This window comes from Ovis canadensis, chromosome 7 (genome assembly GCF_042477335.2).
Source record: "Ovis canadensis isolate MfBH-ARS-UI-01 breed Bighorn chromosome 7, ARS-UI_OviCan_v2, whole genome shotgun sequence".
Taxonomy (NCBI): Eukaryota; Metazoa; Chordata; class Mammalia; order Artiodactyla; family Bovidae; genus Ovis; species Ovis canadensis.
This window is the reverse complement of record NC_091251.1, coordinates 54,309,446-54,597,803: the sequence shown is the minus strand read 5'-3', so window position 1 is coordinate 54,597,803 and position 288,358 is coordinate 54,309,446. Positions and strand designations below refer to the sequence as shown.

Here is a 288,358-nt window from a genome sequence, read left to right as displayed (position 1 = left end):
CCTGCAGGATCTTACCCTGCTTCCCCCTAACCTCATCGTGACCCTAGCCCTCGTGTTACATCAGCTTCAGCCCCTTTGGCCAGGCCCCAGCATACCCCCCAATCTGTTTCATTTCATACCTCTTATTTCTGGTCTCAGGTTAAAAGTTACCTGTTGAAGAATTCTTTACCTTGAGTCCTATCCCAGATTTGGGATTCCTTTAAGAACTCCCACAATGCTGGATACTTCTTAGCACTTACAACTGTCATTAACTAACCAAGTGATTGATTGAATGAATGATTAAATCAATTAGATAACCTCTGATGCTGGCTCAGTGTTCTGTTGGGGGAGGGGGCCACTTGGCAGACCCCACCAGCTTTTTCCTCTCCACCTGCCCCAAATAAACAGACAACGTGAGAGGAGACCAGTCATTTTGCAACACAAAATCATCTTCAAGATATATCTCTACAGCACTCCTTTTCTCTCTTAAAATCAGGTTGAAGCCCCTGCCCCTGGAGAAACTTCAGAGTTGTCTTTCAGTGTCTTTCACACTGTTAGGGTAAACACTCCACGGAGGCATGGACAATGTTATGTTCACCCTTGAATCTCAGAATCTAACACAGTGCTTAGCACATGGTAAGCAATTAAGTATTTGTTCAGTGAATGAACGAAAACAGTACTCTGCGACGGGTGCTTTTTCTCAGACGGGTGCTGACTAGGCCATTCTCTTCTTCAGTCTTCAGTGCACAGCCTTGGTGGGGTCCAGGGATGGGAAAAAGGCAGCCCCCATCAGACAAATCCTGGTTATGGATTTAGCCACGATGTTTCGCGTCATACTCAGTGCCCTTCCTGGAGAGGCATTCTCTCTGTGGCAAGAAGACCTGAAATCTTGGAGGTGGCAGGGCCAAGCAGGAGCTCCCCAGCTGCAGAGCCTGCGGGAGCCATGGCCCCACGACCTATGTCATCCTGGCTTTCTCATCAGATCTGGGAGGAGGCAGAAATAGGCCCTGGGCGCCCTTCTCTGAAGACAAGCAGGAGAGCTCCCAGACCCAACAGAATCAAAGAAGGACCGAATGCTTGAGGGCCCAGATAGCCTTCTCTTCATTCTAGCTCGCAGCATTTTGAAGAATAAAACCCTTCAGTGTCCCTTTCTCAAACTCCCTTGGAGATACTAATTTTAGAAACAAACATAAGGACTCTCCTGGTGGTCCAGGGGTTCAGAACCCACCTGTCAATGCAGGGGACACAGGTTCAATCCCTGGTCCGGGAAGATCTCACACCAGGCAACAACTAAGACATGTACCACAACTGCTAAGCCTGTGCTCTACAGCCTGAGAGCTGTAGCTTCTAAAGCCCACAATCCCTAAAGCCCATGCTCCACAACAAGAGAAGCCACCACAGTGAGATGCCCACAACCAAAGAGTAGCCCCTACTTGCCACAAACTGCAGAGTGCCTACATGCAGCAACAAAAGACCCAGCACAGACAAAAACGAATAAACTTTTAAAAACATATACATATATATATATATATATATATAATAAATGAAACAATTCCAGGACACCCTACTAAAGCAGAATCTCTAGGGGTGATTCAAGAAATCTGTATTTTAAACCAGCTCTTCAATAATTTCTGATGTTGGGTTAAGTGTGGGTCAGTCTTAGCTCTCAAGTCCCCTCTTAACCTGGAGCTTTCAGAAGCTGAGCATCAGTGTAAGCCAGACCAGGCCCAGGAGACAGAGGAATTCCATGGAACTCAATGAGAGTCCATCCAAACTAACCTTTTTACATTTTCAAATTGGAGCATAAAAGTCACCACCCCTGGCAAGTGGCCTGGATCTCTGCCCCTTCAGCACCCACAAGCTTCTCCTTATCACGGTCAGGGTATCTCTGACCTGCCAGAGGGAAAATAAAGGATTAGGACCTGGTTTTTGTCACTTAAAATAGCTCAAAGTACCAGATTAGACCTGGATGGCACAGGAATGCAGTGGTTTGTCTTTGTTTATTTTGAGGAAGAGCTGGGACATCTGAGCAGCCAAATTCCCCAAATCAAGACAGAATCACAAAGCTCGTCTTCCAGGTGTCTTGTGTCTCAACAGGCACCCTCAGATGCTGTTGGGTCTCACCCAGCCTCCTGCTGAGCCAAAACTCCTGCTAAAGTGCCCCTAGTCAAGAAGGGCCCAGGGCCAGGTCACAACTGACCCACAATGCTGACCAGTTCATAGATTCTTTTATTCTTTTTAAAAAAATGGACACTTTTGAGAAATTGATGACAACCAGAATCCCTCTACTCAATACCAACAAAATGCACATAATACTCAGGATTTTTCATATAACTTCAGAGGTACACAGGCTCACTGGAGCCCATTCATGGACCTCTGCTCTTGAGATAGCTTAAGAACTATCATAAACATGATGGAGGATTAAGAACCAGAATTGTTGAGGCTTTCTCATCCACACGTGAGGAAAGTCAAGGTGGGGATGGGATTTTTGATGGATAAGGACACAAGTTGTCTCCATTCTTTTTGTTCATGTTCCGTTTGCTAATACACATTTAGCAGAAATATAGATATGTGCAATAATTGATTTTCTTGTGCTTTTATTAATCTGAAGTGATTTTGTTATTTTGGGGATATTAATCATGGACTAACAAATTTAACCTGCTTATACATAATCATGGGCTTCCCAGGTGGCACTCATGGTAAAGAACCCACCTGCCAATGCAGGTAAGACATAAGAAACAGGTCCAATCCCTGGGTTGGAAAGATCCCTTGGAGGAGGGCATGGCAACCCAGTCCAGTATTCTTGCCTGGAGAATCCCTTGGACAGAGGAGTCTGGTGGGTAGCAGTCCGTAGTTTAAACAGAGTTGGACACAACTGAAGCAACTTAGCATGCACACACATACATAATTGTGCTTGGCAAATTTAAAAGCATAATCTTCAAAACAATATTTACTAGTTGAATTGACTTAAAAATATTTTATATTTGTGGTGGGGTATGAAACTACTATACTGTTTTAAGTGTTTAGGTTTAATTTTTACTCTAAGTACCCCCAGACCTGTCAACATTTTCTTAGAATAAAAATCCATGCCTTTTTTTTTAATCCCTCATCTGTCTCAAGGTCACATGTCTAAGAGGAGGACTGGTTCTTTGCCCTCCATGCTTGAGACCCATGCTATCTCCTGTTCATTAGCCACCTGGACTGTCACCCACATACAGACGCCCTGACTCTCCAGGCATGGCCAAGAGTCTCCCAGCTCTGTGTCAGATCTCCTAAGAGCGAGCCCGCCAGCAAAGGAGGCACTGGGGCTCTGTCTTCCTTTTCTGTAAAATGATAGTGACTCCCTGAACATCCTAAGCCTGCACTTGTACCATTTACCACTGATTCTAAGACACACTTTTCCTTATGTACCACGAAGGAAAAAACACTGTCCATTCAACTATGGCTTGACGATAGACTCCACAGTCTCTTTGCTTTGACATTTTTTTTCCTTCAAGAAGGGTTGACATTCTCTCCTGCTGCTCAGCTGAGCTTGTGATGGCACCCTATCATGGATTTCAGCCCCAGTGCCTTCTACTTCAGGGATGGCTCTTCCTCTCCTAGCATCCAGAAAGTGCTCAGTGGGTGCTTTGCAAAAACCATGAGTTTGTGTTCATTGCTCCAACCATGCATATCTGCTTCACGCATATCAAAGACCTGTTGCTCTGTTTCCACAAATTTTTGCACACGTGGTAATTTTTCATTTCAATGCCAAGTGTAATCTTTTTAAGGACCTTTTAAATGGCAACTCAACACCTTCAGTAACAATGTAATGTAAACGTGTCGTCACTCAGTCGTGTCCGACTCTTTGTGACCGCATGGACTGTAGCCTACCAGGCTCCTCCATCCATGGGATTTTCCAGGCAAGTGTACTGGAGTGGGTTGCCATTTCCTTCTCCAGGGTATCTTCCCGACCCAGGGATCGAACCCAGGTCTCCTGCATTGCAAGCAGATGCTTTACCCTGAACTCAATTAATTAGGCTGAATGAATGGCAACATGAGCGACTATGTCCAAGTTGGAGCACTATTTACAACTGCGTCTCCACTGAGCCCAGCTGACACCATCAACTGATCCCCAGAGATGCTAGAAGGTGGAAAATGTGCCTTTTAGAATCACTGAAATATGGTGCCCACCTCCTATCCCATCCCATCATCTGAACTTCTCACTTATACCAGGAGTCATAAATAAAATGAGGAAGAAAATAACTCCAGTCAAGAAGACTATAATTGTTAAAATATATATAGTCTTTTCACTATTCTGACTCATTTCTACTGTTTTATCTTAAAGTGAGGGACTCAAAGCTACCTTTCTTCCCTACTCACCTACACTATGTCATGTTACCTTATAATTGTCTTAGTGACAGCATCTCACTACATCTCTTTTTCCTCCCTCAATTTGTCTTTTTTTCTTCCTCTCTGATAACCCGGAAGTGAAAGCAAGTACCCGACTTCTATTTCATCTATTTGGGCTAGTACCATGACTTTGAATATAAAATAAAATTCCTTTCTCTCATTTTTATCATGATTCTGCATAAAACTTGATTGAGTAGTAAGAGAAATAGGAAGAGACTATGATTTTTCAGATGACAAAAGTAGGAGAAACTAAAAGCAGAGAGTACTGGTGGAGAAGCCAGTACTAGCACTCAGCCTCTCACACTAGGATTTATCTCCTCTGATGCTGACTCATGTTGGATCAGTCACTCCCCGGACAGAAGAACCCGTTACTGTGACCCTGGAAAGGGTCTCCCGTCACAAGTCCACCCTCAAGATGAAAAGCATTTATTGTGAATTCCTTAGAAGTTGAAGTTTGCTAAAATACGCTCAATTCTTCATGGCATGTCAGTTTTGCCGTATTTCAAGGAGAGCTAGTCTGTGTATAACAGCTCAGAGTTGCAAGTACCACATGTGAACAATATGGTAACTTTAAAAAATGTTTGTGTTGTATTTGAAGACTGTTTGCCATAAATCTAAAGTTTGATCTTAATGTATTTCAATTTGGTATGCTAAAAAAAGTACTGAATTAATGTAACAGTCTTTTTTTAAAAAATCAATATTGTAAGTTCAGAATTTAACTGAAAATATAAAACCCAAATGATTTCTATATAGTAAATTGAACTGTAAAGGTAATTTGTGTGTGATTCTGAATACACAGATAAAATGTTTTTAATTCCTCCTTTAAAAAAAATAAAAAATAAAAAATAAAATACGCTCAATTTAGCAAATACTCACTAAAAGACTGCACAAATTAAGGACCTGAAAAAACTGAGTCACCTTGCAATACACCTGAAACTATCACAACATTGTAAACCAAGTATACTTCAATAAAAAAAATTAAAATAAATTTTAAATGATAAACAAAAGTGCTTGCAATTGCCCATAAGATTTTCCATAAAAATAACATTTTTCAATTTTATATATAGCTAACAATTCCAGGGAAAAAAGAAATACAAAAATACTAAGATTTCCAGAGGCAAATAAAATCTATATTTTATTTTTAAAACAAAAACACAAAAAGACTATGCACAGATCATACCACGCAGGGTGCTGTTTGAGATTCAAGGGTGAACGTCATGGTCCTGCCCTCCAGGGACTCATAATCTAGGGCTGTTCTCAACCTGGGGTTGGGGAAAGAGGCAGAGAGGCAACACTGACCCTTTTGTGAATCAGATGACATTTACAGGCCCCAGAAAATTGTTCCAAATCCTCATGTGTGCACACACACACACAATTTTGCAAATAATTTTGGGCGTTTATAGAGCCCTGGGGGCTTCCCAGTGGTTCAGTGGTAAGGAACATGCCTGCCAATGCAGGAGACGCCGGAGATGCGGACTTGATCCCTGGGTCAGGAAGAACCCTGGAGAAAGAAAGGCAGCCCACTCTGGTATTCTTGCTTGGAAAATTCCATGGACAGAGGAGCCTGGCGGGCTACAGTCCAGGGGGTTGCAAACGGTAGGACACAACTGAGCGACTAAGCACAACAACAGAGTCCTGGACTTTGGAGGAGCAGCTCGTGTGGGTGTCCTGTAACATCCGGCCACAAAACTCACACATATGAGCTTTTTCTCACGGTTACCCCATCCAAGTACAGAGACCAATCAAGCCAGTCAAACAGTTCCAGAAGAAAGCAAGAGCCTGCCCTTGCTGCCCAGGTTTTCTTGGTTAACTGCTGTTCCAGAAACGCCTCACTCTTCTCCCTCCGGTGTTTTGAGGCCCTCTTTCCTGGCAGGGGATGACTGTATTCCAGCCAGCCAGGGCACTCTAGTCTAGGAAGCCAAGGCTCTCCTCACTGGACTGGCCCACAATACCTCGTGGCCCAGCCTCCTCGTCCCTTTACAGCCCCTGGGAGACACTGAAGCCTCATTGTAGCAGCTGACCCAGGCAGAAAGGAGGGTTCCTCTTAAAGAGGCTGGGGGACTTCTCCCTGCAGGGAAATCTCTGGCCAGGGATATGGCTACAAGGATTTTCTGGCCTTTGTGAGTTGGCTGGTGTTTGGGGATTTTCCAGTCATTTATTACCCTGGAAAAGCAACCAGACTTTTCATTTTAAGTCAGGATGTTGAAGTGTCACTGAATCGCTGGGGACCAACATCTGGGACCAGAGCCTTGCCTTGATTGAAGCCAGAGCCTCAATATCACTTAAGGACACAGACGCTCCAGCTTCTTCCTCACATTAATTTGTGAGTATAAATATGAAATTTCTGTTATGTTCCCCACACCCTCTGCGGAAAGGGGACAGAGTTCCTATCTTGGCTTTTCATTCTGACCTTCAGGCCTAGAGCCATGAAGTGTCTGTCGAAACTCTGAGACTGCAGTCATGTTCTAATGTCTGTCACCATCCTTCCCTGGATGCGGGTGCTTCAAGGGACCCTGCAGAAGCCTCTTTTGAAATATTACCCCTGCTAATACCAGTAATAATACACAGAGTTTGGGGAGCTTCCCAGGTGACGCTAGAGGCAAAGAACCTGCCTGCCAATGCAGGAGACCTAAGAGACACAGGTTTGATCCCTGGGTGGAGAAGATCCCCTGGAGGAGGGCATGGCAACCCACTCCAGTATTCTTGCCTGGAGAATCCCATGGATAGAGGAGCCTGGAGGGCTATAGTTCATAGGATTGCAGAGTCTGGCACAATTGAAGCAACTTAGCACACATAGTATTTTTTACTTTTAAAAGTGCTTTCACCTTTACTATTATTTTAACAACTGTTATCTAACCATGAAAATATATCAGTCAGGATCCCAGGAGGAATCAGCGGGCTCATTTAAGGAGTCTGTGCATGTGTGCTCAGTCATATACGACTCTTTGCAGCCCCATACACTGTAGCACACCAGGCTCCCCTACCCATGGAGTTTTCCAGGCAAGAATACTGGAGTGGATTGCCATTTCCTTCTCCTGGGGATATTCCCAACCCAGGGATAGAATCTGCGTTTTCTGCATTGGCAATGGATTCTTTACTGCTGTGCCATCTGGGAAACCCTTAACAAGTTTAATAGAAAATTATTTAAAGAAGGAACTGTTTACCGAGATATGTCCAAGTCCAATCAGGAAAACAGAAGCAAGGCCAAATATTTTAATAAGAGAATATTTAAAGAGTCAGAAATCTTTACATGAAGTATCTACAGTAGTCAAATTCATCCAGACAGAAAGTAGAGGGGTAGTTGCAGGGTTGGGGGAGTAGGGTAGAGGAGTTATTGGTTAATGGACACAGAGCTTTCAGTTTTCAAAGATCAAGAGGTTCTGGAGATGTGTTTTCCAACAATGGGAAACAGATCACTTCATGCCACTGAACTGGACACTTAAAAATGTTTAAGATGAAAAAAAAATGTTTAAGACGATAGATTTTCTGTGTTTTATGAATGAATGAATGAATGAATGTGAAGTCGCTTAGTCATCTGCGACTCTTTGCGACCCCGTGGACTGTAGCCCACCAGGCTCCTCCATCCATGGGATTCTCCAGGCAAGAGTACTGGAGTGGGTTGCCATTTCCTTCTCACGATAAAAAGAAAAAAGACTAGAGATCTGAATATGTGAAAGGACTCTGAGGTAACACTGAAAAGTAACTCTAAAAAAGCAGCTGACACTCCTGGGGCCAGGGAATGGAGGGAAAAGCCTGGGGTTGTTATAACCCAGCACTCGAAGCACTGAGGACAGTCCCGGGAGTGTCAGAAAAAGACAGAGGGCTGGACCCCGCTGCGGGGCGACAGGCTGTCGTGAGGCCCCTGGAACAGGAGGAATAAGCTATGGGAGGACCAGGTCCCTCGGCCCCTGAAGGCTCCCTGTTGCACCCCACAGGTACAGAACTGGTGGGGAGCGGTCCCAAATAAGGGTGTAATTTGCAAAGTCACAGCCCAGCACCAAAAAGCAGGGTATAGGGTGATTACTGGTTGAGCATTATTAGCTTACCAATGGTGTGGTTTCACAAAAGGTGTGGGCAGGGTTAAGGGAATGGTAAGACAACCAGCAGCTGGAAATAGCAGGAGACATTTACCACCCTGAAGCCTAAGGGGCAAGAGGAAGGAATGACGTTACCTTAACAAAACCTTATCAGGCTCATGGCTGAGAGAGAGAGGCTGCCTCATGGGAGCTGTGACCAGCTGCCCAAATCAGGGCCAAGCAAGGAGGGGATGGGCAGGGGTATGGGAGTAACCCCCTGACCTCCCGCTCCTCCCACCTGCTGATCTCCTGAAACTGCTGCAGTTTGTCCAGACCAAACTGGAAGTCAGAGGGCAGTATGTTTAACATTCCTTTAATGAAAATGGAATCTACCATAGATATTTATCTGCATCTTCATCTCCCCAAGTAAGGACAATAAAAACAATAACAGCAACAAAATATTAAGAAGAATCTCTCCAAGTTTATATAGATCAACTCATACTTTCAACATGGATGGACTTAGAGGTTATCATACTAAGTGAAGTGAGTCAGACAGAAAAAGACAAGTAATATATGATATTGCTTATATGCAGAATCTAAAAAAAAATGGTACAAATGAACTTATTTACAAAACAGAAATAGAGTCACAGATGTAGAAAACAAACTTATGGTTACCAAGCGGGTAGAGGGTAGAAGGATAAACTGGGAGACTGGGATTGCTATAGATACACTACTATATATAAAATAGATAACTGATAAGAACCTACTGTATAGCATAAGGAACTATACTCAACACTCCGTAATGACATATGGAAACAGAATCTAAAAAAAGAGTGGATATCTGTGTATGAATAACTGGTCCATTTTGCTGCACTGCAGAAACTAACACAATATTGTAAATCAGCTGTACTCCAATTTAAAAAAAAAATTAGAAGCTAGGATAAAAAACACAATTAGCTCCTTGAATTTATGGAACTAAGTTGGTGGCTCAGATGGTAAAGACTGCCAGCAATGCAGGAGACCCAGGTTGGATCCCTGGGTTAGGAAAATCCCCTAGAGAAAGAAATGGCAGCCCACCCCAGTATTCTTGCCTGGAGAATTCCACGTACAGAGGAGCCAGGAGGGCTACAGTCCATGGGGTCACATAGAGTCGGACACAACTGAGCGACTAACATGGCGTAAAGAGCTCATCCTCTTTGCACCCGTCCAGGGGCTCTCACTTGGCTTTGTCCCACAACTATCTATGGAACTTAAAAGGTACAGATTCCTGAACCCAGCTCTTGGAATGTGTGACTCAACGGGCCTGGGAAGCAACCCAAGAGCCACGTTAAGTTCCACAAGTGATTCAGACCATCAGCTGATGGTGAGAAATACACTGCCTAGCACTCATCTTAGTATTTTTATGCAGCCTGAGCATTCCAACATAGCCCTCTCAGAGCCCACTCTCCATTTTCTGGCATGAAAGAAGCTTTTTTTTATATTCTTTCGGCACCACCCCCAGTTTCATGGGCTCAGGATTTAAAAGAAATACAAACCAGCTTTCCTTATTCAGCTGAGATTGAATACACCTCATCTAGGCTAAAGGCAACTGAGGGAGAGGATGCATTTCCATGTTTCCATGAAAAGAGCTTAATCTGAAACACAATTATTATCTTTTCTACTTCCTGTATTGGTGGTTGAGCTAGTTAACAAATAGTACCTCAGAAATATTCTTGGCACCTGATGTAATGAAGGTTTAAGGAAAGGAGGCAACTTCCTGATTTGCTGGTGGCACCTCCACACACATCACCCTGAGATCCAGGCTTCTCAGGAGCCAGAAAAATCAGTTCATTCATTTCTCAAAAAATATTTATTGTCTGCCTACTACATAAAAGCCCTGTTCTGGGTGCTAGGGACACAGTGAGGCATAAAACAGACAAGATTCCTTCTGCTCTTGGCTTAAAACCTAGTTAGAAGAGACAAACATGAAACAACAAAAGGCTGTCAGATTATGGTCACTCTTAATGCAAGAGTTAAAAATATGTTGTGATAAAGAGTGAAAGGTGGGCTTCCCAGGTGGCTCAGTGGTAAAGAATCTGCCTGCAGTGCAAGAGACGCGGGTTTGATCCCTGGGTGGGAAGATCCCCCTAGAGAAGGAAATGGCAACCCACTCCAGTATTCTCGTCTGGGAAATCTCATGGACAGAGGAGACTGGAAGGCTACAGTCCATGAGGCTGCAAAGAACCAGACACAACTTCGTGACTAAACAAAAACAACAAAGAGTGAAAGGTAGGAGGCAGGATGCAGGCGTGGGCAGTGCAATGGTAGGCAGTCAAGGAAGGCCTCCCTGAAGAGGTGACGTCTTAGCTGAGACTCAAGGGAATGCACTGAGCCCATCATTACATTCCATTGTTAAGCAGCTCTCTTAACAGTCTAGCTGAGAGGTAAATACAGCTTGCTACCTAGTGGAAGTGGAGGAGAGAGCAGGAAAGGGGGAGAAAAGTAGGCAGGTGTGCAAAATATTTCAGAAGGAGAACCAATAGAATCGGCTGATGGATTAGAAGGTAAGGGGTGAAGAAAATGGGAAACCAAGAATGACTCCTATGTGAGTAACAGACAGACGGTGGTCCACTTTTCTGGAATGGAGAATGCTGGGGAAGAAACAGGTTCAGGGTGGGATAAGTCAAAGATGTTGTTTTGCATCTAGTTAATTTGAAATTTCAGTTAGATATCCAAGGGATAACGTAAAACAGGCCACTCAGAATGGGGGGTCAGAAGTGATAATAATTCGGAAATCACCAACATACAGATGGCACATAAAGCCCAACCATGGGATGAAAAAAGGCTCGGTCCATGCACGACTGTACCAGGGCTGGAAGCTTCTGTAGGCCAAGCCATGTCAGGACAGGGAGGAGAAATCCTGACCCAATCCAAACCTCTCTAAAGGCAAGCTCTCAGAGGCAGCATAACATTTAAGGTGCAGATGCAGGCAACACAAACCCACTTGATTTTAGTGATAACCACAGAGGAGAGCAAGCATGTGTATGTTGGAACTAGGCCATGCATTCTGTAGACTTATATACCAGAGAGAGCAACAAATACATTTGGGACCTATCATCATGGAGCAAATGCTCCGCACAAGCAGGAGACCGACAAGCAACAAAGCACCCCCTCCCTTTATTCCCAAAAAGGAGCTGGTTACAGACCAACCTCTCAACCAGAAGCTACCTGGAGGCTGGTTGTCTAACTGTTGAAAAAGACCTAAGCTCTGGCTCTGGTTTTTCACATTACACTCAGATGTTTTTGTTGCAGGGTAGGAACAAGGGGAGAAGAATGCATAGGCCTCCTCTCACTAAATCAGGGGAGGGTGGCAGAGTGGAGGGATGGGGGTGCAAGGATGAATATAATATTTCCAAAGAAATAACCCCACCTACGGAAACTCATTTCCATCTAGATTCCTTTAGAATCACTCTCCTGAAACAGTAAGAGATCTCCACCATCAGGAAGTGGATATCTGACAACCTGGAGACAGACAGGCTTAATAAAGATTTAGGGAAACCTATGTGAATGTCACGTAAAAGCACCAGGAAAACAGAAAACGGTGAAGAGGACATCATTCTTCAAAATGCAGGGTGGAAGGGAAAGACAAAGGGAAGAGAAAAAAGAAAAAGAGAGGAGGGAGAGGATGGGAGGCAAGGAAAAAGAGGAACTCCTTTTTTTCAGGAATTAGTATTACTTAACTGTAACCCTCTTGCTCCCTCTTGAGGTCAAGATCATGAATAAAATGCCTGTAAAAGAAAATTCACTGTACTAGAAGCTTCATTTTTCACTGCGCCTTTCTTCTTTGCTGTAAGTCAATATTGGGACTTCCCTGGTGGTCCAGTGGTTAAGACTCAGCGTTTCCACTGCAGGGGGAACAGGTTCCATCCCTGGTTGAGGAACTAAGGTCCTGCATGCTGTCTGGCCAAAACACAGAAGGAAGGAAAAAAATAAAGAAGTCAGTATCAAAAGAACAAAACAAAGACAAGAAATTAAGGCTCCTCTGGCTTTCCAGCACCTTCTTCATACTCTGAAATTTGAAGACCAAGAATTCAGGGTGCTTTGTAAGCAAAGCCAGATTTACAGTACTAATCAAATACCTTATAAAATGGGGAAAGGTTATGTTGCAACAGCCTTCACTTATCTATTTCTCCAAACTGTTCATTGTTTATTTTGAAAACAGGAGGAGTTATCAGATGGCATTCTTCCTTACTTCAATGTTAAAGTCATTCTGGAAGGACAATGTCTGGATTTTGTTCCAGGTTTTCTGTATTTTAACAAGGATATCATTGTTGCCAGGCAACTTTGGATTCCAGATGCAGGTGTACACAAAAGCTAAATGACCTCATAATTCTAATGACTCTAGTCTGGCCGTAATCACAGTATTACAGTTTGTCTACCTAGATCCAGCAGCTGAATTAAGAAAACAAGTCAAGGAGCCAAAGACAACGAACCCTAAGAAAGCTGGTGCTCCTGAGGTCATTCTTCAAGGTTTCAAGACAGCGGTTCCAAAGTAGCACTGAGAGTAATTTTAGAAAGCTTCATTTCAGCCTCATGATTTTATATTATAACAGATACTGATAACATATGGACAGAAGGAACAACATCTCATAGCTCTGGGTTCAATTTGGGTAACAGTGTTTTATAAATACATAGCCAGAGGGTACATCTCTCTAGCTTTCAAGATTACTGGTGCAATAATTAACAATTAACTATACTTTCAGAAGAACAAACACCAATCTGGGATGCTATTTGTGGCCACAGGCAATGAACAGACAGCATAAGACAAGCCACACCATGACAAAGAACAAAAAGAACAAAAACGAATTTTTTAAAGGAGACACTGAGCAATTTATTAGGCAGAAATGGACTTTTTAATTAATGGTGTCAGGATAAATGGGTAACCATTTAGAAAAAAATGGTTCCGTTAGATCTATCTCATGTCATACAAAAGAATAAACTCTAAATGTATCAGATTTATATAAATGTAAAATGTAAAAAATAAAACTATACAAGTACTAGAAATAAATAAGTAAATTCCTCTTCAATCCCAGTGTTGAGACAAAGACCTAAAATACAGAGGCAGTAAAAGAAAAGGTGGATAATCTGACCACATAAAAATAAATATAAAGCATGTTGGAAAAATACCACCCCATAAATACAGGTGAAAGACAACTAAAAAAATGGGAGAAAATCCTTGCAACAGACATACCCCTAATATGCAAAGAGCTCTTTAAAAATCAAGGAAGAAAGGACAATTTGCCCCCCAAAATATAAAATAGTCCTTATATATATGAAAAAAATTATAGTTAAAGAAATTAAAACAATACTGAAATTCTTATCTATAAGTCTGGAAAAAAGTAGAAAATATGGTAATACATTAGGTTGGCAAGACTCATTGCTGGTGAATGAATGAAGATTGGTACAACTCTTCTAGAAGGAAATTGGACAATACTTAACAAAGTCTATAGATGTACTTAATGGAATCTACTGATAGATAAATCTTCTGAAGAAGATAACTCTCCAAGAATGCAAAATGGATGTTTACAAGGTTATTCACTGCAACACTATTGCAAAATATTAGAAGCAACCGAGCTCAATGCCGTACATCAGAGAGTGGCTAAAATCTCCTATGGATAAACTATGATATATCCATACAATGAAGTACTAAGCAGCTATAAAAAAGAATAAAGACCAATTTATATGGAGTGATTTCTTTCCAGGACACACAGAAAAAAAAACAAATTTAAAAAGAAAAATGCAAGAATATCTATAGTATGCTATCTTTCATATAAGACAGATGGGAATGTGTGTGTGTGTGTATATATATATAGGCTCTGTGTGTGTGGTGTACATATATATATATATATATATATATATATATATATATATATATATATAATGCTTCCCAGGTGATGCAGTGGTAAAGAATCCACCTGTCAAGAGACATGGGTTCAATCCCTTGGTTGGAAGATCCCCCAGAGTAGGAAATGGCAACCCATTCCAGTATTCTTGCTTGGAAAATTCCATGGATAGGGAAGCCTGGTGGAATACAATCCATGGGGTTGCAAAGACTCCGACACAACTGAGCAAACATGAGCACTCTCTTTGAAAAATTCACCCAAATTGAATAACTGACTTTTAGGGCTTCCGGTGGCTCAGTGGTAAAGAATACCCCTGCCAATGCAGGAGCTGCCGGAGCTGCAGGTTCGATCCCTGGGTTGTGCAGATCCCCTGGAGAGGAAGAAATGGCAAACCACTCTGGTATTCTTACCTGGAGAATCAAAGAGTCAGACATGACTGAGCATGCACACACATTAACACCTTTATCTCATCTCATGAAAGAAAAGAAGATATATATATATATATATATAAAATACTCATAGAATTCAGTATATATTCATTTGTACAAAGAAAATGTAAAAAAAAAAAACTCTAAATTAGTGATATTGGTTACCTACAGTGATTGGGAACAAGCAGAAACAAATGGGGAAAGAGAAATAGGGTAGTGATGGAAGGAGTGGAGTATTCTGAGTACACTTTGATTTAAATAACTCTGATATTTAAAACAATGTAATGTTTCACATACCCAAAAATAAATAAATGATTAAACTAGGAGGTGGGGAGAACCCAAATGGAATGAGCAATAGCAAATGAACTTAATGGGATTACAGATGGATAATGTGCCCATTTGAAGGAGGTGGGAAAAGGAAGAACTATCCTCAGATGCAGTATTTTGACTACTACAAACAGAAGTAAAAAGAAATGTGCACAAATATTGTACTCTACTTAGTCAAGTTGTGAATACTGGTTGTGAACAAACAAGTAAATATACTATGAAGAGGAGCCAGGTTTCTTGTTATCAAAGAAAGACATTGCAGATAAGGAAATGGAGGTAAAGTGCTACCTCGTATGGTACTGGACTGGAATTGGAGGTGTCAATATGAACTCACACTTTTTAATATGTGTACAGATGGATAGCTATGAAAATATTAATACTTGAAAATGTGCGTGTGCATGGGTTAACATACACACACATATTTTCTAGCTCTATTCTCTGAGAGGGCCTGGAAGCAATGAATGAGCACACCTCACTCCACGATTTTGGTTTCCAAATTCCACTCTCCAATCAATGGAACCAAAGCTCCTTGGAGAAATGGCAGGATCCAAGCCCGGGACAGGAAAAATAGAGATGCACTTCAAACATTTCCTGGTGCCAAAAAGTAAGGAGTGCTCAAAGAATGATAGGGGTGTGCTGAAAGGATACAGGAGCCAACTGGAAGGAGCTTAAGACAGGAACAACATACATTTTGATATTTGAGCAACAATCCATATGATAGTGATTGGTTATACTCCAATCGATGAAAATCAGCCTTGCAATTAATAAATGTAGAAGAAATGATGGAAATAGAGAATAGGGTTAGGCAAACACCATACCTAATAACTGTTACATAGAAGAATCATCAATAGATGATAAAATTAGTAGGCAAAAAGTATTATGAGAAACATGGTTTTTGAGCATCTTTTCATGTGTTGTTAGCCATCCGTATGTCTTCTTTGGAGAAATGTCTATTCAGTTCTTTGGCCCATTTTTTGATTGGGTCATTTATTTTTCTGGACTTGAGCTGCATAAGTTGCTTGTATATTTTTGAGATTAGTTGTTTGTCAGTTGCTTCATTTGCTATTATTTTCTCCCATTCTGAAGGCTGTCTTTTCACCTTGCTTATAGTTTCCTTTGTTGTGCAGAAGCTTCTAATTTTAATTAGATCCCATTTGTTTATTTTGGCTTTTATTTCCAGTATTCTGGGAGGTGAATCATAGAGGATCCTGCTGTGATTTATGTCGGAGAGTGTTTTGCCTATGTTCTCCTCTAGGAGTTTTAATAGTTTCTGGTCTTACGTTTAGATCTTTAATCCATTTTGAGTTTATTTTTTGTATGGTGTTAGAAAGTGATCTAGTTTCATTTTTTTACAAGTGGTTGACCAGTTTTCCCAGCACCACTTGTTAAAGAGATTGTCTTTACTCCATTGTATATTCTTGCCTCCTTTGTCAAAGATAAGGTGTCCATAGGTGTGTGGATTTATCTCTGGGCTTTCTATTTTGTTCCATTGATCTCAAAACCACAATGAGGTACCATTTCACACCAGTCAGAATGGCAGCAATCCAAAAGTCTACAAGCAATAAATGCTGGAGAGGGTGTGGAGAAAAGGGAACCCTCTTACACTGTTGGTGGGGATGCAAACTAGTACAGCCACCATGGAGAACAGTGTGGAGATTCCTTAAGAAATTGCAAATAGAACTGCCTTATGACCCAGCAATCCTACTGCTGGGCATACACACCGAGGAAACCAGAATTGAAAGAGACACGTGTACCCCAATGTTCATCGCAGCACTGTTTATAATAGCCAGGACATGGAAGCAACCTAGATGTCCATCAGCAGATGAATGGATAAGAAAGCTGTGGTACATATACACAATGGAGTATTACTCAGCCATTAAAAAGAATACATTTGAATCAGTTCTAATGAGGTGGATGAAACTGGAGCCGATTATACAGAGTGAAGTAAGCCAGAAAGAAAAACACCAATACAGTATACTAACGCATATATATGGAATTTAGAAAGATGGTAATGATAACCCTCTATGCGAGACAGCAAAAGAGACACAGAACGGACTTTTAGACTCTGTGGGAAAGGGAGAGGGTGGGATGATTTGGGAGAATGGCATTGAAACATGTATACTATCAGGTAAGAAACGAATCGCCAGTCTATGTTCAATACAGGATACAGGATGCTTGGGGCTGGTGCACGGGGATGATCCAGAGAGATGATATGGGGTAGGAGGTGGGAAGGGGGTTCAGGATTGGGAACTCATGTACACCCGTGGCTGATTCATGTCAATGTATGGTAAAACCAATACAGTATTGTAAAGCAAAATAAAGTAAAAATAAAAATTTAATTAAAAAAAAAAGATTTTATGGAGGGAAAAAAAAAAGAAACATGGTTTTTCCATAGTCAAAGTATCTCCCTACAATGTACTTAAGGGTTACAAAGGAAGAGACAGTCACCTCACAGTGCAGAGACCTGGCATACAACATCCTAGTCAGGGGATCAACGTGAACATCACCAGTAACAAGACATGGTGACACCATGCACCCCTGATGGAATGCAATTAGAAGGGCACAGCACAACTTCCCAATATTCTTACCAAAAACGCAAAATCTCGGTCCAAATGTGAGAGATCATCAGACAAACCCAAACGCGGGACATTCTACAAAATACCTGATCAGTACTCCCAGAAGTGTCAAGGTCATGAAAGACTATTAGAGAGATAATAGGAACATGGCAACTAAATACAACGCAGGAGCCTGGGCTAGATCCAGGACCAGAAGAACAATTTCTTCACATTAGCGGGAACATTCTTGAATGTGAGTAAGGTTTCTAGATTAGCTGATAGCAGAGTGTCAATGTTAACTTCCTAATTTTTCTGTTTAAGTATAAACCTGAGAGAAAGCTGAATGAAGGGTATATGGGAACATTCTGTATTATTTTTACAGGTCTTTTTGGTGGCTCCCATCTGCCTACAGTTTGGGAGACCTGGGTTTGATCCCTGGGTCAGGAAGATCCTCTGGAGAAGGAAATGGCAACCCACTCCAGTACTCTTGCCTGGAAAATCCTATGGACAGAGGAGTGTAGTAGGCTACAGTCCATGGGGTCGCAAAGAGTTGGACACGACTGAGCAACTTCACTTCGTACTTTCTTCAAAAATAAAAATCTTTTTAAAGGATTAAGAAGTGATGCTGTAAAGTGAAAACATGTCCGTGTGGCACATTTCTGAAGAGTATTACATGTGTAACACATTTTCATAATTACTGACCTTAAATTGCTCTGTAGATAATAATATGTAAATTCTGGAGGAAGAATGTTGGACACCAGAGAAAACATCAGCAGAACAATACTTTGTTTAAAACATCATAAAATAAAATAGAGCCTATTTGTTTATTTAGCAGATTTGGGGAACTAGGGATAATAATGAGTTATTTGTGCTATTACCATGTTTTTGGAAATATAACCCAGTTGTCAGTAGCGCATGCTATGCACTCAAAACTGAGTTGGGGCCTATTAGGTTTGCCAAATTTTAATGAACACTTCTTCTGCACTGATGTAAATCCTTTTGGTCCCACCTTATGGAGTTAACACTTGCATGGGTCAGCCTCAAACCAACAGGAGGCAGAAACCAGTGAACAAATGCTCCCCCCTTTTGCTTCCCAGGCAAATAGTTCAGAGACACGTTTAAAAGAATCTCCCATCAATACCGAGCACCACTGACCCACAGGAATGGAAAACTTGATGTTTCACTGTATTAGTTTTCCCTCCCTTCCAGTTCAATTCCTGATTCCTCATCCTTGCTCAGTGGGATCACTTCCAAACAAATTGCTTACTCACCAATTTTTGTCCTGAGCTCTGCTTTTGGCCGTCAGAGAGAACAGGGTGAAAGGGAGGCGTGGAGGAACAGATGGTAAAGACACAAGCTAAGAAAGTCATGGGCTTACCTTTAAGTATAAACTGCAGACACAAGTATGAAACGGACACCAATCAGTGGGAGTATATTACCAAGTACATAAAACAGTCATAAAGATGTCCACAATGAGAATTCTACCCAGTGAACAATCTGTTCCAGAGGGAGGGAAGCTGTGAACTGATCCCTGAAGGAGTAGTAACTTTTTGAGACAGTGATAGAATAAGCAGAGGGCATTCCTCATTCATGGAGAGACAACTCAGGAATCGGTTTTCTTTTTGCCACATGGAAAACAAGACTGTCAAAAGGCTTCATCACCACTGCTCAAGGACTTTTTATGTACATGAGCTCTGAAAGAAGTCCACTATTACCCAGCAAAGACGAAAAATGAGAACATTTTGACCTGGGTAGGAAAAAGATGTTATTTCCGACTTGCAAAGGGAGGGGTTTCTTTTGTGAAATACCAGATAAGAAATACTTGGTTTTTTAATGCAGGAACAAAAAAATTAGAGGATCCAAAAAGAAATACAGTTTAGCAAAATTCCCATCCAACCTGTTAAAAAAAAAAATTCAGCCGCATTGATACTAAAACAGTTTTTTACACAAAACAGCTAGCTATCAATTTATGCCAATCACAGTCACATTATTCTGTATTTGGAACACAAAACTTTTACTGCTCTTCTCTCCCTGAATTTCCTTTCTTTTTGGTAATACATTAGCTTGCTTTCTTTAAAAGATGTATTAGCTACTCCCCTTGAGAAGAAACAATAGGAATTGTGAAGTAAGACTGTGGTTAGCCAGTAACCACATTCTTGGCCAGTCTGAAACTTCAGCTGGAAAAATAGTCAGCTACTCAACACAGTGTATCTTAAACCCGGTCAAGAAATCCAGCAAGGCTGGAAAGATTTGTAAGACAGCTACTTCTCCTGGGATGAACAGCTCCTCCCAAGTGTGGTAAACACATGCACAAAGGAGTTTAGTATAAACAAATAAAAAATAATGTGTATTATACATTATTTATACATCATAATGAAACAGGAGTTTGGGATTAACATATACATACTACTATATATAAATAGATAAACACAAGGACCTACTATATAGCATAGGGAGCTTTGTTGTACACTTGAAACTAACACAACATCGTAAATTAACTGTAATTTTTTTAAAAAACGATGTTTTACTATGCGAGTTTACTCTTATCATCTCCATATTTAACACATCTGATGAAGATAACTTGTAAGTTTGATTTAAAACCTTAAACTTTAGATGTGATTTATCATCCCCATGAGACAAACTTTCCTCAACACGTCAAATCATGTTGCTTTCATTTATCTATTTCAGTTTCTCAAACTACAGGATGCAAGCTTTTAGGAAATCTAACCACCCCATACAGTTATACAGCTTGCACTGCACAAATGTACCAAGGGGATGTGCGGGCCAACGAAGGGGTTGGCTGGCCCCAAGAAATTGTAGGAATATATATGTATAAACTGTGTAATTTCAGGGGATCTCGAACTTTCTGAGGCCTAAATCACAAGTTTAGAATCCCTGCTTTATTCATTTCTATCCGAATAAATGAGATTGGCATCAAACAATGGGGATTAACAATTTGTTGCTGAGTCAATCCAACCTGAGGCACAAAATTAATTACAAATGTGCGTTCTTCAAGGGAAAACAAAATTTATCTTTACCAAGTTAATTAATTATTTCATCCTCTGCTGCAAAACATAGATTTTTATCTAAATACGATTTTAACACAATAACTTCCAAGTATTCTCTCTATAATTTCTCTTCTGTCCCATGAAAGATCACTCTGTGATCTTTATAAATTTAATAAAGAGCTAATATAATAGAAAGCATTTGTTGTTGTTCAGTTGCTAAGTCGTGCCTGACTCTTTGGGAGCCCATGGTCTAATACCTACTTTGTATGATTTTAAAGTTTCACTAAAATGAGTAGAATTTATCATTTGAAACTATCAGTTATCACAGCTTAACTGAGTGAAATGGTGCAGCAACAAATCTGTCAAACCCAACTGATTTAATAATAATATTTAACAATGAAAGGGAAGAACAAAAGCATCATACAAACTAATGCATCACACAGTTATAGATGCATCTATAAATTTAAACTATTCAGTTCTGTTGTTTGTGACATCACCCTTATGCTTCAGCATAAAGATGGCCCCAAATATTATAAGTAAATGATCTTCCACAATAAAACATTTTTGTTCATCTTTAATTTTCTCAAAACACGGCTAATGGTGACTAAGAGAGATTTTTAAAGTGTAAATCTACAAAATATCAAAAATAATAGGAGAATATTCTGTTTTACACAGTTCAGTGGAGTGGATAACTCGAGAAAAACTCTCAAGACAGTTATCCAAAAGATCCAGACAAAATGTTTTTTTATTTCTTTAAATTTATGGCTGGGCATTTAAGGAGAAATGCTCCGCAGGCCAAACATAAAGCAAAGACTTGAATCCATGAGACAGCTAGGTGCTACAGCTAACAACTACCACTGAAGACTCTGCCCACCTTTGGGAGGTCTGATTTCCAGTATTTTGGTCTTTATAAAAACAGGAGCACCAGAGAAAAACCCTAAGATGGCAGGTCAGATGAGATGAGACTTGCCAACAACTCCCTCAGAGATAAGATGAACACAGACATCATGAGAAAATGTGTCTATTTTACCTTCACTCTGGAGGAAAGGAAAAGTCTTCTCTGGAACTTTCCATCCACATGTTGGCCCTGCACACAAAGACAAAAATCTGTACTACCCTTACATGGGAAAAAAATCCATGGTAAGAATTTAGCTTAAACACTCCAACTGACTGGCAGGAATAAAGGCAAATCCTAGAGGAGCATATCTTAAAGCCAGGCCTCCAAACATTTACAGATAAATAAGACCTTCAGATCAAAAATTCTTAGGCACAGAAGGAAACAAATTAGCATGCAAGACTGACACTCAACAGATTACAAGCACATCTGACTCACACTGACTAGAAATAATTACACTGAATATATTTAAAAGGTAGTACTTAAAGTATGAACAGGCAGATTTTGTAAGTGTATAGAAATTAAAACATAACTGAATTTAGAAACTCAATGAAGAGATGAAATAGAAGATTAGACATGATTGAAGAAAGGATTACTACTGGAGATAGGTCTGAATAAGGAAAGAATAAAGAGACAAAAAATTAAGAGGGAATTTAATAGATATTGAGAACAAAGGGAGAATGCTTAACATACCTCTAATAAGAGTGTAAGAATGAGCTAATAGATAATATCGGGATGAAATAATATTCAAAGATATAACACCTGAAAAATTTCCAAAAATGATAAAATGCACAAATCCTCAGATTTAAGAATCTGGATGAATTCTAAAAAGCTTAAATATAGAGATTCACACCTAAACACCACAGAACAACAAAAGGCAGGTCATATATGCAGTTAGAGGAAAAAAGACAAGTTACCTTTAAAAAATTAGGCTAATAACTGGCTTCTAAAATTCAGGAAGAAGTAAAATAGGCCCAAAATCATGGTAAATAATGCAAAACCCAACGGTGGGCAAAATAAATGGAACCTATATGGAAAAATCTAAGTTAACACTGACTGTATAAGAGAGCAAAAACAGTAATATCTAAATTGTGGGGTTAAATATAGAGAACTAAAAATTTTTAATTATATAATTTGGGAGAGAGGCAAAAATAGTGATTTTGAATTTGTTAAGTTAAACATGCTTGTTAGGACCACAAAAAATTAAAATAGCTTCAAATTCAACAGAGGAGAAAGATGGAATTTCTTTTTAATTCTTAAATCTCTATCAATCCAAAAGAAAAGAGAAAATATGTATATAAAAGGCAGGACATTTACAAAGCACAAAATAAAATGGTAGAAAGAAATCCAAATATATCAGTAACAACAATAAATATTAAAGGACTATATTCTCCAATAAAAGGTCCTTATCTAGCCATCTGTTTTATAAATACTGCATTACTGGAATGCAGTTACACAACTTGCTTTATACATTGTCCAAGGCTGTCTTTATGCTACAACAGCAAAGTCGAACTCTTCGACAGTGTCTCACTCTAGGTTTTCCTAGTTACTATAAATCTCTCTGCCTATTTGTACAATAGCAATGTGTACAAACTTTTAATGTTCTTGACTTAATTTCATGGGAATCAAAAGGTCAAAGGTTCACCACAATCTTCTTTTTGACCTAGTGGCAAAACCTACTGCTCCGATAGTTACAGCATTTAACCCAGTGAAGGCTTCTGTGAATTTTGTTTCAGTCTCCTTTAAACTTGATGTGTCTTCAGTTCAGTTCAGTCGCTCAGTCGTGTCCAACTCTTTGTGACCCCATGGACTGCAGCATGCCAGGCTTCCCTGTCCATCACCAACTCCCGAAGCTTGCTCAAACTCATGTCCATCGAGTCAGTGATGCCATCCAACCATCTCATCCTTTGTTGTCCCCTTCTCCTCCTGCCTTCAATCTTTCCAAACATCAGGGTCTTTTCAAATAAGTCAGTTCTTCCCATCAGGTGGCCACAAGTATTGGAGCTTCAGCAACAGTCCTTCCAATGAATATTCAGGACTGACTTCCTTTAGGATTGACTGATTTGACCTTCTTGCAGTCCAAGGGACTCTCAAGAGTCTTCTCCAACACCACAGTTCAAAAGCATCAATTCTTCAGTGCTCAGCTTTCTTTATAGTCCAACTCTCACATTCATACATGACCACTGGAAAAACCAGAGCTTTGACTAGATGCATCTTTGTCAGTAAAGTAGTCTCTGCTTTTTAATACACTGTCTAGGATGGTCATAGCTTTTCTTCCAAGGAGCAAGGGTCTTTCAGTTTCATGGCTGCAGTCATCATCTGCAGTGATTTTTCAGTTCAGTTTAGTTGCTCAGTCATGTCCAACTCTTTGCGACCCCATGAATTGCAGCACGCCAGGCCTCCCTGTCCATCACCAACTCCCGGAGTTCACCCACACTCACATCCATTGAGTCGGTCATGCCATCCAGCCATCTCATCCTCTGTCGTCCCCTTCTCCTCCTGCCCCCAATCCCTCCCAGCATCAGAGTCTTTTCCAATGAGTCAACTCTTTGCATGAGGTGGCCAAAGTACTGGAGTTTCAGCTTTAGCATCAGTCCTTCTAAAGAACACCCAGGACTAATCTCCTTTAGAATAGACTGGCTGGATCTCCTTGCAGTCCAAGGGACTCTCAAGAGTCTTCTCCAACACCACACTTCAAAAGCATTAATTCTTCAGCACTCAGCTTTCTTCACAGTCCAACTCTCACATCCATACACGACCACTGAAAAAACCATAGCCTTGACTAGACGGAACTTTGCTGGCAAAGTAATGTCTCTGCTTTTGAATATGCTATCTAGGTTGGTCATACATAACTTTCCTTCCAAGGAGTAAGCGTCTTTTAATTTCATGGCTGCAGTCACCATCTGCAGTGATTTTGGAGCCCCCAAAAATAAAGTCTGACCCTGTTTCCACTGTTTCCCCATCTATTTCCCATGAAGTGATGGGACCAGATGCCATAATCTTAGTTTTCTGAATGTTGAGCTTTAAGCCAGCTTTTTCACTCTCCTCTTTCACTTTCATCAAGAGGCTCTTCAGTTCCTCTACACTTTCTGCCATAAAGGTGGTGTCATCCACATATCTGAGGTTATTGATATTTCTCCCAGCAATCTTGATTCCAACTTGTGCTTCTTCCAGCCCAGCATTTTGTATGATGTACTCTGCACATAAGTTAAATAATTATGGTGACAATACATAGCCTTGACATACTCCTTTCCCAATTTGGAGCCAGTCTTTTGTTCCATGTCTGGTTCTAATTATTACTTCTTGACCTGCATACAGATTTCTCAGGAGGCAGGTAAGGTGGTCTGGTATTCCCATCTCTTGAAGAATTTTCCACAGTTTGCTGTGATCCACACAGTCAAAGGCTTTGGCATAGTCAATAAAGCAGAAGTAGATGTTTTTCTGTAATTCTTCTTGCTTTTTCAATGATCCAACGGATGTTGGCAATTTGATCTCTGGTTCCTCTGCCTTTTCTAAATCCAGCTCGAACATCTGGAAGTTCTCAGTTCATGTACTGTTGAAGCCTCGTGATGTGTCTTATGCTGCATAATCTTTGTTGCTTGCTGAAAACACACATTTCTGAGCAAGCAAAATCCTATTATTTTCTCTTCCACAAGTTCCATTCATTGTTACAATATTTTAAATGATGCTGCTCTTATTTTCTTGGACTGCAAGGAGATTAAACCAGTTAATCCCAAAGGAATCAACCCCAAATATTCATTGGAAGGACTGGAGCTAAAGCTGAAGCTCCAATACTTTGATGTGAAGAGCCAACTCATTGGAAAAGATCCCAATGCTAGATCCTGATGCCTTTTACTTTCATAAAAGGAGAAGGGGATGGCAGAGGATGAGATGGTTAGATAGCATCACCTACTCAATGGACATGAATCTGTGCAAATTCTGGGAGATAATGAAGGACAGTGGAGCCTGGCATGTTACAGTTTATGAGGCTGCAACTTAGCAACTGAAAAACAACACAACTCTTCTATTACCTGGAGAAGGAGACATTCATGACTATTTAATCTCTATGTGTGAATGATCTATTCTCCAAATTAATTCATTAGAAAATCCAAACTTAAACTTTCTCTGTTGATGGATCATGTCTTAAGACTTACATTAAAAAAAAAAAACAAACCAACAGAGATACACCATAACAGGTCTCACTTCATCTCTAGAATATGACCTCCTGCAAGTGGCAAAATTTGCCTAGATGGCAGAACTCATTACACTCGCCAGAGCTTGTTGGTTATTTAAAGATAAGAGCATTGATATATAAACTGACAGCGGATATGCTTTGAGGATTGCAGAGTCAGACACGACCGAACACACGCACATGCTTTGAGGGTAGACCATGTTTCAGAATGCTTTGGATACAATAAGGGTTCTTGGCCTCAGACCAAAATCCAATTGAGATCAGTTAGCAAAATAAGTAGCTTTTTAAGTGGTCTAAAACTTCTTAAGGTGCTGGTTATTAAAAAGGGTGGGACCCATCTCCAAAATAACTAACCCTCAACAAAACGCCCTGGCTGGCCAGTATGTGACACAGGCATCTCCTGCTAAGATCCTAGCATCCATGAAATCCCCAAAGACACAATTTTTGAAGCAGCTCAAAGAAGCTATTACAGAAGGCCAGCAATTAGATCCAGAGTCGAAAAGAGGTTCTGGGAGAAATCTGGACACAAATCAGGTAAGGTTGAGCACAAACTGGAATCAAGATTGCCAGGAGAAATGTCAATAACCTCAGATATGCAAATGACACCACACTTAGAGCAGAAAGTGAAGAACTAGAGAGTCTCTTGATGACAGTAAAAGTGGAGAGTGAAAAAGGTGACTTAAAACTCAACATTCAGAAAACTGAGATCATGGCATCTGGTCCCATCACTTCATGGCAAATAAATGGAGAAACAGTGACAGACTTTATTTTCTTGGGCTCCAAAATCACTGCAGATTTTGTGGCTACAGCCATGAAACTAAAAGACACTTGCTCTTTGGAAGAAAAGTTATGACCACCATAGACAGCATATTAAAAAGCAGAAACATTACCGATAAAGGTGTGTCTAGTCAAAGCTATGGTTCTTCCAGGAGTCATGTATGGATGTGAAAGTTGGACTATAAAGAAAGCTGTGAGCCAAAGAATTGATGCTTTTGAGCTGTGGTGTTGGAGAAGACTCTTGAGAGTTCCTTGGACCGCAAGGAGATCAAATCAGTCAATCCTAAAGGAAATCAGTCCTAAATAGTCATTGGAAGGACTGATGCTGAAGCTTCAATATTTTGGCCACCTGATGGGAAGAACTGATTCATTTGAAAAGACTGATGCTGGGAAAGATTGAAGGTGGGAGGAGAAGGGGACAACAGAGGATGAGATGGTTGGATGGCATCACTGACTCAACAGACATGAGTTTGAGTAGGCTCTGGGAGTTGGTGATGGACAGGGAAGCCTGGTGTGCTGCAGTCCGTGGGGTCACAAAGAGTCAGACACAACTGAGTGACTGAACTGAACTGAACTAAGGATCATCTCCAGTATCCCCAGCATGCTGCTGCTGCTAAATCACTTCAGTTGTGTCTGACTCTGTGCAACTCCAGAGACAGCAGCCCACTCCCCATGGAATATTTTCAAGTTTACATGAAATTACTCACCAAAGTAAGGAAATATTGGCCACCGTGGCCACTGGACTGAATCAACATTGGTTCCTATATTAGTCAGAGTCCTCCAAAGAAACAGAACCAGTAGAACACGTATAGTTATAGGAGAGATCAAGATGGTGGAGTAGGAAGACACTGGGCTCACATCCTCTCACAAACACCTCAAAACTACAACTATATATAGAGGGGCTCTCACTGAAATCTACCTGGGGATCAGCAGGACAGCTTTTCTACAATCAAGGCTGGAAAGAAAGATCTACACAGAGTCTCATAGGAAGGGCAAGGGGTCTGGTTGAGACCCACACCCTTAGTACAGGACATAGAAAAGGAGAGAGATATCACAGGCTCAAGGATCCTCCCTGGTGGGGTGGGAGATGGTGAGAAGTTTGATCCACATGTTAGGCGTCCCAGCCACAAGGTCCAAAACCAGGAAGACAAGCCCCTTATTTGGTTTGAAAATGAGTGGGACTTACTGGAGGACAGTAAAAAACCAAGACTCCACAAGGGCATGTGCACAGACTTGGTTATTCACAGTCACAGTGTGGATTCGAGAAACTAAAAACTGCCTGGGGCTCTCTCGCCTGCTTCCCAGGACCGCCCTATCATACACCCCGCTCACACCAGGCTGCTACTCCAGCCCCTCCTGCTTCCCGCTAAGGTGGAGGCTGCCAGGGAGAGCGTGCACAGTCGAAGAAAATGAAGCTTGCTTGGAGCCCAGCCCTGCCTCCGACCAGGATGGAAGCAGCCATTGCCTGTGTGTGCATCAGTGAATATACTTGGGAGGGAGTGAAACCAGCTCAGTAATGTAGTACCAACCCCTCCAGCCCCAATCTGGCTTCTAACCAAGGCACGTCCACTGAGGGGTAAAGGAAACCAGCACAGAAATGCAGACCCAAGCCCTCAGTGCCCATCACTCCCCTAACCACAGCAGACGCTGCCATCACAACTGAGAGAAACCCAACTCCCTCAGGGCTCCTGCTCCAGAACCTCAGGCCCTGATCAGTCCCCCTTCCTCCATAGGATGGTGATGGCCTAGGAGAAAACCCAGCTTGCACCTGGCTCTAGTTCCAGCTGCTCCAACACTAGCCCTACCTCCCATCAAGACTGTGGCTGCCACCACACCCTAGGGGGAGATGCAGTCAGTGTTCACTCCAGGTTCAGCTCTCACTAAAGCCACTGGGCACGTGAAGACTACATAGGGAGTTTCCACACAAGGACATGCCATCAAGACCGGGGCATGCAACTGTTTTAACTAATTTTACAAAGACAGAAAAGTTCAAATGAGAAAACAGAGGACTATGTTTCAAGCAAAACAACAAGGAAAAAAACCCAGGGGGAAAAAATTTAATGAAGCAGAGATAATTTCCGTAATAAAATGTCCAAAGCAACTGTAATAAGAATGATAATTTTACTTCAGTAGATGAACACAGTGAGAATTTTACAAAGAACTAGAAAACAAATGAACTGGTCAGAACTAAAGAGTACAATAGCTGAAATGAAAAATACACTAGAGGGAATTAATAGCAAATTAGGTGATACAGAAGGCATAAGCAATCCAGAAGACAGAGTGGAAATCATTCAATCAGAACAGCAAAGAGAAAAACAAACTTTAAGGGACCTCTGTGACAACACCAAGCATACTAACAACTGAATTATATAGGGGTCGAAAAGGAGAAAAGGGTCAAAAATGTATTTGATTAAATTATAGCTGAAAATGTCTCAAACCTGAAGGAAACAGATACCCAGGCACAGGAAGCACATACATCATAATTAAAACAGCAAAAGTTAAAGAGAGCTCTAAAGGCAGCAAGAGGAAAACAAAGAGTCACATATAAGGGACCCCCTCATAAGTCTATCAGCTGATTTTTCTGCAGAAACTTCGCAGGCCAAAAGGGAGTGGCATGATATATTTAAAGTGCTAAAGGAATAACACCTATAACTAGAGATACTCTACCCAGCAAGGTTATCATTCAGAATTGAAGGAAAGATAAAGAGCTTCTCAAACAAGAGTTTATTGATACTGACCTTACTTGAAGTGTTATTTTGGGTCCCCAAAATCACTGCAGATGGTGACTGCAGCCATGAAATTAAAAGATGCTTACTCCTTGGAAGAAAAGTTATGACCAACCTAGACAGCATATTCAAAAGCAGAGACATTACTTTGCCAACAAAGGTCCGTCTAGTCTAGGCTATGGTTTTTCCAGTGGTCGTGTATGGATGCGAGTTGGACTGTGAAGAAAGCTGAGTGCTGAAGAATTGATGCTTTTGAACTGTGGTGTTGGAGAAGACTCTTGAGAGCCCCTTGGACTGCAAGGAGATCCAACCAGTCCATTCTGAAGATCAGCCCTGGGATTTCTTTGGAAGAAATGATGCTAAGGCTGAAACTCCAGTACTTTGGCCACCTCATGCAAAGAGTTGACTCATTGGAAAAGACTCTGATGCTGGGAGGGATTGAGGGCAGGAGGAGAAGGGGACAACCGAGGATGAGATGGCTGGATGGCATCACTGACTCGATGGACTTGAGTCTGAGTGAACTCTGGGAGTTGGTGATGGACAGGGAGGCTTGGCATACTGCGATTCATGGGGTTGCAAAGAGTCGGACACGACTGAGTGACTGAACTGAAATGAACTGAAAGGATCTTCTTTAAGTGAAAAAGAAAACGTTATTGACCCTTATATCCCCTGGAGCCAGACTAGTCTTCTTAGGTGGCCTCCAAACCATAAAAAATTATTTGACAACTCATAGGGGTATTTTGACCGAAAACAGATGACTGGGTAGCCACTAATGACTAGATTTTTAACACAAAATTAAATTTGTAACACAATTACTTCTTAAACACACAAAAAAAGCCTATTGGCTACAACCTGCATTCTATGGATGGGGATAGGTACCTTGGTAAATGGAAGCCTGCCCTAAGGATAGAGTGACATCTTCCAGGGTTCATTGACTCATCAATTTCCCTCTTAGAGATTAGATAACTTAATAAAGAGGAGAATCAGGCCTTGACTGGAGAACTGAAACCCTAACAACTCCTGGGGAATTCTGGGTTGCTTTTTTTCTCCTCTAGACTCTTTACCTCATCTTCTAAAAGGCCTAGAAAGGGAGACACTTTACATGCTATGGTTCAGAGAAAAGCAGACACAGGTGAGCTAAACAAAGCCACCAAGGCTATAAAGTTCCACCAAGGAACTCACCATCCAAAAGGTTCAGGAAATTGAATGGAATGAGCCCATCAGATATATATAACTGGTGTCTTGAGGAGGAGCATGTCCTATTTGGCGCAGGCAGGGCACAACAGCCAGCTTATATCCACGTAAAACTTTCTAGCATCACTATTACTACTTAAGAGATCTGGTAAACTAATGAAAAAAATACAAAATTGGGTAATTTGGCTAATAATCCCGTATCTGGTACTGCAGGCTCATTACATCAGAAATGACATCTGTTCTTCCAGCTTAATTTGGGGCACTCTTGGCTCACGCATTGGGATATATGCTGCTGAAGCAAGCATGTGGCTCATGCATTAGAACTACAAATTCTGGTCATTAACCCTTCCCTTGGTTTTCGTTATATAGTGGCTCAGATGGGGGACTACAAGTTTTACAGACTACAAGTTTTATCTATGAAACAGATGACATGCAGCTGTCATCCACCACATGATTTAAAAAATGATCAAGTAAAAGAACAAAAAAATCTAACACTTATGGATGTTGAGACAACCGTGTGGGTAACTTGACACGTGACCATGATGCTGCAGATAGTTTCGAAGTTCTGCCGTTAAGATCATGAGATCACATTCCCAGTTGCGAACCCTTCAATTCAGGCCAAAGAACGGCAATAAGGGGGCCATACTGAGAACTGAAACCAACAACTAACTTACTGTTAACCATCAACAGCTTTATTATTCGACTGTCTTCATTCACATAGTATTACTATTCTAGGAAACTTGCCCAGGAAGCTAAAGTTGCAAATAGCTTTATTGTTCAAGAACTTCCTCAATGTCATTTATCTGAATGTTAGACTACTCAACTTACCCTCAGCACAGTATATACTTCCTTCTCAGAACAATAAATGGCACTGAATGACTGTTTACTTTGTAAGATTCACTTTGAAAATCATCCCTAATATGTCCAATCATAAACAAGCCCTCAAATAAAACATAAACACCTTAAAGAGAATCCCAAAAGAACGCCATAACCCGACTCTGAGACACTACTAAGACTTATCAATGTAATGACTGTCTTTACCAAATGCAATAAGCTCAGCTTTGGTTTATCAATAGGATGATTCTGGTGTATTTTCAGGGAGCAAGCATAGGACAATAGAGTAGGAAGCTTAAATTATAAGGTATCATACAAAAAAAAATCCCATACTAGAGTAGCATGATAAAGGAAAAGGTATTATACTAACAACAGACTGGTTATTAATAACAATATTTTAACAACATACTAATAAGAACAAGACTGGTTCCAAATCGGGAAAGGAGTACGTCAAGGCTGTGTGTTGCCTCCTGCATGGCAGGTGGATTCCCTATTGTCTGAGCCACCAGGGAAACCCAAGTAATTCTTTTTCATCACTTTCAAACTTACACTGCTCCCATTCTCAGTAGAAGACTCAGTTCAGTTCACTCAGTCGTGTCCGACTCTTTGCGACCCCATGAATCGTAGCACGCCAGGCCTCCCTGTCCATCACCAACTCCCGCAGTTCACTCAGACTCACGTCCATCGAGTCAGTGATGCCATCCAGCCATCTTATCCTCTGTCGTCCCCTTCTCCTCCTGCCCTCAATCCCTCCCAGCATCAGTCTTTTCCAATGAGTCAACTCTTCATATGAGGTGGCCAAAGTACTGAAGCTTCAGCTTTAGCATCGTTCCTTCCGAAGAAATCCCAGGGCTGATCTCCTTGCAGTCCAAGAGACTCTCAAGAGTCTTCTCCAACACCACAGTTCAAAAGCATCTATTCTTCAGCACTCAGCCTTTGTCACAGTCCAACTCTCACATCCATACATGACCACAGGAAAAATCATAGCCTTGACTAGACGGACCTTAGTCGGCAAAGCAATGTCTCTGCTTTTGAATATGCTATCTAGGTTGGTCATAACTTTTCTTCCAAGGAGTAGGTCATAACTTTTCTTCCAAGGAGTAAGCGTCTTTTAATTTCATGGCTGCAGTCACCATCTGCAGTGATTTTGGAGCCCCCAAAAATAAAGTCTGACACTGTTTCCAAGTTGCTGTCAAAAATGACATGTAAGAATTTGCTCACTAAACATAAAACCCAAATAAAATAGAATTTAAACTTGCCCATCCTGAGGCTGGACTTGCTTCCTCTAAAGAAAAGGGAGGCAAAGAAATGGAGAATTTAAAATCTGGGCTCTGGTGTGAAGGATGACATCAGTGTTAACCGTGAGAGTAAAAAGGCAGGAGAGTGTTTCTCTTTTCCTACTCCCCCATCTCAGTAGACTAAGGGCCCAAGTTAGCTCCTAGTGACACTCACATAGCTTACAGTCAACAGTAACAGCTTTACTACTTGACTGGCTTCATTCAAATGGCATTAATATTCTAGGAAACTTGCCCAGGAAGCTAAAGTTACAAATAACGTCAATGTTCAAGAATTTCCCCAAGTCATTTATGGGAATACTAGACTACTCGACTCACCCTCATTTCACAAACACGAAAATCAATGTTCAGAGAGGCAGCAGTCACATCCCTTGATGATGTGGAGCAGAGACAAGATCTGGAGCCAAGTCCCTTGACCTCTGCCCCGAAGTCTCCCCACAACACTATATTTTGTCTCAAACTAAGTGTCAGGCCTCAAAGAGGTAACAATCAGGTTTTTGAGACAACAAAGTGATTTAACACACACACATGCTTTTAGGGTGGACCATGATTTTAGTGCTTTGGATACAGTAAGGATTCTAACTCTCAGCCCAAAACCCAATTAAGATGAGTTAGCAAAATAAATAACTTTTTAAACAGTCTAATACTTCTTAAGGTGCTGTTTATTAAAAAGAGACTCACCCCCAATGACAGTAATGTTTATCTTGTTGAAGGTAGAGAACCTCAGAAATCACTTTACTCATAAACTGAGGCCTAGAGATGTATTATGATTTACTCAATGTCAGTTAATTGCTATAAATAAATCCAAGAGAAGAAATACTAGAAAGTAGGATGGCATTTAAAATGGTAAAAACCGCAAAATTGCTTCTTTATGAAAGAAATGACCGTGGGCCAGAAAGGTTTCACAGGATTTGAGCTGACTCTTGAACTAACATGTAATGAGATAACCTCATAGAACAGCTTCACTTGTTCAAGCAGTTTCAGGAACATTAGTTGGGTTGGGGCAGCAGAGACAGAGATAAGAGCATTTAAAATTTCCAACCAAGTATATACTTGATTCTGGTGACACAGAAAGACTAAATTTAATGAAAGCTTCTTAGGAATGCCTTGGTAGCAGTATGTTGACAGTTTCTAAGTACTTACTTCAGCTGATATAGTCTAATCCACTAACAACCTTATTTCTACTATATGCTTTATTAAAACACTGAAGCTTAGACAGTTTAAAAAAAAACAAGTTATTCTTCAAAGTGAAGTGTACTTTCAATGAATTTAAAACAGGACTTTCTCAGTTACGCTTTAAAAGAAGTTTTGGATATATCAAATCTTGGTCAACCCATTTCATTTTCGAGATTCAACCAGTCTGAGCTGTGATATGATGATGAAAACAAGCTTATAACTAATGTCACACATAGTCAAATGGGTACAAAGGAAGGACAGCTGATTCCATTAATGGCCACAATCCAGTACTGATATTATCACCATCTGTAATGAAGGAATCAACATTAAACAAAAAAAATCATTAAAGGAGAAGGAACAGTTTAGATGTTAGTTCAAGTGTGTAACTCACTCTTACTACCTACAGATTATCAAAGTTCCAATTTAAACTTAATGTTTTTCTAGTTTCAGTAGTTTTAAACAGGTACAAAAGTTGGTGGGTGTGCAATACCAACATATCTAAAACTGCAGTAGGATAGTCAATTTAAAATTTACTTTTAGGATTATACAATGATACTCAATATGACCATTCATTTAAATTCCAAACCCTAACAATTATGAATAAAAGATTCATATCAAAAGTAACTTGTCAATCATACCTCAATAAAGCTGGGGGAAAAACTTACTGAAAGAATTCTAACTACCACGATAAATCAAAATATCCTAGGTAACTCTAAAATGAGTTAAAATGTTCATTCAAAAATGCCTCTCTCATCACAAGTCCAGAACTATGCATTTTTATGCACTGGGTTCAATAAAGACACAACTGCCTTGAGAGAAAATTTCTTTCAAGAGCATCATTTACTGTAATAACCTTCTTTATATATTACCCAATAACACAGGACTGCAAGTACTCAGTTCTGGTTATTTCTTAATAGCATTTGTTGCAATATTCTGATAGAAGTAAAATTCTAAATTGTGTTTTCATATGTAAATTGCTAGACATGCAGTACTCACACTGAAGAAAAGCACAACACTTGAAATCTTGTAGATTCGTATTTTACCTATTTCTGCCAGTTCTCTGAGCCTTCAACTGGATGACATATAAGGCTCAACTATCACATACCGCAGTAGACTAAATAATCACAGAAAAACTGCACCTCTCCAATACTCAATGAATGGAAAATGTTACCTATGGAGTCATTAAACTCTTGTCCATCTCACTCATTGAAGTATTTAGGCAGTACATAGTAAATGCTGTATTTTCTAGTGATCAGATTTCAATACTTCAATGATGGAGCTGAATGCCTGGGGCAGGGAGGGGAGCAGGGTTCCCCAGGATGCTGCTCCTGCCTCTTATTCACTCGTGAGATGATCTGGAGCTAAGCTGCCCTGTGGAGTCCCTTTAAACCAATGCAGAAACAAAAGGGGTCTGTTACATGTAAAATGATCCCCATAGTTTCTGTAAGTAAGCCTCTGGTGTGAGAGAAAATGGACTATTCAGGTATCTACAGTGACAATCCTGAAGAAATACAAGATACACATCTTTTCTGAAATACCAAGTTTACATGTTCAGTCTACCTGTAACTTTCTGCACATATTACATTTTTTAATCACTTAAATACTTAAAAATATATGATGTGTAAGACTAGAATAGAATGCTTAATTAATGAGCAGCATTTCTCGATCATCTCAGATAACAGAGATATATATGACTCTAGCCTTTTGATTACATGTATCAAGTACATATACAGTGACACCACTTTCACTTGAACAGTTAAATACATATTAAGCATCAATTAAATATTTAAATATTAAGTAGTAATTAAGATCAATTAGAAATCACACTTGCCTTCAGCTTCAGTGAAGCACTTAGAAAAGTTTATTTTGTGCTTAGATTTTTCTAAAGCATCACAAACTTATTACATATCCAAACTCTTCAGTGGTAGAATATTTAATATTCTAAAGGAGAGGCCTTTAAAGGGGACATTATAGAAACTGTCTATGACCATAACAGAGAAGTGATCCATTCAGAGTATCTATGGTTTTTCCTTTTACTGCAGCTAATACATTTCTTTACTGCTGCCCCACAGCTCCACCCACTTCCTCTTTTGCTGTTAAGGTGAAAACTATTCTCTTGAAGGAGTAAAAATATATTAAATGTCCCATCTTGCTGATACCCATCTGTGAAATATCACAATAGAAAGTAGAGAATAGTTTGTCTTTTCAAAAACATAAAACTTTATGAGTTTAAATCATCAAACATGTGTTGACTTGGTACAATCCACTAAGAACTTTTTGGATGAGGACAAATATATATTGAAAACACACACTATAAGATGCTTTTTCCTGAGTAGAATACTAACTTTATATCATATTAAGCTTCTGTGAATTTTCAAAACAGAAAATACCAAGGCTTTTCCACAAAATCAAATAAAAATCAGGAATGTTCACCTTCACATCCAAAAAAAGAAGTTCAAGTATAGATTCAACAAAAATGATGTAAAATCTGAAACAAGTAGCCAAAATTTTAAGTTATCAGATGGCTCTTCACTTTAAGTATTCTTCAGTAAACTTCAGTTTGAAACAATGTATTAAAACATGAAAGACATTTCCAGGAAATTGTCCAATTTGGAAAATAAAAATCATGGTGAGATCATGGTGGTGAGAAAAATACAAATCATACGCTGAACACAGGAGAACAAAAAAGGCAACCAACCTTTATAAACTTTCTAAACATATCCTGTACTATCATGGGTAGAAATCTGTAATTCAAGTAAGGCAGCTTTTATTAGTTGCATAATCTAAAACTATGAATAAATTTTGGACTTTAACTTTAAAGGAGATAAAGGGTTTCAGAGTTGTTACTGAAATACACATTTCTTGAGACAACGGGCAAAGTTCCCATTAATGGGAAATATGTTCTCTTCACACAGTGAAACTGACAAAAATTATATCAAATGAGAAATCTTCTTCTCTAAAGTAATCTCCTAAATACCTCAATAATGCAATACTTGGGAAATGTAATTTTTCAACTCAGACTTGAAAGTTATTATGAAACAAACATACAGAAATCTTATTGCTTGGCACCAGATTTTCCAAATATGAAAGAACTGCTTGAACCACCATACTGTTTTCAAATCCTCTTTTTTCCAGTGCTACTTTTATTTTCCGAAGGTAGACTGTTCAACCTAATGACAATCCAGGCTGAACCTTGCAATGTACAAGCAAGTCACAGTTCACATCAAACCAAAACAAATGCTCGATCTTCTGTTTCTGCCAAAATCATATGAAAATATTTGTAAAAATTAACTAGGATTTATCTGTGGCCAGTGAAGGACCCACAGAACGCTGTCTTACAGCATTCTGTGCAAAGTCTTTGTTTGTCCCTTCTTTGCTTTCAGATTCCTCTTCTGAAACATCTTCTACATCAGCCTCTTGTTCTTCCTCCACTTTTTTCAAAGGTTGGGAAGATTCTGGTAGTAATTTTCCTTAAAGATAAAAACCAGAAGTGTTTTGTTGTTGATGTATTAGAGTTGTGTTAGAGTACAATCAAGACACAATTCATATGCCCATAAACTGCTTTGGCAATGATTTATCAATCATGTTTGGATTTCCAAAAGGAAAAAGCTATATTTAAGAACAAATGACCCTATAAAAATAACTGGTTTGGAAGGTCCACTTTACTTACCGAATTCATTCTTATTACCCACCTATTCATAAACTGAACTGAAATTAATGAATCAGAATTAATGCTGTGAATATGGATGTCTATAAGAAAATAGACTGCATTAAATAAAACTATATTAATTTACTATTAAATCTTCTAGCTAATAAAGATAATAAGACAAATTTCAATAGTACCCTTGTTTCAGCTCCCAGGCGAACAAGAATCAGATGAAAGCTATTTTCCTAGACATGATTTTTATTAAGTAGATTCATAAATGTGCCTCCTCCTCTCCACATATATAATTTTACTGAGGCATAATTACAAACAACATAATATACCTATCTTAAGTATACAGCTCAATTACTTTTTTACATGTACACACGCACAATATCCCCCCACCCCAGTTGTTAATAGGAACTGCTGCAAGTTAACGTAAACTTAGAACACTTAGAACATACCATGTTACTGAGATACAGAACACAGAATCTGGCTAACGAGCTTTTCTCTGTTCAGTGGTCCAAGACCATCCCTAATCCTAGGCAATGCAGAATGGAGCAGGAAGAAAAGGGGGTATAAGGTAGAAGAGACCACAGGAAGAATTCCCATACAGTGGACAATCTGTTGTTTGATCTGTCTGGCATATCTCTTTCTATTGGGTTAACTCCTTCCCTATGCCCCATCCCATGCAGCTGTAGTTGAGTATAAACAACGTTGAGAGCAGCGCTTCTCCACCAGGGGCGATTCTGTTGGAACACTTGGCAATGTCTGGAGATATTTCTGATTGCTACAACTGAGAGGGGCAGTGCTGCTGGCAACCAGGGGGATGATGCTAAAGATTCAATAATGTACAAAAGACAGCTTGTCACAGGTAAGAATTACCCAGCTCAAAAGACCAACAGAGCCAATGCTGAGAAATTCTGATTTACAGTTTAAAAAAAAAAAAAAAAAAGTGAGCCCTCTACGCAAGCAGAGTACACCAGAACTTTTTCAAAAGATAGGTGAGTATAGGGAGAAGTATATTTCCTTCTTACTCTAGAATTATGAGCTACAGCTTTCTGTAGTTATTCTATGCTTGGACTAAAAAGAGCCCCAAATGGAACCAGCACAAAGTCATAGGGAACTGAGCAATTCAGAAACATTTGAGCCCTAGGATTTAGTCAACTCTGTCCTCTGGCTTCCTCACTACATGAACCAATAAATTCCTATTTCGCTTAAAATTAGACTTAGTTGGCTCTTTTCCCAGCAACTTAAAATCTAAGCCAAAAACAAAATGGAAAACAACTCAAATCCAGAAGCCTAGTATAGAAGGGGCAATATCACATTAAAGTATGGATTAACATCAGCAGTGTAACAGATTACCTAAGACAAATCTGTTGTTAGGTTTAAGGTTTTCTAAGCAAAAAATATAAATAAAATGTACATTTACCGACTCAACTGTCCAATAAATAATCTGCACTTATTATACTTTTCCTACAGATCAGCGGCCCTTGGTGAATAAAATTATTCCCTCCCCTCCGTGCATGCAACTTTTGATATCGATGCAACTATCTAAGAAATTTTTTAAAAACCCTATCAGCTCTTCAACAATGAATACTTAACTGCCATCTTCACTGAAATGTTTCTAAATTGCTCAGTTCTCTATGACTTTGCACTTGCTCTATTTCATTTCAGAAGTTTTGACCTCAGTAAGTCCTAAGCCACGAAGGCAGCAGAATAGAAATGTCGGGCTAAGAGTTCAACTTAGGTTCTACTCTCAGCTCTCATTTCTGCGTGAACCTGGAAACACAGTTCATCTCTCGGAGCTTTAGTTTACTCACTAAATGGGAATCACAAAATGGAAAGAGTATCACTTATGCAGCCTACTTTAAAGAGCTGCTGAAAAGCAAATGGGATGACAGAAAGTGAAAGTTCTTTAGAAATAAAGGCCTTCATAACAGCATAATTTTCAAATTTAAAAATAAATGATAGGTAGGTAAAATTATATTAAGACAAATAGCAATGAATATTCTAATTCCCATCTTGTAGTAAAATACACAGCTAATGGGACTTCCCTGGTGGCTCAGATGGTAAAGTGCCTGTCTACAGAGCGGGAGACCCAGGTTCAATCCCTGGGTTGGGAAGATCCCTGGAGAAGGAAATGGCAATCCACTCCAGTACTATTGCCTCAAAAATCCCATGGACAGAGGAGCCTGGTAGGCTATAGATCACAGGGTCGCAAAGTCGGACACGACTGAGTGACTTCACTTTCACTTTTCAATGAGACTCCTAAAGCAATGACAGGAATTGCTTTCCCCAATATCCTAAAAGAAAAACTTAGACTTGACCAACATACAAAGAAAAAGCCTCAAATGTGGTCACTATACCAATGAGATGACTTCAAGACTGGAATATACTCAACTTTTTTTGACCCAAATATACTCAAATGGATCCCCGAATATTATGGAATTTTCAAACAAATTGACATCAGGTCAATGGTTATCAAATATCTGTTAAGGTACATGCAGTGTTAAAATTCTCCACAATATAAAAGCCAAAATAATGACTATTATGTTCCTAAATGCACTGGGCTGTCATGTCATTCTTACATGAAATATGTATCTCTCTTCTGCCACTACGCCAAATTTAGAAACCCTAGCTAGAAAGGCAACCTGTTATGTGTGTGAGTGTGTTTATTACAGAAATGAATGGGATTACAGTAAACAAAAACATTTAAAAATATACTTACTGGAAGGGTAAGGCTGGGGTCTGCGCCTTTTTGAAGGACACAGGCAATCTGCCACAAATATCATGAACTGCAAAAATAAACATAAGAATCTGAATGTATAATAAAAAGTTAGAGTAACTATATTAAATTGCAAAACTCTAAAATATTTTTCTTCCTAGTACTCCAAAAATGAGGAACTTACAAGTCCTAATACCAGTCCTGAAAGCAGAGTCGCTACAGCAAACACTGTATATGATCCCCAAATCGGTAATCCAAGGTCTTCAATAAAGTAGTTATGGCAAGTCTAAAATCAAAAGACGAAAAATAAAAATCACAGCCATTTCTTTAAAAAGTGAGTGCCAAAATGTTTAAAATAGAAGTAAATCTGAGCCCTTACCCTGATCCACATAGAGAGCTGAAAGAGTCCTGACATACTACTCATCCTAAAATAAAAAGAAAAAACCAACTTGTATACGCAGCTCTGAATTAGAAGACGTGTATATTATCTATATTTTCTATTTTTTACTCTATAATTTCCAACACAACAGATTTAATTGGTGATATTACTCAAGATTAGTGATACATCACTGATTTCAGGCCCATAAGAAGGCTTATTAGCAAAAATCAACAGTTTCAGAATTTTTGCCACTACATAATATCCTCAAACAAAACACTTGATCTTTTTTCCTTTTCTCCTGTTGTTTTGCCTTTAACCTTTCACTTGTTGGTTTCTCCAATGTACTGTGAATATGGGTTGACCTCTATGGAACCAGCTAGTTTGATGTTAGACACACTATAAGCAAATGGAAACTCTTCATTCACCCTTAAAATCCTCCAAAGAACACATAAGGAAGGGAGCCTGAAGGAAGACTGGGAGCACTTGCTGAGTCAATCCTTCTCACCTAAGAATTACCCTCCTTTCATATTAAAATTAAGTAGAACTTACAACAGTATTAGTTTGATACAGTTTAATAACAAAATAATTACCTAAGAAATAAGTCACCACAGAAGTAAAAATAACTATTTTCACATAATTAAACTCAATTAAACAGGCAGTCAGAAAAAAGGTATGTTCCAAAAATTAGGTTTGTGGGTTCTCTCTAGCATAAGCGGCACCCACCAATACATACTAATTCACAGATAAGCCAGAGCACCTGTACTCAGAATGGCCAAATCCAATCACCAGTCTTGGGGTGGGGCAGGGGGGGATGTGCCCCTGCCAAGCCGACCCTAGGAGTACCCTTTATTCGTCTAACAAGAAAGGTATGAAATGCTGCCCTGAAGAGTCAACAGAGACTTCCAAGCAACCCCCCCACTCTTCCATCAGAAAGAGCAAGAATCATTTACTGACAGGAGATTTTAAACAGAATCAGTTACATTTCCACTCCAACAGAGAAATGTACTTTAATCATGTTGCTTCTGCGGTTTAAAACACAAAATGGGAACAGGAACAAGGAACAAAAACATAAATCACTGTGCAGCTCACTGCAGCCTGTGCTAATTAGATTCTATCAGGAACATTAGGTACCTTACTTGGGTTTAGTGAGCATGGTGGTTCAATGGGGGAATTCTAAAAGTTCAATTCAGAGGTATAAGGAAAAGGTCCTACAGATAAACTTCTATTTTAAAACACTGTTTAGGGATAAACTTTCCTGCACTCCCAGAATCCAGAACATTCTCTTATATACTAGTATTTCCAATTCTCCATCCTCCAAAGACACAATTGGTAAGAGGACAGGAAGAAATAACTTAGCTGGACTAGGATGAGTCCATGATGGCCTCAGAAAAACTCAATATTCCCAGAGGTCTCTCAAATGACTTGTGAGGCTCTGCTCCCCAAGAAAATAACAAAAGACCTTCTTGCTACGCCCAATCCTTACTGCCCCATAGACATTGCTCATCCATACTATTCACAAAAAAAGTTATCAGACAGGTGGAATAATTCAATCACATTAAAACAAGTAAAATCTAAAAGTAGCACAAGTAAGTATATGGTTGAGGCTTCTCATTCAAATATTAAGCTCCAATGATAGCTTTACCCATTATGTCACTTCTAGAGGAATTATTTTGATGATACAAATGACCATATTTACAGAGCCAAAATATTCTAACAAGACTTTTAGCTTAATTCTATAGAATGCCTCTCTCTACCTTAAAAAAGGACCACACTATCATTTGGAAGATAAAAGTCTAAACTAAAAATATCACAGAGTAAATCTGAACATATTTTAACAGTCCTAGAATTAAAATGAAATATAAATGCTTATTTACATGAAATACATGATCCAATTAATTCTGAAATAAATAAGAGAAAAACCCTTTATACTTACAAAATAGAACCTGGACCAAACCATGATGAAACGGGTTCAATGCTTTTCCACTCTTTGTCACTTATAAAGTTTATGAAGTCCTTCTTAGTTCTTGGACCCTGATATCGCCTAAATGCACCATCTTTACAACTAATGAAGATCAGAAGCAAATATTAGCACTGAATAAATAAACTTGTTTTGCTATTTCTATAATCTCATTTTACAATCAATCCTGTACTCAAAATCAGCAATGAGCAATACACAACTAGCAAATTACACTAATTACCTACCCTTAACATCTTAGCGCCATATTTCATTAACCACTGAGGTTATATTTTTGAACAGTCATAAGCTTTCAGACTTTATTACACTCTTCCAAATAATAAAACTATAGAATAAGTATTAATAGTTATATGTCAATTTGTTGTTTTCTAGTCACTAGGTTGTATCCAACTTTTGCAACCCCATGGACTGCAGTCCGCCAGCCTCCTTCATCCATGGGATTTCCCAGGCAAGAACACTGGAGTGGACTGCCATTTCCTCCTCCAGGGGATCTTCCCAAACCAGGGAACAAACCCTCATCTCCTCTATTGGCAGGCAGATTCTCTACCGCTGAGCCACCAGAGAAAACCCTACCGGTCAATTATATCTCAGTAAAAAACTGAGGAGAAAAAGAAATTCGGTATGTAGATACAGCTCAGAAAATTACTTTTAAGCCACAATACACACATTAAAAAGATGACTTCACGAAAAAGTGGTTAGAATAGTATCTAACATTTATTATTTATTAGCTACTACTGAACTAGAGGTGAACAATTTGAGGCATTTTGCTGGTCTTTTCAACCATAAGCACATCGCCTCAGCCATCAAGCTTTAAGCCACTGGAGGCATCTGGTGCAGCCCAGTGATTCTGCTTTACAGTCCGCTTTGCGTTCTTCCCGACACCCACCTCCTCCTCCTCCTCCTTTCCAACGTATGGAGCTCTGCCATAGGATCCTAAGTGCTCTCCCTGTTCCCGTATCTTCATCAGTTCCAATCGCCAGTCTAGGCCTGCTTACTTAATACTTCTATTTTGATCACTTATGGGCAAAAACTCCCCACTACTTATAGTAAGATTACAGGACCCTTTATCCATCCAAAAAACTACAGGTTAGCTCCCACTCAACCAAAGATTTCTGGAGAAACAGGCATCCTACATTTTTGAAGGATAAGTACGATTTCAACAGGCAAAACTTAGGGGAATGGGCATGATAAATAATATGATTAAAAGAAAAGGGCAGGAAATTCTAGAAAATTTCAGGGAGTGTTGAGAAAGCTGGGAGACTAATAAGGGGCATGTGGAGAAAAGGACTGCGTGAAAAGGATGAGAAGCACTTATAGAGAACAGGTATTTAAACAGATACAAAGGGGAAATAAAAAGGGAAAACAGTTATGAATATGGAAAAAAAGACAGGAAAACCAAGATACATACAGAATCACTGACTTCTTGTTTCAGGAGACAAGTGCCTCCTGGCAGTCAACTTAAGGTTGACTTAAGGTTCAGGGCAGATACAGAGATTTAAGATTTCTTATGGCTAATTTAGAAGATAAAGACAAACTAAAGAGCCTACACTGAAGACTACATAATGGTATTTATTCTAACTTAACTGTTTCACCCACCACGGTTCCCAAGGCTGAGCTAGAGCACTTTCTGAGCTAATGTGTAGACATTCCATGCTCCTATTTATGACTGTTTATGAGACAATCCTCAGATGGAACACTTAACTCTGCACTCAAAAATTCTACTTCCAAGGTTGAGTTTAACCTCCATATTCTCCAGGAACCAGTCCGGCGCACTGATTTTCCCCCTTAGCAAATTTCCTATAGTACTTAACCACAACCCTGAGCTCATAATCACTTATGCCACTATTTCTTGTGCACGTCATTTTCTAAGACAATTAGAAATCTCTGAGATCTCGGATTATTTCATACCTCATTCATTCACCTAAAGGCACCTAAGATAGCACTAAGCAAAACAAACCTTCTAATAAACTTACTGAATATAATGCTCTTTACACATGATCAAGGCTGGAGGCTACTATTCTGATTATGTTATGATGCATCCCTCGTAACTACAGAATCTTCAAATACTTACTGATAAATAGTAGGAAGAGCAGTTATGATAAATCGTCCACTTAGTCCTACAAATGAGAAAGATTAGAACTAAATACAGGAAAGAACATACAGGTTTTACATAAGCCAATCTTTTACTACTTAAAAGTTGACGTGATCATTTAAATACTAATAGGCAAAGAATATGAAATTAGACCTAAAAATAGTTTAGCTGTACAACATAAACAATGAAAGAAATTTCATTTACATACTTAAAGCAACTTAAAAAAATACCATATATTATCTTAATTTAAAAGTACATAAAATCTGAATATTGAAGACATTTGTGAACATATATACATATAAATATTTGGTCAATTATTACTACTATAAGATTACTAGCAATGAGTCATGGGGCAGCACAATATAACTGCAGTCTTATGTCTAAAACCCAATGAAATTGCATTTAATAATCAAAAAACAAGCACAGAGTTTCTAAAGTATTGTTAAAAACGGAATTGACTCTTTCAAAAGGTGGGCAGTAACAATATCAGCTAACATTAACCATGTGTTAAACATGAAAATGATGAAGGATCAATCTATGGCTCAGCTTTCACATCTGTAAAACTGGGATATTATCTATCCCACAATGTTGTGTAAGGGCAACAAAATAAATGCAAAACACTTGGAGCAGTACCTATAAGAGTAGTGAGTCCTCACCAAATACTAGAGATTATTCCCATTTGGGACAGGGGCAGTCAAGAATCCAAGTTTACCGTGGCCAAGAACAGGTAAGAAGCATCACATAAGGGCAGGGCTTGATACCTGTCCAGGGAGCCAAGTCAGGAGGCCACAACCATAAGGGCTTTGTAATTAAGAGCCCATATCCTCAAATCATTATTAACAGATTAAATTTCGAACCCAACTGCAGAGACTTAGATAATTTGTCGGGGAACGTGACCTGGACTCTACAAAGAACTTCAACCACATGCTCTTTATTCTAAGCTCGGTACAGATGTAAATGCTGGGGTGACCAATGTCCACCTGAGTCAAAAGGTTCTAGGGCTTCTCACAGATGTCTTCCGTACTTGTCTGGGGCCTGGGATGCTAAGGAAAAAAGATCAGAGGAAGTTACGTGGGGAAGAGTGAGCGAAGGGAGATGCCTCCAAGTTCCCTTACAGAAATACAGAAAAGAATTAAGCTGCCGTACACAACCAGGGAACACACTTCACATTGAACCCTCATTAAGGAGGTGGGTAAATCAGCTTAACCAGCTGTTCATAAAACCCAGTCAAAGGCAGAATTAAGACCATGTAATGTGGAAAACAGGGTCAACACACATCCCAACCTGCAAAGAAACAAAATGAACCAGAGACTTACAGTACCTGGCTGCTCTGTGACATCAACTTTTGCAACATTAACCTCAAGATCTTCTCCCCATTCAGCAAAACTTTCCCATTCTGGTTGAAGATTCTGACAAGCAGGACACCATGGAGCATAACTAAGAAATACAGTTTAAAAAGAAAAGTTAAAACACTCTAATATGAACATTAGGGGATAAAAATTCTAAAGTGTATTATTTGTAAAGAACATCTTTTAAAAACAAGATAGCAAAGTGGTTTAACTTTGTGAAGAGGAAAAGGTTTTAAGTATGAATCTAACACTCTGGAAATCAAGAACTATGAACTGATAATGCTAATTACAGAAAAGCAATTCTGAGAATAAGTTCTTAAGACACAAGGGGACTTTTTTATGTGCAAAACAGCTCTTTAAAAACCTTTGGATTTCTCTACATAATGGGGCCAGAAAGCTCAAAGCCGAACTTGGGGTTCATCAGTTTTAATGATTTTATGTGCAAGAGTCACAAATGCAAAGTGCTAGTATGAAAAAAAGGAAGCACCCAGTGCTGTGGTGGATAGGAAACATGTGCCTCATTTTAAAGAGGGAAACACTACCCGGCTTGACTGTCAGGGGAACAGCTGGCCCCAGGGAAGCCGGCCCAGGACTGCAGGCTATTCTAATTTAAAAGGAGCTGAAAATCCTCATTTTTATGTAAAAATGCTACCCCAAAACTTAACCCAGACACAAACACTAGGCAGGCCAAATGAAATTCTTTGGCCAGACCTTGGTCAACCTTGGGTTTTCAAATCTGTGGCCAAGCATACTAAGCATTTTAATTACTCTTCTGGTATTCCCTTGAAAGGCCCTGAATCTTTCAACTTTTCTCATATTGTACATTATCTCATAATTTACCGGGTTTTTTTTTAATGGAACCAGTTAGAATAAAACCTATACCTGTTAAACATAATACAGTTTCTGTACTTCATTTTCTATTTTCTTGACTTATTTTATGAAAATAAAACTTCTTAAAGTATACGGCATTGTGGAAAGAGACTAGTACCACAAACAAAAGCCAAAGTCCACAACAATAACTTGAATTGCAAAGTATCTCTGCAACATAATTCCTGATTAAAATAAGTTTAACGTAGATAACTAACTTGTAATAGAAGCAGCCTATTGTTAGAAATACTAGACCCTTTTTCAAGTTCCTTTTGTTTCTTAGGTGCTTTTTATAAGGTTTAACTTCATATTCAGTAAGCTAAGGGAAAAAATACTATGGTATATGTATTCTTAATTTCATACTGCTGCTGCTGCTGCTAAGTCACTTCAGTCATGTCCGACTCTGTGTGACCCCATAGACTGCAGCCCACCAGGCTCCACCATCCCTGGGATTCTCCAGGCAAGAACACTGGAGTGGGTTGCCATTTCCTTCTCCAATGCATTAAAGTGAAAAGTGAAAGTGAAGTCACTCAGTCGTGTCCCAACTCTTCGCGACCCCATGGTCTGCACCCTACCAGGCTCCTCCGTCCATGGGATTTTCCAGGCAAAAGTACTGGAGAGGGGTGCCATCACCTCCGCAGATGCTCTAACTCAAATCCCCTAATACTTCACTTTTGACTGCTATATTGATATAGTTTGATCAATTAAGTTGATTTAAAAAATCTCGAGTAATATGGGATAGTAATTTACATATGAATTCATAATAGCGATTGCTCAACACATTATTTATGAAATTGTTGAGTATTTTATGGGCACAATCTAAAACAAGTTACTAAGGACAATGAAAACCAAATGCTGTCCCTGGTTGTATTTCCTCACTCCTGCATCTTCAACAGTTTCTGAAAATTGTTTCGTTGAGTTACAAACTATATGCATACTAGATAAACATTTCCCCTAATGTTCTATGCCTTGTTTGATTTTACGACTGGAGTTATTGATCTGGCCTTCTGGGTTCTCCCTTGGGAGAACCTTGTCCACCTCCACCTTCCTCCTTAACTGGCAACCCAACCATACAGGAAAACACCCACTTGAATCTTGTTAAGGAAGGGGGTTGTTCTAATAACCTTTGCATATCTACACTGCGGTAGTTTCTGGAGACAAAAAGAAAGCCACTATGGCAATACCTGAACATATTAATTAAAGCTCTGTCTCTCTTCTGTAAAATCCAGGAAATAAGACCTATCTTACAGAATTTGTAAAGAATTTAATATGATAATGTATGTAAAGTGCTTAGAAGTGTTTCAGTTTGGTTCAGTGGCTGGGTCATGTCCCACTCTTTGCGGCCCCATGGACTGCAGCAGGCCACGCTTCCCTGTCCATCACCAGTGAACACTCAAAATGGGTGTTTTCTACTAATATCACTAATACCACTGATATCAGTAATACTGCCACCACCAATTTAGCGACAAAAACAAAGGCAAATAGTTTATTATCTACCGATACAAAAGGGACATTATTATAACAGAATTAGCACAGACATGACTTTATTCGAACAGCATGTTTAATGCAATAACACTTAGGAAACGTAAGATTAACAACCCATAACATTCAGTACGTTGCAAAAACACACACCCAAGGCTAAGATGTTGGCAGAGAAAAGCAAAAAAAAAAAAAAACCGATAAAGGAAATGAGGATTTTTTAATAAAAATAACCCAAGTTGAACTTATTTGACATTTAAAATATGCCTAATTCATAAAATAAAATTTAAAATAAAAGTTTCCAACTGTAACATTCTAAGTGGACTACTTTTTAAGGGTAATTAGAGAAAAGGAGAGGAGACTTCCATTCCCTCTTTTGTAGAGTTTGGTGAAATAAGCCTGTGAGTCTCTGAAGACTCATTCTCAAATAAATAATTATATAGGAAGTAGAGAGACCCACCTCCCCCAACCCCAAGGCCAGGAAGAAAAGTTGAGAGAATTCAAAGCTGAACGTAACCTCACAGGCGAACCTCAGCCCTAGCAACCACACTAAGACGCACGCTTTAGGGGAAATTTAAGAGCATTCCCCCGGTAAGAAACGAGGAGAGGGTGAGACCAAGACAGTGGAGGATCCCAACAGGAGTCAGGAAATCTCGAGGAGTCGGGGGGCTCCCGCCCCACAGCTCAGAGTCGCAGTCCCGGGCAGCCTGGGATCCGCATGCGAGGAATGAAGATACTGAGCGGTCCAAACTTGGTCCTAGGACCCCAGCCCACCGAGGGGCCCCGAGACCACAGCCCTGCACTCACAATTCTATCATCCACTCTCCTTCCAGCAACTCTCTCCAGTTCTCGTCCGTGATGATGCGCACGTCGCTCCGCCTCCCGTGGGCCCAGGGAGCTCCCCAAAGCAACAGTAGTAGCACTGCCACCGGGATCCGGAGACTCCCGGAGGGCGCCATGTCGGCCGTTTCGCCCACCCACAACAAGCGAGGCGGCCCCCACCTCCGCGCAGCAGCTCCTCACTTCCGCCCGCGCCCGCTGATCAGTTTGTGCGCATGAGCGCGGCAGGGCTCGCGCGCGCGCGCCTTGAGGACGCGCAATGCGCACGACGAAGCCGGGTCCTAGTGGATTGGTTGAGGAAAAAGGGAGCGCCCCTAGTGCGCATGACAGAGACGCTTCTCTTCCTTCTTTCTGCTTTGCCCCAGAGCCGTTTTGCTAGAAGAATGAACCGAGAGCGGTGAACAAAATGGGGCGGGACTTTGGAGAGGAAAGGCTTAAAAATTTGCATCAGAATTTTGGCGCCAAATGTTTGACATTTATACTTACTGAATACAGTTGGTAAGTTTACACTGAAGCAGTTTCCAATTAAATGCTCATCAGAGTTTTCTTTTGTTTCATTTGAAAATTTTCGTAAGAAAGCTAATGGATATTTATATGAGTCAGAATATCGGTTTACTTCTGGAGGATTAGAGAGCCTGGAGGGGCATAAGAGAGACTTCATGGGTTCCCTTTATATTGTATATCTTGGTCTGAAAAGTAGTTACACGGGTTTACACATATGTTAAAAACCATCGACCTGTACATGTTTCATCCACTTGTATGGACTTTAGGATGCATGTTATCCCTCAGTTTTTTGTAAATCATTAGTTACAGAAATAACTAGATCAGAAATTTAAAATGGGACAAGATATACAGGTTTGTAACAAATACTTAAGATTTTTTTCCAAGCACTTACAAATGCAAATCAAAATAAGCGCTGTCTTTAAAAAGTATTAATCAGTCAAATGACAATAATTGAATAATTGCCGTTACATCTCCTGGCCTCACATTCTCTCCTAAACTCAATTCATTTGGCTGATTTCCCCACCCCTTCGGTGCAAGGCCCTTCATAGGACACTGGTAATTTACTTGACTGCCAGCAGCATTCTGTCACATACTTTTCTTGAAAGGTGCAACGTGGTGCCTCATTTGCTTTTTTTTCTTACCCCCTCTTTTTCTCATAGGTGCTTCTTCTGAAACTTCTTGGCGGTCCTTCTGTACCTGACTTCCAGACATTGGCTTGCTCTGGGATACTGTATGGGCCCCCTCACTTTTATATCCACACACTCTTCCAGATAACCTTAATTCTGGCTTTAAAAGCCATCAATATGCCTGTCGTTGCAGCTCTCACCTTTCTTGGAACTTCAGACATGTATATTGTTAAAAGACAAAATTCAACCAAATAAATTTAAAGATCCACCTGTCTTTATTAGGTGATTTTTGAATCAGACAGCATCCCATCCAGCAGCTGGAAGAGCTCTCCTTCAGGTTGTACAAAATGGAAGGCTTTCCTAGGAAGAAGGGGGAGAGGAGGGAGGTATTAGCAAAAGTAAAGAAAGTATTATTTTTCAGGTCTTTTTGAGGGGAAAAGAACTGGCAAGGTTTTTATCATGAGATTGCCTCTTTAAGTCTGGTTTGCTGTCATGGGGGACAAATAACTCCATTTTGAGACATTTCTTTTTCAGTTGTATTCAATTCTTTGCTGGACATCTTTTGGATATCTAATATGTAGCTTAAATATAACAGTTTCAAAAAGTAAAATTCTAGATTCTCCTCCTAGTTTTACATTTCAGTTAAGAGCCCCAAGGTCCACCTGGTTGTGCAAGACAAAAATTTACATTTTAATTCTTTATTATTGTTCTCTCTTTTCACATATTCACATATTTCACAAGTCTGATAAACTCTACCTTCTCTACTTTACATCTCCGCAGCCTGGTTCAAGTTTCTATCATCTCTTGCCTCAATAGTAGATTTCTAACTGATCACCCTGTGAATCACATTATCCATCATATTTGTCCATGCTAATTCTGTATGTAGTATTAAACTGATTTGCATCTGTGTTTATTCTCTAGTTTCTTTTCTCACCCAATAAGATGTGAAACTTCTGTTTTGTTCGTTACTGTAATCTACAAGGTTTAATGCCAAGCCACATTAGAACCTGGCACATAATAAATGTCCAGTAAATGTTTGTTGAATGAATGAATTAATGAGGAAAATTATAATTATAGATATGCTGTGCTTTTACTGTAATATATGGGCTGCATTAGTAAAAAGTACATAAATATATTCTTATATGTAATATGGAGCAATACCTGCCATTTATACCTCATGGAGTTGGTAAAATGATAAAATGAGTTATGTTCCTGAATATTCTTTTTACACTAAATCATTCATGAAAATTTATTATGACAATTTTATTTTAATATTTCATTTATATTACAAAAGAAATGCAGACTTATGACTAAAAAGTGCAAAGTACAAAAGGTTGGAAAGTGAAAAGAAATTCTAGATTCTGTTTAGATCTCCTGCCAGATTCTGTACCTCTTAAGCAATTGCTGTTAACATTTTCTTTTGTATAATTTCAGAACTTTCTATGCACATGAGCTACTCTTTAAAAATCACACACTAATGAGCTCATATTTCATAGGAGCTGAGGTGTGGAGGGAGGAAGTAGGTGGCTCCAAGTAGCAGCTATTCACCAACCATCATGGAAGTATTTCAGTATTTTAGCAACTGGTGTAACTTTATTATCACAATATAACTGAATAACTATCTCTGCCAACTAGTTTTTCATTGTTCTATTTCATTAGGTTTAGGGGGAGGAGCCATTGATAATCTACCTTCTTTGCTTCATCTTACCATGAAAGCCCTCAAGGAAATATTATCAAATTTGAGTCACTAAAATCAGATTAACCCTCCTAACTAATCAACTAAGTCATCAAGTCCTGTGCATGCTAACTCCTAAATTGATCTCAACTCTGTTATCACAGCTTGGATATATGTCATCATCTTTTTTTTCCTGGAGTCTGTAGAGTTTCTTTATTTTTTTTTTTGTAACATCATTATTGGTATACAACTCATATACCGTACAGGACACCTACTTAAAGAGTGCAGTTCAACAGTTTTTAGTATGTTCATAGAGTTGTGCAACCAAATCAAATTTAGAACATATTCATCACCTAAACAGAAACCCATATTCATTAGCAGTCACTCCCCATTTCTACCCAACCACCAGTTTCCCCAGGTCTAAGCAACCACACAGCTACTTTCTACCTCTGGTTTTGTGTACTCTAGATATTTCACATCATATGAATAGAATATTTTAATATGTGATTCTTTGTGACTAACTTCTTTTATTTAGCGTAATGTATTCAAAGATCGTCCATGTTGTAGTATGTATCAGTACTTTATTTCAGTTGATTGCTGAGTCACATTCCATTTTATGAATATATCTGTTTATCAGTTCATTCACTGGTAGACATTTGATTTGTTCTACTCTTTGGCTATAATGAGTAATGCTACTGTCAACATTCATATACAATTCTTGTTGGGACATAATGTTCTCATAGGCTCACACCTTGAAGTGGAAATGCTTGTGGTGCAATAGCTAAGAAACTATTGCCTAATCCAGGGTAACCTATGTTTTCATTTAAGGGTTTTATAGTTTTAGCTCATACATTTGTGCTTTGACTCATTTTGAGTTACTTTTTATATATGGCATGGGATGGGGGTCCAGCTTTGTTCCATAACATGTGAATAACTGGTTGTCCCAATATCGTTTGTTGAAAAGACTATGATTTTACCATTGAATGGTCTTGACACCCTTGTCAAAAATTGACGACAGATGTCCGAGGAGGTTTAACTTTCCCCTGAATTTTCAGTTCTATTCCATTGATCTGTGTGTCTCTCAATGCCAATAGCACGCTGTCTTCATTACTTTAGTTTTGAAATTAGGAAGTATGAGTCTTCCAACTATGTTCTTTTTCAAGATTTTTTTTTTTTACTATTCTGGGATCCCTGACTGTCCATATAAATTTTTTAATCAGCATGTCAGTTTCTATTAAAAAGCATGCTGGGGCTTTGCAGTCTGTAGAACAGATTAGGGTATACTGCCCTCAAAAGTATTAAGCCTTCCAGCCCATGAACATGGGAAGTAGTATCATTTATTTAGGTCTTCTTAATTTTTTTCAGCAATATTTTATAGTTTTCAAGTTCTAAGTTTTACACCTCTTTTATTAAATTTATTCTTAAGTATTCTTTTTGATGCTAATGTGAGTAAAATTGTTTTCTTTGTTTTGTTCATTGCTGCTGTATAGAATTACAATAGAATTTGGTATTTGTTTGTATCCTGAAACTTTACTGAATGTGTTTATTTATTAGTTCTAATAAATTATTAGATAATTTTTAGTGGGTTCCTTAGGATTTTTTATATATGAGATTATGTGATCTACAAATAGAGTTAGTTTTACTTCTTTTTTTCCAATCTGGATGCCTTCTATTTAATTTCCTTACTTAATTTCCCTGTGGTTCAGACAGTAAAGAATTCACCTGCAATGCAGGAGACTTTGGTTTGATTCCTGGGTGAAGAAGGAAATGGCTACGCACTCCAGTACTCTTGCCTGGAAAACTCCATGAACAGAGGAACCTGATGGGCCACAGTTCATTGGGTCCCAAAGAGTTTCATTTGCGCTATTTCAAACCCTAAAAGATGATGCTGTGAAAGTGCTGCACTCAATATGCCAGCAAATTTGGAAAACTCAGCAGTGGCCACGGGACTGGAAAAGGTCAGTTTTCATTCCAGTCCCAAAGAAAGGCAATGCTAAGGAATGTTCAGACTACTGCACAATTGCACTCATCTCACACGCTAGCAAAGTAATGCTCAAAGTTCTCCAACTCAGGCTTCAACAGTACGTGAACTGTGAACTTCCAGATATTCAAGCTGTATTTAGAAAAGGCAGAAGAACCAGAGATCAAATTGCCAACATCCGTTGGATCATAGAAAAAGAGAGAGTTTGTTCCAGAAAAACATCTACTTCTGCTTTATTGACTATGCCAAAGACTTTGACTGTGTGGATCACAACAAACTGTGGGAAATTCTTAAAGAGATGGGAAAACCAGACCGCCTGACTGCCTCCTGAGAAATCTGTATGCAGGTCAAGATGCAACATTTAGAACCAGACATAGAACAATGGACGGGTTCCAAATTGGGAAAGGAGTATGTCAAGGGTAGATATTGTCACCTGCTTATTTAACTTATGTGCAGAGTACATCATGCAAAATGCCAGGCTGGATGAAGCACAAGTTGGAATTAAGATTGCTGGGAGAGATATCAATAACCTCAGATATGCAGGTGACACCACCCTTATGGCAGAACATATAGAGGAACTGAAGAGCCTCTTGATGAAAGTGAAAGAGGAGAGTGAAAAAACTGGCTTAAAACTCAACTTTCAAAAAACTAAGATCATGGCATCCGGTCCCATTTCTTCATAGCAAATAAATGGGGAAACAGTAGAAACAGCAACAGACTTTATTTTGGGGGGCTCCAAAATCACTGCAGATGGTGACTGCAGCCATGAAATTAACAGATGCTTGCTCCTTGGAAGAAAAACTATGACCAACCTAGACAGCATATTAAGAAGCAGAGATATTACTTTGCCAACAAAGGTCCGTCTAGTCAAGGCTATGGTTTTTCCAGTATGTGAGAATTGGACTATAAAGAAAGCTAGGCACCAAAGAATTGATCCTTTTGAACTGTGGTGTTGGAGAAGACTCTTGAGAGTCCCTTGGACAGCAAGGAGATCCAACCAGTCAATTCTAAAGGAAATCAGTCCTGAATATTCATTGGAAGGACTGATGCTGCAGCTGAAGCTCCAATACTTTGGCCACCTGATGCAAAGAGCTGACTCATTTGAAAAACCCTGATGCTGGGAAAGATTGAGGGCAGGAGGAGAAGGGGACATCAGAGGATGAAATGGTTGGATGGCATCACCAACTCAATGGACATGAGTTTGACCAAGCTCCGGGAGTTGGTGATGGACAGGGAAACCTGGCATGCTGCAGTCCATGGGGTCAGAAAGAGTTGGACACAACTGAGTGACTGAACTGAACTTCCTACAGTCATTCACAGTTGGGTCTGGTTAGCATGTTTACCGCGTGCTTAAACAAAGGAATTTTAGCTTGACCTTCAGGCATGGGAGGTTCAGTCCCTGAAGATGGGCCATTATGTATACTTTAAGCTATCAGCAAAATCCCTGTAGTGATTAACTTTGTAGCAAAAGCGATAGAATACAAAGATTAAAGAGGCAGAACCAATATGGAGTCAGATTTCTTCATCTCTGTTATAGGTATGGCATTTAGGGGTTTGGGGATATGTGTGTATATGTGTTGCTAGATCCAGTTTGCTAGCATTTTGTTGAAAATCATTATATCTGTATTCACAAAAGATACTGATCTGTAGTTTTCTTATGATGTCTTAATTTCATTTTGTTATCAGGCTAATACTAGCTTCATAGAATGAGGTGAGAAATGTTCCCTCCTTTTTTGTTCTTTGAAAGTATTCATAAAGAATTTCTGTTGTCTTCCTCTTTAAATGTTGGGTGCAGTGAAGTCATCTAGAGCTGGGTTTTTCATTGTGGATTATCTGTTACAGATTTATTCAGATATTCTATTTATTCTTGAGTCAGTTTTGGTAGTTTGTGTCTCTCTAGGACTATATCTAGTTCATCTGAATTTCCTAATCTGTTGGCCTACAAGTGGTCATAGTATTCCTTTATAATCCTTGTAATATCTGCAAGGTCAATATTAATGTCTTTTCTTTCATTCCTAATTTTAGTAATGTGAGCTTTTTCTCTTTTTTCTTGGTCAGTTTAGCTAAAAGTTTGTCAATTTTATTGATGTTTTCAAAGAACCAACTTTTAGTTTTGTTGGTTTTCTCTATTTTTTAAAATTCTCTTTTTCATTATTTTCTTCTTTTTGCATGCTTTCAATTTTTTTTGCTTTTATTCTTTCCCTAAAGTATTTTAAAGTAGAAGACTAAGTTATTGATTTTCAACATTTCTTCTTTTTTTAATGTAGGCTTTGAACCTCTGAGTTCCTCTCAACACTTCTTTAACTGCATCCCATAACTTTTGTTATGTTTGTTATATTATGTCCCTCATGTCATTCATGTCAAACTATTTATGATTTTTCCTTTTGATATCTCTTTGTTGTTTATGTAAAAGTTTGTTGTTCTTTTCCATATATTTTTGAATTTCCCAAAATTTTTTGTTATTAGAGTTTCACTCCATTGTGATCAAAAAGCATACTTGTGTAATTTCACTTCTTTCTAATTTATTGACACTTGGTTTATGGCCTAGTATATGATCTATCCCAGAGAATGTTCTAGCCCTTGAAAAGAATTTGCATTTTTCTGTGATTGGGTAGAGTGCTCCACAGATGTCTGTTAGGTCAAGGTGGTGTATAATGTTGTTCAAGTCTTTTAATTCTTTGCTGACCTTCTGCCTAATAGTGTTCTTTCTGTTACTGAAAGTGGGGTATTAAAGTCTCCAGCTATTGTCTCCTCGATTCTGAGAGTTGTATTTCATGTGTTTGTGGGCCTGTTTTCTATATCTTAATAATTGTTATGTATTTCTGATGGATTGACTCCTCTTTTATAAAACTTTCCTCTTTATATCTACCAAAATTCTTATATAGTCTGTTTTGTCTAATATTAGTAGAGCCACTTGCTGTGATTTTGTTATTAGAGTTCTGGGGTGTTGGGTGGATAGCTGCTGTGCAACCAAAGACCACTAAGGAAATGGAAATAGAGAAGTTTATTACTCACAAGTCCTGAAAGAAGTATGCAACATGCCTTGAGGGCCCGCACAGGAAGGGTGAGGCAGGGTGTAGGCAGAGAGAAGCAGGACTTGGGGCACATGCTTTTAGTAGGGTCAGCGGGTAGAGTGCTTTGGAATTCCTGGGCAATTTGAACTAGGAAGAGCAGGGTTTGGGTAACCTTCACAAGGGTCTTATCTAAGAGGTACACAGTGAAGCCCCTGAGAGGATGAGGGGGACTATTTATCACAAGGGCCACCGGGAGGGGGGGTCATATCAGTAACTTACATTCACTTGTGACCCTCAGGGTTGTTATCTATGGCATACATTCATAGGAGGGGCTGGTGTTAGTTCGAGGCCCCTGCAGGCTGCTGGGTCACGCAAAATGGATGCCAAGGCAGCAATATTATAGAGTGGCTTAGCCAAACTCTCCAACAACTACTGATACATTAACAGTGAGCTAACATCCTCAGATGATCTGACAGCTCTTTAAGTCAAGATTAAGAAAATTGATTATTCTCCTCTCCCATCTGGATACAGAAACGCAAAAGTAAGGATCATTCTAAATTTATGAGGTTGGCCTTAAAATTTTACTTTAAAGAAGCTTATTAAATATTTTATAATGTCCATGCATAAAATGTTTCAATTGAGCTAGAGAAAATCCTAGCTTTTCAAAGGGGTGCTATCATGTGAAACCCTGAATTAGAGTTAACAAATGAAGATCTGCCCACCTAAGGAGTTACTATTCACTGACATAATTACTTGGCAAGTTGCAGAGTATTTGTAGCTCAAGGTTAGCTAATATACGTTATTGCAGTTGTCCAGAAGCACAAGGAAAGCTAAAGCTATAGGTAACCAGAGTTAAACTCTGAAGTCTGGCTAATTTGCGTAAGAAAAAAAGAAGTATGTTCACTTAATATGAAAATCTCTGACACAAGTAGCAGCTTTTCCCACACAGATGGTTCATGGTATAGAAAGGATCATAAATAATGCAGTTCTGGACAACAAGAAAAGCTTGAACTGAACCAGGAAAGAAATGGTTATTTGAGCATACTGTGGATCTCACAGTTGCCCTGCCCGTGAGAGTTGGCAGTTAATATAGAGCAACGTTACTTCTTAACTTATTTTTACCTATTATATTAATTATAGTAAGTATCAAATTTCATATGTGTACACAGAAATATCATACTTACATGTAAATCTCACTTTGAAATTCGGTAACTATGGGAAATGGCCACTGGTTGTTGTTATGGACTGAGTGTGTCTCCCCAAAGTTCATATGTTGAAGCACTAACCCACCCAACTCTGCCCCACCCGCCAGTGGAGCCTTTGTGAAATAAGTGGTTTAAGTCAGATCATGGAGATGGAACCCCCGCCCTTGATGGAATTAGTGCCCTTATAAGAAGAAGAAGAGAGACTGAAATTTGTTTTCTCTGTCATGTGAGGATAACAGCAAGAAGGCAACCATCTGCAAACCAGGAAAAGGGTCCTTACCAAGAACTCAAACTGTTGTCATCTTAATCTTAGACTTCCTCATCTCAAGAGCTGTGAGAAAGTAGTGCCTAATATTTAAATCAAGTCTGTGTTCTTCTGTTACAGCAGCCTGAATAGACTAGGACTGTCATTTTTTTGAAAAATTTAAGACAAGTCAACATGCCAATATGGTTTTCTTTTGCCATTCTAGATAATATTTGGACCCAGTAGCACAGGAGTATCTCTTTTGTTTTGCTTTATTTTAATTTTATTTTTGGCTGTGCCCTGGCTTTCTCTAATATATTAGTTATCTATTGCTGCCTCAGATTACCTAAGGTTTAACAAGACCAGGAGCTAACTGTGGCTCAGATCATGAACTCCTTATTGCCAAATTCAGACTTAAATTGAAGAAAGTGGGGAAAACCACTAGACCATTCAGGTATGACCTAAATCAAATCCCTTATGATTATACTGTGGAAGTGAGAAATGGATTTTAGGGACTAGATCTGATAGAGTACCTGATGAACTATGGACAGAGGTTTGTGACATTGTACAGGAGACAGGGATCAAGACCATCCCCAAGAAAAAGAAATGCAAAAAAAGCAAAATGGCTGTATGAGGAGGCCTTACAAATAGCTGTGAAAAGAAGACAAGTGAAAAGCAAAGGAGAAAAGGAAAGATATACCCATTTGAATGCAGAGTTCCAAAGAATAGCAAAGAGAGATAAGAAAGCCTTCCTCAGTGATCAATGCAAAGAAATAGAGGAAAACAATAGAATGGGAAAGACTAGAGATCTCTTCAAGAAAATTAGAGATACCAAGGGAACATTTCATGCAAAAATGGGCTCGATAAAGGACAGAAATGGTATGGACCTAACAGAAGCAGAAGATATTAAGAAGAGGTGGCAAGAATACACAGAAGAACTGTACAAAAAAGATCTTCATGACCCAGATAATCACAATGGTGTGATCACTCACCTAGAGCCAGACATCCTGGAATGTGAAGTCAAGTGGGCCTTAGAAAGCATCAATATGAACAAAGCTAGTGGAAGTGATGGAATTCCAGTTGAGCTATTTCAAATCCTGAAAGATGATGCTGTGAAAGTGCTGCATTCAATATGTCAACAATTTGGAAAACTCAGCAGTGGCCACAGGACTGGAAAAGGCCAGTTTTCATTCCAGTCCCAAAGAAAGGCAAAGCCAAAGAATGCTCAAACTACCGCACAATTGCACTCATCTCACACACCAGTAGAGTAATGCTCAAAATTCTCCAAGCCAGGCTTCAGCAATAAGTGAACCGTGAACTTCCAGATGTTCAAGCTGGTTTTAGAAAAGGCAGAGGAACCAGAGGTCAAATTGCCAACATCCGCTGGATCATCGAAAAAGCAAGAGAGTTCCAGAAAGACATCTATTTCTGCTTTATTGACTATGCCAAAGCCTTTGACTGTGTGGATCACAATAAACTGTGGAAAATTCTGAAAGAGATAGAAATACCAGACCACCTCACCTGCCTCCTGAGAAACCTGTATGCAGGTCAGGAAGCAACAGTTAGAACTGGATAAGAAACAACAGACTGGTTCCAAATAGGAAAAGGAGTATGTCAAGGCTGTATATTGTCACCCTGCTTATTTAACTTCTATGCAGAGTACATCATGAGAAACGCTGGGCTGGATGAAGCACAAGCTGGAATCAAGATTGCCAGGAGAAATATCAATAACCTCAGATATGCAGATGACACCACCATTACGGCAGAAAGTGAAGAACTACAGAGCCTCTTGGTGAAAGAGGAGAATGAAAAAATTGGCTTAAAGCTCAACATTCAGAAAACGAAGATTATGGCATCTGGTCCCATCACTTCATGGCAAATAGATGGGGAAACAGTGGAAACAGCAGCTCACCTTATTTTGGGAGGCTCCAAAATTACTGCAGATGTTGACTGCAGCCATGAAATTAAAAGATGCTAATCTTTGACAGAAAAGTTATGACCAACCTAGGCATCATATTAAAAAACAGAGACATTACTTTGCCAACAAAGGTCTGTCTAGTCAAGGCTGTAGTTTTTCCAGTAGTCATGTATGGATGTGAGAGTTGGACTATAAAGAAAGCTGAGCACTGAAGTATTGATGCTTTTGAACTGTGGTGTTGGAGAAGACTCTTGAGAGTCCCTTGGCCTGCAAGAATATCCAACCAGTCCATCCTAAAGGAGATCAGTCCTAGGTGTTCATTGGAAGAACTTATGTTGAAGCTGAAACTCCAACACTTTGGCCATCTGATGCAAAGAACTCACTCATTGGAAAAGACCCTGATGCTGGGAAAGATTGAGGGCAGGAAGAGAAGGGGACGACAGAAAATGAGATGGTTGGATGGCATCACCAACTCAATAGACATGAGTTTGAGTAAACTCTGGAAGTTGGTGATGAACAGGAAGATCTGGCGTGCTGCAGTTCATGGGGTCTCAAAGAGTCGAACATGACTGAGCTACTGAACTGAACTAGTAACTTAAAAACAGTAAACATGCTCTCTTACAGTTTCTGTATATGTCTCACAGTTTCAGAATTCATAAGTGGCTTAATTCCTGGTAGTTCTGGCTCAGTCTTTCATGAGTTGTTGACAACCTGTTGAGCATGGTAGTCATCTGAAAGTTTTAAGTGGTGCTGAAATAGCCACTTCTCAAGTGGCTCTCATATACTGGCAAGTTGGTGCTGACTGGTGAGGGGCTTTACCATCTTTCTGCATAAGTCTGTCCATAAACTCATGACTCCAGAGCAAGCCATCCAAGAAAGCAAGCCAGAACCAGTGATGCCTTTTATGACCTAGCCTTAGAGACCACTAGCCATCAGGTGCTTCTGCAATATACCACTGGTCTTAAAGGACAGACCTATTCGTAGTGAGAGAGAATCATACAAGACAGTGATACACGTAGACAAGGATCACTGGGGGCCATTGTGGAGGCTGGCTACCATACCTAATAGCTCCATTTCATGGTCGTAATGGCTTAAATCTCATAGCTAAGAACCTGGTTCTGGGGTTGGATAGATAAGCACTCTCTTTTTAATTGCACTGCCTACCTACTTACTCTTTCAAATCCTCTGTTTCCTCCTCTGTTATATGGAAATGGTAGATCCATCCCATAGGTTTGTTATGAGCATTAAATGAGTTAATGACCATAGAATAGTCCTTTCTGTCAGATCATGTCATTTTATAACTTAGTCTTCCAGTGGCTTCCCATAAACTTGGAATTTAGTCTATCAGATCTAGACCTACCTACTAACTGACTTAGCCACTACTGCTGCCACCACCACCACTACCTAATCTAGCTCTGATCTGGTTTCTTTGTCTCCCTTCCTCACTCCGCTCTATCCACTGGCCTCCTTTCTGCTCACCCGTGTTAGGTTCTCCCCTATCTCAGAGCCTTTGCACTTGCTGTTACCTCTACGTGGAGCATCTTTTCCCTCTATGTTTTCATGGATCATTTATTCACTTCATTGAGATTCCCTACCTGAATATTACCTCCCCAGAGACCTTCCTGGCCATTCCTTTCATTCCTTTGTCCTTCTTCATTTTTCTGTTTATAGCACTTATCCCTATTTGACATTTTATTATATATATTTGTTTGCCTATTTTGATTTATGTGGCTCTCCTTCATTAGTATGTGAGTCCATAAATACTATATTTCATTCACTACCTTATCCTTAGTGCTTAGAAGTATGCCTGGCTTAGAGTACATGTTTCATAAATGTTTGTTTAAAAAGTAAAGAATACATGCAAGTTACTCAGCACATTGCTTGACCCACCACATCATGAGTTCAGTAAATCTTAGCTGATGTCAATCTCATCATCATCTACACCCTTCCCATCATCCCTGACCACCTTAATATCTCACATGTATATGGGACTTTGTGTGTGTGTGCTCAGCCCCACAGTCATGTCTGACTCTTTGTGACCTCCTGGACTATAGCCTGCTAGGCACCTCTGTCCATGGAATTTTCCAGGCAAGAGTCCTGGAGCAGGTTGCCATTTCCTACTCCAGGGGATCTTCCTGACCCAAGTCTCTCGCATCATGTGCATCAGCGGGCAGATTCTTCACTGCAGCACCACCTGGAATATGATACTTGACTGTTCTCAAATTCTTTTGTCATTTATAGGAAATAGGCAGTAATACTTTATTTTTATTTTTTTGGCAGTAATACTTTAAAGCAAAGTTGTAATTGTGGAGCTATAATTGAAATGTTCTGACAAGTAATGAAACTGGGAAGTGCAAGGGGAGGATTTGTCACCTATAAATGACTATTTTTTTTTTTTTCCAAAGGGCCCTACCTGAAAATTGGTCTTTCCTCACCAAATGAGTAGGCTTTCTTCAGGAAAGATGAATGTATTATAAACTGGTCATTTTAAGGTCATTCAAGATTTGACTTTTAAAGAGACTTTAATGGTTGAGCAGTGCCCTGGATCTTTCTAGGCCAAATTTGAAGCAGAGGATCAGGTTTTATGACTTTTCAACTTTTGGAATTCTTCTGGAAGGTTAGTCATTTCTTCCACACATTCACCCCACCTCTGTCCATACCCACTGTTCCCTGGCAGGTCAGATCCTCATACTGGCCTGCTGGCCTGTCTGGTGCTTTCTTGTAAATTAGGAAAAGAAAACCTTTCCTCCTGGGAGAAGAAGCCCTTGGGTCTTGACTTGGCAGAGACGGCGGGTTCTTGTGTTCTGCAGGACGCAAGGTGAATTTGAGCCTCACTCAGCCTTTGGCTGGAAACCCTGGAGCACAGTGGTGAGCAGTGGAAGTCTTTGCTTCCTTTGTGCTGCCCACAGGCCACCCATGTTTCTGCTGCCCTTCTGGGGGATGACTCTCCTGCTGAATCCTATTGAGTAGAACAAGTCTTAACTAAGAGGCAGTCTAGCACAGTGGGGACTGCATAGCAAGGTGTTTAAGAGTCAGGGTTTGAAAGACAGGATCCCTGACCTTGAATCCTATCTCTACCAGTCAGTGACCTGAGACCGTAGGCAAGTTATACAATCTCTCGGTGCTTCAGTCTTGGACTATTGTGAGGTTTATATGAATTAATATATGCAATACATACTCAAAACACATGATTTATTATATGAGAGGGGCAGAAAGCCTAGGAAGTTTGTTCAAACAATGCCTCCTTGTGCATTTATGAGCAACTGGATGAAAATATAGTAACATCTGAGAATGCTTCACTCTGATGCCTTCCACTTGCCCTTTCTAGAGTTAGAGACTAGTATTGAGTAATCCAGCAAGCGTTTGAACAGTTACTGTGTTCAGTGGTGGACAAACACATTGAAAGACACTACCCTCACCTTAAAAGTGTATCCCCCAATTCTCAAGAAGTCAATCAAACTAAGAGAACACTAATTACCGTCCTAAAACAAATGTGACCATATTCAGGGTGCATGGCATATTCTGGTTTACTAGAATGGACTCATTCTTTAGAGATAGATTATCTTTCAGTTCAAACTTCCTCTTATTGACTATGTGGTCTCAAACTTCCATGAGTCTCAGTTTTCCACAAAGCAAAATGAGTGGAGAGGGAGAGTTTCAAGGGTTATTTTAAGGATTGAGACAACATTTAGAATAAAAGGGGTCTGGTATACAGGAGGTAGTTATTCTCTGGTAGTTTTTGTCTTTATCAATATTTTCTATTAGCTTCATCTAATTTCTGTTGTGGGGCTTCCCAGCTGGCTCAGTGGTAAAGAATCTACCTGCCAAGCAGGAAACGTGGATTCAGTCCCTGGTTCTGGAAGAGCCCCTGCAGACGGAAATGGCAATCCACTCTGCCCAGAAAGTTCCATGGACAGAGGAACCTGGAGTGCTGCAGTCCATGGAGTCACAAAAAGTCAGGCACAACTTAGCAACTAAACAACAAGAACAATTTCTATTGTAAAGATCTGTGGTGGCATCTTAATATCCCACAGAGGTAAATCCAGATACATCACATGCCAGGCTTTTGAGAATCTGGCTTCACCTACCTTTCAACCCACTGCTTTCACCACGAACCTTACAGCCCAAACATAGAACTACTTGCAGTTCCAGAACTTACTGTGACACATATACTGCCTTTGCTTCCAGCGTCCCCTCTCCCTGGATGACTCTTCTTGTTTCCTTTGCCAGTGAACTATCATTCTTATGTAAAACAGATACATTTAGTTAAAGAATAATAATTTAAAAAAACATGTTCTTACAGGTTAAGAAATAGAAGGCCCCTGAGATCTCCACATTTTAAGAAAAAATCAGCATTTGTGATATTTGTATTTTAAAAGCATTGAAGATGAAATCCTTATGTTTATGTACCACCTCTATCATGAAGAAACCAGGGAATTTACTTGTGCCCCTAAAAACCATAAAGGCTCCCAGTCATTCTGCAGGGATGCTGTTAGTAATTAAATAATGAAACACAATTTGATCAATAGAAAATTATTAAGAAAAAATAATATATTAAATAAATTCAACTTAATATATTAAATTTTTTCTACTATGTTTTGCTTCTTTTGAAAATCTACAGCACGATTCCTTTGTTAAAATAAATATGGTGGCTCTTGTGGGGATTGGAGGGTGTCTTTTTATGTTTTTTTCTTGACTGATCATAAGGAGCCACTAGGTGGCAGAGGATGCTTCTTTATATCACAATGAGAAAGCCTGAAAAATATTTTCAGTTGGAAACAGGTTTTAGAAGACATAAAAAGCTTCACTTCATAGGTTAATATGTTACACTAGTATCCAATGGCCCTGCAGGTAGCAATTTTGGCCTATTGCCTATATTATAGTAACAATAACAACAACAATAATAATATCAAAACCACAGCTATTTATTGTATGGTAACTGTGTACCAGATATTGTGCTGTTTAATTTTCACAGCAGCCAGAGGAAGCAAACACTGCTAATCTTTTTGCAGAAGAAAAATCTGAGTCTTGAAAAGAGAAGAAACAAAATGCCCAAGACACAGATAAGCAGCAGAAACCAGATTCAAACCAGGTCTGTTGGATTTTAGCACCTGGGGATTAACAACTTCATTCCACAGACTGTCAGAACTGGGAAAATATTTAATTTTTTTAGAAGAATTAACCACTCTATGATATCATGGTTTAGATGTTATAATATCTATGAGCTTAGTCCTTATAGGCCTTATGAAATAGTTTATTAAGGACTTAACAGATGTGTTGGCCCAACCTCTTATCACTTTCCCCATTTAGTCACCATTTGAACCTAATTCCAAATTATCATGTTTAATCTATTCTCTCAAAACCTTCTTTCCATTGTGCCTGTATGTCAAGAAAAGATAATTTATGAATGAAAGCCAAATTTTCACCAGTGTTTTATACACTTTTCTCTATTCAAAAGAAAATTAAGTCCCCTGCCGCTGTGTAATTGACAAGAATAATATTATAATGGTGTCAAAGTACATGTGTGGAAAATAAAGTGAAATCAAATGTCATTAAAAAATCAGTTTTTGCAATCCAAAGTGCTCATCTTCAGAAAATGATGCCATTATCTAAAGCCTCAAAATAGCAGAAGACATCCATCCTAACAAAGAAACATTTTTCTTTATTTCAAAAAAAAAAACAAAAGAAACTTAAAAACAGTCTGAAAGATATAATGGGAAAAGTGAGAGATTATGGAGGCAATATTGGTTAATGTTAAGCTCTGTGGCAGTGTGTGACTTTTATATATATCTGAAATGGAGCAGTGATCATGTGGAAATATCACAGGGCTACATGATTCATAGAAAATCTCATAGGGCTGGACCTCCTAACTGATAAAGTTTTCCTAAGTATCTTTTTACTTGTGTTTCCTTTCTATGTTCTGTTGTTGTCCAGTTGCTAAGTCTTGTCTGACTCTTTGCAACCCCATGGACTGCAGTATGCCAGGCTTCCCTGTCCTTCACTATCAGAAAATGATGCCATTTTGCTCAAACTCAAACTCATGTCCATTGAGTCGGTGATGCCATCCAACCATCTCATCCTCTGTCGTCCCCTTCTTCTCCTGCCTTCAGTCTTTCCCAGCATCAGTGTCTTTTCAAATGAGTCAGTTCTTCACATCAGGTGGCCAAAGTATTGGAGCTTCAGGTTCATCATCAGTCCATCCAATGAATATTCAGTCTTGATTTCCTTTTAGGATTGATTGGTTTGATCTCCTTGCAGTCTGAGGGACTCTCAAGAATCTTGTGAGTTAGATGGTATATTCAGCCCTGGAAAGGAGTGTGAACTCTTCGCAGCAGCTTCTCTGTGGAAATTTCACCAGTTAAATGTTGGATTCTATTTATCTGTTCATTATTTAAAAAGAGATGACTGCCTGTATTTTTATGTTTTTCATGATTTGTATATGTATTATTATGCAATGCAATCACAAAAGTCAGATGTTTTGTATTTTTATCTGTACTTTTTTTCCAATTCACTGGGCCTTTGTAATACTTTTTGTTTTCCTACTAAAAATAGCTATTGGTTAGCTAAGTGTCATGGGTCGTCACTCCACTGAAAACAATAATGTAGCTTTAACAAAAAAGGGGCAGCCTTGCCAAAGGCATCAAGAATAAAAAATTTCGTATTGTATAAAACTACTTCCCCTTCCCCATTGCTGCTGCTGCTGCTTAAGTCACTTCAGTCGTGTCCAACTCTGTGAGACCCCATAGACGGCAGCCCACCAGGCTCCCCCGTCCCTGGGATTCTCCAGGCAAGAACACTGGAGTGGGTTGCCATTTCCTTCTCCAGTGCATGAAAGTAAAAAGTGAAAGTAAAGTCGCTCAGTCGTGTCCGACTCTTTGCGACCCCATGGACTGCTGCCTACCAGGCTCCTCTGTCCATGGATTTTCCAGGCAAGAGTACTGGAGTGGGGTGCCATAGCCTTCTCCGTTGCACTAGAGTAAATAAGGCTAACTACTATGACAGTCAAATTTCAAAATGTCAATGGCTTAACACAAGAAAAGTTTATTTTTGCTCTCTTTTAAAATTTAATGAGGGCATTCTGGATTGGAAGATGGCATTCAGTGTGGTCATTCAGGGTCTGCCTCCCCCATGTGGCTATGACTCACTAGGATCTGATTTCTCTGTGCACATAGAAATGTGTACGGATGATCACTTAGAAAGTTTGCAGGTCAGGCCCAGAAATGGTCAGCATGGTTTTGCCCTCTTTTGGCTATAGCTCAGTCATGTGCAAGGGAGACAGGGAACTGTGGTTTAGCCATGTGACCAGGAGGTAAAGGAAAAGGTTTTATTGATCATGAAACAGTCCTTGCCTGGCTAGTGAATTCTGTTACTGAGACGTCTAAAATGTTTCGTGGCTCTGTAAGGCTTTAGAGCAGACCCCTGGCTGTGGATGGGCATGAAAGAGGAAAAATGGATATATTGTAGCTGAAGCAGGGGCTAAGATTTACCTAAGTCTGCTGATGGCACTGCCTAGATACCACAATGAGAGCTCTTCTCTCATCTTTACAACTCTCCTTTGAGTTCACTTGCCATTGCCTTTAGCATGACCTGGCCTCCACCTCTGGCAGCCAGAGAACTCATGATCAATCAATGTGGCCAATATTCATTAGTAGAATGAAAACTGACAACCTGAATAAGAAAATTAATGAGGCTATAGGCTCATTAAGCAAACGTATTAGTGAATAGTTTAGTGATATTTGAAATAGATTACAACATTGTTTTTATCCTTATACTATGAAGGACACATGCCTAGCACTGAATTTGATAATTGTGTTGTTTGGTTATTGAAAATCACATTCAAGTGTATTGATCACCTTTTTAATCTTTGAAGCTGACTGAATGTAAATTTGATTTGATGGCTTCAAACCTGAATATGTTATAAAAGGACCTTAACCCCTTTTATGGAAATTAAGAGAAACCTTTTTCAGTTAACTTGTTTTATTATTGTTACCATGGAAACCACAGGAGGCACAGTCTTCATAAATTCATAATGCAAATGAATTATCCTTCAAGCAATGAATGCTTTTATGTATGTATTCACTTCAAATAATTTTTGAAGTGATTATATTTTTGTCAAAAAATGAATATGGATTTTTTAACTTGCTTAAGTTTCATAAATGTTCAGCCTAGGATCATAGGTTATAAATATAAAATTAATTCACTGACATATTCACTTCATGAGTCTAAAGTTATTAATTAGTTCATCACAAAATGTCATAGCAAAAAAGCAGTTTAATAATATAAATTGCTTTTATGAGCTACAAATCATTAAAATGTGCAGTTATAATGAAAAGAAAATCTTATACATAATATCAAGCTTAATATTAGAGCTTTATTCTAAAGTATTTGATTTATTCTATAAGGTATATATTATTCTGTTCTAAATTTTGAAATAATAATTATAATTTCAAAATATATACACAAAATGAGAATCATCAAAAGTCATGAATGAAAGTAATTTACTGTTGTCAGTTTAGTGTTGGTAGTAGTGATGACTATCTATGTTTACTTAATTCTCATAACAAACTGTTCGAATGGTAACATTTCCTCACTCACCCCTGAATATTGTGTCTTTCTCATTGAGAATTATGACCTTCTCAGAAATCTCTGTGAGGATTCTGGAGAAAATGTGGCTTTAGCCCAAAAGACTGTTATAATTCTATAAATTCATTCATCTTAGCCAGAAATGACATCTCATGTTTACGTTAATTTAAAAAGAAAAGTAAGTTTACTTTGCTACTCTCCTCAAAGAATATTCAACAATATTCTGCATCATAGCTTGGGTTCAGATGCAGCCTGCTCCTGGAGGCAGAGGAAAGAAGCAGTCCTTTTTAGCTAGTTGGGGATTCCCTCTCACCAACCTTCTAATCATCTAGGGTGGAGAGTCATCCAACCATTCTTAAAATTACCCTCCCCACTAGAGAGCTACAAAAAATTTTTCCCACAACCAGTAATTAGCATGTACATAGAGATTAATTTGGGGTCACTGGGGACTGTTTTGTCTACATTTTCCCCAGCAGAGAAGCAGAAAAGCATTGGAGCCAGTTTGTTACCTCTCAGCTCACTCATTCACAAATTATGGAAACTTGGACAAATTGCTAAACTTCTCTCTGCCTCATTTTCCTATTAACATAGAACAGAGATAATAAAAGTACTTATTTCATAAGCAATGGCATGAAAAAGCCAACTGTTACATTTTCAGAAATTTTGCAAGTCATTGTTAAAGACAGCCTGTATTAAAATTTTTTATATAGTGTAATAAATAATATATTAAATCAATGGTAGCAAATACTCAAAACTTACTTTTTAATTATTTTACTAAGTTTTACATTTATCTATATTTCTAAGATTATTTACAGTTATTTAATCTATATGGTACAAATAGCATATAAGGGTGGGCTTCTGTGAATTTCTGACCAAGTCTCATATTCAGTGATATCAGATTGGTAGCTTGAAATTGGCTATGGTGGAGTGTATGTACACGTGGAAATAGGCAAACACTACAACTCAGGCCTTTTTTTCTTGAGTGTTGGTTGTTAAACATTAATTAGTACACGAGTACATCACCAGTTCATATTGTTTTTATGATTTGTCATCCTAAAGAATAAGTTCAATTTATAATATATATTAATGTGTGTTAAATACGTGTGTACCTATTTAAAACCAAAAGAGCATTTTTTGGCACTATAAGTTCTCAAAATGTGTTAGCCATTAGTATTTCTGAGGTACGTTTATTTCATTTTTCACAGTTCTATTCTTCCCTTTCTGCTTGCGTTCTATTTCTTTTTCTCCTCCCTCTTTCCCTTCCCCCACTCCCACACCCAAAGTAGGGTTTATGGGGAATATGACAATAACTTTCTGCTGTAAGAGTGGTGTCATCTGCATATCTGAGGTTATTGATATTTCTCCTGGCAATCTTGATTCCAGCTTGTGCTTCCTCCAGCCCAGCATTTCTCATGATGTACTCTGCATGTAAGTTAAATAAGCAGGACAGTATACAGCCTTGACCTACTCCTTTTCCTGTTTGGAACCAGTCTGTCGTTTCATGTCCAGTTCTAACTGTTGCTTCCTGACCTGCATATAGGTTTCTCAAGAGGCAGGTTAGGTGGTCTGGTATTCCCACCTCTTTCTAAAAAGCCTCTTGATGAAAGTGAAAGTGAAGAGTGAAAAAGTTGGCTTAAAGCTCAACATTCAAAAAAGATCATGGCATCTGGTCCCATCACTTCATGGGAAATAGATGGGAAAACAGTGGAAACAGTGTCAGACTTTATTTTTTTGAGCTCCAAAATCACTGCTGATGGTGATTGCAGCCATGAAATTAAAAGATGCTTACTCCTTGGAAGAAAAGTTATGACCAACCTAGATAGCATATTCAAAAGCAGAGACATTACTTTGCCAACAGAGATCCGTCTAGTCAAGGCTATGGTTTTTCCAGTGGTCATGTATGGATGTGAGAGTTGGACTGTGACGAAGGCTGAGCACTGAAGAATTGATGCTTTTGAACTGGGGTGTTGGAGAAGACTCTTGAGAGTCCCTTGGACTGCAAGGAGATCCAACCAGTCCATTCTAAAGGAGATCAGCCCTGGGATTTCTTTGGAAGAAATGATGCTAAAGCTAAAACTCTAGTACTTTGGCCACCTCATAAGAAGAGTTGACTCATTGGAAAAGAGTCTGATGCTAGGAGGGATTGAGGGCAGGAGGAAAAGGGGATGACAGAGGATGAGATGGCTGGATGGCATCACGGACTCGATGGACGTGGGTCTGAGTGAACTCCAGGAGATGGTGATAGACAGGGAGGCCTGGCGTGCTGCGATTCATGGGGTTGCAAAGAGTCAGACATGACTGAGCGACTGAACTGAACTGAACTGATGACAATAACTGGAAACCATTCTAGCTTCTTTTTCTTTTCCTTTCATCTCTATTGACTTTACTTTAGGCCCCACCCCCACCAGGTCACTGACTGGATACATCTGACTTAACTCTGGTTCCCCAGAACCCCATATATTTGCAGTCTTCCTTCCATTCACTCTGACTCTCTCATGACCCATTTGGTTCTAGAAAGCCAAAGCTACAGCTACAAACTGCTGCCCTTCAACACTGTTGCCCTTCTCAGACCACTCCTACAATCCACTACAAGGGTTTAGAACATTTTCTAGAGAATATATTTGATTAAATGAGCTCAAGCAGCTGTAAACAGCAGTAGACTATTCTGTGAAGAAGTATGCAGATAATAATGTTACTAAGATTTTAATTTGTTCCCAGTTCTGGAAGCTTCATCTTTGCCCTTTGTCCTCTGTTTTTATATGCCTAGTCAAGAGCTTTCCTATGTAGCGATTGTTGTCAAATGGCCTCTGGTTTTGAGAACCAGATATTCATCCTGTTTGTCAATTTAATGACCTGCTTTGGTTCATTTTGCAATTAGATATCCCTCTGTCTCATGGCCTAATTCTGTTTTCATTAATTTGCCTTTCAATGACGAACTTTGAGATTTAATTTTACCATATCTTGGCTGCATTCTATTTTAAAGTATAGGTTACCATTTTGCCCTAATTCAAACTACCAGTAACATCTGAATTTTGAGTTGCAGTTGAACATGTTAAAATACTGATTTGCTACACCAATGAAATAATTACTGCCTATGATTATACTTCTGGTAAACAGTCAGTTATAGAATCTAAATTTTAGAGAACCATCCAAGGGATTACTTTTTCCTCCAAGGGATTTTTATGCCTGACTTTTGCCACAACCCCCAGGGATCTTCCTAGTGCTCCTCATGATCAAAATAATTTAAGGTTCTATAACTGGCTCTTTTATCTATGCCACTGGGAATACTTTATCTAAATATGTACAGCTGTATCTTCAAATAATTGTAGATTAAAAATGAAACTTAAAGTAAGACCTTTAATGACTAGTCCCTTAAAAGTTGTTTTTTTGTTGTTGTTGTTGTTCCAAAAAATCAATTAAACACTTTATCTCAAGATTTTGCTGCCCATATCATCTTAAATAGGCCATGAACTGGCATTTATCCACCATCTGGGGCAATTTAGTAGTTGCTTTTTAGGTTAAAGGTGGCCTTCGGCAGGGTAAGTTAATTGTCTAACCCGCCCTGATATTGTCCCAGCTTCAGAGCAGATGGTACAGTGAGCAGAAGGTAGCTATTGGGGTCCCACCCCATGGTTTCATCTGCTTACAGGCCACAACACAACTCTCTGAAGCTTTCAGAATCAGAAACAAATGAAAACCTCTCTACTGGGGGCTCAAGAATATACTCTTCCAGCTCTGCCTCCCCAAACCAACAGAGATCTGAAATATAAACTATCTTTTTGTATAATAAAAGATAATGGAATGACTTCTACAAGTGTTGAAAGAAGTTTTCTTTGAGTTTAGGGAGAACGCCTGGGTGAGAAGTCCTCTAAAGAACAGGTGTTGCAATGTGTTTGAATAGTGGGCCATCTGCTAGGCTGTAGGAACCTGCTGGGTGTAACTGGAAGCCTGACGCATCAGGGTGTCATTGATTAATACCTCACATAAAATACATTAACACCATGCTTGTAGGGAATAGTAGCCAGTGTGGTATGAAGCTGAAATTAAAATCGAAGATCTATAACTTGTTTATTCTGCTTGGTGTGGTCTAATGTGAGATTTAAGTATATTATATTTAGGAGTATGATAAGCTTTTCATTCACTTACTTAGTAAAACTATAAAATCTGCTACTTCTTCTTTTATACCAATAAGATCCAATGGAATGAATCTTTCAAAATGTAGAATATCTTGTCTACGAAATATAATGCAGTCAGACAATATTCTACTCAAAATCACATCTCCCAAAGATCAGCTTATCTCATTAGTAAAAGATTCTTCCATCCTAATCCAGAATATTTTAAGAGTATTATTACCAGAGTTTAATATTCTTTCATGAATGTAGTATATATCTAAAGTGTATTACTTTGTCTTGACTTCCTTTGAATGACATTTCTGTTTCATAGAAGCTCTTGTTCATATTTTTGAAGGGAGTAGGTGTAGAACCATTTGCAGCCTTTATATAGCTTTTGAAGTATGTTGTGTGTTATCTGAGTGATCTGTCTGCTACTCTTACGTCTTTCAAACAGGCTGGAAAATTACTAGTAGCTCTCTCCATCTTGAAATACAGGTGACAGAAACTGAAGGAAACACCTTACAAATATCAGAGAAAATCTTATAGTTGGATTATAATTTTTCTTTCTGAAGGGAAAATACCATTTAGACATAGGAAGTAGGCTGGGAAATATAAATTGAGCTTAGGAGCAACTGGATCTTTAATACATTGACAGCTTTTGGTAATCCTCTGTGTGATTAGATAATTTCTTTGTGATAGAAGTCTTCCATGAAAATAGAGCACAGTTTTCTGTGTTTTCCATTGTCGGATCTCTCCAGTTGTCATAGGAATTACGCAGGTAACTTGTAATAATGTGCTCATAGTCCTGGACACCAGAAACATCATTGGTTATATTGCTGGTTTGTGAACATCTATTGCAAGCTCCATCTCAAAATTCAAGTCATAGTCTGGGGCTCTCCTCCCCCTAGCAAAGGGCTTGGAAACTGGGGTTAGACCCCTGGGGTTCTGGCAAACTGAGAAGAGTATTTTGTCCTTCTATTTAAATGCGTTGTGGGCTCCAATCTGATTAGTATGGGCCTCAAGACACAGTTGGGCTTCCCTCATAACTCAGTCGATGAAGAATCTGCCTGCAATGCAGGAGACCTGGGTTCAATTCCTGGGTCAGGAAGATCCCCTGGAGAAGGAAATGGCAATCCACTCCAGTATTCTTGCCTGGAAAATCCCATGGACAGAGGAGCCTGGCAGGCTACAGTCCATAGGGTCACAAGAGTTGGACACAACTTGGCAACTAAACCGCCACGATCACAAAACACAGCTGGTCTGGGCCTTCAGGGAGCAGCAGCTGAGGTGTAGAGAGAGGAGGATAAGGAGGAGGCAGGTGGCATGGGCCAAGCAGCCACCATCCATGGCAAGAGTCCATCCTGATCCCACACAGAAGTGAAGGGCAGTTCTTACAGTCAGGCCAGGTGTATAGAATGGATGTTGGCACATTAGCCACTCCTTGCATAAATTAAAGCCCAAACTCCCAAACTCAAGACCTGCTCATCTTTATAAAGTGCGACAGTCTGCCAGTGCATCAGTGGCCTTCCTCTTGCGGCATCAGCCTATGCTGACCATCAACGTTGAAGATAATTATCATTCCATAAGAAGTAAAATAACATTTTAAGGGTTTGTTAGCTACTCCTTTGTTGTGATGTGATTCTGCAGAACTTCTGGTTCACCCTGATGAAATGCAAGGATTATGAAAATTAGATAAACTAAAAATACTTCCAACAACAACAGAAAAATTAAGCTTAAGATGTTGCATGTATCTAACTAAGAACAGAAATCTGAGCTGTGTTCAAAGGAAGTATCTTTTACAAAAAGCAGGGGCAGATACAAAAATAGAAATTTTAGCCGTGGCTTAGAGCCTATTTTATATCATTTGGATTCAGAACAAATGGTACCACAATATCTATGGGTAGAAAAGATCATACCCTGCTTGAAAGGAGAATGGGAAAAAGTGATTTATGAGGTGCTTTTGAAGAAAACATGGCTTCTGAAAAACAAATGAGAGACAATCAATGAAACAGCTGAAAATGGTGACTATTAAAATTCAGGAACCAGACCAATTCAAACTGAAACATTAGTGAAAGATGAATGGGTAAGATACCTTAAAGTCCTCGATACTCATCTCAGGCTCTTTGTATTCAGATGACCATAACTAATTCTCTACCCTTTTGTTTTCCCAACATACATAAATTCCACCAATGACCTAAACTTAAAGTTATATTGTCTTTGTATGTTTTCAATAGATTTAAGAAAAACAATAAAAAAAAAATTCACTCACTCAAAGGAGGTCTCTGAGCCACCCGGAACTTTCAAGTTTGCAGACATGTAAATTGAGTCATGTGAATTGATTCAAGGACATGGTAATTTTTCTTAATCTGGAATTTGGATTCTGAGATCAAGGAGATACCATCCCTTGGCACTCAGTTCTGGGGCAGCACAGAGTTCTGTCTCTGATCTTGCATCAGCAGCTTAGCAGGAAATGCAGAGCCTATCCCTGTTTTTTGAGTAGGGCACTGGAGACACTTTTCCTGGACAGAGTGGACATGTAATCCTTCATCATCACTTCACTCATCCTCCCTTGTCTCAGCCTTCTCCTCTGCTACCACCAGCCCATATAGCCCCTGGTGTAGCATATGTTAACTTGTTTAAAAAACAGCAAAGACTCTGTGGGAGAGGGAGAGGGTGGGATGATTTGGGAGAATGGCATTGAATCATGTATAATATCATATAAGAAATGAATCACCAGTCTAGGTTTGATGCAGGGTGCAGGATGCTTGGGGCTGGTGCACTGGGATGACCCAGAGGGATGGTGTAGGGGGGGGAGGTGGGAGGGGGGTTCAGGATTGGGAACATGTGTACACCCATGGCGGATTCATGTTGATGTGTGGCAAAACCAATACAATATTGTAAAGTTAAAAAAAAAAAAAAAACAGCAAAGAATAAGAAGGAACTAGCTCCAGCAGAGAATGGAACAAAGCTGCTTTTGCCATAGGATCTGCCCCTACTTTTGAGCTGCCTTTGGCAAAGCTCCTTCTGAGGGAGACTGGCTGGATCAAGGCAGCAGGTGACTCTGGGCCTCCCAGCCTTCTGTCATGTGTGCTGGATGCGTGGAGGTTTTCATCCCAGGAGAGATGCTCATTTTTCCCTCCATGGCTTTAAGAAGTCTTCACTTTTCCATATTTCCACTGAGAGGGGACTGCTGAGGTCAAATGCCATTGAAACTAGGGAACACATACAGGTAGCTATAAGCTGACCACCCAGAGGCTTGGCATGCCCATGAAGCCAGCCTTTCTGGTTTTTTTTTTTTTTTTAAAGGAGTACTGTATGCAAAATTGTTTAGCCAAGAAAAATAAGTACTATTTCTTTCTTATTATGGAAAAAAGCACCAGACTTCAAATGTGATAAATACATGGACTTATTTTTCTTAAAGGAAATTTATCCAGATTAAACTTAGTTTTCATTGATACTTCTTTCTGTTTGGAATTTTCATAGAGAAGTGAAATTTATTTTGTATTTTATAAATTCATTTCATTAAAATTTTCAGAAGTTTCTAATACAAATGGTACCATTTTCTATAAATACAACAAATGTAATAAAATAATATCTCTATACCTAAGTATTATAAAATACCAATAGTGACAGACAGCAGTTAAATTTATCAAAAGAAATATAGATATGGTAATCATCCTTTAGTGAGATACCACTAAAGATACTGTATCTTTAGTAAAATATAATATTTATATATTGTTTTAATCCAAGTACACAGGGGACTTAAAGGTTGAATTTTCAAGAACAAAAATAGAGGTAACAAAAAAGTAATAACACAAAGATTAAATAAGATTTTACATGTCAAAATTGAGTGCAGTTATTTAGGAATTCTGGTTCCTAGGTGGCTTAGTGGTAAAGAATCCACCTGCCAATGCAGGAGTTAGGTCCATGGGTCTGGAAGATCCCCTGGAGAAGGCAGTGGCACCCCACTTCAGTACTCTTGCCTGGAAAATCCCATGGACGGAGGAGCCTGGTAGGCTGCAATTCATGGGGTCGCTAAGAGTCGGACACGACTGATCAACTTCACTTTGACTTTTCACTTTCATGCATTGGAGAAGGAAATGGCAACCCACTCCAGTATTCTTGCCTGGAGAATCCCAGAGACAGAGGAGCCTAGTGGGCTGCCATCTATGGGGTCGCACAGAGTCAGACACGACTGAAGTGACTTAGCAACAGTAGCAGCAACAAGGAGAGAAATCTCACAAAAATTGTTTTGTAGAGCCTCAAACCAACAGTTCACTGGTGACAACTATCAATAATATTGGTATAACTTAACATTCAATGTCTTTTGGGGAGAGAAGGAAAATTGTATAATAGCTTATTGTTCCATTTAATGCCACAAAATTAGAATACTTTATTAAGGCTATGTGCATAAAAGAGCTCTAACTTAGTTCACGGGAAGAAAGGAGGCTGTGTTTTATGTTCAGTGGATTGCGCTGCATGCTTTTCAAAGTTGAGCTCCATGAGTTATGATCAGTGAAAATACTATGTGCATTTGTGTTCACAGAGCCTGTGGAAGTCTATCAGCCATTTGAAATGTGGTGTTGCAAGACTTCATTAAGCTCACCTACAGTTCACCTCACCAGGAGTAATTAGTAAGTTCTGCATTCATACCCACTTGCCATTTTTGCTGGGTCTTTCTTTTAATAAATTTTGGAATTTATTTAGAGCAATGTTCCCTCTGGAAATAATATGTGATAAATAAGCAGAAGTGATTAGCTCCAGGCGAGTATGGGGATTATGCATAGGAAACCTTGGAGATGTAAAACCTTCCATGCAGACTAAGCTCCAGGAGGCACAGCCGCCTCCACCATCTTTATTTTCTTCTGTCTCTTCCCTATGGTTCTGCTTTGCTGCCATCAAGAAAGTCCTGCTTTGCCTCCTGTGTCATACAAATGGGTAAGAAAAGTCCAAATTTCAAGTTCAATCAAAAAACTATCAAATGGTTGTGAGTGTGGGTCCCACGTGCTGTCCTACAGCCGTGTTTTACCAAAGTAATTCTTGAAAGAAGCTAAAGAGGGATTTGATAATTACTGGAAAAATTCAAGCTAGACATGGAAAGAATTTCATGGAGGCAAGATTAACTATACACTGGATCTGGATGTTGAACAAGGTCATGAGATAGCTACCTAATAAAAAGATCTTTCTTAATATTACTTATTTAAAATATTGCAGTCTGCTTTATGACAGAGTAGCAATTTGACTAAGGCAGAATGTTTTATAATGGATTATCAGTTCAAAATGTTTTCTACAGTGCTTATGATTATGTAAGAAATATCTCTGATTTGTCTTTTTCAAAAAGCCAGTTAAACATGCCTGTGTTCATAAGAAACATTGTAAGCATAAAGCATTTGGACCCCACAATACCTACATTTTTTAGCCCATTGACTGCTGGAATATCCAGAAAAATAGATTTCTCAGGTGAAACAATGGATGTTTCCAAGCGTAATAAATTCAAGGAGGAGGGAAAAAAATCCCCCCTTTCCTACAGGCAAGAACATCTTGCATTCCTCAGAATTAAATATATACCAATCTACTTTCTATCCATCTAGTCCATTCATTTGCCAAAGGATTATTTCCTAATACACCATAAAGTATAAAGTGAATGGGTGAATAATAAAGATAATAATTATAACTCATGATATCTACATTTGAAATGATAAAAGTCACAGGTTTAAAATCTCCTGAGATAAATATTTTTTCTTTCTACTCAGTGTTCTAACATAGAGAAAGTTAGCATTTTGGAGTTAAGCTGCTTCTTGAATGATGACTGGTGGCATTTTTGAAAAGGAAATGCCAAACCATTTTAAGATTTCAAAAACAGAAGAATTGAGGGAGAATCAGAACCAGAACTGGGGCAGAAAGAAATCCCTGCTACTTAGAGACTGATGCTTTCATTCATCTTCTAATTCAGTCAAAAATGCATTCAATTATACACTGCCTAAGAGTTGGACTGTGAAGAAAGCTGAGCGCTGAAGAATTGATGCTTTTGAACTGTGGTGTTGGAGAAGACTCTTGAGAGTCCCTTGGACTGCAAGGAGATCCAACCAGTCCATTCTAAAGGAGATCAGTCCTGGGTGTTCTTTGGATGGAATGATGCTAAAGCTGAAACTCCAGTACTTTGGCCACCTCATGTGAAGAGTTGACTCATTGGAAAAAAGTCTGATGCTGGGAGGGACTGGGGGCAGGAGGAGAAGGGGATGACAGAGGATGAGATGGCTGGATGGCATCACTGACTCGATGGACATGAGTCTGAGTGAACTCTGGGATTTGGTGATAGACAGGGAGGCCTGGTGTGCTGCGATTCATGGGGTTGCAAAGAGTCGGACACGACTGAGCGACTGAACTGAACTGAACTGAACTGAAGTCACCCCAGTTACCACTGCTCTGGGATTGATCCCTGAGTCCCTCCTACTCTTTTCTGCACACAGCCATCCATATAGTACTAATTTTATTCCTGATAGCTTTCCAATTAATTATATTCTGTGCCATAAAAGGAATATAAGGTGAGCCCTGTTCCCAAGGGGTGATCTGGTTCTAATCTGTTACCTTCAGTTCAGTTCAGTCGTTCAGTTATGTCCGACTCTTTGTGACCCCATGAATCGCAGCACGCCAGGCCTCTCTGTCCATCACCAACTCCCGGAGTCCACCCAAACACATGTTCATTGAGTCGGTGATGATGCCATCCAACCATCTCATCCTCTGTCATCCCCTTCTCCTCCTGCCCTCAATCTTTCCCAGCATCAGCGTCTTTACCAATGAGTCAGCTCTTAGCATGAGGTGGCCAAAGTACTGGAGTTTCAGCTTCAACATCAGTCCGTCCAATGAGAACCCAGGATTGGTCTCCTTTAGGATGGACTGGTTGGATCTCCTTGCAGTCCAAGGGACTCTCAAGAGTCTTCTCCAACACCACAGTTCAAAAGTATCAATTCTTTGGCATTCAGCTTTCTTTATAGTCCAACTCTCACATCCATACATGACCACTGGAAAAACCATAGCTTTGACTAGACAGACCTTTGTTGACAAAGTAAAGTCTCCGCTTTTGAATATGCTATCTAGGTTGGTCATAACTTTTCTTCCAAGGAGTAAGCGTCTTAAGTTGCTATAAAAAAAAAAATCTAAGGCTTGGCTCAATTTCTGTACTTGTCACAAATCAGTCCCAGTACATAGCCCATGCCTACCTTGCACAGCACTGTTCTCAAATATTCTTGTTACCGTACCTGAAAGTTTTGCCCTGTGTGTGCATCACTGACCTTCTAAGAAGAGAGAGATGGGAACATACCACCTGGGCGCACGCAATAGAAAGTTATGCTTTCTGTAGACATTTTCTAAACAATCATAAAACTGAATAAAAATCTGTCTACTTTTTCTAAATAGTAAAATCTGTCTACAATTCTAAACAATGTCAAAGAATCTCCTCCCTGAAAAAAATACTCCTTTCCCCTCAAGAAATCTTTCCCCCACACACAGATCCTCCTGTTTGCACTACAGTCAATTTTGTTGCTGTGCCCTACATGGTTTCTAGATTCTCCACACTCTGTGTGATCAAATGGGACACACTATTAAGAGTCTGACCAATTCAGAAAATAATCATGATGAGAGGCGTATCAGATAGAGAAGCTAGTCAGTTTAACGTCCCAGAGGTTGACAGTGGGGACATTGGCTCAGGGAGTGAGATAGTATTGCCTTGCTGTTTGTTCATTGTTTTTTCTCTTTGTGTAAGTCCCTGTCTAGAATCACCCATGAGAGGGACAAGGCCAGAGGACAGGATGGTTAGCAGGGGAGCACTGGAGAATTCCAGCACCCTCAACTATTAAGTTTCTAAATTAGGCCCCCAAAGTGATAAAGATATCAAGATAAAAATGGAAAAATATAGATGTATCGTTGTTGTATGCCAGTGTATGAGACATATCAATTCTCTTTATTGCAACAGACACTGTACAGAACTCCCTGAATGCATGTCAAAATATTCACATTAACAAATTACCAGGTAATCACGAAGGCCATATGCAGTAGATGAGAATTGCCTTGAGTAACAGCTTTTTAATTTCTGTCTACCACTTAACAACTTAATAATTGTACTCTTAATTTTATTATTCCATGTAATCCTGGAAATGCTTCAGTTTCAAAAGACAAAGACAGAGGGAAACTTTCTCAAATGAAGTACTTCTTGTAATAATTGTGTTGTCACCATAAATGATGAAATCACACCTGTATCTCCTTGGCCTTCAAAGCTGGAAATGAACATTGAACTGCAATTATCGCTGCTAGGTCAGTCATGGAATAAAAGCAAGAGCAAATTTTGACGTGAGTTAAGACTAGGTCACCAAATAAAATACAGGCTGTCCAGTTACATTTGCATTTCAGATAAGCAGTGGATACTTTCAGCACAAGTATGTCCCAGATATTAAATGGGATATATATTTATACTAAAATCGTATTTGCTGTTTATCTGATATTTAAATTTAACAAAAACCAATACAGTATTGTAAATTAAAATAAAGTAAAAAATAAAATAAAATACATTAAAGTTAAAAAAAAAAGAAAAGAATATGAGTTGTTCAGTTGTTGGGAAAACAGAGATATATGAATGTTCCTTAGATAAAGCTTGTTTATTGTATTAAAAAAATAAATAAATAAATTTAACAGCATGTTCTGTATGTTTGTCTGCTATATCTAGCAACCCAAGATGAGAAGAGAAGCCCCCAAATTTGAATCTATTTGTTTTTCTAAAGCCATGGAACAATCTCAACAGCTTTACTCAATAAAGAGAATATAACCCAGATAAAACAACTGGCACTAAGCTGGGAGTTCTCCCAGGTGTTTACCAGGATTGAAATTAACTGGAAAAAATTAAACAGATTAGAGAACTATCCCAACCATCAAAGAGATAGAATGATTGAAACTAAGGCAGAGGGAAATATAAGAAAGAGAAAAGGGAGTAAGAAAGGACGGAAACAGAAGAGGAGGGAAAGAAACTACTAGGAGAAGGAAGATGGAGCCACAGAGGAGGGGGCACCATTTACATGAGAGCTGGCCGGATAGCACCTTTTATTGGCTACTTTTCCTTCTTTGTTGCATTTCTTTACTCTTTTATCAGTGCCTGTCTTTTCACCTCCCAAATCAACTATCTTCATTTGATTCATCATTTGCTATGCAGTTCAGTTCAGTTCAGTTGCTCAGTTGTGTCCGACTCTTTGCGACCCCATGAATCGCAGCACACCAGGCCTCCCTGTCCATCACCAACTCCCAGAGTTCACTCAAACTCACGTCCACCAAGTCGGTGATGCCATCCAGCCATCTCATCCTCTGTCATCCCCTTTTCCTCCTGCCCTCAGTCCCTCCCAGCATCAGAGTCTTTTCCAGTGAGTCAACTCTTCGCATGAGGTGGCCAAAGTACTGGAGTTTCAGCTTCAGCATCATTCCTTCCAAAGAAATCCCAGGGCTATCTCCTTCAGAATGGACTGGTTGATCTCCTTGCAGTCCAAGGGACTCTCAAGAGTCTTCTCCAACACCACAGTTCAAAAGCTTCAATTCTTTGGCACTCAGCCTCCTTCACAGTCCAACTCTCACATCCATACATGACCACTGGGAAAACCATAGCCTTGACTAGACGGACCTTAGTCGGCAAAGTAATGTCTCTGCTTTTGAATATGCTATCTAGGTTGGTCATAACTTTCCTTCCAAGGAGTAAGCATCTTTTAATTTCATGGCTGCAGTCACCATCTGCAGTGATTTTGGAGCCCAAAAAAATAAAGTCTGACACTGTTTCTACTGTTTCCCCATCTATTTCCTGTGAAGTGATGGGACCAGATGCCATGATCTTTGCTATTAGGGAACTCAAACTAAGGCAGTCAGATTTCTAGAAGTCTGTTGTATCTCCAAATTTCTGATCAATGTGATAGACTATTAGAGTACATTTGGTTAATAAATAGCATTTTATTATACTTTGATTATATACTACTGTATATAGTAACAGTAATTGCTATTTGCATCACAGTGTTTTCAAATAATGTATATATTAGCATATGTATGTATTGCCAATTCAATATTCTTTCATTCATTCATATTTTCTCTTTTAGATGAATTTGTGAATTAGTAAAATAATCTAGAAAAATGGTACAGATGAACCTATCTCCAGGGCAGAAATAAAGACACAAATGTAGAGAACAGACTGTGGACACAGTGGGAGAAGGGGAGGGTGGGACAAATGGTGAGATTAGGATTGACATATATACACTTGGAGAATCCTATGGACAGAGGAGCCTGGCGGGCTATAGTTCATAGGGTTGCAAAGAGGCAGACACAACTGAAGTGACTTAGTATGCATGCACATATACACTGCTGCTGCTGCTGCTGCTGCTAAGTCGCTTCAGTCGTGTCCGACTTTGTGCGACCCCAGAGACGGCAGCCCACCAGGCTCCCCCGTCCCTGGGATTCTCTAGGCAAGAACACTGGAGTGGGTTGCCATTTCCTTCTCCAATGCATGAAAGTGAAAAGTGAAAGTGAATTCGCTCAGTCGTGTCCGCCTCTTCACGACCCCATGGACTGCAGCCTACCAGGCTCCTCCGTCTGTGGGATTTTCCAGGCAAGAGTACTGGAGTGGGGTGCCATCGCCTTCTCTGCACATATACACTACCATGTGTAAAATAGATAGCTGGTGGGAAACATGGGAAGTTCAGCTTGATGCTCTCTGATGACCTAAACAGGTGGGATTGGAGGGTGAAAGGGAGGAGAGAGGGGATATATGTATACATATAGCTGATTCCTTCATTGTATGGCAGACAAACACACAGCATTGTAAAGTGATTATCTTCCAATTTTTTTTAAAAAAAGTGAAACTTTACTATCAGTAGATAGTGATCACTAGGACTTTAAAATGAAACAAGAAGAAAAACATAAGTGCTTAAAAAAATGGTGAGATGAGGCAGACATAGAAGAGAATGAAGTCCATTTAAACACACTGGTATCATTTAAGTTGCTCATTACTTCCTATAGCAGCTAAATGGACTACGAGACCTACTAAATCAATGTCTGGAAACTAGATTTAAAAAGTTCAGAGGTTTCTTTGAACTCTAAACATTTCTTCTTAAGAAGCCTCAGGAAAGCCATCTCAGTGTTTCAGGCACTCTACTTCTCAGGCAAGAAAGGATTTAAGAAACTTAGAAGGAAAGAGACACTTTATTCAAGCCTCCATGGCGTAGACAGTTGATATATTTTGGGATACCTATTTCTGGATCACCCTTCCTATGTTGGGAAATTCTTCATCTTTTGAGTCCTGTCCTTTTCATGACAGAAGCCAGAAACTCTTTCCCACCTCCCATGTACCTAGGCACCAGCATGTGATAGAGGCCACCCCAACCAGACACATTCATGCAACACCTCAGTTCAGAAACTGGTGACCACCTGAGCTAGTGCTACACAGATTCATTCCAAGGAAAGTAAATTACACTGGATGGACTTCCAGTGGGAGCCAGAACTGAGGATCAGCTGCAAGCTACAGCTTGTTTTCCAGGGTCTGTGGTCTTGCCTCCACCTGGTGACTCCACAGGACCATCCTGTGTTAGGATTACATGTTGCTCCTGAGACCACAACTTGGTCACCTGATGCCAAGGTGGCAATACTTTGGTCACCTAATGCAAAGAGCTGACTTACTGGAAAAGACCCCAATGCTAGGAAAGATTGAGGGCAAGAGGAAAAGGGGCCAACAGAGGATGAGATGGTTGGATGGCATCACTGACTCAATGGACATGAGTTTGAACAAACTCAGGGAGATAGTGAAGGACAGGGAAGCCTGGTGTGCTGCAGTCCATGGGGTTGCAAAGTTAGACATGACTGAATGACTGAACAACAACAACCGGAGACCACAGGGGCTTTCCAGGTGGCACAGTGGTAAAAACTTGCCTGCCAGTGCAGGAGATGGGGAGACACAGGTGCAGTTCCTGGGTTGGGAAGAACCATGGAGTAGGGAATGGTAACCCGCTCCAGTATTCTTGCCTAGGAAATCCCATGGAGAGAGGAGCCTGGTTGGCTACAGTCCATGGGTCACAAAGAGTAGGACACAACCGGCAACTGAGCACACACACACACACCTGAGACTGCACACCTCAGATGGGTCTTGAACCCAGCCAAAACTCGGTTTGGAACTTGAACCACGGGCTGAAACTCATTGCCTTTTAATTGAGATCACACATCTGGTCTTAGGACTTAAAGAAGATCAGGTTTTTTATGTCTCAGCATAGAAGGAATTCAGTTCAGTTCAGTTCGGTCTCTCAGTCGTGTCCGACTCTGCGACCCCATGAATCGCAGCACACCAGGCCTCCCTGTCACCAACTCCCGGAGTTCACTCAGACTCATGTCCATCGAGTCAGTGATGCCATCCAGCCATCTCATCCTCTGTCGTCCCCTTCTCCTCCTGCCCCCAATCCCTCCCAGCATCAGAGTCTTTTCCAATGAGTCAACTCTTCGCATGAGGTGGCCAAAGTACTGGAGTTTCAGCTTCAGCATCATTCTATCCATAGAAGTTCCAGGGCTGGTCTCCTTCAGAATGGACTGGTTGGATCTCCTTGCAGTCCAAGGGACTCTCAAGAGTCTTCTCCAACACTACACTTCAAAAGCATCAATTCTTCGGCACTCAGCTTTCTTAACAGTCCAACTCTCACATCCATACATGACCACTGGGAAAACCATAGCCTTGACTAGACGGACCTTTGTTGGCAAAGCAATGTCTCTGCTTTTCAATATGCTGTCTATGTTGGTCATAACTTTTCTTCCAAGGAGTGAGCATCTTTTAATTTCATGGCTGCAATCACCATCTGCAGTGATTTTGGAGCCCCAAAAAATAAAGTCTGGCACTGTTTCCACTGTTTTCCCATCTATTTCCCATGAAGTGATGGGACCAGATGCCATGATCTTCGTCTTCTGAATGTTGAGCTTTAAGCCAACTTTTTCACTCTCCTCTTTCACTTTCATCAAGAGGCTTTTTAGTTCCTCTGCCATAAGGGTGGTATCATCTGCATATCTGAGGTTATTGATATTTCTCCCGGCAATCTTGATTCCAGCTTGTGTTTCTTCCAGCCCAGCGTTTCTCATGATGTACTCTGCATATAAGTTAAATAAGCAGGGTGACAATATACAGCCTTGACATACTCCTTTTCCTATTTGGAACCAGTCTGTTGTTCCATGTCCAGTTCTAACTGTTGCTTCCTGACCTGCATATAGGTTTCTCAAGAGGCAGGTCAGGTGGTCTGATATTCCCATCTCTTTCAGAATTTTCTACAGTTTATTGTGATCCACACAGTCAAAGGCTTTGGCATAGTCAATAAAGCAGAAATAGATGTTTTTCTGGAACTCTCTTACTTTTTCCCTTCAGTGAGAGGCAAAGTGATAGGTTAGAAGTAGATTTATTGAGAGAGATACAAATATAGACCATGCGGTCCATATCGGAAAGCAAGAGTGGCCCTGAAATAAGGGGTGGTTAGTTTTTATGGGCTGGGTAATTTCATAGGCTATGGAGTGGGAGGATTATTCCATCTATTTCAGGGAAAGGGGAAGAGATTTCCAGGAATCTGAGGGAAATGTCCACTTTTTAGCCTTTTATGGTCAGCCTCAGAACTGTCGTGGTGCCTGTGAATATGTCATTTAGCATATGCTAATATATCACAGTGAGCATATAATGAGGCTCAAGGTCTACAGGAAGTTTATGTGGTATCTTCAACAGCTTTGTCATTCTTTTAAAGGTTGTAACCTGCCCGCTTCCCTCCTGTTTCATTCTTAGCTATGTAACTCAAAGCTGATTATCTGATCCTTTGGAAGGGACTGTGTGCTACCAAAATCACTTGCTACATTTCTTTTCTGCTTAAACAAGCTAGAGTTTGCAACTGTGGCTTGCAACTAAAAACTAGCTGACATACCCTTTAAAATATGCAAAGCTACAGTGTAGGAAATTTAAAGATGAATGGAATCTTTTCCTCAAAGAGTTTATGCAGTACAGTGGAAAGAAAAAAAAAAAAGTAAATGACCACAATGTACAGCAGACTCTGAAAAGGCAGACGAGTATTTTAGGTACAAGCATACCCTTTGGAGCCATACTGCCTGGGGTTCAAATCAGGGCCCCACCATTGTTAACTTTGTTTCATTGAACAAATTACTTAACTTCTCTGTGCCTCAGATTTTTTATCTGTCAAATGGAGATAATAATATGACTATCATATAGGGTTTTATTGTGGAGAGTCCTGATTATTTTCCTACATACATTCTCTCCTTTTTGGGCACATGGTCAATCAACTAAAGATTATATTTTCAACCTCCCTTAGAAATAACTCAGTGCAGTTATGTCACTAAGTGTTAACCATTAGAATGAGAGCAGAAACCAGGTGCACTACCCTGGCTTTGCTGGGTTAAAAAGAAATTTCTTATTCTGGACTTAGACTCTTTATTCCCTTTTCTCTTGTTTGAAAATGGTGGTTATAGGTAATGAAAGGTGATGGTGAAATTTAAGGTTGAGGATGGGCCATCCTGCTCACCTGGGTTCATGGGTGACTGCAGAGCAGAACAACCGTTCTACTATCATTGCAGTGTTGTAAGAGAAATCAGTGTCTGTATTAGTCAAGGTTCTCTAGAGAAACAGAGCCAGTAGGAGATATAGATGGACAGACCAACAGAAAGATACATACATACATACATAGAGATAGAGATATGTCAAAGGAAATTTCCTGTGGGGATTGGCTCATGCAATTATGGAGACTGACAAGTGCTGTTGTTACTGAACCAAGCTTGGGTCCACTTACCTGCCACACAGCAAAGCCAGTCTACTGACACCAGGATGTGGTGAAGGAAAGGCAGCATTTATTACAGGTGCCAAGAAAGGAGAATGGGAAGCTTATGCTCAGAAGATGCATAATCCCCAGCTACTTTCAGGGCAAGACTTTGAAAGGCAACATTAAGAGTAAGGGTTGCCGCATGCATGATAAACTTGTAGACTTTCTCCTGGTTGGTTGGTGGTGAGGTAACTGGTGTATGTTTTAGGAATCTTATTCATCATCCTTATGGTCCCAAGCAGTCTGAAGTCTACGTGCTCGTGGTCAGTATGTACTCACTATCATCCACCTGGATAGAGGTCTTAATTTCTATAGAATAATTCAAAGATATGTTTCAGGTTGTTATAGATATCCCTTGAGGAGAAACTAGGGGTCCTGTGATTCTGCTTTATTGCTGAAATTGTTTAAACTCTCATTGCTTTTCTTGGTTGATTGTTCTTATTTTTGCTTGCATTCCCTCACTTCCCTAATTAGTAAGTAGTTATGTCTGTTCTTTGGAACTCAGGGAAGACCTGGGAGATTAAAACCTTTTTATCTTTCTTTTTTTTCCTTATTGCCTTTTTAACAATTTGTTGCCTGTTAGATATTAGCAAGACTCTGAGGAGGAAGCCTGTAGTATCATGTGAATGGCTTTCAGACTTTTCTCCATAAATATGAATAATTCAAGATGATTCTACATGACAATGATGCCCCAAAGAATTAAGACTGTAGATATGCATAGTATAAAAGACTTGGCACTGAAGGGCCAGAGAAGGCATACAGGAAATGCACTAGCGTGTAATAGTTTTCTGTGCTAATATCATTATTTATAGGTGAATTAGCTTTTCATTTCTTTACAAAATTCCATCATTAATTATCAGTAAGTTCCAAAAGTAAAGCCTTTTTCTATTAGCAAGAAATGGGGGACATATCAGGGCTTTTGTACCCAAGAAAGGTTCTGCAGAATGCTCGGTTTCACTGTTTGCAAAGCAGATAACCAGTTTGCAGTAATTCTGTCCAAATCTGAAGGCCTTAGAATAGGGGCTGGGAGACAAGAGATGATGAGGGGTATAAGTACAGGAGCTGAGAATTACGGGCTGCTGTGTGGGAGGGCAGAAGACAAACATTCCAGCTCAAGAAGGGAGGGAGAGAATTTGCCCTCGACAGAATTTGCCCTCAAAAGATTAGATGATGCCCACCCATACTGGGGAGGGCAGATTTTCTTTATTCAGTCTATTGATTCAAATGTTAATCTCTTCTAGAAACACTCTCATAGACACACCTAGAAATAATGTTTCTGAGCATCCTTTAGCCCAATCAACACATAAAATTAACCATCATAGTGTCTTTATTTTTAAAGCTTCTGCATCACTGGGGCTCTTTATCATAGCAACTCTGGCTTTTACTCTAAATACTATAGTAATCACAAGGATTAGATATACATGTTTTTAACCTGAGCTTAGAACAGTTCCTGGCTTAAAGATACTATTTAAGCACTGTATACATTTTGCTAGTATTAGACTCATTATTTTTTTATGTGAAGACATTGAAGCCTAGATAGATGAAGCAGTTGACCCAAGGCTACACTTAAGGTGTTAGAATTAGCATTTAACCCAATCTGTCTACAATAGAATGATGTGTAAATTTCAAATTTTAAATGTCTTTTTATTTAGACAAGTTTCACACTTACATAAAAATAACAAGGTCCTAACTCATATTGTCATCCCTGAGATGACAGGGATTTATTAGGTTCCCTTGAAGGTTAGGAGGGGGCCTTTCTGTCCCAGGCGTCCCTTATCCTCTTATTAACAGGGAAATGAGTCCATCAGGGGAGTAGGAGGTTTATGACCTGTCTCTAGAGTTGGGGTCCAGGGACGTGATCATGAGAGAAGGAGTCTAAGTCTCACTGAACAGGCTTTCCATGGGGTCCAGCCAGGAAGGAAGAAAGTGAGGACAGAAGGACCCAGGAGCTTTGAGCCCAGGTACCAGCTCTCTGTCCCCCTAGGTATATAAATAACAGACATGGCACAGGGAAGACTGAGAAGGACAGAAGGATGAGAAATAGCAGTCACAACAGGGTATATTGGACCAAGCATAAAGACCATTTAAGCCTTTGCCTTGGTAGTATGATTTCTTTGGAAGGAATGATGCTAAAGCTGAAACTCCAGTACTTTGGCCACCTCATGCGAAGAGTTGACTCATTGGAAAAGACTCTGATGCTGGGAGGGATTGGGGGCAGGAGGAGAATGAGACGACAGAGGATGAGATGGCTGGATGGCATCACGGACTCGATGGACGTGAATCTGAGTGAACTCCGTGAGTTGGTGATGGACAGGGAGGCCTGGCGTGCTGCGATTTATGGGGTCGCAAAGAGTCGGACACGACTGAGCGACTGAACTGAACTGATAGTATGTACATATTTATTTTTCCCTCCATTTTAATAGTCAATGAGATCTCTCTATCATCTATTTGAGGGAGGTAGTTCCTATATGTTAACAGCTCGTATCATTTCACAATGTTCTGCTTGCAAAGGATTTAGTCATTTAATGGTTCATTTGCTCAGTCTGACAATTGAATACCTATACAGGTTGCTTCTCCAGGCTTGATTGCATATGGTGATTTTGATTGACAGCCCTTCTGTACCACAGTAGTAGAGACCTCCAGGATTGCAGGAGAAAGAAGGGAAAGCTAGGGTTTATTGAGCCCCCACTGTGTGCTTGACATTTTAAGCATATAATTTTCTTTCCATTTACTAACTCATGACATTTTATTATCCTAGTTTTCAGAGATGAGCAACCCAGTTTAAAGAGGTTACATAACTTCTCCAGGATATCACAAATATAGCAAGTGGAGAAACTGCATTTAAGCTCAACCCCCTCTGACTCTGAAGTCTGTGCCCTCCACTCTACTCTGCACACACCCATGAGGCTGCTGCCATTCAGACTAAACTGGATTTTCTTTATGAAGCGGGGATGATAAAGCTACTTACCTCATATAACTGGATGAAATGAGATGAATATGCACTTAGCCTGGTGCCTGGCCCATCGTAGCTGTTGAATGTGCCTAGAAACACATACACATTTTCTGTATGTGACCATGAGTTGCTCGTTTTAATGACATTTCATTTTGCACCAAGATCTATGAAGTGGACTGATTGTCAGCTTAGTCAGCCTACCTAAGCTGTGAGTGGACCAGTGGCTGATTGCTCCATTTAGTAGTAAATGAAGAATTATCATATGAAGACCAAAAAAAAAAAAAGGTGGCAGCTGACTTTTCTTGGTTGCTGCAGAAGGTAAACAAAAGCAAACGGGTGGAAGTTACAGAAAGGCAGAGTGCAACAACATTTAGAGAGAGAAGTCCAGTTGTCAGATGTCTCCAAAGGAAGTAAAGATCACTGAACATGTCCAAGCTGACTGGGGGACCACCTGACGAAGGTCGCATATGACAGCATCTTCTTCTGGGCAAGACACCAGACTACAGTGTCTCACCCTGTCTCTAGGGCTTTATGTGCAGCTCTATAGCTTTTATGTAGGTTACAGAGAACAGATCTGTTTCTTTCCTGGGTAATCTCAGGACATCTCAACCTTGAAATTTATATGAATTATGCCTGATTGAAGACTGTTTTCTTCTTCAAAAGCCAGTTTTCCCATTTGTCTTTCCCTGCACCTTTTGAGGGAAGAACCATGTTGGGCATCTGTTCCCAGTTTTCTGTCCTGGCCTCCAGCTATGAAGAACACCCCCGTTCCCGTGGGGGCGGGAGGTTTGGCTCTCCTTTTAGAAATTCCCTTCTGTGCTGCGCTAATCACACCCTGGGTACATTTTACATCTTATTTTTAGGAGCAAAGTATAAAGAATCCTAGCACCAACAGCAGTTTCTGTGGCAACCTGCATCACCCCCCACCCCTTGCTTGTCCAGCTGTGCAAGAATTAAATCCTAAAAGAGGCCATTTTACATCACGTAAAGGAGATCCAAAGTGAAGGTGCTTTTTAAATGCAGGTTTTCTTCTAAGTTAAGTGGGAATCAGCCAGGAATTATGTTGGGAGGTGGGTGGGTGAATAAAAGAAACAGAACCTTTAGTTAGACCTGGAACGCTTATAAAGTCCCAGGTGTTCACAGGCATGCCCTAGTTGCCCTGATTTTTTTCCCTCAGGGCATGATTTTAGATACAGAAATAGCATTTAGACCAATGAAAACTAGGTTTGAATATTTATATCCAGGTTATTTGTTGATAAGTCCTCCTCCCCCCTCCTCTTCCCCTTATGGGGTCAAGCCTGCATAACCTTCCAGGCTAGACAGGATTATAATATGACATACTTTTCATGTTTATCTTGAATAACTATCCAAGCTTCTAGGAGATTTTCACCAAACTCTGTCTTCCTGACACAGTCAAAACAGATAGAGACCCCTGGCCAGGCCAGTGGGTAGGCCTGTAAAAGCTGTGCCCTGAGAATGATCTTCGGTGGACTCCAAAAGACCACCCAACCAAAATAATCTACTCCAAGGCTATTTTCTGTTCCAGATTATCATAATAACCCCTGCTTTGTGTTGTCATTTGCTTCCATCTGATTCTAGGGAATTACTTATACTTCCGGGAGGAATAAGATGTTCTGATCAAAGTTATATTTTATATTCTGTTTGCTTCTAGGAAAACATTATGTGGTCCATAATTTTTAAAAAGACATTTATCCTAAGACCATTAATATAGAGCCACAGAAATGAAAAAATAAACATGCCCCAAACATAGACTATGCTTAAACATTGATTGAATTACAAGTTTCTCAGAGTCAAATGAGTTTTTAAATTATGATTCATTATATAGTTATCACCTGTTAAAAGATACCAGTTTGTCAGAAAACATTTTTCTGATACTAAATTCTTAAAAGAGATACTTCTATGTAAGAAACAGAGGAATGAAGTTTTTTCAACAGTAATTTATGAAAAGATACCAAATCATTCGCCCCAGAACCATTTTATAATATTGACCTTTGATAAAATGTAAGGTTATAACCTCGAACTAAGACTCAGTGAAGCTACCAAGGTAGTCAATAAAACATATTACAGTCAAAATACATTTTACTCTTGAAGTTTTTTTTTCTCTCCGTTAGATGTAGATTCATCAAAGACAGGGGACACTTTTTATGCATGTTTCCATCCCCAGTCCCAAACACAATAGCTTACATACAGGTGACACTTAGGACATATTGAATGAACTGATAATAAGACCATTTCCTCAAAGTATAACCTCTAACATCCCATAAAAAATTTCACCCTGGCACTGGATTTGAAGAGCTTTGCTCTGTCTAACAAGGACACAAGAGAGGAGGTGAAGTCTCATCTCTGCATCCCCATCCCCCTCACTATGCCTTCCTCAGCAGCTGCTCAGCTCATGTCAGCATCCTCTTATTTAGTTCTGTGGATAATTGGGGAGTTTGTGTAATCTTTTCTGGTAGAAGTGGTTGAGGCTGGGGAGATGACATCATAACAGGTGCTGGCATTAGAAGGAAGTCCGGCCAAGCGGCCCCAGAAAGAAGGCATGGCAGACAGGAGTGAGTGACAAGAATGCTGGCATGTTCCTTCCGGCAGCACAAAAATGGAACAAGCTCAGAGAAGCTCAAAGACTGAAGGCTTCCTCACAGAATCAGAGAATGGAAGTTTCTCCTTTACTCATCATTGGAATCATGGGTCCTTCTCTATAATTCTCTGATATCCTTCTCAGTGTCCATAAGATACCGAAGCATACAGTTTTGTATTAAATGCAAGGGAATGGTAGAGTCTACAGTATATATTAATCAGACGACTTACAAGCACTTGGACCCATGCAATTGAATTTGGCCTGTGTGCTTTGGTGGACTTGACCTTTAGGTCACCTGTGTTTGCTAAGTCGCTATAGTCATGTCCTACTCTTTGTGGCCCCATGGACTTGTATAGCCTGCCAGGGTCCTCTGTCCATTGGATTCCCAATGTCCAGGGGAGTGGCTTGCCGTTCCTTTCTCCAGGGGATCTTCGGACCCAGGGATCAAACCCAGGTCTCTTATGTCTCCTGCATTGGCAGTCAGGTTCTTGACCACTAGCGCCGCCTGGGAAGCCTGTAGGTCACCCCTACCTCTCCTACAAGCACATGGCTCTGAGGATGTTTCATCATGTGCTGTTTGGCCCAAGGCTGCTTCCTCTTGGTCTCTTCCTTCTTAGCTGAATTGATTTCTGATTCTCATAGTCAGATTCCTAACAGCTACCTGGAATTTTGTACAATTTCTTGAAAGTCAAGTCCTCCCTTTCTGGGGAAAATTTAATCCACAACAGATCTCTTCTGTTGTTGCTCCTCTGATATTCTCCCACTTTTTATTTAAATGCCCCAAATCCCCTAACAGTTCTAGGCTTGACTCATTGTCTTACCTGACAAATGTTAACATATTTAGTGGAGCCCACTCACATTTATTTTAACCACCAGTATATTTAGTCATATTTTTGACTTTATATTTTAAATTCTCTTTTTCATGTTTTTCTATTTGATTTGTTTGTCCCTCTCTCTTGACTTATTCTGAATGAAGTCTTCTTTTTCTTTCCCTCTATAGCAAGGATAATTTTTCTGTTATGGACCAGATAATAGATATTTTAGTCCCTGTCGGCCATATGGTCTCTGTCACAGCTCCTCAATTCTGATGTTAGAGTGTGAGGCAGCCAGAGACAATACCCAAATGAATAAGCATGGCTGTGTTTCAATAAAACTTTGTTTACTAAACAAGCAGCAGGCCAGATTTGGCCTGTGCCCAACATTTACTAACCCAGTTTGTAGAGGATTGGAAGTTCTATATTCTTCATTATTAACAAATATACTTTGCATTTATTAGAATATGCATTTAACTTCTGTGAAAGATCATATAAATGTGTTGTGTTGTGTGTTAGTCACTCAGTCAGAGTTGTCTGACTCTTTGTGACCCCATGGATTGCAGCCCACCAGGCTCCTCTGTCCATGGGATTTTTCCAGGCAAGGCTATTGGAATGAGTGCCATTCCCTTCTCCACGGGATCTTCCTGACCCAGGGATCAAACTCCGGTCTCCACGCTAGAGGAAGATTCTTTACCATCTGAGCCACCAGGGAAGTCCAAAACAAGATAGTTTTATTTCTCTAATTGTATGTGAGCAGTCAGGGGCTGCTTGGGCAACACCACAGTTCGAGGACCCAGGATTCTGTCTTATTAGTCCTGGTCACTAAGGTGTTGCCCTCACCTGAACCTATGTCCTCATCCACATTTTAGCCAGTGGAGAGGGGGCACAGGAAGTGGAGAGCATGTCCCTTTTCTTTAAGGGCACAGCTCTGAAGATGCACAAATCACTTCTCCCTGCTTTTTGATTAGAAATTTGCCATAGGTCACACCTGGCTTATAAGGGAGGCTGGGATATGTAGACAAACTGGGAGACCATGTGAAAGTGAAAGTCGCTCAGTTGTGTCTGTCTCTGCGACCCCGAGGACTGTACAGTCCGTGGAATTCTCCAGGCCAGAATACTGGAGTGGGTAGCCTTTCCCTTCTCCAGGGGATCTTCCCAACCCAGAGATCAAACCCAGGTCTCTCGCTTTGCAGGAGGATTCTTTATGACCTGAGCCACAAGGGGAGACCATGTACCCAGCTTCAAATTCTATGACTGTAGAAAATGGGGAGGGTAGATAATGGGAGGCAATTAGAAGTCTCTTCAGCAACTAAAATTTTATTTCCTGACTTGCTTCAAAGGTTAATTAGAATCTATAACCCCTCATCCAATGAAAACACAGCCGTTAGCATATATTTATTTAGCACAAAGTCTAGTTATGTTTTTACTGCCGTCATTCTTGCTAGTTCTTCAGACTCCCGTGGGAGTTTTTGTTGCTCCATGTGGAATAGATGTGATTGGTTTATCAGTGATCATTTTCTAAGATCTAACCTCCAAACTTTCAGAACAATTATTCCACACATCTTTCTCTCTTTTTTTTTCTCTCATGGAGAAAGAAGAATCAGTACTTGGGAAAGTCTTTATATTTTTACTTAGAAAGACCTGAATTTTAATAAATGTAATTTACACATGAGTTTTGTGTTTAATGGTGGACAATGTGAAGTGAAATATCTGCTCATGCGATATGACACTAAGTGAAGGAACAGCCCTCCACAGACAACATGTCAGTGCGTTAGTTCCCTGTCGTGTCTCTTCTGAGAACTTCAGTCGACATCCCCTTTCATGAATAATTTTCCATTCATATGTATGGGTGTTTGACAGTTTGTTTACATGAACATTGGGAAGAAAAGCCAAAATTATTTGGCTTGGCGTCAAAAACTCCCTCTATTTTTGTTGTCTACAGAGCTCTGATTCAATGCATTTTAATAAGTTTTTAACAATGCATGAATTTGAGTCAGAGGAACTAGAGGAAAGGCTAGGATGACACACACTTATTATAGGATATAATGGGATGAGACGCCATCTATTGTTTGCCCTGCCAGCAACCCTTACATTAACGCCCTTTCTCCTTCAGAACAAAATTGGTCTCATCATGAGCAGGTGTGAGCAACTTGGCGTGATCTGGCATGTTCCTTTCAAAGGTTTTAAATCTCAAATCATGCTTGAGTTAATCTCCAAGTTCTGTGTTGCCCAGATTTTATCCGCTTTCTTCAAGATCCAGGCTTTGGAAGATTTCCACACATGAACACTAGACATTTGTAGTTAGCTCATCCTGTGGGAATATTTCTCAACTGATGCAAAAGCAGGCAAGAAATGCAATATTGGTTTTTTTAGAGGCTGGAGTAATCCCTTTTTCTGCATGTTTGTTCCCCTGTTCTTTGGCTTACAATGATGATCCAACAATGTAACAAAGTAAGGTTTTAAAGCTTTGGGGTATTTTAGTTTTTTCAGTAGATGAAAAAGTAATTTGGACTCTCTCCTTTAGTCCTACTGAGTAGCCACAATTTCAGAGACAAACCACTATTTTTAAGTTGCCCGCAGTTTCTTCCTGTTGCTAGAGGTAAATTTTGAATTTTAGGTTGCCCAAACTGAAAACCATCTAGGGGTTCATAACTAATTTCTGCATATTAAAATGGAAACAGAAGCTATTCTGCAGGCAAGCATTTTGCATTGTGGATAGATGTAAAGCAAATAATCTCACATTAATTTTGGAAAAGCAAACCCTGAACCACTGAAATAATACAAATATAGATGTCTCAGACTGAAATATTTTCATCCAGTTTAGAAATAGGAACTGGATATGTCTTTAGCAAGACTGTGTCCTTTCAGTAAAAAAAATGTCTTTTTTCTAAATATGTATTTGAACTGCACTGAATGTGTCCCCAAAGAATAGTTATTTAAGACTGAATAACCTACACTTTCTTCACAGTCCAACTCTCACATCCATACATGACCACTGGAAAAACAGCCTTGACTAGACAGACCTTTGTTGGCAAAGTAATGTCTCTGCTTTTTAATATCCTATCTCGACTGGGCATAACTTTCCTTCCAAGGAGTAAGCGTCTTTTAATTTCACGGCTGCAGTCACTATCTGCAGTGATTTTGGAGCCCCCCAAAATAAAGTCTGACACTGTTTCCACTGTTTCCCCATCTACTGAGTGACTGAACTGAACTGAACTGAACTGAACCTACACTTTGGGCTTCCCCGATGGCTTAGCTGGTAAAGAATCCACCTGCAATGCAGGAGATGCAGGCAGGTGCAGTTTCAATCCCTGGGTTGGGAAGATCCCCTGAAAGAGGAAATAGCAACCCACTCCAGTGTCCTTGCCTGAAAAATCCCATGGACAGAGGAGCCTGCGGGCTACAGTTCATGGGGTCGCAAGAGTCAGACACAACTAAGCGCAGGCACCACAACCTACACTTTGGTTAATATATTGACTATTATTGTGACTGCCTTGCAGTGCTGGGGTTGGGGCATCAGTCCACACTGAGATTCCTTCCTGTCTGTCATACTGGGGTGGAAAAAAGAAAGTTGGGCTTTGAAGCAAGAGAAAGGGAACTCTCTCTCTCTCTCTCTCTCTCTCTCCTTTCTCTGTCTCTCTCCTTTCTCTCTCTCTCTCTCTCTTTTCTCTCTCTCTCTCTCTCTCTCTGTGTGTGTGTGTGTGTGTGTGTGTGTGTGTGTGTGTGTGGCTAAGAGAGATGGGACACTGGGCTCTTGGAGAAAGAACAAGGGCTGTGCTATTTGTGGGGCATAAATAGGCACATGTACAGAGTGGCAGGTCTGGAGGAATGACCTGTAGGAGACTCTGGTGAAGGGGCATGGCCCATGGGCTCTACTTAACCTTTTTAGTCTCAGATTTCCCAACCTTATTCAAATAAGGAATCTTCTGTTGCATAACACTTGTTAATATGTCTTTGATACTTTTCTGAATACTACACCATGGGAAATAGTGTTAGTCAGACATCCTCCAAGCATGCATTGTAATCACCCAGATGGCTTATTGGAACACAAATTACTGGCCCCACTCTCAGAATTTCAGATTCAGTGAGTCTGGGTGGGCCTGAGGATTTGCATTTTAATGAGTTCCTGGGCACATGCTGATGCTGCTGGGTCCAGGAACCACACTTTGAAATCACACTTTGAATCACAGACAGAAATGGTCTGGTTCCTTCCTTCTTTTCATAGAGTTTTTGTTGTTCAGTTGCTTAGTCATGTCCAACTCTGTGACCCCATGAAATGCAACAGGCCAGATTTCCCTATCCTTCGCAAACTCCTGGAGCTTGCTCAAACTCTTGTCCATTGAGTCGGTGATGCCATCCAATCATCTTGTCCTCTGTTATCCCCTTCTCCTCCTGCCTTCAATTGTTCCCAGCATCAGAGTCTTTTCCTATGTGTTGGCTCTTTGCATCAGGTGGCCAAAGTATTGGAGCTTCAGCTTCAGGATCAGTCCATCCAGTGAATATTCAGGGTTGATTTCCTTTAGAATCCTGCTGCTGCTTTCTGCTAAGTCACTTCAGTCGTGTCCGACTCTGTGTGACCCCATAGACGGCAGCCCACTAGGCTCCCCCATCCCTGGGATTCTCCAGGCAAGAACACTGGAGCGGGTTGCCATTTCCTTCTCCAATGCATAAAAGTGAAAAGTGAAAGTGAAGTCACTCAGTTGTGCCTGACTCTTAGCGACCCCATAGACTACAGCCCACCAGGCTCCTCCATCCATGGGATTCTCCAGGCAAGAGTACTGGAGTGGGGTGCCATTTAGAATTCTAGAGTAACACAAATCAGATCAATAAGTAGTCACTGAAATACAGACCAAATATGAAAAGCCACATTTAAGCATCATACTTAATACTGAAAAACTAAAAGGTTTTTCTCTAAAATAAGGAATAAGGCAAGGATGTACACTCTTGACACTTCTGTTCAATATAATACTAAAAGTTTTACCCAGAGCAATTGGGCAAGAGAAAGAAATAAAACACATGCAAATCAGGAAGGAAGAAGTTAAACTGTCCCGATTAGCAGATGACATGACCTTATATATAGAAAACTCTAAAGATTCCACAAGAAGACTCTTAGAATTAATAAACTAATTCAGTAAAGTTGCAGGATATAAAATCAACATACAAAACTCAGTTATGTTTTCATACACTAATAATAATCTGAAAAGGAAATTAAGAAAAAAATCCATTTACAACAGCACCAAAAACAATTAAATATTTTTAAAATAAATTTATTTATTTTAATTGGAGGTTAATTACTTTACAATATTGTATTGGTTTTGCCATACATCAACATGAATCTGCCACAGGTATACACGTTTTCCCCATCCTGAATCCCACTCCCTCCTCCCTCCCCGTACCATCCCTCTGGGTTGTCTCAGTGCACCAGCCCCAAGTATCCAGTATCATGCATCGAACCTGGACTGGCGATTCATTTCATATATGATATTATACATGTTTCAATGCCGTTCTCCCAAATCATCCCACCCTCGCCCTCTCCCACAGAGTCCAAAAGACTGTTCTATACATCTGTGTCTCTTTTGCTGTCTTGCATACAGGGTTATCGTTACCATCTTTCTAAATTCCATATATATGCATTAGTATACTGTATTGGTGTTTTTCTTTCTGGCTTGCTTCACTCTGTATAATAGGCTCCAGTTTCATCCACCTCATTAGAACTGATTCAAATGTATTCTTTTTAATGGCTGAGTAATACTCCATTGTGTATATGTACTGCAGATTTCTTATCCATTCGTCTGCTGATGGACTTCTAGGTTGCTTCCATGTCCTGGCTATTATAAACAGTGCTGTGATGAACATTGGGGTACATGTGTCTCTTTCAATTCTGGTTTCCTTGGTGTGTATGCCCAGCAGTGGGATTGTTGGGTCATAAGGCAGTTCTATTTCCAGTTTTTTAAGGAATCTCCACACTGTTCTCCATAGTGGCTGTACTAGTTTGCATTCCCACCGACAGTGTAAGAGGGTTCCCTTTTCTCCACACGTTCTCCAGCTTTTATTGCTTGTAGACTTTTGGATTGCTGCCATTCTGACTGGTGTGAAATGGTACCTCATTGTGGTTTTGATTTGCATTTCTCTGATAATGAGTGATGTTGAGCATCTTTTCATGTGTTTGTTAGCCATCCATATGTCTTCTTTGGAGAAATGTCTATTTAGTTCTTTGGCCCATTTTTTGATTGGGTCGTTTATTTTTCTGGAATTGAGCTGCATAAGTTGCTTGTATATTTTTGAGATTAGTTGTTTGTCAGTTGCTTCATCTGCTGTTATTTTCTCCCATTCTGAAGGCTGTCTTTTCACCTTGCTTATAGTTTCCTTTGTTGTGCAGAAGCTTTTAATTTTAATTAGGTCCCATTTGTTTATTTTTGCTTTTATTTCCAATATTCTGGGAGGTGGGTCATAGAGGATTCTGCTGTGATGTATTGTATGTCGGAGAGTGTTTTGCCTATGTTCTCCTCTAGGAGTTTTATAGTTTCTGGTCTTACATTTAGATCTTTAATCCAATTTGAGTTTATTTTTGTGTATGGTGTTAGAAAGTGTTCTAGTTTCATTCTTGACCAGTTTTCCCAGCACCACTTGTTAAAGAGATTGTCTTTAATCCATTTTAATGAAGGAAGTTATGTATATAGTGAAACTACAAACATTGATGAAATAAATGAAAGAAGACTCAAATTGAAAGTCACACTATGTTCATGGATTGGAAGATGTAATTATGTTAAAATTCTCATGTTACCCAGAGCAATCTACAAATTCAAAGCAATTACTATCAAAATTCCATTGACATGTTTTACAGAGATAGAAAAGCAATTCTATTTTTTTTTTTTTTTTTTTTTTCTTTTTGGTAGTCTTCTATATTTTATTTTTTTTCTTTTTTTTTTAATTTTTAGTTTTTTATTTTTTAAATTTTAAAATCTTTAATTCTTACATGCATTCCCAAACATGAACCCCCCTCCCACCTCCCTCCCCATAACATCTTTCTGGGTCATCCCCATGCACCAGCCCCAAGCATGCTGCACCCTGCGTCAGACATAGACTGGCGATTCAATTCACATGATAGTATACATGTTAGAATGTCATTCTCCCAAATCATCCCACCCTCTCCCTCTCCCTCTGAGTCCAAAAGTCCATTATACACATCTGTGTCTCTTTCCCTGTCTTGCATACAGGGTCGTCATTGCCATCTTCCTAAATTCCATATATATGTGTTAGTATACTGTATTGGTGTTTTTCTTTCTGGCTTACTTCACTCTGTATAATCGGCTCCAGTTTCATCCATCTCATCAGAACTGATTCAAATGAATTCTTTTTAACGGCTGAGTAATACTCCATTGTGTATATGTACCACAGCTTTCTTATCCATTCATCTGCTGATGGACATCTAGGTTGTTTCCATGTCCTGGCTATTATAAACAGTGCTGCGATGAACATTGGGGTACATGTGTCTCTTTCAATTCTGGTTTCCTCGGTGTGTATGCCCAGAAGTGGGATTGCTGGGTCATAAGGTAGTTCTATTTGCAATTTTTTAAGGAATCTCCACACTGTTCTCCATAGTGGCTGTACTAGTTTGCATTCCCACCAACAGTGTAGGAGGGTTCCCTTTTCTCCACACCCTCTCCAGCATTTATTGCTTGCAGATTTTTGGATCGCAGCCATTCTGACTGGTGTGAAGTGGTACCTCATTGTGGTTTTGATTTGCATTTCTCTAATAATGAGTGATGTTGAGCATCTTTTCATGTGTTTGTTAGCCATCCGTATGTCTTCTTTGGAGAAATGTCTATTTAGTTCTTTGGCCCATTTTTTGATTGGGTCGTTTATTTTTCTGGAGTTGAGCTGCAGAAGTTGCTTGTATATTTTTGAGATTAGTTGTTTGTCAGTTGCTTCATTTGCTATTATTTTCTCCCATTCAGATGGTTGTCTTTTCACCTTGCTTATATTTTCCTTTGTTGTGCAGAAGCTTTTAATTTTAATTAGATCCCATTTGTTTATTTTTGCTTTTATTTCCAGAATTCTGGGAGGTGGATCATAGAGGATCCTGCTGTGATTTATGTCTGAGAGTGTTTTGCCTATGTTCTCCTCTAGGAGTTTTATAGTTTCTGATCTTACATTTAGATCTTTAATCCATTTTGAGTTTATTTTTGTGTGCGGTGTTAGAAAGTGATCTAGTTTCATTCTTTTACAAGTGGTTGACCAGTTTTCCCAGCACCACTTGTTAAAGAGATTGTCTTTACTCCATTGTATATTCTTGCCTCCTTTGTCAAAGATAAGGTGTCCATATGTGTGTGGATTTATCTCTGGGCTTTCTATTTTGTTCCATTGATCTATATGTCTGTCTTTGTGCCAGTACCATACTGTCTTGATGACTGTGGCTTTGTAGTAGAGCCTGAAGTCAGGCAAGTTGATTCCTCCAGTTCCATTCTTCTTTCTCAAGATTGCTTTGGCTATTCGAGGTTTTTTGTATTTCCATACAAAGCTTGAAATTATTTGTTCTAGTTCTGTGAAAAATGTGGCTGGTAGCTTGATAGGGATTGCATTGAATTTGTAAATTGCTTTGGGTAGTATACTCATTTTCACTATATTGATTCTTCCAATCCATGAATATGGTATATTTCTCCATCTATTAGTGTCCTCTTTGATTTCTTTCATCAGTGTTTTATAGTTTTCTATATATAGGTCTTTAGTTTCTTTAGGTAGATATATTCCTAAGTATTTTATTCTTTTCGTTGCAATGGTGAATGGAATTGTTTCCTTAATTTCTTTTTCTACTTTCTCATTATTCGTGTATAGGAATGCAAGGGATTTCTGTGTGTAAAGTTGCAGGATATAAAATCAACACACAGAAAAGCAATTCTAAAACTCACATGGGTGCATAAAAGACCATAAAGAGTCAAATTAATCTTGAAATGGAACAAAATTCATGCCATCACACTTCCTGGTTTTAAAATATATTACAAAACTATCATAATCAAAACAATGTAGTACCAGTATAAAGACAGACCTATAGGCTAATTAAACAGAATAGAGATCCCAGAAATAAATCCACACATATATGGCCAGCTGATCTTCAACAAGAACACCAAAAATATAGAATAGGGAAAGGTTAGTCTCTTCAACAATTGGTGCTGGGGAAACTGGATATCTACAGACAAAAGAATGAAATTGAACTCTTACACCACACAAAAATCAGCTCAACATGGAATACAGACTCAAATGTAAGACCTGAAACTATAAAATTCCTAGGAAAAGACATACAGGAAAAGCTTCATGACATTGGTCTATGCAATGCTCCATAAATATGACATCAAAAGCACAGGCAACAAAAGTGAAAATAGACAAGTGGGACTACATCAAACTGAAAATCTCCTCTACACCCCAAACCACCAACAGAAAGGCAATGTATGGAATAGGAGAAAATTTACAAACTACATATCTGATAAGCAGTTAATCTCCAAAAAATGTAAGGAACTCCTACAATTCAATAGAAAAAAAATCCTAATATACCAATTTTAAAAATAGGCTAAGGAGTTGAATAGACCTTTCTCACAGAGACGACATGTAAATGGCCAACAGGTGTATGAAAAAATGCTCAATGATATTACACATCAGGGAAATGAAAATCAAAATCACTTCATATCTGTTAGGATGGCTATTATGAAGACAACATGTTTTGACAAGGATGTAGACAAACTTTAACCCTTGCACACTGTTGGTGGGAATGTAAAGTGGTGCAGCCCCCATTTCATGGAAATAACTCAAAAAATTAAAAATAGAGCTACTGTATAAGCCAGAAACCCCATTTCTGTGTGTTTATCCAAAAGAACAGAAATCAGAATCTCAAAGAGCTATTAGAACTTCTGGGTGAGCAGCACTATTCACAATAGCCAAGATATGGAAACAACCTAAATATCCATTGACAAATGAAAGGATAAAGGAAATATGGTATATACATACAATTGAATTCAGCCTTAAAAAAGAAGGAAATTCTGCAATATGTGACAACATGGAGGACATTATGCTAAGTAAAATAAGCCAGTCATAGAAGATAAATATTGCATGAATCTGCTTATATGAAGTATCAAAAGTAATCAAAGAATAGAATGGTGGTTTCCAGGGACTGGGAAGAAGGAGAAATAGAGACTTACTAATCAATGGACATAAAGTCATAGTTAAACAAGATGAATAAGCTCTAGAGATCAACACTGTAGCTATAGTCAATGAGTGTTTTATTAAGAGGGTATATCTCATATGAAATATTCTTACCATGATAAAAGAAAACAAACAAAAAATTAGTCTTTGAACTTTTCACTGAACTCATAGCATGAGCAGGGCATATAGGAATTGTTCTGTCCCAGAAATCCAAAGGCACTCTGGTAAAGAAGATCCCAGAGACAAAGATTGAATATACAATTACCTCTCAGTTATCATAGCAAGGGGATTTTTTTAATTAATAAGCACTTATTATATCATCCACACTTCCTAGCAACTTTGACCATTTTACAGTGCAATAGTGTTTTGTTTCAAGTGTAAAATATTTGGAAGGAGTTTTATCATTAATATCAGCTATAGTGCATTTTTTGCCATCTTGCCACCTTAAGACCATTTGGGCATGCTGATTTATGTTGTCACTGTAGTTCAACATCTAGTCAATTAAATCTGAAGAAACCCAGTTTGTCATTAGGTGATTTGGAATTCCAACAATAAACAACTGGTTTTGTTGATTGCTTTGGCTGAATTGATTAAATGCCTCAGAGATATAGTAGAAACACTTCAGTTTGTATGACAGCATTGCATTTCTGCTTTCCAGTAATTATAGTCTCCATTGATCCAATATTTCCAAAGGAAATGCTGTGAAATGTTCTGAATTGGTGTTTCATTTACAATATATTATTATCTTTATTATGTTTGCCTGAAATAGAGAATTAGCAAAAACAAAGCCACAGGTAAAGCAGAATAGATGAGCTGCTTGTACCCAACCAAAGTTCATCTAGAGAAGTTAAATATAAACACAGTATTTCTATATCTGTGAGGCACTTAGAAAGTGATAGTCATTAACAGCCCACAAATGCCTCTTGGCACATCTGTCTATAGTGATGAACTTAAAGAAAATGTCAAGGTCACTCATTCTGTGTTTAAAGACTCAGGGAACTATTCCTTCTTGTAACATGCATCTTAATGACTCTGGTGGCCCCGAACTTGTGCTGCTCAGATATCTGCTGTGATGAGCATAGTTGACTATTGCCCTACTAGCTGCCCCTCTGAATGTACCACTGCATTTGTGCCAAGGTCACAATTCCCACTGGAGAAGGAAATGGCAATCTACTCTAGTAGTCTTTGCCTGGGAAATCCCATGGACAGAGGAGCCTATTGGGAGTTGCAAGAGTCCATGGAGTTGCAAGAGTTGGACACGACTTAGTGGCTAAACCACCACCACCACAATTCCCACAGGCTGCTTCTAGTCAGTGACTGAGCATGATGAAGATCAAATGTGTTCTGTTCCTAAGAAACATGTTGTTGTTCAGTCGCTCAGTCATATCTAACTCTTTGTGACCCCACGGACTGCAGCACGCCAGATTTCTCTGTCCATCGCCATCTCCCAAAGCTTGTCCAAATTCATGTCCATTGAGTAAGTGATGCCATTCAACCATCTTGTCCTCTGTTGCCCCCTTCTTCTTTTGCTTTCTATCTTTCCCAGCATCAAGGTCTTTTCCACTGAGTCAGCTCTTCGCATCAGTTGGCCAAAGTATTAGAGCTTTAGCTTCAGCATCAGTCCTTCCAATGAATATTCAGAGTTGATTTCCTTTAGGATTGACTGGTTGGATCTCCTTGCAGTCCAAGGGACTCTCAAGAGTCTTCTCTAATGCCACAGTTCAAAAGTGTCAATTATTCAACAGTCAGCCTTCTTTTTGGTCCAACTCTCACATCCATGCATGACTACTGGCAAAACCAAAGCTTTGATTATATGGACCTTTATCAGCAAAGTAATGTCTCTGCTTTTTAATATGGTGTCTAGGTTTGTCATAGCGTTTCTTCCAAGGAGCAAGAATCTTTTAATTTCATGGCTATAGTCACTGTCCACAGTGATTTTGGAGCCCAAGAAAATAATGTCTTTCACTGTTTCCATTTTTTCCTCATCTATTTGCCATGAAGTGATGGGACCAGATGCCATGATCTTAGTTTTTCGAATGTTGAGTTTTAAACCAGCTTTTTCGCTCTCCTCTTTCACCTTCATCAAGAGGCTCTCTGGTTCCTCTCCACTTTCTTCTGTAAGGGTGGTGTCTTTTGCATATCGGAGGTTATTAATATTTCTCCCAGCAGTCTTGATTCCAGCTTGTACTTCATCCAGAGACAACTTCAATGGCTAACTTAGTTCAAGAACTTCCCATTGGCTTGGCTGAACCTCTTTGGGAGCCACACCCAGTCTGAGACTTTCACCACCCAAGCTTCCTACCCATTCTCCTTCCACGAGAGTCAGACTTTGCTTCCATCTGAAAGCTCTCTCTCCCTTCTCCTGCTCTCTCTCCATTTGTGCTTTACAGCTGTTACCCTCTCTTGCACATCTTACCCCATCTTGGCATCTACTTCTTAGAAGATTTGAACTCACAATGACCTTGATTTTACACTATCACCCAAAACAAAATCAAGAAAACCTGATGCTGTGCCTAGAGTAACAAAACAAAACACCCAAATCTAGCACTTTAACAGTTTTCTTGTCAGAGTTACAAATTCACTGTAAATTTTATGATGTTGCTTCTCTTTGTATTTTGCATGTCAGAACTATCCACAGCAGCATGTTACTATGAGAAAAAGTCTTGCTTCTCCCGACATGTACCCTCTCTTATTCGAAGATTGATACAGAATATATAACTAATGAAGACCTAGTGAATAGCACAGGGAATTCTACTCAGTGCTCTGTGGTGACCTAAATGGGAAGGAAATCTAAAAAAGAGAGCTTATGTATATACATACAGCTGATCCATTTTGCTATACAGCAGAAACGACCATAATATTGTAAAGCAACTATACTCCAATAAGAAATTTTTTAAAAGATTGATGCAGAGATATTGAAAACTATCTTTCATGTAAAAATTTATAGTTTTTATTAACTAATATATTTTAAATTATTTTACATGTTCCTGCTTAAAATTTTTTCCCATTAGAAAATCATTATGAAAAGTACAGAACATTATTTTTTAAAATTAATATCACCAGCATCCCAGCATCCAAAGATACATGCTATCCAGAGTTACCATTTTGGATGCTTTTGTCTGTATTTTTTTCTATCCAGGCATTGATATCTATACAGGTGAGATAATACTCTCTATATAAATTTAGTATACTGCTTTTTCCCATGGTATTAATTTTTTTATAAAACACTTTTCATATCTACACAATATTCCATTGTGAGTTATCTTATGATTTACTTCACTCTTACCTTACTATTAGAATTCAGGTAATTTTTAATTTCCCAGCTATTATAAACAGCCTATGATGAATGTATGTGTTCATAAACCTTTAGTTTACAGTTTGGTGTGTTTTGTTTTGTTTTTTTTTCCTTTCTATATAGATCCCTAAAAGCCTTTCCTGGCTTCCTGATAAACCTGCAGATGAGGAGAATCAACAAGCTTTCTTCCCGCATTCACACAGCGTGTTAGAAGGATACCAAAGGCTCATTGCTGGGCCTGTATCCTTCTGCCAATACCAAGGTATAAAATCAGGGAGTTGAATGAGATAATCCCATCTTTCCATCCATATTTAATATTTCTTAAGTATTCGATTAGTGGACTTAGCTCCTCTCTGGTTCTGTAATTTTTCTGATACCCTTTAGGGCTATAAGACACAAACATACACAAATGATAATGATGCATCTAGGATATTACTATATTGTCTTTATACCGTAGAGAACACTCAAAATTTTATAGGAATGTAGTTGGCTCTGTGACGCTGTTCTCTCCAGCACATATAACTTATTTCTGTCTGTTTTTAAATTACTTTAGGCTTCTAAGTATTAAGAATTATATTATACCTCTGTGAACCAACTCACTGAGCCTTCTAATATTAACCCAATCAAAATGTTGTTCACTTGCTAGGTATTAAAATGTCGCATTTGAAATTTTTTCTTTTGTGTTCACTGAATTTACCCGTGACTCTACCTTCATTTAAAAAAAAGACTGCATTGTGTTTCACTGTGCATGACCTTGTACTAGGAACTGAGTTACAAAAGTGTTATTCTTGATGTCAAGGAATTTCTAGTTTAAAAACCATGACACTGAGGACAAAGGAGCATCTAACAACTCATCTGGGTCTCAGTGCCCACCAGGTGCTGATAGCCTCTCGGGGAGTTCAGGAAAGAGGTTCTGGGTAATTCCAGGTTTCCAGAGGCTGGAGCCAGTGCAATATTGTGTTCCTGAGAGGGAGATCTGTGAAGGAAATGGGATTCTGGAAGCTTTTCAAATTGCAGTGGTGAGGCTTGGAGTCTGCCAGAGAGAGAATAGATCCCAAGATCTGGGATCTAAATCAGGAAATATTCTTTTTCCTGATAAAGGTGGAAGCAGAGCCATCTAATGTTTTACAGATTGAAAATACAGATTCAGAATAAACAGCGATGATAACTTAGGAAAGGCAGGTCTTAGCAAATGGCAGAGCAAACAAGCAGTGAGAGTTAGTGTGGAGAATTAAGACTAAGCACTTGGACACACTAAAATGCTTACAGGAGGCAATGCAATTACTTTCAGATGTGCTGGACCTAATTAGGCCCCCTTATTGCTTTTAATAATAACCACTGTTTATAAAATACAGTAGTTCTGCCTGTTTGCTCACACATAATTATTGTGAGCTTTACCTGGCTTTGCCATCAAGGACAGTGTGAGGGGTATGGGGAAAACACTGCTTCTCCCCTAAATGAACTTAGGGTGGAGAAAGTGAAACGCAGCTCTGAGATTGGCAGTATCACCAATAATCAGTTAATGCTAAGCTGGGGTATGTTTTCCAAATGAGGACGTTTTAACATAATAATAATCCGCTAACTGGTTCCCAGTATACTGTGCTACCCAGACATGAATTCTAGGAGCTTCAAGTTTGAGCACAGAAGAACCACCTTAGGGCTCCCCGGAAAACAAAGCTTAAGACACAGACTGGGGTGTCGAGTTGAATTGGGAGGTGGCCCCAAGGAGCAGGAGTGTGGCTCTGAGACAGGGAGACAGAATACGAGAAAGAATGATACACGGTGAATTTTTGACTTTAGAGCAGCCTGTATTTGAGGTCAATACAGGGAGAGTTTTTGCCACTGTGGACATCAAGGACTTGTCTCATCACAGGTCCTCAGTGGAACTGTGGCCAGTGTGTCCCAGGATTGTCCCGCTGCAGGACAGGGCGGCGGGGGGCAGGGGTCATTCACTCACTGCTTGTACCTCATTCCCCAAAGTTCCTCGCCTAAGGTATTAACACTCCCACACTTCTACATCACGTCCATGTGGACCAAGCAGCCTTTGGAGAAAGTCCCAAGGCAGGAAGCAGAGAGATGGCCAGACACGGGCCTGAGGTGAGACATGTCACTCACAGGGACTGTCCGCTGCCCAGCTCCAGGGTCCCCTGCTGAGGTCTGCGCTGGAACCAGGTGAGCCAGGGGGTTCAGTTAGGCCTGCGGGGGACAGTGTTGACGTGGCTGCCTCTGCCACTGCCACCCTCACTAGCGTGTTCCTTGTTGCCTCAGTCGTGGGGCTGTCTCCTGGACCCTCTTCCTGGGGAACACAGTCACTGGGTAGGGTCTCGGTGTGCTGCCATAAGCCAGCACCAAGAGGCCCTCCGACTCTTCTCTCCACACTTCATCCAGGCAGTTGTGGCACCTCTGCCTCGTTTGTTGTAAGCTATTTTTATGTCCAACCGACAAAGAACCCAGCCAGCAAGCTACTAAGAGTCCTTGCCAGGAAGTCAGATCCTGAGCCCTGGGAGGGTGCTCCTGGGTTGGTAAATGCTCCCTATGCCATGCTCCCCTTCACACTCTACCTCCCTCCGTCCAGCACACGCAAGACCCACTCCCATACACGTTCCTGTCAGTGCATTCTAGTGAGATCCTGAAGTTCTTCCAGTAAGAAAGCTGTCTGCTGCTGCCACAGGGACTGCTTGAGCTATGCAGAGAGCTGACCCAAATTATTAAAATCTGATGACATCCATGTCTAGACTCTTGTAAATAATGCTGCTCTGAATATTAGGGTCTTGTATCTTCTGTAAAAAGAGATTTATCTTTTCCAGTTATGTGTCAAGGAGTGAGCTTGCTGGGTCAGATGGTAACTCTAAACAACCTAAATTTTCATTAATTGATAAAGAAGATGCAGGGTGTGTGTGTGTGTGTGTGTGTGTGTGTGTGTGTGTGCACATGTATATATGTATATATATAATGGAATATTACTCAGCCATAAAAAAGAAGCAACATGGATGTACCTAGAAATGATCCTACTAAGTGAAGTAAGTCAGACAGAGAAAGACAAATTATCATATATCACTAATTTGTGGAACCAAAAAAAATGATACAAATGAACTTATTTACAAAGCAGAAATAGATTCACAGATATAGAAAACAAATGTATGGTTACTGAAGGGGAAACAGAGTTGGGGGAGGGATAAATTCAGAGATTGAGATGAACAGATATACACCAGTATAAATAAAATAAACAATAAGGACATACTGTATAGCACAGGGAGCTATCAATATATGTAATATCTTATGATAATATATAATGAAAAAGAATCTGTAAAAGAATATGTGTATATGTATAACTCAATCACTTTGCTATACACCTGAAACTAACCCAACATTGTAAATCAACTATACTTCGATTTAAAAGTCTGATGGCAATGAAGGAAGATGGGGTTAATCTTGAAAGGACAAGAGTCATCTTCCATCTACCTCAGGTGAAGCCTTGTGTCCTCTGTTGGCAAAGAGGAGCTTCTCTTCTCTAGGAAGATGGAGGGGAGTATTTCTTCCCACTTAGAGGAATCCAGGGCTTTGAAATTCTAAGGTACATCCACAAAATATGCCTGATGAAGGTGAAGAGATACAAGTCCTTTTAAAAAAATGCTTGCAACCAGATTCCCTTCTCAGAGGTACAGCCCCATTCTCTATTCTGGTGTCTCTTGTGCTCCTGATTCCTTTCTTAGAGATAACCATCATGCTGATCATTATTAAGAAGCAGGTCCCGACGCCTCCTGCTGTCCTGCTGCTCCCTTGGGACTAGCTAGACGATTGCTCCCAGAACAGATGTCTTTTTCTGGAAGAGCTCCTGCTGGCACCCACACTGTAGGACTTGGCTTCAGTGCCATGAACCGCTTAAGGGAGATGAGGACACAGCAACACTCATCATTGGTGACCTGAGACTGTTTGGTAACAGCAATAACTGTGTGCAGCATCTCAGTCGAGTCACTGTAATCCCCTGTGCTGGCTCTAGAAATCACTCTGGAATTGGCATTGCTCTGGTTTGCTTCATGATCTCTCCAAATTCAGCTTCACTCACCACTGAGGGTCGAAAGCCCAAATCTTGGCTGCCAAGGTGGATAGAGGGGTCAAAGACCTTCATGTAAATATCTGATGGAGGCCCTACTGTAGCATTTGGTGAAGGCAATAAGGCTGGATTGAGGTAAAGGGCGGGTGGAGTGGCCCAGGGGGAGGTATAGCTACAAAAGGAGGCAGTGGAGGGGCAGGAGATGCTCGTGGGAGATGCCAGAAGGAAGAGGAAGACTCCAAATGTTGAGGAGAGAGGCGGTAGGGATAGAATTGGGCCTGAGACCAGACTCATCAGGTGAAGGAGTGAAGGAGAGTGTTTAAGTCAGGCAGCACATGGTGGGGTTTATCCTTTCAGGCAGATGTGAGTACAAGGTGCTCAATGTACGGCCCAACCAGCAGCAGAATTACTAGAATACTGCGTTGGTCCTTTATACCTATTTCCACTCTTGAGACTCAAATGCATTCACATTCTGAGCCTCTGCCTCAAATGATGACAGGTCTGCCAGGTGACTAACCCCACGTCCACTTTTTGTCCATTAAGTACTTTTCTGGAAAGAGTTTCCAGTAATTTTGTGGACCAGGTTTTCAGAGGCTACCACCACCTCAGCATACCCCCACTGGCTATTTGCCCCATCCTCTGCAAATTTCAACCCCAGCACATCACGTAGTCCTACAAAGGGAATAACCTGGCTCAGGACCCGGTCTGCAGTCCACCAGGAGAAGCCACTCACATGGACAGCAGGTTGTCTATTATTCCACCCACTGCAGGTATGCAGAATTACCTGCAGGACATTGTTGTTTTGGGGCTTGGAGTTGACTCCTGGTGAACAGGAGGACGTGCCTCAGTACTGCTGCTTCTGTAGTCTGAGGGCTATGAGGTGGACATCAATGAATGGGGTTGCTTTTCCCATAACATCCAAGTTGTGATGTGGTTCCAGCTGAAGGAGGCATGACAACAGAGTCCTGCAATGCCCACTGAGGGTGGTTCTTCTTCATGCATCTGCAGACAAGCTGCATCTAACATGAGAAGAGACAGGGAATGTAAGGTGAGACTTGGCTTGTGGGAGGGAGAGGCACTGGAGACCCTTCTGGCTCAGTGGGGAGAGACTAAACTGGACTGAATTCTTCCTTGTTCTCTGAACATTTCTAACATAGCTCTTAATCAGTCACTGAGGGAGTCTCCCCAGGGTTGAAAAGCCATGTTGCCTTGGGTCAGAGGCTACAGATTATAGCCTTTTCTCCCTGTTCCTAACCCCATCCTCATCTCCTCTTAAGGCAGGGCACTTGTCAACTGGCCCAGTGGTATAAAAAATGTGCTTAACCTCAAGGGCAGTTCTGGGGAATCTTTTTAAAATGTAGAGATAATCAAATAACGTGATGATTCAAGAAAAAAAATAGAAAATGGCTGGAAAAGCCATTTACCTAGAAGTTTTTTTCACCCCATATTTATTTTGTTTTTACTTGATATAATTTTTAGTTTTAATTACTACTGATAGAAAATGGGGAGAGCTGTCTTGTCCTGCTGTTGTTCACTATTTATCTTTCTGGTAGGTTGGAAACTGTGTAAGAAACTTGATGATGCTGTCAGTCTTTTAATCTGCATTGTGTTCCTTCAGTTCTGTAACAACACATTTTAAAATGAGAAATGGGATGCGAGTTGTTAGGGAAAAACCAAAAGACAAATACTATGTGATTCCACTTATATGAGTTATCAAAGTAGCCAAATTCATAAAAACAGAAAGTATACTTGGTAGTGACCAAGTACTCCTTCTTTGAAGGAACCAGCTCAAAAGTGTTGCCATTGGCCATACTCAGTTCACTTCAGTCGCTCAGTCGTGTCCGACTCTTTGCGATCCCATGAATCACAGCACACCAGGCCTCTCTGTCCATCACCAACTCCCAGAGTTCACTCAGACTCACATCCATCAAGTCCATGATGCCACTCAGCCATCTCATCCTCTGTCTTCCCCTTCTCCTCCTGCCCCCAATCACTCCAGCATCAGAGTCTTTTCCAAGGAGTCAACTCTTTGCATGAGGTGGCCAAAGGACTGGAGTTTCAGCTTTAGCATCATTCCCTCCAAAGAAATCCCAGAGCTGATCTCCTTCAGAATGGACTGGTTGGATCTCCTTGCAGTCCAAGGGACTCTCAAGAGTCTTCTCCAACACCACAGTTCAAGAGCATCAATTCTTCGGCACTCAGCTTTCTTCACAGTCCAACTCTTACATCCATACATGACCACAGGAAAAACCATAGCCTTGACTAGATGGACCTTTGTTGGCAAAGTAATGTCTCTGCTTTTTAATATGCTATCTAGGTTGGTCATAACTTTTCTTCCAAGGAGTAAGCATCTTTTAATTTCATGGCTGCAGTCACCATCTGCAGTGATTTTGGAGCCCAAAAATATAAAGTCTGACACTGTTTCCACTGTTTCCCCATCTATTTCCCATGAAGTGATGGGACCGGATGCCATGATCTTCATCTTCTGAATGTTGAGCTTTAAGCCAACTTTTTCACTCTCCACTTTCACTTTCATCAAGAGGCTTTTTAGTTCCTCTTCACCCTCAACCAAAAGGGTGGTGTCATCTGCATATTTGAGGTTATTGATATTTCTCCTGGCAATCTTGATTCCAGCTTGTGCTTCTTCCAGCCCAGCGTTTCTCAATTCAGTTCAGTTGCTCAGTTGTGTCTGACTCTTTGCGACCCCATGAATCGCAGCATGCCAGGCCTCCCTGTCCATCACCAACTCCCAGAGTTCACTCACATTCACGTTCATCGAGTCAGTGATGCCAGCCAGCCTTCTCATTCTCTGTCGTCCCCTTCTCCTCCTGCCCCCAATCCCTCCCAGCATCAAAGTCTTTTCCAATGAGTCAACTCTTCGCATGAGGTGGCCAAAGTACTGGATAGCATCATTCCCTCCAAAGAAATCCCAGGGCTGATCTCCTTCAGAATGGACTGGTTGGATCTCCTTGCAGTACAAGAGACTCTCAAGAGTCTTCTCCAGCACCACAGTTCAAAAGCATCAATTCTTCAGTGCTCAGCCTTCTTCACAGTCCAACTCTCACATCCATACATGACTACTGGAAACTCATGTACTAAATAATATCATTTTAAAAGTCCATGATTCCCTGAGTGATACTCAAGAGAAAGAGAAGATCTTCTTTATAGAGAGTAACTTGCAGAGAAGGACATAAGGTATAGAAACAAAATCATTTCATTAGAATCATCATTTTGTAACCCTTAGATAATAATTGATTCAGCCAAGGATCAATAAAGGATGCTTAAACAATTGGGTGAAAGTTCATTGGAGAACAAGATAGTTATCACTCCACAGGTCATTTACCCCACAGATTCTTTTTTAATTAAGAAGGAAAATATACATGTTTATGGTGAAGATATCTAGCAGACATGCCTTAACCAAATGATCAAATTGTTTCTCAGTAATAACAGAACAAATTTATATTCTGTACCTCTTACTCACATGCTACAGGGGGAAATGCACAATATCGTTTATGCAGTAGTTTTGCCAAAATGTTTAACATGAATCTAATCATTAGGACTAATCCAGAACTATGCTATTTTCAATAAAACAATTCAGATTCTTTAAAATGTCAGTGTCAGGAAAGAAAAAAGAAAAGATGGAGAGATACTGTTCTATATTAAAGAGAATGAAAGAGACATAATGTCAAGTATAATGCATACATCTGGATTTTTAAAATATATGCTATTTTGAAGATAAATGGACTCTATGTTAGATGACATTATCAAGGCAATGTTAAATTTCTCATGAATGACAATAATAGGAGTGCAAAGTCATTGACAGTGTCACTTGGGGTGAAATATCATGATGTTTGAGCTTCCCAGGTGGCACTAGTGGTAAAGAACCTGCCTGCCAATGCACGAGACATAAGAGATGTGGGTTTGATCCCTGGGTTGGGAAGGTCCCCTGGAGGAGGGCACGGCAACCCACCCCGCTATTCTTAGCTGGAGAATCCCATGGACAGAGGAGCCTAGCGGTCTGCAGTCCAGTGGGTCTCAAAGAGTTGGACATAACTGAAGTGACTTAGCACACATCATGTTGTTAGCAACTTATTAAATGATTTGGAAAGTATATTTTTAGACATCTACATTATATGTATCATATAAAAGTTATAAACATATATAAATATAAATAAATATATGCAAATAGACAAAGAGAATGAGAATAGAAACACTGACTGTCCTATTAGTGGTGAGCATTCCTAGGACCCAAACTGTGGTCTTGAAATGCTATTTCTCACTAAAAGAAACCAGAGATTCTGGGGGGAAAATGGCTGATTCCAAGTCTGTAGCAGAAAATAACGAGAAGGGCCTAGAATATATTGTCTCTCAAATACCAAGGAACTTATCAAAGACTGTTAGGATCATCTCAAAAAGGCTCCCAGTCCACCTGAAGATTTCACTGGGCAAAGATGGGACAGTTGGAGCTTCAATCATGATAATAATAATTTTGATGGGTTAAAACAAATCAAATATGTTTAAATCTATAAGCTCAAAAAGAATTGATCACCTTCAGAATGTGATGGCTTCCCTGGTGGCTCAGCTGGTAAAGAATCCACCTGCAATGAGGGAGACCTAGGTTCAATCCCTGGGTTGGGAAGATCCCCTGGAGACAGGAACAGCTACCCACTCCAGCATTCTGGCCTGGAGAATTCCATGAACTCTATGGTCTATGGGGTCGCAAAGAGTCAGACACGACTGAGTGATTTTCACACACAGAATGTGATAGGACATCAATGTATTGTCTTTAAATCTGGTTTAAACAAAAACAAAGAATCTATCCTGCCTTCCTATTTGAACTATACTACTATCTACTTCTGCTTTATTGACTATGTCAAAGCCTTTGACTGTGTGGACCACAATGAACTCCGGAAAATTCTGAAAGAGATGGGAATACCAGACCACCTCACCTGCCTCCTGAAAAACCTGTATGCAGGTCAGGAAGCAACAGTTAGAACTAGGCATGGAACAACAGACTGGTTCCAAATAGGGAAAGGAGTAGGTCAAGGCTGTATATTGTCACCCTGCTTATTTAACTTATATGCACAGTACGGCATGAGAAATGCTGGGCTGGAGAAACACAAGCTGGAATCAAGATTGCCAGGAGAAATATCAATAACCTCAGATATGCAGATGACACCACCCTTATGGCAGAAAGTGAAGAAGAACTAAAGAGCCTCTTGATCAAAGTGAAAAGGGGAGGGGAAAAGTTGGCTTAAATCTCAACATTCAGAAAACTAAGATCATGGCATCTGGTCCCATCACTTCATGGCAAATAGATGGGGAAACAGTGGAAACAATGACAGACTTTATTTTCTTGGGCCGCAAAATCACTGCAGATGGTGACTGCAGCCATGAAATTAAAAGACGCTTGCTCCTTGGAAGGAAAGTTATGACTAACCTAGACAGCATATTGAAAAGCAGAGACATTACCTTGCCAACAAAGGTCCATCTAGTCAAGGCTATGGTTTTTCCAGTAGTCATGTATGGATGTGAGAGTTGGACTATGAAGAAAGTTAAGCACCAAAGAATTGATGCTTTTGAACTGTGGTGTTGGAGAAGACTCTTGAGAGTCTCTTGGACTGCAAGGAGATCCAACCAGTCCATCCTAAAGGAAATCAACCCTGAATATTCATTGGAAGGACTGATGCTGAAGGTGAAACTCCAATACTTTGGCCACCTCATGCGAAGAGCTGACTCATTTGAAAAGACCCTGATGCTGGGAAAAATTGAAGGTGGGAGGAGAAGGGGACGACAGAGAATGAGATGGTTGGATGGCATCACCGACTCAATGGACATGAGTTTGGGTAAACTCCAGGAGTTGGTGATGGACAGGAAGGCCTGGCATGCTGCAGTCTATGGGGTCACAAAGAGTCAGACATGACTGAGTGGCTGAACTGAACTGAACTGAGTAACCAAATAATAGATTAGGAGGAGAATCTCTTTATAATAGTATTTCAACTAACAGATGAAATTGAGATTATTAAAATTAGAATATCTGCATTCTTCAAACCAAGTGAATGACTAGATATAGGAAGTAAGCATCATCAGTGACTGCTGACATCACCCCAGGGGAAACAACCAGATGTGCTTCCTACAGAAGTACCCAGCACCTCCTTGCCTTGACAACAGGATCAGTGTGATCCAGCTGCCAATTTTCAGGAAATACAGAGGACAGAGAATGTGTTGAAATACACCACGAGTGTGCAATCAGAAGAATCCAGACTGGGAAACCCTGCTGGTCAAAGGATGCAGATAAGATGTAAGGACATGAAAGGGACTGTTAGTTTAAAACTTAAAATACACTTTTAACTTTTTATTTTATATTGGAGTATAGCCAATTAACAATGTTATGATTTTAATAGTTTCAGGTGGACAGCAAAGGGACCCAGCCATACATATACATGTACTCATTCTCCCCCAAACTACCCTCCCATCTAGCCTGCCACATAACATTGAACAGAGTTCCCTATACTATACAATAGGAACTTGTCTGTATCTGTTTTGAATATAGCAGGGTGTACATGTCAATCCCAGGGCTTCCCAGGTGGCACTAGAAGTAAAGAATCAGCATGCCATTGTGGGAGGCATATAGACTCAAGTTTGATCCCTAGGTCGGTAAGATCCCCTGGAAGAGGCAACTCACTCCAATATTCTTGCCTAAAGAATCCCATGAACAGAGGCATCTGGTGGGCTATGCAGTCCATAGAGTCGCAAAGAGCTGGACATGACTGAAGTGACTTAGCTCGCACACAAGCACATGTCGATCCCAAACTCCCTGTTTCTTCCCCCATTCTAACCACCTGGTAGCCAAAAGTTCACTCTCTACGTCTGTGAGTTTGTTTCTGTTTTGTAAATGAGTTCATTTAAGTCATTAAAGTGCATTTTTAATAGATAGGACTAAATTATAATATCCAGGGACATTTTATCACAATTGCGTGATAAAGTTATTTGCAAAGTAAGAAAGCTGAGCGCCAAAGAATTGATGCTTTTGAACTGTGGTGTTAGAGAAGACTCTTGAGAGTCCCCTGGACTGCAAGGAGATCCAACCAGTCCCATTCTGAAGGAGATCAGCCCTGGGATTTCTTTGGAAGGAATGATGCTAAAGCTGAAACTCCAGTGCTTTGGCCACCTCATGCGAAGAGTTGACTCATTGGAAAAGACTCTGATGCTGGGAGTGATTGGGGGCAGGAGGAGAAGGGGATGACAGAGGATGAGATGGCTGGATGGCATCACGGACTCAATGGACGTGAGTCTGAGTGAACTCTGGGAGTTGGTGATAGACAGGGAGGCCTGGCATGCTGCAATTCATGGGGTCGCAAAGAGTCAGACACGACTGAGCGACTGAACTGAATTGAACAATTACTATAAAAGTAATTGAGAAGAAAGTGTTCATCATTGAAATGAGTCTTGTGAACAGGGCTTCTGAATTAGAAGGTGCAGTTTTATTTTCTGACCGGGGTTGTAGTTTCAAACTTGTTCACTTTTATAAAAAATAAATCGTCATATATTTTTGGTAGTTTTCTATATGTTTATAGTCTAATAAAATTGTCTTAAAAGAGAGAAAGATACTTTAGCAGACACACCAACCAACTGCAATCTGTGGGCCTTGTTTGAATCCTAATTTGAACAAACCAATTATCAGCTATTTATCAGATAATCAGGAAAATTAGAACTTTGACTAGATCTTTGATGATATTTAGGTATTATCTTTTAATTTTAGATGCAAATTAAAGATGTTAATTTTAGATCTTATTATTTAAAAATGTACACTGAAATATTTTACATAATGCCTGAGATTTACTTCAAAATAATACATTGGGAATAGAAATGGCAGGTAGGTGTATAAATGAAACAAAGTGGCCAAAGTTGATAATTTGTGAGACTGGTTGCAGAATGCATAGGGGGAGTCATTATATTATCCCATCTACTTCTGTGCACGTGTGAAATTTTCCATAAAAAGTAATTTCTATTACTGACATGATTTAGATGACTGGTTCATAAGCAAAAGAAAGCTGGACCCCTAAGTTCCTGTTTACAGATGACTCAGACAGCTGTCTCTTCAATGACCTGTTCTGAAAATTCTCCCTCCATGGAACAATTGTTTAAGTCAACCAAAACTTAACTGTTTAAGTCAACCAAGACTTCAGGACCAGGTGTCATTTGTCAGATAAAATGTCCCTGCATACCATATGTCCCAACGCTTCTTTCAGATCAGACTGACCAAATAAAATACACTTCACTTCTCTGTGGAGAGCTAGGCACTGTGAACCACAGGCTCCACTGAGTACCTGGTCTGCCTACGAGTTGATGCCCAGATTGGTAGCATATAGGACAGAACCTTCCATTCCATTCTGCAGAATTTTAGGTCCAGACCAAAAATCTGTCTCTGAAATGCCTCCCACAATTTTTGAACAGCTGCTCAATCTCAAGTTAGCACCAAAAGTAAAACATAATAATATGGGTTGTTTTTTAAGGCCTTGATGTCTCAATTTTGTCATGCTGACATCAGCAGCATATGCCTATTGGTGTGGCAAATTGAGAAGAAAATGTTTCTATGACCATGCTGCTGATTTTTAAAAATAGCATTGCTAATGAGCCAGCTGTGATTAGACAGGAAAACATTAATAATCATTTCTGCAGTTTCTTTTGTCCTAAACAATTCTCAGATGTTACTCTATCTTTTCAAAACTGCAATACAGATATCATACAGATGGCCCATTTGATGGATTCTATTTTTAAATAAGCAACCTGGGAGACCATTGCTTTTATTACAAGGTAAGGAAAATAATTTATCCCAGCACTAAGAGAAAATTATTTTTCTGACAAAATGATGTACTTTTTATAAGGCAGTGTTGTCAGTTCATGAATGTACAGTGATTTATCTCCCTGGAACTTGAAAATGAGAGAAATAAAGAATGACTTAAGGGTTTGGCTCAGATGGTAAAGCATCTGCTTGCAATGCGGGAGACCCTAGTTCTATCCCTGGGTCGGGAAGATCCCCTGGAGAAGGAAATGGCAACCCACTCCAGTACTATTGCTTGGAAAATCCCATGGACAGAGGAGCCTGGTGGGCTACAGTCCATGGGGTCACAAAGAGTCGGACATGATTGAGCGACTTCACTTTCACTAAGGGTTAAACTTCATGGGAAATAAATGGGGAAACACTGGAAACAGTGTCAGACTTTATTTTGGGGGGCTCCAAAATCACTGCAGATGGTGATTGCAGCCATGAAATTAAAAGACGCTTACTCTTTGGGAGAAAAGTTATGACCAACCTAGATAGTATATTCAAAAGCAGAGACATTACTTTGCCAACTGAGGTCCGTCTAGTTAAGGCTATGGTTTTTCCTGAGGTCACATATGGATGTGAGCGTTGGACTGTGAAGAAGGCTGTGCACCAAAGAGTTGACGCTTTTGAAGTGTGGTGTTGGAGAAGACTCTTGAGAGTCCCTTGGACTGCAAGGAGATCCAACCAGTCCATTCTGAAGGAGATCAGCCCTGGAATTTCTTTGTAAGGAATGATGCTAAAGCTGAAACTCCAGTACTTTGGCCACCTCATGTGAAGAGTTGACTCAGTGGAAAAGACTCTGATGCTGGGAGGGATTGGGGGCAGGAGGAGAAGGGGACAACCGAGGATAAGATGGCCGGATGGCATCACGGACTCGATGGACATGAGTCTGAGTGAACTCTGGGAGATGGTGATGGACAGGGAGGCCTGGTGTGCTGTGATTCATGGGATCGCAAAGAGTCAGACACGACTGAGTGACTGAACTGAACTGAACTGAACTGAAGGGTTAAACTCTACAATCAATAGTGTGATAAGGGCTGAGAATACAAAACTGCTTAGAAACCAGATAGCTGTCAGGTCAGCAAGCCTGGGCTGTGAAAGAATGAATATATTATGATACCTAAAGGGTATTTTCACCAAAGTGTGTGGGACCAGTGATGTTGATCCATCATAGAAATATAGGAAAGAGTGTCACTTAGACAAGTGTTGGCTCTGTGTGTCTACACATTGTTCTGGGCACAACAACCTTAACCAATGGTTCTGAGTTATTTGAGTCTCATGGAAAGATCACCCCTAACATGAGCCAGATGTGTCAGGCTTTGAAAACTCAAGGCAGAGGTCACAGACTTGAGTATGGACACCTAAACTTGCTCCCAGCTGGGTTTGTCTGGTTCTGTTAGGTTCTTTTTTAATGTGTGTGTGTGTTTATATGTTTGTGTACTCAGTCGCTCAGTCATATCTGACTCTTTGCAACCCCCTGGACTGTAGCCTGCCAGGCTCCTCTGTCCATGGAATTTTCCAGTCAAGAATACTGGAGTGGGTTGCCATTTCCAACTCCAGGGGATATTTCCCACCCAGAACCCATGTCTCCTGCATTTGGCAGGCAGATTCTTTACCACTGCACCACCCGCTGCTACTGCTGCTGCTAAGTTGCTTCAGTCGTGTCCGACTCTGTGCGACCCCATAGACGGCAGCCCACCAGGCTCCCCCATCCCTGGGATTCTCCAGGCAAGGACACTGGAGTGGGTTGCCGTTGCCTTCTCCAATGCATGGAAGTGAAAAGTGAAAGTGAAGTCGCTCAGTTGTATCTGACTCTTCGTGACCCCATGGACTGCAGCCTACCAGGCTCCTCCATCCATGGGATTTTCCAGGCAAGAGTACTGGAGTGGGGTGCCATTGCCTTCTCTGGGGAGCCCAATATTCAAATTAATTGGAAACTTTTTAAATGTAAATATTTTATATAAAATTCTTCATTTATTACTTTTTTTGAGAAAAATCCCACATTGCCATGTGGCAACAATCAGCTAGAACTGTGTAAGAGTTGTCCCCTGCAGACAGCTCCCGCCATCCACAGCCTCCACCAGCATCTTCACTCAGCTCACTTACCTCTCAGATCCCTGGACACATCTGTGCTGGCTGCCCCTAAGCCTAATACCTTCAGCTACTCAGCTGGTCTTACTTTCTGTGTACTGAATCCATGCTTGGCCTACAATCTTCTAGTCCCAATCTGACTTCCCTTGTTGATTTTCTTTAGGAAGAAAATTAGCTGGACATGTCAATGTAAGGACTCCTGCCTTTGTGACAGTTTTGTTTCATGGCTCAATAAGAAACTGGCATTTTGATTTTACACATCAATCTCCAGTAACTCAGCCCTAGGGAGATGGATCCACTCTTGGTGTAACAACAAAGTCAGGTCTCAGCCTCCAAGGCTGAGAATCAAGTTTCTATTGCTGCTAAGCTCTCAGTGGCAAGCTCCCTAACTCAGTGACTTGGGACTGAGCCATTCAATACTACTATATAGAATCCTCCACGAAGAAGATGGTTTCAAATTTTTACTGTACTGAAAAGGTCCTATATGCTCTAATTTTGTTTTGTAAATCACATTTGTGGAAGAATGAGTGCCTTTTCAGACTCTTCTAAGAGAAGATAAGAAACCTGATCTTCTCTACTTTGTGAACGCCATTGCCTCTGCAGTCACCCACTAGCCTCCTATATTTTATAATTTAGAAGATGTCCACCTACATACTGCACCTTAATTGTGTCATCTGCCAAAAAGCAAGATGATTGGGAAAGAAAATCTTACAAACACTTCCTACACATTCACACATTGTCGAGGCTTTACATCATAGGCATTTGGGAGTCCCACTGTGCCTGAAAGAACTTTAGAACGATTCATGCAAGAAATAACTTGGGAGAAGATAATTCTGAAAGATCCTCTTTAGCATGGGGGTTGTAATGCTAACTGATGTAGCAACTCTGATGTTTAAGATCCTCCAACTCTTTTTCCATTTCAGCCATAAGTGTACACATTCATTCATTTTTAAAAAATGGTTACCAAGCCATTTATTGGGCTTCCCAGGTGGTGCTAGTGGTAAAGAACCTGCCTGCCAGTGCAGGAAATCTAAGAGATGCAGGTTTGATCCCTGGGTCAGGAAGATCCCCTGGAGGAGGGCATGGCAACCCACTCCAATATTCTTGCCCTGGAGAATCCTATGAACAGAGGATCCTGGTGGGCTATGGTCCACGGTCACACAGAGTCAGACACAGCTGAAGCGACTTAGCACAAATGAGCATGAAAAAGCCATCTATTATGTGCAGGTGACCAAGAGCCTGCACCTAAAGCCAATAGAAAGCAGTTTTCCTAGACTTAGTATCAATGATCATAATAACAATGACATCTTTGCCTTTATAATCACATAATTGATTTCAGTTGTTTTGATGTCTACACTGCAGGGTAGAACTGTTTGGCAGCTTACAAGGATTTTTAGAAAGTGCCAAGTGGTTCTACCCTTATGATTTTTGTTTTTCTCCCATAAAGAGATATCTTTGGTCACCTAACTGGAGTTTACTACAAAATGTACACTGAAGCTGTCAACTATTTAGTGAATATTTCTGAGTATTGCTTCTAAGTAATTTTTAAAACACAACAGAATGTCAGAAACTCTTTTCTATCTCTGTCCTTCATATATCATTGCTATGTATCACATGACTGCCTGGAGAATCCTATGGACAGAGGATGCTAGTGGGCTACGGTCCATAGGGTCACACAGAGTTGGACATGACTGAAGCAACTCAGCACCGAAGAATTGATGCTTTTGAACTGTGGTGTTGGAGAAGACTCTTGAGAGTCCCTTGGACTGCAAGGAGATCCAACCAGTCCATTCTGAAGGAGATCAACCCTGGGATTTCTTTGGATGGAATGATGCTAAAGCTGAAACTCCAGTACTTTGGCCACCTCATGTGAGGAGTTGACTCACTAGAAAAGAGTCTGATGCTGGGAGGGATTGGAGCAGGAGGAGAAGGGGATGACAGAGGATGAGATGGCTGTTTGGCATCACTGACTCGATGGACGTGAGTCTGAGTGAACTCTGGGAGTTGGTGATGGACAGGGAGGCCTGGCGTGCTGTGATTCATGGGGTTGCAAAGAGTCGGACACGACTGAGCGACTGAACTGAACTGAAGCAGCTTAGCATGAATGAGCACAAACAAAGCCATTTTTTATATGAAGGTGACTAATAGCCTGCACCTAAAAATGAAGTGAATATGTGGCATATTGAGAAACCATAATTAGATGTATTTCTTAAAATTATGTTTTTGGAATCACAGATGCATTTGGTTAATAAATAGTGTGTGTGTGCTCAGTCGTTCAGTCATGTCTGACTCTTTGCCACCCTCTGGACTGTAGCCCAACAGGCTCTTATCTCCATGGAATTTTCCAGGCAAGAATACTGGAGTGGGTTGCCATTTCCTACTCCAGGGGATCTTCTCCATCCAGGGATAGAACCTGCATTTGATTCTCTTGCATCTCCTACATTTGGCAGGCAGTTTCGTTACCACTATACCACCTGGGAAACCCACTTAATAAATTAGTCACATATAAAAAGATCTTAACTGAGCGGTTTCTCAGCGCTTTCATTTCTGCAAAATGGAGCACTTCCAAGGCTGATTGTTTTCTCACTAAAATATCAATACATTTTCAATGACAGGGAAAAGTATTTGGGTCAATTCCTTATCAGGGTTACAAGCTAAGTTTATTTTAGTTCTTGCTTTCTAAGAATCAAAGAGAAAGATAGAATAACAGAAAAATGACTACATGCAATGGCACCCACTCCAGTACCCTTGCCTGGAAAATCCCATGGACGGAGGAGCCTGGTTGGCTGCAGTCCATGGGACTGCTAAGAGTCGGACATGACTGAGCGACTTCACTTTTCGCTTTTCACTTTCATGCATTGGAGAAAGAAATGGCAACCCACTCCAGTATTCTTGCCTGGAGAATCCCAGGGACAGAGGAGCCTAGTGGGCTGCCGTCTATGGGGTTGCACGGAGTCAGAAACGACTGAATACTTAGCAGCAGCAGCAGCATATTGCTGCACAGAATTGACAGTCCAGCTCCAGTAACTTAAATGAAGCAGCTGACATTGGACTAGAAGTGGGTTTTAGCCCATAAAGATGTTATGTTTCTTGAGTTTAATGATTTCGTAGAATTCAGATAGAGATAGGAACATCAGAGGTACAACTGTAATGTAAATTACATTACATTACAATGTAATGAGCGGGATCTATTTTTTTCCTAAAGCAGATCTACTTGGCTGAAAACTTGTTCTCTCTCCTGTAAACTCAGTCAACAACAAATCAAGGAATTTGGTCACCTGACAAATAGTAGTCTGGAAGCTATGTGAGATTATGTGTTCTTAAAAGCTTTCAGATGACAACTATACTATTTTATCATCATAGCAAAACAATGACTATGAGTTTTATGTGGGAACCTTGCAATTCATTTTAAAACCACCTTAGCAACCTTCAGGAAAGCATAGAGATTTGACAGCCAATGAGGACATTTGATGGCCTCACAGGGGTGGATTTGGTACGATATTTTATAGCAAAAGGGAAAATATACCAAGCTGAATGCCAAGTATCACACATTCTGTAAGCAACCGCAGAATGATAGCATTCCATGTATTACATATACATTTACCTGTGCTACTCAAAGTCATGGCCCAGCTACTTTAAACATGAAGGACAGAAGGCTCGTGACTCTTCAGCCTGGTATTTACCTTGCAAAGCAAAGACTGTAGTGAGCCTAAACCACGATATAACCTTTAGCTTCAGAATTAGACCTTAGAATCTGTGACCTTGACCAGTCTTCATAACCTGAGTCTAAAATTTTCATCTATAAAATTAATATATCTAATCTATAAATTCCAGCTAGAATGTCATCTTTGGGGAGACAGGAATCTCTCTGTTTTTTGCCTGGAACACTTGATAATTTGTTAAATAAACAAATAAATCAATAGATGTATTCATATTTACTTGGATATGCACAAAGAAACTCTGGAAACTTTCTTAAGAAAATAACAGTTGTTACTAGGGCAGGGAAAGTAGAAGAGGTGGTTTGGATAAATTGAGGGTGAGGTGGAAAGGAGATCCCAATTTTTGAGTTTTGAACCATAAGAATTTTATATATATATATATATATATATATATATATATATATATATATATATGTGGTTGTATAGATGTATAAATCAGACCTCACTGTTTTTAAAGTCACCTACCATCTCTGACAGGTCTGATTTCTTTCTCTCCACTCTCTAAAGAGACTGTCTGTTTTTCCTGCACCTCCTTTATTTCTCCATGAAACCTCAAAATAACAAATTTTCTTCCTGCTTATCTGTTCTGTAGGAATAAGTGTTGTAAGAAAAGTATGAAATAGAACTTCAATTTCAAAACAGAGATACTCTACTCAAATACAGAATGTGATCAAGTAAAGATTTAATAAACAAAACTAACCACAAAAAGTTGAACCCAAAGAGAAAGGTCAATAGGAAGAGGGATGGCCACTTTAGAGGGTTTGAGAAGCTCATGGTACATGATGGCAACTACTTTGTGGGCACTGGCCCTCACTCCCAGGGGTCACGTGGTAGATGTCCATGGTGTAGCAGGTGACGTGACCCCTGGGCTGGGAACAGATGCTCTGGGATTCTCCCTGCTGAGCATCTCCCTGAGCCCAGATATCTGCTTCTGGGCTGCACTCTCCACTGTTCTGATCAAAGGACTCCTTGGTGTTAGGGCATCTGAGGCAAATGTCCCAGGGAGACCACGAGAACACAAAAAGGCAGATCTGCAGTGTGGTGAGAAGAAAACAGAAGAGGCATGTGAGTTGGCATGTGTTATGTGCTATAAATTTATTTACATAGTCATCAGCAGAAGCAACATGATCCAAAGTCAAGATGAAGCCCAGAGCCTTGCCTTCCTTCAAATCTCCAGGGAGTCTGAATATAAGTCAAAGTTTAAAACATAGAGGCTTTCTTCTCTCCTTTCCACCTCCCTCCCATGTTTCCAGCCAATTTTAGGCAAGTGAATCATTATTCTAGCCAAATTCCTCTAGGAAGGAAAGAACAAGCTTAATCCATCTTCATTTCTCTCTTCTGACAAAGTAGGTAAGACAATGATGATATCAGTCTTTTAACTCAAGGGATCTTGCTCACAGGGATTTAATGAATATTTGTTAATACACAGTGCTAAGCAATGCAAAAATATAAGGCACAGCAAAGTGATAAGGCCATAAATTACAAATTCCTAAGCCCTTATTATATAGAAAACTAATTTCTTCTTACTACATTAAGATCTGACCATCCCTAGATCCAAAAAAAAAGTGCTTTTTATGCACTTCTTTGAATTTTAATTATGTATAAATGAAAATTGGAAGAAAGGAGTCATTTTAAATACAAAGGTCTATTTCTAATGTCTTACAAAATCATTTCTCTTTATGAAAAACTGCTAGTGAACAATGGTCCTCCAGCCTCAACAGCTGTCAGAGTCACATGCCACAGTGACCTGTAAATACTGTATATCAAGACAAAGTCTAAAAAGATGCTTTAAATCCACTCATTAGATTGTCCATTCTATTTAATCCACTAACCTAGAAAATCGTGTTAATGAAATTGGAGATTGAAATCAACATTTTCGGAACTGCTGCTTGATTTTTTTCAATATTGGCTGTTGCTTCTACCCTGAAGCACTATAATGACATCACCCCTTGAGAATCTCCCCCTCAAACCTGTCTGTCACACAACTCCGGAGAAGCACATCATTCAGTTCTTTGTGTTTTCCCCTAGTTACTCACCACCATGACTGTGGTTATGTTTCTACTGTGGGAGTCACACAATGGGAGAGAAGCAGGCCCCATAACATCTCCAGGTTACATAAGCACCTACCTGAAAGGAGCAACCCAGATTCTCTGAGTGGCAATCACAGAGAGAGGCTCAGACCCCAAATATCAACTTTGCTCTGAGCAGCAAGAAGACATAGTTCCACTTATATATTCAGAGACTGCAGCCGTCTACAAAATGGGACTTTCCTAGAGTGCTAACCAGAAGTCACGCTTCACGGTCAAGTACTGGAGGAAGGGCTGAAAGAGAAAGATCCAGCAGTTGCCATGGCAGCAGCAACAGGACTGGAAAGGTCTCCAGAAGCATGTCTGTCTCAAGAGTTCATAATGCAACCACATGCTGTCTGTATTTAACACAGGCCAAATGAAGACAGATACAGCGTGTTTTCCTACTCCCTCTGTCAGTTTGCATTGTGATTATCTGGTGAAATTCTGGAGAGGCAAGTGTGATCATTCTCTGACCCAGGTCTTCAAGTTAACCTGCAACAAAGAAGATTTAAGCCTTTCTCTCCCTATTGTGCAGGAAATGCAGCACAGGCTAATCACTGACCTAGGCTTAACCAGGTTGGCTGAAATGTCTGGTTATACTGTCACATTTACCTGTTTCTAACTACAGAGTGATTGGTTAAGCAGCAAAGCTGTTTAGATCTCTATAGTATTACTTGGAAATATTAAGAGTTAATCCAGATGGTACAGGGAAGTATTATTTGAATCTAAATTCATTTCAGAAAAAGCAATAAAGGGTTATTCCTTTCCCTCTTTATTCCCAAGTAATTTGCAGAACAAAATTAAGCTCTGATTGCAGAGGTCAACTCTTCCCTGGGACAGGATGCCAGACCCTCAGATGTGGGTCCTTTCTCTAGATGAATTTTACCCTTCTCCCATCCTCGAGAGACCAACTTACTTAATATTATGGTACCATATACACAACTTAAATATTACTGTTTTAACCACTTTTAAGTGTACAACTGGAGAAGGCAATGGCACCCCACTCCAGTACTCTTGCCTGGAAAATCCCATGGATGGAGGAGCCTGGTGGGCTGCAGTCCATGGGGTCACTAAGAGTCGGACATGACTGAGCGACTTTACTTTCACTTTTCACTTTCATGCATTGGAGAAGGAAATGGAAACCCACTCCAGTGTTCTTGCCTGGAGAATCCCAGGGACGGGGGAGCCTGGTGGGCTGCCGTCTGTGGGGTCACACAGAGTCGGGCACGACTGAAGTGACTTAGCAGCAGTAGCAGCAAGTGTACAATTGAGTGACATTCAGTTCAGTTCAATCACTCGTTCGTGTCTGACTCTTTGCGACCCCATGAACCGCAGCACGCCAGGCCTCTCTGTCTATCACCAACTCCTGGAGTTCACTCAGACTCACGTCCATCAAGTCAATGATGCCATCCAGCCATCTCATCCTCTGTTGTCCCCTCTTCTCCTGCCCCCAATCCCTCCCAGCATCAGAGTCTTTTCCAATGAGTCAACTCTTCACATGAGGTGGCCAAAGTACTGGAGTTTCAGCTTCAGCATCATTCCTTCCAAAGAAATCCCAGGGTTGATCTCCTTCAAAATGGACTGGTTGGATCTCCTTGCAGTCCAAGGGACTCTCAAGAGTCTTCTCCAACACCACAGTTCAAAAGTGTCAATTCTTTGGCACTCAGCTTTCTTCACAGTCCAACTCTCACATCCATACATGACCACAGGAAAAACCATAGCCTTGACTAGATGGACCTTAGTCTGCAAAGTAATGTCTCTGCTTTTGAATATGCTATCTAGGTTGGTCATAACTTTTCTTCCAAGGAGTAAGCGTCTTTTAATTTCATGGCTGCAGTCACCATCTGCAGTGATTTTGGAGCCCAGAAAAATAAAGTCTGACACTGTTTCCATTGTTTCCCCATCTATTTCCCATGAAGTGATGAGACCAGATGCCATGCTCTTTGTTTTCTGAATGTTGAGCTTTAAGCCAACTTTTTCACTCTCCTCTTTCACTTTCATCAAGAGGCTCTTTAGTTCCTCTTTACTTTCTGCCATAATGGTGGTATCATCTGCATATCTGAGGTTATTGATATTTCTCCTGGCAATCTTGATTCCAGATTGTTCTTCTTCCAGCCCAGCATTTCTCATGATGTACTCTGCATATAAGTTAAATAAGCAGGGTGACAATATACAGCCTTGATGTACTCCTTCTCCTATTTGGAACCAGGCTGAGTGACATTAGGTATACAAAAAATGCTGTGTAACCACCACCACCACCATCCATTTCAAGAACTTTTTCATGATCCCAAACAGAAACTCTGTATCCATTAAATAGTAACTCCCCACTACTCCCTCCCTTCAGTTTCTGGCAACCACAATTCTACCTTCTGTCTTGATGATTTGCCTATTCTATATATAATTTGCCTATATATAGCTGAAATCATATAATATTTGTCCTCTTATGTCTGACTTCCTTCACTTAATATAGTGTTTTCAAGGTACATCCATGTTGCTGCATGTGTTAGAGGTTCCTTCCTTTTTAAGGCCTAATAATATTCCACTGTATTTTCAACATACACACATTGTATACATATTTTGTTTTTCCGATCCACTGTTGATGGACATTTGAGTTGTTCCTATCTTTGGCTACTGTGAATAATGCTATTATGAATATTGATGTTAAGTCCCTATTTGAGTCTCCGGTATCAGTTCTTTGGGGTATATACTAGAAGTAGAATTGCTAAATCATATGCTAATTCCAACTTTAACTTTTTGAGAAACCATCAAACTGGTTCCCCTGGTGGCTGTAGCATTTTATATCCCCAGCAATTTCCCCCTTTTAACACCTTTAAAAGTACATAACCTTTGGGTGACTTTCCCAAATTTTGAGGTGATGGGGGAAGATTGCCATCCCTATTGTCAATACATTTCCCTGAAGTCACACTGAAGTCTTAATAAGTTAAAGGCAGTAAGTGTTTGTTGAATGCCTGCTATGAACCAGGAACATGCTAGGCATTAAAGATACAAAGACCTCAAAGCTTAGTGAAGAAGATAGACACGCAAATGCAACGGTGTAGTGTAATGAATCCAATAATTAGAAGGATATACAAGTTAATAAGGGGCAGGAAAAGCTCTGCAGAAGGGATAACTGAGCTGGGTTTTGAATGATGAACAGGTGTTCGCCATGTAGGAGGAAGGAGAATAGCCCAAGTAGGGAATAGTAAGTTCAAAGAACACCCAAGAGAACAAGGCACTCTCAGGGAACAAGGGAGAGTTCATTATGCTACCTCTCACTGCCTACCTTCTGGCCCATTGGTGTCCCACTTCCCTGGTGGCTCAGAGGGTAGAGAATCTGCCTGCAGTGCAGGAGACTCAGGTTCAGTCCCTGGGTCAGGAAGATCCCCTGGAGAAGGGAATGGCAACCCACCCCAGTATTCACTCCTCAATATTCTTGCCTGGAGAATTCCATGGGCAGAGGAACCTGGCAGGCTACAGTCCATGGAGTCGCAGAGTCAGACACAACTGAGTGACTAACACTTTCAGAAACTCTGTTGACAGGGGGTAAAGATATGCATATGTGTAAGCATGTGTTCATACATGGACTTGCATTTGAAGGTGAGCAGAGGTGGGACTTTACCAAGTGGTGTCCAGATTCTTGTGATTTGTGGACGGTAGAGATGCTGAGTGAAGGAGATTTCAGGGTGATGCTGACACTTTGAGGTATTGAAGTGGTTGTTACCAAACAAAACTTTAAGGCCTCCAGAGATAAGAAGTATGACTTACAAGTTTAGAAAAATTTACTTTTGAGTGACCCAGTTTCAGCAATATGGCAGATTAAGAAACCTTGAAAATCCTACCACTGCAACTCCTAGAAATGGTTTGTAAAATACAATTAAAATTCTTTTAAATGAAAAACCAAATTAACACATACACAAAATAGGGGCACCCCCTGATGCCAGAAAGGAGGTCAGTGGAAGCCAGAGCAGTGACCTGAAACTGTAGCCACAGGAGTTCAGGGACAAGGATTCAGGAAGGATGGTGAAGGAGTGGCAGTTTCCTTGCTTCTATTAAGGCAGCAGAAAAGCAGAAGTGAGAGTCAACAACGAGCAGTGTGATCTGTCCACAGTCATGGGACTGCCAGTCCATTGCCTTTGCCATAGCTTATCAGTTAAAAGCGGGTCCTGGGTCTCACTCACAAGAAAAAGGGTTTACACAGGCCATGAATACCAGAAGACCGGGGTCATGGGGGGGCCAATTTAGGGTCTGTCCACCACATGGGTGCAGATGTTCAGTAGTGCCACATTCCAGGAGCATCTATCAAGACATATCTACCAACATCAGAGCAGGGTCCAGAATTCTCATGCCATAAGTAGGACACTAAGACATGCTTTGTCCCATGGCCATTGCCTATAAATGTTGAAGAATACGGGATTTCCTGGTTTTTGTTTATTTTATGAAAATACTACATGGTTATGGAAACACCTCAAACAGTGCAGATAAGGATAAGTACAAAGGACAGGTTCTCATCTCCTTTCCCATTCACAGACCCCCTGCTACTATTCAGAAGTTGGAGATGGTTTGTGGATAGTGTGAGTAATCAAAACTATCACCGTTGCAGGAAAACAAGAGCACCATCTGTCCAAGAGAAAACTAGAGTTGTCCTGGGCAAGTGCAGCTATTTTTTAAGGTTTCCAGGTAGAAGTGAAAGCGTAAGAGGTTCATGAAGGGGATGGGAGTGGTAACAGGGCAGCTGCAGAGGCGACCTCCAGTCTACCTTGCCTTCCTGAGTTAAATAGGAAAGTTCCATGGCCAAGGAGAGAACACAACCAAAAGCTTGATTACAAAATAAGAGAATTAAAAAGTAAAAGGAATGAAATAAATAAATTTACATAGAAAAAAAAACACAAGAGATTATTTTGGAGTAAAGATGAAAAATACTAACAGGAAAATAGTAAAAAGTATTTTACAATACTTTTATAAGTATTTACTTATAAAGGTAAATAAAGATCAAAAGTTGAAAGAAGCCACATTCAAAGTTAAAAGCCAAAGAATTACAAAAGCTAGGCTTAATATTTTTTAAAAAATATGGGTGAAGAGATGAACTGACAATTTACAAAGAATCACAGATGGCCTGTATGTGTGAAAAGATTATAACTTAATCTTCTTTATAACTAAAAAAATTCTAAAAATCATAAGATACCATCTTTCACATATTAGATTAGCAAAGATTTAAAACTTTTATAATACCCTGTATAAATATGAGGAAAACAATCTCATATACTGTTAGTTCAATTCAGTTCAGTCGCTCAGTCATGTCTGACTCTTTGCGACCCCGTGAATCGCAGCACGCCAGGCCTCCCTGTCCATTACCAACTCCCAGAGTCCACCCAAACCCACGTCCATTGAGTTGGTGATGCCATCCAACCATCTCATCTTCTGTCGTCCCCTTCTCCTCCTGCCCTCAATCTTTCCCAGCATCAGGGTCTTTTCAAATGAGTCAGCTCTTTGCATGAGGTGGCCAAAGTATTGGAGTTTCAGCTTCAACATAAATTCTTCCAATGAACACCCAGGACCAATCTCCTTTATGATGGACTGATTGGATCTCCTTGCAGTCCACGGGACTCTCAAGAGTCTTCTCCAACACCACAGTTCAAAAGCATCAATTCTTTGGTGCTCAGCTTTCTTTATAGTCCAACTCTCACATCCATACATGACTACTGGAAAAACCATAGCCTTGACTAGATGGACCTTTGTTGGCAAAGTAATGTCTCGGCTTTTGAATACGCTGTCTAGGTTGGTCATAACTTTTCTTCCAAGGAGTAAGCATCTTTTAATTTCATGGCTGCACTCACCATCTTCAGTGATATTGGAGCCCAGAAAAATAAAATCAGCCACTGTTTCCACTATTTCCCCATCTATTTGCCATGAAGTGATGAAACCAGATGCCATGATCTTAGTTTTCTGAATGTTGAGCCTTAAGCCAATGTTTTCACTCTCCTCTTTCACTTTCATCAAGAGGCTCTTTAGTTCCTCTTCACTTTCTGCCATAAGGATAGTGTTATCTGCATATCTGAGGTTATTGATATTTTTCCCGGCAATCTTGATTCCAGCTTGTGCTTCATGCAGCCCAGTGTTTCTCATGATGTTATGATGTTATACTGTTAGTAGGAATATACATTTCTATGAACTGTTTAGATGACAATTGACAATATCTACAAAAATTTATAAAGCTACTTGATTTGGCAATTCCATCTCTATGATTGCATCTTATATTTGCATGGTGTATGTGTATAAATACACAAGATAGACCAATTCGTAGATTCATAGATAGATCATCATTGATTGAAACAGAGAAATCGGAGAACAACCTACATAAGTTACTTTATCTATATTAAATATGATTTATTCCCACAATATAACATTCTCCTCCTTCAGGAAGACTTCTCAGATTATTCCATATCGAGTTACTAATTTGGGGGGTTTTGTTTTCTCTCAATCTATCCCAGTTTCAACAGCAGTTCATGATCTTAGTTGACATAGAACTAGTTTCAAATTCAGGATAAAGAGATGTACCCACAATCATTACCCATGGTAAAAGAATTTAAAAAAAAAAAAGCAGGAAGCTTTCAGATTGGGTTGAACATGCCTCTATTTTGATCTTGAAAAAATGTCAAACATTTTTTCCAATGCTGTGACACAAACTGATTTAACCCACTGTCCTCACTTTTATACTTTTAAAAGGCTACAGAAAATAGATACTACAAAAGAAGATGCCAGTGTTAACATTTTAAATCCCTAACTTTTAAATCCATCAGCTTTTCTTTCTGCTCAATACCTTTTCTAGAACCTCGTCTTTTCTTTGCTTTTTGTTCTTTTTTTTAAAACAGCCTTCAATTTTCTGAAACAAAGGAGAATTGATTGGGACCTTCATTCAGGCTTCAGGTGCCCCATTCTTGAAAGATGAAGTGCTTTTTCAAAAATCCTTTCTAAACAAGCATTTAAATCAATTACTCTCCTCTTCTGGTGATATAAAACAAAGTGTACCATTAGTCATTTAGCAAGAGCAAAACATCTCCTTTTGTGAAAACCACCAACCATGTGGTTTAAAAAAGCTAAAGGATAAATCACATTTATCTAATGGATGGAACGTGATATTTATCCATATGTTATTACTAAAATTGACATAGCAGAAGTTGCCAAGAGGAAGAAATAAACAGTCACTCTAAAGAAATAAAAAAACTTTTTGAATCATCATTAAACATATCTTTGTTTTAAAGTTTCTTTTTTCACCATGAAATTAATTGACATTTTCACTTATTATTTTTACTTACAATTAAACATCTTGAAGAGAATGGTTTTCAAAATAACTCTTCCCCAAGTCAGTCTATGGAAAAAGTAACATTCCCCAGTAATTTTTTATGACACTTGGGTTACCAAAGAGACTTGTCCATATGCCCTTTTTTATACCTAACAAAGAAACAAAAAGATGCCCACATCTGCATCATTTGTTTTCCGTGATACTGGACCTGGGCATGAGTATCATCAATTACAAGAAACTAGAATCTCCCAAAGCAAAAGGACCTCAGTTTCCATCACTTTCTCTAAGTCCAGCCTGGATTTCCTGAAGTCATTGCCCATATTCAAAACATAACCTTCTTTCTCCTGGCAATTATGCTCTATACCAATGAAACTTCCTCTAAGAAGCTGAAAATTATATTCATTTAATTCAATCTCTTTTTTACTATGTAGCAATGGTTTCCCCAAAAAATTAACTGAAAGGCTATAATGGCAGCCAAAACCAACTGTTACTCAATGACAGGATGTTGTGATTTTATATATATAGGCCTCATTAGTCTCCTTAGTTTTAGTTTTTAAATAATTTTTTTAACCTATCTGGACAGGTCATGGTGAAAGATTGTTGTTTCTTTCATCATAAAATTACATTCATGCTGTGGTTCTTTAAGTTGTTGAAAAAGTCCCCTTTTATATCCACTAAAGAGAAGTATGATTCAAACAGAGGGAAGTATACACTAATTTAGGAATACCAATGGGTCAGATGCTTTACACACATTAGCTTATTTAGATGACTTGCCAAGACAACACACAGAGTTCAAATATGATCCCACCTGGGTCTGATCCCACAGCCAGAGATCTACCTCTTTCTTATTATCCAGTCAGATTTTAATAAAATCTATTTAAGTGAAATGGCAACCCACTCCAGTATTCTTGCCTAGGAAACCCCATGGACAGAGGAGCCTCGTGGGCTAAATACAGTCCACAGGGTCTCAAAGAGTCCGACATAACTAAGCGACTAATACTTTCACTTTCACTTCCACTTCAATGACACTTACAAGAAGCCATCAAGATGCATCTAATTTAATTTCTGCATCTAGGATTATTTTCTCCTGTTTTTTATTTAATCTACTACTTGCTTATATTTGACCCTTCTCAGTTGTCCAAAATATAGGTATAGTATTAAACTACAGTCCCCTATTACAAAACCCAAACATCCATGACTCAACAGGCAAGAGAGGCAAGCTCTTTGCATAGACTCAGAGGAAGCATTGTGGTTTAAATTCCTGGCTTTGACATGAAGTAGGCCAATCAAATCCTCAGGGGTTTTTTAAGGACTAAACAAGGTCATGTATTAAGCACCTGATAGATGTACAATAAATAGAAACTTAATTTGAAACTTACAGAGTGGCAAACAAAGCTGACCCAGTTCCCACCCCCATTAGGCAGGCCATGGACGGGAAGAAAGAAAAGGAGAGGTGCAGAGACAAGAGGAGAGAAACAGGCAAGAGCCTTAGGGCCTGAGAGTTCAACCAGTTGAGAACACAGAGGTCAAAACTTCCACTTTCCAAAGTCAAGGGCTGTGACTTTTAATTATCTCTAGGGCTTGGTAAAGCTTTTCCCTCCCGTTAGAGAGCCTTCAAGTTGCCCCTTGAGAGAGAAACAATCAGGCTTGGCAGATAACAAGCCGCTGTATGATGACAACAAGGCTGAGACATCAAGCCTGTTGACAGAACAAGCTGACAAGTTCATACCCTCTATGCGGGATTGCAAATTCTCAAATGTGTTTTTGCCACCTTCAAGTATGAACAGATGTGTTTGGGGGAAAAAAAATGACTTTATAGCAAATTAGATTTTTCATGTGTTGTTGAGCAGCCCCTACAGTTTTGACAGGTGCAGGAGAGGCGGCAGAGGTAGGTTTGCAAATCAAGCCTCAATGCCGCCCCCAATAGTGCGAGGTGGGTGATGAGCAGGATGTACGTGTAGGTTCCTGCCGGTATTTGTTCCTTCAGGATGGAAGTGACAAGTGCTGCTTGAAAAACGCCTGCTAGCTAAACTCACCCCACCTCCATCTTTCAGCCTTTATGAGTACATTGCTTTAGGGAGATTACTGTGTGCACACACTGTTCTAAGCACTGGATGTGTAGTAAGTTACTGCGTCTTCACATCAGCCTGTGAGTAACCAGTATTTTATCTATCCTTTACAAAGGAGGCAACAGAAACACTGAGCAGTTGAATAACTCATTCACAGTCACACACGAAGGGCCTTGTACTGAGGAGCTGGAAATGCTGGAATTCAGTCCCAGCTCGCTGCCTCCTCATAGCAAAGGATATGTTCACCCAGTGCATGCTGTGGTCCCAGCCCTGGACTAAGCATCTTCAGTACCTTTCTAATTTAACACAAAACCTGTGAGAGGAAGGCATTGTTGTTATCCTTACAGATGGGGAAACTGAGGCTTAGAAGGGGTAAGGAACTTGCCCAAGTTTACAAAACTAGTAAGAGCTGAAACCAAAAATAAAAACCCAATCTGTCTGACTCGAGTCCAAGGTCTTAACTACGACCTACTCTGCTTCTGCCCCTTATTAGTTATCTTGAGTATTTGATCTCTCCCAGCCTCAGTTTCCTCATCTTTGAAATGGGGATACCACCAATAACTATCTTAAAAGACCAGTGCAAGGGTAAAACAAAGGAAGGTATGTGAAAATGAACTAGGAACTACAGGCAAGGCATACAGTAATTCTATTCTTCTCCCAGCAAATGAATTTAATCCCTCCCAAAGCTGAAGATTTTGGCATGTGTGACCTCTCACTGATTTATCAACACAACACATTTGGAGAGTGAAAGGAGAAAAGAGAAGGCAAATCACTTGCCTCTGTCTCCCCTATCAAGTGGTTTTGTGCAGGGAAACTCCAGACAATTCCTGTAGCATGGCCATGTTAGTCTTGAATGAGGTAATAGCAAACAGCTGAGCCTTTTTCTTTCAAACATGGCAAGTTCCTTACACGTCAGGGCCTTGCAATTTCTGCTTCTTCTGTTTAGGGGTGCTTGTCCATAGATTTCCATTAGCTGTCTTCTTCCCCTTTCTCAAGAGGCCTTCATCCCTGGCTAAAGTAATCCCCTACTCAGTCCCACCCTGTAACCCTGTTTAAGCATCTCCATCACAGTTATCAGGGTCTGAAGTTATTTAAGTTTGTTGGCTGTCTCTCTCCACTTGGGCATAAGCTCATTGAAGGCAGGAAACTGCTGTATCCCCAAATTCTTGCCACCGAGTAGGTGCTCATCAATATGTGTGGACTTAACTAGAGAAAGATAAGTCTTTCTCTCCCAAACCCCACCTTTACCTCCATATCCACCTACAAACCAGGAAGGCTGTATAGAGGACATGTGTAAGGAAATGACACTCCCTGGCCCTTGCTGGTGATTGTCTAGTAATGGTTGGAGCACCTCTGCTTGTGGAAACCTCAGTTCAAATCCAAATCCACACATTTGGTGTATTGTTTCAGGGAGTCTATGTTATGACTGCCAGGGTGCTAATTCCTGCTCTGGTTCTACCTAGCCTGGTGATCTTGGACTCATTACTTGATTTCGCTATGCCTACATTTCTTTACCCTTACAAAGAGGATATATATCACCTATCCTGCAGAGTTGTGAAGATTCACTGAGATGATGAATGTACTGGGCTGAGCCCGGTGCCTGGCACAGGGTAAGCTCTCGGTAAATTGCAGCTCTGAATTGATTAATGATGGAAATGAATTTATATTTGTGCCACTAGTCTCTCTCCCAATAGTAAACCTCACTAATTGATTAAGCCTTTCTTTCTTTTTAAAAATGGCCTCACAGCCTTCATATAACACCCTCCTCTCCTAGACAGTCAGTAACAATCAATCATCTGGAGTTGGCATGCAAACTGAAACCTATTCATCCTTCCTGATTCAGGCAGCTCTTAACAGGCTGTCAGGCGGGGTTATTAACACTGAACTTGGTGTCCAAAAGTAAACTGGTAGTTAATTTTGCCTCTGGAAAAGTGGCAGTTCCAGCAGGATGCCTCCATAGGCAGACTCACTAGCGTGGGAGAAGAGTGAGACATGGCAGAACCTGCTCGTGATAGATGAGGATAGAGGGGAAGGCCCCGCCCCCTCCCATCAGGCTTGGCTCCCAGGAGGTTACGCTGATAGAAATCAGGGCTTCTGGAAGGCAGGATGTGAGCAGTGCTCAGGTTTACCCTCTGATATGTTCTTTTCCATGAAACAGCTCCGATGGAAACTGGGAACTCACCAGGAAAAACTCATCCCTCCTGATTGGCTCCCTTTAAATTTATATTAACTATTCCAAATACGTCCTAACAACTTCTGAATTGCAATCAAATCAATGGAGGACTATAATTTTTTAATAATTTACTTTTAAATGTTAGAGAATCTAGCAGATTGTAACTGGTGTGTGTGTGTGTACACTATTTCAGAAGTGACAATGAGGTTATTGAGAAGCCTTTCCAAGAGCTGAGGAGCCTGCTGGCTTGGATGGATAGCAGTGACACTTTCAGAGAAAATAAATGTTAAGAAGCTAGAAAGATGAAATATAGAAATAAAAACAGAAAGTAACACTTGTGTTTAATTTATTTCCATAAATCTGGCCCTACCAAAAATAGCAAATTAGGAGATGCCAGCTTTCTAATATCCCTGGTTCCCCTTTCTTGCTCATTTTTCTTCTTTCTTTAAAGGATCCAGTGCCCCAACTTTCTCCATTATTTTCATCATCAAAATCTTTCTGCAGGAAATTAGCTGTACAAAAACAAGTTCATATGTATCAATGATTAGTGGCTTAATATTTCCTCTTATAGGCAAAGCATAGTCTTTATGACTTGAAAAGAGATGAGCTGAATTGTGTTCCCCCCAAATTCATATGTTGAAGTCCTGACCCCCAATGACTCAGAAGACAACTGTATTTTGAGATAGGGCCTCTAAAGAAGTAATTAAAGTTGTATGAAATCATTGGGATGGGTCTTAATCAATGTGACAGGTGTCCTCATAAGAAGAGGCGATTAGGATACAGACAGGTTCTGAGGGAAGACTGTGAAGATACAAGGAGAAAACAGCTATCTACAACCCAAGGAGAGAAGTCTCAGGAGAAACCAATTCTGTTTGATCTTTGACGTCCAGCCTCCAGAACTGTGAGGAAATAAATTTCTGTTGTGTAAGCCATCCAGTGTATGGTATATGGTTACGGCAGCCCAAGCCGACCAATACAAGTGGTGTTGGAGTACAGTTGATCTACAGTGTCATTTACAATGTTTCAGGCGTACAGGAAAGTCAATCGGTTATACATATACGTATGTCCACTCCTTTTTAGATTCTTACAGAGCACTGAATAGAGTTCCCTGTGCGATACAATACATCCTGATTGGTTATCTATTTTATATATGCTTGCTCTTTTGCTCAGTAGTGTCCAGCTCTTTGCAACCCCATGGACTGTAGCTCACCAGGCTCCTCAGTCTATGGAATTCTCCAGGCAAGAATTCTGGAGTGGGTTGCCATTTCCTACTCCAGGGGATCTTCCCAACCCAGGGATCGAGCCTGGGTCTCCTGCCTTGCAGGCAGATTCTTTACTACTTTGCCACCTGGGAAACTCTCCATGTTATACATAGTAGTAGATGTATATGTCAGTCCCAGCTTTGCAATTTACCCCTTCTCTCCTTTTTCCCCCTGGTAGCTGAACATTTGTTTTCATACATCTGTGACTCTATTTTTGTTGTGTAAATAAGTTCATTTGTACTATTTTTTTTAGATTCCACATAAAGTGATAACATGATATTTGTCTTTCTCTAAATTACTTCATTCAATATGACAGTCTCTAGGTCCATCCATGTTGCTGCAAATGGCATTATTTTGTTCTTTTTTTATGGCCAATATTCCAGTCCAGTTCAGTTGTGTCCAACTCTTTGCCACTCCATGAATCGCAGCACACCAGGCCTCCCTGTCCATCACCAACTCCCAGAGTTCACTCAGACTCACGTCCATTGAGTCAGTGATGCCATCCAGCCATCTCATCCTCTGTCGTCCCCTTCTCCTCCTGCCCTCAATCCCTCCCAGCATCAGAGTCTTTTCCAATGAGTCAATATTCCAGTGTATGTATGTAAATACAGATGCTTTATCCATTCCTCTATTGAAGAACATTTGGGTATGGGGATTACATGAGACAATATGCATTATTGGCTAGCACAATGTCTACATGGTACCTGGCACTTAGCACTTCATCGGTACGATTATTACTATTATTAAAGTAGAATTTTAACTAAATATAGATGAATGAAATGGGTACTTTTGTACATCACTTGTATTTACACCACAGATACTCAAAAAGTATTTGTTACTGGATCACACTGCAATGGTGGCTTCTCACTCCTAAGGGGCCCTTAATTCCCATAGAGTTGGCATCAGAAGCTACAGGTGTGGTCTTAATCTCCAAAATATAGATAAGAATTATGGGAAAATATAAGGAAAATCCATCCTGCAATGAAAGAGACAGATAAGAGTCTGCACCAACAAATTAAATAAAATTTAAACTTCAATAACTAAGTAAGTATGCTAAAACCACTAGTTTATTAAACAATTCATACTAATATGGAAGTAGCTTGTTCCTTATTTTCTGAGAAAGCATCTTAAGTGAAGGGTCTTAGGTAAATGTCTTGACTTGGAGGAAAGTTATTTAATAACTTTGGTTTCAGGTCAGGCACATTAAATTTCAAATAAACATTTTGTCTTTTAACATTTAAGTTATTTTTAGTATAAATGATTCCTCTAGCAATCAAAACTCCCTACATAGGGAAGGAAGACAACATTAAAACTGATACCATTCTCTGACCCCACAGTTTTCAAAAAACAAAAGGTAATAAAACAGATCATTTAAAACTGTCAACGTGATGTGTCCTGCTGCCTGGCATCCCTGAGGGAAGCAGGAATAGAGCTGTGTCGGACCTCTGGGTTCTCAGATTTCAGATGTAAGTATATTAGCATCTACTGCATATTTCAAGGCTTTTCCTATGCTTTTATCTATAAATGGAAATAAAGCTGATGTTGAAACACCAGGTACATAATGCCAAAATAGAAAACCAGAGGTAGCCTTCTTCTGAGTCTTGTTCCCAGTGTTCACAGTCTATGCTGGCCATTCCCTCTCAACAGCAGAGATCTGTCCTTTTTTGTCTCTCTGCCCCAACTCTGGCACAAGATATCTCCTTTCATTAATCTTGAGTCCATAGTGCTACCAATCCCGCAGTCCTGGGCTCTGTTTTGCCCTCCTCGTTCCTCTTGCTAGGCTCACTCATCTGTTCTCTGGTACCCAGGGCCCACTACACCTCCTCTCCTCGAGTTATCTATCTCTCATCTATTTCCCTGTGTAATACAGCTGATCACATTGTGCAACAGACTCAAGAAATACTGAGTAGAGACGCTGAAAGAAGGGGAGAACCAGGTCCCATTCTTAATAGCAGGCCTCTGGAGCCTGGCTATTGAGTGAATCATTAGCCTGATAATTTAGCATCTCCCCAAATCTAAAATTCACCCAAAATGGGACTTCCCTGGCAGTCCATTGGTTCAGAATACGCCTGCCAATGCAGGGCACACAGGTTCAATCCCTGGTCCAGGAAGATCCCACATACTGCGAGCCAATGAAACCTGAACACCACAACCCAAAGCCCTCAACAAGAGAAGCCACCTCAATGGAAGCCCGTGTACCATAACTAGAGAGTAGCCCCCGCTCACAGCAATGAGAGGAAGTCAGAGCTCAGCAATCTAGACTCAGAGCAGCCAAAATAATAATAGCAACAAAATCCACCCAAAATGAATATACATTAAAATCCTGTAAGAAGTAACCTAACAAAAGAAAAATAGGGAAAGATTTTCTATTCTAGACTTCTATTTTCTCCTCAAGAAGAGGCTAAGCCAGTAACCTCCTTTGAATTCAAGTGAAATTCTCTGTTGTAAATAATTCTTTACATGAGCCTCACAGAAAACCATGTCTCAACATCTCCATTGGAACAGAAATTACCACAATGACATGTTCCCTAAGCTTCTATTAGCCTGACATCTCCCCCTTGTCTAGCAGAAGAGTGAAGAAAAATTGACTTGCAGTTTTTATAAGTGCTATAACTGGCATCTTATTGTATATATATTTTCACTCAATTGCTGAACTCCGTAAAGGTGTATTTGTTTTCTGCTTTTCTTAAGTAATGATGAATCAATAGGTCATTTAGCTCAGCCTCTCTGTTTAAATCTTATAGTGAAACATGAGGGTGGAAGACAGGACCACGCTTGATTTTCATTGTGTTACATCCTTCAGTCTCCAAGAAGCTTCCCTGACCATTTGAGTGACCTCTCTCCCTAGACTACCTTAGCTATGCATGGGTGAATTCGGTTTCCAAGTGCACACCCGTACTCTTTGATTCAGTGATTCCCTACGTCACTGATTTTGTGTGTTATTCTGTACTGACTGGCTCTCCTTTCATCACACTGTAATTTATCAGTCAATTTTATCAACCATTGAGTGTGTTTTTGTTTTTTAAATTCTTATAGGTTATACTAATGAAAGAAGACAAAAGCTGATAGTGATGTAATCCTCTGAATTTTTTTAGTGATTCACAGAGGAATTTGGATTGATATAACTGGATAGGACAGCTGCCATGAATGTCCTGTGCTGTCTCTTGCAGAACCTGATAAAATCTTCATATGTTCTCACAAGCAGATCTATTATATTATACAGGCAAAAGAACCCCAGAGAATATAATTATGACTAGCTCAATCACAGAATTCCCTTAGAATAATAACTAAAGGAATAACATGAAATTAAAAGCAATGAATATAATGTAATGCTCCCCATAAGCAATTAGTAGATACTCATTAACAGACTATGAGACAAGGGAGATACCAAAATGTGACTCCAGTTTGCAGCTTCACAGATGTGCACTCACTGACAAACCACAGACACTTATGACGCCCGGCTTAATCAGTTTCCGCAGCAGGTGATGGAGACTTAAACTAGGGAAGTATCATTGAAGAGGGATAGTTCTTTTTTCTTTAGCCATGGAACAGATTTTTTTCATAAAATTCTCCAAACTAAGTAAATACTCATCTTTGTTTGCTAGAAAACCGCCTTGTCAGCATTAACTAGAATGCACATAATTCCAAATGAGATGTTCAGTGTTCGGTTTAATAATGTATTGGGTCTATCTTTGCCCTTAATAGCAGGAGAAGAATTTTTTTTCCTATTTATGCCTAAAGGGAATGGCTGCTTCCCTGTCAGTCTCTAGAGACAGGAAAAAACACTGCACTGCCAAGCATCTTTGAATACGAATGGAGGTGGTTCTTGCAATAAGCATGGGGAAGGACTTCTCCCTTCTCTAGAGCCAGAGGTTGACCTGATCATCTAAAGCATGGTGATAGAGATTTTAATTTTTAAGGTTGAGCCAAATTATTACTACTCAAAGGCCTATCCAGTCATGGGCCTAACTGTAGCCACTTTTGTGGGCATATCTTAACTATTCTCAAAGGTCATTTGACCCACAGGCAAAGCCTAGCTATTTCCTCTTTGGCACTTGCCAGTCTTATCCTGAATCTAAAAACAGAATGAAGTTTCTTATTTGTCTTTGTATCCCTAACATCTAGCATAGTTCTTGGGCCACATTTTATTGGATTGAATTTTTGTAAAATTCAATGGAATTATTAGTATAAGAGTCTCATCTATATTGAATAAAAGGAACTAGTCCTTTAAGTGACTTATTTCTAACTTGAGCTGCATTAATGGACAAAGTCTAGATCAACTGGCCTGCTTTCACTTTTGTAAAACTAAATTCGTCAGTCATGTCATTGAAAACCACATATTTTTCAAAACCAGATATACAGTCATAAAAATCAAAAAGCAGTTAATTAATGAAAGATACAGTTAGTGCATCTTGATTTGAAGATGAACAGAAAGTCATGTTTAGAAACCTGGTACATGAAATATATACTGTATTAGACAATTTCCCCTACATTTTCTTGTTTAATTTCTTAATAGAATTCCTTGAGTTAGGTATTATGTTTCCCAATATATTAATAAGGAAACTAAGGTTCAAAAAGATCATTAATTTGTCCAACAAATATTTAGGAAGCATACATTATATCCCAAGCATTGTTCTCATGCTGGGGATATATAGCAATGAGAAAAAAAGTGTCCTCATGGAATTTATGCCCATTTTCTTTTGGCTAGTAAGTGGGTCTAAATCTGTATCTATCTGATCCCAATATACATGGTTGTTTTTTCACTGCACATGGCAGTTGGAATGGAGATACTCAAATAGAAAAGACTACAATATTTGAATAACTTGAATAAATGCTATGTGACCCTGCCTTGGCCCTATAATAAAAGGGAAAGGGAACCCCAAAAGTAAGAGTACTTCAACTCTTGGTTCTAAGCTATTTATTCTTTTAAGCAATTAACCTATATTATTTTTTACTTAAAATAAATTCCACTTTCCTTGTCTAGACTCTGGAGATAATCAGATTTTTGTTAGCTAGCAAGGAATTATTCTGAGTCTTTCAGAGGATGCTAAGACTCATGGACGTGTTTCTGCCCTTTCAGAAAAATCCCTCTCCTTTCATTCATATGTTTTTGTGTCCTATACACTAAAATAATGACTCTGGGTTGATCCCCTTCACTACAAATTTTATCTTCAAAAGCCCCAAACTCCAACTTCTCTGCTTACTATGTTCCCTACTTAATGTTCTTCCCCATCCTAGCTGTTTCTTCTGAAATCCAACCCATGAAGGCTTCATAACCTCACCCACACATGCTCCCTCCTTTGACCCCCATGACACTATGGAACCCTTTCACAGCACTCATAGGCTCATACTGTGATCTTGAGTGATTTTGTCTTATTCTCTAGTAAACATTCACTCTGAGGGCAGGATATCTTTCGTTTGTCTCTCATAATCAGCAAATGAGCAATAAATATTTTAATTGATTGTGTTATTTTAAAAAATTAGACCCATAATTATCTCTACTCAAATTTTTTTTAACTGTCATTTTAGAGAATCAGCTATTTTCAAAACCACAAAGAAACATGCCACTCAAATAAAAGCCTGTATTACAGTTATTAAATCTGTAAGAATGTAAAAGAGGGCTTTCATTCAACCCATAGATAATTATTTGTCATCTACACTGCACAAATAATTATTCCAGGATAATTGGAGGTCGCAGTGAAGAACCAAATGTACATCCAAATTTGTGAAGTGTTATAAAATAATTTAACAGCCAGTAAATTAAGAGGTGATTTCAAGCAATTCAAAGAGATTGGAATCATGGATTTGGAGCAAGAAAAATGATCTTACTCATTCAGGCTCTCCTCAGAAGTAGATCAGTAAAATTGGAAAATCCAGAGCTCAAAAACCAGCAGTAAGTAGAACTAACCCAGAATCTGCATAAAAATCTTCTAACATAGTATTCATTGGCAGCATCAAAGAAGAGAAATATAGAGCAATAAATACTAACCACTTCATAAAAACTGGCATCTCAATGTGACTACCCTATAAATGTTACTGAAGCTAAGAAAACGTTGCATAGTAGAATGCTATTAGAAATTAGGACAACAAAATATTATCTTACCAGTTTGCTTGGCTACTCCTTTATATGAACTGAACTATACCCCAAAACCATCTTCATGAACTTGGGCACACCACTTAATCTTCAAGCATCTCTGTGTCTATAAAGTCACTTACCAGGGTTATGCTCAATCATGTCTGACTCTTTACGACCCCATGGGCTAGTCCGCCAGGCTCTTCTGTCCATGAGATTTCCCAGGCAAGGATACTGGAGTGGGATGCCGTTTCCTTCTCCAGGGAATCTTCCTAACCTAGAGATCAAACCCAGGTCTCTTGCATCTCCTGCATTGGCAGGTGGACAATACAGTGTTGGTAAAAAAATAGGTACCATGCCATATGTATTATTCTGTTTTATTCTCTGCTTAAATATTTAATCAATATGGTTATTATATTAAACTTGTATTTTATTTTAAGGCACAAATATTTTCTTCTCGACATTTGAGAGAAACTTCATATCAAAGAACAGAAATTAATAATGAAATGTCTAGTAGTTCTTCAGCCATATTTTAGCAACTTTCTTCTACCAAATAAGTTTGAACTCTATTTTATCTTATTTAGATGTTACCGTGTAACAAGTGGTTCTTACTTTTCACTTATTGCAAAACCTTGTACAGGATGCTTGAAGTATTAAGTGTCCCCCAGATCCTATTCTCATTCTCATTCAGACTGAGGAGAAAATGATCTGAAACATTTTTTCCTTGAAGACTACAAGGCATGTGCTCCTCCTCCCCTTGCCCCCACCCCCACTCCCCCTTCTTCCCCTCTCCCTCCCACTCCTCCTCTCTTTCTCCCCCTCTTCCTCCCCCTTCCTTTCCTCTCCCTCCTCCTCCTCTCCCCCTTCACCCCTCCTCGATATACTACTTCTTCATCCCATTCTCTTTCCCTTCCTTCTTCTTCCCAGAAATTTAATGTGGATACTAAAGCCAGAGTTCCATAGAGCTTCAAGGAACCATCTAGGCATTCTTAAGACCTGAGAATTTAGGACCCACACAGTGTAGGACATGCACAAGATCATATAGCTCATACAATCCTGAGAAATCTAATTTTGGAAATGTAATCTGCTTTATTTTCAAGGAGCAACCAAGTTGAAAGAATCAGTACATCTAGGTCTTTATATTCAAGTCCAAGATCTTTACAAATTGTCTTACCTTGTTCTTTCTCTTACCAACATGAAAAGAATATATAAACAACAATTCTGGCTTTTCTGCTAGCTCAACGTAGGGGAAAGAGAACTGAACCAGATGCAAAAATTCCTGACTTAATGTTCTGGCTGTGCTCCATAACTTTGGATAAGTCACTAGGATTTTTTTAAGTCCCAGTTTTTGTAAAATTAAGATGTCTATCTGAATTAGTTTGGAGAATTTTAATAATTTAGATAATGAATGTGAATATCTTCTATTAAATCATATAGGTCTTATATTAAATCATATAGGTCTGTTTCTAAAGAACAGGTACTTTTATTATTCTGTGTGCTCCTGAAAGGTTTTTAAGGATTAAAAGCAAAAATTATATGGGGTAAAATATAAACAAGTTAAATTCTATTTTTAAAATGTAAGATAAGAATTTCATCAGAAAGGTAACAGAATAGGATGCTCCAGTTCTCATTCCCACGCAGAGACTCTGACTCAACAACAATATATGGACTCAAATGCCTTCATGAAAACTCCAGAAACCAGTTAAGAAGTTGCAGTACTCCAGGTAAGCCATGTTGAAATGGGTCAGGAAAGCCAGTGCATTCTTTCTGCAGTCTCACCTCACTTCATCTGGCACAGCTGTAGCTCAGTAGGGAGGAAACACCAAATTCGTGGCTTCTCCTTGGGAGGGAAAGAAAGGCATGGGATGTACATCTAACATTCTGAGTTCTTAAGGCTGCCCAAGGGACTGGCTGTCTTCCTGATATTTCTGATGCCTGGGGATCATGGAGAACAAAAGAGAACTCTGGGACTTGCAGCACCAGACCTGCAGTCCCACAAACAGAGCAAGAGATTCTTGCTGTTCCTTAGTCACTAAGTCGTGTCCAACTCTTTTGCAACCCCATGGACTGTAGCCCACTAGATTTCTCTGTCCATGGGATTTCCCAACCAAGAATACTGGCATAGGTTGCAATTTCCTTCTCCAGTGGATCTTCCTGACCCAGGGATCCAACCTGTGTCTCATGCGCTACAGGTGGATTCTTTAGCACTGAGCCACCTGGGAAGCCTGAGCAAGTGATTACAAGCTCCTAAACAGTAAGCCAGCAAACCTCTCTTATTGGGAAATTACCTGCATAAGCCCACAGAACATGAATTCCCAAGAAATGTTTGAGAGGTTCCCAGAATCTCTGGTCAGTCTGATTGGAAAGGTCTTGCCTTGTACAAAACTATTCCATAGTGATTAGGAGAGGTGGCTGTTTTTTCAAATATCCAACTCTCAGAGGGAAAAAAAATTACATGGCATACAACAAAAAAGGTGTGTGTGGGGGAATATGGTCCAGTCAAAAGAACAAAATAAATCACCAGAAACTGACCCTAAAATAAAACCCAGCAATCCATCTATGAATTACCTGACAAAGAATTCAAAATTAGTTCACTGTGCATAGAACACAGATTAAACAATTAAAGGAAATCAGAAAAACGATGTATGAACAAAACGATGCATAAACAAAGATAAAAACTAAAGAAGAACCAACTGAAGTTTGAAATTAGGTAATAAAAAAGGAATAATGGGCCTAACTTCACAAAAAAAATGAAGGAGTAAGCGACAATTTCATGAGATGAGGCTTCCTTCCCTTCATTCCCTACTTATGCACACAAAATGGTTATTTTGGTTTGGAAGCACATCTGGAGACATGAATTTAAGTGCAAATATTTTATTTAGGGGATGATCCTAAGAAACACTGTTAAGGAAATGAAGTAAGAAGACAAGAAGCTACCCACTAAAGGGTGAATTTTTAAGCCACTTTGGGCAGGTAGGGCTTCCTTGATAGTTCAGTTGGTAAAGAATCCGCCTGCAATGCAGGAGACACCATTTCGATTCCTAGGTCAGGAAGATCGGCTGGAGAAGGGATACCCACTCCAGTATTCTTGGGCTTCCCTTGTGGGTCAGCTGGTAAAGAATCCACCTGAAATGCAGGAGACCTGGGTTCGATCCCTGGGTTGGGAAGATCCCCTGGAGAAGGGAAAGGCTACCCACTTCAGTCTTGTGGCCTGGAGGATTCCATGCACTGTATAGTCTATGGGATCACAAAGAGTTGGACACGACTGAGTGACTTTCACTTTCACTTGGGCAGGTAAACTGATCCCACTGGAGACCTCTTGGAGACAGTGTGAAGCAAGTCTCAAAATGATCTCAACCAAGAGATGTAAGGAACCTAGATATTTATCCACCAACCCCTCACCCACCCAGCATTACTTGCTGGGGCTGCTTCCACAGGCATTAATTCCCCAGCCTTCCCCTGTGTCTCAGCTGAGCATGCTCCCTTGGCTAGAAAAAAAATCTCTCAAAAACTCACAGGTTTCTGCACTGTCTCTTTTGAAGGCTATATTCACGACTTGTCTCTGCCTATCTCCTCTATTCATGTCTCTTCACTGCTGTTTTAGTCAGGTTAGGCTGTGCTGTGTGACAGTAACACACAACTCTCACACCTCTGGCTTAACACAGCAAAAGCTAATTTTCCTTAGTTGTTCTTTAGGCAGTGAATCACCAATTCTGACAGCTGTTTTCTGTATGCAGATTCAGTGATCCAGGCAGCTCTGATCCATGGTTCAATAATATCTCAACGCATTTTCCATACATAACTTTGTGTGGGAGCTTTTTATGAACCCAGTCTGGAAGTCACACATATCACTTCTGCATATATTTCTTTGGCCAACAAAGTCTTGCCTAAAAACAAAAGGTTCATAGTCTCCCCTATATCCAGGAAGGAAAAGGTATTGCTAAGCACTGGTAACATCTGCTCCCCCAGACAAGTTCCTTGAAACTAGCTTCCATATAACTGTGTTGGCTAATCTAGTCTCTAGTATACTTCGTGACCTTTCTGTTTAGCACCTTCGATTAACATACTCTGTCCTTCAGTTTCCCAAACTCAAAATCCTAACAGAAGAATTCCGGTACCCTATATTCTCCTATACTGGTCCTCCAGCATTACCAAAAGTGGTAACAGCTAAATGTAAAAGAAATTGTGAATGACTTCTGACTTTGAGGCTTAAACGGAGAAGAGCTTGGGGCAGTGTTTACGAACACCTAAAGAAAAACTCTATGGACAAGTTAATTTTCCAAGCAAACTATCTGCTTCTTAAAGATAGGGGTAAAATATTTGAAAACTTATAGAAGGTAGAGAAATTATCCAGGAAGACACTTCCAGAGAACATCACGGAGAACAATGGCATTAGAACTGTATTAGGCACTTAGGAGAAAGTATTAATAGCTCTGATTTCTAATTAGGATACAGTAAATGATATAAAGTCAGATTAATACTGTAACAGCATATGTAAAGTAGAATTCCGAAATTTAAGATCTGAAACATGAGATTTTTTTAAAACTCTGGCATGTAACAATGAAGACTAGATAGGAGAAAGGGAATTCCAAGTAATAGTGCTCACACTCCTTCAGAAATTATTTTGAACTTCTAAGAACTCTTTTTTAGATATTTTTCAAGTTATAACACATGATTGTTGAAAAAGTGAAAAAATGAAATAACCTAGAACAGTATATAAAGACTAAGCTAGCATCTCTCCTCACTTTTCAAACTTTGTAACTTTATTGATATTTTTAACTTAAATAGATGTTTCAACACATGATTGTTGAAAAAGTGAAAAAGTGAAATAACCTAGAACAGCATATAAAGACTAAGCTAGCATCTCTCCTCACTTTTCAAACTTTGTAACTTTATTGATATTTTTAACTTAAATAGATGTTTCCATAAGCTTATTTATAATCTTTATTTAAAATTAATTGACCATACCTATGAATCTATTACCCACTCCAGTATTCTTGCCTGGAGAATCCCAGGGACGGGGGAGCCTGGTGGGCTGCCGTCTATGGGGTCGCACAGAGTTGGACATGACTGAAGTGACTTAGCAGCAGCAGCAGCAGCAGCAGCAGCAGCATGAATCTATTTCTAAACTCTATTCTGTTTCATTGATATATATTTCTACCCTTAAGCCATTAACACAACAGTTAATTACTATAGCTTCATAGAAGGCTTAAAATCAGTTAATATAAATCTTCAAGTTGTATCTTTTTCAAAATACTTTTGGCTGTTCTTCTTTATATCTTCAAGTAGATTTTACAATCAGCTTGTCAGTCTCTTACCCCAAAAAAGGTCTTCTGAAAATTTTCATTGGAATTGCATTGACTTTATAGATCAATTTGGGGTAAACTGCCATCTTAACAATATTGAGTCTACTAGTCTATGAGCATGGTGTATCTCACCATTTATTAAAGTTGCTTTTAATTTCTCTCTGAAATGTTTTGTAGTTGTCAGTGTCAAAATTCAAATTCATGATTTTTGATGCTGTTATAAATAGTATAGTTTTAATATCAATTGCTAATTGTGCACTGCTAATATATACAGATACAACTGATTTTTTGTATATTCAATGAGTTCTCTTCATTCTGGCTGAAGAGAATATGAATGATACCTGGTTCTGTGTGTGCTGTCAGAATTGTTTACATTACAACTCCAATAATTGCTCTTTCCTCGGAAGTTGTCATTGCCCATCCTGGTAGAGATTCACCCTGTACATGCACATAGGATATCCAAACACCAAGCAAATCCCCATTCAGATTCCTTGAAACTTTGTCTAGCTCTTTCCTCTCTCCAAATTCTAGCTTCCTTCACCTTCTTAAAAATCAAATCTCCTGTCTTCTCAATTCAGGGAGATTGATGGGCTTTGTTAGAATTCCTCCTTCTTGTGTCAGTGTGGAATTTACAATCTGGTAGAAAGCCTGATTAAAGGTAGGGCTTACCTCTTTGTTTTTCTTCTCTCAGGAATTATAGTCCTACACTGTCTGTTATCTAGGGTCGGACCATAGTTGTTTCCTATAGTTATCCTGCTTTTTAGGCATTTATGGAAGGAGGATTATTCTCATATGGCCAAAAGAGGGAATTTTGCCCCTGTAACTAAGGGTTGATGACTCTAGAAAAGAATGTGGGGAGAAGAGAGAATTCTTTCTCCTCTGAGTATTCATTCTGTAGAATCAGAGACTTTTGTGTTAATAATCAAGCACTGTAATCAAAAGTAAACAGGAAAGCACTTAAATTTTTCATTGAAAAACCTTTGTCTTAAAAAAAATGGAAAAGCCACTAGTTCAGCTTAATTTGCTTGAAACTTATCGCTAAGGAACATCATTTGGGTGAAGAATTTAGTAAGTTTCAGAGGCATTTCACACAAATGAGAACATCTACAGTCAACCCTACCAATCCTTGTGCTTCAGGGCATGGTCTGATCACCAGCTGGAAGAGAGAAGATATTCCCTATAGTACTTCTATAGCATCAACTACATTCAGGTCTTTATTTCCTTTAAACACAATTCATTGGAGGGCTGTAAGTACATTATGGCCAAATACTGCAACATGAGGGGAAATACATACAATATTTTAGAGAAAAAATTTCAAGAAAATGATAAATTATCAGGGAAGGTAAGTAGAATAAGCACGTGTGTTCATTGCTCAGTTGTGTCTGACTCTTTCGGCCCCATGAACTGTAGTCCACCAGTTTCTTCTGTCCATGGAATTTTCCTGGCAAGAATACTGAACTGGGTTGCCATTTGCTTCTCCAGGGAGAATAAGCATAGAAAAACATTTTTTAAAGGTCATTTTTGGTATCTTTTACACACAGGGCCTGACAGAGAGTGAAGTTCAGCATTTGTTGAACGAATGAATGAACAAAAAAAGAAAGAAATCCTAGCCTCACCAATATTTGACCTTTAGTACTTTGCTTATCCTCAGTTTACTCATCTTTAAAATAGGGATATTTATACCCATCTCTTCTTGTTATCACAGAGATTGAAGTAGATAATACATGTAAATAAATTAACTAACTTATGTGAGTTAATCAATCACTGAGTCAGTAATATATTTGTAGTATATATTTGTAATATATTCATAAATTCTTTTGTGTTTGTGCTGTTGAACAAGAATTTTCTTTTCCTTTCTACTCAAATTACTGACTGTTCATTCTGAATCTTATCGCAAATGTTATTTCTCTCTTACCTTTTCTTAAAGATTTCCAATTTAAACATTTAAAAATAAGCCATCAATTATTAACTCACTGCCTGGAACAGCATGAAAACTAAAAAAATGATAGTCATTTAAATCTCCTGGGTTTGATTAAGCTCAGTTCAGTTCAGTCACTCAGTGGTGTCCGACTCTTTGTGACCCCATGAATCATAACGTTCCTGTCCATCACCATCTCCTAGAGTTCACTCAGACTCATGTCCATCGAGTCGGTGATGCCATCCAGCCATCTCATCCTCTGTCGTCCCCTTCCCCTCCTGCCCCCAATCCCTCCCAGCATCAGGGTCTTTTCCAATGAGTCAACTCTTTGCATCAGGTGGCCAAAGTATTGGAGTTTCAGCCTCAGCATCAGTCCTTCCAATGAACACCTAGGACTGATCTCCTTTAGGATGGACTGATTGGATCTCCTTGCAGTCCAAGGGACTCTCAAGAGTCTTCTCCAACACCACAGCATCAAAAGCATCAGTTCATTGGTGCTCAGCTTTCTTCACAGTCCAACTCTCACATCCATACATGACCACTGGAAAAACCATAGCCTTGACCAGATGAACTTTTGTTGGCAAAGTAATGTTTCTGCTTTTGAATATGCTGTCTAGGTTGGTCATAACTTTTCTTCCAAGGAGTAAGCGTCTTTTAATTTCATGGCTGCAGTCACCATCTGCAGTGATTTTGGAACCCCCAAGATAAAGTCTGACACTGTTTCCCCATCTATTTCCCATGAAGTGATGGGACCAGATGCCATGATCTTCGTTTTCTGAATGTTGAGCTTTAAGCCAACTTTTTCACTCTCCTCTTTCACTTTCATCAAGAGGCTCTTTAGTTCTTCTTCACTGTCTGCCATAAGAGTGGTGTCATCTGCATATCTGAGGTTATTGATATTTCTCCCAGCAATCTTGATTCCAGCTTGTGCTTCTTCCAGCCCAGCATTTCTCATGATGTACTCTGCATATAAGTTAAATAAGCAGGGTGACAATATACAGCCTTGATATACTTCTTTTCCTATTTGGAACCAGTCTGTTGTTCCATGTCCAGTTCTAACTATTGCTTCCTGACCTGCATATAGGTTTCTCAAGAGGCAGGTCAGGTGATCTGGTATGCCCCTCTCTTTCAGAATTTTCCACAGTTTATTGTGATGCACACAGTCAAAGGCTTTGGCATAGTCAGTAAAGCAGAAATAGATATTTTTCTGGAACTCTCTTCCTTTTTCCATGATCCAGCAGATGTTGGCAATTTGATCTCTGGTTCCTCTGCCTTTTCTAAAACCAGCTTGAACATCAGGAAGTTCATGGTTCACGTATTGCTGAAGCCTGGCTTGCAGAATTTTGACTAGGCTAGTCCTGACCAAATAGACCTAACAAATCAATAATACATAATCAATATTTCTAGCAATGAAATCTTGATATATTTCATGTATATCTCTCACAGGTCTGAAGACTGGGAAGTACAAGATCAAGGTATTGGCAAATTTGGTAACTGGTGAAGATCTGCTTCCTCACCAGATGGGAGAGGGCAAGGGAGCTCTCTTGGGCTAGTTTTCTAAGAGCCCTAATCCCATTCATGAAGGCCCTGCCAAGGGCCACACCCCCAGATACCATCGTCTAAGATATATTCAATCCATAGCAAATGGTGATCTGTGATAAGAAAGTTCAAACTCATAAAAAGAGTAACAGCTGCTTACCTTGAAATGTCAGAAGCACTGGGCTAAGGCTGCTACAATTGACCAAATCCATGTAAAAGTCATTTGAAGGACTGTTAATTATGAGTGGCACTAACACTCCTTTCTAACAATTTATTAATCACTAACTATTGGTTTTTCCAGTGGTCATGTATGGATGTCAGAGTTGGACTGTGAAGAAAGCTGCACACCAAAGAATTGATGCTTTTGAACTGTGGTGTTGGAGAAGACTCTTGAGAGTCTCTTGGACTGCAAGAACCAACCAGTTCATCCTAAAGGAGACCAGTCCTGGGTGTTCATTGGAAGGACTGATGCTGAGGCTGAAACTCCAATACTTTGGCCACCTGATGCAAAGAGTTGACTCATTGGAAAAGACCCTGATGCTGGGAGGGATTGGGGGCAGGAGGGGAAGGGGACGACAGAGGATGAGATGGCTGGATGGCATCACCAACTCGATGAACGTGAGTCTGAGTAAACTCCAGGAGTTGGTGATGGACAGGGAGGCCTGGCATGCTGCGATTCACGGGGTCGCAAACAGTAGGACACGACTGAGGGAATGAACTGAACTGAACTGTTTATTAGTAAATTCTCTTGGGACTTATAAATTAGATGTATCCTGCAAATAGATGATGTTCCAAACTCACATGAAAACTTTCAATTTCTGTAAGCAGAGTAAGTAGGCCTTTGGATGTTCTGGACTCAACTAATTAAAAGCTAAAAATAAATCACATAGAAATCAACTATACTCCAATAAAAAAATCACATAGCATTTGTAGTTAACATAACTTTAAATAACAATGAGAACTTCCCCCCTCCCCCCCAAACAATGATCAGGTGCTGTTTTTATTGCAATTGAAGAAAGGTGTTAGAAAGATAACCTAGTTTATTGGTCTATTTCCCCATGGGCCGGCAGGGCTATAAAAACTATCCCCCCCCACTTCCGCACACAGCACAGTAGAGTGGTTTAAATGAGCTGCAATGAAGTCATCTTTTTGGAAGATGGAAAATTGGAAGATTTGTTAAAACTTGGAAAGAAATTTTGTCATTTACTTCACGAATCATTCAGCAAAAGGCAGCCATGTGCTACTTGAAATAAGTTACTACCTCAGCATATCACCATGTCACTTAAAAGTGGATTTGGGGGTGTTTTTTTTTTTTGGTCCTCCATCCTGGGTTTGATCCCTAGGTCGGGAAGATCCCCTGGAGAAGGAAATGGCAATCCACTCCGTACTATTGCTTGGAAAATCCCATGGACAGAGGAGCCTGGTAGGCTACAGTCCATGGGATAGCAAAGAGTCGGACACGACTGAGCGACTTCACACACACACATCATCATCAGATCAGCAGTTCTGCAAGCAAGGGACAGGACCAGTTATCTCCAGCGATGACTGGGGAGAGAGAGAAGAGTGCTTAATATTTAAGGACTGACACTAGAACTACCCTGTCCCGCCCCCATCCCCCCATCACCATCACCTTATGCACTTCACTAGAAGAAACAGGAAGAACCCACCATCCTGGAAGCTGTGGTAGACGCTATTTGGTGTCACACACTGAGACTCTGCAGTGACACAGTGATCCATTTACTGAACTGTGGGCACTCAGAAATAAGCAACCCAATCCTGCCTCAACTGAACCAGATTCTGCTGCTCTTGTGGAAGCTCGGCCAGGTGCTGACAGCATGGTGAGAGGATAGCTTTGAGGTAACCGGGACTGAAGTGGGGATATAGGGACACAGTCACATCACACCGTAAGAAGCCTCTGGGCCGAGTTTGTACTGACAGCGTGAAATGAAGGGGGCATAGATTTTAACTAGTATACTGAGCTTTACGTGAGTCCCTAGTTTAAGTCACACAGCAACACTAGGAAATCGATAGTCAGTCCCCCTTTAGACAGCAGGAACTAGGACAGAAAGAAGACAAAGAAGAGTTGACTCCTGCCAGGGCTCAAGGCCTGTACCATCGGGTCCCCGGAAGCTGGAGCGCAGGGACCGGCTTTCGCGGGTTCCTGAGCTGGGGAGAAAGTCCCCGCTGCGGTACAGAAACCGAGGTCTGGGTGAGGCGCCAGCAGCGGAAGGAGAAGGGCCGTCTCCTCTGTGGTGCAGCACCCGCCGAGGGGAGGTCGGCGCGGAGACCATAGCTGCAAGCCAAACGCAAACGCGGGCGACAGGCATCAGCCCCTCTGCCAGCCCCCTCCCTGCGAGGAGGGGTTTCTCACGCTCCGTTCTCGGGAGACTGAGCCGGAGGTCGGAAGGAAGAGGGGCGAGGGATGAGTCATCCCGCCTAATTCCTCCTTCCCGGTCCCTTCGCCTCCGCTTGCCGGCCGCCTCCCGAGATCATGCAGCCGGGAATGAAAACTCCCCTCATCCTCAGAATCCTCCACCAAACCCCCTGTGACCGGCAGAGAAGAGGAGAAGGATGGGGCATATGGCCAATGAGAGCTTCGCTCTCTCGCTCTCCGTCCAATCGGCCGCTGTTTACAGGCTGGGGCGGGACTAAGGTGCGAGGAGGGGGCGTTCCCAGGCTGGCTCTGGGCGCCGAGGTTCGGTGGCTCTTAGAGAGAGCGCCTCGCTGGGAGTCGGCGCCTAAGCGACGCGAGAAGGCGCCACTGCCAAAACCACCGCCGCCACTGCTGGCCAAGGTGCTGGACACGACAGGCCAGCCGGCCACCTCGTCAGCTCAGGCGCCCGTTGCAGCCGCAGCTGCTTCGCTCCCAGCCGGATCCCCATGGAAGAGATGGAAGAAGAGTTAAAATGCCCCGTGTGCGGCTCCTTCTATCGCGAGCCCATCATCTTACCCTGCTCTCACAATATATGTCAGGCGTGCGCCCGCAACATCCTGGTACAGACCCCGGAGTCAGAGTCCCCCCAGAGCCGACGGGCCTCGGGCTCCGGGGTCTCTGATTATGACTATCTGGATCTGGACAAGATGAGCCTGTACAGCGAGGCGGACAGCGGCTATGGCTCCTACGGGGGGTTCGCCAGCGCCCCTACTACACCGTGCCAGAAGTCCCCCAACGGCGTCCGTGTGTTCCCCCCGGCTATGCCGCCACCGGCCACCCATCTGTCACCGGCCTTGGCCTCTGTGCCCCGCAACTCCTGTATCACCTGCCCCCAGTGCCACCGCAGCCTCATCTTGGACGACCGGGGGCTCCGCGGCTTCCCCAAGAACCGCGTCCTGGAAGGGGTAATTGACCGCTACCAGCAGAGCAAAGCGGCTGCCCTTAAATGCCAGCTCTGCGAGAAGGCACCCAAGGAAGCCACCGTCATGTGTGAACAGTGCGATGTCTTCTACTGTGACCCGTGCCGCCTGCGCTGCCACCCGCCCCGGGGTCCTCTGGCCAAGCATCGCCTGGTACCCCCGGCACAGGGCCGCGTGAGCCGGCGGCTAAGCCCACGAAAGGTCTCCACCTGCACAGACCACGAGCTGGAGAACCACAGCATGTACTGCGTGCAGTGCAAAATGCCCGTGTGCTACCAGTGCTTGGAGGAGGGCAAACACTCCAGCCACGAAGTCAAGGCTCTAGGGGCCATGTGGAAACTGCACAAGGTAAGTCCTAAGAAAACCCACCCCTAACTCCCCGCACCTCCGATCCTCCGTTTTGCAGCAGATGACACTTCCCCCCCTCTTTTGCGCACAGTGCATCCCAACGGGAGCGCAATGCAGGTGCCTCCGATATCTGCTTCCCCCGTCTGGTGCATTGCAGGAAGCGCAGGGGGACCTTAAACGGCGCACAGGGGAGTTGAACCTCTCCAGAGAGTTGTTTCGGGGATGCGTAGAGCGGGTCTCCCCGGGCACGCTGCCTGCGAGCTAGGCGCAGGGCGCCCCCTCCCCGCCGCAGACGTGCAACTCTGGGCCGCCACCAGCGAGTAGGAAAGCGATGCGTTTACTGGGCCGACCCGCGGCTGTTCTCAGGGACGCTCCAGGGCAGAGCCGGTGTGGGGCTCCAGCCGTGATCCCCGGGGAGGAGGTGGGGGCGGTTGGGTGGCGCGGACCGCTGGGTGCGGAGCTGCTGAATAGGCTGGCGCCTGGAGTCGCGGCGGGGGCGGGAAACACGCTGCGAGCGGAATACTGATTAGTAAGCGCTGGCCCATCCCAGCGTCCGCGCTGGAAGGATGCGGATCCGGGTGCTTTGCGCTCAGGAGGTGTATGAGTGGGGAGTAGGGTGGAAGAAAGGGAAAAAAAAAAAAAAATCCTGTAGTCGCCATGGCAACACGGCCGGAGGCTGAGGCCCTGACCCTCGCGGAGAGGACGTGGGCTGGAGGAGCAGGACCGGAGGTTTCTGCGCGGTCGCGGCCTGAAATCTAGGCAGGTGCATCTTCCAGTTTCTCAGGGTAACCCCTCCTATTGACCGCCTACACACCCGTTTGTCCAGAATTCAGCCGTTTTCCTTTATCAGTAATTGTGCAAACTTTGAGACACCTGTTACCAAATTTATCTTTCTGATGTCTTTTGATGGCACCGCCGCCAAAGCTAGCCTCAAGAACAGGGCCTTTAACAACTTGTTAGGTCATGCCTCTCCCCTGTTCAAAGGCCTTCCGTTCCCCCCACGTTTCTTAGACAGTCCTTAGGAAGGTCCACCAGGACCTCACATGACCTGTTTCCTTTGGCCTCACCGACCTTATTTCCTCCCACCCCCTCTGCTTGAGCCGGCTGTCCCTCTTGCTGTCCCTCCACAAACACCAGGCCCCCCTGACCCCAGGGCCTTTGCTTCTGATACTCCTTCAGCCCCAGACCAAATACCCTGTATCTTAATAGTTCATTCTTTTGCCTCTTTCAGATCATTACTCAGATGTCACCCTTGCAGTGAGACCTTTGTGATTCGTTTAGTTCCCTCTCTGCTTTATTTTTCCCAGTAGTACTTACCACTAACTGGCATGCTATATATTTTAATTAACATGTTACTTTTGTGTTTATCTATTGCTCCCCCAATAGGGGATAAACACACACACAAATAAGCTTCAGGAGGAAAGAGATCTTTATAATGTTGCCCACACTGGTTAGGAGGAAGGGAACCACACTTGAGATGTACATGAATCCTACTTTTACTTTTTTAAAAAATCCACTTTGTCGGGGGTGCAAAGGTCAAGGCAGGGGTTCAGGACTGTTATAGGGAGGTTTTCTTTACACCATTGAGTTGCAAGCTCAAGAATGAGGCAGGGCAGTAGAGGCATCAGCTGTGGGCACCCCAACTCAGGGTTTCTTGGCACTCTCTGGAGACCAGAAAAGCTAGCCTTTGAGAAAGGCCCTCGGGTTAAGGGGGGAAATATTGATAATTCATTTAAAGCAAGAAAAAGTAAAGCATCACCATTTTCAGCAGTCAGGGAGCTCAACTCAGTATTGATTGAATGTGATCCACATTTACAGTTATTTGTGTTCTCACATATAGCCTACTGAACTGTATTAGTACTGATGGAGACAATTCAGCACAAATTTGAGCTCTGCCCCACCCCAGGCAGGGGTGCCACTTTTTAAACATTTCAATTTAAATTGTTTAAATGATGTTTAATTTTGAAAGTTTTCAAAATTTTAATTCATGGCCAATATTTTCTTCCTATTATGATTTCACTCCTAAACTGCTAACTATAGCCTACATTGAATTGCGCTACAAATTACCATATTGTTGGAGCTAATAAATTAATCACCCTGTCTGGGAAAAAGGACTTACAGGCATACACTAATTAGGATGGTCAGACTACAGCATTAATTTTCTGTGAAGAAGAACCTATACTTTATTCATTAAGACCAAAGGCAGCCTTTAAATCTCCATCAAGCCCCATGTAGATTTGAAATGTTAAATCAAAACCAGAATTGAAAGAGACACATGTACCCCAATGTTCATCACAGCACTGTTTATAATAGCCGGGACATGGAAGCGACCTAGATGCCCATCAGCAGACGAATGGATAAGAAAGCTGTGGTACATATACACGATGGAATATTACTCAGCCATTAAAAAGATACATTTGAGTCAGTTCTAATGAGGTGGATGAAACTGGAGCCTATTATACAGAGTGAAGTAAGCCAGAAAGAAAAACACCAATACAGTATACTAACACATATATATGGAATTTAGAAAGATAGTAACGATAACCCTATATGCAAGACAGCAAAGGAGACACAAATGTGTAGAACAGTCTTTTGGACTCTGTGGGAGAGGGCGAGGGTGGGATGATTTGGGAGAATGGCATTGAAACATGTATATTATCATATGTGAAATGGATCACCAGTCCAGGTTCGATTCATGAGACAAGGTGCTGAGGGCTGGTGCACTGGGATGACCCAGAGGGATGGGATGAGGAGGGAGGTGGGAGGGGGATTCAGGATGGGGAACACATGTACACCGTGGCAGATTCATGTCAATGTATGGCAAAACCACTACAATATTGTAAAGTAATTAGCCTCCAATTAAATAAATTTATATTAAAAAAAGAGAAATGTTAAATCATTTGTTTCATCAGTAATGGAAGCTGTGAGTAGACACTGTAGTGTAGATAGAATTGAAATTTGGATGTTTGCTAAAAAAGGATAATGTAAAGCCCTTAAGACGTGACATAAGTAGACCAGGAAGGGAATATTGGTTCATTAAAAAAATTTTCTTCTCTGATCTTTTGTATATTTCTTCAAAATAGTAAATACAATTTTTGTTTTCTCAATATCACAATGATTAAACTGCCAAGAAATATAAGGCAGGAGGATGACAGATTTTACCATTCATTTATCAACTGTTAGATGAACAACAAACATTATTCCCTCACCATGTCTGCTTAATAAGATAGCTGATGTGTTAACATTCGATTTTCTCATAGAGTCTGTCTTCCATCATCACAAAAAACTCATGAGCCAGAATTCCTAAGTCCTTCAGAATATAGGAGAGCAAAGAACTATACTAAGTAGTTCTCCCAAAGTTGGACAGTTAGTTATCAACACAGATCTGAAAGTTTTCATTAATATTTCCAGTGATAAAACTGTGTGAATAAGTGTTTCCCTCAGGAAACAAGACAAAGTGGCTGAAGTTTATCTTTTAAGTGCTTTTAAAAACAACTGGTTGAAACTCATTAGTTGTCAATTGACTAAATTGATTTACTTTTCAGATATCTAAGGCCTTTGAAATCCATGAAAAATAATAATATAGGAAGTGTCCTTGTAGGAAAAATATCTGGTGACATTTTTTATTTAGCATCAGTACTTTCTCTATTCCTTATCTAACTTAGGTTAGTATAGAGAAATGCTGTGCACACAAAACAAGATTTTGTAGGCACTTTAATATAGGCAATTGGAACCATTATTATTACTTTGTAATTTTAGCAATTCATATTTCTAAATTTGACATTATTCTTGGATTCCTGATGTATTTTATCAATCACTGACTCAGTAATATATTTATAAATTCTTTCGTGTTTTTACTGTTGAGCTAGAGTTTTCTTTTCCTTTCTACCCTGATCACTGTTCATTCTAAATCTTGTCTCAAATGTTATTTCTCTCTTAGTTTCTTTTTCTTAAATAAGTATTTGTAATTTAAGCGTTTTAAAATAAACCATCAGTTATTATGCATTCATCTTCAAGGCATTCTGGGAAAGAAATACCAGCTTTGTAGTGTGGTGGCATCTCCTCAAACATTTGTGTGATAAATGTGTTATTTAATGTAACTAAAGTGGTGTTCAGTTAGATACATCAGCAGTAAACACAGTATAACCTAGATGCTCCTATGGTAAAGGCAACAGGTAACGTACATACATGTTCTTAAATTGTTAAAAATTTACTTCATGTATAATGAGAACATTCTGAAGCAATGTAAACATTCTTTCAAGTATTAAGGAGAATGTTACAGAGGAATAGATTGTTTCTCATTGTGCTGAGGCAAAAACAGAAAGAGCTAGATGAAGTTCTGGCTTCCAGACCTGATTTTTCCACTTACCTACTGGTAACTTTAGGCAAATCTATAACCTCTCTGTGCTTCCTACCCACAGGATGTAAAGCAGCTGAAACTATATTTATGACAGTATTTTGAAAAAATAATTATAATGTTTGTAACTTAGTAATTTTAGTTTGCCAAAATAGAAGGTTTTTGCATAAAACAGAAGTTATTGTCTCATTAGTCAACTGTTGTTGTGTATGTGTATGTGTGTTAGTCACCAAGTTGTGTCCTATTCTTTGTGACCCCATGGACTGTAGCCTGCCAGGCTCCTCTGTCCATGGAATTCTCCAGACAAGAATACTGGAGTGTGTAGCCATTCCCTTCTCCAAGGGATCTTCCCTGACCCAGGGACTGAAGCCGGGTCTCCCTCATTGCAGGAATATTCCTTACCATCTGAGCCACCAGGGAAGCTCTGAGCTATTACTGCATAGAAATCCTATCCCCCAACTTGGGATACTTTGCTTGCTCCTTAAAGAGCACAGGGTGCAGTATAAAGACTTTTCTTAAAGATGGTCTCAAAGAGTGAGCCAGATCCTAACGGGTCCTGAGAGAATCGTCAGTTGAATTAAACCCAAGGAACAAGAACGCTACACAAAGATTTATTTGTGTATAAACAAAGATATTTTGTTTTTCGATTACAAAGCTAAAATGATAAGTTATATGACTCATTTTTTTCAGATGCACGGCTTCAAGTTCAACTTCTTGAACTTAGGCTGAAAAAATATGTTTGGAACATGCCAGCCTTATGGCAGAGAGAGGGAGCAAAGCAGATCCACTCAATGGCACTTAAAAGTTTCCATTCAGGCATGGCATGTCACTTCTGCTTATAGTCCATTGGCTAAAACAAACCACGTGGCCAAGATTGACATCCGTGCTGTAGGAAATTCACTCTTCCAGTAGAGAGGCGCCAGAGAAGGGCCTTGTAGAAGAGGGCAGAAAATATTTTGAACAAATAATACAACCTGGCACATGCCTGATTCTCATGCCCGCTTCTGTCTCTGAACGGGCTTCCTTGGCCTGCACAAGGCCCAACACGACTCCTCCAGCTCCAGTGCAGCATCACTTGCAGCTCAGGTGTCCACTCTCATCGGATTGTGTCTCTGTGTCTCTTAGGCCTCATGTTCAAGTTTAGAGAAAGAATGTGATTGACTCAGCTTGAGTGAAGGGTTTACTGATGACTGCCTACCCCTTTGGTGAAGTGGATGCAGAAGACATGAATGAGACAAGTAAGGCACTCACTTTGGGTGAAAAACATAAGGGGGTGCCAGAAACTCAGTAATCAGGATAAAAATATTATAAGGCGATATCTTTATTTCTTTTTTTTTTGAAGCAATTATTTATTTGGCTGTACCAGGTCTTAGTTGTGGAATGGGGGATCTTTAGTTGTAGCCTGTGAACTCTTCTCTGTGACATGTGTGATCTGGTTCCCTGACCAGGGATTGAATCCAGGTCCCCTGCTTTGGGAGCACAGAGCCTTAGCCACTGGACCACCAGGGAAGTCCTGTAAGGCAGTATCTTAAAACACAAAGATGAATGCAAAAAAATTCACGATGAGCAGAATATCAACATTTTAAATGTTGATCAATGACAGTGCCATGCTGAGCCATATTGGAGCCTAAATCAAAAGGGAAAATCAGTAGTATTGATCCTGTCTTTAAGATTTTGATCTTTTCTTCATCATAGATTTTTTGGCATTCATTTTTATTTTTTAAAAATATCACATTAAAATATTATTTCTGTTGACTACTGAGGTTTTGGCACCCCTTTCAATTCCACACCTGAGGAAAGTGCCTCACTCCCCTCACCCTAGTCCTGGCCCTGAGGGGTCATGAGTGGAAGGAGGATGGTAAAAAGTGCCAAAATATGATTTTGCATTCACTTCAGGTGTCTCTTTTAAAGTATGTGGTTGGGTTGAGAGTATAAGGAACTGTATGCTGCTGCTGCTGCTAAGTTGCTTCAGTCGTATCCGACTCTGTGTGACCCCAAAGATGGCAGCCCACCAGGCTCCGCCGTCCCTGGGATTCTCCAGGCAAGAACACTGGAGTGGATTGCCATTTCCTTCTCCAGAAAGTGAAAGTGAAGTGAAAAGTGAAAGTGAAGTCACTCAGTCGTGTCCAACCCTCAGTGACCCCATGGACTGCAGCCTAGTAGGCTCCTCCATCCATGGGAGTGGGTTGCCATTGCCTTCTCCGAAGGAACTGTATAGTTTCATTTAATAATTCCATCTGTTTAGAAGAAAAGAAGAGCTTATGGTAACCATGGAATTTAGTGTTTTGTGATTTTTATATTTTGGTCTCATAACAGTAGTGTTCTTCTTACTTAGTTAAGTGCTTCTCCTCACCATCAATTCCTGCCTCAGCCTAGTCCTTGTCACTCTGTGAGGCTGCCAATCCAGGGCTCTGCCTTACCCGGCCAAGTGGGAGAGCATGGCACATGGGCCTGGCAAGCCGTCACACCTTACCCCTCTGGCCAACTGATAATTCAAAGGATGAGCATATGGCAGGAGCCCATCCAGTAAGAATCCTCTTCTGAGGTTTATAGATACCGTGTATAGCTAACAGAGTCAGGGACAGAAAAGCCTTGCTTTCCTCTGACTTGTTGCAGCTAGAAGAAAAGACAGGAGCTGTCTGTATCCCTGCCTCTTCCTCTTCCTCCTATATTAGTAGAAGAAAGTAAGGCAACCCACAGAGATACAGCAGGAAGAAACAGAGAATTCGGAAAACACTGTTTGAACCCCTGGCCTTCATAAACAAGGCCAGCTACCCACTCCTGCCTTTCCAGTTTTGTCAATCAACAAACCTCCCCCTTCTTTCTGCTTTAGCTCGTTTGTATTGGTTTTCTGCCACTTGCAACTGAGATTTATCACATATAAACAATTGTATCTGAGGATACTGAATAATATTCCATTGTATGCTCTCCCTGGATCTTCTGCATTTTAACTACAGAACTAATTGCTTGAGATGCTTAAAAAGCGGAGCACCAGAGCTGATGATGACATATATGTGTGTGTGTATATATATATATATACACACACAAACGCATATATATCTCATTTGCTTTATTCATTCATCTATTGATGGACATTTAGGTTGTAGAAGTTCTTTTTGCTTCAACACAAGTTTGGGAAACACCATTCTAGGCAGTGACTAGCCAATAAGTCAGTAAGGAGGTCGGTTTTCTTCATTTCTTATGTGTGCAGAGTGAGTGAAGTGAAGTTGCTCAGTTGTGTCCGACTCTTTGCGACGACATGGACTGTAGCCCACCAGGCTCCTCAGTCCATGGAATTTTCCAGGCAAGAGTACTGGCATGGGTTGCCATTTCCTTCTCCAGGGGATCTTCCCAACCCAGGGATTGAACCCCGGGTCTCCCGCACTGCAGGCAGATGCTTTACCGTCTGAGCCACCAGGGAAGCCCCTGTGTGCAGAGTAGACGACTCTAAAACTCCAGCCTGTGGATAAATGTCCCTACTCAGCCTATCCTTAAATCCTATGTTAATCTTTTGATAAAATATTAAGTTACATTTATCTAATTTTTTAAATATTAAAGGCAAAGACAAAGAGGTAAAGCAATTAATATGAATTTTATAGTATTTATGTACATATATTTACTATGAGTTGGTTCTCTTTGTGTTATAAATAACTGAAAGATGATTTTGGACATCAGTAATACTAATGTAATATAATTAAAAATTACTGCTTTGATTTGCTTCTGACTACTGCTAGGTTTTATATACATGATGCCAAATGACTGGCTTGATTGAGTTTTTCATTAAATTGTGATAAATGGAAACAAATTGTTCTGAGCCCTTTTACAAAGCAAAACCAAAAAGGACAATATTAAAAGGTCAAAACTAATGCTGCTTTTGTGACACCAGAGCAGAGCAATGTGTCAAAAGAGTCGTGCATTGCCTGTTGCATCCCAGGCTTTCTAATATCCCCACAGTGACCTTCAGGATCGATTTTTAACCTTGGAAGAGAAGTCAGTATGGAATGGCCACCATCAGTGAACCCAGATTATCAGAGACCCTCTAGGGTTTGTCAACAGCATGTCTAATTCATCCCAAAAGACATCTCAAAGCAAAAAACCATTGTACTGAGGTGTTCTGACAGCAGTTTTATCCTAACCTGAAACTGGGTCCCTGTCTTAAAGTAAGAACTATCTCAGAGTAAGGTTACGCAGAAAACCCAAGCAGACTTCACGGAATATACTTGACATCACCAGAGAAGTTGTCATTTCATTTCACTTCTGTTTGACTTTGCCATTTTTTGAACTTTTCTGGTTTATGTTGCAGATCCAGCCATGGTCCTGTGTGCCTATCTAAGTTACCTCTTCCTTCTTGACCTTCCTGGCCTTCCAGCTTCCTCACCAGCCCTCTCCCTGTCCACCAGGCCTCCCTCCACCATTTTCTAAGACTAGATCATCACCTCACCCCCACTAAGCTTGGCAGGCCCAGCTCCTGGGAGCCCGCCTCCACAGCCTTGCCCCATTTCCTATGCTCAGAAGATGTTTTTAGAAGGTTTGTTTGATGGGAAAAATCTGAAGATTAATGCTTAGCAAATATATTGACTTCCCTGGTGGCTCAGATGGGAAAGAATCTGCCTACAATGCAGGAGACCTGGGTTCGATCCCCTGGCTAGGAAGATCCCCCTGGAGAAGGGAATGGCTACCCATTCCAGTATTCTTGCCTGGAGAATTCCATGGACAGAGGAGCCCAGTGGGTACAGTCCACAGGATTGCAAAGAGTCAGACACAAATGAGTGACTAACACACACACACATATATATCCCAATATTTTAAGTTTCTCCTATGAGCCTGACAGTAAGAATTAAATTTGAAAACCTGTATTTCACACTTTTTGTTAAAAAATATACTGAGTACCTACTGTATGCCAGCCACTAAGCCCTTTCCAGCCACTTTTTCATCTAATCTTCAGGATTCACATATCTTCCTGCACAAAAAGTTTATAAAGTCATTCTGACTTTAAAAGGCAAAGCCAGAGTTTGAATCCAGGCTGTCTGACTTCAGAGCTCCTGTGTGGAACTGCTTATTCTGTCTTCCCTTCTGATAATCACAGAAAACATATGATCTGCAAAGCACAATTTGCAGTCTTACAAATTCAAGGACATAACTGAGATCTTTTAGTTCTCATGTATGAAAATTAGTGAGAAATTAAAAGTAATTTGTCTCCTAAGTTTTCTTGTGACAAAATAAATTTAATGAGGAAAATACAGGGTGGAGGGAAGGGAGAGACATGTATGTTGAGTATTCCTTAGACTAGATCCTCGGAAGTGTGCTGGGTACCTCTGTCTCCTTGTCAGAAACAAGCAAGCAACAGATAGGCAGTAAGGTTCTATCAGCTTAGCCAGGAATTCACTGTCCTCTTCTAATAAAATAATCATCTTAAAACTTATAGGCAAAAGTGATATAAAACAAAAAGTGGCTTTGTTCGGCATATTAAGTATATTTCTGTAAATCTAAAACATTTATAAGTCTATCCTATGGGAAACATAAAAATGCATTCAAACCTGTAAGCAGTAACTCCACGTTGACTTTCAGTTTAAACTCACTTGTTTTGTACCTTTTGCTGGGATGGTTTAAAAAAATAAATGTATTCACCACCTCACACCAGTTGGAATGGCCATCATCAAAAAGTCTACAAACCATAAATGCTGGAGAGGGTGTGGAGAAAAGGGAACACTCTTACATTGCTGGTGGGAATGCAAACTGATACAGCCACTATGGAAGATGGTATGGAGATTCCTTAAAAAGCTAGGAATAAAAGCACCATATGACCTAGCAATCCAATTCCTAGGCATATACCCTGAGGAAACCAAAAGTGAAAAAGACACATGTACTTCAATATTCACTGCAGCACTCTTTACAATAGCTAGAACATGGAAGCAACCTAGATGTCCATTGAGAGATGAATGGATAAAGAAGCTGTGGTTCATATTATAATGGAATACCACACAGCCTTAAAAAGGAACACATTTGAGTCAGTTCTAATGAGGTGGATGAACCTAGAGCCTATTATAAGGGTAAAGTAAGTCAGAAAGAGAAATATAAACATCATTTACTGATACATATATATGGAATATAGAAAGATGGTACTGATGAATTTATTTGCAGGGCAGCAATGGAGAAACAGACATAGAGAGCAGATCTATGGACATGGGAGGAGAAGAGGGAGAAAGGGAGATGTATGGAGAGAGTAACATGGAAATTTACAATACCATATGTAAAATAGATAGCCAATGCGAATTCACTGTGTGACTCAGGGAACACAAACAGGGGCTCTGTGACAATCTAGAAGGGTGGGATGGGAAGGGAGATGGGAGGGAGGCTTAGGAGGGAGGGGACATGGGTGTACCCATGGCTGATTCTTGTTGATGTATGACGGAAAACCACAAAATTCTGTAAAGCGATTATCCTTCAATTTAAAAAAATTTTAAGAAAGTATATTCCTATTCAGGAAAAGACCTGACCTGCCTTTTACCATAAACATTAAAAGGAATATATGACCTGGGAAAGCTCATTGTTTAAGAATGGTTTAAAGTCCAGCCAAATAAAATTGTTTTTCATAAGGCTTGCATAGAACCAGCACTGCACATTTTATACTAATAGCTGTGGTCAAAGAAGAAACTGTTCCTTGGAGAATTAGCTTTGGAAGCAGAATGCTGAACATTGTGCTTTGGTGTGGGAATACACATTCTGTCGTTAGCCCATACACGTAGATGGTTAATCCTCATCTACCGCTGATTTATTCATTGAAGCTGACTTTCCAGCCAGATAGCATCTATTCAGCTTTATTGAGCTTTTTCTTCATCCTCTCTTTTCTCTTACTTTGCTTGCAGCTTGCATTTTAAGAAGCAACTGTTTGACACCAAATACTTATCACTCTCTGCCACACTCCAGGAAGAACTGTGAGAGGGTCATGCCGCTGTGACCTGGGCTGTTCATCAGTCTAAGACATTATCGAGTCTCTGAACAAAACCAGTTGCAAAAAGAAGTAAATGTGAATATGGGGGAGTAAACAGTTTTTCTACCCCAGGCAGGTCTTCATAATAGGCTTTTTGACTTGATAGGGAGCAAATGCTCAGAATGTCAAATATACCCAGATTCAGTTATAATTATAAGTCACTCAAAGCTGAAGGGAAATGACTTTATAACATAATATACTATTTTTGATGCAAACAATCAACAGCTGACTTTACTATGAAGGTATGTAGTCCGTTACATTATGCTACTGATATTTATGCCATCACCCAGATGCACCAGTTCATGCACTTGATAAAATGCATGCCACTTATGCTATGCCACCCCCTCCACATCTATGAAATGTTATCCAAGCACATTATTGACAAAAACTCAAATGTAGAATTGGTCTTCCATTCAGTCTAATAAATCTTACATGGCACAGATAAATCCATGGTGCTTTTAACAAGCAATTGTTATTGATTTTATTGACTATCAATCATCTGGCCAAGACTTAGCAAGCAAATATGATAAACAGCTTTTAGCACACAGTCAATGCAGTATGAAGAAGCTGCATGTTTGCATTCAGCTCCTGTTATCTGGCCCCTTGTGCCATTATGGAAGCAAATCTGCCATTGATGGAACTAAAATATTATTCAGAATTTAATAAGCTTTTCTCTACTTTCTACTTTGAGGAACAAAAAATATAGAATATATATACTTGTATGAATACTAAATTTCCAAGCTAGCTTTAACAAACATGATAAGCAAGTGTACAGAGCATAACTACCATCCCCTTACCGTTCAAACATGGTACCTCTCCACCTGAAGAAAGAATGTTTGCTCTGGTCACTGCATACAGAAAGTTTGTAGAAAGGTTTGACTTGACATAAGGACTTCCCTGGTGGCTCAGACGCTTAAGTGTCTGTTTACAACGTGGGAGACCAGGTTCAATCCCTGGGTCAGGAAGATCCCCTGGAGAAGGAAATGGCAATCCACTCCAGTACTATTGCCTGGAGAATACCATGGACAGAGGAGCCTGGTAGGCTACAGTCCATGGGGTCTCGAAGAGTCGGACACGACTGAGCGACTTCACTTTCACTTTCACTTTTCAAGGTCCTGTTATGTAGGTAAAAACATATTAATAAATATTGGTATTAGTTGGCAAATCACATAAATATTTTATAGTAATTTTAAAAATTACCAAGCCAAAGATAAAATTAATGCTTCCAGCATGGAGAGTTGGAGAAGGCAATGGCACCCTACTCCAGTACTCTTGCCTGGAAAATCCCATGGATGGAGGAGCCTGGTGGGCTGCAGTCCATGGGGTCGCTAAGAGTCGGACGTGACTGAGCGGCTTCACTTTCACTTTTCACTTTCATGCATTGGAGAAGGAAATGGAAACCCACTCCAGTGTTCTTGCCTGGAGAATCCCAGGGATGGGGGAGCCTGGTGGGCTGCCGTCTGTGGGGTCACACAGAGTCGGACACGACTGAAGCGACTTAGCAGCAGCAGCAGCATGGAGAGTATCCTTGATTCTTGTTTTCCAAAGAGGTTGCATCATCTTACATTCCTACCAGCAATGGATGAGGGCTCCAGTTTCTCCATATCCTCAACACATGTTAATATCTGGCTCTTTGACTAGAGCCATCCAAGCTGATGTTGACAGAGTATCTCATTGTGGTTTTTTTTTTTTTTTTGTCTTGCAACTCCCTAATGACTAGTGACGTTGAACATCTTTCCATGTGTTTATTGCCTAGCTTCATATCATTTTTAAAGATTTTGCCCATTTTTAAATTAGATAAGTTCTCTTTTATTGTTGAGTTGTAAGAGTTCTTTATATTCTGATATTTATTCACTGTTTGAATAAGAGGAATAGAAACGTGAGACTCATCCTTCAGAGACACAGGAAATAAAAAGCCAACACGGAGATGAGAGGAAGAAAAAACTGGTCAAGACTGACCTTCCAGAACTCCTACTGCTCCCTCACCCAGTAACCTCTGTCAGCCAAGTCTGAAGCAGAGCTCAGATAAGCTCTACCAGGACTGGCTCATGACAAATAGGAAACGTGGAAAAATCCAAAAGCAGGAGGAGGAAACATTTCCATCATCAAAGTCCCTGAATATGGTGGCTGTGCCTCCTCTTTGCCTCGGGTCCCACTCTTCCTGACTTTGGTGCTGGAGTTCACTGGCATTCAATATTATTAAGTTTCAGTGGTGTTGTGGTTCTGTTACTTGCAGATTACCATGGTGGTGTTCAAAAAAGTCACTTAGGGTGTCAAAGTGGTGGGCCCTTCCCCTGTATTTGAGAATTATAAATTGGTAGAATTGGGATACTGGGTATTTGAGATTATTTGCCTAACCCCCTCAAAAGTCAGAAAAATAAATCCCCAAACACTTCAGTAAATTACCAGAATCACACAATTTGTTACAAAAAAAAAAAGGCTTTGATTTCTTAGAACTATAGTAATTATTCTGAACATCCAAGGACCTATTTTCAATTACTTCTATGTGTGCTGTGTATGGAAACACCTTTTCTCTCTTTTGGGGCTTCCCTGATGGCTCAGACAGTAAAGAATCTGCCTGAAATGCAGGAGACCCAGGTTCAATCCCTGGGTCTATCTACCCACTCCAGCATTCTTACCTGGGAAATCCCATGGACAGAGAAGCCTGGCGGGCTACAGTCCATGGGGTCACAAAGAGTCAGACACGACTGTGCAACTAACACCTCTTTTTTAAAGGCTCTCTCATGCCCTCAGACAAGTATAATCACAGTTTTTTCCACATTCCATGACTATAACTGTCAAAGCTTACCTTAACCTTGTTCTTCTCTCTTTAAATTAAATTGAAGTCTCCCAGTTGTGTCCGACTCTTTGTGACCCCATGGACTATATAGCCTGCCACGTTCTTCCATCCGTGGGATTTTCCAGGCAAGAATACTGGAGTGGCTTGCCATTTCATTCTCCAGAGGATCTTCCCAACTCAGGGATCGAACTCAGGTCTCCCACACTTCAGGCAGACTCTTCCACCTGAGCCACCTGGGAATCTTCATTCTCTCTTTAAGGGGAAATTATATGTCTGTTGTTGCTGTTCAGTCATGCAGTTGTGTCCAACTCTTTGTGACCCCATGGACTGCAGCACACCAGGCTTCCCTGTCCTTCACTCTCTCCCTGAGTTTGCTCAAATTCATGTCCATTGAGTCAGTGAGGCCATCCAACCATCTCATCCTCTGTTGCCTCCTTCTCCTCTTGCCCTCAATTTTTCCACCATCAAGGTCTTTTCCAGTGAGTCAGCTCTTTGCATCAGGTGGCCAAAGTATTAGAGCTTCAGCTTCAGCATCATTCTTTCTATACTATTGAATAATGTTCCTCCATTATAAATAAGGTGGTCCTTTTTTTTTTCAATTTATTTTTTTATTGAAGGATAATTGCTTTACAGAATTTTGCTGTTTTCTGTCAAACCTCAACATGAATCAGCCATAGGTATACATATCCCCTCCCTTTTGAACTTCTCTCCCATTTCCCACCCCATCCCACCCCTCTAGATTGATACAGAGCCCCTGTTTGAGTTTCCTGAGCCATACAGCAAATTCCCGCTGGCTATCTATTTTATATATGGTAATATAAGTTTCCATGTTACTCTTTTCATACATCTCACCCTCTCCTCCCCTCTCCCCATGTCCATAAGTGTATTCTGTATGTCTGTTTCTCCATTGCTGCCCTGCAAATAAATTCTTCAGGACCATTTTTCTAGATTCCATATGTATTTGTTAGAATACTGTATTTATCTTTCTCTTTCTGACTCACTCCACTCCGTATAATAGGTTCTCAGTTCATCCGCCTCATCAGAACTGACTCAAATGCATTCCTTTTTATGGCTGGGTAATATTCCATTGTATATATGTACCACAACTTCTTTATCCATTTGTCTGTCGATGGACATCTAGGTTGCTTCCATGTTCTAGCTATTGTAATTAGTGCTGCAATGAACAATGGGGTACATGTGTCTTTTTCACTTTTGGTTTCCTCAGGGTATATGCCTAGGAGTCAAATTGCTGAGTCGTATGGTGGTTTTATTCCTAGTTTTTTAAGGAATCTCCATACTGTCTTTCCTGAGAAGGCATTGACAACCCACTCCAGTATTCTTGCCTGGAGAATCCCAGGGACAGAGGAGCCTGGTGGGCTGCCGTCTATGGGGTCGCACAGAGTCAGACATGACTGAAGCGACTTAGCAGCAGCAGCAGCAGCATACTGTCTTCCATAGTAGCTGTATCAATTTACATTCCCACCAACAGTGCAAGACTGTTCCCTTTTCACCACACCCTCTCCAGCATTTATTGTTTGTAGGGTTTTTGATGAGGACCATTCTGACCAGTGTGAGGTAGTATCTCATTGTAGTTTTGATTTACATTTCTCTAATAATGAGCGATGTTGAGCATCTTTTCATGTGTTTTTTAGCCATCTGTATGTCTTCTTTGGAGAAATGTCTGTTTAGGTCTTTTTCCCACTTTTTGATTGGGTTGTTTGTCTTTTCTGGCATTGAGTTGTATGAGCTGCTTGTATATTTTGGAAATTAATCCTTTGTCAGTTGTTTCATTTGCTATTATTTTCTCCCATTCTGAGGGTTGTCTTTTCACTTTGTTTACAGTTTCTTTGCTGTGCAAAAGCTTTTAAGTTTAATCAGGTCCTACTTGTTTACTTTTGTTTTTATTTCCATTACTCTAGGAGGTGGGTCACCGAGGATCTTGCTTTGATTTATGTCATCGAGTGTTCTGCCTGTGTTATCCTCTAAGGGTTTTATAGGTTCTGGTCTTACATTTAGGTCTTTAATCCATTTTTAGTTTATCTTTGTGTATGGTATTAGGAAGTGTTCTAATTTCATTCTTTTACATGTAGCTGTCTAGTTCTACCATTTATTGAAGAGGCTGTCTTTGCCCCATTGTATATTCCTGCCTCCTTTTCAAAAGTAAGGTACCCATAGATGCATGGGTTTATTTCTGGGCTCTCTAACTTGTTCCACTAGTCTGTATTTCTGGTTTTTTTTTTTTTTTGCCAGTACCATACTGTCTTGATTACTGTAGCTTTGTAGTATAATCTGAAGTCAGGAAGATTGATTCCTCCAAGTCCATTCTTCTTTCTCAAGACTGCTTTGATTATTCGGAGTCTTTTGTGTTTCCATATGAATTGTGAAATTTTTTGTTCTAGTTCTGTAAAAAATGCCATTGGTAATTTGATAGGGATTACGTTGAATCTGTAGATTGCATTTGGTAGTGTAGTCATTTTCACAATATTGACTTTTCCTACCCAGGAACATGGAATATCTCTCCATCTGTTTATATTGTCTTTGATTTCTTTCATCAGTGTCATAATTTTCTGTGTACAGTTCTTTTGACTCCTTAGGTAAGTTTATTCCTGGATATTTAATTTTTTGTTGTTGTTGTAATGGCAAATGGGATGGATTCCTTAATTTCTCTTTCTGATTTTTCATTGTTAGTATATAGAAATGCAAGTGATTTCTGTGTATTGATTTTGTGTCCTGTAACTTGGCTAAATTCACTGATTAGTTCTGGTAATTTTCTGATACTATCTTTAGGCTTTTCTATGTACAGTATCATGTCATCTGCATACAGTAGGAGCTTTACTTCTTCTTTTCCAATCTGGATTCCTTTTGTTTCTTTTTCTTCTCTGATTGCTGTAGTTAGGACTTCTAGAACTATGTTGAATAATAGTGATGAAAGTGGATACCCTTGTCTTGTTCCTGATCTTAGGGGGAATGCTTTCAGTTTTTCACCATTGAAAATATTTGCTGTAAGCTTATCATATATGGCCTTTACTATGTTGAGATAGGTTCCTTCTATGCCCATTTTTTGAAGAGTTTTAATCATAAATGGGTGCTGAATTTTGTCAAAGGCTTTTTCTGCATCTATTGAGATAATCATATGGTTTTTATCTTTCAATTTGTTAATATGGTATATCATATTGATTGATTTACGTGTATTGAAAAATCCTTGCATTCGTGGAATAAACCCAACTTGATCATGGTGTATGAGCTTTTTGATGTGTTGCTGAATTCTGTTTGCTAAAATTTCATTGATTTTTACATCTATGTTCATCAGTGAGATTGGCCCGTAGTTTTCTTTTTTTGTGCTGTTTTTGTCTGGTTTTGGTATCAGGGTGATGGTGGCCTCGTAGAATGAGTTTGGAAGTATTCCTTCCTCTGCAAGTTTTTGAAAGAGTTTTAGAAGGATAGGCATTAGGTCTTCTCTAAATGTTTGATAAAATTCTCCTGTGAAGCCAATCGGTCCTGTTTTGGGGGAGATGAGGGGGATTTTGTTTTGGGGGAGATATTTGATCACAGCTTCAATTTCAGTGCTTGTGACTGGGTTGTTGATAATTTCTTTTTCTTGCTGGTTCAGTCTTGGAAGATTGAACTTTTTAAACAATCTATCCATTTCTTCCAGGTTATCCATTTTATTGCCATATTGTTCACAATAGTCTTTTATAATCCTTTGTATTTCTGCGTTGTCTGTTGTAATCTCTCCTTTTTCATATCTAATTTTGTGGACTTGATTCTTCTCTCTTTCTTGATGAGTCTGGCTAAAGGTTTGTCATTTTGTTCATCTTCTCAAAGAGTCATATTTTAGTTGTATTAATCTTTACTATTATTGCTTTCATTTCTTTTTTATTTGTTTCTGCTCGGATCTTTATGATTTCTTTCCTTCTACTAATTTTGGGGATTTTTTTGTTCTTCTTTTTCCAGTTGTTTTAGGTACAAAGTTAAGTTGGCTATTCGATATTTTTCTTGTTTCTTGAGATGGGATTGTATTGCTATAAACTTCCCTCTTAGAACTGCTTTTGCTGCATCCCATAGGTTTTGAGTTGTCATGTTTTCATTGTTGTTTGTTTCTAGAAATTTTTGATTTCCCTTTTGATTTCTTCAGTAACCTGTTGGTTATTTAGAAATGTGTTATTTAATCTCCTTGTGTTTGTGTTTCTTACAGTTTTTCTTCTTGTAATTAATATCTAGTCTTATAGCCTTGTGGTCAGAGAAGATGCTTGATATGGTTTCAATTTTCTTAAATTTACTGAGGTTTGATTTGTGACCCAAGATATGGTCTATCCTGGAGAATGTTCTATGTGCACTTGGGAAGAAAGTGTATTCTTCTGTATTTGGATGGAATTTCCTGAAGATATCAATGAGATCCCTCTCATCTAATGTATCATTTAAGACTCGTGTTTCCTTATTAATTTTCTGTTTTGATGATCTGTCCATTGGTATGAGTGGGGTGTTAAAGTCTCCTACTAATATTGTGTTACTGTCAGTTTCTCCTTTTATGTCTGTTAGTGTCTGTCCTATGTATTGAGGTGCTCCTGTGTTGGGTGCATGCTGCTGCTGCTGCTAAGTCACTTCAGTCATGTCCGACTCTGTGCAACCCCATAGACGGCAGCCCAACAGGCTCCCCCGTCCCTGGGATTCTCCAAGCAAGAACAATGGAGTGGGTTGCCATTTCCTTCTCCAATGCATGAAACTGAAAAGTGAAAGTGAATTCTCCCAGTCGTGTCCAATTCTTCACAATCCCATGGATCGCAGCCTACCAGGCTCCTCCATCGATGGGATTTTCCAGGGAAGAGTACTGGAGTGGGGTGCCATCGCCTTCTCCAGTTGGGTGCATAGATATTTACAATTGTTATGTCTTCCTCTTGGATTGATCCCTTGATCATTATGTAGTATCCTTCCTTATCTCTTGTAATCTTCTTTATTTTGAGGTATATTTTGTCTGATATGAGGATTGCTACTCCAGCTTTCTTTTGCTTCCCATTTGCATGGAATATATTTTTCCATCCTCTCACTTTCAGTCTATATGTGTCTTTAGGTCAGAAGTGGGTTTCTTGTAGACACCATATATGTGGATCTTGGTTTTATATCCATTCAGCCAATCTGTGTCTTTCAGTTGGAGCATTTAATCCATTTACATTTCAAGTAATTGTTGATATATATGTTCCTATTGCCATTTTCTTAATTGTTTGGGGTTGATTTTGTAGATCTTTTTTCTTCTCTTGTATTTCTTGACTATATAAGTCCCTTTAACATTTGTTATAAAGCTGGTTTGGTGCTATTGAATTCTCTTAACTTTTGCTTGTCTGGAAAGCTTTTTATTTCTCCATCAATTTTAAATGAGATCCTTGCTGGGTATAGTATCTTGGTTGTAGATTTTTCCCTTTCAGTAATTTAAATATATCCTGCTATTTCCTTCTGGCCTGCAGAGTTTGTGCTGAAAGATCAGCTGTTAAGTATATGGGGTTTCCCTTGTATGTTACTTGTTGCTTCTCCCTTGCTGCTTTTAATGTTCTTTCTTTGTGTTTAGTCTTTGTTAGTTTGATTAGTATGTGTCTTGGCGTGTTTCTCCTTGAGTTTATCCTGTATGGGACTCTTTGTGCCTCTTGGACTTGATTGACTATTTCCTTTCCCATGTTGGGGAAATTTTCAACTATAATCTCTTCAAAAATTTTCTCATATGCTTTCTTTTTCTCTTCTTCTGGGACCCCTATAGTTTGAATGTTGGTGCATTTGATATTGTCCCACAGGTTTCTAAGACTATCCTCAGTTCTTTTTGTTTTTTTTTACTTTATTCTGCTCTTCAAAAGTTATTTCCACCATTTTATCTTCCAGCTCGCTGATTCATTCTTCTGCTTCAGATATTCTGCTATTGATTCCTTCTAGAGTATTTTTAATTTCAGTGATTGTTTTGCTTGTCTCTGTATGTTTATTCTTTAATTCTTCTAGGTCTTTGTTAATTGATCCTTGCATTTTTTCCATTTTGTCCTCAAGGTTTTTGATCATCTTTACTATAATTATTATGAATTCTTTTTCAGGTAGTTTGCCTATTTCCTCTTCATTTATTTGGACTTACGTGTTTCTAGTTTGTTCCTTCATTTGTGTAGTATTTCTCTGACTTTTCATTATTTTTTTAAATTTATTGTGTTTGAGATCTTCTTTTCCCAGGCTTCAAGGTTGAATTCCTTCTTCCTTTTGGTTTCTGCCCTCCTAAGGTTGGTCCAGTGGTTTGTATAAGCTTCGTATAGGGTGAGATTTGTGCTGAATTTTTGTTTGTTTGTTTGTTTTTCCTCTGATGGGCAAGGCTGAGTGAGTTGGTAATCCTGACTGCTGATGACTGGGTTTGTATTTTTATTTTGTTTGTTGTTTAGATGGATCTTCCCTGGTAGCTCAGACAGTAAAGCATCTGCCTACAATGTGGGAGACCCGGGTCTGATCCCTGGGTCAGGAAGATCCCCTGGAGAAGGAAATGGCAACCCACTCCAGTACTCTTGCCTGGGAAAATCCCATGGACCAAGGAGACTGGTAGGCTACAGTCCGTGGGGTTGCAAAGAGCTGGACACAACTGAGCGATTTCAGTTCACTTCACTTCAGTTTAGATGAGGAGTCCTACACAGGGTGCTACTGGTGGTTGGGTGATGTCTTGGTCGGCCGACCTGGTTGGCCAGCTCTTGTGTTCAAATGGTTTCCTTTGTGTGAGTTTTCACTGTTTGATCCTCCCATGGGGTCACGAAGAGTCGGACACGACTGAGCGACTTCACGACGACGAGGATTAGTTCTCTTGTAGTCAGTCAGTGCTCCCACTCCAAAGGCTCAGGGCTTGATCTCTGGTCGGGAACGGAGATTCCACAAGTGGTTTGTTATGGCATTGAGATTAAAGCAAATATCCAAGAACCAGAAACCAAAGATGAACCCAAGACAAATGGCAGTTACAAAATCAGGCAAGTAGTAATTAAAATAATGGAATATACACATATACAGATACATCCATAAGGAAAATCACAACAGTCCAACAAAAATAAAGTACAATAGATTGACCTGGTGAACAAAGGAAACCAAAAATTATATCTACCAGAACAGAATGAACTAAAGCACAAACTGGAAAACAAAGATAAAGAAAGGTGCCAATTAAGGAATAAAGCAATGAAAATGAAACTAACAAAATAGTGAGAGGAAAGGAAAGAAATAAAAGAAAGATAGAATAGATATGCAAAGTTAAATAGAGGTAGATGAATAAGATTTATATACATTAAAGACTAACTGGAAGGGCAAAAGAACAGTAGGAAAGGCAAACAAGGAATAAGTGTAGAAAAATATAATAGGTTAAAAAAATTAAAATTATGAAAAATAGAAAAGAAAACAAAAGAAGAAAGAAAAAAAAAAAAAGGAAAACTCCACAGAACTGTGAAATCCCAACATAGAGACAGAGGTTTATAATAACAATAAAAAGTGTGACTGAGGAAAAAAAAAAAAGAAGATTTATATACATTAAGATTAACTGCAAGGGGAAAAGAACAGTAGGAAAAACAAACTAGGAAATAAATGTAGAAAAATAATAATAATAAATTAAAATTTTTTAAAAAAAAATAGAAAGAAAAAAAAAGGAAAACTCCACAGAACTGCAAAAGCCCAATGTAGAGGCAGAGGTTTATAACAACTATAAAAAATGTGACTGAGAAAAAAAAAAGCTCAAAGGCTTAATTAGATTTCATAGTGCCATTAAAGTCAACAACTACAACAGAGGGGGGAAGAAAAGAAAAAGAATCCAAAAGAATCTACAGAACAAGTTAAAACATAAGAATAATAAATGTTTTTCCTGAGTCACTGCTGTCAGAGTCCTTTTCCTCACTGGGAGTCACAGTCCACCTCACCTCCAGGATGTCCTCCAACGCTGTGCTGATCTCTGGACCTGCTGTGGGGACAGCTCAGATTCTAATCCCGTCCTGCTCCTATGTGTTCTTGCCTCCAGTGTTCAGAGCTATCAGAACTAGTGTGTTTTCTCTTGTGGGAACTCTCAATGACCTCTTATATATTCTATAGACACAGAGTCTTCCTAGTTGATCATGTGGATTTAATCTGCAGCTTGTACCGCTGGAGATGTACTCCACATCCACCTACTTCTCCACCATCTTGTGCTCCCTCCACCAGGTAGTCCTTTTTTTTTTTTAAACATTGGCCTTCAGTAGACAGTGCCTTTGCTCAAAAGATCTATCTAATGGTAGGAATTCAGCATAAAGGCTGGGAAAGGAAGTATCTGTAGAAACAGGCTTTCCTTTGTCCCTTGAAGGGAGAACTGCTGCATTGCAGCATGGCTTTTCCCTGATTGGTTCCTCCTCTGGCCAAAAGCACAAAAGAAGCTTATGAGACACAGCAAAAGAGTCTCCTGTCACTCCTCTCCTGCTTCTGGTGCGCTGCTTGCCGTCTTGTTGGCACCTTACTGACCACCAGCCCCCTCTACTCCTCCGCTCCCCTCCTGCTGTGGTCTCCTGTGAATCTGCTGGTTTCCTGCCTGCCTGTCTGCAGGCCCAGCTTTGGTTGCAATGACTGTGCCTTCCTTCCTGGTTATCTCCATGCCTTGCTCTGACCAGTGTGTGTCAAGTCTGCTCATCCAGCACCTTGACCAAGTAACTTCAGGGAGTCTCTCTACCAACCCATCTGGCTTGTGCACCCTCTGCCTCCAGCCTGACTCTGACATTCCCAGCCCTGGCTTCCGTCCCAGTAAAGGTCCCAGTGCTGACAGCTCCTCAGCTCATACCTCATGGATAGCAGCTTCAGGGCTGGCAGCGATCCCAGCAATAGATTACTGTAATGTACTTGGCCGATCACCTGTAATGTTAAAATAAGACTACGACATATACATCTGGGCTGTGTAAAAATGAACTCACATAACACTTTTCTTTTGAAACATGCCATAAAATGATTTAACTAAGTATAAACACAGAATTCATTGACTTACAGCCACCACTGAAATGAAATATGGCAGATATTTAGTAGAACCTGGAAGCTCTGCTTACATTGAAGGCAGGAATTAAAGCATAATTTATAAATTTCATCTGCAAAACTGGGAAAGAATGAATTAGTAGATAGAAGATTATTACCCAATTTGGAGGCTAGCCAAAGACAGGTCAATTCCTCTCCTCTGAGAGGAATTATATTATAGTTTCACTCCCTTAGGTCTTCTATTTACTTTTATGAAAACAAAGTCATCAACTTAGCATTTACATCATTTAATTCGAGTGTTATGATGGTTTGGGGTTATGCTGCTAAGTCACTTCAGTCGTGTCCGACTCTGTGCGACCCCGTGGACTGCAGCCTACCAGGCTCCTCCGTCCATGGGATTTTCCAGGCAAGAGTACTGGAGTGGGTTGCCATTGCCTTGGGGTTATGGTTGATTATTAAGTTTTTAAAAACTGCATGTACAAGAGGTTATTATTGTGAAATATAGCCATCAAAAATTAACCCAGTATTTTTAGAAAAATCCAATCTGAAGCAATTGGTATAAAATTTGCATAAATATTAGATTTGAAAATTAATTTCATTTCATATTTGTTCATATCACATGATTTTTCTTCAGGGATTAAACCATATTTATCAGTGGTCTACTACATCCCCTACGTTCCTGCTGTTCTTTAGTCTTCCCAGCCGTGTTAAGGAATTTAAATGGTCTGTTTTCATAGTGCCATCCTCACTTAACTTCCTCAAGGCCCAGTGTGGGCTGAGTAAGGGCCTTACTGTTGTTGAATCAAGTTTAGGGCACTGATGTTATAGCGTGAGACCACTGGCTGTGTAGTCAGCACCTAGCTCCAGGTTTATTCGGCTACTCAATAGCTGAATGTAAAATTCATACAGTGAGGGATATTTCCAGTTTGATCATATAAACAAAGCACTTTTATACACCAGAAAGAGGACTGGATAGTGGTTACACAGATAATGGTATGTGACCATTTTAACTCCCAAGCACCTCTGAGAAGAACTGGTTCTGTTGATGTATTAAAACCAACATCATGGAACAGTTGTTGCCAGAACAGGATTTGCTGTTTGAACTGTGCTATGACATGTGATATCATATCAGTGTCTTTTCCACAAGGAACTGTTTCTTTGATTTAACAATGATCATCTTAAAATTGGCTTAGGAGGGTTTCATGCACGTTGAAGTTGAGACTTGGGGCCAGGACTAAAGTCTGACAGCTCATGATCACTTTACTTCAAACCTTAAAATACCCTATTGAGGCCACCATATCACCTACAGGATACATGAGACTCCTTCCTTCCTGCTCCTAAAAGCAGTTGATCTTATGTGCCATTGTGATGTTGCCGCATCAGTGCTTCATTGGCTGAGAACAAATGATGATAAGGATTTCAATACTATATATAAGCTAGAAGAATCTGAGAGGCACAGTGGGAATCTAGGTAACAGACAATAAAATAGGAGGAACAAGAAACAGAAGGAGCTTGACAGAATGTAAGAACTGGTCTCTAGTTAAGTCCATGTGTGTGTGTGTGTATGTGTGTGTGTGTGTGCTTAGTTACTCAGTTGTGTCCAGCTCTTTGCAACATCATGGACTGTAGCCCACCAGGTTCCTCTGTCCATGGGATTCTCCAGGCAAGAATACTGGAGTGGGTTGCCATTCCCTTCTCTAGAAGATCTTCCCAACTCAGGTATTGAACCCAGGTCTACCTACATGCCAGGAGGATTCTTTACCATCTGAGCCACCAGGGAATCCCTAAGCCCTTACATAGCAAGTGCTATAATGAAAGTTGAAGCCAAAGGACTAGAGCCCAGCTGGAGAGGCCTTTTCATGAAAAAGCTATGATGGAACTGCCTGCATGGTACTGGTCCAGAAGAGCTGGTATAGAGTCAGAAGAGCTGAGTTCTGTTCCTGGGTCTGCTGTTATTCAGGCAACACAATGGAGGGCTTAAAAACTTGGACCTTGAGGTAGACTACCTGGGTTTAAACCCTAGATTTTCTACCATTTAACTGCGTGAACTTGGGGAAGTTACTTGGCCTCTCTGTGCCTTGGTTTTCTCATCTGTAAAATGCAGATAATAATCAGATTGATCTCCAAGGACTGCTGTGAGATGAAAGGAATGATAGATACAAAGCCCTTGGAACAGAACCTGACCAGAATAAGTGCATGATTAGTGCGAGCTATTGTTTCCTGTTAAGTGGGACCGGAAATAAGTCATTTATACATATGACTTATTTTTAAGAATTGGCTCACACAGTTAGAGGCTAACAAGTCCTAGGATCTGCCATCTGCAAGCTGGAGACATGGTCAAGCTGGTGGTGTAGTTCACCCTGAGTCTGAAAGCCTTAGGACCAGGAAAGCTGATGGTGTGATCCCCAACCTGAGGGCAGGGGAAGAACAATGTCCCAGCTGGGGCAGTCAGTCACAGGGAGTGAACCTTCCCTTCTTCCACCTTATTCTGTTCAGGTCTGCAGTGGACTGGATGATGCCTGCTCACACTGGGAAGGGCAATCAGCTTTCTCAGTCCACTGATCCAAATGCTAATCTCATCCTAAACATCCTCACCCAGAAATAATGTGGAGCCAAGTATCTGTGATCCAGGCACACTGACACACAAAATTCACCATCACATTGGGTTAGTCAGGAGCGGGCAATGAGAAATTCAGATAGATGAGACCCCACCCCCAAAAAGGCTTGAGAGCAAGGGCAGCTGGGCCATCACACTGCTGTCTGTTGTTCCCCAGTGGCTGTTCCAAGGCTTCCTGACTCCCACTCACCTCTGGGTGTTTATGAGGAATTTGGGCCATGACTCCAAGAAGGACTGCAAAATTGGAAAAAAAGATTGACAGGCAAAAAGCTGCTAAGGAGTGCTTCCAAAATGCAGCCCCAAGTGGGCATGTGTTCCTGAAAACTTCGTGTAAACAAAATCATATTTTAAATGTACAAGAGACATTTCCTACAAAGAAATCTTTGGTATATATTTTTCTAATGTAAATGTTTCATAGATTCCAGGACACCAACGTTAATAACAGGCTTCAATTTTTTTTCTAGGAAAAAAAAGTGATAAACAAGAAAAAGAATTTTAAAGAGAATTACAAGGTACACCCAATTTCAGAAATAATAACATGGAGTAGAGTGGGGGAGAGGGTCCACTGGGAATTGAGAAAAGTGGCAGCCAAGTATATTAGAAAAAGCAAGAGACACAGAGATAGAGGCCCCTGTTCTGACCTTGTGTCTACCTCTTGGGCAACCCACTTGGCTTCCCTGGACATCCAGCTTCCTATGTATAGAATAAGGATGTAAAGATGAGATGAGAGCTAGAGTCACCGTCGGTGTCAGGTTTAATTGGGATCTAGATTTATTGATGTCTCTCTCTGAGTCCCTGACAAGAGTTTCTTGGATAAAACTGTCTGCTACCTGCTGCTTGTGCCTTTGTGAAGAGACACTTTAATTTTCTTACTATTTCAAGTTTCTCAGTTGGGGCTTCAATACCTGGGGATCAAAAGAAGATGGACCGGATAGCTACGGCATCTTCCGTTCCCTTCCTATTACCCTGGCCTTGGAAGTGCCCCAGGGGCTCCAGTGCCCTGTGAGAGGGAGGCTGGCAGTGTATGGAGGAATGGGCAGAGGCTTCCAGGTGGAGAGAGGGGAGTGCATGCCACCCAGTTGTGACCTCTGCCCCCCTATGCCAGGTAGAACATCCCACAGGTGGGTCTGTAATGACCTTTGTCTGTAGACGACACTCATTGTTGCCTCCTTGCAGAGAAAGAAAAGGACAGGGTGGAGAGGAGTGGTTTAAAAGGAATAAAAAAGATGCTTTATTTACTTCCTAAAATGAGGGTTCAGATTTGATTGAGAGAGATAAAAGGTGAAAACAATGGATGAATATGCGCTTGCCTTCTCACTTCTCCATCATGAGGATTTTTAAGTTTGCATCTTACTGTGGATTCCTTATCTCAGGGCAAGAGCCAGTTTGATGCTAATCCTCTAAGGATGATGTTCATTTTAGATGCCAAATTTCTTCAATTTCAAGTGGTTATTATTTATGCAGAAGAAATGGGTATTTGGTTTCTGTGGTGGTCATTGCTGTGATTCTGTAGTGCACTGGGGAAAAATGTAGAGCACTGGTGTGCAGCATTGCTATGTCTGACTTCAAGCTTCCCTAACGTTGAAAGCACTGACCTTGGAGTTGGGAAGAGAGTCAGAACCAGCCAGCTCCAGCACATCACCACTCATTGTTAATGCTTCTGCTTGTGTCAGACCCCAGAGGAAGTACCAGATTGAAAGTTCTCTGAAATTATTTCTAGAATTGTTTAGGCCTGCAGCTGCAAAAAAAAAAAAAAAAGAAAAGAAAAGAAACGTTACAGAAATTTTTAGTGTAGAAATCGTGAATGTACAGCTCAATGAATTTTCACAAACTGAGCACACCCGTATAATGAGCACTAAATCAAGAAACATTGTTATCAGCCACCAGAAGGCGTCCTTGTGCTCCCTTCCGGTCAATACCGCCACCTGCCCCTGCCAAGGGTAATAAGCATCCTGGCTTCTAATAGCATATTAATTGTGCCTGGTTTCTATTTCACAGGAATATAATCAGACAGCACGTACTCCAGCATGGCTTTTATGCTTATGGTTATGTTTGTTGGATTCATTCATATTGTTGCATGTAGTTTTAAATCATTCATTTTCATTGTTTTATAGTATTCCACTTTAGGAATCTTCCACAATTTATCCATTCTACCATTGATGGACATTTGGGCAGTTTCCAGGTACTGGCTATTACTAGTAGTGCAGCTATAAATATTATTGTACATGTCTTTGGATGCACACACATAAGCAATTACATGGGTTATGTCTGTAAGAGGGGAGCCGCAGCATCAAGTACACATAAGCTCACCGTTAGCACATGCTGCCAAACAGTGTTCCCAAGTGGTGGTACCATAGTACCTTCCCACCAGCAATACCCCCCATCCTCACTCACAGTTCAGTTCAGTTCAGTCGCTCAGTCATGTCTGACTGTTTGCAACCCCATGGACTGCAGCATGCCAGGCCTCCCTGTCCATCACCAACTCCCAGAGTTTACTCAAACTCATGTCCATTGAGTCGGTGATGCCATCCAACCATCTCATCCTCTGTTGGCCCCTTATCCTCCTGCCCTCAATCTTTCCCAGCATCAGGGTCTTTTCAAATGAGTCAGTTCTTCACATCAGGTGGCCAAAGTATTGGAGTTTCAGCTTCAGCATCAGTCCTTCCAATGAATATTCAGGACTGATTTCCTTTAGGATGGACTGGTTGGATCTCCATGCTGTCCAAGGGACTCTCAAGAGTTTTCTTGAACACCACAGTTCAAAAGCATCAATTCTTTGGCACTCAGCTTTCTTTATGGTCCATCTCTCACATCCATATATGACTATTGGAAAAACCATAGCTTTGACTAGACAGACCTTTGTTGGCAAAGTAATAACTCTGCTTTTTAATATGCTGTCTGGGTTGGTCATAACTTTTCTCCCAAGGAGTAAGTGTTTTTTAATTTCATGGCTGCAGTCACCATCTGCCGTGATTTTGGAGCCCCAAAAAATAAAGTCTGTCACTGTTTCCCCATCTATTTGCCATGAAGTGATGAGACCAGATGCCATGATCTTAGTTTTCTGAATGTTGAGCTTTAAGCCAACTTTTTCATTCTCCTCTTTCACTTTCATCAAGAGAATCTTTAGTTCTTCTTTGATTTCTGCCATAAGGGTGGTATCATCTGCATATCTGAGGTTACTGATATTTCTCCTGGCAATCTTGATTCCAGCTTGTGCTTCATCCTCACTCACACTTGCTATTAATTGTGTTTTCACTTTAGTTATGCTGGTAGATATATAGAGGTATGATAAAGAATCTGCCTGCAATGCAAAAGACCCCAGTTTGATTCCTGGGTCAGGAAGATCTCCTGGAGAAGGGATAGGCTGCTGCTGCTGCTAAGTCGCTTCAGTTGTGTCCAACTCTGTGTAACCCCATAGACAGGAGGGGCTCCCCCGTCCCACCAGCCTCCCCCGTCCCTGGGATTCTCCAGGCAAGAACAGTGGAGTGGGTTGCCATTTCCTTCTCCAATGCATGAAAGTGAAAAGTGAAAATGAAGTTGCTCAGTCGTGTCTGACTCTTAGCAAACCATGGACTGCATGCAGCCCACCAGGCTCCTCTGTCCATGGGATTTTCCAGGCAAGAGTACTGGAGTGGGGTGCCACTGCCTTCTCTGAGGGGTAGGCTACTACTCTAGTATTCTTGGGCTTCCCTCATGGCTCAGATGGTAAAGAATCTGCCTACCATGCAGGAGACCTGAGTATGATCCCTGGGTTGGGAAGATCCCCTGGAGGAGGGCATGGCAACCCATTCCAGTATTCATGCCTGGAGAATCCCATGGACAGAGAAGCATGGTGGGCTATAGTCCATGGGGTCACAAAGATTCGACATGACTGAGCAACTAAGCACACATGTATAGTGTTATCAGTATTGTGATAGCCAGTGGTATTGAGAACATTTTCGTATGATTTCTGATCATTTTAGTATCCTCTTTTATGTGTAGTCAGCTAAGTAATTTGCCCACTCATCAACTGAGTTATCTGCCTTCTTATTCGGAGAAGGCAATGGCACCCCACTCTAGTACTCTTGCCTGGAAAATCCCATGGATGGAGGAGCCTGGTAGGCTGCAGCCCATGGGGTCGCTAAGAGTCAGACACGACTGACCGACTTCACTTTCACTTTTCACTTTCATGCATTGGAGAAGGAAATGGCAACCCACTCCAGTGTTCTTGCCTGGAGAATCCCAGGGACAGGGGAGCCTGGTGGGCTGCCATCTCTGGGGTCGCACAGAGTCGGACACGACTTAAAGTGACTTAGCAGCAGCAGCAGCAGCAGCCTTCTTATTACTCACTTGTCTTTTAAATATTTCTTCTTTTTTAACTCACAGATACTAAAAAATCTGAATTCTGAAATAAGCTACTTTTCCTTGGGGCCCAGAGGTGCTAGTTAGAAAAGATTTGCTACCTCTGCTTTCTCTACACTGTACATTGCTCTCTGTCAAGTCATCTGATTTTGTACAAATTTCATAGTGTCGCTTAGCAATATTAGGAAGCAATTTAGGGAGAAGGACTTTTTAAGAGCAAACACTTAATGCAAATGCAAATACATTTTAAAAGGAGAACAATTCTTTCTTAAATGAGAGTAAGAGCTATTCAAATAGTCTGTAAGAAAGAAAGGAGTTGAAACCTCAGTAACCTGAAAAAGTCATTCTGATTCTGTATTAAATATGAATTTTTAAAAAGTTTTCAAAGGTAAGGCTTCTTTTTTCTTTGTGTTATCTCCATGGAAAAGCTTTGTTCCATATCTGCAGTGTTTTTTTTTTCAGAACCTTGTCCACTAAAAATTGAATTCCTCCTATGTGCTGGGCGAGCTGTCTTATTTTTTAAATCCTTATTTAGATACGGGAGTGCAATCTGTTAGTCCATAACTGATTCTATGGCAAGCATATAGAAAAATACAAAGAATAGTTCACTATTTCAGAGGTTAGGGAACTTTCCTTGGATGACTGGATGGGGGTCAGACATACCAAAAAGATTTGTCATCGAAGTCTAATTACTTTATCCTCCTTCAGTTTTTTTTTTCTCATGTAATAAGACAAAGTATGAAGACCACTATTTCAGGAGTGAGAGTTAAGGTTCCCCATGAGAAAGAAGAAAGAAATTTCCTAGAATGTTCCAGAAAGAATTAGGGATATTCCCAGTAATTTAAATTGGATCTTAGACCTAAAAGTATAAGTTGGAACCATAAAGCTTCTAGAAGACAACACAGAAGGGTATATTTTCAGTTTTCAAAAAGCAAAAATTTCTTAAGGAGGACACAGAAAGTGTTAACCTTAAAAGAAAAACAGTATAGAAATTAATTTCATCAGAATTTAAAATTTTTTGGTAAGTCAAAAGGCATCAAGATATAAAACATATATCAGAGAACTTGAATCTGGTATATATATTCCAGCAATAAAAGGCAAACAATCCAATGTTAAGATGACAAATACTTGAACAGACACTTTACCAAAGAAAGCAGAGGAATGGTCACTAAGCACATGAAAAAGTACTCAAAAGTCATTAATCGTTAAATAAATATGAGTTAAAACCACAATAATATATCATTTTATGTTATGTGCTCAGTTGCCTCAGTCCTGTCCAACTCTTTGTGACCATGTGGACTATAGACCACCAGACTCCTCTGTCCATGGGCTTCTCCAGGCAAGAATACTGGGGTGGGTTGCCATGCCCTCTTCCAGGGGATCTTCCCGACCCAGGGATCGAACTCATGTCTCCCGGATCTCCTGAACTGCAGGTGGATTCTTTACCACTGAGCCACTAGGGAAGCCCCACTTTATATTATACATTATAATTATTTTTACATTATACTTAATACATTATTTATATAATTAAAAAGACTGACAGTATCAAATACTAGCAAAGGTGTGAAGCAACTAGAAATTTCTTCCATCACTGATGAGAGAATAAATGATTTCTAGAAAATTGACAATTTCTCATAGATTTAAACACAGATCAATAATGAATTGATCACTATTACACTATGAATCAAAAATACCACTCTCAGGTATTTACCCAAGAATAATGAAAGCATATGTTTGCAATAATATTCATAGTAGTCATATTCATAATAACTTAAAACTGTAAACAGCCCAAATGTCTGTGAGTAGGAGCATGGATAAACAATTGTGGAATATCCACATAGTGGAATACTACTCATCAACACAAAGGAATGAAAATGTAACAGTATGAATGAATCTCAAAAACTTAATGTTGAATAAAAGCAGCTGTATAGTTCTATAAAGGAGAAGGCAATGGCACCCCACTCCAGTACTCTTGCCTGGAGAATCCCAGGGACAGGGGAGCCTGGTGGGCTGCCGTCTATGGGGTCACACAGAGTCGGACACGACTGAAGCGACTTAGCAGCAGCAGCAGCAGTTCTATAAAAATAGGAAAAGTATGATATGTGCAAAGTATGTTCTGATGTTGACCTAAGAAGTAATGAAGGAGTAGAGGTTGACGAGATGGCAGCAGGAAGATTAGCCAATGGAGGACTTCAAAGGTAATCTAGAGAGTGAGAATTGACCCCCAAAATAATAATATTTAGACTCTTGTCAAATAAATAATATGATAGAAATGCTTTCTGAAGACTATCCTCCCAGTCAAGTGCATTTTTTTTTTTACAGAAGGAGGAAACAGGAAGCTAGAAAACCCATTACAAATTCTGAAGTTTTCCAGGCAGGAGGTGATTCATCCCCATATTCCAGTTTAGTGGATTTTTTTTAAATGAAAGCCATAAAAATCTTGAAACTAGGATAAAACATTTCTTTTTACAGAATTTATTGCACATTTTCCACTCAGTGAATTATTTGGAACCTGGTTTTAGGGTCTTGCTAGTCACCAGTATTCTAAAGAAGCTATACTGATCGTTAGATGTCCGCAGCCATAGTAGAGAAATATTAAATTCCCTCACATAGCTGTATTTTCCCCCTGTCTTTTCATTGTGTCCTCAATTCTGTGTCCCCAGTTTGTGGTAAACAATCAAAAGCAAATGTTGAAAGACAAAACTATCCCATCATGTATATTTTTAGCAGTTGGCCTGTATTTCCTATTCTTAATGAAGGCTCGTGGGTAAACGCTATGCTTATCAGTGTCCACAATTGCTGTTTCTGTAGAAATTAACTCAAAAGTCATGTGGTAACCATGGTAACATCAGAAGATGTTGCAGAAGTGGTATTTAGGGAAAATGAAAAAAATCTCTGCCCTCTCCCTCTCTCTGATCCTCTGTGCTCCACTGTTTCCATCCTTGGAGGAGAGAACTGATTTCCCAACAGCCATTATGGGGAGGAGGGGGCTTTGCACTAATATTGAGCTAGTCCAAGGCCTGGCCAACTACACTTCCATCTCATCACTTCTTCCTTAAAAGCATATTCTGACCTGCCCTAGAAAACTTGGAGAACTATATAGTCAGCCCGTGGGTTCCACAATCCTTGTTTCCTACTACAATCTCTGAAGAAAAATACAGACCATCATGAGAATTTTTACTTGTATGTGGAGGGATAAGAATATAATTTTTAAGTTTAAGAAACAGCCATGTTTTTCTTATTCTTCAAAAATAGCAAATCCCATCCAGAATTCACAGGTCATCCTGATTTAGTGTGATAGAGACACGCCACATGCAGCTGAATTGAAGGCATTCAAACATGATAGAAATTTGCTTCTTTTCTATAAAAGTCTGAGCTGAGTATATCTGAGCATATCATCAGGAACCATGCCCCTTTGGTCTTATTGCCATTGTCCTCTTGACCCAGGCTTGCTCATCACTGCACCTGCATTCTCACCATCACACCTGCGTTCTCACCACTGCGATGGCCAGAAGTTAGTTCTAGGGCTACACACAGCTGCAAGAGAGGCTGAGAAATACAGTCTTGATTCTGGTGGAAAGAATCCACATGCAGCTGAATCAATAACCTAACTAATACAAGCATGCATGCTAAATCACTACAGTTGTGTCTGACTCTTGGCAATCCTATAGACTGTATTCTGCCAGGGTCCCCTGTCCACGGGATTTCCCAGGCAAGAATTCTGGAGTGGGTTGCCATTTCCTTTTCCAGGCAATCTTCCCAGCCTAGGGATTGAACCCACATATATTATATCTTCTGCATTGACAGGCGGGTTCTTTACCACTAATACATACTGTGATCTCATTTAGTCTTCCCATCCTGTACATTGATAGAGTAGTCAAGGCAGGAATAAGTCTTCCCATTCTGTGCATGTGAGGCTCATAGCACCTCAGTAACTAGCTCAGGACACTCGGATAATCAGTGGTTATGTCTGGACTAGATCAATTTCAGGTCTGAGTTCCAGTGCAAGACTGTGTTGTGCTGTATTGCAAGGACCCCTCAGCCCTACTGAAGGAGGTTGAGAGGTGCTAGCCCAGGCCCCTAGATTACGATGGGACTTTTCTCCATTTTCACTTTTCAGTCGCTTTACTGAAAGGTGATCTGCTGTTGCCTCTTGCTGAAATCTGTTTATAAAAATGTTACTTTTAATGAGTTGTCGACTTCAAAAATAAATAAAGGAAGTTGTTAGAATTCAATTTAAAATCAGACTAAATTGTCTTGGAATCAGGGCCCAAATTTCTCCCCTTTAAGCAAATTATCTTGAATTGATCTTTTATTGGATAACCTTGTGTATCTTGTGACTCTGTAGACATCTTTTCCACCTACCTCTTCTTTCTTACTGAATTCCAGAGAGATGGTTTAGCCGTACACAAATGTTTTGGTCTCAAAAACAATTTTTTTAATTGCTGGATTTTATAAGCTTGGTGATTTGTCTTTTTAGTCAACAGATTATATTACTAGAAGAAAGATAAATTCAGATTAAAAGACCAGATTTTTATTTTATAACAAAAATAAAACTTGATTTTCATATCTTCTGAAATATGCTGATATATTATACAGTGCTATTCTCTCCATGTATGTCATATTTTCAGTGGGTCACAAACGAACAGTTGGCAAGCAGATTTAAAAGATAAAATCTAAGAAAAAAATGTTAAGTGTGACAAAGCAGTAATATTAAATTTAATGTATTTTATTTTAGCAGATAGAATATTACTATTAGATAGGTGACTCAAGTTTTAATATTAATTTTAATGAGTTCCAGAAAACAAATTCCTTCATCTTCAAGAGGAAATAATATGATTTGCTTGATAACCTTCTTGAGGACAACAAAAAGAATATTTGTAAATTTCCTTGGGTTATTTTTAGAAAACAGAAACATCTTAATCCTGTAAAATGAGTGACGCTTCAAATAATCAGGCTAATAACAATAATAGAACAATTCATTAGTTCAGTCATTTGCTGCTGAGACCACCCAAGCAATTTACTTCCCACTGAAAGTATGAGCAGCGATTTCTGTCAAAGAGTGGGGAGTTTTAGGGTGATTAAATAAGGATGGGAAGACTTAGAGCACAGCATCCATGGCCATGCAGATACAGTACGTCTAAAGCGCTATGCTGGCTACCCAAAGAGCCTTGTCGATAAATGCTCTGAAAAGTGAAGTCTCCAGAACAATTCTGTTAATGAATGGGAGGTGGGCTCATTTATTCCTTTTTTTAATCTGATGGGCAGAAGCTTAGCCAAGTCAGGTAAATATTAAGGTAGAAAATATTGCCTTAAATCTCTATTTCACCTTAATAATATTTGCTTCTTGATCCCGGAAGCTGGAAACAGTGACCTTCAATTTGAAGGAGATCAGGGAAAGGCTTGGGCAGATTACATAATGTATGACAAGACAACAATGATAGAGGAAACAAAGAAATAAAAAGAAAACACTATTGGCCAGGAAAAACCAAGATCTTGGACCAGCTACATACAATTAAGATCCTCGGATTATGAAACTAGAAAGAAGGATAGTGGCATAAGGATACAAAACAATAATTTTCTTTGGTAGTTTGCTGAGCTGTTGCTCTAAACCAATACCTAGGTCATCTATTTTGTATTCAGAGTACTGTGCCCTCTGAAGCCTAGCTCGCTGTGCCCATGTGAGGTGACATTTTCAAACTGCCAGGAAAATGTTGGACTCATTTGTTTAATGTCAAGTTTTTTACATGAGATTATGAGATCTGGGATCTGGAGTGTAGTATATCTGGTGCTGGGGATTATTCAAAGATATATTTGTTTATTTTGTTTTGTTTTTAGAAATTCAGCTTTGGATTAGTAGTACCGTTGCAAACTATGCATTTGTATGGAATGAATGTATTATGTGATAGACTAAGGACTAACACAAAAAATTTTATTTTAAAATATTGAAGCCAAATAAATATCAATTAATGTTTTTCATTCCATTATATAATAAAGATTCACTGACTAAAAACTAATTTCTGATCTGGTTAGAGAGGTTTCAATACTCTGAAATATTCTAATTTTTCAGCTGGATCAGGGATTATGAATGCATAGGCATTATTTTGTCCCATTGTAATAGTTTGCTGTTTCATGTCTGTAATAAATAGAAATGAGCAAAATGTCAGAGACATAAAGTGGAATGCTGAGTAATGAAATTGGTTTCTGGACATATTTATCTGAATTTATACACCCTAATGAAGCTTGTCCCCTATGGCAGAGGAGTGCATAATCAGTTTTTCAGTCTTGTCTAAAGTTGTTTTATTAATAACATTTGAATAAGTCTCATAAATTTATATATCTAATAAAACATAAATATAATAATCTTCAAATTTGTACAAGTTATAGTCATGGATTCTAAGATGTACATTGTATTAGCTGCCTATCCCTGCCATAAAAAAATTATGCATAGTTTATGGGTTGAACCATCACAGATTTATTGTCTGCTACAATTCTGTGGGTTAGAAATCCAATACAGGTCTCTCCCAGCCGAAACCAAGGTGTCAGCAGGGTTGCATTCCTTATGGAGGCTCTAGAGGAGAATCTATTTCCTTGCCTTTTCTAACCTCTAGAGGCCACCACACTGCTTGACTTAATGTCCCTATCTCCTTTCTCAAAGCAACCTTGCTCCTCTCTGACAATTCTTCTGAGGTCACATCTCCCTCTGACTCTTCTGCCTCTGTCTTCTACTGCAAAGACCTTTGTGATTATAATCCAGAATAATTTCCCCATCTTCTGATTAACAACGTTAATTCCATCTGCATGTATTCATCTATATGAATACCTAACATATTCATATATGAATCGGATGCGGACATGTTTGAGGGCCATTATTCTGCCTACCACACACATTTTTCCATTTCCACAATCAGGATATGACTTATAGTTCATGTCATTTAAAAAAGGAAAAAACTGCTTCATAGTTTAACTGGCAATGCTTTTCTTCCTTCTTGGAACATAAAATGATGGTGCTTCCTAGGATTGATGACATTTAAACCTAGTGCAATAATTTAAGGTAACTTCAAAGTAATAAGCCAAATGAGCACAGTGTCTTCTGTGTGAGTCGTAAATCATACTCTCAAAACGATATCAAAATTATTTCTAAAGAAAGATTAACTAACTCTGAGATGCTCCCTGAACTTCAATTACTAAATTTTAAGATAATGAATTTTTATAATTCAGGTTGAATCACTAATTATTAGAGAAATGCAAATCAAAACTAAAATGAGCCATCACCTCACACCAGCCAGAATGGCTATCATCAGAAAATCTATAAACAATAAATACTGAAGAGGGTGTGGAGAGAAGGGATCCCTCCTACACTGTTGGTGAAAGTGTAAATTGGTACAGCTGCTATGAAGAACAGTATGGAGAGTCTTTTAAAAACTAAAAATAGAGCTACCATATGACCCTGCAGTCCCACTCTTGGGCATATAAATCCAGAGATAAAAATGATCCAAAAGGATCCATTCCCCCCAGTGTTCACTGCAGCATTGTTTACAATAGCCAAGACATGGAAGCAACCTAAAAGCCCACTGACAGAGGACTGGATAAAGATGTAGTACCTATACACAATGGAACATTACTCAGCTGTTAAAAAAGTGAAATACTGCCATGTGTAGCAACATGGATGGACCTAGAGATTGTCACACTGAGTGAAGTAAGACAGAGAAGGAGAAATATCATATGACATCCCTCATATGTGTAATCCAAGAAGAAAAGATACAGACAAACTTATAGAACAGAAAGGAACTCACAGACTTAGAGAACAAACTTATGGTTGCCTGTACACACTGATCTATATTTTTTCTTCTTTATTTTTTGAATTCTGAATGTATGATAACACATTTACAGGAGACTTGGAAAATACAGACCCTACTATATGTTACAATTATTTTTTTAAGTAAGTAAATTATTTTTAGTTGGCATTTCAATATCAAACTCTCATAGATTAATAGAATGAATAGACAGAAAATTAGAAGGATATAGTAGACCTTAAAAGCACTGTGGACCAATTCAACATAATTAAGAATTATACAGTTTTCACAAAACAGCAGGATACAGATTCAGTTCCCATAGACTATAAATCAACTGGAACTTATCCAGGGACATAAAACAAGGTACAGACATTTCATGGTCTAAAGGTATTGAAATCATACAGAGTCTGTGCTTTTATCACTGTAGAATTATATTAGAAATCAATATCAAAAGATATTTGGAAATAACCCACATATTCAAGTACAATGTGACATTACCAAGAGAGATCTTTGACTTAGTCATTGAAAGCCTCAGTGAAGTCAAAAGACTGAAAAAACACATCTGATGATTGTGGAGAAGAAAGCATTTAAATAAGAAATTAATATCAAAATAAGAAATATTAATAATATCAAAGATACCATAAAACCCCATATATTTGGAAATTAAATGTCCACTTTTAAATGATGGCACACTGCTATATTTAAAATGGAGAACAAACAAGGACCTACTCAATGTTACATGGCAGCCTGGATGGGAGGGGATTTGGGGGAAGCATGGATACATGTATGGCTGAGTCTTTGCTGTTCACCTGAAACTATCACAACATTGTTAATCAGCTATACCCCAATACAAAATACAAAGTTTTTTTAAATTAAATTAAAATTTTAAAAACTCCTTAAAAAAATAAAATAAAATTCAGGTTCACCATTCATCTATCTTTAGAGATCATGGCCGACTAAATTGACAGCTTCCTTTATTAAAGATTTTAAAACAACAGACCCTGTAGATTCAGCTTTGCCCATAAATATTATTCTTTATCTTCGGGTGATAATTTATAACCCCTCTCGTCCCTAAGAATACTTGTTTTGATCAATTTTGCAGTTGAGCTTATTTGTCTGAAACATTCCCGAAGAGTGTAAACTATGAACTACAGATTGTGTCAAATGAACTTTTCTGCATTTTCACTGAAGCTCCATACTCTATTGTCATTGTACACAGGGCATTTCTTCCCATTAATAAGAGCCCAAAGACTAAGCTCTTTAAAAGATATTATCAGAAAAAAACAGAGGATTCCCCTCAGGACTGGGAGGAAATGGACTTGACAGCTTGACTCACCTTGGGGCCCTTAAAAGTCTGATAAATACTGTGAGAATACCTAAAATAAAGTTCATCTTAATATCATTAATAAAACATTTCATACATATGCAATAACAGTGCTTTGTGCAAAATATTTTTCAAGATTCTTTTCAATTCTGAGTTTTTTGTTGGTTTAGTCTACAGATATATGACAAGTTCTCTCCATCAGTGTCAGGGAGAAGTTAGGGGTTCATTGTTGCTGTTGTTTAATCGCTACGTCATGTCAGTCTTTTTGTGACTCCATGGACTGTAGACTGCCAGGCTCCTCTGTCCATGAGACTTCCTAGGTAGGAATCCTGGGGTGGATTGCCATTTCCTTCTCCAGGGCATCTTCTTAACCCAGGGACCAAATCCACATCTCTTTCTTCGGCAGTGGATTCTTCACATCTGACCCATCAGGGAAGCCCATGGGGTTTACATTGTGTACTAATAACGTGATGTGTGTGTTTAAGTCACTCAGTTGTGTCTGACTCTCTGCGACCCTTTGGACAGTAGCCCACCAGGCTCCTCTGTCCATGAGATTTTTCAGGCAAGAATACTGGAATGGGTTGCCATTTCCTCCTGTGGAGAATCTTCCTGACCGAGGGATTGAACCTGTATCTCCTACGTCTCCTGCAATGCAGCCGGATTCTTTACCGGCTGAGCCATCAGGGAAAGTGAAAGTTGCCCAGTCACCTCTGACTCTTTGTGACCCCATGGACTAAACAGTCCATGGAATTCTCCAGGTCAGAATACTGGAGTGATTAGCCTTTCCCTTCTCCAGGGGATCTTCCCAACTCAGGGATCGAACCCAGGTCTCCTGCATTGCAGGTGGATTCTTTACCAGCTGAGCTACAAGAGAACCCCAAGAATACTGGAGCAGGTAGTCTATCCCTTCTCCAGTGGATCTTCCAGACCCAGGAATCAAACTGGGGTCTCCTGCATTGCAGGTAGATAATAAAGTGATGTGACCGCCAAACCCTAACTCTTAACACTTAGAGATTTATAGCCAGTGATATCTGTATCTGGAGGCAAAAATGAGGGTTGAAGAGGAACCTGCTTAAGTAATAGAGTCTGAGTGCATAGTGACAGTAGCTAAACTGAGTTAGAGAATCTTGGCAACCTCCGTGCCTACATCAAAACTCTACTTTTGAAAACAAGGACTTGTATCAATTTAAGAGTGATGAGCTGTCAGATTGTGCTGCTTCAGGTAACAGAATCACTGTCTCTTTCCCATTCAAAAATCAAACCCATAGGGATTAAACACAAATTAAATGTTGCTAATAACAACAATAGCTAAAACACTAAAGGACTAGGCTGTTGATGATCAAACTTAATTCCCCTGAGAAGAGGAATTCCAGCAGACACACAACAGGGGGTAAAAAGATTTTAAAGAGTCTTTATTAACTAAAAAGCAATTCTTATTAATCTTTCTTATAAACCTTGGCCCTTTTGTTATTTGCAAAGAATCTCCTCAAGTGTTAGAAAGTTGGCAAATTGCTTTACAACATTTATAGGTCTTTTTTTCCACCACTTTTTTCCCACTTTTTTCCACCTAATGATTTGAAGGAAATACATGGTGAGAGAATTAATCTAATGACAAGCCAGATAAGGTATTAGTAGAATTCAGTAGCTGGACCATTGTGCCTGTTGTATAAAAAGTATGGATTGTTTGACTGCTCCGTCTTTTCTTCGGGGAGCCCACACTAAAGTCCAAGTTTAGGATGATTTAGCTATTTGCACTATACTCCTCTGCTAATTACACCCACACTGGCAAGTTAGGTGAGTGCATCTTTTCCTGGGTGTTTTGTGTAAGAATCTCTCAACCTCGATGTGCAGCAGAGGCCTGCCAGGTAAGCCCTGCCTGCCTTCACCTCACCCACACCAAATTTTTCTTCACCACTTGCTCCAGAGCAGTGGTTTGGCTGAGAGAATCGCAGCTCCTCTGAGTGGTACTGAGGAGGCCACGGAGGGAAGGATTGTGAGTAATGGAGAGAAAGGAAAGGAGCAACGGCAAGGGAGAGGGACATCAAAGAGAAACTGAGTGAGAGAGATGAGGTGAAGAGGTAGGAAGAAGGAGAAAAGATATAATGTTCAGAGACAAAGAGGGTTTCCTGTTGTTATCTGGTTATGATAATAATTATTGAAACTGGTAAATCAGAGCCTATCATTTCCTTACTAAAAACTCTCCAATGACTTTCCATCAGGCTCAGAACTAAATCCAGGCTCTTTACGTTGACCTACAAAGCCCTACATGATCTAGCCCTCAGTGACACCCCTTAGGGACTAAAAACAATTCATCATCTCTTGCAGTTTCCATGGGTCAGGAATCAGGAGTGGCTTGGCCTGGTGATTCTGGCTCAGGGTCTCTCATGAGGTTGTGGTCAGATGTTAGCTGATGTCAAAGTCATCCGAAGGCTTGTGCAGGTTTGGAGAATGCTATCCCAGGAGGCTTACTTGTGTGGCTGGTTGTTTGCAGGAAGCCTCTCAGCATCAGCTTCTCCAAGCGGTCTGGGCTTCCTCACAGCCTGGCAGGTGAGTTCCTATGGTGAGTATCCATGGAGAGAGCAAGGGAAGAAAGGGGAGAGAGAGAGTGAGAGATTGGAAACCACACAGAAGGAAGCTTTATCCTCCTTTTGACCTAGCCTTGGAAGGTATACAAGTTCCCTCTGTCATACTCCAGCGATTGGGACAATCCCAAGACTCTCTCCAACTTTAAGGAGAGCAAACACAGACCACTTCTCTTGGTGGGTCGCGTTGTTAGAAGTACATCTAGAAAGAGATAAATATATAGATATGGCCATCTTTTGGAAAATACTGTCTTCCGTGGGGAGAATTTCCTGTGGTTATAATAACTATTTTATGTAATTGATAAATCAGGTAATATCAATTTGTCTAATGGCTTTCCATCAGTTACTTTCAAGAATTCCTTACTTTTAAAGCCTTATGTGTTAATAGCCAGGACATGGAAGCAACCTAGATGTCCATCAGCAGACCAATGGATAAGAAAGCTGTGGTACATATACATAATGGAGTATTACTCAGCCATTAAAAAGAATGCATTTGAATTGGTTCTAATGAGGTAGATGAAACTGGAGCCTATTATACAGAATGAAGTAAGCCAGAAAGAAAAACACCAATACAGTATACTAACACATATATATGGAATTTAGAAAGATGGTAACGATAATCATGTATGCGAGACAGCAAAGGAGACATAGATGTATAGAACAGTCTTTTGGACTCTGTGGGAGAGGGAGTAGGGGGATGATTTGGGAGAATGGCATTGAATGTGTATAATATCATATATGAAACAAATCACGAGTCCAGGTTCCATGCATGATACAGGATGCTTGGGGCTGGTGCACTGGGATGACCCGGAGGGATGGTATGGGGAGGGAGGTGGGAGGGAGCTTCAGGATGGGGAACACATGTACACCCGTGGTAGATTCATGTTGATGTATGGCAAAATCAATACCATATTGCAAAGTAATTAGCCTCCAATTAAAATAAATACATTTACATTATTAAAAAAAATTTTAAGCCTTATGTGACTGGGCCCTTCCCTATGAACCCCTCTCCTACCCCCACACTCATCTTTTTGCCACTTCTCAAACCTACTAAGCACATTCCCTCTGCATGGATCAGTTTTCTCCGAGATAGTCACCTGATTTGCTTTCATGCTTTATTCAGGTTTCTACTGAAAGGGTACCTTCTGAGAAAGGCTCTCCTTGTGAGTCCTCACTGCTTGCCCATGGACAAACTCACTTTCTCTCTCTCCTCTCTACCTCACTTTGTTTTCCTTCAAGGCTCTTGTCACCACCTGACATCATGGGTAGGAAGATAGATGAATAGATGGGTGGATAGATAGATGGGTAGAAAGAGATGGAGACCATCAGATCAGTTCAGTTCAGTCGCTCAGTTGTGTCCAACTCTATGCGACCCCATGGCTGCAGCATGCCAGGCCTCCCTGTCCATCACCAACTCCCGGAGTTCACTCAGACTCATCTCCATTGAGTTGGTGATGCCATCCAACCATCTCATCCTCTGTCCTCCTCTTCTCCTCCCATCCCCAATCTTTCCCAGCATCAAGGTATTTTCAAATGAGTTAGCTCTTCACATCAGGTGGCCAAAGTATTGGAGTTTCACCTTCAACATCAGTCCTTCCAATGAACATTCAGGACTGATCTCCTTTAGGATGGACTGGTTGGATCTCCTTGCAGTCCAAGGGACTCTCAAGAGTCTTCTCCAACACCACAGTTCAAAAGCATCAATTCTTTGGTGCTCAGCTTTCTTTACAGTCCAACTCTCACATCCATACATGACTACTGAAAAAACCATAGCCTTGACTAGACAGACCATATATATAATATCATATATTAGATACAGATAATAAAGCTTTGTTCTTTTTCTTTTGGCAGTATATGAATTCTACTAGGGCAGTAACTTATTTTGTTCACCACCTGTCTCCAATAGACAGAACAGTGTCTACCCTAGAGTAAGTGCTACTCTATGTGTATATGTGTATTGAATGAGAAAATGAAAAAAACAGAGGGATATTACCTCTTCCTGAAGGCCATTCCCAAGTTGTTCTGACCAGTGTTAGCAGCACTGTAATGAGCATGTCTGGGAGGATTAGGAAGGGCAGGGCTCCACAACATGTATACCTGCTAACTGCTAAGTCACAATGAGACCCAGTATAATCAGTCTTTTCAATCTTGATGAAAGAATAAGAAAAGCTTATCATAGTACTTAGCTAAACTAGGTAAAGTTTGGTGTGATTTGTGAATTCAGAAGTCCAGCCCAGCCCTTCTTTGCCTTTGTTGGTTGATTGTGCCAAAATCAATAATCCTTGAGGCTTTCTGAAATAGTGGAGCATTGCCTTAATGATGATATATCAAACAGTTAAAACTTAAGGGTAAATAGGATTCTGTAATGGAGATCAACCCTGGGATTTCTTTGAAAGGAATGATGCTAAAGCTGAAGCTCCAGTACTTTGGCCACCTCATACGAAGAGTTGACTCATTGGAAAACTCTTGGATGCTGGGAGGGATTGGGGGCAGGAGGAGAAGGGGATGACAGAGGATGAGATGGCTGGATGGCATCACGGACTCGATGAACGTGAGTTCCCAGTGCGCAGGCCCAAGAGTTGTTGCCCATGGGCCTAGTCACCTCACGGCATGTGGGATCTTCATGGGCCAGGGATTGAACCTGTATCCTCTGAATTGGCAGGCAGATTCTCAACCACTGGACCACCAGGGAAATCTTATAATGGATTTTAAAGGACAACTTGCCTTACATATTACTGGGTTCAAGAGAAACTGTACTGCTAAGGAGATGAGATCTCTTCAAGAAAATTAGAGATCCCAAGGGAACATTTCATGCAAAGATGGGCTCAATAAAGGACAGAAATGGTATGGACCTAACAGAAGCAGAAGATATTAAGAAGAGGTGGCAAGAATACACAGAAGAACTGTACAAAAAAGATCTTCACAACCGAGATAATCACGATGGTGTGATCACTCACCTAGAGCCAGACATCCTGGAATGTGAAGTCAAGTGGGCCTTAGAAAGCATCACTACAAAGCTAGTGGAGGTGATGGAATTCCAGTTGAGCTATTTCAAATTCTGAAAGATGATGCTGTGAAAGTGCTGCACTCAATATGCCAGCAAATTTGGAAGACTCAGCAGTGGCCACAGGACTGGAAAAGGTCAGTTTTCATTCCAATCCCAAAGAAAGGCAATGCCAAAGAATGCTCAAACTAACCTCAAAATTGCATTCATCTCGCACGCTCGTAAAGTAATGCTCAAAATTCTCCAAGCCAGGCTTCAGCAATATGTGAACCGTGAACTTCCAGATGTTCAAGCTGGTTTTAGAAAAGGCAGAAGAACTAGAGATCAAATTGCCAACATCCGCTGGATCATGGAAAAAGCAAGAGAGTTCCAGAAAAACATCTATTTCCAATCTATGCCAAAGCCTTTGACTGCATGGATGACAATAAACTGTGGAAAATTCTGAAAGAGATGGGAATACCAGACCACCTGACCTGCCTCTTGAGAAATCTGTATGCAGGTCAGGAAGCAACAGTTAGAACTGGACATGGAACAACAGACTGGTTCCAAATAGGAAAAGGAGTATGTCAAGGCTGTATATTGTCACCCTGCTTATTTGACTTATATGCAGAGTTCATCATGAGAAACGCTGGACTGGAAGAAACACGAGCTGGAGTCAAGATTGCCAGGAGAAATATCAATAACCTCAGATATGCAGATGACACCACCCTTATGGCAGAAAGTGAAGAGGAACTAAAAAGCCTCTTGATGAAAGTGAAAGAGGAGAGTGAAAAAGTTGGCCTAAAGCTCAACATTCAGAAAATGAAGATCATGGCATCCGGTCCCATCACTTCATGGGAAATAGATGGGGAAAAAGTGGAAACAGTGTCAGACTTTATTTTTTGGGGCTCCAAAATCACTGCAGATGGTGACTGCAGCCATGAAGTTAAAAGACTCTTACTCCTTGGAAGAAAAGTTATGACCAACCTAGATACCATATTCAAAAGCAGAGACATTACTTTGCTGACTAAGGTCTGTCTAGTCAAGGCTATGGTTTTTCCTGTGGTCATGTATGGATGTGAGAGTTGGACTGTGAAGAAGGCTGAGCGCTGAAGAATTGATGCTTTTGAACTGTGGTGTTGGAGAAAACTCTTGAGAGTCCCTTGGACTGCAAGAAGATCCAACCAGTCCCTTCTGAAGGAGATCAGCCCTGGGATTTCTTTGGAAGAAATGATGCTAAAGCTGAAACTCCAGTACTTGGACCACCTCATGTGAAGAGTTGACTCATTGGAAAAGACTCTGATGCTGGGAGGGATTGGAGGCAGGAGGAGAAGGGGACGAAAGAGGATGAGATGGCTGGATGGCATCACTGACTCGATGGACGTGAGTGTGAATGAACTCTGGGAGATGGTGATAGACAGGGAGGCCTGGCGTGCTGTGATTCATGGGGTGGCAAAGAGTCGGACACGACTGAGCGACTGAACTGAAGGAGATGAGAGTTCAGACCTTTTCTGAAAGCCAGCAGAATAAAATCAAGTAATGCCTATGCTTACTCGTTTAAGAAATTTAGCAACAACTTGAGTAGTGATGGCTCTGCTTACTACAGGAAGCAGAGAAAGAACATCAAGACATCTCTGGACCACATCTCCTCTCTTTTGAGCTACAGCCATGCTGAGCGACTCACAGTTCCCAATCAAACCAGGCCGTCTTACCCTTCCACAGCCCTGCTTGTTGGGAATGCGACACTCTTGAGCTTTTACCTCCTGGTGCTCTCTTAACCCACACCCACCACAGGAGAACCAAGCACTGCCTTCTGTTAAGTCCATGGTACTCGCTCACACGCCATAACATTTTTGGGCATTCATGTAAGTTTGCATGCCTGCCCTCTGTCCTAGGGGCTACCCTGGTGGCTCAGCTGGCAAAGAATCCACCTGCAATGTGGAAGACCTGGGTTCAGTCCCTGGGTTGGAAAGATCCCCTCGAGAAGGGACTGGCTACCAACTCCAGTATTCTGGCCTGGAGAATTCCGTGGACTATATAGTCCATGGGGTCGCAAAGACTCAGACGTGACCGAGTGACTTTCACTTCACTTCACTTCCACTATCCTAGATCACCAGCTTCTCCAGGGCAGAGTCTGGGGTCATGTTGGTGTTTGTGCCCTTACTAACTAACCAATGACCTTGACATAGGACACACTGAATAGAAGGATCTGATGGATGGACAGGCAGACAGACAAATGTGTGAACTGTCTTATCAGTGCTCCGTTGAGAAGATCGCTTAAAAATATGGGGGAAGACATGCTCAGCACCCTGCTATCATTCTCACTGGGGAAGAGCCCTAGTGACTCTCTTCCTAGGCTGTCACATTGTACATGACTCCTGTCTGTAAAGTCTGTGAGGTGAGAATTCTCAGGACAGGCGTGCTATCCAACCTGACCTCTGCAGTCAAACGTTCACATGGCAGGGACACCCTGTGTGATGATCCTTCCGTAAGCTGCCAGACATCCAGTTGAACCCTGAAAAGCTCTTAATGTGCAATGACTGGGGAATCCAACTTGGTAGAGCTAGATATTCACTGTGCTGATATTATGAAATGACAATTCCCTCCCTCTTCCAAATCTCCCTCAAGGATCTCCCTGTGGCCCACTCTAACCGGACATCCAGGGAAGGGAATTCTAGAGAATGTCATTCTACCCTCCTTGACACATTTCAGAGCCACCACCTCTTCTCAGTTTCATTCTACAAGCAGAGAACTGAAAAGCAGTCATAGAATTAGTTGGAGTTCGATTAGTTCTGTATGTACATCTAATAAAAACAGATAAAAGTTATAAATCTTAATATTTGCTTTCCTCCCAAATTTCACATAAAACTGCTTTAGATGGAACTAGCCAAGAGAGCTTATGAATTAACAAGCGTTTCAGCACGGCCCCAGTTGGTCTGGTGTTTTGATTCTAGCTTGTTCTCCATGTTTTCTCCACAAGGCTTCACCTTTCTCTTCTCTCCATTGGTCCCACCATTCTCTGCCTTCCCCTCTTTGATACCCCTGCCATCAGTTTGATGCTCTGCCCATTAGACCACATTTTCTACCCCCTCTGATTTCTTTCTTCCCCAATACCTCACCTCTCTCCATTCTTAAATCTATTAGCCATCAGCATACTGGAGTTCTGTCATTTTAAATATATAACTGGAAATAGGCAGAAGATTATATTCTATATAGAAACCATTAAGAAGACAATTCCCATAAAACTGATTTTTTATGGAACATTCTGTAATGACATTCTGGATTCTTTCTGTCCTGAGACATAAAGAAGCTTATCTTCTTTAAGTCCTGAGACCAGGTATGTGATATCAATTAAAAGGCAGTGGGTTTGAGTCCCAGCCCATGGGTTCAAGTCCAAGCTGAGTTCTGGCTGGGCTCAAGTCCCATCTGAAGTGTGCAGTCTCAGGCATGTGTGTGTGCCTAGTCACTCAGCTGTGTCCAGCTCTTTGCGACCCCAAGGACTGTAGCCCACCAAGCTCCTCTGTCCATGGGATTTCCCAGGCAAGAATACTGGAGTGGGTTCCCACGCCCTCCTCCAGGGAATCTTCCCAACTCAGGGATTGGATCCATATCTCCTGTGTCTCCTGCTTCGCAGGTAGGTTCTTTACCACTTGAGCCACCTGGGAAATCTTAAGTAATCACATTCTTAGAAATTCAGAGATAGAAACATTATAGGAGATATAATGCATGCATGTTGGGACCTCGTATAAGCAATAGCCAGGACACGGAAGCAACCTAGATGTCCATCAGCAGACCAATGGATAAGAAAGCTGTGGTACATATACACAATGGAGTATTACTCAGCCATTAAAAAGAATACATTTGAATCGGTTCTAATGAGGTGGATGAAACTGGAGCCTATTATACAGAGTGAAGTAAACCAGAAAGAAAAACACCAATACTGTATACTAATGCATATATATGGAATTTAGAAAGAAGGTAACGATAACCCTGTATGCAAGACAGCAAAAGAGACATAGATGTATAGAACAGTCTTTTGGACTCTGTGGGAGAGGGCAAGGGTGGGATGATTTGGGAGGATAGCATTGAAACATGTATAATATCATATAAGAAACAAATCGCCAGTCTAGGTTCGATGCAGGATACAAGATGCTTGGGGCTGGTGCACTGGGATGACCCAGAGGGATGGTACAGGGAGGGTGATGGGAGGGGGGTTCAGGATTGGGAACGCGTGTACACCCATGGCGGATTCATGTTGATGTATGGCAAAACCAATACAATATTATAAAGTAATTAGCCTCCAATTAAAATAAATAAATTTAAATTTAAAAAAAGCCTTATTAACAATAAGCTAAATGTTTTGTGCCAGGAATATATAGGTGTGATATTTACATAATTAAAAGTGGCAGAGGAGGAGGCTAGCCCTATGTTCACCCCCAGAAGGTTAAGGCCAGGTCTGGAAGAAGCAGGCAGGACTGCAGTGGAGCAGTCTCAGCTCCTGGGAAAGGTTCAAGATGAAGGGACACCAATTCCTCCATCTGCACCTGCCATAGGAACAGGCCTTCAAAGGCTTCAGAGAGCTGCACTCACCCTAAGGAGGAAGTTGTCCAATGGGAGGGGTGGGAGGAGAGAAATTTTATCCTATAAAGATCATTTCAGGTTTGCCTTTGTGGCCAAGCACATCTGTAAAACTAATTTCAAGGTCCCTTTTGCTCACCAAAATTATTCCCACTTTTCTCAACATTACCAAAAATTTCCTTAACTACAAAGTCTTTCATTTGACAACCAGAAATAAAAGATTTAAAATGGAAATCTTTAGTTTAGATAAAATTTTAATGTGAATGAATTTCAATGAAAGGATAATGGGGTGTTTGTCCGATCACTCTTAAGGATCAGACTGGTGTCTGATCCTTCCTGGCTTTCAGAGGAGAAAGGAGAAGTTGTGGCATCAGGGGATAGGCTAGGGGGACAAGGAAGCTGCACAACACAGAGAGGCAGACTTTACCAGATTAAGCTGTAACTGTCTTCTGCTGGGTGGGGACAGTGACAAGGTGGGGCACTGAGGAATCGCGATAGGATACTTTCAATGGCGTTTGAAAACTAGCCCGCTTAGCATCGTGCATCACAGGCTGGGGAGAGAGGGGTTGATTAAGCTATCAAATTCTCACTCTGCAGAGGGTTCTCATCGCAGTCTTGAACAATCAGCATCCTTATTCAATGCCACATACCCATTCCCTCTTCAGTTCTATGCTGAGGACACCACCTCACTCCAACAGAACTTGCTGCTCCAGCAGTAAGTCCCTGTGTTCAGAAGGAAATGTGGCTTAGGGGGCTCAGGAATGAAATTCACTTTGTTAATTACATACTGCCTCGCCCGTGGCTCAGCAGGTAAAGAATCCTCCTGCAACAGGAGACATGAGTTCAATCCCTAGGTCAGGATAGTCCCCTGGAGGAGGAAAATGGCAACCCACTCCAGTATTCTTGGCTGAAAATTCCCTTGGACAGAGAAGCCTGAGGGTCACAAAGAATCAGACAAGACTGAGTGACTAATGAGATTGATAATAATTTTTTCTTACAAATCACAATTAACCATTATGATTTGTATAAACGCTATTAGGAAATATGTTTATAAAACCTTATTTGAAACACATAATGTCATGTGAAGTATTGAAATAAAAACTAAAAACCTGAGAATGTTTCTTTATATTTCTAATATATATAATAAGTAATATATTTAAGTTATTTGTAATTGATAAAATGATTTTACTAAGAAGGGGAAATCACGGTAAAAGAGAAAAGTGTATTCTTAGACAAAAGCAGCACCTAATTTTAACAGAGAAATAGATAATAAGCAATTAAATTCATATCATACTTAAGAACAGCTCTGAAAATTTCTTCTTTTCGGGGAACTAATAGTTTCTGGGAAAAAGAGGAAAGACATTTGGGGGTGAACACTTGTCATTTGCTGTGAGGTGCTCTCAAATCTGTTCCCTCTACCTCAGATGAAAACATCATTGAAATTCACAGGAGGGCCAGGCTGTGCAGCCCACACTTGGCGGTTACAGAATGGAGCAAACTGCAGCTCTGAATAGGTTTTTCCGTGCACGTTGCTCTGTCTGTGTGATGCCAGTGGCAGATTCAGCAGTCACCTCACATAACCCATCCTTGCTTGCACAAGCTTTTAACAAGCTTTTCTTTGGAAATGATTGCACAGTTATTTAGTCGTTTATAAAATCAACCAATTCCCATAGTGAGATTTATTTCTGTGGGAGTCAAATCTTAGATTCTAACTAACAGAGCAAAAATCTGTTGTCATGGAAACCATTCCCATTTCACTAGGCTGGAGCTTCAATTCACTTGCTGGAGATGGATTGACAAAGATGCCAAGGGAAAGGGTGAAAAGAAATCAGACATGGCTTAGATCTATTTTTCTGAACAGTATCGATGATCACTATTGATTTTACTTTGGATGGAAAATTGACCTATACTGGATCCTAACAAACCTTTCAGTACTGGGGGGAAACAACCAAAGTATGTTTTAGAAGCTATTTAAGATAACCCAAAGAGTTTCTCTCTTGCCAATGACGAGGATCATTTATTAGAACAGTAAGATTGTGTTTTAGTTTGTTCCAGAATAATTGAAGCCATGGTAGTTATGTTAAGGATAATTCAATTTCTTTGTATTTAAGCTTTATAAGTTAAATGTTAAGAATGTCAGAGAAGTAATATGTGGGTTTGTCATCAAAATGAAAGGATCGTGTGCATCTCAAATTCATAGTCAAACCAAGCATGTCTGTTCACAAGTTCTTATTCCTACAAACTTATAGTATCGTAAGTTGACCAGAAAGAACATGTGTATTTCAAGCCTTACGGTATTTGTGCCTTCCTAAAAGGACAGAACATTTCTGAGGGTTGGTGGAGATACCAGCAGAGATGGTGTAAGCCGTTCCATTTTTCGCTCCATAGCCCCAGTCATCCCTGCTCCCTCTAAGGAATTACCACTTTTCAGATTAGGCACACATTTCCTCTTAAAGGACCTTCAACCAGACACATCTTTTTATTTTTTATTGAAGTACAGTTGTGTTAATTTGTGCTGTACAGCAAAGTGATTCAGTTATACATATATATGTATTCCTTTTTACAGTCTTTTCCATTATGATTTATCAGAGGAACTATCAGAATTTAGCTCCCTGTGCTATACAGTAGGACCTTACTATCTATCAAACCAGATACATCTTTTAAATTAAAGTGGCATCATTGTGAGTGGATATACACAACAGAGTTAGTGGATGCCATGTGGCTAGATTTCAGGTGCTGCTGGGTATCTGCAACAGAAGAGAAATGACAACGTGGTCAGAGGCAAGGCTGAGAGATGACAGTCTTCATCCAAGGCAGCAACAGCTCCCAATATCAAGTATTACAGAAAATTGAGTGAAATATTTTTAGTAGTCAGTTATAAGATTCTTGAGGATTTGATAGGTATCTGTTTAAATTCAGAGATTCAGTTGAAAAACAAATAGGGTCATCTGAAAAAACACTAAGTTGTTTTTAGGAAAAAAAAGTTATCCCACATCATGGGGTCTTAGAAAACAGATTAATTATATACAAGATTTATCCTTGGGGGAAAAAATTCATTTAAAAATAAAAAGCATAAAATTTCTCCAGTAAAATATACAAACCTTAAATTTATAGCTCAATGAATTTTTTATATTTATATTTTATATTTATAAATTTTACATCTATTAATACATGTGTGTGTGTGTGTATATATATATATATATAATACCCAGATCAAGATATAGAACATAATCTTCCCTCAGAGAATTTCACAAAACACTTTTCCAATCTTCCTACCTACCAAGGTCACTATTTTCCTGACTTCCATCATCATAGATTAGTTCTTTCTGTTCTTGAATTTTGCATAAATGACAGTATCTGTCTTTTTGTCTCACTTCTTTTAATCAACATAATGTTTTAAAACTCATTTATGTTTCATGTATATCATTAGCTTGAATGTATTCATTGCTAAGCAGTGTTCTATTGTATGAATATACAGAATTTATTTATCCATGTTACTGTTGATAGACATTTGGGCAGTTTCCAACTTGAGGCTGTTATAAATAAAGCTGCTATGAACATTTTTATCTAAGTCTTTGTGGACATATGCTGTCATGTCGGGTATCTTATAACTTTCCTCGAAAGCACCAGTTTCCCAGGTGGTTTCGCCGTGTAATTTTCAATAGCATGTGTGAGGCTCTCATCCTCACCAGCACCTAGTTTTGCCAGTCCAGTGGATGTGCAGGGGTCTCTCCTTGTGGGCCCTTTTTTCTAAAGAAGCTTGTTAAAGAAGCTGTGTTAATATCTGCCTCAATGTTGTCATGGGGTCCTATGGTCAGAATAAAAATTCAGATGTCATGATTAATATTTCCCAACCTCCCCATGACCCCATTGGGAAATGTAGATTTTCCAAGATAAGTAAAATTTCAGGTGCGCTGAGACTTCAGGGTACTTATAAACTGATGATCATAACAGGTTGAAGGAGAAAGATACACCTGATTCTTCTATAGTCACAGCTGGCTCATTGACTGTAGCCCAGAAGATCCTCTACTTTTTAGGACTTGTGTGATTAGGCTGGTTCAGCAAGATAATCTAGGATGATCTCTTAGAATCAAGGTGCAAAACCTTAATCCCATCTGCCAAGTTCTTTTCGCCATGTGAGATAAGATAACCCAGGTTTCAAGGATTTGGGTATGGACATTCAAGGAGCCATTATTCTGCCTACAACATCAAGAAATAGAATTGATATCCACAAATTGAACCAGCTCACCTGGAATCTGGTGGCTGAGCCCTGCTCTCAGTGACACTATGAGGCACAGGTACTCCACTGGAGTGAACATTCCCCAATGCTGCTCAGTGGTATAGATGTCACAGGGTGGCTTTTATTCCTCCCAAAGGGTCACAAAGGCTGAAGAGCAGATGGGAATGCCACCAGTTGTATTTGTTTACCAGTAACATTTAAAGCAAACTTGTGATTTCAACCTCATTTATAGGCTTACTTAGCTTAGCTATTCTTTGATGTTGTAAAAAAAAAAAAAAATTTAAAAAGAGATAGAGACCGCTGCATCCTGCCATGCAACTTGTAATACTAGGGAAAAAAGACACTGAAATCATTGAATGTTCAGAACATAAGAACAGCTGCCCAAGCCATCCTTATATAAGCACTTATGTGTAAAAAAAGCCTTTTCTTTCCTTTATGGTCTGGCCACCACTGTGACTTACCTTTGAAAGTGTATTAGAGATGGAAAAGATTCTATTCTGGGTCTAGGAGGTCAGGATAGGGAAAAGGGAAAAAATGTTGCTGGTTTTCCAAGTTCCATCTAAGAATAGAATTTCTAGTAGGAACCTTATTATAATCAGTATTAGGGTTTCCTACCTCTTCCAAATAATCATATTTTTAAATGTAATATACTTTTACAAACTATTTCTCCTCACTATCTATATAAATTCTGTTTCAATTATCAGTTTCATCCAAGGGTTTTTAGAATGGCATTTCTTAATTTCTGAGAGATACATTAAGCGAAGCATTTGGGGGACTGTAGTAGGAAAAGTGAATCAAAGTTATTAGTTAATTTCTACTCAGTAATGGACAAATGTAGGTTGACATGTGATGACAAGATGGGAAGGTAACATGGAAAAGCACAGCAAACCATCCAAATTAATTGGTGAGTGGGATTAAGATATTAAAAGAAATGTGATAAAGCCACAAATTTTTTAAAAAGGAAAAATAGATTATAACAAATAGAAATATAAATAATATTGGTGGAATAAAGCCAACTATATCAATTAATACAATAAATGTAAATAGCTCAAATTTCCCAATGACAGTGGGAAAAAATCAGATTGAGTTAAAAACAAATATAGTTTTGAAATAAAAAAGGAGCAAAGTTGTATGAGAGAGAGGAGGGTATAAATATAGCAATATCAGATGAAATGGAATTCAAGATCAAAAGAACTAAATGAAACATAAAAGGATAAGCTCTAATGTTAAAAGGTATAAATATGATTTAACAAACAACAGAGCCACAAATACAGAAAGCAAAACTAAAGGAGAATGGGATCAAAGACAACCTTTGTGGGAAATTTGATTACTTGTTTGTTTTAGAATATTGTAAGTCAGTTCAGTTCAGTTCAGTCGTTCAGTCGTGTCCGACTCTTTGCGACCCCATGAATCACAGCACGCCAGGCCTCCCTGTCCATTACCAACTCCCGGAGTTCACTCAGATTCACGTCCATTGCGTCAGTGATGCCATCCAGCCATCTCATCCTCTATCGTTCCCTTCTCCTCCTGCCCCCAACCCCTCCCAACATCACAGTCTTTTCCAATGAGTCAACTCTTCGCACGAGGTGGCCAAAGTACTGAAGTTTCAGCTTTAGCATCATTCCTTCCAAAGAAATCTCAGGGCTGATCTCCTTCAGAATGGACTGGTTGGATCTCCTTGCAGTCCAAGGAGACAAATAACAAAAATTTAGGATATCTGAATAATGCAATTAACGAGTTAAATTGTGTTTACAAATATGTTACAAAATTTTATATTACATATCATTTTTGTATTTTATATATTCTCTCCCACAAAAAGAAAGTATATTCTTCTCTTACGCTCATTGCATGTTTACCAGAAGCTATCATGTACTTGTATCTGTCCACAAAATAATAATTATACATGTAAAACAGTAGAGATCTTATGAATCAGACATTCTGACCATAATCTACTCAAGTTATTAATAACAATCTATGATTTCACTTCCTGTTCACTGGCCCACCTGAATTTTCCAGATCACTGTCCAGTTTTGGATCTCTAAGGCTTTCTAGGTAAGCAAATACGTGCAGTGAGGCCAGCCTTGTCTAGTCATCAGCAGTGGAAAAAAACTAGTTTATGTAATACACACTTAGGTAGCACCCCATCGGTTAGGACCTCTACTAAGGGCTTCACAAATAATACTGGTGGGAACTTGCCCCTTAAGTAGGAAAATATCAATAAGAAGCTTTTGAAGAAAAAAAACCTCACCCATCCATCCTGGTAATTTTAAAATGCAGGTTAAAAAAATTAGATTCCATTCTTTGCCTACCAGATCACAAAGGTAAATACAAATGATAATGTTTGGAGTGAGATATATAGGCAAGAATATCTACCTATATATCACCTTCAGCAGGAGTGTAAGTTAGATGATCACATAAAGGGACATTTTGATAACATGATTTTTAAAACTCTCTAGGAAAGTTTGCAGATCAAGCAGTTTCACTTTTGGAAATGGGGATAATCAAGAAGGTATTCACATAGTTCCTGTACGAATTTTATTTAGCTCTTTGCAACAAGATGGAGACAAACTAAATAGGCTAAAATAGGAGATTCTTTAAATAAATTGTGATGTGCCTACACCCTGGGTTATCCTACAGTTTATCAGTGAATAGCACAGATTCTGGCTGCAGGCTTCCTAGGTTTGAATCCCTGCTCTGCTTCTTAGCAAATTTATGATGTTGGACAATTAACCTCCCTTGCCTTCATTCTCTCACCTATAAAAAATATGGATAATATTGTATCTACTTTTGCTGGGCTGTTTTGTAAAAAAAGATGAGTTAAGATGTATAAAGCTTTGCCTGCCATGTAGTAAATGTTACCAGAGTGTTTTTTAGCGATTAGTGTTATTTAGCTATTAGTCAGATATGCAGTAGAGTACTTGGTCAGATGGAAAAATATTTATATCATATTAAATGAAAAGGACAGATTTCAAGACATCAGTGAGTATATAACCTGATGTCCATTTTGTTGATATACACTGTATGCTGCTGTTGCTACTGCTGCTAAGTCGCTTCAGTCATGTCCAACTCTGTGCGACCCCATAGACAGCAGCCCACCAGGCTCCCCCGTCCCTGGGATTCTCCAGGCAAGAACACTGGAGTGGGTTGCCATTTCCTTCTCCAATGCATGAAAGTGAAGAGTGAAAGTGAAGTCGCTCAGTTGTGTCCAACTCTTAGCAACCCCATGGACTGCAGCCTACCAGGCTCCTCCATCCATGGGATTCTCCAGGCAAGAGTATTGGAGTGGGGTGCCATTGCCTTCTCCAATACACTGTATGGAGACATACATATTTAATTATAAGGGTATACAAAATTTTAAAAGATAAACACCAAGGGTTCATTATTAATGAAGGCTATTAATAAGTAGTGTGTCTCTGGTGAGACTGAAGTTTTTCTTTTCTTCTTCTAAGTCTCTTAATTTTCTGATTTTTCTTTCTTTCTTGTTTTTGTGAAATGAACATGTTCTGCCTTTAAAATAAGGTGGGGAAAGTTATTTCTTAAAACAAATAAAAGTCTTACTCTTGCCAAGAAACTGGAAAGAATAAGTCATTCCTCTTTTGAGCACCTAACAATTCAGTCTCTGAAAAGCACAAAGCATTTCTATATGAAAAATAGTTTAGTGCTTTTTTTTTCTTTACCTTTTCATATATATTTCTAAGACCATGTTTTAAACTGCTTAGTGAAAAGTCCTAATTATAGAACTGAGAGTTTCTATCTGGAACATTTAAATACTATTAAGAACTGAAAACTTACAGATCTCAATCTGTTTTGCTTCAGCTGTTCCCTGGTAGTATCAGACAAAGCAGAATGCTGTAACACCATTTGGAAGAACACAACAGAACAGCGTGAATGTGAAGACAGCTGGGGGATCCATACAGCTTTCTAGAAAAGGACTCAGAGTCTGCTATTTGGGGCCCTTGAATTTACCTAGGAGAAAAGGCAACACACGCACAAAGGAGATCTATCCTATAATCCATCTCCAGGATGTAAAATCCAATATTTGCACAAAAACTTAGCCCAAGGAAGGCATATTTTTGATTCTCGGGTGTAAATACCTAGTAACTGCCTGACAACACGCCTGTGGTGGGTTAGAATATCCATAGAAAGGCTTGCTCAGCCTTGAGCAGAGTGGTGTTGACCTTCCAGCCTGTGTGCCTGCCACTTTATTAAAGTTTCAAGCCGTCAGTCACAGCAGTTGCTGCATGAATTCTTTCATGGCTTCCAGCATTCTAAGCAAAAACCATAGAGATGTAGCAAATCAATTTCCACCAAGAAACTATGAACGTTGGGGTGAGGCAACAGTTTTTTTGCTCTGCTCTGAGGCAAAAAATGGCTCCTCTATTTCATTGCTGAAAAAAACCTGCCATGTTGATTTGCATCTCCATTTTGAGAGTTTTCTGTCTAAGATGGAGAAATATTTGAAGTTTGGTGGATACAGTCCGTGTAGATTATCTCTGAAATTCAAACTCTGGCCAGAACTGGCTGAGTTTTGCTAGGAAAGCAGACACTTTTCGTTTTCCCTCATAAGTGGAGAGGCTACATTTATGTTGTTAGTCATTAGAATATTCTAGTCTTCCTCTGCTTCTTTAGAAAGCCTATGGGAGAGAACTTTTAAATGTGATATTATTAAGATCAGAATGGTGGTATTTGCAATGCAGTGACAGTTCCTTGAAGGAGGGATTTTGTCTCCTTTATCATAATTTTCCTGGCATAAGTCACTGTGACTGGTCCATGCTAAAAATGGGAGGTTGATTAAATTAAAACCATGAATGGAAAATTATAATTGCTATCTGTATTAGTTAGTTTTGCTGCAGTAACAAACAAGTCCCCGAATCTCAGTGGCTTATAAACCAAAGGTTGATTTCTTGCTCATTATATCATGGGAAGTAGTCTCAAGTTCCATTCTACATGTCTTCTTTCTAAGGCCCCCAGCCACCGTGTGGGATATGCCCTGTGGCATTCCGACCTGGCTCATAACAGCCCCAGCTCGAAAGAGTCGATGATGCACATCTCTCCCCAGCTCTGTTCAGTGATGCCATGTTGGTGACCTAAAATCAACTATGTATATGAACCGTGGGAATTGGCAGACACTACAAATCAAACTTCATCTGTTGTTTTTGTTTTATGAGGGCCAGTTTATCAGTGCACGCCTGGATCTGTGTGACAAAGAGGAAGAGGAAAAAAGCTAGCAGAAAATCACAAGGCCTCTTCAGGTTTAAAGTAAATCACATGGCCAAAGGTGACAGTAGGGCAGGGACACAGGCAGGACACATGCTCCACCTACAGGAGGTCCCCCAAGTCCTATGGCAAGGAACAAACAACTGTGAATGCTACAATATACCCCGCTGTCTGGATAACTGTAATTGACCACACCCCAAACTGGGACATGTGACACGACTAAGTATTTTAATGACTTATGTATGTGTGTTTTAACACAGTTCTCATTGTAAAACTTACTACTTATTAAATGATTACAATATGCCAGGTGTTGTATAGAACTTTATATAGTACATAAATCTCACCAGTCTCCCCCATCCTATGATACAGATACTGCTATTAACCACATATTGCAGATGAAGAAACTGAAGGCTAGAAAATTGTTTATTAGATGGAATGCCCTGGACACAGATTCGGAGAGTTGAATAGGGATGGTTAGTTGCCCAGTGGTCTCCATAGATCCATCTACAAGGAAGTGAGATGACCAGAACTGAGCAGAGGGAGGAGTTGACCTGCAGGGGCCTCCACCAATTCCTGCAGGGAGCTCTGGAGCTGGGATGACCTTTAGGGATTGTTCTCAAATCAAGGCAAGAGGGTCCCAGCCAGTCTCCAATCATGGGGTTCTGGCTCTTCCATATGTAAGTGGCAAAACCTTAACTCAGGAGTATCCAGACCTCTGAGCCTCTGCAAACTGGCAGGGGAGTGACTGGAGTTGAATAGGACATCTGTTAAAAGTGCTCATCAAAGTCCCTGGTATTTAAGAAATGACCAATATGTTGACAACATTTGAGTTTCTTGTTTTTACTTTTTAATTATATAATATCAATAATATAGTAAGACTTAAAAATCAGTATTCTTCAAGAAAAATTGTTATTTTCTGGGAGGGAGTACTTTCCTTCAGAAGAGTATTCCATTGATCCTCATTTCTGTGTTTTGTGTTGACCTTGGTACCCAGGAAGCAGGAGGTTAGGCCACAATCTGCAGCAGGGTGCACTATGTCAGAGCTGCCCAGGAAGTAGTAAGGTTGTTTTGGGGGCCACCAAGCTGCCTTTGCCTGTTTGCCACCTCACCTATTTTGTATGATTCTTGATTGACTCTTTGTGACCCATCTCGGGCTTGTAGTTTCAGATCCTAGACAGCTAGGGAGTGTCCTTTCATTTGTTCTAATTTGTCTCCATCCAGTATTCATAGTATTAATAAACTGAGGGGGGAAATGACAGATGAATAATGTTCACGGCAGGAAAAGGAATGAAGACGTGGTTTCCTGTCTGGGAAAGCTTGGCAGCTGGGCGCATGCACTGAATTCATTACCTGGTTCCTGAGCCTAAGTGATTGTGGTTCTGAGACATGCTCCACAGGGCTCCCAGGTTGCGCTCAGATCTCTCTTAGCATATACTCCTTTGGGAGGCTGGGCGAGCCAGTCAGAGGAGGAGTTGGAGGGGGAAAGCAGGAGAGAAGGAGAAAAGGGGTGGAGTTCTTTGTCTCTCTCCTCCAAGCTCGGAACAACTTGCCATCTTTCTGGGCGATCTTGGCTGCTCCAAGCATGCTCAGGGCTCTGGACTGGAGATCTGTCGGTGCTTCTTTGGCTACATCATTTTCACACTCCCATTCACTTTCTAATCATGATACCTTTTCAGTAAATGAGAAAACAAATATCCAAGACATCAGAATGTTATTGCGTAGGCATTACAGACAGCTTCTGATGGCTACATATACAGCTGAAAACACACACTAAATATTTGCATCTTCTCTGTTCTGGTATAAATTTACAGGGCTGCTCTGTGGTCCTGAGTACAGAACATCTCTGGTAGCATATAGCAGGAATTCAAATGCTCCTGGTAAACAAAATAAATAAATAATAATGTTCTTTCACATCAGATGTGGCTTATAAATATGATCAGAAGACTGTCCTATAAAAGCAACACACATTTAAATCCGTAGAAGAAGAGCATTTTCTGGTGATAAATAGTTTCCAGGATTTTTCATTGTCTGCTGCTCCATTTCTACAAGGTGGCAAAGCTTAAGAGAAAGGTTTCTAGATATTTATCTTATAATGCAGTTGTTTATCAAATACCAGAACAATCATTAGCCAGGAAGAAGGCCTAAATATAGACACAAAGGGAAGAAATCTGCAAATAAATTGAGTTTTGCCGCTTACATACTGCTTTGCTATATAAAATCCAGGGAGTAGGTGAGGCCAACACTCTTTGTCTCAGTTCAGTCCACTTCAGTTGCTCAGTCTTGTCCGACTCTCTGCGACCCCATGAATCACAGCACGCCAGGCCTCCCTGTCCATCACCAACTCCCAGAATTCACTCAAACTCATGTCCGTTGAGTCGGTAATGCCATCCAGTCATCTCATCTTCTGTTATCCCCCTCTCCTCCTGCCCCTAATCCTACCCAGTGTCAGAGTCTTTTCCAATGAGTCAACTCTTCGCATGAGGTTGCCAAAGTACTCGAGTTTCAGCTTTAGCATCAGTCCTACCAATGAACACCAGGACTGATCTCCTTTAGAATGGACTGGTTGGATCTCCTAGCAGACCAAGGGACTCTCAACAGTCCTCTCCAACAACACTGTTCAAAAGCATCAATTCTTTGGTGCTCAGCTTTCTTCTGGCAACCCACTCCAGTACTCTTGCCTGGAAAATCCCATGGATGGAGGAGCCTGGTAGGCTGCAGCCCATGGGGTCGCTAAGAGTAGGACACAACTTAGTGACTTCACTTTCACTTTTCACTTTCATGCATTGGAGAAGGAAATGGCAACCCACTCCTGTGTTCTTGCCTGGAGAATCCCAGGGACAGAGGAGCCTTTGGGCTGCCGTCTATGGGGTTGCACACAGTCGGACACAACTGAAGTGACTTAGCAGCAGCAGCAACAGAAGCTTTCTTCACAGTCCAACTCTCACATCCATACATGACCACTGGAAAAACTATAGCCTTGACTAGGCGGACCTTTGTTGGCAAAGTAGTATCTCTGCTTTTGAATATGCTATCTAGGTTGGTCATAACTTTCCTTCCAAGGAGTAAGTGTCTTTTAATTTCATGGCTGCAATCACCATCGGCAGTGATTTTGGAGCCCAAAAAAATAAAGTCTGACCCTGTTTCCACTGTTTCCCCATCTATTTCCCATGAAGTGATGGGACCAGATGCCATGATCTTTGTTTTCTGAATGTTGAGCTTTAAGCCAACTTTTTCCTCTCCTTTTTCACTTTCATCAAGAGGCTTTTTAGTTCCTCTGCCATAAGGGTGGTGTCATCTGCATATCTGAGGTTATTGATATTTCTCCTGGCAATCTTGATTCCAGGTGTGCTTCTTCCAGCCCAGCATTTCTCATGATGTACTCTGCATAGAAGTTAAATAAGCAGGGTGACAATATACACCCTTGATGTACTCCTTTTCCTATATGGAACCAGTCTGTTGTTCCATGTCCAGTTCTAACTGTTGCTTCCTGACCTGCATACAGATTTCTCAAGAGGCAGGTCAGGTGGTCTGGTATTCCCACCTCTTTCAGAATTTTCCACAGTTTATTGTCATCCATGCAGTCAAAGGCTTTGGCATAGATTGGAAATAGATGTTTTTCTGGAACTCTCTTGCTTTTTCCATGATCCAGCGGATGTTGGCAATTTGATCTCTGGTTCCTCTGCCTTTTCTAAAACCAGCTTGAACATCTGGAAGTTCATGGTTCACGTATTGCTGAAGCCTGGCTTGGAGAATTTTGAGCATTACTTTACTAGCATGTGAGATGAGTGCAATGGTGCGGTTAGTTTGAGCATTCTTTGGCATTGCCTTTCTTTGGGATTGGAATGAAAACTGACCTTTTCCAGTCCTGTGGCCACTGCTGAGTTTTCCAAATTTGCTGGCATATTGAGTGAAGCACTTTCACAGCATCATCTTTCAGGATTTGAAATAGCTCAACTGGAATTCCATCACCTCCACTAGCCTTGTTCATAGTGATGCTTTCTAAGGCCCACTTGACTTCACATTCCAGGATGTCTGGCTCTAGGTGAGTGATCACACCATTGTGATTATCTCTGTTGTGAAGATCTTTTTTGTACAGTTCTTCTGTGTATACTCGCCACCTCTTCTTAATATCTTCTGCTTCTGTTAGGTCCATACCATTTCTGTCCTTTATCGAGCCCATCTTTCATGAAATGTTCCCTTGGTATCTCTAATTTTCTTGAAGAGATCTCTAGTCTTTCCCATTCTATTGTTTTCCTCTATTTCTTTGCATAGATCACTGAGGAAGGCTTTCTTCTCTCTCCTTGCTATTCTTTGGAACTCTGCATTCAGATGCTTATATCTTTCCTTTTCTCCTTTGCTTTTCACTTCTCTTCTTTTCACAGCTATTTGTAAGGCCTCCCCAGACAGCCATTTTGCTTTTTTGCATTTCTTTTCCATGGCGATGGTCTTGATCCCTGTCTCCTATACAATGTCATGAACCTCTGTCCATAGTTCATCACTCTGTCTATTAGATCTAGTCCCTTAAATCTATTTCTAACTTCCACTGTATAATCGTAAGGGATTTGGTTTAGGTCAAACCTGAATGGTCTAGTGGTTTTCCCTACTTTCTTCAATTTAAGTCTGAATTTGGCAATAAGGAGTTCATGATCTGAGCCACAGTCAGCTCCTGGTCTTGTTTTTGTTGACTGTATAGAGCTTCTCCATCTTTGGCTGCAAAGAATAAATCAATCTGATTTCGGTGTTGACCATCTGGTGATGTCCATGTTTAGAGTCTTCTCTTGTGTTGTTGGAAGAGGGTGTTTGCTATGACTAGTGTGTTCTCTTGGCAAAACTCTGTTAGCCTTTGCCCTGCTTCATTCTGTACTCCAAGGCCAAATTTGCCTGTTACTCTAGGTGTTTCTTGACTTGCTACTTTTGCATTCCAGTCCCCTATAATGAAAAGGACATCTTTTTTGGGTGTTAGTTCTAAAAGGTCTTGTAGGTCTTCTTATAACTGTTCAACTTCAGCTTCTTCAGTGTTACTGGTTGGGGCATAGGCTTGGGTTACCATGATATTGAATGGTTTGCCTTGGAAACAAACCGAGATCATTCTGTCATTTTTGACTTTGTCTACTATAGTATAATTTTGTACTAGAGTATAATTTTTTTCTATGTATATACCAGCACCTGATCAACAGTTCTTATTGAGCATCAGGTCTGACTTCTATTATACAGATGCCTTGAATTACAAGGCTGGACTCTAAGAAACCAGGTGGCTCTAGCTTTGTGTAGTTGAATGAATTTGACCCTCTACTCAAACCTCCAAATGTGATAACTAAGGCATAGGTTGCAATAAAGGGGGAAGAAAACTGTGGTAGCCCAGCAAACTCTGACTCATTCAGCAAAAGAGGGAATATGAATTCTAAAGTCACAATAACATAATGTCTCCTTTAGAATATGATTGTCATTCTATTGCCCTCTGTTCCAAATGAGACTCTCTTCATCTCTTGGGCTCCTGAAAAAGTTCTTGAGAAGAAATTTTTTACCCTGAGTTAGAGTGTAGCTGGGGCTTCCCTGGTAGCTCTACTGGTAAAGAATCTATCTGCAGTGCAGGAGATCCCAGTTCGATTCCTGAGCCAGGAAAATCCCCTGGAGAAGGGATAGCCACTCCAGTATTCGTGTGCTTCCCTGGTGGCTCAGATGGTAAAAGAATCAGCTTGCAGTGCAGGAGACCTGGGTTCAATCCCTGGGTTGTAAGATCCCCTGGAGGAGGGCATGGCAACCCAGTCCAGTATTCTTGCTTGGAGAATCCGCATGGACAGAGGAGTCTGGCAGGCTACAGTCCATGGAGTTGCAAAGAGTCAGACACGACTAAGCACAGCACAGCGCATAGTGCAGCTGGGACCTAGTATTCAATTACTGAGTAGCCCTTTCAGCAACTGTAAGCTCACTTTGTTCCTTTTCTTCCTAGGCTGTCTTGGTTTAGACTCCTGGAGTCTAAGTACCTCAATCAAAGTACAAGCAATGAGGGTATCCTCCAACAGATCCTGTTCCAGGAATCTGCCCTGCAAATCCCACCCTAGTCAGTCCACAGAGGGTTATGAGCAGGAAGGAACAGATGAATAAGAGTTAATAACAGCCAACATTTATTAAGCATGCACCATGTGCCAGCAGGGTTCTTGGCTTATATACAACACCTCATGCAATGCCCACAGCACCAAAAACATAGTATCCTTATTTATGGATGAGGTAGAGCTATGTGTGAGATATGAACAGCCAGTCACTGGCACCATTTATGAGTTTGGAGTGGTTTCCCTTACCATGCTTCTTTGTTAGCAGGAGCCGTCACATTGATGAATGTACTCAGCCCTCACAATAATCCAACCACTAAACATTATTTTTCCCACTTTTTCCATTGGAGTAACTCTGACAGAGGTCACTTTCTCAAGGTCATGCTTAGGGAAGGAGAGTATCTGAACCCTTCTGAAGCCTGTGCTCTCCCACCCCACAGAGGCATGCAGCATGCACATTTTTAAAGAGATTCAGTGACTGACTTCCTATTTAGTCATGCACATATAAGCAAAAAACCGTCATACAACCAAGAAATACAATTTTAAGATTCTACCCTTTTACTAAAAAGATGAGTGGATAATGCATCATGTTGGCAAGGAGGAGAAAAGGCATTCATTTTCAAAGAAGGGGATGTGGGGAAAGGAGTTTGTAATTTCCAGGAGGGGTGTTGCCGCAGCTGCTAGGGGAGGAATTTTGTATCAAGTACAGTGGTAATGACTGCAAGTAATGGTGAGCTTCTGTGTAAGGACTAAACTATAGGAGGTAACTTGTCCCCCGCATAACAAGAGGCCTGGTGGTAGGAGACTTCAGGTATTGGTTAAGATGCTAAAAGATGCCAATGGAACCTGGCACTGTCTCCTTTCACCATCCTCCCTTCCCATGTTGATCTTCGCTTCTTGAGAGTCCGAGAGCATCTGCCATTAAGTTGGGAGCAAAAGGGAAGGGGCTGCACCAGCCACACTGGTCCCATGTTAGCAGAAAAGCAGAAGCTTTCTCAGCCCTCCAGCCTCCAGCCAGCTTCCACTTAGATCTCATCAAGCAGCTGTGGGTCCCCAGTGCAGTGTGGAAAGGAAGAAGTACACCTTGCTTTAGGAGGCTAGTGTGGAGAGGAGGTGGGGTGGGCTGTGCTGGGAGAAGGACCTGTGCTTCGGAGAAGGCTGATGAGAAGGAGCCTCATCCTGCCCTTTGTATTCGCCATTACATATAAGTGACCCCGGGCATCACAGGTGCTCTCACCTTCCTTCTCTCATCCTGTTAACTCTTCATTCTTTCCGCTTTCATCCCAGTAGCACTTTGGGCTAAATAGTGTTGATAAGTATCAGATCACCTGCATCACTATTTTTTTTAATTTAAAGTTAAATAAACCATTATTGAATTAATTAAGTAATTAATAAGCTGAGGGACTTCTAGGCAGATATCTGGTAAGGGCCTTTGACTACAACAGCCAGAAGTTTTCACTGCCTCAGAGGAAACACTCCTCAGGGGCCTCTGGAAGGAGTCGGGATGCTGTTATTACCAGAATCTTCAGGTTACAGGTGTTGACTCAGTGGCCCGGCTGAGACAAGAGGAATCCGAAGGGGTGAGGGCTCTTGGATGAAAACCACTCTGTGTGGCTGCCTTCTGCGATGAGCGCTCTATGGTTTCCTTCTTTGTCTCTGCAGAGCCAGCTCTCCCAGGCGCTGAACGGGCTGTCAGACAGGGCCAAGGAAGCCAAGGAGTTCCTGGTGCAGCTGCGCAACATGGTCCAGCAGATCCAGGTATTGGCAGCAAACAAGGCAGAAAGCAAAGCCCACGTGCTAAGATGTTAACTGTGTACCTGGGGTTGGGAGTGGGGTGTTTCTTTGTCTTATCTTTTATTTTTATGTTTCCTAGGAAATTTCCTACATATTTTTTTTCTGCTCTTTCTGTTCTAATACATGCAAACACACATACAGACCAACTTCAAATATACCCCTTCTCAAGATGGTTACATTTCCCCAACAAGCCAAGGACATAACCCCGGTTTCCACACTGAGCTCCTAATTCTTTGCTGCCATGCATTCAGAAAGACGTCTATTTCTTTGTGAATTCAGTCATTATTGTTGAGTTTTCTAAATCTATATGTTCCCAAAGCACCTTGCAAAAATTATATCTTATCTAATAGTAACAAACAGGTCACATTTTCTCTTTTTTATGTCTTTCTTTCCTTCCTTCCTATCCCATAATAATGCTTCTCCTCTACCTAGATACTTAAATGTTTTTCAACCATGATCCCATGGTAACTATAATTTCAGATTGCTTTATGTGGACACAATAACCAATAAATCACTTGGCATTTGAGAGCCTGTGAACTCCCTACCAGAGCTGAAGGGGAGAAACCATTAAATTGCATGAAATGCTAAAATAATGACCTTCTGCACTGTTTAATATTCTTACATTTTCAGGTTTGCCTCACAGAAATAACCTGAGCGCTGGCCTCCAGTAGCTTGACTTTCTGAGTTAATATCTAACTGATGTCAAGGCAGAAATGGCTTTTTAAATGGAAGCCAGCCTTCTAGAGCCCCTCACACTGATTTTTTTTTTTGCCCTGTGTTGACATGCAAGCTAACAGTTGTATATTTCCTTCTGCTTTCCAAAACAACAAAGTTTATCAATTGGTCCCTTCTTTGCTCCTGCTGGCATAAAGTGTGCAGCCCCAGGTTCACCCCTGCACGTCACCTCTTCGTTAGAGCAGAGCTTTCTTTTACTCTATCAGAGCCTTTACTGAAAAAGCTTCCCCCTCCCTACCAATAATAACCTGCTTGGTTAGAGAGCTCTGCAGTGATGATTTCCAGGGGTCTTCTGTGAGAACTCGAAAGCAAATTACTATGAAAGCCAAAACTTAATATTTGTAGAAGTGATTGCTCAAGCAGTTGTAAATGCATGCCTTATACAAAGAAGACCTTGCATTTGAAACAGTGACCTAATGCCTAACTACTAATCCTTATATTAGGAGACACAGTTCTGAATGACTGAGAATTAATTTAAATTTGATAGGCTAAGCTGTTCCTTCATTTCTAACCCCCCAAATTTTACAGCTTACTCAGTTGAGTACTATTTTTTCAGTGCTATTACTGTACATGTAACAAGTATTTAGCTCTCATTGGCTGTAAATTATAATTGTTTTCCAGATTATGGTTTGAGAATCATAGCTACATATATAACTTATTGAAAGGATTACCTCTAATGAATGCTTATAATTTAATGAGAGAATTGCTTTGAAAAATGTCTATAGCATGGCTCAGTGGATAAAGAACCTGCCTGCAGTAAAGGAGACACAGAAGATCGGGTTCGATCCCTGGGTCCAGAAGATCCCCTGGAGGAGGAAAATGGAAACCCACTCCAGTATTCTTGCCTGAAAAATCCCATGAACAGAGGAGTCTGGCAGGCTTCGGTCCAAAGGGTCGCTCTGTTGGACATGACTGAGCGACTGCACACGCACGTAAAAAAAAATTTAGATCCAACATTCAATTTAAACATCATGGAAAGTTATGATCCATTTAGAGTATGGTTACTGTTCTCCCACAAACTGACTTTCACAGCAGGCTGATGCCTGTTTCATATACCAGTGATTCTTCACTGCCTACCTGCACTATTACCTGCTTTTTTTAATGAAAGGAGCAAGTGTTTTGCCCATGACTATTCATCTAAACTTCTATTGTCTTTGTATTATTGTTTAATATTGAAGACCATTGCCATCTGCTTTCTTCTTTCTGCCTGTAAATTCAGTGATTCTTTCGGTCTCATGCCTCAACAATACCCAACTCCCTCCGGCAACCAGCTTTTCTGAATGCCACCTTCCACCCTGCACAGCTGGCCATATACCAGCTCTCAAAACAATTCATGTTCAACTCTACAAACTAAAACTTTATTTTCCTTGATATAATGCAAATTGCAGAGATTATTTCCTCTTGATAAAAACAAATGTATTAAGTAACATTTACCTCTTTGAATCTAAAGTGAAATGCTACCACTGCAGAATAAAATTTATTTTGTTATTTATAAAATGCATGTGTGCACTGTGGGCAGGGCTCCTCTTCCTTCCCTTCAGCAGGGCCTTCCCCCCACAAATGGACTGGGGCTCTGCTGTCTCTGGCAGCCCGAAGCACCCGGTCACTTTGCTGCTGAACACTGTGCTCTCTCACACAGGAGAACAGCGTGGAGTTTGAGGCCTGCCTGGTGGCACAATGTGATGCCCTCATTGACGCCCTCAACAGGAGGAAAGCCCAGCTGCTTGCCCGTGTCAACAAGGAGCATGAGCATAAGCTAAAGGTGAGTGCTGCACCCTGTGGGGGGCGGGAGGCCAGGCTTCTGGGGTATGACGGACAGCTGAATGCCCACAGCCTTGGGTGGCCAATGAGGAGCAGGCATGCCCCTTCACTCGGTGCTCACTCCTTTCTTTACGTCACTGATACTCACTGAGTGACTTTTCTAGGCCAGAAATTGCCCTGGGTACATACATAATAAACAAATCGAAATCCCTGCTCTCATGGGGCTTATATTCTACCAGAAGGAATAAACAGAAGGCAAGATAAGTAAGCAAAATATCCAGTATGTTCATAAAACATGCTAAGAAAAAATAAGGAGAAATGGATAGAGAATACTAGGGATGGGGGTTGAAATTTTAAACAGAATGATGATGCAGAGGCAAATGTATTTTTGAATTGGGAAATGGAATCTATACTTTTCAGAAAACAAACAAGATTTGTCTTCACTTCTGAAGCAAACTGTGTAACTGAACAGCTGTACAGACTTTGGTCATCACACAGTGAATCAGTTGATCACAGGTCTGGGGTCCTATTGGCAGGAGGACTGGTCCTCCCGGAGACATCTGCTTCCCCATCTATTGCCCCCTTGGAGCAGGGCAACAACACGTGAGAGCAGGCTGGATAGACATAGATGGGCACCACCCAGCAGAAGGAAGCAAGAAGTAGCCAGCAGGAGCACATGCATGCCCAGCAAGCTTCAGGGTGGCTGCCAGCAGGTGGTGGGTGGGTAGTGTGCCGTGTTGGCCTGTGGTTGGGGTGGAGGCAGAAGTGAGGTCTGACCTTAGGTTCTCCGCTGGGGTCAGGCAACCAGCGTCAGGGAGCTTCAATACTGTACAGCTGAGAGTGGACACAGCCTTGGAGGGGCTGGTGGCTGGTGAGCAGCCCAGGAAGTAGCAGATATCCCCAGCAGGCTTGGAACAGGCTTTAGTCCCTGGAGAAAAAGAGGAGGTCCCATTTCTAAAAGTGTGGGATTGCAGTAGGAGGACCAAGGGAGAGTTTCAAAATGAAAAACTAAGAGAACAGACATTACAAGATTTGGGGCTAAAACTTGGTGACCGGGCCAGTGCCCAGTTCATGTTTACTAGAAATAAGGCAAGAAACCAGTTGCTATCTAGGGCATGAGACCTCATCAAGACGTGCAGCAAATGGCAATGCTAAGTCCTGAGCAGTGGAGTCCCCAGTCCTTAATCTGTGGCCACCATGCTCCAAGACTCAGGATCCAGAGAACTCCCCTGTGAAGATGGGAAGCCAGGCAGCATGAAACGAGAAGTATTTCCCCAAGGAAGCATAACAGTTCTATCCAAAGGCAAGGGAAACCCCAACACTAGTTTCCTTCTTTAGGTTCCCTCCTCTGCTGCTCCTCACCCGCAGTTCCCCAGTACACATCTGGATCCACATACAGGCTTCTTCCCTTCCCCAAAGCCAGGGCAGTGTCGCTGGAATAGATACCTTTCTCCACTGCCTTTGTGACTTACCTACCTGTCATTCTGAATTTGCATGTGTCATGGAGGCAGACAGGAGGCTGAGCTGTGACTGTGGGGTCCAAGCCAGGATGGACTCATGAGAGCTGGGCCCTACAGTGAATTTGGCCAGCCTGACCTCGCTGGTGCTGTACGGGGCCATGTTGGCCAGCCTGACCTCGCTGGTGCTGTACGGGGCCATGTTGGCTGGCCTGACCTCGCTGGTGCTGTATCGGGGCCTTGTCCCTTTGAATGTTCCTGATGTGACGAAACAGAGCAGCTGCATCATGAAGAGGCTTAGCAGATTCTTTGTTAAGGAAAATTGCATGTCTTGAAGTTGGAATCTGAACCAGAAGTTAGGAAAGAAAAGTACCCAGCGAGTGAACATTGAGAGAGCCTTAGTTCGTGGGCTTGAACAGTGAACCAAGACTAGGGATCTTACTGCTCCTTCCAGGGAGGCAGTCGCTGTTTCCTGATGATGAATCTAACTGGAAGACCCTCTCAGGTTTGTCTTAGAATGAACACAAGCCCCCAAGGGTCATCACACCAACCCCAGCCCCATGAAGGCTTCACGCTGAACTTCAGGTAATGGAGGGAGCACTGGGCTTTCCTCAGGAGCCTCCCCGCCCCTTCCAGTGACCTGTGTGGTACTTGTCTCATAAAGTACTGAATGAGGCCAAGTTTTACTTGAATGATTTTCTCTAGCTTGTCAGTTTCCAGGCTCCTGTCCCTTAGTGTCTATGATCAAGTTATTTTCTTTTGAATTCTATAAAGGACCATGGGATTGTGTTTCATGGTAACATACATAGTCATTCCTAAAATGTGAGAGAGATAAGTAAGGCAGTGTTAAAGATACTTCAGAAAAAAACGTTTTCTGAAGGCTGTGCTATGTGGATGTTAACCTTGTACATTTAGCTGTGACAACCTGGGAGATGGATTTAAAGCCATAAGCCTGTTCATCTAAGATAGTCAGATGAGGCTTGAATGAAAAATTCTTCTGAAGTCACCATTTTTTATCTGAATTAAAATCTAGAAGTACTGTGGTCTGTGATTCTATAGTTAACCAGGTAGCAACACAGAATGCGGATCCTTGGTGACCAAGCCCTGGCTTTCGTAGCAGTAAGAGCTAACATTTGGGGATACTTGCTTTGCAGAAGCACTATACAAGTTGTGTTATACGGATGAACTCCTCTGTTCCTCTGGGAGGTCATTATTACTGCTATTGAGGAAACCATGGCACCATGCTATTGAGAACTGGTCCTGGGACCCAGAATTCCTGTCCTGTTAACCTGGCTTCAGAGTCCAGATTCTGGACTGTGGCACCCTACAGCTGGTAGTACAGTGTAGAGAGAAGGCATGTGGGGACATGCCTAATCCTGTTCCCAGTTAGCCAGCACCTACCTAATGCACACCTGCTAGGAGCCGAGTGCTGGGCTCAGGGGCAGGGGAAGAATGACACAAAGGTGACTCAGAATTAGGGGCTTCCAGTCCTGTGGATGGGAGAAGACAATGGCATCCCACTCCAGTACTCTTGCCTGGAAAATCCCATGGATGGAGGAGCCTGGTAGGCTGCAGTCCATGGGGTCGCTAAGAGGTAGACATGACTGAGCGACTTCACTTTCACTTTTCACTTTCATGCATTGGAGAAGGACATGGCAACCCACTCCAGTGTTCTTGCCTGGGGAATCCCAGGGACGGGGGAGCCTGGTGGGCTGCCGTTTATGGGGTCGCACAGTCGGACACAACTCAAGCGACTTAGCAGCAGCAGCAGCAGCAGCAGTCACACCCACAAATGGTTCCAGCACAGATAGAGAGCGAGTTTCCAGGAGAAGGCTGTGCATGTCATTAGAGCTGTGAGAAGGGTGAAGTTACTTCCAGCTGAAGGGGTCACAGAGAGCATCATGGAAAAGCAGGCACTGGAGGAGCCCAGACTTTGGGAGACATGTGTTGATGGTGGTGTGCATTCTCACCTGCAGGAAGTGGCCAGGCTATGAGGGAAGAAGAGGTTGGCGGCACTATGCACCCTAGTCTTGCTCTATGCAGTTAGTCATAGGGACCGACGGATGCTTTCTGTTTCCATCACCTGCTCTGACATTACTAAAAAGATGATCACTACAGCCCTTCATTTTCGCGCCCTTCAGAAACCCAGAACCTTTATTGTTATAGTGGAACTTAAGATGTCATTTGTACCACAGAGAGTATCTAAAGTAAACTCACAGCTGTCTATGAGTAATGAGCTGGACAGCTGGGATTTTCCCTCTGATAGTGGACCAGCCGTTTTAATGTGTAGCCATAAAGTTTTAACTTTTTCCTTAAAGGGCATCTCTTTTGTGAAGCACGGCAGATGCTTCCCTGACATCTTTAAACAGAACATGGTTAACAGTTTGTGTTAAGTCATAGGGTGACTATAGTGGTGACTCCTGGTTTTCTCTATGGGAGAGACGTAAGGGCAGCCATCTGGATAGATGCGGGGAGCCAGGACTGAAGAAACATCGTTTATCCGAATCAAAAAGTGCAGAGGGGCATGAAAGCCACCAGCCTAGGCTATGCTGTGATGCAGGTGGAGATGATTCAGGGACAGCTGTAATGCATTGCAAGGACCCCATGGCCGGTATCAGTCCATCGGTGCTGGTGGCCTGCATGGTCAGGGACCTCTGAGCAGAGGCAGCTGCCTGCCCTCATTCCACCCTGCCTAGGGTGGAGTTCCCTGCCCTAGATCCCAAAGGGCGACAGAAACCAGAGACAGGTGGCTGGTTGTCTCCCACGGCAGCAAAGCTGTTCTGTCTTCTGCCTTCTGTGATTTGTTTCTCTGCTGTTTGCAGCTGATTGTATCTGTCACTGCTTCTAAAAACAGGCAGTGCAGCCGTCACCGTGACTGCTGATGCCAGCCTCCACGTCTCCCTCCCTCTGCTTTTCTCCTCCTGCCTCTTTCCTTTCTTGTCACTTCAGTTGCTACTCAGATTTGTGAGAAAAGACTGGCCTTTCATAGACATCACTTGCCAGGCACAGTGCTTCTTTCTGTCTTTGTTGGCTAGCCCATCACTCACAGTCCGGAGGGGATAATCTTATGGTCTTCCGCTTCCCTTTGGCAGAGTTCTCTGGGGGCCTGCTTTTTGCTGACAAAGAGGAGAGTTGTGTGTGTGTTTTTCTGGCAACTTTCTCTTCTTGAGCCATCCAAAAGGCTAGGGGAGCTGGAAAGCCATGTGCATAAAGACAGTCTTTATAATCCACTCAGGCTCCTCTCTGAAAGAACCGATTGCTTGAGCAGATGGAGCAGTTCTGGTTCTGAGGCAAGATGGAGCCGAGTGGTGAGGAACCCAGATTCTGGGTCATAAGGAACAGGGTGTGAGCACTGTATCACTTACTGGGTCTCTAACCGTGGACACGGCTACAGCTCCATTTCCTTCACCTGTGTGGAAAATCGGACTAGACGTGGTCAGCACCACCTAGGGCATTGTAAAGCCCTTAGAGCACAGTACTCAAAATGTGAGCTTTATTGTTGTTATCACTGGGTATCTTTCCCAGAAAAGACCCTGATGATGGGAAAGACTGAGGGCAGGAGGAGAAAGGGGCGACAGAGGATGAAATGGTTGTATGACAACATCGGCTCAGTGGAGATAAGTTTGAACAAATTCCGGGAGATAGTGAAGGACAGGAAAGCCTGATGTGCTGCAGTCCATGGGGTCACAAAGTGTTGGACATGACTTAGAAACTGAACTGCAGTCACCGGAAGACTGGAAATATAGCTCACTCAGAACACGGAGGAAGTAAGTGCTCCTGGTATTTTCCATAATACCAGAGTTCCTACTGCAGAACTAACCTAGTGTGATTAATTATCTCTGAACCTAGGAATGGTGACTTGAGTATAATTCGTTACCACACAAAATAGTGCACTAAGCTTGGTGGGCTATTTTTAAAAGCTAAAAACAAGACTTTGAGGCATATACAGATGTGACCTTATATTAGGAACACTGTCTAAATGACAGTAATACTATTCTGTGGTTTAAGAAAACACTGGGAGCCAAATACCTAAATTTTCAGGATGTGATAAACTAATCAAATGTCAGAAAGCTACTGGAGGGAAAAAATGGTTTTTGAGCTTTCAAAAACTATTATTAAGTCTCAGTTAATGCCTTGGACAATATTCCCTCTATCAGCAGAGGCAGCTGGGCCCCTAGGTTTCATGTCTGAACTGTGTGTGTTGTGTCAACATCCTTCCCAGGTCTTCCTTGACTAAATAAGGCTTTAAAATATCCTCATTGTCTGTGATCCTCACAGGGACTTTGTGTCAACATTTTTAAAGTGCCATTAATAAGATCTGTGCTCTTTTCAGGAACTTTACAAATGTCGTTTTTCTTTTGATAAGCCCAAAGAAATATCTGAGAATTATTGTTATTTATGTAACATTCAGATTTGAAATAACTCCACAGTCATCTTCCAAGTGTTCTTTCTCCAATATTTTAGAATGAATTTGTGTGTTGAATAGTACTAAGTGATGGATGTCTTCTTGGTCCCTTGCAAGTCTAGATCCTCTTAAAGAAAAAAAAGTAGTTATAGTTATTCAAATACATTCTGAAAAAATCTAATCTTTAATTTCCGTGTGTGGTTGGTAAGTTAACATACCAATGACATTACTCAGTGAGAATGCTGAGAGATAATGATAAAAATGATAAAACTTACTGCTTATTAGAGCGTCTACTTTTATAGAGGGCCTCCATGTCCCAGTTGTAATTGTCTATAGAATGCTTGATTTTGAATCCAATTGGGTTTTGTTAGACTCATTATCATGATTGTCATTATTATCTTTGTTATTATTTACCATGTATTTGCTGTTTGTTCCCATTATGTTAGCAAAAAAAAAGAATTAATTATATGGGCATATTATTAATAGTACAGATTTACACTAGGGATATTATCGGCTTACTTTAGCCATTTTGTCAGCTTCATAATAGGTAAATAATCCTTTGATCAGGTTGAGAGAAAGAGAGAGAAGAGGAAGGAAGGAAAAGAAGATGGGAGGGAGGCAGGAGGAATAGAGGTAGGAGGGAAGGAAAGGTCTGCCCAAGCTCACAAAGAATTTAAAAATAATTAGGTAGGATTTGACTGTTAAAAGTCATTACTAGAAAGAAAAGCAACAAACTAAAAAGTCCACTCAATTACAATAAAACTACTGGCAAGACGTTCCATTAGCTCTTTACAGTGAAGACTTTGAAAAAATTTAGGCATACTGGAACACTTAAAATTTTTGACTGCCCTCAGCAGAACTTTTTTGGGGACCACTCTAATAATTTAACCAGAGCTATTTATTGATGATAAGCCTATCATTAATTGGGAATTCATTTGGCAAACTCCATGGTCCTCTGCTTCCCACGTGTAGAAGCAAAATCCATAGAGGGCTTGTAAGAAACAGAGTGCCCAAGTTGCCCGTGGAATCACCAGGATGCCACAGCATACACCTGGAGCTCACCATGATTCAGGGACATGCCTTTGAACACCCTTGACCCACTCTGGTAATGACAGTGAAGGGCAGTCACAGAACTTCTTTAATGTGCTTTGCCTGAGTCCATATATGAAAGACACACTTAGCTCCAGAAGGCAATTAAAGCATACTTCACAGATGATGGACTAAACCATTTCTCACATCCTACAAAACACCACCAGACTGGATGTAACACTTTTATTGTGGGACGCTGTACATGATAAATGTTCTCCTGTGTATGTGGGGCCACATCAGGATGCTTCTCTCTCCAAACGGCTTGTATTTCTTCCTTCATTAACTTCTCTGTACAAGGATACAGTATTCTATGCACTAAGAGCATGCTTTGGATATTCCACTCAATGCTTATTGTCATTCACACTTCTGAGACTGAAAGTTCACTGTTTTACTGTTAAAATCTCAAGCCTTACTGAAAGACAGGCATGTGTTTTATTTACTTAATAGGCCTAAATGATCCTTTTATGGATTAAAACTCAAAGCATCAGATTCGTCTTTGAAATGACTAGTCGCCGAGGTGGTTAAATTAATAATACTGCTACAGAAGACAGTATCAAGAGAATGGGGGAAATGTTTGCATATTTCCATAAGCCATGTGGGAGAATGGTGGTGTGTAAGAAGTTTAAAATGCTCTTCATTAAGTGTCCCTAAGTTTCAATGAATGTAATGATAATATAGGAGATAATATTTTACTCTAGGGGAAAATCAAGAGAATTATTTATTTTACTAGATGAATCTATTGGTCAAAGCACTTCACCAAAAATCACCAGTGAGTCAATTCCAAGTATCAGTTAGTCATCTTGAGACAGGACATTATGGAACACATAGAGAAAACTATCCCCACTGACCAAAGGGACCTGTGTAGAATAAATTCTTCAAGTTTGTTTCTTGAAAGTACTTATATCTTAGAAAAACAAAAAAGAATTGCATTATACTTAGAGGAAATTGTTTTAAACAGTGATGGAAATCTATATTAAGATAGAATGTCTTGAAACATTGAGAGAATGTTGGTATTTACTTAGACTAAAAATTCAACAGTGATGTCTCTCCGGACCCCACGATGAGAGAAAATACTATGAGAAAAGTATTTATTAAAAAGAAGATTTGAAGAAAAAATTTTAAAGAGCCACATGTAAGATGGACAGATGAAATTTGGATAAAATTATGAAATTCCCCTTAATTAATCTCAGTTCTAGCTGCTCTTTGTATCACCTGAGCTGAGTGATGGGAGACTGACCTGTTCAAGATGCAGTGGAAAATACAGTTGGACAGACTGAACAAAATTTCACATTTGTACTATATCAGCTGTCATGGGTTACCCTCTGCTACTAAAAAGTCTAAGCATTCAAAGAGACATACAGTCTGTTCTCAAATTCTCCTTTTCCAAATAAGTACAGTATCATATCTTGACCCCCCAAAAACGACCTTTATAAATTTGCCACTTAACAAAATAAAACTCTTCAAGTGATCAATAGGATTTGCCATCCAAAACAGATGGTGACTGCTGATAAAATTTTGAAGGCTTTCTCTGAAACTATGGACCACAGATTAATTAACTGTCCTCTAAGAGCTGGTTTAGACCTTAACACACATGAAGACTGGAAGACTATTTCCTAGTTCCTATTTCTGCTTTATTGACTATGCCAAAGCCTTTGACTGTGTGGATCACAATAAGCTGTGGAAAATTCTGAAAGAGATGGGAATACCAGACCACCTGACCTGCCTCTTGAGAAATCTGTATGCAGGTCAGGAAGCAACAGTTAGAACTGGACATGGAACAAAAGACTGATTCCAAATAGGAAAAGGAGTACATCAAGGGTGTATATTGTCACCCCGCTTATTTAACTTATATGCAGAGTACATCATGAGAAACGCTGGGCTGGAAGAAGCACAAGCTGGAAGCAAGATTGCTGGGAGAAATATCAATAACCTCAGATATGCAGATGACACCACCCTTATGGCAGAAAGTGAGGAAGAACTAAAGAGCATCTTGATGAAAGTGAAAGAGGAGAGGGGAAAAGTTGGCCTAAAGCTCAACATTCAGAAAACGAAGATCATGGCATCCGGTCCCATCACTTCATGGGAAATAGATGGGGAAACAGTGGAAACAGTGTCAGACTTTATTTTCCTGGGCTCCAAAATCACTGCCGATGGTGATTGCACCCATGAAATTAAAAGACGCTTACTCCTTGGAAGGAAAGTTACCAACCTAGACAGCATATTAAAAAACAGAGACATTACTTTGACAACAAAGGTCCATCTAGTCAAGGCTATGGTTTTTCCAGTGGTCATGTATGGATGTGAAAGTTGGACTGTGAAGAAAGCTGAGCACCGAAGAATTGATGCTTTTGAACTGTGGTGTTGGAGAAGACTCTTGAGAGTCCCTTGGACTGCAAGGAGATCCAACCAGTCCATCCTAAAGGAGACCAGTCCAGGGTGTTCATTGGAAGGACTGATGCTGAGGCTGAAACTCTAGTACTTTGGCCACCTCATGTGAAGAGTTGACTCATTGGAAAAGACCTTGATGCTGGGAAGGATTGGGGGCAGGAGGAGAAGGGGATGACAGAGGATGAGATGGCTAGATGACATCACCAACTCGATGCACATGAGTTTGGGTGAACTCCAGGAGTTGGTGATGGACAGGGAGGCCTGGCATGCTGCAATTCATGTGGTCACAAAGAGTCGGACATGACTAAGCAACTGAACTGATTCATGTCACTCCTGCAACATGTACATTTCCTTAGAAACTCCTTAAATCCAGCCAGCTGAAAACACAGTGCCAAGGGTTTCTCCAGAGCATCAGGGCCACTGCAAAGAAATAGAGAACTCAAAGAAAAAGTGACATGGCCTGACTTCCTACCAATTGTTTTTCATTAAAAAATATATAATGTAGAAGTAAATAGTACTGATAAGTAGAAATAACACAAAGTGTAGAAGGTAGCAAGTAAGAAAGCTGAATGAAGACACTCACAGAAAAAAATATTTATACTCTTAAAAGATTTAATTATCTGGCTGATTGCCATAATATGGGAAATCTTGCTAGATTAATTGAGAAACTAAAAGTTAATTATAAAATACCCAAAAATGCTACTTCTGGGAACCCCACTGTTTCATTTTTAACAGTGAATTTTATCACAGGTTACAGTGATCATAGCAAAATGTTTGATTAAAATGTTTTAAAAATGAACCAGCATGCACTATAGCAACAGTGGGAGTTGCGAGCCAAGCAGGATATTGAGTCCTTCCAAGAAGCTTGAACCATGGAATTCAGGAGCCAACAGCAAACACTCCTGAAACTCACAGACTCTTTGGCAGCACAACAATGAAGCTTCTTAAGAGTAATCAGAGCCCCCAGCACTCCCACAGCTCCTTTGGCACCAAATAAACCTTGCTTGAGAAGGAAATTTATAGAGGCAGACATAGAATTTTATGAGGCCTAAGTAATATATTTATTTCAGCACATTTTGGTCATAAAATTATCATTGAGCTGAATGTTCTGGCAAGTAAACACAGTTCAGTGTTTTTCGCCTCAAAAGGAGGCTTACTTTGGGTTGTAGTGCTCAGATCCAGCCTGTGCTTGTTATTCAGAATTTTAGTACTAGTCACTTCTATATAGTCCTAGGGCAAATGCCACTGGGAAAGGGAAAGGTGACTGCTGAGGTTTCTGCTACCTAGCAGCATTGATGCACTGGCTGCTAAAATGTAAAAACACTTTCTGGGAACAATTTAGTCAAGTGTCATATAGCAGAGATGAGTAGTATGATAGCTGTAGGTCCCCTCCATTGCATTTTTTTAAGTGCTTAACTTATGGATGTTTTCTTTTTCCCCAAGAAGCAGAAACTTAACCTTTCTTTACCTCCTGAGTTTAAAGTAAAATAATAAAACGAAAATATAAATTGAGCCCAGACCAACAGACAGTGGTGTTAGTTTGACAGAAACATACTAGATGTTCAGTTCAGTTCAGTTCAGTTCAGTCACTCAGTCGTGTCCAACTCTTTGCGACCCCATGCATCGCAGCACACCAGGCCTCCCTGTCCATCACGATCTCCCGGAGTTCACTCAGGCTCACATCCATCAAGTCCGTGATGCCATCCAGCCATCCCATTCTCAGTCGTCCCCTTCTCCTACTGCCCCCAATCCCTCCCGGCATCAGAGTCTTTTCCAATGAGTCAACTCTTCACATGAGGTGGCCAAAGTACTGGAGTTTCAACTTCAGCATCATTCCTTCCCAAGAAATCCCAGGGTTGATCTCCTTCAGAATGGACTGGTGGGATCTCCTTGCAGTCCAACGGACTCTCAAGAGTCTTCTCCAATACCACAGTTCAAAAGCATCAATTCTTCGGCGCTCAGCCTTCTTCACAATCCAACTCTCACATCCATACATGACCACAGGAAAAACCATAGCCTTGACTAGACGGACCTTAGTCGGCAATGTAATGTCCCTGCTTTTGAATATACTATCTAGGTTGGTCATAACTTTTCTTCCAAGGAGTAAGCGTCTTTTAATTTCATGGCTGCAGTCACTATCTGCGGTGATTTTGGAGCCCCCAAAAATAAAGTCTGACACTGCTTCCGCTGTTTCCCCATCTATTTCCCATGAAGTGATGGGACCGGATGCCATGATCTTCATTTTCTGAATGTTGAGCTTTAAGCCAACTTTTTCACTCTCCTCTTTCACTTTCATCAAGAGGCTTTTTAGCTCCTCTTCACTTTCTGCCATAAGGGTGGTGTCATCTGCATATCTGAGGTTATTGATATTTCTCCTGGCAATCTTGATTCCAGCTTGTGTTTCTTCCAGTCCAGCATTTCTCATGATGTACTCTGCATATAAGTTAAATAAGCAGGGTGACAATATACAGCCTTGATATACTCCTTTTCCTATTTGGAACCAGTCTTTTGTTCCATGTCCAGTTCTAACTGTTGCTTCCTGACCTGCATACAGATTTCTCAAGAAGCAGGTCAGGTAGTCTGGTATTCCCATCTCTCTCAGAATTTTTCACAGCTTATTGTGATCCACACAGTCAAAGGCTTTGGCATAGTCAATAAAGCAGAAATAGATGTTTTTCTGGAAATCTCTTACTTTTTCCATGATCCAGCAGATGGTGGCCATTTGATCTCTGGTTCCTCTGCCTTTTCTAAAACCAGCTTGAACATCAGGAAGTTCACAGTTCACGTATTGCTGAAGCCTGGCTTGGAGAATTTTGAGCATTACTTTACTAGCATGTGAGATGAGTGTAATTGTGCGGTAGTTTAAGCATTCTTTGGCATTGCGTTTTTTTGGGGATTGGAATGAAAACTGACCTTTTCCAGTCCTGTGGCCACTGCTGAGTTTTCCAAATTTGTTAGGAGAAAATAAATCAACCAGTGGACTTAAAAGTGATCTTTCCCCCTAATCAAAATCACAAAACAATCTTCACATCAAAGTTGGTTTCTTTCACCAATTCCAATAAAGAGATTTTAAATCCTACGTTTTATTTTTTTATTTTAAAAAGCAATAACAAATCATCTGTCAAAATATTAGGAGACTCCAAATAGCCAAAACAAGCTTGAAAAAGAAGGGCAGAATTGGAGTTTTCACACTTCCTGATTACAAAATGTACTACAAAGCTACAAAATACTGTACTAATATAAAGATAGACAGAAGACCACTGGAAATCGAATAAAGCCCAGAAGTAAATTCTCACATACATGGTCAAGTGATTTTTGACAAAGGTTCCAAGACCATGCAACGGGGAAAAGGTAGTTTTAGTAACAAATGACGGTGGGAAACTATCTTCATGCAAAAGAATGAAGTTGGACAGTTACCGAAAGCCATGTACAAAAAATTAACCTGAAATGAATCAAAGACTGAAAAGTAAGAACTGGAACTATAAAACTCTTAGATGAAAACATAGGGCAAATGCTTCATGACACTGGGTTTGGCAATGATTTCTTGGATATGGCATCAAAGACATAGGCAACAAAAGAAAAAGTAGACAAATTGGGACTTCATGAAAATTTGCAAATTCTTGTCAAAAGACAACAAAAACAAACAACCCAATTTCAAAATGGGAAAATGACTTGAACAGACTTTTTGCCAAATAAGATATACAATAAGTACATGAAAAGATGCTCAAGATTATGAGAAACTGTGCTGTGCTTAGTCAGTCAGCCATATCCGACTCTGCAACCCCATGGACTGCAGACCGCCAGGCTCCTCTGTCTGTGCAGATTCTCCAGGCAAGAATACTGGAATGGGTTCTCCTGCCTTCTCCAGGGGATCTTCCCAACCCAGGGATCAAACCCAGTTCTCCCACATTGCAGGCAGCTTTTTTACCTTCTGAGCCACCAGGTAAGCCCTATGAGTCATTAGGGAAATGCAAATCAAAACCACAGTGAAATACCACTTCACACCCACTAGGATGGGAAAGAAACAAAAGTCACTCAGTTGTGTCTGACTCTCTGTGACCCCATGGAATTCTCTAGGCCAGAATACTGGAGTGGGTAGCCTTTCCCTTCTCCAGGGGATCTTCCCAACCCAGGGATTGAACCCGGGTCTTCCACATTGGAGGAAGATTCTTTACCAGCTGAGCCACAAGGGAAGTCCAAGAATACTGGAGTGGGTAACCTATCCCTTCTCTAGCAGATCTTCCCAACCCAAGAATCAAACCGGGGTCTCCTACATTGCAGGTGGATTCTTTACCAACTGAGCCACGAGAGAATGGCTACTATTTGGGAAAAAAAAAAAAAACAGACTGATAAGTGTTGGTGAGAATGTAAAGAAATTGGAACCCTTGTGCATTGTTGGTGAGAATGTAAGTGATACAGCTACTGTGGAAAGTAGTATGGTGATTTCTCAAAAAAAATTAAAATAGAGTCACCATACATGTCAGTAATTCCACTTCAGGGTATATGAACCACCCCCTCCCTAAAAAAAAAAAGTGAAACAGACTCTCACCCAGATATTTGTATTCTTATGTTCATAAGTTTATTCAAAATAGCCAAAAGGCAGAAGAAACACAGATGTCCATCAGCAGATGAATGGATAAACAAAATGTAGTATACACATATAATGGAATATTATTCAGTCTCGACAAAAATGTTGACACAAGCTACAACATGAATAAACCTTGAAGACATTACATAAAAGAAATAAACTAGTCACGAAAGGACAAATACTGTGTGATTCCACGTGGATGAGGTACCTAGAGTAGTCAGGTTGACAGAGACGGAAAGTAGAATGGTGGTTGCCGGAGGCTGGGAGGAGGGGTGAATGTAGAGTTATTGTTTAATAAGTCCAGAGCTTCAGTTTGGGAAGAACAAAAAGTTTTGGAGATAGTTGGTGGTAATGGTTTATATAACAATGTGAACTTCCTTAGTGCCACAGAATTATCCAATTAAAAATAGTTAAAATGGTTTAAGGTATATGTTATATATATTTTATTACAATAAAATAATTAAGAGAAGATCAGTATTGAATGAATTAACTGTCAAAAAATTAGAAAGAACTTTGTCAAAAATAGGTTAAATGGCTGCGATCCAAAAGTCTGCAAGCAATAAATGCTGGAGAGGGTGTGGAGAAAAGGGAACCCTCCTGCACTGTTGGTGGGAATGCAAACTAGTACAGCCACTATGGAGAACAGTGTGGAGATTCCTTAAAAACTTGCAAATAGAACTACCTTATGACCCAGCAATCCCACTGCTGGGCATACACACTGAGGAAACCAGAATTGAAAGAGACACGTGTACCCCAATGTTCATCGCAGCACTGTTCATAATAGCCAGAACATGGAAACAACCTAGATGTCCATCAGCAGATAAATGGATAAGAAAGCTGTGGTACATATACACAGTGGAGTATTACTCAGCCGTTAAAAAGAATTCATTTGAATCAGTTCTGATGAGATGGATGAAACTGGAGCCTATTATACAGAGTGAAGTAAGCCAGAAAGAAAAACACCAATACAGTATACTAACACATATATATGGAATTTAGGAAGATGGCAATGACGACCCTGTATGCAAGACAGGAAAAAAGACACAGATGTGTATAACGGACTTTTGGACTCAGAGGGAGAGGGAGAGGGTGGGATGATTTGGGAGAATGGGAATTCTAACATGTATACTATCATGTAAGAATTGAATCGCCAGTCTATGTCTGACGCAGGGTGCAGCATGCTTGGGGCTGGTGCATGGGGATGACCCAGAGAGATGTTGTGGGGAGGGAGGTGGGAGGGGGGGTTCATGTTTGGGAACGCATGTAAGAATTAAAGATTTTAAAATTTAAAAAATAAAAAACTAAAAAAAAAAAGGTTAAATAAATTTAACCCACTCAATACAGTATTTTTGTAGTCAGTAACATTTTTTGATGGTGGCAACACAGAAAATGCCCATGATATGGTGTTAAATGGGAAAGAGGTGAAATTGTCACATACTGTAATTGCAACTATAACTAAATCTAGTTCAAAGGAGAAAAACTAAAAGGAAACACCAAATTCTTTAAAAATTTGCATTGGAGTAGTGAGACTATTTGCTTTTTTAAAACCTATCTTCCTGTTGTTTTTGAAACAGGATGTAATCGTCTTTCATGGAAAATAAATTTATAATCAAAACTGAACAAGGAATAAGGGAAAGTTTTTAAATAATTATTATTAAAGCCCATTTTAGTTATTACCCATAAAATCCAGAATGCTGTGGGGATTTGGGGGGTTTCTTTGAGGCTTTTGCCAAGGTGAGTAATAGGTTCCTAGAAAGCCCTTGTTCAGTTCTATGCTTCAAAACCTGCTTCAGGATTTGGGTCACTGAGCAGGGACACAGAAGACAAGCATTTCTAAAGAAAGAAATTTTTCAAGGAGTGTCATGCACTTGACACGCAAAGATAACTTCCCAGAGGCAGAACCTGCATGTTCAGAGAGATACCTCTCTAGGTCAGGCAGACTCATCACTGAGCAAATAGCCTTTAAAACTGCTTTCCCAAATGAGGCAGTGAGTGATGCTAAGTAGATTATAACTTGATTGTGTATCCGTCTTTGTCTGACTCGCTGTCATTAGCTCTTTGTCTTTCAGCAACCACTTCTAGGCTTACCCTACCACCCACTCAGGGAAAAGAGAATCAGAACAAGAGAGGATCTGGGTTCCGATGGTGATATCTGCTCTTTAGAAGGGACAGGTAGAGGGTGAGCAAAGATGGTGGGTGGCTGTGTCACAGAACAGACGCTACAGCTACACCTCCGGCCACTCAGTCATTTAACAGACCCTCCCATGACCTCCCACTTAGAGCAGCTCCCAGAGAGGGGAGTGATGGAGACCTGTGATGGAACCAAGATGTCCCTTGAGGCACCAAGGTAACCAGCTTCCCAGAGGCCCAACAGCCGTGTGCCTCTCTGATGGCTCCATTGTAACAGATCCCGCCCCGTAAGAGCCGTTATCCAATGGGTCTTCCAGCAGACGCTGCCACAGAAAATTCTCATAAATTGAGTTCCACTTCATGATGCTCTTGGATTCTGGTTTGAAGAAGTTTTCCAAAGTCCTAGTTTGCTTTCTTTTCTATGCTCTGCCGCTTTGGACCATTCTGTTGTCTCATCAATCCTAGGTGGTTCGAGATCAGATCTCTCACTGCACAGTGAAACTGCGCCAGACCACGGGTCTCATGGAGTACTGCCTGGAGGTGATTAAGGAAAATGATCCTAGTGGCTTTTTGCAGGTAAGTGTCAACTAGTTTCTGCTTCAGATTCTCAGTGTTCCGTGAGACTGACTCTATGATGTCAAGGCCAGACTCCCAACAGACCTAGCTGGGTATGGGACGTTCCACAGTGGAACCCACCTTTGTGTTGCCATATGGGTGTGGGTGCCTTTGGAACTTCACTGCTTCTCAGAAGACTCTACCATCATGGGCTACAAGACTGAAAAGGCTTTTTAAATTTGTTTTTGTTTATGTTTGATCATGAAAACATAATTCCCTCTAAGTTCCTCCAAAGCAAACTTATTACCTTGCATAAGAACTGGGTCCCTTTACTAATATCTTGGACAGTTTTGTCAGAAATGTAAGTATACACGTTTCTCCCTTTTTTACATCTCCTTCTGGCAAGTCAGTGATTTCCCAAACAGAGTGAAATTTTTTCATTGTTTGGATGTCTCATGGTTTCTTTAGTGTTGCTTTAATGACATGCTGTGATGTCAGCTAAATTTTACTTAACTTTTGATCCCAGTGATTAATGGACCTTTGATTAAGGAACATGTAGCTTCCTTTCAACTAACATTCTACCAAACTGGCCAAGAATGATGAGGGGGGTGCCCAAATATAAGAAATGAAAAAGTCCTCTACCAAAGAATGAGATCATGCATGAAGATGACATACAGGAAATCCTGTGTTACAGATGATCATATGCAACCTCTCTGAACCACTTAATAAAAGTCATTAGGTCTTAGGTCTTGACATGATACCCGTAGCTCATATCAGAAACCTATGATTGTTGGTGCTAGTGGATTTCACTAATTGCTAACATATCACTACTGAATGTTGTTGGCTTTTAACTAATCAGTCATAAATAGCATGATCATGTATCCAGATGATATAATAGAGCAACTAACAGCTTCTAGTTATATATAGTGATCCCTCTGAGTCCCAGAAGTATTCAGATTTTCACGATAAATCACAGGTTTTTCTCATCATCAGAAGCTCCTCGCTGCCTGCATAGAGACAGGAAGGATGTGGGTCCCAAGGCACTTGGTGGAGCACTCTGGGAGAGCCAAAGAGCATTTGGGTGCCCAGTGTGGGGTTGTATTTCTTAGGCTATGCTCTTTGTTTGAATAGATTTCTGACGCCCTCATAAGGAGAGTGCACCTGACTGAGGATCAGTGGGGGAAAGGCACACTCACTCCCAGGATGACCACGGACTTCGACTTGAGTCTGGATAACAGCCCTCTGCTGCAGTCCATCCACCAGCTCGACTTCGTGCAGATGAAAGGTGCGTGCCTGTGCCCCACCCAGTCAGAGCAACTCCCTGCTGGAAGCAGGGTAAAGGCAGCTTGCAGATTGCAGCAAACAAAAGGCAGCCACCAGGTTTATAAATCAGCTGAGAGGTGAGAAAGTACACACACACACACACACACACACACACACACCCCTCTGGTTAGTGTTACAAAAATCTGGACTAGCTCCCATCTTATTGTGTAATGGAAATGTATATCCTTGTAGCTGGAATGTCAGATAAATCAGATGGACTCAATGCTCGCCTTTTTGAGAGACATAAGAGATTTCACATGCTCAGCATTAGAGGAAGAAAAAGACAGAACATCACTGTACATAAATAACATCTTGTTACAGACGGTAACCCCGATATATTGATATAAATCAAGGGAGTTCAGCATTGAAACTGCTTCTACAAGGACAGAGAGAGTGGCAGACAGTTGATCGTGGATTAGCAGGAATTTGAGAGGATCAGAATTGGCTTGCCTATACTGGTCAGGAAAGTGAGAGCCTGGGTACAGAAGGAAAATGAAAGTATGTAATAAAAACTTTAACATTTTAAATTTTCTGGTCTCTAAAATTAAGAGGTATGGCAAGATCTCAAGATTTGTAGTATCTGCTGAGGGGACATACAAGTACTTAAAATTATCTTAAGGAATATAACTCTTTGAAGAAAAGGTAAAAATTCAAGCCAACCACGCAATAATATTTTTATGGCAGTGTAAGTAATATCCCATTTGAAACATATTTCTGATTTTTGAAAACCTTTTTATGGTGAAATAACTTATACATTCACAGTAAGTTGCAACAATAGTAAGGAGAGGTCCCCTATACCCTTCACCCAGTTTCCATTCATGGTTACATCTGACATAACTGTCACATAACATCAAAACCAGGAAACTGGCATCAGTACAGTGTGTGTGTATGTGTAGCTTATGCCATCACAGTGTAACCACCTCTGCAGTCCGGATACAGAACTACTCCATCAATGCTCTCCCTCGTCTGCCCCGCTAGTCCCCCATCCCCACTGATCTGGCTTCCATCTCCATGACTTTGTCATTTTCTGATCTTTTTTAAAACTAAAGTAATTGATTTGCTCTTTGCTTCTCCCAATTTAAGCATCCATGTAATAAATAACTTAGAATCCAATGGTTTAGAAGTTTTGTGTCTTAAGAAAAATCCGCATACGTCCTTTTATTAGACAGAACCATATAACCCCGAAGGTGTTAGGGGTTTATACTACACACATTCCTGTCCCGGGTAATGTACAGTACTTCTCTCATCCTCTTAATGAGGTTTTGTCCTCTTTTATCTTCAGTTTCCTCATCTTTTTGTTTAATATGTATTGCTTTGGGATAATGCCTTTATTAATTTTCAAAGTAACTAGTGTATAGATTGTAAATAAAAATGCTTTGTTGTAGTAACAAAAACATTTAGCTTTTACTGGCTGCCTACCAAATCAGACATACTCTCTCCATGGATTACAAAATGCTTTCCATGGATTAACTCATTTTATTCTCCCAATCCTAGTAGGCAGCTGAGGACATTGAGGTGCAAGAAGACTGGGTTACTTGCCTGGGCTCACTCAGCTAGTGACTGGCAGGGCCAGAATTCAAACCCATGGAGCGTGGTTCCAGAACCCACACCTACAACTTCTAGTTTGTGCTGTAAAATTAGTGCCTTACTAAGCCACTTCTTTAAGAAGTAACTGAATTCTTCTCTTAATCTTGAGAAATTAAATTTTTTGTTGTTGTTGCAGCAATGCTTTCAGGCTTTAAAAAAAATTTTTAACACCTTCATGGTAGCCTGTGGTGTGCCACCATCCCAGTAATATGCAGAGCCCCCTTCATCAGCCTCTTTTTGTCCCCAGTTCCTTCAACAAGGTAGAATCATTGAAAGGTTATGTCACAAGTAGCTCAGAGGAGAAAATGTGTCACAAAAGGGCAATGTAAGGGCTTTTGGTGAAAGAGAGAAAAAAAAAAAAGAGTCAATCCAATTAGCCTTGGCGAAGGGGCAGGAGGAGGGGTAGGTAGAGCATAGCGGCCTCAGGGCTTTCAGATGCTTTAATCAGCTGAAAGCCCTCTCCTCCCCCATCCATTCTGAGAGATGTCCATCTGCCATGGTGGAGTCCACGCCAGCTGACACAGTGGTAACAACTGTATTGGAGTAAACAGGCCCTTCCTTGGAAGTAGCAATTACAGGTTCACGTGTTGTGCATCACAGATCACACTCCTAAAGCATTATCACTTGGCCACTTAGGGCTGTACACAAGCGTAACTGTGGACATGACTGTACACACAGCAGAGAATGCCATGCATGTGAAAGGCCAAAGTGCAGAACACTCTTATAGCAAAAACTCACCTAGAATTCAAAATTATCCAAGACAGTTACGTATGAAGTTAATACAGTAGGCCACTTGGTATGAGACTGGATTGTTCCATTTTCCTTTTCTTTTTAATACTTCATGTGAATTTACTTCTGATAAGTATCCCTCTGAGGAGTTAATTTATATGTTTATGTGTGTGTGTGTTGTGTTCACTAAATTTAATTAATTCAGTAAGAGCCCAGTCCTCCTTAAAATCTGAATAATTTTTATCTGTCACACTTTTAAAGGAGAGAAAAAGCTGAAAGGTCATGACCCAGAACTCAGTTACCTGTAGTTAAGACTTCTCTTGCTTGCCCCTTTGATGTCTGTTAGCACATACACAACCATGCCTAGTGTATTGTTGGTCTTTTTATTTTCTTAGGATATTCATACTCAGTTTAGCAAACTGAGCTTCACAGTCAGGAAAAATATCTCAAGAAATTGCACCCTCATATCCATGTAATAATAGCCAAATTTAAGCAGCACTTGAAATGGTGTTAATCTGACCATTGTAAGACCAACAATATGTTGGTTTTAATATATAATTTCTAGTTGTGCTAAGTGGATTAGTAGAAAGTTTAATATTTTCAAAGTTACTTGAAATAGGCATTTAAGTCTGTGACGCAAACTTACAACTAAAATATCTGTCTACTTCCTGACTCAAAATTTGAGAATCTCTCAGATTTTGAAATTTTATCTCAGGTGCCTTTTTTTTTTAACATCAGAGAAGATAGGTCTCTTGCCCATTTTAAAATATTCTCACAGCATCTGCTACTCAACTAAAATGCATTGTCTAAAATTATTCTCTTATTAGCTAAGGATTTAACTGATCTGCTCTTTTGGATTCCATATCCCCCTCAAGCAATTGAGATCTGAGTGAAGAATGTTGGTACCCTCTTTGTTCAAACATCACAAAATGTTAGGGCCTTTTTCCGGTTGCATTTTGATTAGAAAATCATCTTACCCTCTTTCCAGACTACTGGGAGTGGTATTTGATCTCTCAGGATTTTCTTTTGTAGACAACAACCAATTAAACTTTGTTTTCTGTTTTTATTATAGAGTAATAGAAACATTTTTTTTCCTTAATCCTAAATTGCTATTTTCAACTTTTACCTGGTCATGGGAAGGAAATTTTCATATCTTTTTTGCCAGTCTATCAAGGGCTCTGTTGCTTGGCTCAGGATAGATTCCAGATACGTACTCTCTCCCAGAAAAATATTATTACCCCAGAATTTTTAAGGACACAAAGTATCCCAAAGTTCATGAGTTAGCGCTGAAATAAAACGCCAGATGTCAGGGTGTTCATTCTGACCCTGGGTGATACATTGACCTGACAGTCCATCAAGCCTTTTTAACACATAGACCAACAGATATCAATCTCTTGAGTGCCTCTACTCACCTAAGGACACATTTATCTCCATTAATTCATGTTGAATGTTAAAAAGCCCTGAATATGCACCGAGGTCATGGGCAAGGACAATGTGATCTAAACAGATTCTCCTATAGATCACGGAAAAAGAACACCCAGGGGTTTGGCAGAGATAGGGATGAGCATACATGGGGTGGTGGTTTAGTCGCTAAGTTGTGCCCAACTCTTGCAACCCCATGGACTGTGGCCTACTAGGCTCCTCTGTCCATGGGATTTCCCAGGCAGGAATGCTGGAATGGGTAGCCATTCCCTTCTCCAGGGCATCTTCCCAACTCAGGGATCGAAACTGCATCTCCTGAATTGCAGGCAGATTCTTTGCCACTGAACCACCAGGGAAGCCCCCACATGTGGGAAGTTGCATGAAATCTGTTCATGCTCTGGGGGCCTGGAATTCATGTCCTCAGAGCCTTGTGTGCAAGTTTATCCTCAGCAAAGTACTGATGCCAGCTTTCCAGAAACAGCCCATTCTTGTGCTGAAGTCTAAACCTTCCTCAGATGCTATTTGTATTGTTCAACCATCATAAAAAGGAATGACAGTCCACAAAGGAACCTTCGGAGATGATGACAGTAAAGCTGCTCTCCCAGCCACTACAGCTCTGAAGGTGAACTATTATCATCTATACCAGCAATTCTTGAGAAGCTTTATCGTTCACATTATAGGGACTGAGAAGAAACACTGCTCTTGGAATTAGGCCTGCACTCTCCCTCTAATTCACTATTCCTGAGCCCCAGACTGGAGAGGCAGTGATGTAAACATCCAGCCCAGGGAGCCAACCTGCTGGGCGTCAAAACCCCACTCTGCCACTGCCTCACCCTGAATCCTTCCTGTGTTTCAGTTCCCTTGTCTACAAATAGAGATCATCACAGTACCTACCTTGTGGGCTGGTGTTGAAAGTTAAATGCGTGGACGCATAAGCTCCTCCCCACAGCCTGGCCCTCGGCAGTGTTTCCACCTCGCACATGTTCTCGCGGCTCTGCACAGCTCCCTGTTGCCCCTTGTCCTCACCACACTCTTGTTATCCCGCACAGAGGAATTCGAGATGGTGTGAGGGCTGTCAGTCTGAAGGGTTAGAGAGAAAAGTAAGTAAATATGAAAATCATGAGAGATCATTTGCACTAGAATGACCTTAAAAAGGTAAGACTTTTGAAAACCTTGGTATGAACAGGCCACAGTGGCAGAATTTAATTTTGAGATGAGGCTCCTCCAGACCCCAAGGAAGTCAGTAAGAACAGCTACCATTCTGTGTCTAAGCGAATTTTTAGCCGGAAACTTGATTTCACAGTCTAGGAGGATACTGGGTACTAGAATTCTCATCAGATCAGGGGAAACTAGTTATTTAGGGAAAATAAAGATGTCCAGGAATGATCATGAATGTGTTAAGACAGTTATGGTAGCTCCAGTTATAGGAATTTCAATAAAACAAAACCTTTTCTCTCAGAGTTCAGCCCAGCAACTGTAATGCTATCCATTTCCAAAGCATAAGATAAATCAATTTGAAAATACTCTGGATTCTTGTAAACCATTTATTTTATACCTAATAAATTGAAGAGGGGTAACAAAGATATAAAACCCAGTATAAAATCTCTTGTTCTGAAATGCCAGCCTTAGTCTTTGTTAACAAGACTGTAATTTTATCACATTTCCTTTTATATGCAATGTCACTTTGGGGTAAATAAGGAAAAAGAAAAAACAATTCTCAGCACATTGAGAAATAGATTTAGACACATGCAGATGTTCCCAGGTTCCTTCCATCTCTCTCTCTTCCTCTCTCTTTCTCTCTTAATTTGCTTTTTTTGTTTGTTTTGTTCATTTGTTTAAATTTGGGATAGTGTTAAGATCTGAAGATTAGAGACCAGTTAGACTTTTTTCTAGCTCCTTGTCCTTTGAAAGTGTATCGCACCGAGTACTTACAAATGAAGTTCACATGTTTTAATTACACATGACACTATATTTTGATGAATCTTTTAATTATACCTATGACTAAGTGGGAAATTTGAGTTTCTTATCAGAGACATTGAAAGCATTTGTGTGATTCAAGTTGAAACCATTTTCTGGATCTTATTTGTTGATTTTAAAACTGGTGAAATGTAGACTTGCCTGAAACATGAAAAAAGGGAAAATGAAGACTGATAAGGCATATAATGAAATAAAGAAAGTCCAAGGAGTTGTTATTTTATGGAAGGCCCTTCAGGGAGACTCATTGCCTGTCTCTAGAAGCCCTTTGAAGAATGGTTTGCTTAAATGTATCAGATTTTGTTGTTACTGTTCAGTCGCAAAGTCGTGTCTGACTCTTCATGACCCCATGGACTGCAGCATACCAGGCTTCCCTGTCCCTCACCATCTCCTGGCATTTGCCCAAGTTCATGTCCATTGAATCAGTGATGCCATCTAACCATCTCATCCTCTCTCACCCTCTTCTGCCTTCGATTTTTCCCAGGATCAGGTCTTTTCCACTGAGTCAGCTCTTCACATCAGGTGGCCAAAGTATGGGAGCTTTAGCTTCAGCATCAGCCCTTCTAAAGGGTATTCAGGGTCAGATTTTACTCCACTGTTAATATGTTAAGAGGTATTCTTTTACTATAGAAAAAATTTAAATGACAAAGTAAGTTTCTAACTGAAATAGTGACCTTAAATTAACCTCCAGTTAAGTAACAGGTTTCTGTGATGTGCTTAGTCACTCAGTCATGTCCGATTCTTTGAGACCCATGGCCTATAGCCCACCAGGCTCCTCTGTCCATGGGGATTCTCTAGGCAAGAATACCAGAGTAGGTTGCCATGCCCTCCTCCAGGGGAACAGGTTCCTAGATGATATCTATTATGTATAGAATCATTCAAAGGAGTTCTGTCTTCTGCCGCCTCTTCCAGTCAGTCCTGTAGTCTATTTAGTGAATGAAAGTGAAAGTGTTAATCAGTCGTGTTCAACTCTTTTTGACGGCATAATTGTAGCCTGCCAGGCTCCTCTGTCCATGGAATTCTTCAGGCAAGAATACTGGAGTGGGTAGCACTTCCCTTCTCCAGGGGATCTTCCCAACTCAGGGATTGAACCTGGGTGTCCTGCATTGCAGGCAGATTCTCTACCATCTGGGCCACCAGGGAAGCCTAAAGCAGTGCATTTCCTCCAAATCTAGATGTTCTGGGACCTCTGAGGCTGCAAAGCCATTGTTCTCTGATAAGATTCTTTTTGAAACTCGAAACAGGATTTCCTTTCATAAGCTGATGACCTCCAATTCACCAGTCATAATTTTGATTTAATTGTTTGATGTGTTAACTTAGACATGGTTTTCTTGTAATGTATCAGCCTTCTTAAGTATAATAGACCTGCTTCACCTTTACATCTTTTATATTCTAGTCCCTTCTTTTATTTTCTAGGTTATCCACCATAAAACCTTTTTCTAAGCCACTGTTAAAGTAACTCTCTTCTTAGTTGGGGTGACTGGCAAGGAACAGATTTAATTTAGGGCATGACAGTCTGAGTTCAGTTTTGGTATAGCATACCAGGTATTCCACAATTAACATTTGTTCATCTGAATGTCCCTGGACGTGGTCCAAACCATTCTTTCCTATGTTAAAAGTGCTACAAAAATAAAACCGTGTTTTAGTGCTGAAAACAATTTTTAAGCAGTTAGTGAAAACACTGCTCCCAGATTCATCAACGGAGTTCATACCTTAGGAACTAGGATTATTCATTCCCTGATATTTGTATGTCTGTATGATTGAAGGCGCTCTTAATCTGCAGGTTTCATACAAGACTCAGCACAGAAGGGGGAGGGGGTATTGAGACTAGTAACACTGTGACAGGTTTTCACAAGGTCAGGAGGACACTCTGACCCTCCCTGCTAGCCCCCATCTGTTCCCATAGTATTCTCCGGCTCACAGTTGACTGCTAAACACCAACACAAAAACACACTTGGGCTAGTGCCATTTTCAAGGCATAGCTACCTGGAAAGAATGCTGTCAAATTCCTCAGAAGTTTAAAAACTGAGAAATCACTTTTGTATTCCTTGGTACCAAATTTTCAAAAATCCACAGCTATAGCTACTTATGTGCACAAAATCTTAAGTGGAATCACTAATAAAAAATGAAAGAAACTTAGACATGTACGTAGTGGTTTCAGAGTTGTTTCTCGGCATAGGCAGTCCCCATTTTATTAAATGCAGTTTAAGTTTCAGAATAACTTTACGATACATGTATCAACCATGTTATAGATGAACTATAAAAGGCTTTAGTGGGCAAGGTGGGAAATCCAGACACCACAGGAAACATTTCCCTGAGAGGTAAGGCCTTCCAAGCTGAAGTGGGTGACCCTGAGAGGTGAGGCCTTCCAAGCTGAAGTGGATGAGAATACAGCAGTCGTCTCCTCTCTGGTTAAGGTAGGAAACGCTGCTGTGAGCTTGGAAAGGCACCAGTGAAGAAACATTGCCACGCCTGGAGGTTCTGTGAGGCAGATCCTACTCAGGTCCCCTCGCTCCCCAGGCTAGAAACTTAGTCCAGCCACTTGTTTACAAGTGGGTGTTGAGCATTCCTAGATGCTGACGTGTTGACAGCTCCACAGAAGTCAGGGTTACACTAATTTCTGTTTAGCTTCCTCTCCAGTCCCAGCGACTCCCATCCTGCAGCTGGAGGACTGCTGCACCCACAACAACAGCGCCACGCTGTCTTGGAAACAGCCGCCTCTGTCCACGGTGCCCGCGGAAGGATACATTCTGGAGCTGGATGACGGCAACGGCGGTCAGTTCCGGGTAAGTGGAGAACCTGATGGTTGACGGTTTAACCGCAAAGTCAGACTCTTTGCCACCCCGTGGACTGCAGCCCACCAGGCTCCTCTGTCCATGGCATTTTCCAGGCAAGAATACTGGAGTGGGTTGCCAAACCTACTTCTTAACCAAACTGGTGACGACCACAGAGGACCCAACTCAGAGCCTCAGACCCAACCCAGCAGGGCCTGCACACCCTTCATCTGAGGCCTTCATCCTTGTCCCATCGAAGAAGGATGAAGGAGTCCCGGAATAGAAATTGCCCCTCCCTTCTGAAGAGAAAGTACCTGCAGTCCTGCAAGCTCTGAAGTCAGGCTGCCTGCCTTCCAGCCCCGACCGCGCCCCTAAAGCTGTGGGACTGTGCCCATTTCTCACCTCTTTGAGCCTTCAGGTCCTCATTTGTAAAAAGGAGATGATAATGATAACATGTGCCTCATGCATTGATGTTAAGAGCCACTTGAATCATTCATATAAAATTCTTAGCATACTGAAGCCCCAGCCGCCAGTCTTCCTTGCATTCCCCCTAAGGAGCTGTCAATTTTAGGCTGTGCTTGGGGCTCAAATTATCTTTACTTATTACATCAGCATAATGTTGCAACATGTACAGCTAAAGAGGGAGGTAAATACCTAACCTATGCTAACGATGCATTATGCTGGTATTTATTTTAAACTTTTGAAATATCACTCTTCCTCCCTTCCCTGTTTCCTCCCTCTTCCCTCTGTACTATGAGGAAAAATCTGAAAAGTCATGATTTCCCTTCCTGCACTTCGAAACTCTTTTGCTTTGAATGTCATCTTTGTGCCAGTTCCTGAAGCTATCAGTGGATTATAAACATACCGGAGAGACCACATTCATGTTTCCAAACCTGTTTTTTAAATATAAATCATACTGGTGAATAAAGAGCTCAGTAGGTATAATATACTGAATATATTATATCATATTATATATAATATATTATGCCAGCTTAATAAGGATAGTGCTATCTGTGGTGGTGGTGGTTTAGTCGCTCAGTCTTGTCTGACTCCTGTGACCCCAAATACCCGGTTTTAATCTTTGAAGCCCTATTTGCTAATAACTAGCATTCAGTGAGCTGACAGACCCATGCTAAATACAAGGCACTACGCTAGTCAGTTTGCACATATGACCTTATATAATCTACACACCAACCTCATAAGATAGGTATTTTTGTCCCAGTTTTACAGAGAAGGAAACTGAAGCTAAAAGAGGTCAGTTCAGAGCCCAGTATTTCACAGGATGCGTCAGATCAGGTGGACCCCAAAGCACCTTCTCTTATCCATCCTGCAACACTTGCCTCCTGAATAACTTAGAACAAAGTATTGTATTAGTTGCTAAGTCATGTCTGACTCTTTGTGACCCCATGGACTGTGGCCTGTTAGGCTCCTCTGTCCATGGAATTCTCCAGGCAAGAGTACTGAAGTGGGTTGCCATTTCCTTCTCCAGGGGATCTTCCCAGCCCCAGGATCAAACCCAGGTCTCCTGCGCTGCAGGCAGATTCTTTACTGTCTGAGCCAAGTTTAGAGTTAAATGGTGGCCCGATCTTTTCTGACCCACAGGAAGTATATGTTGGAAAGGAGACCATGTGCACGGTGGATGGTCTTCACTTCAACAGCACATACAATGCTCGCATCAAGGCCTTCAACAAAACAGGAGTCAGCCAGTACAGCAAGACGCTGGTCCTGCAGACGTCCGAGGGTAAGGCCCTTCAGCAGTATCCCTCAGAGCGAGAACTGCGAGGCATCTAGAATGGCTGGCAAGCCCGGAGGTAACCCCACCACTGCCCACATTCACAAGTGTTTCCATGACTTGCCCTGCATTCTGGCACAGAGCCGCTGTTTCTCTCCTGCATTTAGAGAGCTCATGGTGTGTGGACGGGATCAGACCAAAGTGTCCACAGCAGCAGCTCCAAAGGCCTGGGCCGGCGGCTTCCTTTGATAACACTCTAAATAAGCTACAGCGGAAGAAGCTGACAAGTGAAGGCCTGAATGTGCCGCGGTGTGTGAGGCGAATGTTACCTAGGCTCTAGGGCAGGCTCCCATTCTCCACGACACAAGTCACTGGCCAGTTTTGCCCAGAGGATTCTAAACTGCTTTGTAGCACTTGCTCGTGTCTGAGGGTGGGGCCAAGGTCTTTTCCAGCTGTGGATTTATCCAACTGAATGTGTTTCCAAGGGGTATGGGGCCCAGGGCTGTGCCAAGAGGGCCTGTTGGCCACTCCTGGTTAACCTTCATGCACCAGGACCAGGCTCCCTGTGGGCACCAGACAGGAGGAGACCAGCACCCCGGCATTACCTGGCCATTCTCACCTCTGCCAGTCCCTCTAGGCTTGGTTAGCCTGCCTGGGCCCTCTGCACAGGTCCATCTCTAGAAAACTTTTGCCTCTTGGCTATACTGTAAATATCTTGGTCATCAGAGGCAAGCCACCCATCTCAGGAGAGGGGCTTGGATTTGATGGCCAGGTATAACCTCTGAGCCACTTCACATTTTCACTCTAAAAGCAATCATTATACATGAAATTCAACCTATGGTGAGGAATTTGTGGTCGGTGCCAAAGCATTTTCCGACCTTCTGGGTGTCATTTTAATCACAGGAGCCACCCCCGTCCCATGGCATTCTCCATAACTTCCCTCTGCAGAGCTAATTCTGTTGATTTTGTTCACATTCAAAATGTTAGCTGAAAGAACTGTGGTGGCGTTTTCTCCCACTTCCCACAAACCTCAGCATGTGCCGGTCACCCTCTAAAATGGTTCACATGGTTAAAAACAAGCACAACTTAAATCCCACGGCAAGGTTGCAAGGCCCCTAGCTGTGAAAACCACACTTAGGGAGCACTTGTGTGTCTGAGTGATGCTACTCAAAGAGAAGAATTCAATGAAAGGGACAAACCCACGTGACCTACCCTGACTCGGGTTATAGGGATGTGGTAGCTAAGCCTCCTCTGGGACCCTCATTTTGGCAGCTTCTCTCTGGGAGGAGAATTACCAGCTTGAGAGCAATTGCCTTCCCAAAGCTAAGTGCTAAAGCCCTCCAGGAGCCTTCCTAGGTGCCATGCAGAAGGGCCTCACGGGGGATGGCCTGGTTTCCCATGTGTGTATACAACAGTTTGATTAAAGAGTGAAGTGCATGCCATCAGAGCAGGCAGACAATTTGTAGCAATGTTGTTAATCTTTGTTCACCAGACCTAAGGGAAAACTATTTCTATTCATAATGCATCATGGAAATCATACTATTCTGCTAAAATCAGTTACAACATAGCAGCCTGAGCACTTACATCTCTCTTTTCATCCTGCAGGAGGATGTAGTTTCTAAGTTTCGATTAATGTTCATAAGATTATGGTGTCTAATAAATTACAGGATTGGAACTGCGATCCTTGGTACCACAGTCACAGAACTGGGGGTCATTTTCTAAAAGAAACTAACGGAACAAGTCCTCTTCCAACAAAGAAACTGTACTGTAGAAATTAATTTCCTCCATGAATTTTATATATTGTGTACAAATATAAGGTATGTATCTAAATACAAAGAACACCCTATCATCGTGTAGATGTCAGTATTCTCTGTTACTGCACAGAAGTGATTTTCTCATGATGAAATAAAGTTCACACACATACTTTCTCCATAACTTTGGTTTGTTCTATTTGTTTCTCCCTCATTCTAATTCATTACAACCGTAAGACAAGATTTAGAAAGCAAGAAATAACATAGCAAATAGCTTGTTAAAAAAGAGAGAGAGAGAGATTTGATCAATCTGTAACCATTGAGAAAAATATAGACCTAAAGAATTATACCTCATTTTTGTTTTTTAGAAATCAATGAGAAAATGCTGTTAACAGAGTTTTGATAACATTAAATGAATTTATACTTTATTAACCTCATTTCCTACCATTCCTGAAAAGGTTCACTTTTGAGGTTTTTTTCTTTGCTGCTCTTGTGGGTGGGATGGTTGGTTTGCTTTCTACTTTAACAAAATCTTTTATGTTCTTTTTGGCAAGAATTAACCCCTTTCCAAGGTTCAAAATAAAAAGTCTGTATCACAGAAGGGTACAGTTGCATATGTGATAGCAAGTCTAACTTGTATTTTCATGCATTTAGTCCAAGGTTGAAATCACTTGTCACTTTACCCTTTGAACTATCACAAAACCTTCTGCTGACCTAAAGGTAAAACGTTATGTGGGGGAGAGCAAAGGTCCACATTGTTCGTTGTGAATTCTTACCTTTTTTTTTTTCAAAAGCAAATATATTTGTCTATTTGTTGGGCATTATTTGATAAGTGTCTGCTGTATGCTATGATATGGGTATACAAGGTTGAGCAGAGGTCACCCCAGATGTCACGGAGTTCACAGTCTAGGAAGAGAGACAGGCCTTAAATAGACACACAAGTATTGCATATTTACAAGTTGTGATAAACACTGTGAGAAAAGGAAAAGGGACCATAAGGAAGACATGATTTGTATAAGGGAATCAGGAAAACAATAAGAATGTGTTACCAAAAGAGATAAGGAAAGGAAAACACATTATTACATGAATTCAAGTCTAGTTAGTTCCCTAAAAGCAAAGCTCTTGGGAATGGACTTAAAACTGCCATGAGAATAAGGCCAGCTACAGATCTAAACCAAAGTATCCTGACTGAAGAAGAAGCTTAACTGTAGGCAGTTAAGAATTTTAATGAAATTTTAAAATAAGGCCCATAGCCTGGTTATATATATATATATATATATATATATATATATATATATATTTCTAAATGATTCATTTAATATCTGTGATGGCTGTGGGACAGTCTCTGAAACCATCTGCAAAAGAGTATTTATTTAAAATATTATATAACAAGGCTCTGTTAATAAAGTCCTCAGGCTTATTCTGTGTCTTGAAGTCTATTCTCCTGCCAAAAAAAATTTAGACATGGGTGAGAATAGGACAGAAAATTTTTGTTTATTTCCCCCTACTTTTCTCCTACCTATCTAAACAGACTGTGTACTTTTTTCCCCTTTGTTTCAAATCTGGAGAAAAAAATAAAGATAGACCAAAGATAATATTCCTAGCACTCAAATAATTCACTAATACTATTATCTGGCTGGTAAAAGATCTTTCCCTGACTCCCCTCAGCTCTCAGAGCTACTTCATGCAGCCTTCTCAACAGAAAAGAAGCTGCAGCTCACCAATCCTTCAGGAAATTAAAGCACAGAGAGTTGCACCTTCTGTGCAAAAAATACAAACCTTTGCATAAAAAGATCATGCTCCTTGGACACATTCTAAGAATTACTAAAGAATATGAACATTTTAAAGACTCTTGATCTATGTTTGCAAATTGCTTCCAGATTTTACACAAGAAAGGTATGAGCTATTCCATTTTTAATATCACCTTAATTCTAGTATTTAGAGTTTAATTTCAACTAACAAGCAGCTTCTTCTAAAAGTAAAAACGTTTCTAAGAGAAAGTTTTTAATTCATATTTTCATAGAAAATATGATTGTCTTACATCTAATAGTGGCATGAAATACAACATCCTGAAGGGAAAATGAGTATGATATAAAGGGAAGGAAAGACTTCTCAGAGAGAGAGAGAGAAATCTAAACAGAAGGAATAACTGTATGCAAGGCAAAGACTTCAAAATATGCCTTGAGCTGACTTTGCAAAAGAATCCTCATTCTCTCAAAAACATTAACTGGGCAGTTGATTTCATGATCACAGGTATGCATAGCATGGCCCTGCCCTAGAGTTTATGGGCTCTATTCTTCCTCCTCCCTGAATCTCATGGCACCTGGCTCAGGGTGGCAAAAATCTACAGTACCCCCCCCCCATCTCTCCAGAACCAAGATATCCACCCTACAACGTGGGTAGTCATCTTAGAATCAAGATATAAGCAACAATGACCTATGATTGGTAAACAAAAAAAAAAAAGATACAGAAGCTTTTGTGATGTTCTCACAGCAGAGCCCTTGGTGTCCCTTGGCTCTCACTTACTCTTAGTTTACCCACAATTCCATTGAGTTCATTGACCCATTTGCAAAGAGTGCAGCAGATTGGAGGCATCACGTTAGAGGAGAGAAGAAGAATTTGGTATAAAAGTGAATCGAGGCTATTGGCAACCTTGACCAAAGAGAGGAACTGGAAAAACTGAAAAATCCAAAAAATCAAAAGCGAATGTTCTTGGTGCATATGCTCAGATTAAGAAAGTCAGAAAGTACGAATGTATTTTAGAATGATTTCCACATTATACATTTAAAAGTCAGTATATATTCTGGAACTCTTGGTAACAGGGTATTCAAGTATATCTCACAAGGCTTTATGGAATGTAAGTACTTCCCTCTCCCCTCACCAAATACTATGATAATAAGCCCTACTTCATTTTGTGTAGAGCTTCTAAGAACTTTCTTCATTATCCTTTAAAAGATTCTGTAAAAATGACAGCAATGTGAAAGTCAGCAAATATTTTTAGGATACTGAAATTCAGTGGAGGAATTGTATAAATGCAGTCCATTTTCTGTAAGGGCCTAAGGAAAACATAAAGATTCTCTTCTGTTTATTCTAAGACCACTATATAGACTTTGTACCTCTGTACCCATCACTAGTGTCTAAACCTCTCTTCTGTTCTCTTGCTGTAGCATTCCAGATTTACCCTATGTTTTAGTTTCTCATTGCTGCTTTAACAAATTACAACAAGGTTAGTAGCTTAAAACAACACAAATTTTTCACCTTACAATTCTAGAGGTCAGAATCTTAAATGGGTTTCACTGGGCTAGAAGTGAAGCATCAGCAGGACTGCATTCCTTGGAAGTGGTTCTAGGGAAGAATCTGTTCTGTTCTTTTTCCAGCTTCTAGAGACCACCTATATTCCTTGACTCATTCTTCTTCCTCCATCTTCAAAGCCAGCAGCATAGCATCTTCCAATCTCTTTCTGACTCTGATCCTCCTGTTTTCCTTTTACAAGGGATCCTTGTGATTAAATCCCTTGGGCCCACCTTGCTTGTCCAGGATAATCTCCCATCTCAAGATCCTTAATTTATTCACATCTGTAAAGTTCCCTTTGCCATATCAGGTGACATAGTCACAGATTCTGGGGATTATGACATGGACATTTTTTTTTGGCAGGTCATTATTCTGCCTACCACACTCTGGGAGGAAAATATTATTGTTGTTATTCCCACTCTACATATGGAGCCCAGGAGAGGATAAATGATGTGTCAGGCCCAAGCCTTTCAGCTCCAATGCCCAGCGCAGTACATTTTGATGCTGACATTAGAACAGTGCTATTTGCACTCAACCAAAAGGAGGGAAAGAGAGAAAACTATCCTAAGTCTATTTGCTAAATGTCTGAAAACAGCTTGTGGAAGCAGTACTGTGTAGCTGCTTCACGTATTCATCCAGAAACCCCAGGCAGCGATAGGACTTTTAACACTTTCAAAGAGTCACATTAGAGTTTTGTTCTAAAGAATAATATTCCTACTTTAAGAAAGAGATGTGGGAATGGCTGTCATTCCTTAACACACACACATACACACACCTGCCCAGGCTGAGGTTCTTCCCAGCGTGGACATTTTTCAGCTGGCAGTGGCCAGTTGCTGCCTGGGAAGGAAAAGGATGTCAGAGCTGCATCTCTGAGGTCCTGGAAGGACCCCCACCAACTGAGATCTGGAACTGGGAGCCCTGCTCAGGTCGAAACCAAAGAGCTACTTATTCACAGAAGCTCTCAGCCCTCCAGATCTTGACTGTTAGGCCAAGTGGGACGAATAATCAGTGATCATGAGAGAATCAGGCTCTAGATAGGGCTGTAAATTCCAGCACTGCCCACACACAGGAGCTCAGAGCACAGAGGAAATGTGCTCTCAAGCATCCTCTTTCTTGAACATCCACAGGAGCCACCTGCCCAACACTTTCCAGGATTGTTTTATCTAATGACAACTAAAGGGTTGGGATTCTTAAAATGATATCTTAGAAATTGCTTTCTAAAAAAGGGACATAGAAGAGGTTATTCATAAAGATTAAAATGCCCTTTTCTCCCCCATTAGACTCTCAGCATCACAGTTCCCTTTCAAGTGTGATAGCGCCTTCTCCCACACATCATAGGAAATAACCCAGAGAATAGTCAGTGATGCAGGCAGAATGTAGGCAGAACGTAGGCCCAGCCTGACCCCAGATGCCTTTGTTCACAATCTCTTTGCAGATACTTTAAGTAATCTGGGGCCAGGGTAGCTACTGTACTCTTAAACCTTGCTGCACTAAGACATCCCCCACCCATCCCACAGGAGAAGATGTAACCTTGTGGGAGAAAAAGAACCTCATCTGCTCTCAGCCTACCCATCCCATGTGGCCAGAATCCCAAAGGGTAGAGTGATGTGTTTGCCTTTCAATCTGTATCCACCACAGTCCCAGAACTACTCTATATATAGATAAGAAAGATTCATCCTCAGTATAATGCAGGGTTTGGAGAATGATAATTAGATCAGCTGCACAAAGCTGGGTCACCCCTGAGACCACCAATACATGCCCCATGGCCTATAGCATCAACCTTACATTTTATACATTTCCAAGGCACAAAAGAGAGCAATGACCTTACCACCCCCAAAATTGTATCCACCAGGAACTGATCTGCCTGTGTCCTTATCCAGTCACATCACAGCTGGTAGTGTGACTTAAATGAGTTCCTTAATCTTTCTGGACTTCAGGGTTTTGTTTTTGTTTGGGGGGCGCAGAGGGTTGTTTGTCTCTAACACTTTAAACTTAGAACAGAATTGTAAACTTAGAATTGTAAATTCTTTACAATTAATACACCCTGGTTTTCTTCAAAATTACTGCTGAAAGCTGTTAATTATTTCAGCAAATGCTATAAACAAGTGTAGCCACCTCTTGTATCCTCCAGGGTGGTTCTTAGAGACTGCCTGTGATACTGAAAATTCAACACTAATAGGAATAGTTAATAAAGGATCAAATAAAGAACAGTATACGGTCCACTGGAGATATTTCCTGTCTGCCTGTGCTTTACTCTCTCTGACTCTGAGCATCAGCCCACCACCTCCCCCTAAAATTGTGTTTACTTAGAAGAATATGCATTTCCAGGACAAATTCTTCAAGGTAGGTAAATCATACCTGAACAAATTTGGGTAGATTTTACGAAATCCAAAGTGAGAGGCATAATGATAGCTTTCAAAGCCCAGAGAAAAAAGAGATTTTGTTCCTTTTAATTTTGACATGTGTGACATCCCAGTGAATTAACTGATTTTTCATAGGACTGAATTGGATCCAAACCTTATTTTTGCTTCTGGGGAATGCACTTTCTATCTGACCCTCTGGAGAGCAGTTTAGTCCTTTGGAATCTTTTGCACCCAATCTTTTGTATTAACAGTTTCCTTATAAATAATGCCCTGATGTTCTAAATTGGAATGGAGGACTTGGTGACAGAGTGTACAACTGTCCCAGGGTGGAAAGAGGGTGTTTCATTCCTTCTTTTAAAAGGAGATTTTCAAAACAGATTTGTTTCTCACTTCTCAACTGCAATTAATGCCACACTTAAGGAAGATTAAAATACCACCTTTCATTGTAAATTATGTACCAGTGGGACATAATTGTGACTTGGGGTACTTATTAGATCATTTAAGGAAACGTCACCTTCTTCATTCATTTCTTAGTCTCTTTAAATTCCTCCCAAAAAAGCAAATTATTTTACAGCTTATTTATAATTGAACTGGAACTCATCTTTAATGCTGCTTGTGCAACTCGTAGTGACATATTTTGCCTTATTTTGCTCTGAAATACAACCATTTTGTTGAACTAGTATCCAAAGGCTGCTTAAGTTATGAAGCTTTTCATACCAGACAGGACGATAACTAAGAATTCTACACGAGCATAAAGGAAGCTGGGTTAATGTACCTGTCAATTTGCTTTTCCTCTTTGAATTCCAAAATTAAGACGTCAAAGACTACACACTTCCAAAGAGTCTACAACATCCGTAGAAATCTCTAGTGCACTGTACATGTTGAAATCAGTTGAGAAATTCTGTCTTCAAAAGTGTAAAAATCAATAGTATAAGACAGATTTTCTCTAAGTGTTTCCCATTTAGTTACTCAGTTCTAATACAGTGTCTGCTAATGAAAAAATAAATATTCAGTAAGTCAAAAAGAGATACACCACTTAAATATCCTTTTTTTGCCTCAAGCCCAAAAGTCAGTAAATAATTAGTTTGATCCCCAGTCAATCTTTGCTTTGATAATTCTTGATTGTTTCTTTCAAGCAGAGGCCCCCAACTCCAGAATCAGCCAGTTCCAGGTGGAAAGGGAAAGCAGTCCAGGCAAAGACCAGAGGAAAATGACGCTCATTGACCAAGTTGAGGGAAAGTGTGTCCTGACACATACCCATTATAAACAGTCTCCCTCTGGGAGAGGGACTGTTCCCTCTCCCAGAGTTACTGATATGCCCAAAATTGCTACACCAGTATTCAGCTGGCAATCTTTTGTTCTTTTGGCTAAACTGCTTTTGCTTACTAAAGCTCTTCAGCAGACAGGATCACTACATGTGATAAAACATAAGAAATTTAAAATATTTAAGGAGCTATTTGTCTTTCTGTAGTGACCAATGTGTTAAAATTAATAATGATTATCCTGAATATCAGCTATGACCTAAACCATAGCTTCATATCATGTATTCTGAAAAAGACACTGACCCAATTCCTCTTTGTCACGACTAGTAGAATATTAATGGCTGAAAAGTCTTCTCCAGATCTCAGTAGTTGTGCTTTGAGGGAAGGGAAGGAAGTCGGTTTACATGCTTTCTGCATCCCAGGGTATAAAACAGAATGCACACCATAGCTGTGTGTATGCTCAGTGTGAGTGGTATGATTTGGCTGAACATGGGTGTAGCATTACTGTTCCCAATATTGTCTTATTGTCTTTGGTTCATGTCTTTGAACATGTCCAGAGGGGCATGATAAGGAGAGTAAAGATTTGAGATCCATACCTTAGACGAAAAATTGGAAATAACTCCATTTATCCCAGAAAAGTGATTATTTTTAAAGGGAACCGTGACTGCTCTTGAATATGGCCTCAGATAGTAATGCTACACTTGAGAAGTAGGGCTCCCAAAGTGGTATATCCAGAACAATGTAAGCAATAACTACAACAGGAGGGGGCTGCCCAGAGGCCATGAGATCCCTAACCTAGACGATTTCAAGGGGAAGCTTATTATTGCTGCTCAGCTGATATCAAGAGAAGTGTCTTCCCTCTAAGACTCCTGCACCCTAAGGTATTATCAAGTGGTTTAGATGACCTATAGGCAACTGACCTGACATTTGCACCCTGTGCCGAGGGAGAAAGGCACAAAGCATCTTGCTGGGATCAAGTGCTCTCTCGCTCGCTCTCTCTCTCTCTCTCTCTCTCTCTCTCTCGTGCTTCATTTGGACAGTTTTCATGAAGCAGTAGGACATTTTTTTAAAAACTTCTTAGGGAAAATGGGGTAGGAGTACAAGGTAAGAGCCCAGCTGGTAGGGAATGGGAGACCACAGGTAAGAAAAACTCAGAGCAGAGATGGAATGACTGGGTAACATGGATATTAAGTAAGCTTGCCTGAATAGAGAACATGGCTCAAGACTAAGAGGACTCAAGGAAAACTGGGTCATCAATAATGGTTCACATCAAAGGATAGAAAAACTAACCATTTTAGTGTTCAGTTACTAACCCCGTGAATAACCATAGCTGCCCTCAGCCCCCATCCTGCAGAGTGGTCCCATCACCAACTCTAGGTGCTTCTTCCTGGTGCTGAGAATAGAAGAGGTGAGTATGATGGGGTTGGATTTGCTCCCTGAGTCTGGATATAGTACACGTCTCTTCACTGGTTTTCAGATGATTACTCGGGGGTTCAGTATACTCCAGAATTCATTTCATTATATATGTCCTTTTCCTTAATTATTGGAGCAACAAGTATTTTAAATATAATGAGTTAATTGTCATCACCTGGTGAAAAATACATTTCTAAGAAATTTCTTGTTAAAAATATTTTACTGAGATAAATACAGTTGTAAATTCTCCCCCTAAAAGATGCCCATATTAGTTTGTGGTGGTATGCAATTGTCTTTCAACTTTTTCTATTAAACTAAAAGACTAATTCTCCTTTGAGATCATTATAAATCATTTCTTAATAAGAAATGGTCACACATGCTGATTTATTCCAACCATATGAAGTTTAGGTAGAAGAAAATTGGGATGTATTATTGGGAACACAATGCCTCAGCTCCATAAATAGCAGTTCCTTTTCTCTGAAAACCTTGTTTGTACTTTCCTTATTAAAGAAAAGAAAAGAAAAATTCCCCCAAGCTAAAAACAAGTAGCCTGAAAAGCTAATTTTAATGTTATAAGTTCAAAAATGAAAATGAGGCTAGGTTGGCAGTATTAAACTGAAACCTGCCAGTGCCCTGCTCTGAGCTTCTCAATAGGATCCCGTCTACACACATATGCTACATTGAGCATGCATGGAACAGCATTTTGATAGAATAAGGAAGGATATGTTCAGTACAGAGGAACATGCTAATAGACTCAAACCAGAAAAATATTCCCAGGAACACTTAAGCCACCAAAACAAAATTATTGTTTCAATGAGAAGAAATTTCCTTGGTGTTTTGGAATTAGAATTCTACCATCATGCTCTCTGTATTTCCTGATTTGTTACTATCAAATTGAGTTCTAAGAAGTCCCCAATTGGTAAAACATGTGTCTTTAACTAGATCAATCGACAGCGTACAACCACCTATTGTTTAACAAATGAGAAAGAAATGATTTCAGTAATTTAGAGGTGAGAAACTACCTCTAAATTACTTTAAATTCTAAAACTAGATGAAGCAATTGATATGTCTTACTATGGTATAATAGCCATCTTCATTCCAGACCTATCTGAAAACAAAGACATTTTTGCCAATAAGGACCAATGTACCTCACCATTGCCCATGGTCGTTTATTCTTAGAGATCCAGAGATACTCAAGGGCACCCCTCAGGGCTGATCTTAATTCAGAAACAAAGGTAAGGCTCCTTCCCTAGTTACTTGTTCAGCCCACTGTCCTTCTCTGATTTAAAGAGCAAGTCTTGAGTATGCTGGTATAGACAAACCATCTTGTCCATTTAGAAACAGAAATGTATATATTAAGAGAGAAAAGGGAACATATGGAACAGCACAGAGTTAGTAAAAACCGTCACCTCCTAAATAGAAACCTTTTCAGAGACCATTGTTGTACAGATAGTAATATCCAACAGATGTGAAGAGGGTAAAATATTGATCTCTTGGTCATCAATGGGTAAATTTAAGGTTTCTAGGTTCAACTCTAAAGATATTTAATTAAAAGGAAACTTCCAATACTTTCTGTACCCATAAAAATCAAGGGAAAAATGAAGACACTCGTTTGTGATGTTTGAAGTATCCTCTGGTTTGAGTTCTGTCCTGCCGAGAAGTCCCTAAACCACATTGGCCTCTATGGGGTGGATGAGGCTTTGTGAAAATGCATTCGTGAGGCAGGTCTTGGGGAAGCGTGCACGGCAGGTGGCAGATTTCTGATCTCTAGTTTGCATTGATCTTACATTTAGACACAGACTCAGAAGAACAGACAGTCCCTTTTCCAGTGCCTTCGGAAAGATTGCCGCTCCGTAGAATGAGTCCTTTCTCCTCCACCCTTAATCTACAACCCAGCTTCCCCGGGAGAGCCTACTTTGATTTCCGATCCTCACCCCACCAGCTGAGCTTGCATTCCTCTTTACAGTCTCTCAATGCACCGGGTGAGCCAAGCTCGTCTGAACTTTCCTCTTGATCTCTGTGCCTTGAAGGCATCTCGGAAATACCTGTTTTGTTCTTGCTGTTCATGTGCGTGCGGAGGGCAGTGAGCTAATCTCTATGTCTGTGGCCTGCTTCCGGTATGAGGAGCATTTGGATGATGGGAGACTTGTGGCATTCATGTTTGTGTGGTGTGAGGATTAACATCGAGCTGTGGTCAGTGTATATAATGGTGTTGAAAAGTGATGAGTGAAGTTGTTCTTTTTGCACAAGCTGGTACCCCCACCGTGGGAACCCTGCTCTGTCATCACATGCCATGGCATAGCACGCACAGGTGCTGGCTGAGGGGAGGCTGTGGCCTTAGTTGGGAGGTTTGCAACCCTGCTGTATCCAGGAAACCAGCTGTGTCTGGGAGACTGGATCAGTGCATCCAGCCTGGAGTGGTCTGATTAAACATAGACTCAAGAGATCTTTACTGAAAAAAGTAAAAAACTTGCCAACAGCAGAATGCATCGTGCAAAGCAGGCAAACCAGAGAGCAGAAAGTGAAAGTGTTTTCTGCAAAAGCCTTGCTCACTGGTCAGACAGTGTACTCAAGGCTGATTTTTTCTAAGCAAAGGGAAGGAACAATCACCAGCTAAATCAGAAAGCCTGAATTAGCCTAAGGCCCAAAGATGGGAGTCACTGAGAAGTTAGGCCTCCGGAAGTTTCCCACAGCTGAGAGGGTTGTGACAGGGTTTCAGGTTTCAAGTTGGACTAGTGATACTATTCTGTGAACTCTGTCTAGAAAATAGAATCTTAAAATATCTAAGACGCAGACCTATTTGATCTCTTCAGGACTATATTGTAATCAGGGCTACACATGATGCACATTTTACATTTCCAGAGGCTTCTTTTGTTTGTTATTTTATTCTGTTTGCTCATCCCACATCCTGGAATGAAGAAGGCCACAGCATGACAGTGCAAAAAGGATGCAGGGACTTCGAGCTCCCTTTAAAATGACTGTTTTTCTTTGTGCTTTTATGTTTCCTCTTGTTTCTCTGTGCACTATTGGCTTTTAAACATGCTTTGTTATGGAACTCTCTTCACTTGTGTCTAATGTACTGAAATATTGTTATAGTCTTTGTAATGTACATTGTCTCAAGAATAAAATGAAATGTGGGTTTGGGGATATTTGATGGCTGTAATTGACACCATTGTTGTATCGTTGAACCTTAAATGTACGATGGTGTATTTAAAGTAGTGTAAAAAGATTTCAGAAAGCTTGTTTTGAAAAAGATTTGCACAAGGCATGATTCATTTAAAAAAATTTAAAGCCCTATTCATGTTCTACAGATTTATTTCCAAAGCTGGATGAGATACAGTTTTAAAACTCCATGTGTTTCATACTCACTAAGTTCTCACCTGTGAATAGGAATTGAGATGATAATTGATAGAAACTAAACAAGTCATCAGCCATTTTTGCAAATGAATTCATCTCAGAGAAAAAGTAACCAAAAGTAAGGTCATAATCTTTACGTTTTGTTTTTAATTCAATCATTAGTCCCTTCTAAGGTGCTTTCTTAATTCTTTCAAAATTCTTTTAATTCAGTGTATTATCCTTCATTGAGTACATAAAGGCCTTACTGAGTTGAAAAAAAAAATTAAATGATCCTTTCTAGGAGATATTCTGGTGCTCATCAAAAATACATTTCAGTCACTGACACCACTTTAAATTGTAGTTCACACGCCTTTGAACATTTTAAGACTAGAATGCTTCCTCCACCCTGATGAAGCCTCTCATGGAAGAGGTAATTAAGAGTATCCAAATATTAAGGAAGGGGGAGGTGGGTACAAGAGTCCCACGGGTGATTCTAATGTATTTCTGAGGTCACTCCACCCCCATCAGCCATCATGCCGGCTCCCCTCCCTTAGGTGAAAAGGATGGTGTAGTAAAACAATCTAAGAAAGAGAGGAGGTCATTTTTGTTTTTACTACATTTATTTCATGTCATTATTAATAATTACCAGATGTCTTTATTAACATATGGATTACATCACATATTTAACTCTATAATTATCATTTGACTCAGGCCCAAGTCACAATAAAGGCCTTTTGGCACAACCAGAAGAACATGGAATAGTGATGTAGAATGCAGCTTTATCAAGATTCAGTGATTTCTACACTTCAACTGGATGAATTCTTCTCATTTTCTTCTGAATATGAAAACTTTAATGGAAAAGTTTAAACTTAGAATAAGATAAAAATTTAAGCTATACAGTTTAGAAACAATTGGAAGAGACTTTATTAAATTAAAAAGAAAAGATCTACTATTCATTTTGAAAGAGAAGAGAAGCAGTTTTTACTCCAGCAAGTAAACTAACATAAAAAGGGCTTTGGTTTTTCATGAATCAGGCCTCTGGTGACTATTCAGCTGGTGCTTTTTACGTGTATACAAATAATCTTTATTGAGTTGGTGGTTGTTTCATAGCTTTGATGTGTAGTATCTCTTTATAGGATGCAATTTTGAGACACAATCTACATCTTACTCTCAATTAGGCAAGTATACCTATTGTAATTGTTATCTTTTACTTATGTGCTTGGTATGCTCCATTCCCTTCACAAAATAAATGGTAGCAGCTTATTCTATGTCAATAAAATTGTTGAATTGTCATTCAAATCCCATTATAGCAATTTCTCTCATACTTAGAAAAAATGAAAAAGATGCCTGTCTTTTTAAATTTTGTACCTCAAAGAAGATTACTTTTCCCTCAGATTTCTTGTACAACAATGCACGCACTCATTATAAGCAGAAAACTTCTGGGCAAAAGGTACTAATCAGACCAATGGTTGTAGTGTCCAGTTTTAAACTTAGCCCTTTTTTGGTGTTAGTCTATCAAAAGAGACATGTATTCTTATCAGTGTCAATTTTGCCTCCTATTTCTCTCTCCCATGCCTTTCACTTGGAATGACAACAACAGTTGACATTAAAAAGCTGTTGGCAGGTATGGAATAACCTTATTCTGTTACCAATAGCAAAGACCAAAATGCATGTGAGGTGGTTCACAGGTCTGATAAATCAGCGATTCCGTCTGTCCAGAGGAGGTTCTTGGTAGGTGGGATTTAGAAACCGGACACAGCACTGTATACAAAGACATCATTCCATCTGCACCTAATCGCCAATACTTTTTACATGTTTTAAGAATAACACACACACTGTATTTGTGGTGAAGGAAGCAACCAGTCTTACATCCAAGTCTCAATCACTCATGAGAACTAGTTTCTGTTGCTGATAGCTCCAAAGCTTCTGAGTTTTCACTAACACTGAGGAAATCTTCAAAACAACTAAATTGAGCACTTCTGTGGAAGGCGTATTTCCGTGTTTCACTGAGTGTGTTTTATCCCTCCTCCATCTAGGACTCTAGTTACTAGCCTTCCCGTCTCAGGGTTACACAGGCATCTTAGTGCATCCCTCTCCCCTTATGTCTCTGGTGTACTGTTCTGCCAGTCACTGGGTGAAGGGACTTGATGCCACTCCACTCCCGGATCACCTGGTTGGGAGTGCAGTCTGAGCCAGGTAAACCCTGCTGGATTGGTCATGTGTCATCCGTCTGTTTCTGGGTGCAGAGAGCCCCAGGTCCCAGGACATGCCCCCTGTCTGCTCACTCATGGCCCCTTCTGGCTCTGGACACTTCCTTCCCACATGGAAGCATGAAAATGGGACAAAACACTCCTCTCCTGCCCAGGAGTAAATTACAGTGTGAACTTGTTGGGTCCATCTTAGTAACCAACCACCCTCCCCTCTGTTGTCCCCAGTGGCCTGGTTTGCTTTCGACCCTGGCTCGGCACACTCTGACATCATCTTCTCCAATGACAACCTGACTGTGACCTGCAGTAGCTACGATGACCGCGTGGTTCTGGGGAAGACCGGTTTCTCCAAGGGCGTCCACTACTGGGAGCTGACAGTGGATCGCTACGACAACCACCCCGACCCCGCCTTCGGTGTGGCTCGCATCGATGTGATGAAGGATGTGATGTTAGGAAAGGACGACAAAGCCTGGGCAATGTATGTGGACAATAACCGGAGCTGGTTCATGCACAACAACTCGCACACCAACAGGTACCCTGCAGCCCCCCGCAAGCAAGCCTTCTTCATGTTGGCTTCTGGTCCAGAACGATAGCCCAAGTTCAGAGACCTATTAAATAGGTAACATGAAGGAAGTCGGGCAGGCCATTTTTATTAAGTAGGCCTTCTACTCCTCTTAGCCAAGTCCATCCTGGTGTTTTGCTTTTTGCATAATGATAGGGACATGAGCACTTTCTTAGACCCCTCATTGCTGTAGTCCACTTAAGGCTGCAAACTAAGAATCCTCATGAATATCTATTATAGAAAAACATTCCAGGATTCTAAAACACAGTCTTACAACTTACCAGAAAAGCACTTGTGTACAAGATACTCAGTTTTTCTGAACATCAGTTTCTAAATCCACCAATTAGGAAAATCATATTTTTCCATGCAGAAATGTTCCCATGATTAAATGAAACAGGCAAAAATACCTCCTATTAGAGGCATCTGAAAATAGAAGCCACTGTTCTTCTTAGTAGTTAAATGGTATTGAACACTTTAAACTAAATCTTATGGGTTTTTTTTTTAATTTTATGATATATTTAAATCTTACGGATGCCAGTTTGGATAGTTTTATAGTTGAAGAACCCTTTTATTATTATATGGATTCAGAGCACCCAGTATGCTGGGGAAAGAGAACACAGGAATTGTTTTCGGTTTTCCTTTACCACCAAAATCTAGACAATTATAATTTAACTCATACTATAACATTTTCTTTAGACTTCCTTTTTCATTTGGTTTGTGTTTTCTTCCTCAAATGTATTTTTCACAAATTTCCTAGGTAGAGAAGTGTCTTTTAGGAACATAGGCCACCTTATTCTCAAATACATCCCCAAGCCACATTCTTATTGGTGTCTGGAATGGGGGTGTGGGGAACTACAGCTATATTCAGTCAGAAGGAAAGTGAGTCGTGCAGTGGTAGGCAGTGGGCTCCACTGTCTCAGCTTTTTCTGTGTGTTCATCACTGCCTCCCTTCTAGCCAGTAGGCCTCCTAGGGCCTCCAGTTCCTCTTCCCTTGGATAGTTTCTCTACATCTGCATTCAGTCGTGCTTGGTCCACTGTCCCTTGAAGTGAACACGTTGCTGGCCAAAATCATGGCCTTCTCTGCCCACCAAAGCCAGATGAAAAATACAGAGACAGAGTTTGGAGGAAATAGAAAGGTAGCTTCAAATTCTCAGCCAGTGGAAAGGGGAACACAGTAGGCTCATGCCTTCCCCACCATGGGGAGTCTAGGGGCTTCTATAAGATGGGGAACAAAGGTGTTAGGATCTGGATTTCTTCCTCTTGTGTTGTTTCAAAGGCAGTCATCCTGGCTGGTGTCAGTAACCCAGCACCTGAGACTGGCAGTTCCATGGCTCTGTGGCCCTCTTTCTGATGTGTAACTACAACGGGAAGGGTGTTACAAGGGTAAACACCAGATAGGGGATGTATCTAGCATAGAGTCAAAGGAAAATAGGTGTGAAGTGTAGCTCCTGCAGAGTTAGGGGGCAAAAGAAGCAAACTTAGTTACAGAGTTCAGTTCAGTTCAGTCACTCAGTCATGTCCGACTCTTTGTAACCCCATGAATCGCAGCACACCAGGCTTCCCTGTCCATCACCAACTCCCAGAGTTCACCCAAAGCCATGTCCACCGAGTCAGTGATGCCATCCAGCCATCTCATCCTCTGTCGTCCCCTTCTCCTTCTGCCCCCAATCCCTCCCAGCATCAGACTCTTTTCCAATGAGTCAACTCTTCTCATGAGGTCGCCAAAGTACTCGAGTTTCAGCTTTACCATCATTCCTTCCAGAAAACACCCAGGGCTGATCTCCTTTAGAATGGACTGGTTGGATCTCCTTGCAGTCCAAGGGACTCTCAAGAGTCTTCTCCAACACCACAGTTCAAAAGCATCAATTCTTCGGCACTCAGCTTTCTTCACAGTCTAACTTTCACATCCATACATGATCACAGGAAAAACCATAGCCTTGACCAGATGGACCTTTGTTGGCAAAGTAATGTCTCTGCTTTTAGGAGCAGTTAAAGTGAAAAAAAAGCTAGTACTGTTCAGGCCTGCTCACTGTTATCTTTATCTTCCTGGTTCTCAGGAACAGGAAAGAAAAAAACTCACTCCTCATTTTTTTCCCTTTTCACTTGCAACACACACATGCCATTCCAGCCTGGTCACAAATCCTACCTACTATGTGTAGAGAAGCTGTTACCTTCAGGGATTCACATTTGAGGGACCCTCTGTCGCCAGCTCCCTGATGCCATCACCCATGTACCCCACTTACTTTTCCCTTTCAACTTCTTTATTTTGGAATGAAGGGGTAATAATACAACTGCCATACTATGCAGAGAAACAGTTTCTTAAAGCAGAACACATCCCCTTGCATGTAAACTGCATGTCACCAGGGCCATCATTGCTGAAACTGAGAAACTGCCAAGACACCATTGATACCCCGGTGTTTTTAACGACTGTGCACAATCTGTGTTCTGCATCCCAAGGGGAAAAGAAAAACACTCTCACAGGTCTGTGAGGCTGAAGTTCAGTACTGCTAGATCTCAGTGAGGAGGAAAAGGACAGATCTGATTGTCTAGGCTTAATGGCTTTTTATGAAACCATCAGTTAAAGCATAAGACACAATTTGTTTCCAGTGACAATCACTCCAGCTCCTAAAGTACAATTATTTCACCTTACAGAGAGAAGATTCCTCTTGTTCAATGTTGCCATTTTGTGGAGAGCCTCCAGCTTCTCAATTCAATTTCAGTATGCCCCAAATTCCCATCTTTCTGGAATGAGTTTTTCTGATTGATGAACAGCATGAGGCCCCAAATCTAATTTTTCATGCATGTGTTCTAGGTTCAGCTTAAGTGCCTCTTTACTTTGACTTTCAAATTAAATCGTTTTGGATTGAATGACGCTTAATTCACAACTTGAGACACAGCTCGAGGCAAAGTTCTGATAGCTTTTTTATATAAAGCAGGAGCCATAAGAGACGTGGGTTTGATCCTTGGGTGGGAAGATCCCCTGAAGGAGGGCCTGGCAACCAACTCCATTATACTTGCCTGGAGAATCCCAGAATCCCATAGACAGAGGAGCCTGAAGGGCTATGATGATCCACTGGGTCACAAAGAGTCAGACATGACTAAAGCAACTGAGCACCACACAACACAGCTATACATGCGGCACATAAGTAGATAAACAGTATATCTGTGGCGTTAAAACTGTATGTGAGGAGGGGTCACTAAGAGGAAAAGTGTGTTAGAAGGCTTTGGGGGTAGGGAATGAGAATTTTAAACAGATTAAGAAATAACTGGTTTAACCATACAAACGGAGCTTCTGGAAGGACGGGCAAGTGAAACCCTATGTTTTCTTTTTCCACAGAACTGAGGGAGGGATCACAAAGGGGGCCACAATTGGGGTCCTCCTCGACTTCAATAGAAAAACCTTGACGTTTTTTATCAACGACGAACAGCAAGGTCCCATCGCGTTTGAGAACGTGGAGGGCCTGTTCTTCCCGGCAGTCAGCCTGAACAGGAACGTGCAGGTGAGCACCTGCTCCATTTGTGAGGCTGCCCGCGGGACGGTGAGCTCAGTCCCCCACCTTGGAGGGCCCAGACCAAGACGCGGAGGAGAGGGGTGCGGGGTGGGAGGACGTGACAAGGGAGATAATTGCAGACCAGCATAAGCCCCTTCGTTATATTTAGACACAGCTTGGTGAACAGCAGCAGGGGAAACTGGGATTCTCTGGTGGCAGGCTAATGACTGTCCTCCTGAGCCCTAGATTCCTCTCTAGTGGAAAGGAAACTCTTGAACCGGTGGCCTGAAAGCAAATGAAATGACTGCGCAAAGCCCCAGGAGCGCCTGAGAAGTGAAAGTGTGAGCCTGAAGTGCTAACAAGATGCTTAGAAATCTGGGGCTTCTCCACTGCAGACTTATCACTTCTGTTAGGGAGAGAAAACATAGTCCCTGCCTGCAAGTTAGTAATGATTTTTTGTAAATATAAACAACAGGGTTTCCTTATTTGTTCATTCAATAAATATCTACTGAGTGCCTTTGATATGTCAGGCACTACTGAAGTATTTAAGTATTGTTGTTTATCAGTGAAAACATAAAAATGAAAATCTTGCCCTCTTAGAGCTTGCATTTTAGTTACAAGAGACACAGTAAATAATACGCACAATTGCTGTGTTAATTATATAGTGTATTAGAAGGCACTATTGGAAAAGACCCTTATGCTGGGAATGATTGAGGGCAAGAGGATAAGGAGGTGACAGAGGATGAGATGGTTGGATGGCATCACTGACTCAATAGATATGAGTTTGGGCAAACTCTGGGAGTTAGTGAAGGACAGGGAAGCCTGGCATGCTGCAGTTCATGGGGTCACAAAGAGGCAGACACGACTTAGCGACTAAACAACAGCAGCAAGGCAATATGCAGTGGAGAGAAGACAAGGAAAGGGTGGGGAACCAAGAGTGCCAGGGTAGGGAGGGCAGTGGCAGTCTTAAGCAGGGTGGTCAGCATAGGTGGGCCTTATTGCAGTCACAGGTGAGCTGAGCCTTGAAGGAAGTGAGGGAGTGAGCTGGGTAAGGCTTTCCAGGCAGAGGGAACAGCCAGGGCAAAGTTTCTAAGATGTGAAGGGCTTCACACAGGGAAAGAAGGGCCAGGAAACCACAGCTGGGGCAGATGGGGGGGCGGTGGGAGAACAGATCAGGGCATGTGCGAGAGGGTGCCCTACCAGCCACTGCTGAGATGGGAGCGCTCACTTCCGATTTGAGCTGGAACTTGACACTGGCTATAAGCTTCACTCAGCAAATGGGTGCTGAAAGATAGATAGGGTTTAAGCATCAACACAGTGCTCGTAATTTTTGTTGTATACAGAACTGCCATCTTGGGAGCTATTTTAAAAAACCATTGTTGTTTATCAGTATGTGCAATAGAAGTGATTGCAACCCAGTGACCTCTGCCCTTCTCTCTTGCTGCAACTTGATGGGTTTTTCTGGAAGGCTGAAATCTAATCCATCAAGAGTTTGGCTCTACATTGGACCAAAGAAAGCCATAGATTTCCCTAGAAGTGTGTTTTCGAAAACACTCATTCAAAGTTTTCTGCTTTTTTAGCTGTTTCCCTTGCAAAGACTATTGTACTCAATGCTCTTTAGAGGTTTCTGGGATGTTCTGAGTGTCTTCAGAGAAAGACTCTTAGACTGGGGAAGACAGGGATAAGGTGGAGAGAGATGACAGAGAGCACTGCGTGAAACGGTTCTAGCCTGATTGGTGCAGCCATCCACTGAGGTCTGAGGTTAGACAGAAATCAGTGAAATAGTTTAAGTGCCCATGTCTCCTCATTCTTGGCAATCATCTAGGCCATCCCAAAGTGAAAGGCTTATCCTGATTGAAATAACTAGGGGACAAATAACAGGGGAAGGGTTGTCTGCTCATCTGTTCTCTATCCATGGATATGGCAGTGACCATTGCAATGTGGCCAAAAGGCTTTGCCACCTGCAAATCAATGCCTCATTCTTCAGTCATAAGGAACACAATCTCCCCAGAATTCTTTGAAGAGGCAGGTGGATTCGAATCATATTATCAAGTGTCTCCAGGATCAGGGAGCCCAGCATGGTGGCCAGGTTCTTAGCACAGGCTGAATTCTACTGGAATTCTCTGTGATGTCTACTAGAACAGATGTTACAGAAAAGTGAACAGATCCTTTTCTGAATTAGGAACAAGCCCACTTGTTCCTAAGCGGGGAGAGGGTCCAGTTGGGGGGTGGGGGGGAGGGTTCCTAAAGTGCCTCCAGGACTCACAGTCTCTTCCCCTAGGTCACGCTTCACACGGGGCTCCAAGTCCCCGACTTCTACTCCAGCAGAGCATCAATAGCCTAAGAATGTGCCGTGGAGGCGCCAGCTGCCTGTTCTTACCTCCCGCCTGAGAGTGACCGCAAGGAGCTCAGCCAGACCTGGAGGGAGAGGAGGAGAAACGCTGGTCCTCGTACCCACAGCGCCCCCCCCCACACACCCTTCCCTCCAGTCTCTCTACTGCTGTAAAGCCTGCTTTCTCTTCCATAGTCAGCAGTTTTAACCAACAGAGGATCTAGACAGCCCACCGTGTCACTTTGTTTCCAAACCCAGATTTTGCTTTTATTTACATTAATTTTTATGTAGGTGAGTTATCTTTTGTTTTTCTTCCGATTGTGTCAATGGTGAGTTACGAACTGGCACTGCCAAGAGAAAATTCTCCAAATAACTTTTTTCTTAAGCTCTGTCAAAGAGGTAGGTGGTAGGGAGAAGTAGGGAAGAATGAGCTGAACTTAGAGCTTGCCATTTAGAATGTTCTTGAGTGTTCTTACCCTGTGACTTCTCATGCAGTGTTACCTCTGCATAGCTAGTCTTTTCAGCAATGAAAAGTTTTACTATCCATTGAAGCACAAAAATGATAGCTACACAACTGCATAGAGGTTCATAGCAGTGTAGGCTCAAAGGACATCTGGGTCATTAGGATGGGTCAGAAACCCTGGTCACTGATTGAAACTGGAAAGTCTCTAAACATAGGCAGGCCAGGGACTTCATGATTTGGTTCATTTATTTATCACAAGTTTTTAATTGAGAACCTATTATGGACCAGACACTGTTCTAGATGCTAGAGACACAATAGTGAATATACAGGTGTGGTCTCTGCCCTCCTGGAGCTTATATTGTCCTAGGAGAACAAACCAAAAATAAAACTATTGCAAACTGTTACTAGTACTAGAAAGGAAATAAAAAGGGCCAAAGAAGCTCATTGGCAAGATCTTTCAGATCCCCCAGAATGATGCTAAAAATCCATACAGTCTGGCCATAGCACCAGAAACATACCAACTCAATGCCTTTCCAACTGTGCTATTTTAATTATGGTACCTGCTGCCATTCATCACAAAGCCCTTCTTTAGTAGAAAGGATGTCAGCATTCCTATTTGTTAATGCTGCAGTGATACTAAGCCTTAAAAACTTAATGTGAAAAAAAAAAGTAATAACCAGAAGGAGGCGCTCTCATTCTCAGTAATGGGGGATCTTAAATTGCAGCTCACAGCATTCCATTCTCAGGATTAATGCTCTTGTCTCCGTTTAGACTCGCTTTCTGTGCCTGTCACAGGTGAACTGTCCATCCACTCAGCTGCCGTTCACAACCCACCTTTCTGGACTAGTTCAAATAATGTTTGGAAGGAAAATGAAATTGTAGGTCACTGCTCTGCTCTTAACAGAGATAATAGCAAAACAGCAGAATAATTAACGTATTACTTCCATGTAGAGATAGACCTATATAAGCTTCCTTTCAGATTCTTTTGTTTGACATGAAGTTTTAGAAAATGTTGGACCTTGAAAGAAGTTCTGGTTAGTTGTCTAAATATTTGCCAGGGAGTCAAGAAATTCACCATGAAAAAAAGAAAAAAGTAGTGGAATAAAAAGCAGTAGAATGGGAAAGCTAGCAAATTAAAGTTTGGGCAAAAAGTAATATATGTAAATAGCTAATAGTTTACTTTGTGCTTTATTTAGATTATTTCTATCTGCTGTGGTGTTTTTCTAATTAAGTGTACCTAATTTATTGAATGGGTGCTATCCTGTTTGTGTCCACCTTGGTTTTTCTTGGCTACAGAACCACTCTGTTGCAGGCCAACACTAATTTGATATTTGATTTACTCTCCAGTGAGACTTGATGGCTGGGCCGCTGTAGACTCATAGTTACTCTTGTTCTTTATTAAATTCATCCTGCTAATTAGATTTCTAGTGACTGGTAACACGTAGTTCACACAGAATTGCAATTATAGATGCATATAGCTCCTGTACTAGAAAGAAAATGGATATTTCTGGTGTACCAATAAATGATTTTTATGAGAGAACATTTTATGTCTCTTTAGAATATCATAGTTTTTGGCCTATTTGGGACGACAGTTTACCTTTGTCAGAGCAATATTTCTTCAGCAAGGTGTCATTGGAAGGTCCCCCAGGACTGGGGAAAGCATATGTACTTCCTCCCGTCTCCTCAGGAGCCTGGCATTGTCTCCTGGCAGTACTGACCTCCTCAGTCTTAGCTTCATATAAAATATTAACAGTTGATGCCATTAAGGGTATGCCTCCCATCACTGGGGACTTAACTTTAACAAACTTGCTCCTAGAAGAGCCGCAAACTTGTCCTGCAAGATAGAGTGTCACTGACTTTTTCTAACTTGGTTCCTTCACCATTTCTTAGAGTGGCTGAGCAATACGATTGTTTTTAAACAATTACAACATTGTTCATCTCCCTTATTAGCCTTTTAAAATGAACTGCCTTGGGTTTATATTAAAAGAAAAACATCATCTAAAAACATATTGAAAGCATGGCTTAAATCCATTTCACCTGCCTTTACCAATCTAGATTGCTGTTCTAAGACTTGCAAATCTTCCAAGCAGTAAGCAGCCTAAACTGCAAGATGTTTGTGGCAGTTGTTTTCCAGGAACTTGGCATCAGCTGTGTTGAGTTGGAGCTGAGTTTATTAAGACTGGATGGGACCACCGACCGACCCCTCAACTGGGCATGTGCAGGCAGGTGTCCCCCTTGGTGACCTTTTGACAACAGAGGGCTGTAATTAGTTACACCTGGGCAGAATGACCGTTATCACACCTTTTTGCAATCACCTTTCCCTAGGGCTCCCACGGGCCTCTCCAGATCAGAGGGCTGTAATTAGTTACAGCTGGGCAGAATAACCATTATGACACCTTTTGGCTATCACCTTTCCCGGGCACACCCCTCCATGTGCCCCATACCCCCCACATGCCCCTCCCTGTGCCCCTCAAGCCCTATGCCCCAGCCCAACCTCCTTCCTTATGCCCTAAATATCCCAAGCCCCTTGCCTTCGGTTGGAAGACGGGTTTAAGATTTGTTTCCCTGTTTGCTTTGCTAAAAGCCTCAGCATTTTGGTTCACTGTGCTTCAGGCAAGATGAACCTGGTTCCATAACAATTCGGTCCAGATTATAATCTCTGAATGTAACCTCTGACAGTTGTTGGAGCTTCTGCTCTGTATCCATCCAGGTTTCTGCTCTCTTCTTTCCTCACTCTCTACCCTGTTACTTTGTTCTTGTTCCTTGGCCCTATCTTCTGGTTTTCTGCCTTTCTCTCCTCTAACTACTGGGATGCTTTAGCCATGTTTTAATTTTTCCCTGGTGCTAAGGTTAATAGAACTTCTGATCCCCTGCCTATTTCCTCATAGGAGTGATTAAGTGATTTGCAAGAAATCACCCTATTTTCTGGAAATGAGATCCTCTTTTTCTGTCTCTATGTGTGTGCTTATCTTTTGCGCATCTACTTAACTCACTGACGAGAAAGAAGGGCTTTCTACGGAGTCAGAATTTCTGATTATGAATCAAAGAAACTATAGTAATTAAAGAAGTGCTTAGATCACACTACCTTATAATTTATATGAATATGCTGAAGATATCTGCATATATTCTTCAAATATATGAGCCAGCTACTTCCACTGAGACTGGTGGTTAGGGAACCTGGGGTCTGACATGCTACATCACACATAATTGAGGCTACCTTAATCGTGTCTTTCTGAAGAACCAGCTTTTTGGATACACACAGAATTTGGAGTATCAAAACAGAGTGAACACTGGACGTTGCTAATTACACATGCAGAAACATCAGCCTGGTCCTTTGAACTAATAGCTCTGTTCTGCTACAGATGTGCTAAGAAAAGCTACAGGTACAGAATCAGATACCACAGAATTAGATAGTGGTAATGGTTGCACAGCCTTATAAACATATTAAAAATCACTGAGTCGTACACTCTAGAGGGGTGAGAGGCCATGTTGGACATGTCCAGGACTCTCCTTACAGCCTCCCTCACTACCTAACAGTCTAGGTTCCTATCTCCCCAAACCTGTCCTCTGAAATAAAGCCCACGGCAGAAGCGGAGGGTCATCGAGGCCTGAGAAGCCAAACTCCTGGCCTGACTTTTTCTTCCTCTTCCCATATTCCCTTAGTCAGGGAAAGGGCTTTGGTTTGCTTCCCCTTGCTATGTGGTGAAGCTTGCCTGTACATGTTGCTCTTGACCTCCTACCGTGGACTTTAACCAGCTCCCTTCCTGACCACAGAGCTGGTGAGAGTGGAAAACCTGGCTGCCGCTACGGAAACAACTCAAAATAGCTCTCACATACCCCGGTGGGTATGAATCTTGCCCACATCGCTTTTGTCCTTCTCCCACCAGGTAGAAATAAGCATTTACGGTGAAATCTAAAAGGGTTAATGTTTTGGTGTTCTTGCCCTTTCCCCCCTGCCAACATTTTTTTATAAAATTCTCTAAGTAATGAGGATAAATTAGAATTTCATTAACAAGCATGGCTGAATAATGTTTAACTTCAATTACCTATTAACAACTTACAAACTGCCTTTTGATATATGGCCACAATTTTTAATGTGCATGATGAAGGAAACCATAAAGCTAAAGAAACCACCATGATGAGAGAGACTTCATGAAGATATAAACCAGTGAGTTGTTCTCCACCCTGGCTTAAATTCTCCAATAAGAACAATATGTCCAGGGACTTCCCTGGTGGTCCAGTGGCTAAGATTCCGTAAGTGGGAAGGGTTTGGTCTCTGATCAGGGAACTAGATCCCACGTGCCACAGCTAAGAGTTTACATGCTGCAACTAAAGATCCTGCACGCCACAACTAAGACCAAGGACGGCCAGATAAACAAACAACATGTCCAGCTATGGGTCTATATGTTCTGAACCAAGAAAGGAGCACAAACAAGGCAAGCTACGTAAAAGTGCTATGTGCAGTAGAGATGAAAGACATGTTAAATATAATTATTAAGTTACTTCTACCCTCTGCACTGTCAGACAGCCTGAGAGTAGCCAGGCATAGTGACTGAAAGCACAGCATCTGGCAGTTACTGTCTGAATTCTGGCCCTTGGGCCTGGTTCCAAGGGGTGCCAGCTGTGTGCCCTGGAGCAAACTGAAAACTCACCCGCAGTTTCCATGTCTCTAAAGTGGAAATAGAAACATTGTTTTGAGAGTGAAAGCAAAAATTTAATGTAAAACACTCCAAACTGTGTGTGTCCCCTGTTGAATGTTATGAAGGTCTTTTCACGTCGAGTGTTATGAAGAACACTTTTCTATGTAAGTGTCACATGTTCTGTGATGATGTCAGTTCTGTCCCTTCCGTAAGATTCTGAGTGTCAACAGCGATTCTTATCATCTTCTTGGGAGACAGTGTGTAAAAATGCCTTTGTCAAATTCTACTGCAAAAATTACTGGAAGTTATGTAAAATAGATGACCAGTGCAAGTTCGATGCATGAAGCAAGGCACTCAAAAGCAGTGCTCTGGAACCACCCAGAGGGATGGAGTGGGGTTCAGGATGGGGGAGCACATGTGCACCCATGGCTGATTCATGTTGATGTATGACAAAAACCACCACAGTATTGTAAAATAATTATCCTCTGATTAAAATAAATTAAGTAAAAAAAAATTAATGGAAGAAGATAAGCAAGGAAATTCTGAGAAAAAGTTCACCTATATGACACCATTGAAATCTCTTTCAAAGCCACAATAATCAAAATGGTATATAGTTTGACTTAATCAGCTACAGGATAACTCAGACTTCAATGAATGTTGAACAAAGAATTACAAAGGAGGAAGTGAAAATTACTCCAAAATGTTGAAAATATTATTTGAAAATAGGTTAGCCATTTGGGAACTATATTTTAAATCATATCACAGCTCAGATATTAAGGGGTTAAACATTAAATAGTTAAAACTTTAATAGACCAGAACAAAAAGCAAATATTCATCTGATCTTTCTCAGGGAGGCTTAAATCGCTGTAAATTAGTTTATGCAATGTTGTTGTGGTTGTCCAACTCTTTGGGACCCCATGGACTGCAGCGTGGCAGGCTTCCCTGCCCTTCACTATCTCCCAGAGTTTGCTCAAATTCATGTCCATTGCATTGGCGATGCTATCTAACCATCTCATCCTCTGTTGCCCTCTTCTCCTTTTGCCTTCAGTCTTTACCAGCATCAGGGTCTTTTCCCATGAGTCAGCTCTTTGCATCAAGTGGCCAAAGTGTTAGAGTTTCAACTTCAGCATCAGTCCTCACAATAAATATTCAGAATTGATTTCCTTTAGGATTGACTGGTTTAACTTTCTTTCAGTCCAAGGGACGCTCAAGAGTCTTCCCCAGCACCATAATTTGAAGGCATCAATTCTTCAGTGCTCAACCTTCTTTATGGTCCAGCTTTCACATCCATACATGACTACTGGAAAAGCCATTGCTTTGACTATATGGACTTTTGATGTCTTTACTTTTTAATATGCTGTCTAAGTTTGTCATAGCTTTTGTTTCAAGGAGCAAGCAAGTTTATACAATAGGTTTATCAATTTTCTAAACCTCCTCTCCAACCAGTATTTTACATTTTAAACCCTCCTGTGTTATCCCTACCCATATACCTTAGCCATCTGTTTTCTTCTTTAATTAACTGGGACCATTTTTATCCTGTCTAAACCCACTTTTAGTGATATAGATTTATGGAATGTATTGATTTATTGTTATGCTGCCATTTAACAAACTCCTTTTAAGGAAAGATTGAGGTATTAAATGTGAACTACTCTGTACTCTGGACTGTGTTTTCAACCTAATAGTTGTTTCTAATGAGAAAATCATCTGAAGTAAATGAGGATCCTAAATGTTCTTTCTGTAAAGGCTGATTTCTACATGTGATCTGTGAGAAGACCACTCCACTCAATATATTTTGCTAATTGCCTGTGGGAAGTGTGACTGTCAGATGTAAAGAAATAAGCCTCCAATCTTATCATTTGCCAAGCTTAAAATGATAAGTAGGTGAAGGTTAATTGCAGCTTCTCAGGAGGTTGGTTTCATAGTTAACAATACATGAGCTTTGCTGAATAGGCAAACTATCTGCTAAGCACTTAGACCTGCTATGCCTGCAGGGAAAAAAAAGTATCAGAAAGAAATCGGTCCATCTTACATGAACAGAATCATGGCTGCCAAGGGGGAAAAGGGGAGGGGGAGAGGTGGACTGGGAGCCTGAGGTTAGCAGATGCAAACTATTACATTTAGAATGAATAAAGAACAAGGTCTTACTGTATAAAACAGGAAACTGTATCCAGTCTCGTGGGATAAACCATCATGGAAAAGAATGTATATATGTGTATAACTGAGTCTCTTTGCTGTGTAGGAGAAATTAGCACAATGTTGTAAATCAACGATAATTCAGTTTTTTTTAATGGGACTCTTTTAAAACAAGGAAATCGGTTCATCTTAAAAACTTCTTAGGATCAGCCAGAACTCCATGCTGGACTATTAAATTCCATGTCTTCAAGATTTCAACTAGGACCAAGAATCAAAACATTAGTATAGTTATGTGCGCTGTGTGTAAGTTAATTGTCCTTCATCCAAGTTGAGGGTACACTTTTCCTTGATGTTAAGAGAACCTGAGTGTCTGCCCTTCATTGCTTGGGGAGACAGAATCCCAGTGGATCAGATGAAGCTCTGAGGGCTAGTTCAGGGGCAGTCAGAATGCCACCTCAGGGGTCTAATGGGAACAAGAGAGAACAGGATGCAGGGCACACTCAGCAACGAGGAGAGTCAGATGCAATTCACAGGGGTTTTTCTTTTTCTTTAGATGTCTCAGGTGTTAGGCTTCACCCTCAATCCCCTTCTCAAGTCTTTGGCAGTTACTAGAGGAAATTCAACCACTGGGGCACATTCCTAGTAGGAACTTTCAAAGATACAATAAAGGATAACAGAAGAACATAGAACCTTCCAAGTGGGTCTGACTCAATATATTTTTCATGGTCTGAATCTTCTCAGGGCTAGACTAATAATAACAACAATAATAATAATATTCTATTTTCTTATTCCTCAGATGCAAGGGTTATTTTGTTTTCCACACATTAACATCTCTTCAGTGAAGATACAGCTTACATGTGTCAAAAGAAACTCACTAGCCACTGGTAAAGGGGTGATTCTCAATTTTCACCGCACATTGACATCATCCCGAGGACTGTAAAAATACTGCTAACAGGCTACTAATTTACCTGGTTAGAGATGCAGCCTGAGTGCGTGCATTCATGCTGAGTCATTTCAGTTGCGTCTGACTCTTTGCAACCCCATGGACTATAGCCCGCCAGGCTCTCTGTCCATAGGATTCTCCAGGCAAGAATACTGGAGTGGATTGGCATGCCCTCCTCCAGGGGATCTTCCTGACCCAGGGATCAAATCCACCTCTCTCCCATGTCCTGCATTGGCAGGTAGGTTCCTTACCACTAACGCCACCTGGGAAGCCCGCAGCCTGAGAATGTGGGCTTTTTTTTAAGTTCCCCAGGTGATTCTAACATGCCGCCAAGGTTGAGAATGCAGGAAAGGAAAGAGTGGGTGGCATGTACTCAGAGACAGTTTTTATTGCCTGGACGTATTCCCTGATAGCTCAGTTAGTAAAGAATCTGCCTGCAATGCAGGAGACCCTGGTTTGATTCCTGGACTGGGAAGATCCCCTTGAGAAGGGAAAGGCTACCCACTCCAGTATTTTGGCCTGGAGAATTCCACGGACTGTATAGTCTGTATAGTGAATATGGGGTCACAAAGAGTCGGACATGACTGAGCGACTTTCACTTTCACTTGGAAAATTAATAAGATGTGTGGGTGAGAGTCTATCAGCTCATCAGTCTGTTACTTCTGTGGAGTTATTTGCATTGATAACTGGTAGATTTAAATTTCCATCATAACTGTTACTTGAAACATCTTTTAAAAGATTCCCCTACAAGGTAACATAGAAAAGAAAATATATAACAATTGCACACTGGATAATGTGATTAAAAGCAATAAAAATTGCCAAAGTTCTGAGACCAAATCACAGATTTTCAATTGTTAGGACCAGTTGATGTGCTAAGAACTACCATTCAGATGTCCAAATATGTCACAAGCTTCCAGCTACTTTCCAAAAACTCTTTAGTTATGTGTAATTCAATTACTGACAATACAAACAAAATAACCAAGAGGGAAATGCAAACAAATAAAATCCCACAGAACCCACAGTATTCTTTGATATGTGTTTCAATAATTCTGCAGGACTTCCCTGGTGTTCAGTGGATGAGTCTGCCTGCCAATGCAGGGGTCACGGAAGATCCCTCATGCTGCGGAACAGCTAAGTCCATGAGCCACAACTACTGAGCCCAAGTGCTGCAAC

General features: G+C 40.6%; 2 protein-coding genes, 2 long non-coding RNA genes and 1 pseudogene across 12 annotated transcripts; 2 read left to right on the top strand and 3 right to left on the bottom strand.

Annotated features, from left to right (window-relative positions):
- Window positions 1-35,514: 35,514 nt before the first annotated feature.
- Window positions 35,515-49,431, bottom strand: TMX1 (thioredoxin related transmembrane protein 1). Its single transcript, XM_069596165.1, has 8 exons — window positions 48,996-49,431; window positions 45,815-45,930; window positions 44,473-44,518; window positions 42,360-42,488; window positions 40,427-40,472; window positions 40,232-40,333; window positions 40,051-40,117; window positions 35,515-37,146 (listed from the first exon to the last, which is right to left on the bottom strand). The coding sequence occupies exons 1-8, from the start codon at window positions 49,145-49,147 to the stop codon at window positions 36,968-36,970; spliced, it is 837 nt and encodes a 278-aa protein (XP_069452266.1). The 5' UTR covers window positions 49,148-49,431; the 3' UTR covers window positions 35,515-36,967.
- Window positions 49,324-108,342, top strand: LOC138443567 (uncharacterized). Its single transcript, XR_011258203.1, has 3 exons — window positions 49,324-49,526; window positions 77,437-77,524; window positions 107,728-108,342. It is a non-coding gene; the product is annotated as an uncharacterized lncRNA (long non-coding RNA).
- Window positions 108,343-111,226: 2,884 nt separating this feature from the next.
- LOC138444223 (cleavage and polyadenylation specificity factor subunit 7 pseudogene) lies at window positions 111,227-112,546 on the bottom strand (annotated as a pseudogene).
- A 46,163-nt stretch (window positions 112,547-158,709) lies between these two features.
- TRIM9 (tripartite motif containing 9) lies at window positions 158,710-281,005 on the top strand. 9 transcript variants are annotated; one of them, XM_069596150.1, is made up of 15 exons: window positions 158,710-159,709; window positions 226,218-226,313; window positions 228,724-228,846; window positions 245,368-245,478; window positions 246,589-246,742; window positions 255,121-255,278; window positions 256,869-257,007; window positions 257,810-257,838; window positions 259,349-259,352; window positions 268,872-269,060; window positions 271,551-271,592; window positions 272,015-272,038; window positions 272,850-273,099; window positions 276,521-276,683; window positions 278,956-281,005. In XM_069596150.1, the coding sequence occupies exons 1-15, from the start codon at window positions 158,888-158,890 to the stop codon at window positions 279,016-279,018; spliced, it is 2,367 nt and encodes a 788-aa protein (XP_069452251.1). In that variant the 5' UTR covers window positions 158,710-158,887; the 3' UTR covers window positions 279,019-281,005. The 9 variants fall into 9 exon arrangements, with proteins under 9 accessions (XP_069452251.1, XP_069452249.1, XP_069452250.1 ...); XM_069596148.1 differs by having other exon boundaries at window positions 272,850-273,153; XM_069596149.1 differs by lacking the exons at window positions 257,810-257,838; window positions 259,349-259,352; window positions 271,551-271,592; window positions 272,015-272,038 and having other exon boundaries at window positions 255,133-255,278; window positions 272,850-273,153.
- On the bottom strand, window positions 276,822-279,875 carry LOC138443570 (uncharacterized). Its single transcript, XR_011258207.1, has 2 exons — window positions 279,055-279,875; window positions 276,822-277,958 (listed from the first exon to the last, which is right to left on the bottom strand). It is a non-coding gene; the product is annotated as an uncharacterized lncRNA (long non-coding RNA).
- Window positions 281,006-288,358: the final 7,353 nt, after the last annotated feature.

What these genes read in the sequence shown, in the direction of transcription:
- TMX1 (XM_069596165.1), bottom strand. Translation starts at nt 49,147, where the DNA reads ATGGCGCCCTCCGGGAGTCTCCGGATCCCGGTGGCAGTGCTACTACTG. An exon ending in TGATGTCACAGAGCAGCCAG is followed by an intron (nt 44,519 to 45,814) that starts GTACTGTAAGTC and finishes TCTCATTTGTAG; the next exon opens with GACTAAGTGGACGATTTATC. An exon ending in AGCTCTCTATGTGGATCAGG is followed by an intron (nt 40,334 to 40,426) that starts GTAAGGGCTCAG and finishes TTTTGATTTTAG; the next exon opens with ACTTGCCATAACTACTTTAT.
- TRIM9 (XM_069596148.1), top strand. Translation starts at nt 158,888, where the DNA reads ATGGAAGAGATGGAAGAAGAGTTAAAATGCCCCGTGTGCGGCTCCTTC. An exon ending in CCATGTGGAAACTGCACAAG is followed by an intron (nt 159,710 to 226,217) that starts GTAAGTCCTAAG and finishes TTGTCTCTGCAG; the next exon opens with AGCCAGCTCTCCCAGGCGCT. An exon ending in ACATGGTCCAGCAGATCCAG is followed by an intron (nt 226,314 to 228,723) that starts GTATTGGCAGCA and finishes TCTCTCACACAG; the next exon opens with GAGAACAGCGTGGAGTTTGA.